The sequence below is a fragment of the Rhamphochromis longiceps genome, linkage group LG18 (genome assembly GCF_057381845.1).
Source record: "Rhamphochromis longiceps isolate RC_006_pf linkage group LG18, R_longiceps_female_GT1.1, whole genome shotgun sequence".
Classification (NCBI taxonomy): Eukaryota; Metazoa; Chordata; class Actinopteri; order Cichliformes; family Cichlidae; genus Rhamphochromis; species Rhamphochromis longiceps.
The window spans coordinates 12,610,471-12,879,299 of NC_140574.1; the positions used below are offsets into that span (position 1 = coordinate 12,610,471).

Genomic DNA, 268,829 nt, shown 5'->3' on the forward strand with positions numbered 1-268,829 from the left:
GAAATTTATGAGGTTTTATATTATACAAACTTCACTTCTGATAAGGATGCTGCCAGAGTCAGACCGTGATATTCTATAGGTCTGTTTTAACCTGGCAGCTTTTCCTTTGATTCAGTTCGGATAATAAGCCTAGCTCTTGTCACAGCCATCTCTGTGGATATCCTCCACAGTCTCCTACTGCAGAACAAGGAGCTCAGTATCAACTGATCCCTGTGATTCAGCATTTAGTCCTGCTGAGAAATATATCAGCAATCTGTAAATTGTGCTTTGGTGTTCTTATTTAGTATTTTAGATTATGACTGAACTTTAGCAACAAAAATAAATCAAAAACTATTAAAAAAAACTATTATAGGAAAAGTGAAAAAAACAACAACACAATAACGCAATGATGTTGTAATACAACTGGTATGAGTAACTTCACAGATACATTTAGATATATAATCCTGATATTGAAAATGTCCACATTTTTTGACAAAGAAGATTCCCCATATTTTGGAAAAAAGTAATTATTAAAATTAATTTATGCATGTGTGATGCATTTACTTCATTTGTTGTAAATATGCTGTGACATTTTAATATTCCTGTATTAAACATTAAACTCATGAGCCACGCGTCACCTGCTTGCTTTTATCTTCCGCCTCCTTCTTGTCGGTCTCGGCCTGTTCCGCCCTGTCGATGGCGTTCTCCTTGTCCAGCTTCAGCATCTGCATCTTCTTCTTGATGGCCTCCATGGTGACTGTTGGGTGTCAGCGTCTTGAGATCTTTAGAAAATGAAGTTTTGTAGTTCGTTACGGGGAAAAGCTGCTGCAGATGTTCAGAGGAAGACGCCTCACAGGAGCCCTCACAAGGTTGACAGGGAGCGCAACTGGCAGATGCAGAGAGGAGGGAGCTCGGAGCGAGCGAGCACAGGAGAGGAGGATGCAGACTGAGAGTCGGTGGAGCTGTATGTGATTTAAACTTGACAGGAGGTTTGGAGACAGCCCTAGTCCCCAGTGACAGCCCTTTCCCACCGGTTACCCCTTTCGCCACTCCCCACTTTGGCTCCTCTAGAACTTACTGTTGCCCCCACCCCATCCCTAATCTAAACTTCACCTCTCAAATGTTCTTTGGAGGGACAGCATGGTGTAGCCATTTCAGCATTGACCAGCCTATGTCCTTGTTTGGATTTTTACGCAGATAAAAAGCAGGAGAATGACCAAGAACTCACAAACTTCAAAAGGGAAATTGTTCACATTAATAATTTTTGCGGCTTCTCGCCTCTCTTTGGTCTATCTATATGCCTGTGTTCTTACTTAGGAATGTTCAAATTGATGTTAATACCAGAGTTGGTTAGAAAGGGACATAGTTTTCATTCTAGCGCTGAATGGAAAAAGGGCTGTATGGAAAATGATCCAGCCAAAGAAAATTTGGGGGAAAGAGCTGTCTGCATGTGATCCACGTCAGGCAGCCACAGCATTGCAGTCAGGATACACAGACATAAACCACAGGTCCAGTGCAATTAAGATCCTCTTAATTACTATTGGTTTGACAGATCTGTACTTAGATCTGTTTTCTCCAATTTGTAAGGCGCACTAAATAAAAAAGTTGACTGGGAGATATAACTCAAGACGGATTCCAGGAATTTGGTGCACTTATGCACTTATGAGATCTTTAAAAGACATTTTTTGTTTTTGTTTTTACTAAATTGCACATTATTTGTAGATTGTTAAGTGAAAAATTAAAAACTCCCCAGGAAAGGCAAAGAAAAACAAAAGAAAACATGGATATGGCTTTAGTAACTGGGAGGCGCATATAAGCCTGTCTGCTTTCTTTCAGCCCTTCTGTGCCAGCTGCCCTGGCTAAAAATAAAGATTACACACAAACTCGAAGAACGGTGCGTCTTGCCGTGGCCATTTAAGTGACATCTCAAGATAAACTTGGACTAATGCATCTCTTGTTGTTCACGTTGCACTGGCGCAGCTGCAGCATGCATCATCTTGGTTGTTATTAGTCTTTATACAGACACTATTTTGGCCAAGCTCTGGTAAAGACAGCATTGTATAAACCTGAGAGTCTGTGTTTCAGGCCATCTGAGTCTGAGGAGAATTGCTGTCTGGGGAAAGCCGTGTGTTACCGGAATGTACATTATTCCAGGTATGCTGAAGGAACAGAGCTCCTTTGTGTGTTCAGTAATTTTGGGCCCACATGAACCAAAAAAAGGTGTGATCACAAAGCTGAAGTTAGAGCTGGTTAAGACTGGATAAAGAAATCTGTCAAACAAAAAACTGTCTGCTGTGTTTGTTTTTCTTTCTTTTAGTTTTGAGTTGGCCTTTTGGGCTTTTCCAGGGTAACGTTGAGGAAAGTTGATGGAATATGGTTGTAGGAATTTCAATCTTTTCTTTGCGTTCTGAGTAAGAGACCAGCAGGATTTGAGCACGCAGGAGCCTTTTTAGGCAGAGGTTTACAAACGTGGTGGCAGTTTGATAGCTTCAAGATCCTGGAGTTAACACAAGCTTACATCATTACATTCAGTGTTGGTAGTGACTGTGCACCTTATTTGGTGTGTCAGAATGCCAGTTGCACAAAGTGTTATGGTTACACAATTGCATTCACGTTTGCAATCAGGGAATTTGGAAGATCTTTCACTAAATGATATTCAGGACGCTGTTCACGCTTTCTTGTGATGAGAAAGCAGGTTTGGAGCAGAACCTGTGCAGGGGAACAGAAAGAGATAGGACAGGAGATATCAGAGAGAGAGAGAGAGAGAGAATCAGAAGTGGAGTGAGAGAAATCAGAACCCTCCCACAGGAAACCCAGCTAAACTCCTCTTCTCCTTGTATGGTAAAAACTCCCCCAAAAGCCACAGTATCGCCTTGGGAGTAGAGTCAAAGTCCTGCTAAGTATAAATCACAAAGCTATGGGAATGGTGGAACAGATTAGAGTTTACATGAGCAGTACCACAAAGGACACAAACTAGCACTCTTTTAGAAGTCTTAAATGGCTGATGTCATGGATTTGTCATAATGGTGGACTCATTTTACTTACAAAAGCAGTTGTGCTTTATGTACTCTGTTTGATGACACAATAAAGAACATATACTACTCAAAGGATTTACGGTGGGAATACCTGTACAATCAAATGTAACACCTGGGTGATGCATTGACTCAGAGTGAGACAAACCGATTTGTCAGCCAGAGTAAACATATCAGCTCTCTTGATCTATGAGGGTTCTGTACAAACATGTCTATAAACGAGACACAAACAGCACGTAGAAAGTATGGAAGTGGTTGAGGGAAGCAGCAGTCTGTTATATTTGGCTGTGTAACTCAGTCCAGTCCAGTTGTATCTGTGACTTCTGACAATGTGTAGACTCCATCGCTCCAGCCAAGGGATGAGAGATTTGTCACCGTGACAGGGTGCAGTGTTCGTACGCAAGCCCACAGCTGAAAGAGTCACTCCAAGACTCCGAGACTGGGTGCTAAAAATCAATTAAAAAAGAAGAACAAACACCAGCTGTTTGGAGTCGTGCACTGAAGCAGGATCCTGGATTTAGTTTAATTTAATAATAAACGTGTAATACTCCCTAATCACTGCAGTAGGTTTGTGCATTATAAACCGACACAGTAATAAGCATTATATTTTTAGATGATACAAAACAGCAGGACTTCTACTTGTGTTTCATGGGTGTTTTAACCTCTGATGATGTCAGTATTTGTTGCTGGGATGCCATTTCATCCTTTCACATCAGCTGTTGTAATTAGTACGATGATCATTTGCATTAGGATGACAGTCGGGCTGCTCAAACCCACAGCTGAGATTCTTTTCATACCAAAGGCAGAGGTGCAAAACCAGTAGAAAGTGGGACTGTGTACAGCTTTATTTTCACCCACAATGCATTTTTGTATTGTCCTCTCTTCAGCTACCTCTATTAGCTGGGAATGCAAATTTAGCCAAGTGTGTTTGTTTGGGTTAGCACACTTGAACAAGCTCTCGGGCTTCTGTTATCTTAATACTAAGCCTGTAATGCTTCCAATATCACTGCAGTAGCTTTGTGTAATTTGACACACTGACACATTAATAAGCATTATATTTTTTGTATATTAAACAGCAGGACTTCTCCTTGTGTTTCACCTCTGAGGAAGTCAGTTGGTGTGGTTTAAAGTGACCCTAAAGGCACCATATGCACAAAGCCATGGTTTATAAATAAAAGCTTTTCGTTGTGTCATGTATTGACTCCTATTTTGACATCATCAGATCTTTGAAATTAAGCAGAAATGCAAATCATTCACCTTCCAACACAAGTGCCTGAAATTAAACTGAAACCTCTTAGGCCTGGAGCCTATGCCGCTCCATTACAGGCCTGACACAGACAACTGCCAACTGTCACCTTCACAACTGCAGCTAATTTAAAATCACCAGCTAACTTCACATGCATGTCTTTGCAAATGTAGAATATGGAACCTCACAGATTTGAAGCTGTGAGATAACAGTGTTGACCAGTGCACCCCTAAAATCTAAACTATTCAAAGTAATCGACAAGTTAACTTACTAATAATAAATATGAAAACATGTATTTTATTATATAACAAATGTTGAATTGTTTGATGCTGTCATATTTAATTAAGACCCACTGCTGCACTTTATTCTGTTGGACACTAAAACAGTTGAAAACGGTGCTATCTTGTGGTGATCATTATGTATCGTAAAACATGTGTGACACATCAATCCAGAAGATGGAGCTACAATACTAAAGCAAAGTTGGTGTCAGCATACAGGATAACACAAACCAGAAACTATGAGATTGCTAAGATGTTTATACTGGCATGTTTGCATGGAAATGTCTAATCAGCATTTAGCCATCTTTGCCAGTTTCAATCTTCCGGATCTTTTTGTTGTGTTCTCAGATTCTATCAAGAATCTCACAGCATGTCAGCAAAAGTGAGATAAGACATGAGCAGCAGTTTCTATCATGGATGTGAACATGACAACAATGACAGTAGGTGGCATGATCAGTGGCATGATTACACACCAGACTGGTTTACACTCCATCATGACTCCAGCTTATATGCAGGCTGTTTGGTTACCTCAAAGACTAATAATTATTTTAAAAGGGTGAGATAATTAAGCATAAGCCCTGTTTTTAAAGGTCATTATTATTATTATTATTATTTTATTATTTTATTATTGTTGTTGTTGTTGTTACCATATAGATTATTTAATAATGATCTAAATTAAGTTCCTGTCTTACTGACTTAACCATAAAATGTTTTTTGTTTTAAAAAAAAAAAGGATGCCAGAGACTTGTAGTGCTCCCTCCTATTCCACAGGGGGCGCTCCTTGCGAATGTAGAGTGTTAAGAAAAGGGGAAGGGTTGTGTTCTTCTTTTCAGTATTATGAATGGAAGTCTGTTCTTTGATTTTTAGCACTGAACTAGTTTTCGCCAACATTATCAACTGATAACGAGCTTAGCTGGGCTCGTGTAAATAAGTTCAAGATGTCTGCGAGCGCCGTGTACGTCTTGGATTTGAAGGGAAAGGTAAAGTAACAGTGGAGGGGCGATGCTAAGCTAAGGTTAGCCTAGCTAGCACATTCTTGCTTGACAGATTATAATGCGGCTCAGTCTGCAGCGAGCAGCTAGCGTATCTTCAACGGTTCACACTGCAATTTAGAGGGTTTACCTTGTAACGAAAGTCAGCAATTTTCAATTTATATGACAGGTGTCACCTGGAGTGATGTCAGGCGATAGCGTTGAATAAAAATGTAACCCGATGACTAACAGCTAGGGGACCAGCTGTTAGCAGCAGGGAGTTGTACACTGAATTTACAGCCCGGGGGCTTGTGATGATGCTTTGTGATTTACACGAACAGTCGGTTTTGAATCCGACTAAATCAATGGAAAAGTGGAAAAGACATAAAGGGCATGAAAAATTCCTAAGGTATCAGGTTTACCTGTATTTAGTTTCCACCCACGTCTCTGCTTTAGCCTTGCAGGTGTAATAATAACACGTGAATCCCTTTTAAATAAAAAAAAAACTTTAAGTGTTTGGTGTGAAGGAGATTGCCTGCACATATGGAGATGTAAATATCTGTTGTTATGATGATATTGTTGCTATATACTGCCCTGGCTTTACATACATTCTGAGATACAGTGAATATACTCATGCCTTTTCTTTTCTTTTTTGGGCAGCAACGCATGTTTTGAGCTTTAATGTGAAAATACAGTGACTTACTGATATTAATGAAAGCTGCACATGTGCTGTTTTTCTCTTTCAGGTCTTGGTGTGCCGAAATTATCGGGGAGATGTGGATATGTCAGAGATTGAGCACTTCATGACCCTTCTGATGGACAAAGAGGAAGAGGGCACGCTATCACCAATTCTGGCTCATGGCGGCGTCCGTTTCATGTGGATCAAACACAATAATCTCTACTGTATCCTTATTAATCCTCAAAACACATCAACATTTACGGTGTGCACGTGTTGTACTTACTCTCTGTCCTGTAGTTACACTTCTTAACACACGCCACATCAGTGGTTGCAACATCCAAAAAAAATGCCAGCGTCTCCCTGGTTTTCTCTTTCTTGTACAAAATTGTTCAGGTATGATTTAATTATTCACCAGCTTTTAGTTAATAACAATAACACATGCATATACTTTTGCTACAAGTGCAACGTGTTTATTTGTGTTGTTTTAGGTTTTTTCAGAGTATTTCAAAGAATTAGAGGAGGAGAGCATTAGAGACAACTTTGTTATCATATATGAGCTCATGGATGAGCTGATGGACTTTGGCTATCCTCAGACCACTGACAGCAAAATTCTCCAAGAGTGAGTATCCTCTTAGCTGCTGTCTCACTGCAGGTAACATGAGGGTTCATAAGTGCTGGATTTTCAGGGTCATGGGTCCATTTTTATTCTTACACCAAAGAAACTCAAATGTGTAAAATAACATTTTAGTTATTCATAACTAAAACATATATAAGCAAAGTCATGGGGCTCCTAGCATACTGTAACAGTTATAAGAAGCAAATTACTGCCATCTAGTGGTGAAACTGCAGATCGCAACCATATGAATACCCTTGGGCTCACCCTTTAATTAAATGTGTGTAGGAGAGGTTGTGGTGGCTACGAAAAAGTTCTTTAGAAACCAAACAACATGGCAGACTCTCTAAACGTGAACCTAGTCTGTTTTCAATGAGGTATACAGAGCAGGTTGAGGTACTCATCCAAGACTGAAAACTTATTAATAGTCTTTCATTGATACCAGTATTGATTGATACCCCTGAATCCTACAATTGGGAGGGCTAACCAAAAGTTGAAATGTTGTGTAAAATGTAAACAAGATAGTAAAAAGTGATTTTTTTCAAATCTCATGAATCCAGATTTTATTCACAGGAAAATCTGGGTTCTTACCAAATGTTTAATCTGTAAAAATCTTAAGAAAAAAAAGGTTGAAATTAAAATTTTGAGTTTGATGATGTCAGACGAGCTCTGTGTTTTTATGATGTTCTTTTAATACCTGATCATGTAGCCGGTTAACCTCATTAGTTGCAAAATTTTCCTTCAGACGTTTCTTTTTAGTGCCACTTAATTCCCACTCTTTTGTTGCCTCATCCCAACTTTATTTTTCGACTTATTGCTGCCATCAAATTCACTCAGAGCTAAACCTTTGGTGTGTTTTCTACGTTGTGTTGTGAATAAAATGTGGGTTTATGAGATTTGCAGATCGCTGCATTCTGGGGGGTTTTTATATTTTACACAGCATCCCAACTGTTAGAATTGGGCTTGTAATAAAAGACAAAATAATCTCCATGATATAATGCTGCACTTTACAGTGTAGGTCTGACATCTGTACAGCTGCAAAGTTAATCAAAAATAAAATGTTTTTGAAACCAGTTTATTTCAGTTTAAGAAGAAGGCTCTGGGTTTCAGTTCACCTGCTGACTGGCTCGTGTGTGGAGCCTTCCTCCCACAGTCCAAAAGACATAGGTTAGGTTGTTAACTTGTTAGGTTGTTAGGTTGTTAACTTGTTAGGTTGTTAACTTGTTAGGTTAACTGGTGATTCTGAATTGGCTTTAAGGTGTCAATGTAAGTTTGAATGGTTGGATGTCTCTGTGATGGACTGGTGACCTGTCCAGATCATACCGCACGTCTCTGGAGCACTCAGAGAAAACATACACAGAATGCGCCCAGCTGAGCCTGAACCAGCGCTAATCGCTGAATCACTGTGCTGCCTGAATAAACGACAAGATTATTGGAAATTAACTTTAGGGTGCTTTTTGAGCTAACCATACTAAGACAGCTGTTGCTGATAAACAACTGGGCCTCAAACACAATGAGTTCAACAAAGCCAGGCTATCTCTTCCTTATCTGGATTCACTTACCATAACATTAGCAATCGTGATAAGCAGTCATGTGAAGCCAGTTATCAACTTGCTCAGTAAGCCAGACTTTCCCCTATGTGTTGACATGAATCGGGCGTTATTGGAAGCATGTGACGAGAGGCTGAGGAATCTGTAACGGTAGATAAAACGTAACTATGGGAAAAATGCAAAGACGTTAAGCACATGATACAGACTGAAAGTAACACAGCTGCTGCAGACACGTCGGCAGGCTATTACAAAGCTAACTGAGCGAGAGCCGTGTGTGTGTGTGTGTGTGTGTGTGTGTGTGTGTGTGTGTGAGAGGAAAACCACTGTACAGTAGATTAGTATTAAAAGCACCGTGCGAATGTTAGAGCCCTTTAAGCGCTTTGGTCAAGATTTGCTTTATAAATAAAGTTGATCCTATTTGAAAGCTGGATGTTTGTCATTATGACGCAGGAGAATCTGGTGGATTATAATTGAGTATTTCCTTAAATTAATGTTTAACAGACAGTTTTATCCTTTCAGCTGCTGGCTGAGAACGAGCAGTGAATAAAATCAAAAATGAAATTCAAACATAGCCTTAGACCTACGTATGCCTACAAATGGGTATCAAGTTTTAGGATCATAGGGGGAAAAAATCAAGGAATAAAATGGCATGTAAGGAAAAAAAAATACTTTTGATGCTCCTACTATACGTGCACAGAAATATAAGGGGTCTTTAAGGAATGCTGACGCTAATTTCCAGAGACCGGCTTGGTCAGTAGGTGAGGATTTCTCAGGTTGGTCTTTAATCTCAGACATAACCTGTTTTGGGGCAGGTTTGGTTCGCAGCACAAGTTACCCTGGCTACGTAACCTGTTAAGAAGTGATTGACCTTCGTAGTACAAAAAAACCAACAGCCCCGAAGTTTCCTGAATAAAAAAACACTGTAATCACTCAAACAATAAAGTGCATCTAATCTCAGTAGAAAAAACAGTAGATCTTAAACAGAGATCGTTTTACCTGCGGCTGAATGCAGCCAAATTCCTGTCATTTGTAATCATTACTGCTTTAACTGCTAATTTCCCGATGACATTTTCTCAGGTTTTCAATCAGTGCAAATCACTGTGCTAAAAAGCATATTTGATTGTTTTATTTATTTATGTCCGATTTTTACAGTTTGCGCTTTCCCTTGTGGTATTATCCCGTCATTTCTGCATACCTACAAGTCAAAAAGATCTTACTGTCATCACCATAAATGACTGCAAATGACCGTTTAGTCTTTCAAAAGTGAGTGATGTAGACATGCAGCAAACCAACTCTGGATTTCCCCCACATGAGTACAGTAATAAGTCAGACAATCCTCCCTCATAAAATCAACAATCTCTGTTCTTCTTTGATGTTTTCTGGGAACTCGCCATCTCAGACAGTTAATTTCCCCTTTTCTCAGGTTTTTCTCCTGTTTACATTTTTTTGTCTCTCAGATACATAACTCAGGAGGGCCACAAGCTAGACACTGGAGCCCCGCGACCCCCCGCCACAGTCACCAACGCTGTCTCCTGGAGGTCAGAGGGTATCAAGTACAGGAAAAATGAGGTCTTCCTGGACGTCATTGAGTCAGTGAACCTCCTGGTAGGAACTTGTTTTAGAAGGCCCGAGTTGCATAAGGAATGCCGGTCAGAGTGTTTGTAAACTTCCTCTCCCGGTGCGTCACAGCGCATTCCGACTGTCCAGCTTGCTGTTTTGTGTGTACAGTCTTTGATCGCTAATATGTGCTTTCATCTGTTCCTCTTTACTCATTGACTGTCTTTCAGGTTAGTGCCAACGGCAATGTTCTCCGTAGCGAGATTGTTGGTTCCATAAAGATGCGCGTCTTCCTTTCTGGAATGCCCGAGCTACGGCTCGGACTGAACGACAAAGTTCTGTTTGAAAACACTGGACGTGAGTTGTTTCTTTGCTGCTAAGAAAAAAAAAGCATTGAAGCTTTCGAGCAATAAATGAATAGTTGATGTAATAATAGATGTAAAAATAACCAGATGACAGTGCTTTTCTGTCATTTAAGCACACATAGTTCTTGTATCTTTACCTAAGCGCTTTTATCTAACGTTCACACACGCTCACATTTTGATGGATGCATCGGAGGGAACTCGGGGTTCGGTATCTTGCACAAGGATACTTTGACACATTGACAGAAGGAACTGAGCCAAGCCACTGAGATTCTGATTGGTTGACAGCCTGCCGTACCATGTGGAAAATCGCATTTTATTTAGAACAACTATTTAGTCTGTGCCTGATTCGTGCTAATTTGGTTAATCGCGTTAAATCGCCTCTGATGCTTGTATTTGCAGGAGGGAAGAGTAAATCAGTAGAGCTGGAGGATGTCAAGTTTCACCAGTGTGTCCGTCTGTCTCGCTTTGAGAACGACCGCACCATCTCCTTCATTCCTCCCGACGGAGAGTTTGAGCTCATGTCCTACCGCCTCAACACTCACGTGAGTAATATGTGGCTGAACAAGTCGAGTAGTTAGAGTCCAAACCAGAGGAAGGCTCCGAAAGGGTCTGACACACCTGCAAACGGACATGCAGGGAACATACATACATAGTGCTGTAACAGTGAAAGAACTGGGCGTATATTAAAGGAATCCAGACAGATAATCTGATTGGAATGAAGACTGTGTACACGTGAACATGCGGATCTGCTTACTGCTTCAAATCAAATGAGGTTGTGCATAGAATTCACTACTGAAATCTGATCTCATCATTTAAGCTGAAGCCACTTGTGGAAATAATCAAATTACATTTACCCTTTAAAGCAGTGGTTCATAAACCGTGGGGCAGGCCCTACAGGTGGGCAGTAGAGCCACTGCAGGTGGAGCGTGGGTGACCAAGTAGTGAAACTAAATTTGAATGAACAGATTTTTGATTCTATGTAAACTAAAAACTGTTACTGCTGATGCTGCTTTGTGACGATTATTGCACTGAAATTCAGCTTGATAGAAATTAAGGAGCATTTTCTGCATCTGAAGTGGAAGCTTTCCAGAAAATGTATGAGAACCTCTGCTATAAAGCCTCCTAATGTCACCTTAGTGAGTGTTTTTAATTACCAAGAAGATAAAGTGTTTGCTTGCTTCTTTTTGGGGGACAAAAAAAACCCATTTCAAAATGTTTTATGTTGGGCTTTTCCTTTCAAAATGGGCCTGTAGGGGGCAACTACGCAATTGGTCTGCTTATAGTTAAGTAAGTGTTGCTTTATTTTCCCATATACTTTATGTTATGCGAGTCTTTGCGTTTTTCTGTTATTTCTGGTTTGATTAAAATAGATATTTTAAGTAAAGTGAATTTGAACCAGAACTAATATAAAAAAAACAGGTTAAAAATATTTTGAATAGAACTCCTTTGGGAGAAGGCTGTTTCGGGGTGGTAGCGACGGTGGGGGGGTTTGTTGCAGAATTATTTGTATACAGAAATACGCCTGTATTCATGAGCCAGCAGCTTAGACTAGTACCTCATCTGTTCATCAATGTTTGTGATAACCACAGAAGAAAACAGGTGAAACACAACCACACGGTTTAGTACTTGGTCTGTGGTTGTCACACATAGGCGTGTGTTATGAATAGTGTTTAACTGTGCTTTTTTTCCGAAGGGGAAAAAAACACTCTCAAAAAACAAAAAGAGAGCAGATAAGAGCTCAACCATCATCCTCTACTCTCAAAAAACGTTTAAAATGACACACTTTTTTCGATGAAAGGAACTGATAAATTGCATTTGTTGAGTCAAATGGTAATCTATAGGCAGACTTACAATGTTCTGCCAGTTTGGACTGGGTTCATGGTTTCTATAAGTGTTTCACAACAGTTTTACCAGTAAGCGTGCCGGAAAGGAAGTGGTATAGTTGAGCAGAAGTCTTTCAGTTTTAGTTAACAAGGAGCTGCAGCGCGCAGAACTGAAATTGTTAATCTAAGAAGCAATTTTTCTTGGTTATATTACTCAGCTAAGCTTCTTAATACTTTTTAAATTGTCTGTATTTTATTTTATGCCTTTTAAGCCCTTTACCGTATACGTGTAAAAACTGTTTGAAGGATGGTTTCTTTTATACTTTGGTTTTTCCATATTATACCTGCTTCTATACCATAACATGTGCGTCAGATTAAGCACGAAGGCTGTCTGCGTGTGGACAAAAAATACAAACCTGTTCATTTTAAATCCAGATCTGTGCTTGCTGGGCATAGTTCATAAATAAAGATTATTTATATAGAGCCAAATCACAACAACAGTTGCCTCGAAAGCGCTTTATATCGTAAGGTACAAAAATACAAAGGAAACATTAAAGTTGATCAAACAAGATTAAAGTTCAGTCTCTTGTAACTTGATGATGTAACCGTCTATTTTAAAAGGATATACCAAGAAGCAGTTACATAATAACGCAGATTGCAAAGTCACTCCAAAGTTTTGAGCAATCTCTGTTTCTCCCTAATTTTCCTTTACAAGATTTCACACAATACAGCCGACACCACTGCAGCATGAGTATATGAGTATCTTTTGCTGGTTGCTGTAGAAACAAAATAAATGTACAAGCTAGTCTCAAAATGACTTATATTCGGTTGCTGTAGTAACACCTGCTGCCCTCTGGGTGGCGACTAAGTCATGTGTTATTTAAAGTGGTGCGTTCGACATTTGTGCACTTAAAATCGATGTGGTTTTTCTGTTTCAGGTGAAGCCCCTGATCTGGATTGAGTCTGTTATCGAGAAGCACTCTCACAGTCGGATTGAGTACATGATTAAGGTTGGAAGCTTTTTCAGTGGGTACATTTAGTTGCCCGCGTCATGTGTAGCTGAACTATTATTGCTGTCAGATTTAAAGAAAAATTTAAGTGGAGTTACAAATGATTGGAGCTCAGCCTGGCTTAAGCTTCTATATGTTCAGTCAGGCAAAGCATACAGCAATTATGATCAGGCTGCTTATGTACTGTATCATGTTGTCATGCGTGGTAACTCTGACTATTAAGGTTTTAAATGCGCATTAAATTAAGCCCTGTTTTAATACCCTGTTTAGGCAGAGCAGCATGTTAGACTTGACCTGCTTGTTTTGGTTCTTAGGCAAAGAGTCAGTTCAAGAGGCGTTCCACAGCCAACAACGTAGAGATTCACATTCCCGTGCCAACGGACGCTGACTCACCCAAATTCAAGACCACAGTGGGCAGTGTGAAGTGGGTGCCTGAGAACAGTGAGATCGTCTGGTCAATCAAGTCTTTCCCTGTGAGCAGAAACTGTGACTCACGAGCTTCATACATACGGTTGCAGAAATTGTGTAATATTACCCTAGGCTTTTGGATGGTAGTTTGCTTATGTTATAAAGCTACACAATTCTGGTTTTTATTGTTAATAAAAACATGCAGATTGTAATTATACTTCTCTGAAACAACGCGGAGCAGCTGTGGGCCTTTATACAATCTGGTTTTCCTTTTACAAGCTGAAACACAGTAGATTTATAGTTTGTTTTCGTCTTTTATTAAAGAGCTTGTGTTGCAACTTCTCACAGGGTGGAAAGGAGTATTTGATGCGAGCCCACTTCGGCCTCCCGAGCGTAGAGGCTGAAGATAAGGAGGGGAAACCACCAATCAGTGTCAAGTTTGAGATCCCATACTTCACTACCTCAGGCATCCAGGTATGATCTCCGTCGAGCGGCGGTTTCTCAAATAACTTGTCAACCCTAAGCAAACAACAAGCTGTTAAACAAAAAACAAACACTGTCTCTGTTCATACAGTAAAAATGTATTCATCATCCCTTTGTGACATACTGTCTGTAAGCATGCTGAACCAAATGCTGCTTATTTACACCTGCGGTTTTGATTATTATTTTGGGTTTAGAATTCTTGGTATGTAGCAACATCACACAGCTGTCCCCGTTTCCACAGCTGGAATTCAAACAATCCACGTCGGTCCTGTTTTTAGCCAGAGGGGGCAGTAAGGGAGCACTGCTAAACAGTCAGCTTCCCTGTGTGGTTAAGAAATTTCTAGCATTGAGCCAACCAGACGGCAACTGCTCATCAAGTTGAACTTGGCCCTCTGCTTTTCTGTTAATCACAATGATATAAAATGTCAGTCTTGTTAGCAGGTGAGTAGATTCATTGGATTTTGATTGCCTTTGACCTGAAACTGAGACAGAAGCTAATGTTTAGGCTTCATTTCTGCTCCATGTTTAAATGAAATCTCTTGCTCGCCGCAGACTTACACACATGCACTCTGCTCATACTGTATAATCACAGTTGTCCTGTGATTATATGTGTAGCGTTTTCCCATGTCTTGATGTGAGGAAACAATGGCGACTTGACAAACTTCATTTGAAAATATCATATTATGGCCTCCAATGAAAATAACAGTGTTTCCGCAGGTACATTCGCACAATTATACCTCAGTTTTACACCAGCCACAGGTAATTTAGCGTTGTACTTTTTATCTAAAGCAAGAGCTCCTGAAATATCCTTAGGGATACTCTTAGGGGTCAGATGTTTAAACTTGACATTGTAAAAGCTGTTTTTTAAAGAATGTTGGGCCAGACATCAATGCCACTGCCTAACTGTCTTAGGAAAAGAAAACACACACACACACATTTTGCTTATTTTATGCTGTTTTCAGGTTGTTTGTCAGGCTGTCCGTTTCTCTTTCCTCAACATTTCATTATGACTGTCATTCTGTACATTAGTCATTGGCATATACAGTGGTCCCTCACTATAACGCGGTTTCGCCTTTTTACAGCACATTGTTTTCTGCGTCCTGATTGGCTGTAGACTATTGTCAATCAATCTCGTGCCATGTCTCCTATACAGTACAGAATGCGTTCAGCTTGTCAAATTTACATAAATCTGCGATCGCTAGCAGTAAGACTCTGAAGTGCTGCACTGTATGTTTGTAAGTTTTCTCCCAACTAACACAACAATGTCGATGAAACATTTTGCACCATCAAAGACGCCTGCGGTAGCTGCGGAAGGTAGAAGTTACCGTATATTTCAGACCATAAGGCGCACCGGATTATAAGGCGCATTAAGCGAAACAAAACAGATAAGTCAAACGTTACTCAACTCATTCTTCTTGCTTCCTTTACTTCCGTACCATTGATTCATTAATGTTGAATTCTCTCGCAGCTGCTTTATTCCCATGTTCTGAAAACAGGGTTTGATCTTTGGTTTCATTCTATAGTACTGGGCTTATTTTTCTACGAAGGTTTGAACTCCCGCGATAAACAAGGTACCACTGTATCACGAAGAGAGCATAAAGATCTAAACTGTCACCGGGTTAAAAACCGGTTTTGAATGTATTTATTTAACAGCAGGTCAGATAAAACCAATAACACAACATCAGACAATGTACCATCCATCCATCCATTCGCTTCCGCTTATCCTTTTCAGGGTCTGGTTGTTCTTAGCCGTCACTTGAGGTGACTTTTAAATGAGCTGAAGGCAGCTAATAACACCTGTTCACTAATATTCAGTTTTAACATGAATATTGAACTCACCCAGTGAGGGTGGGGTATGTCCATGTAGGATCTGAGAACTGAAGGCGGAAATGTATATATATTTTTTTACGGTTATCGAAACTTAATGTATTACAAATCTGAAGTGTGGGACAATGATGGAAGGAAAGCACGTGTGAAGCGTGTGAACATCCATACCTGAACTCATCTGCTGCCACTGCTGCACCAGAACCAGCTCTGGCAGCCAAACACAAACACACTTACTCACTCTGGCTTGATTCCTTCACAGACATCAGTACATGTCTGGACACTTCACACATGCGCTCCTTCACGTGAACCTGAAATCATCTGAACGTGTCTGTTTCATCGCTTTTACAGTCTTGTGTGGGGAAGGGCATGGCGAATCTCTCGTAGGTATATTAAGGAAGTAATATACCTACGACGGTTACATAATTAACCCTGCGTGTGTCTTTTGTTACACGTAAGTCAAGGACATGCTGTCACAAAAGCTGTAGCGTCAGTTATAACTCAAAGCATTGACGCGTATGTAAACGTCCTTCTTCAGAAAATACTTTAAAACCACAAGTGTAGTCTTACTAATAAGCTGTGTCATCAACTTATAGTTGACTCTTTGAGACTGCTGGAGACTCCTCTCTCTGCTGCTAACACAATTTCAATTACGTCTGAACTTTTATTACTGTTTTCTCTGTGGCTCCCATTAAAAGAGCTAAAAGGTCATATTTTCCAGTGTCTCCACATTTCCTATGGTTCTCGATAAAACTTTATTAAATTCTACGGATATTATGCAGCCCACTCGGAAACGAGACGCTGAACTTAATTGAAATGCATGATAGTTGTAATTGGGTTGCTTTTTGGCAGTATAAGAATGCTTGACGTTTTCTGTGGCAATTAGGTAGCCGAAAGAAATAATCCCCCATTCGTTCCTTCCTTTAAATTACTGTTTGCTCATAAACGAACAGATGCTGGTATAAGAGCAAATGTATGAATTAGTGCAGTAACACAGGCGGCTTTGCACAGTGATGGGATGAAGTGTTTTTCCTACATTAAAAACTGACATCATCTGTAAGATGGTAATTAATTATTTAAAACACACACACAAACAACATTTAAACTGTGATGTTTAGTACGATATTTGTAGTTGCAGTTTGTATATTCTTTGTTTCGGTGGAATAGCGCATCAGTGTAGGAGATGAATCCTCTTTTTTGTGGTTTTCTTCAAACACTGGTGACCTTCGGTGACTGAAACACACTCAGAAAAAAAGTGTTTTCTCATCACTTTAATCTGTACACACCCTGCAGAAGTGAAATTGTGCCTAGTGATGAGAATAAAGTGGTCCATATCCACCGCCTCTTATTTTCTTTACATTTGTTTATTGCATTTAAAGTCAGACGGAGGAGCTGGAGCATGTCGTGGTCTCGATCGCTAGTGCGGAGAGAGTGGAGCGGGAGATTAATCCAGGATCTGTGGGGAGTAAAGCGATATGACGGACTGTTGTGGTGCACAGCGTGCTCAAAGATGTGGCTGAACTGATCAGTTTATGTTTCTAACTTCACGTATGGCCACAAGTTTGAGTAATGACCAAAAGAATGAGATCGCAAGCACAAACAGCAGAAATGAGGTTCCTCTGTAGTGTGTGCTCACGCTTGGAGATGGAGCGAGAAACTTTGATAACTGGGAGAGAGTGTGAGTCAAACACTGATCATCCACATTGAAAGGAGCCAGTTAAGGTGGTCCAGTCATCTGCTTGGTATGCCATCTGGAGGCCTCTGAGTTGAAGTATTAGGGGCTTCCCTAACTGCTAGGAGACCGCATGACATGCTGGAGAGATTATGTCTCTGGGTGGCTGGGAAGAGTTGGCTCTGCTTAGATAGCTGGATCCAGATAAGTGGCAGACATTGGAGCGATGGGGTGGATGTTGGATGTTGCAAGTATAATCCTGGAATTAAAAAGATCGTGCTGATGGTGATCAGTAAACTTTTAATTGCAGGGCAGTATTCAGTTTTTCTTTTTTTGCAAAACCTGCAAAGGCATCTGAGATGTTCGTTTTACATAATTGTGTTCGCAAAACTATGTAGCGCTAAACCACAACTCAAAAAACGTGATTATCTATGAAACTCCACCGTGAACAAATGTCAAGATCGTTTTTTTCTTTCTCGGCTTAATTTGTAACTTCCTGGAAGGAAGCCACCTGAAAAGGTTTGAATCTGAAAGCCACAAAGCACCCCAGGGATTTTTACACCTAACGTACTTCAGCTGAGTGCTGCAGGTTGCACATTGAGCTTCAACCGATTCATTAAGTTTGCCTGCAAGGTGGGGCTGCTTGCAGCGTTTTATCAGACTGTTCAGATGATCACTCAAAAAACATTTTGTACTTTACACTTTGGTTGATTTGTAATATTGAGAGAAAAAGGAAGTTGTAGTCGAATTTGAGAAGTTATAAAGACTTGTTTTAAATTTAGTAATGCAATGAACTGCTCTGCACATGTTTAGAACATATAAACAAAGTGTTAGAATCAGTGATTGAAAGGTCTTCAAAGTACAGAGCTTTGATTGGGAGACCAGAAGCTTGAGAAACGTCCCCACGTTTGCATTGACACCGTGGTGCACCCACTATTTTAGAGGGAACCTATTAAGAGCCATATTCCCATCAAACTCTTGTTTCAAGCCTGTAACCTTTCCCTTATTACAGGGCAACGGCAGACTGGGTCTCAGACCCAAATGCTGCCAGTAACGCCACTCTCTACGTGTGAGAAGAGGCCGTGAATCTTAATTAGACACATGTAAATATCAAAGCATGAGAAAGTTCCTCTTAACTCTACCACTAAGTGTAGGGAAGCGCACATGTGAAGTGTGTGTGATGCACGTAACTCCACCTTATAAACTTAACTAGAAAATGGAGCAACCCCACACTTTGGCTGAGTGGCAGTGAGAGCAGAGCTGCTGTAATATTTTCAAATTGTGCTTCTTTAGGTGAAGTCGAAGGAACCCAAACATGCTGGCAGATGGTTTCTGAGCCATAACTTCTACCAAAAGCCTGATAAGTGCAGACCACACATGCAGTCTGTACTTACCAAACTAGATACAACAAACATCCTCCTTTCCCCTTCTCATCTTACAAGCCATAATGATATTTTGCGGAGGATGGCTTTTGGTGCCGTTTTGCTGACTGCGTACCCACGGTCAGGCCGACTGCATGTTTGGCTGCAGCGTTCGAGGAGAAGTGCTGTGCCGGCAGACTCGGTGATCCCACGTCTATGCGCTTGTCGTCATGTCTCTGGTGACCACGGCGCTCTCTCGCTCTGACCTCACTGTGTACTGGAAGGTAATAACAAGGCGGCCGGTACCGAGGCCTCACCAGAGCCCTGCCACCACTTGACCCGCAAATTCCTGCGCCGTATATCCGGCTCCTAGCTGGGAACTGGCATGATAGAGACATGACATGGTGACGTCTCCCAGAGCGGGGGTCATGTCAGCTTCAAGATGGCTTTGCGCCTCATCCCTGCAAATTATGACACCGCATATTGTTTTTTTTGTGTGTTAGATGTGCCAATTACACAGTATTTACCATGTAATTACCATGAAATTCTGCTTGCATTGTGGTATGTTGTTGTGATATTATTCAGATAAGTGAAGTGAACTATTTCAGCATTTAAAAAAACTTTTACACACACACTGTGCCAGTGTCATTTCCCACACCTGTCCAGGGAAAAAAACATGTGTGCAATCAAAGATGGACATATAGTGAAGACGAAGTGATATTTTTAGCCTCTCTTCTCGAAAATCAACTCTGTGGTAACACTGGGTTGGTGAAATATCAGTTAATAACTTGTGAAAGTTGTATCTCAATAATGCTGATGTGGAATTTTTTTTCCCCCTTTTTTTTCTCTTTTTTTTTTGCTCCCAGGACTTACAAAAATACAGTTATGTAAATTATTTTTGTGTCTCCCTTGAAAGCTGTTCTGTAGTCGCTTCCCTCTTCTCTGTGTGACTCATACTACAGCTTCCTCATCAACAACAAAACTTTTACTACAACTCACAGCTCACCACGGCCTTAAAAGCATATCTCTCGACTGCTGAGCGCTTATCAACCTGCTGCTTAGAGAGGCAACGGGTGCTTGGTAACTTGCTATTATGCAGAAAGCAGTTGGAGAAAATGCCAATTATCGTTGTGGGTAAAACATTTTTAAAAAAAAATGCATTCAATAAAAGAATTATACATGTATATGTTTTATATATATATGTTTCTGAAACCTTTAGGTTTGCCATTAAACTCTTAAATATGCTTCTTCAAGAAGCCCAGTGAGCAACAAAGTAGTGCAGCTGTTATGAGAAATAACTGCTTATTTCTCAAGATTCGAGAAATAAACATACGTTGCAGTTTTATAAAAACAGCAAATGGAACAATAAGTACATGTTGGGTGGAAATAAAACCACATCTTTAGAATAGGGCGGTGTGGTGGTGCAGCGGTTAGCACTTAGAATTGAACTGACACTGGGTGTGAACTCGAGTGTGAATGAGTGTCTTTCTCTCAGGGTCGGTCTCCTGCGACCGGCAACCTGTCCAGGGTGCACCTCGGTTAGAAATCAAGCAGGCAGTTTACGTTGTTTTGTCTTTTTTTTTTTTCTTCTTTTCAATGCACTCACTTCCTCTGGGTGCTATCATTCTTTGTAGAGTTCACAGGCTTGTATCTTAGGTGAAGTGTCAGCTGTCAGTTTCCTGTAGGTGTGATTTTTGTTTTGTTTTGTAGCTTGTCCTTACCAGGTTCATACTGGGATGGTAGCCATAGTTAGATTATAGTTAGATGCCCGAGTGCAGGTTAGATGATAAACGTAAAAGTATTTTTTTAATATCTCAAATAATTTTATGAGGAAATGATTCATTGAATATACTCTAGAATAGTACATTACTCTAGAACTTTAACACCGTATCTGAGATTGTGTTAGAGATGACTTATTGACCCCTCTGTGTGTGTTTGTGTGTGTGTGTGTATATATATATATATATATATATTTTTTTTTAATTTCAACCATATTTATATCAGCTGCTTTTTCTTTTTTCTTCCTCATAGGTGCGTTACCTCAAGATCATTGAGAAGAGTGGATATCAGGCCCTGCCGTGGGTGCGCTACATCACCCAAAACGGAGGTAGGTCACTTCACACTGGTGCTGTTATGAGATACTGAGTGCCCATATGTGCAGGTATTATGCAACAGTTAGGCAATGCAGTGCAATGTGGTGGGAACTGACCTTGCACCCATGCAGTTCTATGAAAAGGGGATACGCTGTAGTACACGAGGCAATGTGGCAACGTCCTGCAAAATGTGAGAAAGTGAACTTTCTTTGTTGAGCTTCCCCGATCTTCACACTGAGATTACCAAGGTTGCACATGTTGGTCTTTTTGCTAATGTTGCCAGTAATTGCTAAACATCCTCATCTCATTTCCTCCATATTCCATTCATTCTGGGTGGAAAGCATCAGCTGCCTCCACTTGATTTCTCTCAGATTCCCCCTTCTTTCTTTTTTTTTCCCCATTTGATTAAGTCCTGTTCATTTCCTTCCCAGATTACCAGCTCCGGACTCAGTAGGCAGCGCCTCAGCCGGCAGTGGGCAGGTGGAAGTCAGACGGGGTGGAGTCGAGCCGCTAATGTGCTATCAATGGCAGGTGGCAGTCGTAACAGCGGAGGACTGCCAGTATCTCCTTTTAGTTTAGTTTTGTATTTGTTGATGTTACATTTGTTTATGATCAATGCAAATCTTAGACGGAGCCTTCAGATAGGCAAGGTTCGAAATTGATTGTTTCACTTCAGTGTGGCTCCCGATACGAAGGTCAAGTATAGCAGGAGGAGTGTTTACATCACCCGATGCAGCGAAGAGTCGTGCACAATCTATCACAGTGGGTCAGATTTGTTAAAAAAACAACCAAGTGTTACATTTCCAATTTAACGTTACTGTAATCAGCTACACACAGGTCAACATCCCACTCGGTCAGCCTGAAAAGTTTTTTGTATGAAGCTGCTTTGTTCTGCCACAATTCCTTTTTGTTGACGATGTGTATATATTTTATTATATGTTAACGATCAGTGTTATTAGTTGAAACAAACTGTAAATTGAAAACAAACATGTTTTGTATCATCTTCTCCATGTGATGCCATTGATACGTGCCAGAGTGTTGATTTCCTGCTTTGCTGTTGTGCTGTTAGTTGGTCAGTTTGACTCCCTCCCCCCCCCAAAAAATTAAATGCGGTAAGGTTCGGTTGCATGGTAAACAATTAGAAATCCCTACGTCCCACCCCAGCAGCTGTTTTTCTTTCCTCTGTCTGTACCTACACGCTTTTAAACCATTAAATGTCTATTTAGAGAAAAATGTTCCATGGTGTGCTTGCGTCATTTTGTATATATCATCACAGCGAGCTGTCGTAGTGTCACATGCAAACACCTGTCGTGCAGAGTAGTGAGGATTGCTGAATTGAGGGAAAACTTTGGCGAGGGGGTTTCCTGTATCAGACCTGTGGTTGTAGCTAACTCTGGATGGTTCTTTCCACCCTGGTCCTGTAGATCTTTTCAAACAGTGCGCCTCTTAATACCCCTGCTGCCATGATATCATAGGCAACTCTGTGCAAGCACTCCATAAACAAGCAGGAGAGCTGGAAAGGATGTGACTCAAACTGTGGTCAGCGATCGCAGACATGCTCAGGAGAAATGTAGAATGGACCGGCACAGACTACTTATTGTTCACGCCAAGCCAAGCTGCAGTGGTGCGGCATGAGGTCACTGCTTAAGTTTGTCTTGTAAGGGGACTGTGATACTCCTAATTCATGTGAGTCACTCTGAGCAGGTGCTGAGGGTTGCAGTGACCACATTACCTGCAACATGGCCAGACTTGATTTTATCATTTAGAGTCCAGTTGTCTTTATTTTTCTTTCGAGGCACCTGTTTTTGAGAAACACCTACGCAGCAGGTGTTCACAGTCTGGGAACAAACCTGAATCATTATCCACCGACAGAAATGTTTTTTTAACTTTCATTTTTTTAGAGAAATTATCAAGATGAAGTTTAATGTTCACCCGTGTGAACTATAAATACAAGCTTATCTCCAGCGCTCTGTTTTTTTCCATCCTCCAGACGTTTAGTTGCAAGAACACAAGATAACATCTTATATGTTAAAATGCATCTCGACTTTGAGCTTTGTTTTCTATATGTAACACCCTTATATTTGTCTGATATACATCTTTATTTAGGTGTTTTCTTTGTCAGCTCACTTGATATTTTTTGCAGAAAGCATGTAGCTGCATTTGAATACAGCAGCACTGACCTGAACGGCAGGTATGTTACTGGTAATTACACCTTCTCAGATCAGATAAATTTTATCTTCCCTATCTCCACCTCTGTCTAGAGTTGTTTCACAACTGCGTTCTACAGATTTTTCCATGATGGTCTGTTTATTCGTTCCGGAATTATTTCAGATCTTACTTTCTTAATAATTTAAGCACCTCTTAGTCCAGGTCATGACATCTCTGCAGCACAGCCGTTGGTAAAATACACTCACGGTTGACTCTCACTCACTGGGGAACAGTTTCTGCGATACTTGGCAGTGCATGTGAAAGTAGCGTTTGGCACATGATGAGAAGGGCACATTCATTAGGCAAATTCAGCCTGAGACGAGTCAGAAGGGAGTCCTGACATAACCTCATGTTGCAAGATTGCTTGCAGAAGGTTTGGTTGCTGCAAAAAATAAAAAAATAAGCATACCCTCACATGTTCACAAATATTTAATGCAAACATGCACTCTTCTCTAAGTTTGACCGCAGAGTTATAAAAATATGTTCCTCAAACTCAAAGCTTCCTCATTTATGTTTAAAAATGTGTCACTTCAGGGAATTCTGAAAAAGCAAATTTGTAGAAAGTGGAATATTGAGACTCAGTACATGCATGTAAAATGTTAAAAATAAATAATTCACAAATAAAAAAAAGACAAGAAAACTCAGAGGTGTCAAACAAGCTGCCAAGTGGTAGATTATAACTGATTGTGCAGCTTGCAAACTCATAAATACTTCTAATTGTTTAATACAATGCATCGCTGTCACTGGCGTGGTGATGGCAGGCAAGTGAATGACAATTAAACTGCTAGTTTATTTAGTACAAAAGTCATCTGTCAGGGTGTGTTGCGGTATTGTGGATTAATTGTAATCTGCAAACTGTAATACATGTAGCGGGGCGTCAAACGTAAGGCCCGGGGGCCAGAAATGGCCCTACAGAGACTTCATTCTGGTCCATTACACAGAAAAAAGAAAATGTTGAGGGCATACTTTTTGGAGTTTTACTTTCAGAAAAGTTCCTGTTTTTTCACTACCAACAAACACAATTCAGGGTTTTTTTTTATATTATTATTATTATTTTGTTTCGTTTTGTTTTTTGCAATTGATCATCAGTTTTTTGTGTTGTTTAAAAAGGACATTTTCTTTTAAAGTTAACAAAAACGTTCTGCTTTATAGTTACAGGAAAGTCTGGGAAATTAGCTACCAGAAGTTTTTCCACAATTTTCCACATTTATTTTTTTACAATTTAAGTTTTGCTGACAGATTTCTAGTCAGATTTAGTATTTTTCACTATGTAGAAACACTGAGACATGCTTTTATTTTGAAAGATCCTAGGAATTAAATGTGTAAAAGTCTTGACACCGGCTTCATTTTTTGACACTGAAAGGTGAAAAATTTGAAGGTGTTTCTTTTTATTATTATGTAGATCTTGTTTAGAATTGTATTATTTTATTTTATAGACAGCTGTGGCCAGCCCAAATGACTACAGGCCTGTTGCACTTACGCCTGTAGTGATGAAGTGCTTTGAGAGACTGGTCTGTCAGCACATCAGGGCCGGTCTGCCTCCCACTCTGGACCCCCACCAATTTGCCTACAGGACAAATCGTTCCACCGAGGACGCCATCACCATAGCACTCCACACTGCGCTGAGTCACCTGGAGCACCGAGGAAGCTATGTGAGAATGCTCTTTCTGGACTTCAGCTCAGCATTCAATCATATCATCCCGGAGATCCTGGTCCAGAAACTGTCTCACCTGGGACTCTCCACCCCCATCTGCCTCTGGATCAGGGACTTCCTGACAAATAGACCACAGTCTGTCAGACTCGGCCCCCACCGGTCCAGCACCATCACACTCAGCACCGGGTCTCCACAAGGATGTGTTTTGAGTCCCCTCCTGTTTACGCTCTACACATCCGACTGCTCCCCTACCCATCTCTCAAACACCATCATAAAGTTCGCGGATGACACCACAGTGGTTGGACTCATCTCAAGGGGGGATGAGTCGGACTACAGAGATGAGGTCAACAGACTGACTGAGTGGTGTTCAGTTAACAACCTCCAACTGAACACCACAAAAACTAAAGAACTTATCTTGGACTTCAGGAAGGGCAGAGCAGACCCGGCCCCACTTTACATTCACGGGAGCTGTGTGGAGAGGGTACACTCCATGAGGTTTCTGGGCGTGCAGATATCTGATGACCTCTCCTGGACTGCAAATACTACAGCGGTGGTTAAAAAGGCCCAGCAGCATCTCCACTTTCTGAGAGTGCTCAGGAGGAACAACCTGGAGGAGAGGCTGCTGGTGACATTTTACAGAGCCACCATAGAGAGCATCCTAACGTACGGCATAACAACATGGTATGCAGGGTGCTCAGCTGCAGACAGAAAAGGGTCATCAACACAGCCCAGAAGATCACTGGCTGCTCTCTGCCCAGCCTGGAGGTCACTGCAAACTCTCGGTACCTCAGCAGAGCTGGCAATATCATCAAGGACCACTCTCACCCCAGCAACCAACTGTTTGAACTATTACCGTCAGGCCGACGGTACAGGTCACATAAAACCAGGACAAACAGATTCAGGGATAGCTTCTTTCCCAGAGCTATCACCGTAGTAAATAAGCACAAAAACAATTGAACCTATTCCATACCGTCACTGTCATTATATTATGCTGCTATTCATACTGTCATTATATTAATGCTGCTATCCTGTATATATTGTACATACTATTGTTTGAGTACTTACGATTGTTTTTTTTGTACTTTTTATATTTTACATTTATATTTATTATTGAAACTTGCACCAAGGGAGTGGCACTCCAATTTCGTTGTACTCTGTACAATGACAATAAAGGCTATTCTATTCTATTTGCAGCAGTTTTAGTCTGACTCGCTGAGGTCAAATTGGGCATTATGTAGCACAAGAGCTAAACTGAGTGAGCCGGTTCATAGGAGAATCTAATCACAACTTCTATATACAAATGCTAATTAATGCAAATATCACAAATGCTGAATTACTGAATTAATGCCAATCACGCAGCAGTATCAGAACGGGGAAGATTTAAGGTGATTTAAGTGAATCATGGTTGTTGGTGTCAGACAGACTGATATGAGTTTTTCAGGTAAGTATTTATAAACCCGCTGAGAGAAAAAAGATAAAGAAAGAAAAATACATTTTAAAAATAAAGTTTATGTAAAAAGTGTTTATATTTACAGATTAAGCTGGTTTCCATCACTCTTAAGGATGATTTACACTGCGCTCATGAAGGCTTCATCACAAACACATTAGTGAGCACATGTAAGAGATCATAAGTGATGGCAGATGTTTATTTCTGGTACTTTATTTGGTAGATCTAAACCATTTCAAAACATTTATTAAAACAAGAGCAGTCCAAGACTGCATGTTTCCAACAAGGTTTACAGTGGCCTCTGGACAAGATCTCTGGATCCAGATTTGTTTGTGATGTTTTCTTGAGTACATGTATGTATATGTGAAGATATGACATGACAAATCATCCAGCCTTAATGTTGCATCATAAAAAAAAAATTCCGGGATCGTCTCCAGAAGTTAATCACTTCAAAGTTGGGACTTTAATCACCTGGTGTAAATGTGTCATACAAATCCTGCTAACAAACAGACAAACTAAACCCAGCAAAACTCTGCATGATCTTTAACTTCTTTCATCATATCTGACTTTGATACTTTGGATAATGAGATTTTACTTGAACAGGTGAATAAATGTTCACCTGTTATTTAAATAAGGGCATTTTTAAAACTCTGGGACTAAACCACATAAATGAAGCCTTGCTATAATAGCATAATTAGAACAACATGTGATTGAAATAAAACTTCACCTTTCCCCTCAAGTGTTTTTTGGTTGCCATGCCAGCGTCACACTATTGACACTGATTTTATGGCAAATACCCTACTGCTACATGCAATGGAAAATAACTATGGTTACTCAAGAGTGATGAAGCAACAGGTAGAGGTCTGACAGCGTGGCAGTGTCAACTTCAAACACAGGTGTGCCACGAGGAAACCCGTGTTTATCCACACACGGAAGCCCGGTGCCTGGCAACCGAGGGAAACCCTCTCGTGTCACTTGAGCACTCTGATCCTCGCGTGACGTCAAAACGAGGACAATCCTTTCTCAGGCATAAGATAAGATAAGATAAGATAGAACTTTATTAATCCCTCGGGTGGGTTCCTCTGGGAAATTCGACTTCCAAAAAAAGCACAGCAACGACCAAAGTTACAGTTACAGAACTGTTATATATATATATATATATATACACACACACACACACACACACACACACACACACACACACACACACACACACACACACACACACACACACACACACATATAAATACAGAGACAAATATAAATAAAATATACAAAGGGGATAAATAGAATAAATAGGAATAAAAAATAAAAATACAAGTGAATTGCACATTTCAAGTATTGAGTCTATTGCACTGTTGACTATTTACAAAAAGTATTGCACAAGGTATTGTACAGTGAGGTGCAGAGGCACTACAGCTTAGTTGTTCCCCCCTCCTTTGTCCTCCTGTTTCCCCTCCCTCTCCCCTCCAGAGAGGAGTTAAACAGTCTGATGGCGTGTGGGACAAAGGAGTTTTTAAGTCTGTTAGTTCTTGTCTTGGGGAGAAGCAACCTGTCACTGAACAGACTCTTCTGGTTGTTTATGGCCGTGTGCAGAGGATGCCCAGCATTGTCCATAATGTCCATCAGTTTCTTTAATGTCCTTTTCTCTGCCACTGTCACCAGAGTGTCCAGCTTCATGCCGACCACAGAGCTAGCCCTCCTGATCAGTTTCTCCAGCCTGGATGAGTCCCTCTTTGCTGTGCTGCTCCCCCAGCACACCACAGCATAGAAAAGTACTCCAGCAACCACTGACTGGTAAAACATCCTCAGGAGCTTCCTGCAGATGTTAAAAGACCTCAGCCTCCTGAGGAAGTACAGTCGGCTTTGGGCTTTTTTATACAGGTGCTCTGTGTTGCATGACCAGTCCAGTTTATTGTCCACCCACAGCCCGAGGTACTTGTACTTGTTGACCACCTCCACCTCCTCCCCCTCTATCTGAACCGGCAGTGGACCTTCTCTGGACCTCCCGAAGTCCACAACCAGTTCCTTAGTCTTTGAGGTGTTGAGTTGCAGGTGGTTTGTGTGACTCCATGCGACAAAGTTCCTCACCAGACTTCTGTACTCCTCTTCTTGATCATCCCAGATACACCCCATGATGGCCGTGTCATCTGCAAACTTCTGAATATGGCATAATTCAGAGTTGTAGCAGAAGTCAGAGGTGTACAGGGTGAAGAGAAGAGGGGACAGCACAGTTCCCTGTGGTGCTCCTGTGCTGCTGACCACAGTGTCAGACGTGATGTCCTTCAGCCTGACGTACTGTGGTCTGTCGGTGAGGTAGTCGGAGATCCAAGCCACCAGGCAGGGGTCCACCTCCATCCTGTTCAGTTTTTCCTGAAGCATACAGGGCCGGATGGTATTAAAGGCACTGGAAAAGTCAAGAAACAGGATCCTGACCGTGCCTTTTCCCCCATCCAGGTGTGAGTGGGCTCTGTGTAGGAGGTACAGGATGGCATCCTCCACTCCGACACCCACCTTGTATGCAAACTGTAGTGGGTCCTGGGCATGTTGTACCTGTGGTCGGAGGAGGTTGAGGAAGAGCCGCTCTAGAGTCTTCATAAGATGTGACGTCAGTGCCACCGGTCGGAAGTCATTCAGCTCATTGGGCCGGTTCCTTTTGGGGACCGGGACGATGCAGGATGTCTTCCATAGGGCGGGCACTCTCCCCAGTCGCAGACTGAGGTTGAAGACTCGTTGTAGCGGCTCCCCAAGTTCAGCAGCACACGCCTTAAGCATCCTAGGACACACCTTGTCTGGGCCTGCTGCCTTTCTGGGGCGAAGCTTCCTCATGCAAAGTGTCCCAGTAACCACCAGTAAAGTCTCTCACCTTCAGTTATAAAATACAAAGGGATGATTAGTCAGTGTGAGACAGTAAATGGAGAAAAGGTATTTCACTACAGGAATTTGAGGGACACCCTGCCACACAAACCAGAAATAGTTTGTTACGCTAGATGAAAACCTCCTGGAGCTAGGTGTGTGGTCCACACTGGCTTTACAGCGTATTCCTCCAGCCTAGGAAAGTTTCCATCCTCTGTGTGGACCTTAGAACAATATTATTTTAAAGAGCATATAGCTGAGTGTTCAACCTACTGGCCTTGACATGATGCTGCAATCTTTGAGTCTGCAGCCCACACATCATTAGAGGATAGAGATGCATTAGCTCGGTGGAGTATGTGACTCTAAATCACATAAACTCATCAGGGCTTGCACACTGGGTCAGTCACTTATAATGTCACTGGGTCAAAGTGTAGCTCTCGCTGCTATATTTACGTCCCTCTAAAACCCTCATGTAGCAAGTCTTCTGCTTTGTCTTTGCCTTGGAAACTGACTCATCAAGAGTTAAGACCAAAGTCTGATGATCAGTCAGAACAGCGGAGCATGTACAATCTTACTCATTTCACAATACACACACACACCGTATTATTATAGACTCCTAGAGCAATGTTTCTCAACCCGCAGGTCAGATTCCTTCCGGAAGTCCCATGATACATAAGAAGAGTCAGCAAACGATTAGAAGGATATGAAAGAGAAAACTTTTGCACAAAACCTTTGTTTTTTCTACATTTATGATCAACTAAAAATGTTACTTTCTGTTTCTCTCAAATCCAAGTACGACCACACCTCTGATACACACAAAGCAAGTGGAACAGCTCATCATAATAATGTAGCCTTCCAGTGACCCTCTAGCAATGCCGTAAAACTAGAAAGGAAACTAGAAACAAAATGACTGTCACGCTGATCTATCTATCTTTTCGATTCAATTCAATTCAGTTCAATACGGTTCATATTATGACGATTCACAACAACAGTCACCTCAAGAAGCTTTATTGTAAGGTAAAGACTAATATTACAATGAAACGCTAACAGAGAACCCCGTTTGGTGGCAAAACCAGACTCAGGGAAGTCGAAGGAAAAGACAAGAAGAGCAGAGAGAGACAGGACAAAGGACACAATGTGGGAGAGCCAGAGTTTAGTAATTACTAATGATTAAATGCAGTAGTTGTGTATAAACACACAGGGAATGAAACTGGGAGGTGATTTCACAGAAGCCTGATGGTTCTGCCTCCCATTCTACTTTTAAAAACCCTAGGAACCAAAAGTAAGCCTGCAGTGTGACAGCAAAGTGCTGGGTTTAGATAACAAGGTACTATGAGATCTACAAGCAAAGACATTCCTTTAGTTGAATGTCATCTGAATAGCGGAGAAAATGAACACAATGTTTTCTAATAATATTTTCTAAGGGAAACGTGTATAAACATGCATATATATGTAAAAAGTAGTGGCCCGAGCATAAAACCCTGTGGATCCCCACGAGTACGTTTTGTGTGTGAGGAGGACTCCCCATTTAAATGAACAGAATGAATCTATTAGATAGATATAAATCAAACCATTCTAAAACAAAGTGGTGGTCTAAGGGTTGATGGACCACTATCATGTCTAAAAACAATATCTAAATTCAAGAAGATGATTATAAAATTAATTTTAATAACTACACTAATGCAGTAACCTGTTGTCATTCTAACTTCAGGAGCCACATGCCAAATGGCTGGGAGCTACTGTAATATCTATGTTTGATATGTCTTCCTTAACCACCTTTATTAACCACAGCTCCAGCTGTTTCATGAATTACTCAGAGACATGTTTGGAAATAGCGACTGTAACTTCGGGCATTATTAATATGTAGTATGTTTTCACTGGAAGTGTGTCTTTATTATTTATTCTCTTTTTCCCAGCCTTTGTTTCAGAGCTTTGTTGCTTTTATTCACGGAAAGCTACCCTGGAGACAGTCATAGCATCCAAAGGAAAAAAAGACACAAACCACTTACCATCAGTGTAGCTCTGTTTGTTTTGTCAGTTAGCAAACATGGTCTCTTTTTACTCTTAACCAAAACTGAAAGTCAAGACAAGAGGCATACTTTCTAAATATGCCTCCTGGTCGAACACTGGCTCTCTGTATTCGTAAGTTTTTCTCTATTGTGAGGTGTTTAGAGTGCCACGACATGCCCCACACTGCAGGAGGATTACGAGAAAATGACATATCTTTAATGACGGTTCTGTAAAAACCAGAAGCAAAAGCCCACGGGGCAGGTTGAATAATGTTTTCCTTTCACAACTCTGTGATGGTACCGGAAAGCTTGAAAAGTAAACAACCCCCCACTGAACAAACAGAGATCTGTCCGGCTTGTGTGAGAAGGAAGTTGTCTTGTAAAAAAAAAAAAACCAAACAAACCCAAAACTCTTGAACATTGGAATACGTGTATGTTGACATTTCTCTGGGAATAATTTATGCTTATTAACAAAGACGGAAGTCTTGCTTTTATTCTTTTCTATCACTGAACAAAACCACTAAAATAAATGCTGCTCGAGGCCTCTTGGTAATCGAGAAGTCTTTTCTTTTAGCACAATAGAGGGTAAAATCCTCTTTGAGAAGGCAGAGGACACCTGGCTGTTAGATCTAAGTTCAAAGGCTTGTAGGAGGCTTCACTAACCTTCAGTTCTTGCTTCATATCCGCATAAAGAAAGACAAGTGCAAAGGGAGAGCAAAGACACCTTGCACTCTGGGTAATGGCAATTGCAGATCTTCAGCAGCGCCACAGTGGACAAACCTCTACTTTCCAACCTTCAAATTGCTATTTTAACCAGCTACATGTCTACCAGATCTACATCTGGATATTATCTGGACTGTAACAGCTGTAATAAACACTGACGCACTCATCAGAAACCCCCTAATTCACTTTGATTGTCCACCAGGGCGCCTTTTGGTTTCACTCCCTGCTACTGAAAATATTTGTGTTTTCCCTTCTCTTGCTCTTCTGGACATTTGATAGGCCTTGGACGTTGTCCGACATACTTTCTGCTGTCTTAATGCTGGCCTATTGCACCAAATGATATTTTAGCACAAGTGCATGGCAACAGCAAAACAAAGAGGCACAAGATGAATTCTTTGGCCGACCACTTTTTGAATTACTGATCATGTAAAAACCCGCTGTGGCTCCCAGATTGCAAACATCAGTCCTTGGAGCCTGCATGCAAACCAGCCCTCTAAATAGGCTTGTCTATTTCTGTTGGGCTGCGGGGGGAAACATGTGTTTGACATCAGTGTCACTCGCTAGATGTTTTGCAGCGGGGCTTCATTGTCCTCTTACAGCAGCTCTGCTCAGATTAACGGTTTACAATAGCTGCATTCAAACAGTGCTGGTAATTACAGTCCGATCAATGAGCTCACATTTGAGGAAAGCCCTGCCTAAAGAGGTTAAATGGTTTTTGGATCCATCATTGTGTCTAGTTTTGAATCTGTTTATACTAGCGCTTTGAAAAGGGCTCTGGATAGCCAACAGCAAAGTAAACACACGCACAAAATACAGCTTGTCCTGCGCCACAACAAACTTTTCAAGACTATGATACCATGTACAACATGCTCAGCATCAAAAGGCACAGTCATATACAACTTTAAATCACTATATTACTCAGAAACGTGAAGTGATGTGACAGTCTGGGCAGGGAAAGTGAATGAGCAAGCTTTCATAACAACTGCTGTTAAGAGCTCATAATCAAAACACCCAACCATTCCAGTGCTCCAGCTGTGCCGCTGACGATATCATGGAAATAAAACAACATTTGGGGTGTGGGAATGTAACATTTATTATATATTATCCTATGAATCATATTAGATCACATAAAACTTTGTCTTATGAAACATTTTGAAACTAGTACGACATTAAAATTCAGTCTGCGCAGGAGAAGAAAACAAGGGGATTACCAAAGGAGACAAAAGAGACACATCAAAACAGCAGAGTTCAGGAGGATTTGCCCTAAAATCTGTCCGATTGAGTTTTAATCCAAGCCAAGTTTTCAGTTCATCACGTTTTCAGCCCCAGAGTGGAGGATAAACCCTATTCATACATCATATTTTTCTTCTTTTTGTTACATGTATAAAACCAGATTTGTATTAGTTTGACTGTAAATAGAAACATGTTTTCAGTCATTCATAGAGCAAGATTTTTATATTATTCAGGATCACGATATTACAGCTGATACTTTGGAATTTAACCCTGAATTTAATTCAGTGGCGCAAAGAACTATTCAGCTCATTTCCTGTTGGTAAAACAGCTTGTGGAACGTGGAAATAAAGAAAACATTACAAAATGCTTTTTAAAAAAACCACTTGTCCTGTATCAAAATGGAAATGTAAAGTCGTTTACCTATGCACTGATTTTCATGAAGGTATTTTCCTGTTGAATAAGAAATAGTTTTAGCATACTGATAATTTACTTAGTGATTCCCACACTTTTTATTACATTACCTTTCTATGATTTTTTTCTTCGATTGTTGCTTTGTTGTAAAATACTAAACCTTTTAGCTAACACTAATTTCAGTGCAACTATCTGAAGAGCTGACACTTGGATGCATCCTTGGGATGGGAGTCTGTTTGAAGTTTGCATGTTAGATTACCCTTATTTACTGTCAGTTGGATCTGGCTGTGTTAAACTGTTATTTTACAGTGTACATCTACACAACAATACTTTTGGCAAACCCTTTTTTCTGCCAACAAAATAGAGTAAAAATTATTTTACTGTCACTTGTTTGGCTGGTTTGTATCTATATCTATTTCTATATGCTAAACAATATAACCCCATACAGTATCATTCCACAGCCATCAGCTTGTTGATATAAGGCAAGATTAATCTATGCTTTCATGTTGTTTTCACCAAACTGTCACCCTGCAATCTGAACGCTGCAGCAGAAATCAGGACTTATAACACCAGGCAACATTTCTCCAGTCTGGTACCGTCCAAGTTTGACGAGCCTCAGTTTCCTGCTCTGTACCCACTGCCGTCCTTCGCAGCTGTAACCCATTTGCTTCAAGGTTTGACAGATTGTGCATTCAGAGATGCTCTTCTGCATACCTTGGATGTAACAAGTGGTTACATGAGTTACTGTTTCCTTTCTATCAGCTCAAAGAAATCTGGTCATTCTACTCTGACCTCTGACAACAATAAGGCATTTTCGCACACTGGATATTTTCTCTTTCTCAGACCACAAAACCATCAGACACAACCAAATCCTAACAGATCAGCAGTTTCAGAAATACTCTGACCAGCCGGTCTGGCTCCAACAATCATACCACATTCAAAGTGACTTAAATCACCTTTCTTCCTCATTCTGATGCTCAGTTTGAACTTCAGGAGGTCATTTTGATCATGTCCACATGCTTAAATGCACTGTGTTGTAGATATTCACAAGCACAATCAGTTGAACAGCTGCAGCTAGCAAAGTGCCCAGTGAGTATGTATCCTTAATAAATAACATTTTCCACTGGCTGGTGTTGAGTGAAATGCTGTTGAGAAAAAGATAAATTTTACATCAATCCAATAAAACGTTCAAAGATCAAATTCTCCTGCTGTAAAGACAGGTGATGCTTGTGATTAGTATCCTCATGAACCCGACCAGTCACCGTGTCCCAGTCCCACAGAAAAATTGTGTATTTACCCAATTAAATGTGGAGAAGAGGAGCAATGAGAGGCCTGTGTGACACCAGCTCTCTCCCTCTATAATTTCCGTCCCCATTTTCCACCAAGACCACTCAATCTTACAGCCATATGGCGGTTTGCTGCCATAACCATTCACAGCTGAGTAAAAATAAACCCTTTGGATGCATCCTTGGGACAGGGGTTTGAAGACATATTCACTACAACTTTTGCTTGACTTTGTGCTGGTCATGATAACCTAATGTGATTCACCCTGTCTGGAGATGATTCTCCTCGTATAATTTGGGATGGGAATACGGTCAGGGTATACTGTATCATTCAGTTTAAATTCAAGGGTGAGGCAAAAATAGAAATTCAACCACATGAAGAAGCTCGGTCCAGAAATAGCTCTTTTCATGGGTATATATTTCAGTGGCGCAATGATGGGGTCTCTTCAAGGAGCTTTAAAAGCTCCCCCATTTATGATTTGGGGTAGCGTGGTTGCGCACGTGGTTAGCTCACTGTGTGCTTCTGCATACGACGCAGAAAGTTTAAGAATTCAAACGTCCCGCAGCTTTTGAAAACAAACGTCCTGAAATGTAAATTACACAAATTGCGCTCCCAAAATAAACACACGTGTTGAGAATGCCACTTATAGTAAATCCCAGACTTAATTAATGAGATTAACTGATGCTCTTTCTTCAGTCTTTCAGCAAACACAGCATGTCTTCACACACTGTGAAGACATGCTGTGTAGTAACTCGAAGGTGCGGCCGCCGTCTGCTGCCTCCCACGTAGATTAACCTGTAAATGTGGTATGATGTGTGCAGACAGAGACACACAACCTTCACCCACCTGAGAGCAATTAAGGAGATTTCTGTCTATATAATTATTGTGTCTTATTTATGGCATTTTGTGGATTGTAGTCTTTGGTATTTCACAATGGAAAGGAAAGGTTGGTACATATGTTCACTGCTGCGTCACGTGCTTTGTTCAGTCTTAAGCTTTTGAGTGATTGCATTAAGTCTCTGTAGATTTTTAGCCATGATAGCAGGGTGTTTATAAGCAGGCAATAATGGTGGGTCAGTTGGTTCATTGGTGCAGAGCATTGCTCTGTATTTTTTGTTCAGGCACTTTTTTTTCGTCATTATCATATCAGTGTTTTAGCTTCTCCAGTAATATGCAAGGAAATATTGCAAAACTACAGACAATCCCATTGTCACAGTGCGTTTGGTGCTTGTTTAGGAAAAGTGAAACACTAAAGCACCAAACATGGAGAACTTACCAGAGAATTTCTGAATAACAGCCTTTTAACTGTAGTAAAATGAGTTTCTGTTAAATATTAGTGGAATTTTATGACATTTGCTCTTTTTTGATTTCACGGATATCTGGTACCAGCATCTTCCACACAACAGCTATTTTAATTTAGCTATTTTAAAATAAACCACACCTTTTAAACTGTAGTGAATAAATAAATTATTAACAAATAATAAAGAACGTAATAACAAAATACATCTTATCTTTATGTCACATAAAGAAGGTCCCAGGTTCGAATCCAGGCCGGAGCCTTTCTGTGTGCCTTCCTTCCATGACCAAAAACATGCATGGGTTAGGTTGGCTGTAGGTGGGAATATGAATGGCTGTCACTCTCTGTGTTAGCCCTGTGATAGGCTGGCAACCTGTCTGGGATACACTGCCAGGTGAGACAGACTGTGACCCTGAATCAGATAAGTTACTTTCAGCATGGGGGCTGCTACAGCAAGTAGCGCCACATGTTTGATTGGGCAGTTCTGCACCCTTCTTGATACAAGCTGAAAGCGTCTTTGTGTCTCCGACTGGAATCGAACCTTCACATACTAACTGAATGTATAAACTACTACACTGTGGTGCCCATGAACATGGATGGATTAATATTTGATATTGTGACTTTTTGTTTTAAACAGTTATTTTTATATTAATTGTTTTAAGATGGTTCCACAAACAGAAAGGCTAGTGTAGGGCAAACATCACCTTCCCTCTAAGAAAAAAAATGGCACGAGTATTTGACTTTTCTCTAATGGTAGAGGCCTATAATCAATCCTTTGTGGGCAAAAGCTAAAATAAAAGATGGGCTTTCTTTTTTCATGTAGAACCTGCAAATAGTTATAGTCGATTAGCTCCACAGCCTCCAATTCACTGAGGCTCTTGCGAGTACCCTCTAATAAGGAAATTATGGTTCAGCGATGGAAGCGTGGGCAGCCCGTGGGCAGTGTCAGACAGCCCGTCTACCTGAAGAGAGCGTCTGCTGTCAGATGGAGTCAGTGTCCACAGTAGTCTCTGTGGTACAACCAGCCTGCGGGCTACTCTTGCTTATGCTGTTGCTGGTCCATCAGCTGCCACAGGGAAGAGCAAAGTTAAAACATACAAAGAGCTAAAGTTAAACTTAGTGTTAACAAATGTTCATGCTTCTCCCATTCCTGGTGGATGCCAATGGCTAGCAATTGTTAGCTTTTTTTCATCACAATGAGGAACATCTGCAGTCCTTGATTTCAAAAAGAGGAACACTGCAATTTTTTAACACAACATATGAAAATGCACTTTTGATAATGACTTTACAAAAAGAACAAGAAGACACTATTGTAGCAAGTCCTCTTAAATTGACCTTTTCAACCCAGGCTTGACTCTCGGCAGTCACAGGTGTCTGAAGGGGTTCACACCAAAGCAGAGGGTGCACTACTGTGATCTCTATCTCAGCATCTACACCGAGGGGGCAATTTACTCTCGTGCCCACAGGAGATCTTCAGGCGCTCAAGCAATAAATAACAGGGCTGAATCAGTGGCTGCAGTTTCCAATCTCTGAACAGGAAGCAAAATTTCAAAATCACATTTCCCAGCTAACATGTTAACAGTGTGGAAATGTTTTACTGCTATTCTTGTTTTCCGTGTAATTATCTCCATATAATATGCTTCCTAGTTGATTCATGCACATTGTTTAACAGGAATGCACAAGGGATATTTCCTTTTAATCTGCGCTGGCATCACTATTGTCCCAAGTAAACACGCAGGAAATAATTCTTTTAAAAGGTATGCAAATCACCTGCACTGTAAAGGACACGTGTTTGAGTTACACAGAACAGCATGACATTGTCTTCTGTTAACTACACAGGATATCCTACTTTGCTTTCACCATACTACAAGAGCTCCGTCTTTACATCTACTGTGCGTGTAGCTGCTCACTGCTGAAAGGAGGTTTAAGTGTGAATAAGGCTGTGGCAGCTCTGTTGCACCATTTACACTGTTGACAACCATTCTCCAAGTCCCGATGTTTGTTTTTAGGTAGATTTTCTAACTTTGAGCCACTAGCTACTTGTCTCAGCAGGGTACGAAAAATATAATACGTGGAAACTGAGGTCATCCATCACAATTAAAATACCATCCATTGTTATTTTTTCCTGAAAAGCTTCTTTGTCATTGTGGGAGTATATCTGAGGGCACTAACATGGTTACAAACCCCTCTGACAACTATAGGTAAAAATGAATATTGTGAAAAGGATTGTGTGAATTATGCCCTTTCTTGCATAGAAAGGTTTCAGCACACACTTTACACAGCATCTGAACTAGTGCTTGCATACTAGTGCTTACAAAAAATTTACACTGTGACTTTTTTTTATACTTTATTGTGCAGAAAATAAGAGACCTGAAAGGAAATTGAGACGACAAAGTTGGTTTACTGTTGAGTATGAATAGATTTTCAGCTGAAACCTTAAAAGTCTAAAAAACAAAAACTTGGTACTACAAACTGACCTTCTTATGATACATTTCAGCACAGTAATGAAGGAATTTATTTGTTTTTTTAGGTAATTTTGTTAATTTTCTTAGACTGTAGTTAGTGAAAGATGTGACAGGAAGTTGAAGTTGTTTTTTTGGTGTTGACACTGAAAAAGACACCTATGGATATCACACTACAGGCTAAATAAGATTTCATTAGTTGTGCAACTGCCTAAAATCAAGACTAAAATCAGTTAGTGAGAGAAAATGCATGCTGCGCAATGATAATATGCAATAGTGTGCAAAAGTCTTGAGCCACTCAATTTTTTTTGTTTGTTTGTTTTTTGTAGTTTGCTAGGAAAATGGGAAATAGAGCCCCAAACCATGACTTCCTCCTGACTTCCTCTGTACAAACTGACGATGATTTGATCCAACATTTGGCTTCATCAAATTTGAAACCATTGCTTCTGATTTTCAGTCGAGTTCTTGTGTAATCATTACCTCAGCCTTTTCTCCCTGTTTCCCGTCCATAAGAATGGCTTCTTGAGAGCCACTGAGACCATTTCTGGTCTGATGTCAGTGAACAGTAGGGCCAGATGCATCTCTCGGGTCCTGTCTCAGGCATTTGCTGGACTTTTTCTTTCTTGAAGACAATAGTCATCTACTATAGACAGTTTTTACCCTGGCACTTTTTTTAGCCTCCGCTTGTCCGGTTTCTTCAAATATTTTAGGGACACGCTGCACGCCATGCTGAGATACGCCACATTTTCAGTCACGTTCTTCAAAAAACTATTTCACGCCCGTTAAACTATGTTATCTTTGGCATTATTCATATGTTAATCTGAAGAAACTGGGAAATTATGCGCTTTTAGTGACAGGCTGTTAGCAACAAAGTGCCTAAAGACACAATAAAATTTTTTTATGCTCGTGTAATTTCAAGGTCAGTGTTACGTTGCTGAACAAACAAAAACCACTGCTTGGAAAGCAGTCAGGTACAAGGACTGGAATGAAAATGGGTGAAAAAGCAGCCAGTGTCCACAGAAATAGCTTTCAAAGACCTTCAGAAAGCCTGGGGAACTATTGCTGTGTTGTAGATCAGTGTAAAAAGTATGAGTGATGTTTTGGAAGCAAACTATAAAGAAACAAAGGGTGGCTCAAGACTTTTGCACAATACCGGCGTATTGACCATAAAAAGGTGCAACAGCAGCTAAGAAACCTCTAACAAGAGATGTCTTTCTTAGAGTGCTTTCTATGGTGCTAAACGAGCCACAGGTATCCATGTGTGGGTGTAAGTGGTGAATCAGACTCTATAAATGACAGCTAAAATTCATGGTGCTAACAGAAATGCAAGTTAAGGAATGGCGTTTGCGTAATAGCTCAAATGTGTCTACGTCTTTTGTGTTCTCTCTCCCAGGCGCACCAGCCAGGACAGGTGAGGTGAGGTGAGGTGAGGCAGGGTAAGCCCAGGTTAGGTGAACAGCAACAAGCAGCAGCATCCCTGAGGGCTGAAGCTCTTCTCCTTTGATCCTCCACAGCAGATATAATCATTGACGGAACCTCAATACCCACCAGAAGACCTTTGGAGTCATCTCCCTGAATTCAAGCTGCACTAATCTCAGTGATCTTTATCTCAACACTTCAAAAAAACGACCAAAGGACCCCCCCGCCCCCTCCCTAAAGAAATCTGTTTGTGTCTCAAAGTTCAGCAGAATCTCTTGACCTAAATCCTAATGAGGAGTTTCACTGCACGGGGGGATGAAACAACTCGGCTCTGCCACCTGTTTGTATGCTGTTTGGAGTCTGCTTTCCAAAAAGAGGAGGGTGAGCCAGAGTTTCCCCGTTTGTGTCAAGCTCATAGCTTTTAAACAGATGCTTGTCCCACTGTAGCCAAACCAGCCTCACTTTTAGTGTTGACCCATGTGGTAATTCTATTTAGCTCCTTGCAGACCCCATTAAATTTACCCAAATGACTCAAGCCAAATATATCAAGCAATTTCAGTTTATATGGAGTCGACTTTTAGTGAGTCACTTTTAGTTTTACCAGCATACACGGGTCGGTTTGAAGGAATCCTTGAGGATATATATTTCGAGGATGATTTAAAAGTCAGAGGAGTTTAACTTGCTCCGGTCCCACAGGAGATGTGTTAAAGTGTTTGAGTTATATTGTTAGAAACTTGTGTGGGAAACATGCGTTCCCTCAGAATGAAAACTGTGCATGCCGCTTGTTGACTCACACTGAAGCACAATGTGCAGCATCTGCATCTGACTGAAACTGAGTGACTGATGCGTTTCGGCTACGGCAGAGAATTAGTGGAGTAGTAGGCGGATTATAGAGGAAGAAATTAGTCAAATGTGTTGATTGTCCTCTGTCTAATTTAGCTGAACATCCCCCATAAATTCATCTGCACTCCCTGCTAATCATCTATTACCCTCCTACATGGACAACAACAACACAAAAGCCCATTTCCCTCCATGGATGGTTAACTGCAATGGTTTTGTAATTGCTTACACGTTGAAATGTCCTCTCCAATTTTAAAGGAAGAAGGAAAAATAATAACAGCAACATTCCTGAGGGGCTGTAATTTTCTTCCGGCGGGTAAAAGTTGTCCATTATGGTCAGGGTCAAGGAACACATGCAACCCCATCATCAGGGCCGCGTGGTCGCCCACATCAGAGCCGCCCGTCACAAGCAGTGGAAAGGCCCCGTCTGTTAGCACAACACGCAGCCAATCACTAGCCAGAGGCCCCAGCTCCTCTGTGAGCTTGCCCCCCCAAACCACGCCGCGTTCTAAATTTAAGCGCACATATTCCGTTGAAATTACAGCGTGCATACCCACCCTTCCCTGCAATTTACATGATTCGCACGCTGATGGGGTGAGCTCGGACAATGCTGATACACTACATACAGAACGTTTCTTTCTTTTGTTCAGAGCAGGTTATTGGTGTTACGGAAAGCTATCTGATAAAACAAGCAGACAAAGGGAGTTTGATTCATTCAGCGATAAACGACATTTCTATCACTCAGAAATGGATCACTGAGCAGGAAACGCCTCTCTTTCACTGAATTGATTTACTTAAATCAGACCCCGTGAAAGATCACCTGTCTAACAGCTTTTAAAACAATTGAGAAAAAATGTTTGTGAAAACGAATGTTGATTATTCCATTCAGATAGCCAACAAAAACAAAACTAATGAGGTTATACAAGACTGAGTGTTTTAAGTGTGCTGATCCCATAAGTGTCTGTTGGATATCGTTAAAAAAAACATGAAAGCAAAACAAATTTTGTAGTTGTTACTAAAACAAATCCTATTATTTTTAATCATCGAACTGACCTAGTATGTGACGTTTCTGCCAATCTTCCTTCTTCTAGCTGTGTTGCTGTTTGTATTCATTCTATATTAACCGAATGGCTCACTGGTGGAGGCCAAAGCAGAGATAAAAGAAAACATGTCCTAATAGAAGTGAACCTGAATCCCCCCTTTGTTAACGGGAGAAGGCCTAGGCTGTTGGGGGCTTCCCCTGATGCAGAGTTATTATTTATCTCGCACTCTCTTCCGCAGCGTGTCTTTTATCCCGTCTTCCTCCAATCACCTCCAACCGATCGCAGCAGATGGCTGTCCTTCCCTGAGCCTGGTTCTGCCGGAGGTTTTTTCCTTTTAAAAAGGGGTTTGTCGTTCCCACTGTAAGGGGGTAGTTTGATTGTTGGGGTTTTGTCTTTATTATTGTTGGGGTTTTACTTTATAGTATAAAGTAAAGGTGAATGTTCTTGTGATTTGGTGCTATATAAATAAAATTGAATTGAACTGAATTAAAAATATAATATTTTTTACATCCTATACTTTACTCTTTATCAGTAACTACATTTACCGTAGCTTATTAGGCAATAATATGTCAGTGTACATTTATATACTGCTCTGCTTTAATTTCTTTTTGTTTGTAGATGTTGCATTTCTGTGTGTGTGTGTGTGTGTGTGTGTGTGTGTGTGTGTGTGTGTGTGTGTGTGTGTGTGTGTGTGTGTGTGTGTGTGTGTTTTCCCCACATGAACTTTGGGCAATTTTGGAGGATTTAGAGATTTTCCACAGTTTTCCTTACTCACATGTAGTGCAAAGGAGGAAACGGCAAAACGTGTTCACACAAGTCCAAACGCTGGCATGAGGTAGCGCACACGACGTCCAATTGCTAGCTGGCTATTCTCACATTGGCACAATCTGACTTTTTACTACAGAATTGGCAGAAGAAAAAAACGGTTAATGTACCATCCAGCATGTGGGGATGATTTCTAGAAACATCCAGGTCTGCAGTGCATAAGTGAAAACGGCTGACTAATTAAACAGGCTTAACTGGTGAAAGTAAATGGCTGTAGGTGTGCTGGCTGGCTGTCTTTTACCTGGTGACAGCCTAGGCTCCAGCCACCCTGTAAACCTGAATTTTGTAAGTTGAAATAAATGTATGGTTGAATAGAAATATAACAAACTGAAAGTGAATACAAGCAGTTAAGGTTTTAAGAATATTTAAGACTATTCACACAATGGTACTTGTGGCCAATGGAGAAACTGTCTTCTGAAAGAGAAAAAAAACACACAACACAGTGTCTAGATATTTGGCATGGGAACCAAATGTCAATCATAAGGGTTTTGTTTTTGGGCATGCACAAAAACACTTCCTCTAGCTAAAATATGCGTCTTGGTTTGTGTGGATGCCCCTTGGCTGCATTAGCTATTTAAATCCAGAGTGGAATTTTACAGGTGTTCGGGGAATGTCAGGCTCCTGTGAACAAAACAACACATACAACAACACTGTCTTAAACATCTTTAGCTGTTGCTGGACCGGAAGTAATTCTTCACATTTTCCTGAGATGCTAACAGTGAGCGCTGTCAAACTCTCACAAGACTGCGTGTGCAATAAGTGCAACGAAAGACATAACAGACGCGCTAACGCACACACCTCACTTGGGAATGCCTTGAGAAACGCACACTGCTGCATGGCGTGGTGCATCTCTGGATGAGTCAGTGGGAACCTGCGGAGTGAAATGTGTTGCGGTGTCTCGGTATTCTGACTATCAGATAATCAGATCAGACATGGTTACAAATATTTGACTTTATTTTTAGAAGGCTTGGTTGCTGCGGTATTTTTTTTTTTGTTGTTTTTAAGGATTTGAATCTGATGAAGAGATTGCGTGACTGCGTACACATGATTCGTATAATCCACATGTTTTTATTTTTGCCTTTGACGTAAGAAACACGAAAACAAATATGCCAACAAAAAGAGCAAGCGAACATTGCTTGATGCAAGAATGCTTCTGTCATGAATCGCTGTGCGGCAGGCAGGAGAAGGACCCAGGATGCAGACTCACAGACACGGGGATAAACTTAAAGAACACAGCTTTAATGCTGGCACGGCAGAATACAGGAAATACAGAACTAACTGGGAAAAAGTAAACTAACATTCGCAGGAAGGCACAGGAAGATCCACACAACATGAGGGACGACGTCACGCTGAACAGAGGGAGACGCAGACAGAAATACACAGAGGGTTAACGAGGAAAGTGGGAACATACGGGGAACACAGGTGACACTGATAATCATAACGAGACAGGGCGGGGTGAACTGAACATGACATGTACGGGCGTGAGAGTCACAAAGTAAACAGGAAGTGCACAGAGGTTCAGACAGGAGGAGAGAGAGCACGGGGAAAACACAGACATAACGGGCTGGGGAAACATGAAACAACCACAAAGGGAGACGAGGGCTCATAAATACATAGAGGGCACACAGGGGGTAAAAGCCATGAAGGGAAAACACTTAGGGAACAACACAACAGGGCAACTCAGAAAACATGGCCTAAGCAAGGAACAAAATACAAACATACAAGAAAACTAAGAACACTGGGCCAACATGGCCCAGGACCATGACAGCTTCCTTGTTGTCACCAGTGACGTGAAGACATATAATATAGTCCAGCGGTCCCCAACCTTTTTTGCGCCACGGACCGGTTTATGCCCGACATTATTTTCACGGACCGGCCTTAAGGTGTCACGGATAAATACAACAAAATAAAACTAGTACCGGTACCGAAAAAAAGGAGATTTATTCATAACACACATGAAAAGAGTTAACGATAAAAACGATAACAAAATAACGCTGAAAACTGATAAAACCCCTGAAAACCATACATTTCACACCCGAGCCTCAACTCTCGCGGCCCGCTCCAAACGACTCACGGACCGGTACCAGTCTGAGGCCCGGGGTTGGGGACGGCTGATATAGTCAAATGAAAAGAATCTTCTTCCGGACAAAGTTTCATAACTAGTCTACTACTCCAACCCAGACAGGTCTGAAAAATGAAGCCAGTGCATAAGTGTGTTAAAACTGGATTCTTTCCTAGAAATAGCAGAGAGTGACTTCTCTGTTTACAACACGACCATATTTCAAGACATCTAAAATGATCCTTCAGCTCCGCGGATCTCTCTACACTTTTCCCATAGTCGCCAGGTTCATGATTTATTAAACACAACATGATACTCCCTTTGTGAATCATTTCCCCATTAGAGTCAAAATGGAGGATATTTCAGGGTGGGTGTACCTTGTGATTGACAAGCTATTTTTGTATGACGCTCCACTCTCAGAGCACTTTGTGAAATCAGAGCCGTCACCATGGTAACCAAGAAAACAACGTTTTAAAAGACAGGGCATCCCTGTATTTTTAAACCCAAGCTGACACTAATCCTAAAAATCATACAAATGTGAAAAAAGCTACGACCTGTATGACTTAAATTTGGTTCTCTGGTGTAAAACTCTCATTAACTACAACAAACTGCGGTGAGATTGGGCTGTGAATGAGCATGCAAGCAAGGTGCCTTTCATCAAAATGTTTATCGTACCTGTGCATTTTGGTTCAAAGTCTGTGGTAATGTTTGAAATTGCACAAAAACAATAAATCGCTGAAGAGGTTCCTAAAGTTAGCTAACACTTGCATACATTACCTCAGTATGGGTTAGAGGCACTTCTTGCCCGGACACCTGTCCCATTTCAACTTTTTTTTTACTTACTATCTCCTAATTGATAAGAATAAAACCAAAAAGTTCTTGATAGAAAGAATGAAAAGCAACCCACTCAGACAATTTTAAGTTTCCATGCCCACTTCCTGTCCTGCTGAGCTAACTGACTTCACATTTCAAGAATGACATGGTTTTGTGACGTTGACATCAGGAACAAAGACGTGGTAGTTGTAAACAAATCAGACAGAATTTAGATGCACATGAATACAACTGATTTGAAAGTGTTGCCTTCACTTCTTTAAAAAAAGGTACCAAAAAAACAAAAAAAAAAAGCCCATAAAAACAAAACAGGTGACACTAATCCTAGTTTGTGTGCAGGGAGAAAATGGTGTCTGACCATCTGTTTGCAATCATGTAATGAACAGATCAGCTGCCATTTAAGAAAATACAAATAAAAACATATTAATCAATATATGCAATAATCTAATTTGATATTTCTCAAAAAATCAACACAATCATCTGCCCTTGTACGGTTCAGTATTTGCAGTCACACTGCGATCAGTTTGGATCAGGGTCATGAGTTTAAATCATGTTTGCTGGGACGGTAACTGTATAAAGGAATAGTCTTCTTCATCTTTGGCTGCTCCTGTACTCCCAATGGCAAACCACACTGGCTGGGGTCCACATGTTTGATTTGGCATAGATTTTTACTCTGATACCCCTCCTGACACGACGCTGCCAGAGATACGGGTCTCCTCCTGCTCTCAACCTGGCACATTTCAAACACGTAGTGTCAAAAGTGATAATTAAATATTGCAAAAGGCTTGTTAAAGGTTGCATTTGTTAATGATGAGATTTCATAAATGTCACCCATTATTGACTTTTTTCATATGAAGCGCTTACACTGGCAGTAACACTCAGTTTATAATCCAGCTGTATTAATAGGGGTGGTCACAATGCAGGAAGGTTACGTTCTCATCTCCGATCTGCCCTGTGGGTGAAAGACAGATGAAAACCGTTGGAAGTCAGAGACCCAGGCAGCTCTGCCTCAGAGAAGCATTTTAATCCCCACTGAAGCATCTTTATTTTGGATCCATTTCAATATGTCAAACAGGTTTTTAAGTAATGAAATGTGGCATCCGTCCAGCGTGAGTGCATCATAGCTGGTTGTCACTTTTACAGTTCAAGGCGAGCTTTGTTCAGCAGTGATGCGGTTCAGTCATTTGCTCAGGTGTGTCGAAGGCACCACAATGGTACGCTATCGCACAGTAAGTGCTTTTGAATAGGAATTTGTTCATTGTCACATAAGATGGAGAGCCGAGGGGGCTTTGGCATTTGAAAAGGCCATATTTGTGGGCCTCCTCTGTGAGTGTTTACTTTCAAGGACAAATGAAGCCATTGAGTCGCTGCGAGCTGTGAATGAGCTCCTTCTGTACACACAGGCTTTTTAAATGCACATCAAAACAACCTCAGCAAACCCAGGGACACATTCCTCAGGCGTTTAATGTGAGGGCAAATAGGCAACCACTTCAATAAAATACCTCTCGGATGGAATTGCATAAGTCAAAAAAGCAGCTCCAGCCAGGCCGGGGTGAGACTCAGGGAGCGGGGCTGGTTGAAATTTTACCTGAAGTTTGTAAGGCTATTTGTTTTCTTTTAATGAAAGAGGATTTATTGTGTAGGCAGTTTTACACCAGACATACATGCAACTGGTATGTACAGGTACAAAAACGTGATTGAGAGCAAGCAGAGGCCGTCGTTGCCCGAGGTGCTGATCAGCGCCACCACTTCATTCATCGAATTGCTGTAAACTATACAGAAGAAGAGAAAGAAAACATGTCTATTTTTACGTGTTGTCTTTTTGAGGTTGAAAAGACAATAACAAGCCGAGCTCCGCGAAGGCCATCCTATTTTAATTATATTGTACCAAAGCTCCCCAGCCCCATCTCCCTCCCTTTTCCGCAACCCCTTCCCTTCACAAACACACACAAAAAGGCATCACATTACACGCTAACATCCCCGCTCCCCGCACCATGTAATTATACAATCTGCAGAAAACATTTATTTTTAGGGTCAGTAAATGTTTGAGTTCTGCTCGAGAGTGCGAGGTTGAGCGAAAAAGGCAGGGGTATTTCACTATAAATTTTTAACAACTCCAGCTTCATTGTCCAGTTTGGTGATTTTATGATCGGTAGGCGTTCACTTGAGTTGAAACCAGTTCCAACTTCGTCCAAGAAAAGAAACCGAGCCCAGCTTTCTCAGTAACAGGTGTAACTGGTTAAAGCTACTTTGATTACCTTATAATGGGTGGATTTTCAGAGTAAAGGTTGGAATTCTGTGCATAAGTTAGTGATTCAGAGAATATAAATACCATTTTAAAGTTTACTGATATGATGAGGAATTTCAATAACGCATCTGTGCCTTGGACAAACACAAAGTGAAGCAATAATATATCATGATGCCAAGTCAGATATTGTCAGCTTTTATGTCTTTTTTGTGTTGCAATATCAGTGACTTGCACTCAGCTTTCTTCCTCAGCTGAACAAAGCTAAGGAAACCCATGTAGTTAAGAGGCTGATTGTGTCATAAAATCAGCCTGTTTCAAAGAAATTAAAGATTCGCTTTCCTTCCATTTTAATGAAGCACTGGACAGAAAGTCTGGCTTGAAAGCCAGGACGGTCTATGGCGTGCAAATAAATCTGTGAGTCACTGGGATTGGTTGACAGCCCTATCGAAGCCTTAAATATGTAATGTATTAAGGCCGTGTAGATGGAAACGAAAATCTTAGTCATACGATCTTTAACCCCCGTATGAGTAACACATATTTTTTGGACATGAATTTGTGTGTATGATATGAAAGTTTCTGAGGTTCTGTGTAATAACAGCTGTACGAGTGCTGATTGGTGCACTGTTTTTCTCTCTTTTGCAGTGAGGAAACCCCAAGTAAAACCATCTTCCTGTGATTTGTTTTTTTTTTTTCAACAGCTACAGCTGTTTGTGTAACCAACCAATTCAACAACCGTTTATTTTGTTTTACATAGTTGATAAAGCATATAGAAACACCTCAAAACTGTACGCATTTAACTGTAACAGCTCCAAATCAACAGCTGTAAAGATGGCTAATTCTAACGTGTTGAACTTTTGAACTGTAAAGACTTACCGAAAAGCAGAGCTATGGATTACGACTCTTACCAAAATAGCTTCCTTTTTTTTTTTTTTTTCAGATTTTCCCTGAAAAAAATGTTCACAATAAATGGCCTGTATTTATATAGCGCTTTACTAGTCCCTAAGGACCCCAAAGCGCTTTACATATCCAGTCATCCACCCATTCACGCACACATTCACACACTGGTGATGGCAAGCTACATTGTAGCCACAGCCACCCTGGGGCGCACTGACAATAAAGGGTTAAGTATTTAGAAGTTACTTGTACATGTAATTTTAACTGCTGACGGTGAGAGAGATTTCTTCAGGTATTAAATACAAAGTACTTTTTTTATTCCTCACATGCTCCAGAACACTCTGTCCTGTATGTACCCTATGAACTGTGCATCACAGGTAACAGTCATTCGTCTCATCTGTCGTGCTGGTAGTAAAAGGACAAGACCGCACATGGTTTCATCTATTATTACTCATCCTAAGTTCATCAAAGAGGCATTTTAATGTTAAACAGAACAAAGAATGAGAAGGGATAATTGCTGCTGGTATAGGCCGTGACTTGCTTTCCAAACGCCTAACCCGATCACGTTTTTCTTATGGCAGACTATTTACAGGTCTTTACATCACATCTCATTGTTCGAGGTGTGCTCGGGCATGATGACTGCAGTGTTAACGCTGGGTAATTAGCACATTTTATCTGTGAAGTTCGTGCGACCTGCAGGAGGACTGCAGTGAGTGTACACCTTCCCAGTCGCACGTTCTCCTATTACGAATATCTTGCAAAGGTCAAGGCCTTATCTCGGGTTCAAAATAAATTAAATATTTGCCATAGGTGTTGTTTAATCTGGTGATGTGCCTATTTTTAATCTAATCTACAGCAAAGACTGAGTGTACCCCTCCTTATGTGGTTTATCTTATTTACTGCAGTCTATAGGTACCTATTTATCAAGAACTTTTTACCTACTTTTGCACCTATTTGTGCAAAATGAATAATCCTTTACTCCTTGGTTGATCCGCAAGTTACTGACTAATGTGTCCTAGCTGCTACATTTGCTGCAGGTTTTGTTTCAGTGTTGTTAATACCTCAAACAACCCTAAATTTTCACGCAAAAGTGTCCTAATTATTCTTCTGTCAAGGTTAAAGACCAGAATTGACCTGCCTCCTGGGTTTGGAAAGACCTGCCTGAGGAGCCCCACCTGGACAAATAACTCACAAGTATCGCTCATGTAGTTTCATAAAATTTTGCCTTTGACTTTCTTTATCTGTTTTATAGTTGGAGTTTTTATACACACACGGCGGTGCATGCCGGGTAAAGCAGAGCGAGTGTTAAACTGAATCTCGACTGATCAAAGGAAGCCGCCGCTGGATGACTAAGGTGCATCATTATGAGATCGGCAGGATGTTAATCAGCTGCACACAAGAAATCACTTGCATGTGCCAAGAAATTCACTGTGGAACTTTTTTACCACCACAGGAAAGTCGTGCATTGCTTTGTTCGAGGAAGAACGCACATACAAATGAATTCAGTAATCACAGGGCACAGATGCATGCAGATGCTGGAAAACACCTCTGTTTCTTGTAGCTGAAATCCTTTTTTCTAGCAGTATAAATGAGATTTGCTTCTATTGTCATTCTTTGTTAGTTTGGGGACAGAGAGAGACCTCAGGGCTTACAGGTTCATTACTGGCACATAGTGTTTGGTGTTGATGAGAGACGGGACGGGGGGTGGGGGGGCTTGCTTTGCCCAAGATGCTATCAGATGACAGAGCTTTACCTCCACTGGTTTTTTCTGTAATTAAAGAGTGTGCCTAAAAAGCCATGGCCACTAATCACCTCCTCTCGTGGCCTTTCCTGGTCTTGTCCATACACGTCCAAATCATAATTAGGAAGAACATCACTCATTTCAGATCATTTCCTTACAGCTAATTGAAAGAGTAACTCTAATGCATTTGAGTAACATCTCTGAAATATGACACTGCAGGACAAAATCCGGAGCCTACGGGAACACAGTGCCTTAAGGAAACCACTGAGAAGTCTTGTCTGCGTTAAGCTGGAAGCTTATCTACGACACATCTCCAGTGCCGCTTAAAAAGTCTGCAATTGAGGGTTGTCACAAAAGGAGAAGGATGATGAGTTAAGCCGGGCTGCTGGAACGCACAGGCTTACTGCAAAGGTTACAATTTACATCAAACATTGTTCTAAATCTTCATCCCTTCAATTAATGATTTCACAGCATTTGTTTGGTTTCATTTTACAAGTGCGAGACACTAGAACGAAAACTACCTGACTGAAAACAAGGAGGTGTCCGTTTTGCTTTGGGTCTGAAAATGAATAAAAAGAACTTGGTTGTTGTTACAAGAGAAGGGATTGTTGTGTTTGAATGGGGCTAACGTGGAATTAAACATAGCATGCGCATGACATGAAAATCAAACATTTAATAGAATTTAATTTCACTAGAAAACTCTGCAAGGAGTCTACTTACTTTGTATTTAGGGCGCCAGAGAGCTAAACTTTAACTTTAAGTCCGTGGGTTGAGCTGGCGAGCCATACGCCAAAAGGACTCCTGCGGGGGCCCAGGTTTGATTCTGCCCCAGGCCATTTCCTGCACGTCATTTCACCCATCACTATCTGGCCCTTCTCTACTGTCCTGTCATGAAAACAGGCCAAAAATAAATTTTAAAAAAGTGTACTTGATTTAGGTACATCATCCATTATCAACGTGGCTAAGCAACATAATACCAGAAAGATGCTGCTCACTGAGAACTTTGTAGAATGACGAAACCTAACCTCTGTTACACCGGGGACAAAAACATCTGGGACAGCAGTCGGTGTTCTGTTTCTGTGATGTGACTACAGCCATCAGTGTCATCTCGTCTCCTTTTGGGTGTTCGGTTTGGAAGGCCTGCGAGAGATTAAAGGTTCTTCCAGTGTGCTTCCTCTTCCTCTGATGAAGTGCCCATGCGCCCCTTCTAATTTGCCTCCTCCTGCTGTTTGCTTTGCGCGCAGATTGAAGCCTTTGAAGTGGTGAAGCTCTCCAATGATGCAGACGTATGTGTGCGTGTGCTCTGGGGGGGTTTTTGTACATCTGAATGTACCAGGACTGGTGTGATAATACGAAATATTTGAGTTCAACAAAAGGTAGGTTTCCTGCTGTCCTCATTCCCATGTAACACAATGCAGGTGAACAATAGAAGCAGATTCAGCCACCGTCATTATCCACCGAGATTTACTGTGAGCTTGTGAAACATGAGCCCCACACACACATCCCTGACTCCACTGATGAGTTAACCTCTCGGCTATCTGTATGACCATCAGTATAGGGTTTTGTTTAAGTGTTGTGTTTCCAAATGCTACTATATATAGTTTGTTTTTATTTTGGTTTACATATGAGAATAGATAAAATCAATATTTCAACACCCCCCCTCCCCAGATCACTTTCATGCTGATTATCCAACACCTAACATGACCCATGCTCATTTTTCAGCCATGACCAAGCTTCTCCAAAGCTTGTAGCATTAGTGCTGGGTCCAGCCTGTTTAGCGGTCTCGATATGTAATTATTCAGTGACCGAAATCGAAAGTATCACTCTAAAGTTTCACCTCAGAGAGAAATAAATGTCCAAAATTAGCCTCGCACTTGTCTCTCTTCTGCTTCAAAGTTCTCTAAAAGTGAGGCTCGCCTGGTTTCTGAGCCTGCTGACGAACATTAAAGCACTCCCTGATCTGATAGCAGAACGGTCTATGATTAGTTGGGAGGAAACAATGGCTTTAAAAGGAACACAAGAAAGAATTCAAAACACCGATACGCAGCGAGAAAGAGAGCGCTGAGCCAGATATTGATTGGAACAGTTAATTACAGCATCCTGCAGGAACAACCTGGAGTCCAAACATAAGCGTGGCACAGCTGAGGTGGGGGAGATAAGTGCGTTTAAACACAGGTTTGTTTCGGTGTAGCGTGGCAGTACGCAGGCAGTGTGCAAACGACAGTGTCGAGGATTTCAGTGCTAATGTAAAGTCATTGAAAAAGCCAAGTCCTAGTATATATCTGAAACTTAAAACGTAAGCATAAAGACTCACTATTCAATTTTACATGTTCTTGGAGTGAGCTGATTTCTGCTGGGAAAAGAGTAAAACATGTATTCCAACATCCAAACACACAAAAGATAACACAGACATGAAATGTTGGCAGATCTCGGTTTCACCCATTTATTCTGGTCATGTCCGCAAAACATTTGTTGTAAACTTGTTCCGACTTTGTGTCTGTGCTACCCTTTTTTTAACCTTTGGGTATTCAGCTTTGGAATTATATGACTTTGCTTTGGGTTGACAAAATAATACAGTGGAGAGGCCATCCTCTGGAAGATCTAACAAAGACAAAATGCGTGTTTGCTGAACTGGCAGATTTTTTTTTTCACTTGTTATGGTTAAAGTTTTAGGAACTCACTACCAAATATAATACCAAAATACATTATATGATGGGCTTTTTTTTTATTTCAGTTCATTGTCTGTGTTTCATCCAACGCGTCACTGTGACAGCAGAGACACGCTACTAAGTTTCTGTAGTGTTTTCAGCCACAGCAGCAAAAACAAAGCTAATAGATAGATAAACACTTTTATTATTGTCACGTGTTACGTGACCTGAATGCAGTCCCTGATTTCATACATGAGCCGTGTGACAAAGAAAGTTTTCACATGACTCTATGCTTTCCAGTGAAAGAACCAATCACGCCCCATTCAGTACCTTGGAGAACCATTTTTAGCAGGAATAACTTGAAGTAAATGTTTTCTGTTTAACTTTATCCGTCTCTAACATCATTGTGGAGGTATTCTTCACCACTTTGTTTTATTAAGGTTTGCAAACCTTTTGTTGATGCGCAGCTCTCTTAAGGTCCTGGGTCAGTGCAAGATCTTTATTCTTTTCTTTTGCACCCATCCTGTTGTAGATTTCCTGGGAAGATTGTGGAATCGTGGCACACACCCTCAACCTAACTGCCAAAACCTCTGCTTTTATAGAAATGCTCACACTTGCTGATGATCAATTAAAATCAAGTGCAGTTGATTAGCGGCACCTGGCTGCTCCTATCAAATTATTAGGGGCGAACTTTTTACAGGACCCCTGTGAAGCCTTTCTTTTTCACATGACTGCGTACATCATTCACTTTCACTGGCATTGGGCCGCATGTTGTCAATCGAAACAGCTGCACTGTTTCCACATTATTGGGGTATTTTCCACAGATTTTAAGGTGGTCCCCATTTCAGAAGGTCAACACAACCAACAAGCTGCTGGCAGCCGAGTCCCCTCATACCCCTCAGTAATACAATAATACAAGGACCCCCTGACAATGCAAGTGGCCCCTGACAATGCAGGGCTCCCATTAACATAGACAGGGGACTAAAGCAGCAATCAATTCAGGACTCCCAAAGAGACAGACCAGGACTGCAGACGTCTGGGCTGGGGATTTAACCGGAGGCCTAAGGCCATCATACCTGACTGTAGGCAACCTGAGACACAGACGGGGGAAGGAGAGGGAGCTGCAGAGACATTTGGAGGGTTGAATGCATTGTTGTCTAATCTTTTGGGAACAAAATAATCTAAACTATTAAAAACAGCTGTTGGTGATTTCCATCGCATCTCCGCTTTTGTTGTTTAATTATTCTGCAAATTTTGGGATAAACATTCAGCAGCCACACAGGGAAGCACAAGACTTTGAAGCTTCTCTTATTCGAGGCACAGTGGGATAGTATGGACCGGAGTAGTAGAGACTCCTAGTGTCAGATAACACTTAGACATTATGATTAATGATACTGGCACAGACCAAAGGGCTCGAGCAGGTTGAATTTGTTGTTTTTAACGCGTTGTGTCAAGAACGGTCATCAGGAATGTTTAGTCTCTCCTTATCACGATCTCGATACTGCAGCATAATCCGATTTTTTTCATCATTTTATTACCATTTGTTACTTTTATTTTGAAATTCACTTGCTAACTCTGACTCTTTTTCTACTAAGAGGTTAACAAGCATTAGCAAATTTAGAATCAAACCTCAGTCATCTGGCGATACAGTACAACTTTTTCCAGCCTTAAAGAAATGAAATGAAAGAGCAAATGAAAGAGTTAAAAAAAATGTGCACGCACATATGCATGTGTTTTTCGGTTGTGTGTGCGCACGTGTGCATGTGTTTTTCGGTTGTGTGTGCGCACGTGTGCATGTGTTTTTCTGACACTGCATAAATATTTGCCATCTCTAACCAAATGAGTGTGCTGATGTGGATTTAAAAGCTAACATTACAGAGGATGAAATAATGAGCTTGTGGTTTCAGGGAGCTGGAGGGAAACAAGCTTGGACAAATGAGGACGGCGAGTAAATGGGGCTTTTGTTGAGCTCCCTGATACTTCTCGCTCTGCACAAACAGAAAGGAGGTGTCGCAGGTGATTAGGAAAACAAATGTCAAGTCCTTTCAGTCTGCTATCAACTCTTCTAAGCACAATCCTGCACAGGTGCATAGTGCGTTCGTGTTAAAGTGAGTGTGGTTATACTGTTTGACTCAATGTAGCCTCCTCCTAACACATGTTACTCTACTTTTGCCTCCAGAGATAAAATTTGGCTAAATCTCACCAACATTTGTTGTTTCGGTCTCAGACACCGGGACATGTATTCTGAGTCCCAGAGCCACTTCAAAGTGGCAGATTAGTCGAACGAACTGTTTCTTTCTGCAAAGCGAGCAAACAAGTTAAGGTTCCCTATGTTCCCTTCTCAAACAGGTTCAGTCAGGAGTTGCAAGAAATGGAACAGAAAGATCACTTGCAGCCAAAGACCCACTGAGCTGCAGGGAATTTTACGCAGTTGTCTCTGAGAATATCATTCCTTTAACTTGCCTTACCTGTGTGACTTAATGTTTCTCACGATGGGTAAATAATTACAAAATAACAGGCCTGAGCGGCACAGATTGTTCTACTTTAAAAGGCAGACGCAATGTACCTAGTGCGTCTTTGGTTTATTTTTCTGTGTCTGTCAACAGAAGTGCATATTTCATTTATGATGCTCACAAAAATACTTGCGAGTTTAACATTTTTTTTTTCTGGGATGTTCTGTACAAGTAGCCTTGCGGTCGTTTCTATAACCGTTTTAGTGTGTTAAGATGTAAACAAAGCTGAACAGTTTCCAAGGTTTTTTTTCACTTAAATGGACATTTTACTGTGTTGTGTGTCTCCAGGAAGCAAACCTGTAGATATAAAAGGAAACAAGCAGATTTGTAACGTAATAAGTGCTTCACTGGATCGGTTTGGATAATAATAATTTTCAAAAAAGAAATGTAATAAAAAATGTTAACAACCACAGTAAAAAATATCCCAGCATGCAGCTCACCCAAAGACTTTTATATGTCTGCTTCAAAGGCGACATGAATCTGTGCCTGTTACTATAAAAACACTTTGAGGGTGTGGTTAAAGATGAGACCTGAACAGACAGGTAAACACACACGGAATGTAGTAATAGTTTTATAAGCCTGTTCAACACACCTACACGTTGTCTTACACGTCTACAAAAACACGTCCACGGTTGATTTATAGGCATAACTTACACACAAGCGTCTGATAGAAACCTCGCTATCATCCAACTGCCGTGTGCTCAACGTATAGTCGTGACATTAATCAAGCTGAAAAATTAAAACTCGAGGCTCACAAAAACCCCTTGACACTGATGAATCAGCTTCACCTTATCAATGGAAATACAGATAAGTTACAAATGAGAAAAAAAAAGCAAATTACTGCAAAGCTCATGTCAACGCCCAATGCTTTGCAAACAGTTGTGACATTCTCTGAACTTTGCATTTACCTTGGATGATAGCAGGCATATTATCATCTGTGAGAGTGACAAAAAGCATGCTGATTTCTCCGAAATGTACTAGGGCAGAAGAAATGGGGGCGGTGAGGGGGGTTAATAAATAATAGGTTGAATTTCTGTAGATTTCTCATATCCTTTTCTTATTTTTTCTTCAATCATAAATTGATTTTCTTAACCATTCCCATTTGGACTACTTATATAATCTGACATTCAAACTTGTGCCAAGCCTACCACCTGGAAAGTGTCAGCATTTCCTTAGCCCGTCTTCTGAGAATTTGGCATCATTATTACCCGCTGAGCCAGTGTTAGCAAGACGCAACATGAGAAGCAACAATGGAGAGAAGGCATAACTGCTAAGCTGACTGATAGCTGGAGACATTTCACATTTACTTCAAAGGGAAAAGTGAAGCAGAGATGGATTTAACAATTGAAACCCGTTTATACAGGCTCATAGAGAATGTGCTGCTTCCAAAAACTGACCCTTTTCTGTTACCCTACTAGTGTTTGCGTTGCTCTGTCGTTTGTCAGGAAAGGTGGAAATTTTTCACTGACAAATGAGCAATTACTTTACAAAATAAGCAACGTCAAGAAAGTTGTGTTTGTATCTTCAGTACCTTCGCCTCATTTCTCTCTCTCCTTTAATACAGCTGTATCTTTAGAATCAAGTGTCACATCTTTCATTACCTCTGGGGTCAGGCTTGGGGCGCTGAGCCGTCTCCATGCATGAGGAGAATCCTGTTCTTACTCATGTTTATCACTGCGGTGCTGAGGAGCTGCTGATTGAGGAGGTCAGTGTTAACCGGGGATTAACCCTTCCCTCTTTCTGGTTGACCAGGGGGTGATGGGGAGCTCTCCAGCATCTCACTCAGCTCTCTTGTTTTTACTTCTTTAGTCTTGAGGAACCTGTAAAATATTTCAACCATTTAAATAGCATTTGTCGAGAGGTTCCCTGCTGTCGGTGTGGATGAGACCTCACCGGTTCTCCGATTTAGGAGACACCGGGTGTCTCCATAAATTCACTCCAAGGAGTTAAGATTAGAATTTCTTTTCTTTAAGCACTCTCTGAGATCCCTGTGTCGGTCTTTTTCCTACATCATTATAACGTTTGCCTAGGATCAACATTGCGACCAATGATATACATGTATGAATCTTTAGCCACCTGAATTGCTAATGCTAATTCAGATAGCTGATGCTAATTGTAGCTCAGGAGGTAGAGCTAATCAGAAGGTTGATAGTTCGATCCCTGACTGCTCCAGTCATCGTGCCAAAGTATCCCTGGGAAAGATACTAAACTCGAAGTTCTATTGGAGTCTGAATATTAAGTAGAAATAACATGCTTGTGCTTGTTTGAATTGTGTGAATGTAGCATGTCATTCAAATCAGTCCAGTTACCATTCACAAATAGCTAAAAGGTAAGCTAATGCTATTAAAAACTATCACTAGCAAACCAACTTGAATAACGTAAACTTGGCTTACAGGAAATCGGGTGTAACTTCATAATATACTTTTTATATTAACGAATGAACAAATATGACACATTAAATGCTTATTATTTGTTCAGGAAGAGAGTTTTATATAAACAAAGGCATTTTCTTTTCTTTTTTCTCCATATAGCGGAACTGTGACGTCACAATAACCTGATTGGTCATTTGGGCCAACATTAATATGCTGATGCAGGACCAACACCGACACATCTGTATGTTTAAAAAAGTGACGCCACTTAACATTTGGAGCACATGTGTTGCTCACTAAAACTGTCACATGCACAGGAGAGGGGTAACGATAGCTTGCACTGACTGCAAACCCACACGGCCCTTCAGATTACTGCAAACAGCAGAAAATCAGCTTAGGCAGAAAACACTGTGCTTGATTAAAATGTACGTCAAAACAAAAAGGCTTGTTTTGAATCATGGGTAAAGGATCATCAATTTTTTTTTCCATCAGGTTTTTTTTTGTTCTGAAAGTGTGGCAATGGAAGCAAATAGAAAAGCTCAAGTGAATTCTAATATTACATTTGGTTTCTAATTTATTACTGTGTAATCGTTTTTAAAGCGACAAGTTTATAGCTATTTCCGCTGCCAAACAGTACTGATGATGGTGAATTTTTTTACAACATCTTATCGTTTCTGGGCAGTTACACATGAAATTATCGCATTAGTCACACAATAATTAACTGTGCAATCAGCAAAAAACATATGGAGGCTAAAGGTCTACTGGGAGACTTTCTATGAATTGCCCTGAACTTGGTCTGAGGACACTCCAAAGCTCCCTCTGGCCACCGTGACCTCCCAGGCAGTGTTTGCTTTCTGGCACAGCATGAGCATGTTTTCACTGTGGATCCTGGGCTCATAAAACACGCTAATTAGAGGGCATCCTTTAGCTGAGTGCAGCTATCAGTCAGTCATTTTATGTTTATGACCATTTTTTGTGTTGCTGTAAAACTCCGCTGAAGTGGTGTATATCAGACTTAAGGAGCCCGGGAAGAGATAAGATACATATAATGCCTCTGTATCAGCACTGAGGCTAAGCCTGTCTCTGCTGGGCTGTAACCCTTGGTCAGGCACCAACACACGCCACTGACATCGCCCACGCATGTTTCCAAAGCCAAGAACTCTGCATGGGCTTATGTAGAAGTATGTTGTTCAAAATATCACTGGCATAATCTTCACGAGCAGGCTTTTGAATCTGGAGTCAAATCCATCTTTAAAGGCAGCTTCAACTGCCAGGCAAGGTGCAAGGGAAGAAAACTACGGATTAATTAGCGTAGCAAAAAGTTGCACATTTTTACTGTACTGCATGAGAAAGGAACAACACTTCGGGTCCCATCGAGCAAGCATGAGTGAGTCACAGCAACTTGGGCAAACATCGTTGTCTGGCGTGACTCATAACCACTGACACATGGGTATCCAGAACACGTGGATGGGTGCACAGCAGACAAGCCCAGGCATAGGGTTGCAGCCATTTACACCTGAATTAATCCCTAAATCTACCTCACACCAAACCATCCTCAAGTGTGTAAACACGTGAATATGCATGTGAATGCATACCAGGCTTTTGTTTCATGCCCTTTTTTTTTAATTCTTTGTTGTGTATCTGGATTAGTTCTGCAGCTCCTGCTCCTCCACCTGCTCACATGGTCATACACACTTGTGATTAACAGCCCAGTGCAAACAGCAACCTCTGACTCATTGCATCAGCATGCAAGCTGTCTTCTGTCTTTTGGCTCTCAAAACTTCCCATCACACTTTTCAAGACTTTCCTAACAAAGGATGGGAAAACGTCCCTTGGGTACATTTTAAAAAGTTCAAAGAAATGTGTGCAACTTTCTAACTTAATTTCTGCTTCTATGGCTGGTTGTCTCTTTCTTCCAGTTCCAGGTTTGGAAAAGCAAACACACCTGTCACCCAGACAGTTATGGTAGCTTTGCATATCCTGACTTCCTTTTCGAACAGGATAAGAGATTAAACTTTTGTACAAAGGCAACATCTTCTCCAAGTTGATATAACCCAGTGTTGTATTTTCATGGGTTGTTTTCCAGGTGCTGTCATGTGCATTTTTGCTGAACTATTTGTATGGTTACTGTTGGGCTGGATTGTTCGGTTTAGGCTGCTCCCACAGAGTGAAACAGGGCAAGCTTTCTTCATCATGACATTAGGTGAGACTCCATGCCAAATGCTGATTGACTCTAGAACATTCAGTGCTCCCGGTTGAAGCTTTTTGTTGTATAATGTGTGCCCATAAAGCTGTTAAATCGTTTAGTGGAATGTGGTATTGCCTGCTGATGCCTTCAGGGCGATAAAAAGAACAAAACTTGCCGTACACTTTTATTCTTGTGGGATAATGTAAAAGCTTTTAAATTCTCTTTCTTTCAGCAACAGCAAGAATAAGTTGGTGTGAAGGGCTTTTATTTGATTTGACGTGCTTCCACAATATTCCTGAGACTGCTTACTCATAAGTTATTTAGTATATTTACTTAAGTGAACCAATGTGTTCTTGGATCCCATTTAAATAATTTAACTTTTATTTAAGTGTACTTCAGTTGATAAAAATGCCTGGCCAACGTTTAAATCACAACTAAACTGTAGCCAGCAAAGTTCTCCCAGTTAACAAACGCACAATTTATAACCCATTTTATCGATCCTGTCACCAAGCTACTTGTTTTGTACTTAAATTGAGAGTAGCACTAGGCCAGGCAGGCCATGAAGTCAAGGTCAGCCAGCAATCGAAGCACATATGGTCATTTTGTTGGCAACCTGTATTGGCGGATGTCTCCTCTGACACCATTTTAATTCACTCGATCCAACTGGCAGCTCTCATAAAGGGCTGAGTCAAGCTGCTTTGCAACCCACCTCCAGCCCAAGTATTCCATTTTATGCTTTGTCACATGTGTTGGTGCTGCTGCTGGCTTTATTCTGTGCTCGGGGGCTCTTGCTGTAGGGTGTCTGCACCTGGGCAGAGAGGGAGACTGTGGATAGATGGAAGATTTTTTAACTAAAGCAGAGCAGGCTGTCTGCTTTAGTTTATAAAGAGAGAATCACGTCTGAAAATTCTCACACAAGGAACTGACTGAGTTCTAATTGCTTACAACAGTGTGTGCTGGAAGCAGGTAGAACAGGTCTGTGGGCTCTGTCAGTCTCTAGCAGGACTGAAAATGTGCCCAGCAATGCTAAGACTTACTAACACAAACATGTAAAAATGCTAAGGTAAGAGGAATCGCTGTAACTGTTCCTGCAGCAGACAACAGCAGACTGCAGTGAGGGGGCTCATCTCAGACTAAAGCTTAGCATATACTCAGTGCGCTCGGTGCAAATACCCAGCAATTTCTGAGCTTTAGAGTTTCAGCTGCTTGGCAGAAATTTACTAGCTGTTAGTGGAGCAGCACAAGTTAACAAAATAGAATCAAATTCCACAGAAATGACTTTAAATGTCTTTTTCAAATGAAATCAAGCAAAATTAGGATAAAGTATCAACTGAGAGTAATTATTTTATGCGTTCCACCCCTGTGAAGCCTTCTTTCTACAGTAAATGCAATGGTAAATCTGAGATACTTTAAGGTGTAACAAAAATGGAGGAAAAACAGCTTGGAAAGTTATGGATTTTTACAGTGAAAGTATACAGATGTAGCCAATTAGGAGGAACTTGCCCCGCTGCGCTCACAACACAGCTGGTCCATGTCAAAGCCGTGCTGGAAATAAAATATGTGGTACGTAGAGCCAAGAAACTGTTGTAGTGTAGTTATGAAAGTTATGGGGCTGATAAAGAGAAATCCTGATCAAGTGCACAAATGAAGCTATAAAACATCTGCCCCTAACATCTGCAACATGAACCGGTTATCCAGATGAATCTGACAGGACGAGTGGATGTTTCAAAATCATTTTCATATTTTGTTCTTTACAAAACTCTCCTCAGTGTACATTTCTCATCTGCTGCTGTTCTTTCCACAGAAAACTCAGCGTGGTCTGGCTGGAAAGTGTAGGTATGACCTCTGTTACGGACGCTCACAGGGTGCCGAGGATGAGTACGAGGTCCCCGGGTCCTGATACCACAGTGCTGGTCTCTCTCAAAGAATAGGATACGTTTGCTCTTTTTTCCCTTTTTTTCCCTCCAGGGTCACGTAAACATCAACGCCAGACCTGAGTGGGATCAAAGTGCTCATTAAAGAAGCCCACAACCCTGAGAAATGGCAGACCAAATAGCAAACCATGGTGGCGGGTAAAAACTAAATTTGGAACAAGGGCACGCATTCATTTCCCAGGAATGGGGTGTCTTAGGCAATTGCCATTGAGCAACGACAGTGTTTTAAACAGCAGCGTTTTAAAGCTACAGCAAACGACATAGATAGATAGACAGACAGACAGACAGACAGACAGATAGACAGATAGATAGATAGATAGACAGACAGACAGACAGACAGACAGACAGACAGACAGATAGACAGATAGATAGATAGATAGATAGATAGATAGATAGATAGATAGATAGATAGATAGATAGATAGATAGATAGATAGATAGATAGGGTAACTCATACATGCTCAAGCTGTCTATAAACAATGTGACCTAAACCTCTATTTAAATTATTTTCTTTTATATTGAAAGAAAATGTGCATTACATCTAATTTTCATGCCTCAGAGGTGTTATAGTTTCTGCTCTTTTAACGGTTTCCACCAGCTGGACTGAAATAGTGGAAATGTTGTGTTTGTTTGTGTAACTGAAACACAAAGAGCCATCTGTTGTAAGCGGTTAAAAACGCAAGTGTGATTCACAGTTGGTCACTGATTGAAATCAATCTGTTTTTTTTCTTTCAGGGGTTATGATCAGAATGACACTGACTTTGTTTAAGCTGTTGCCAAGCTGAAAAGAACACTTTTGATGTGGGCTGTGAGCGAAAGCAAAAAAAAAAAAAGCACAATTGTATATCACCACTTGCAAGCTTCCTAAACGCTCAATCAGAGAAATGTTAACATTTGTGTGAGGGACAATAGGTTTTCCATTTGCAAATGTAAATCACAATGACCTTGTGTAAACAGAGGGAATGAAACAATCTGGAATCATCTGTTGATTCAGATTTCTATTTGAGTCTTTGTGATTATGGCTTCCCCACCATTGCTCTGTAATTATAGACTGCTCTTCTCAGCAGCGAGGTTCACATTACAAGTGTGGTTATCGACATGTGTATGAGAGTGAGTGAGAATGTGTGAGAGTGAGTGTACGTGACAGGCATACAGGAATATAGTGCAGCCCGAGCGTGCCTGTGGTTGACCTGTTACTCTTAATGTCCACTGAGGAGGCTTAATTGTCACAAATAATGCCTGTGGTGAGACTTATTATATACTGTGTGATATGTGAGTGATGACAGGTGTGTTTTTTAGTGTAGGGAAAGTAACCCATTTACTCAGGCTCTACTAATGTACTCTTTTCAAAGTATATTAATAGCACTGTAGTTAAAAGGTCTTGAGGCACTTTATGAATAAAAATCATTTTATTTATGAATAAACACATGGACACACGACATAAGTCCATACTATAGTCAAAAACTCATCCCATATTTTTGCGAGTGTGTCTGCAGTCATTGCTACCGGCAACCGAGTGAAACTCATGACTCTTCCACAGTTTGTGTTGTTATTGTTACCAGTTAACTGATGTGGAATCGAAGCACTTTGTAACTTTTTTTTAAAAAACCCGTACTGGATACAAGGCAACTTTGGAAGCAAAGTATTTCACATTGTAGCACACTGACCATTAGACTGATGACTCAGGTTCCTTCCCACTGCAAAAGTAAACTGGATAAGCAGAGAAAAACTTATCAATGGGTCGATGGTTCTATCAGATCTGGAGGAATTGGGTTTGTACACATTAGAAAATTATATTATAAAGGAAGTAAGTGTTTAGTGACACATAAGGTTGCTTGTGGTAATGACAAGTTCTTAACCCTTGTGTGGTGTTCGTATTTTTGTTACTCAGCCAGTGTTCATGGGTCTGGTGGACCCGCTAGAGTTTTGGCTTTCCAAATTAACACTATCAAACAATTTTATGTTAAATTACTCAACAGATGTTTACTTCATCCCAATTACAAGACATATGAACAGCAAACATGGTTAATTTTTTCCCTTTACCTTTGTTAGATCACATTTATGAATTAATGTGCTTCTCGTTTTTCTTTTATATAAAATGTTATAAATAAATCAGTTATAATCAAGTGGAGTGAGTGGAAAGACACAACACATTTACACGTGAAAAAATAATTAATTGTTTAATTTTTCTTTTGAAAAAAACTGAACACGGGTCTCACAGACCCGAACACCATACAAGGGTTAAATTAAAACACAGACTGTCTATAACAAATGGACATAGCAACTGTGATATCCCCACTTGTGGCCTACTGTAATTACCATTACAGCCATTATGATGTTGGTTTGATTAGAGCCAGAAGTGACCGCATTCAAATGACAGATTTTGTGCTTAATCATTGGCTAATGTTAGCTAGCTTGATTTTAAAGGCCTATCCATACACGGTGCACCTTGCACTGATGCACAGATACTGGCTAATTAGTGCTAACATCTCACTGTAATACATGAAATCTCTGTCTGTGCGTTTGTTTCTTTGTCCGTTGTTCTTGACTTCATGGCCTTCTTAGGTTCTTATCTGTATCTAACATTATGATAACATCATGCTACCTTTATACTGCCTCGTAATTAGCTAAAATGACAAATTTTTTCCATGTATGTACCAAGAACACCCTATAAAACCATTGTATCATTTTCAGTTCACAGCCAGCGTCACAAAAAGGTTGGACAATACTATAGCACAGGCATGTACTAGTATAGATAAAATACAACCATAAAACAGGAACAGAGCGAGACGTACTATTTGCCACATAACAAGAAAAATGTTCTGGTTACGTGTAGTAGACAGCTATCACCTACAAAAACTTGTGTTGTGGAACCCACTTTTGATTTGAAGCAGCTTTATTTGTGCATAACTTCAAGTCTTAATCCATTTTAAATACCCAAGATTTATAAAAACCCAGGCCCTGTACAGGTTTTGTGGATGGATTCATTAGCTAGAGAGCAAAACAGTTTTTGGATGGGTAAACATGTAAATTTGTCTGCAAACGTGTGTATTTCTGTGGTAAAGTTGGCACTATTGGAATTAACTGACAAAGAAATGTCCATTTAAGGAACAGCACTTGGCTTCATTTTTGTTTCATACTAAACTTGTAACTAAATACTGGAAATTTGTGCATGCTCCAGTTTTTCTGTCTACATTTAGTGCACTACATGCATGCACCAGTTGTTGGGAGTCCTTTGTGTGTGGCTACACAGGTTTGATCCCATGGGGGAAAGGAGGAAAAAAGAACAAAAGGGTCTGTGTTTAAAAATACATGGAAAGGCATTACTTAAAAATGGGTCTGACATGTTTAAAAAAAATATTTCATAGACAGTACTAATCTCATAACACTCTGGCCTCTATTTACTATTAGTAAGTACTTTATAGTGAAATGTTCACATAATACAGAGATCCAGAGTTGCTATCACATATACTTTTATTTCTTCTCTTTAGTTTTTTAGTGCATTTTATTCAAAGTTTAAACAGAACATAGAATTCTACATTACGGTGCAACAAGTTGATCAGAAATATGCACATGGCCTTGGTTTAAATGCATGAATGAAATAGTAAAGGATGATTTTTATGTGTTTTTTGTGCTTTTGCTTAAATTAAAAACTCCTTATTGTTTTATGAATGTGGCCAAAATCACTAAAGATTCAAGCAAAACGCTGTTTCCTCAGTGTAACAGCAGAACTTTTACAGAGAAACTCAGGCTCTCAGGTTAAACCACATTTTAACTGTGGAATTTTGATTCTCCAGAGAAGTCATCAGTCAAACGGAGGACAGGACTAAGCTGTAGCTCCTTTAAGCTCAAGAGACAATGCCAACAGTTGCACTTTTTAACTGTAGATAGAGATATTCCCAGATGAGGCTTAGACATGCCTAAGCCCAAATGATGAATTAGACTATTCACCTCTCCTGAATCCACACAGACCTCTGTGTGTTTTGTCACATGAAAACACAACGTTGCCTCTTGTACCTTGGGCCCAAGTATGTAAAAACAGAGGAAATAGCTGAAAGAAAAGGTGTCATTTTTCTTCATCTGAAGGAACTCGTGTCTGTATGTGTGTGAGGGTGTGCATGTACGACTCTGCTACGCAGAGTGGGAAAAAGTAAGAGGGCCTGCATGCATGAGAAACACATGGAGGGAAAGTGAGAGCGAGAAGGGAGAAAGAGAAACTGGCCTCTAATTTGCTGATCTCAGCTGATTACATTTTCCCGTCCAGACGGTAGACATTCCTCCAACCTGTGGCCACAGCCATTGGGCCCCACAGTTTTAACTCCGCAGCAGAGCACCGTCAGAGATAAACAATCCTCGGTCTATGCAGGCCACAGAAACAGGTGGGCGTGAGGGGTGAGACTTGTCACTGAAAGGCTGAAACTCTTCAGCAACAGTTTAGAGACTCAAGAATTCAGATTTGACCCTGATTTTTTTCTCACAAACATCAAAAAGGGAAAAACGATCCCCTTGCGGTTTCCTTTTTGTTTTGATGGCTGTGAAAAACGCACGACATCTGCCCCTCAAAAAGTTAAACATCACATCTATTCGCTTCTGTAATTAAAGCCTCTGAATGTCATCTGAATGAGCTGATCAGAGCAAAGCTATAATTCCGGCAGAGAGTAAACCACTTCACACCGTTAGGTTGTCACAGGCTTGTGAAACAGCCGTCTCCCCTGACCAGTGACACGGGCGAAGATGTGACATGGCAGATATGAGTCAGTTTCAGAGTAAATCTATTCCTCTGCATGTGTCAGTGTGTGTATGTTTAAGCGTTTCCTCTCCGTTTTCTCACCACTGCACAGCAGTGGTGAGAAAAGATCCAGATGCAGAGTAAAAGAGCAACTGATAAAATAGATCGAGTATTCATAATTAAATAAAACAAGCTGAAGTAAAACACACAGTATTATTAGTAAAATGAAGAAGATTAAGTGTAAATGTTTAGATTTAGTTCATAGGTCAGTATTTAAGCTACTGACAAAGTGGATTACACATTAAACATTGAAATAAGCCTCCTTGCATTTTGTAGGTTCACCTCATGCCCTCAAAGCAACTCTGACCCGACTGGGCATGAGCAGGGGACCTCTGCTGGTCATCCTCCAGGTGTCTGGCACTGGATCCCTCAGATCCTGTGGGGTTCCTGAGCAGGGCCTCCGAGGAGCCTGACACATCCAGCAGATGCTTGATCACATTGAGATCTGGACAATCTCCAACACCTTGGCCTCTCTGTGGTGCTCTTAGAGCCATTCCTGAACAGCTTTTGCAGTGTGGAGGGGGACAACGTCCTGGGGACATTGTCCTGAAAAGGAATGCCTAAGCAATCAAGGAATAGAGGGAATACAAAGGAAAACAAAAACTTCTGTCTAAAACTACCATAAAATAGTTTTTGTTATAAGATTAAAAAGCAAGCAGATGTTAGATAAATATATTCAAAAGAGAAACTGTGATGGGAAACAATTACAATTACAAATAATAAATCTCAAAAGTTGACTCTGGACGTCCAGTTGAACAGAGTCAACTTTTTGGGATGATTGAGCATGCATCAAGACAAAGGAGCATAAAGTGAAAATACTCTGTCAAGGAATCTCAAAACAGTGCTTGAGTTACTGTGCTTAGTTAATTTCCACCGCACGGACACATACACACAGTCAAAACACACACCTCGCTCCAACAACACCATCAGTTTTTCCTCCACGAAGGCCACAAAGGTCAGGGAAACACTGGCAGCATGTCAGCCCACCCTCCCTTCTCTGCTCCTCGGCAGGCCATACATTTACTATCAACAGGAAACATCTTTCGCAGTAAAGGAAGTGTTACTCTCTAATTGGCCTGATGTGATTCACCGACCCGGCCGCGCTCAGCCAATGGGAGGGGGGTTATTTTGAGAGCTGCTATATAAGAGCAGAAGCTTTACCAGAAAGCTTAGAGTTTTAACACCGACTACACGGCGTTCTCTCAGTTCAACTTCTGCAAATGTGTTAAAACTGTATATAGATGCATTACTAAGCACATCTGGTTTCGTTGTTGTTTCATGGATCCCATAACACATCACAAAACCACAGTCTAAGCAAAAAAAGATGGGGGAAACCCAGAGTACGAAAAGAAAAAAAACTAACCTCATTATGATTCTTCAGTCCTGGCAAAACCAGTTCTTTTCACACAGTTTATGAATAGAGAAAAATGAATGAATGTAACCAGTAGCCTAAAGTATATCAAGGCATAAATCATACACAGGCATGAAAGTGAGAGGAATTTCAGTTGAAAAAAGATTGATAGATAATCTCTCTTTTTTCATAGGTATTCACTTTTGGAGCCGTGCCTTGTGACAGAGCTGTCACCTCTTTAGCTCATGCCACAGTTTCTCTTTTTCACTCGGCACATTCCGAAAGGTGATTGTTCTTCCCAAATGTAGCTTTTTTTTCTGCTTCAGTGGACTGCAAGAGACATGAGAGCAGAGCCAAAAATATCATTACATAGAGGGTGACATCAGGGGAGCGCGGCCTAGCGACGGGGAGCTATGACGGAGTTCCCTGATTAGTGAGTTACCATGTCGAGACAAAGGGCCTCTGAAATCACAGGAAACAGAACAATCAAAGAGCCAGCGCACATTCCAAGAAAAGCAGCGAGCCACAGAAACACAACATGATCCAGGACATAGCTGCGTCTGAACATCTGATGAAAGCTTTAGTTCGAGCAAGTGCCGTGAATTATTAGTAAAGAATGACTCAGAAGACAAAGAGAAATGACTTAAATTACTCAAGCGAATACATAAGGCGCTTTCGCCGATATCTTTTGTTCACATATGCCTGCTGAGAGATGGGGAAATGTGAAAAAAAGACATGAAACTGAACCTTATTTAGATTAGAACTGACCCTAATTATAAAAATCTGTCTTGCAGTCTCAGTGAAAGATATTTTCATGCACTCACAGCCGCAAAACCCCCAAACCCTCCAAACTGTGGGGTCTCCCACCTCAAAAAAAAAAGAAACAAAAACCTCCATCAGGCCCACACAACTTCTTCGCGATCCATTAGATCTCAGCGTGGACTCAGGAAATAACGGGCTCTTTCCCTTTCTCCAAAATGGCAGCTTTGTTTCCGCAGCACTGGTTTGCTGGATTAGAACAATTCCCCACCAGCCCATAATTTGTGGCATTTTCATAACACGACACACCCTGCCATACATTTCTATTATAACCCCAGTTTGTCTTCTGATGAGGATATTTCAGGATGAAGGATGACAGTTTATTCAGGTTTTGGTCACGGACCCTCTGTTTTTTGGGGGCTAGTTTGGGCTGAGGCCTTCACATATGAGCTGCTAAATGTTAGATATTTCTCCTCAGCTGTTCTCCTCAGCAGGTAACAACTGGTTTGAGTTCGAAAACCCTCAGTGTGGGTGCACAAATTCTAGGTCAAAGGGAGATGAAGGAGATCTATTTTCAGTTAAATGTGCTGTTTATCTCTGTGTGTAAAACCAGTGGGGAGCCTCTTCCCCCACAAGGCAGGCCCACTTCTCCAACTTGTGGCATGTGTGGCTACCTATGTGATGCAGCTGCTAGATTATCTGTGCGCTCTTTGTTGCTGCATGGCTTTCGGTAGGAAGTCAACAACTTACAAAATCATGAACAGTATCTAGGTGATCGCAATTTAAATTCAGATATGCAATCTTGATAGAGAGGATCAGTAACGCATAAGCATTTTCACATGACTAATCATGAAATCACCAATGCATCTGACACAGAGAATGTAAAAATGTGATGTGCGCCTTTGTCTACGTTTTTAAAGCCAACAGCGTATCTGTCAGGCTTTCACAGTTCAATGGGGGTGAGGGGATAAAAGCCAGTTGAGTATAAATCTTGGCACTGCTGACCTCAGAGTCTGCAAAAACAAATTAGGGTCCGCGTATGAGTCTCCTTGGCTCACTCAGAAACACACATATATACACAACTGGCGTACATGTGTTCCTGTTAATCTCTGATTTGAAAGACAACATCAGACATGGGCCTCTGCACAGACAGGAATGTGAATCTCTGTCATGAAGCTGTGTGAGGTCCAGACTGTTGAGCTGATCACAGACAAAGCTTTAAAAAGAGAGAGATGCACAGATCAGGACACAGTGTTAACACAAATCTCACATGTTAACATTTAAGCTGAGCGGGAATCGTACAGCATGATGCCAGAATGGCGATTCCTGATTGCATTAATAAACAACGAGTCTTCAGCTTCATTTTTATTCCATTAAACCATCGCCATTACATACACTTAATAAGCTACGTTCAGATACATTTGGATGGCTGCACATGCATACAAAAAAAGCACACACACTCATATAAGCTGCAAAATGTTTACCAGCCTTGCCGTTTGCAGCTCGAAAAGGTGCACCACCTTGAGTAGAGAGGAACTGTGATTGTTCACTGCAAACATGCAAGCCACCTCAGCTTGCGTTAAGCCACAACACACAAATGCTTGTGCTTACACACACGAAACACACACTTCAGGAAATTATGGCCAAACTGTGAGAAGATTCACTGTTCGAAAAACAGGAAGTGGTTACCAGCTGCATTAAACCAGAGTACACCTCGGTAATACAACTCAAAATACACTGACAACCTCCAATATATGACTACTTAAAAAGTCTAAAGCAGAACTGAGAATAATGTTCCACCACCTCCTTAAAATAAATTTTTATTTGCTTCATTTGCATGATAGACAGATGTATGTATACACAAGTACATTATCCAGGGATTCTCATTATGCTGGGGTGACATTCTTGAACAGAAGAAAGAAGGACCACACCCATAGCATAAGAAAGACGTACTTTCACATGCATGCTTTGTCACGAGAGCAAAAAAACAATATCTCTGTACCTTTAACATAAGAATGTCTCCACTGCAAATCATGCCAGGCAGGTAGATTAGCAAAGGCTTTTCTCCTGCACTGTGTCTGAGCCTCAGGTTAAACGCAACAGCTGCATTTGAGAATGTGACCCAGAGCTGCAGAGCTCTCGCTCCATGAGTGCACATGCATTTATGGATCAAGTGTGTTTATCCCCTCAGCCTGCAACAGGTTGAAGTACATGACCTGTCCCGCTGGAGAGAGTTGCTCAGGCATGCTGACAGTTGTAAGTGTTCAAATGGGAACAAAAGCAAGAAGGAATTAATCGAGCCAAGAGTCATTATCTGTGCGCTTAGTCAAAGGACAGCGCAGTCAAAAGGTCTCGTGATGAGCTGGTGCAAGAACAGGTTCTGACAGTTCATCTGAGCTGCAAACAAGATGGGCCTGATAAGCGCCTGGGGCAGAGCTCAGGTGAGTTTTAAGCGGTCAGTCAAGGTCGAGAGGGTGGAGACCCCAAGCCCTTCAAAGGTCATGGGCTCAAGGACACCTCGGGGTAGCAGCCAGCTTTGACCTGTGACCCTAAAAGATGCCTCCGAGGAGTGGTGAGAGGCTCAGATGTCGAGCAGTGAGAGTTCCTCCGATTTAGCTATCCTCGCTCTGTCACAACACACACGGTTGCTAAGCACTGGGCACGTGCGTGGGTGTTTGCGTATGCACATACTCGTACAGTAAGAGGACAAAATGATCACATATTTTCGGCACAGTTGGTTGATGAATAAGAGACCCAGTCATAAAACACCACGGAGCAGTTATGTCAGCAGTCCTTCCCTGTAGTAATAACCCCTGTCATTCACAACAGACCTGACCGTGAGCTGACTTATGACGAAAAAAATGCTCTGACGGCTCTGACGGCTCTGACGATACCGATACATGTTAATTATACATTTCTGTAGTCACCCTTATTCTGATGCCAGAATTTGACTTTGGTTAATCATCATTCCCTCGGCTATGATAAGAACCAACCTCCGTCAGTATTCATCCCCGTCATGAAAAGCAAATAAATTACAACCTGATCAATAGTGGGCCTCATTCAGGAAGCAAGAGAGGAGGTACAGATTAAACAATAGTTATAAGTTATTGAAGCGCTGCAAGGAAGAGGGCGAGTTTGAAGGTAACCAGTCCAGTGAGGCCCCTGAGCTATTACAGTGTAATTATACCTTAGTTGCAGCATTGAATAGGCCAGTAACCTGCACTTTGGGTCCATTTATTGAAGCCAGGTGTAGTAAATAAATCAATTAGCTATGCAGTGTCTGAAGTCATTTGACTCACTTCACTCCTTTTGGGCGTTTTCAAAGCTATCTTTGACTTTGTGTTGGTAACTGCGTGGGTATTTTCAGTTCTACTGGAGTAGTAAAACACTGCCATATTTAAAACAGATGAAAATGTTCCAACTGTAAACGGCTTCGAACAGATTTTAAATCAGGTTCCATCAGTGGATTGCACATAGCCACAAAAGAAACTGCTGAAAGTTGAGAGGAAACCGACATGCGGCTCAGCAAACCACTCTCTCCGTTGAGGTAGCACACTTCACACATCATGAAGTGAATATTTTGCATTGGTGTGGATTCACTCAGTGCATCTTGGACCCACCTGGTTAGTTCACAAAACCACACTACAAATACCAGTTCCTGTCAGCAGGCTAAGAGTGAAAGAAGGACACATCAAAATATGAATTCAGCGCGTGCCAAAATGTCGGTACACACCGGATCTCGTTTGTTTGACAACCACAGGTTGTTATCTTCTCCTCGTTTTAGTAGCCAAACCCAAAAATCTAAATTACTCAGTTGTAGATCCACCCTGAACACCTGAACACTCCCTCTAACTGTTTCCAACTGTAAAACGTATAGAAGAGGCTGATTTAGCTGTTTTTCCACTCAGAGTTGACTCAATCATCTGTTATTTTGAACACCCGACATTCCAGCAATCGCATGAAGCTATCTTTCAATCAAACATGTAGCCAGTTTCCAAATTACACTGTGAAAGAAAAGAAGAAGTGATACTAAGTATACTACACTAAACTCCATATATCAGCATCTTTCTTACCCACCACCTACTGTAAGACTAATGGTGTTTTATTGCGGTTTGACTGGGGGTTAATGTCCCGGTGCGTCTTTGAGATAGCATCTGCAATGTGCAGAGGATCCCCCCACAACGGTGCCACACCTGGATGAGTTACTGACTGACTGCTGAACACCTTGCAGGAAAACATGAAGCCTCTTGCCTTTGAAACACAGAAGAGATCAGACTTCACCTGGGTTGATTTCAATTTCTTTCCAGTTCAGGTTCACAAACGAGCTGGAGGCTCTTCCAGCTGCCATAGATCGAGAGGTGGGATACATCCTGGACAGATCGTGAGTCTGTTGCAGGGCTAACTCATAGAGACAGAGCACCAGTTAACCCACGCAGACATGTGGAAAACATCCAAACTCCAAAAAGCCCAAGTACTGGATTCAAACTCAGTGAGGCAGCAATGGTAACCAAAGTGCTGTCCAACTAAAATAACCCTCACCCAAACAGCTGCCACAGTAGATATTACAATGAAATTGGGGGAAATAATCAAACTCCTGCTGTGTTTGAAAAAAAAGTGTGCAATATAGTGCTGTAAAACAACTCTCCTGTGTATATCCTAAAATGTAGCGAAGCTCCAACCCCCAGATTTTATACTTATCATCACCCACCCCACATCTCTGGTTTGTTCATTTGGGTCAGTAAGTGTGACTTTCTGTTACAATTGTTGCTGCGTGCACATAGGCTGTAGCAGAAGCTCTCAAGATCAAACGTATATTGGTTAATGTCATCAGATGAGACTGCAGTGGAGGAGTTGTACTCATGTTAATCACATTTTCATCACATTGTCTGTAAAAAATGACTAGGATTTAACCGACATCTCCTCTCCTCTCTGTGCTGCTAAACAGTGTGGCAATGGCTTCCACTTGTTGCTCAGTCATAATTTTGAAATCTGAATTTTCTTCCTTTCCTGCCATATCTCTGTTGCTGTTAAATAGTTAGAGTATATAACTCATGTACAATTTAAAAAGAAAATGTTCATAATTATTCTTGTTTATGTTAGACTTGGCCTCGGAGCAGACCTTTAGTTCATTCGTTGTCTGAAACCAAGCTTCGTGAGCACCTGCCTCGTTGGTTGGCTGCCCGTCGCAAACAGAAAGTTTGAGCTGTAGGAGTGTAAGGCTCAAACAACTGAAAGCAAGAGTAGGCAGAAAAAGATCTCAGCATTCAGAGCAGTTTAAAGCCTGGACTGTTGAATCACAAGAAGTACTTTCACATCCACTTACTTTTTACTCACACACACGTATATATATATGTGCATAACAAAAAATTAAATAAAAACTGCTTTTAGTGATGACCCTACACATGGACACCTGATTTTACACACTGAATTGTAGATGATGAGTAAGGTAGGAAATTCAAAATTCATTTTAAGTATTGCGTAACCCTGAAATGTTGAAATTTTCATATACAGTACCACTATGCCTTCTTACTTGAATATTGTATATTGTATATTGCATAGCTTTTTTTGTTATACGTAAAATTGTATTGTATTTATTTAAATTTTTACTTTTTAATTATTTTATTTGCATTTTTCTAATCACTAGGGTTTGAGAGTAACGCAATTTCTATTCTGTGTATGTCCTGTACATGTGGCAGAATTGACAAATAAAGTTGACTTGACTTGACTTGACTTGACTTTTGTCATGTAACCCTGATGCAATCTTGCCGTATTCTACTGACACTCAGCCTGACCTTTTTAACGCCCTCCGATGTGAGTTTGTCACGATTTTCCATGACACTTGTGCGAATGATAGGTAATGTACTCTTGTCATTCTGGATTTCATACATTATAACGCCCACTCACAGCATTTCATTCGTTTTACAACCTCACCCCATTTCTCAAACGACTGAGGAATCAGCTCCCAAAAATTTGGCTCAAAGAGCACAAATCTTTTGCTTTTTAAGGGAGCCGCATTTTTAGTGTCATCCATTGAGCAAAAACACAACTCCATTCACAAGTACAGGATCTGTGTCCACTCACTGAAACAGTGCGGTTCTGTAAAAACAGACGAGTGCACTTAAGGAATGGTAAGGTGTAGGAGAGGAAATACCTGGCGCATACCTTATTCCTGGAATGTTTTTATTAGGCTTTCCACAAATGTCGCCATTTTGAAGTGTGCACACTATAAAGCACACTGCAGGCTCGATCACTCAATCAAGCCGAGCGTGCCTTCAATGGGGAACCTGTGTCGAGGCCATGGATATGTTATTTAAACAGCTGGCACAGTTTAGTGCGGCATGTTCAAATGCACACAGGTCTGAAGTTGTGGAACTGCAGCGGGGGGAAAGCACAGGCCTACTCCAGTTTTCAGCGGGACTTGCAGTGTCATCACAACCAAAGGCTTGATCGAGCAGTTGAGTTAACCTGCTGACAGTAGTCAGGTTACAAATTAGTGCAAACAACAGAAAAAGCACAATGCCTTTTATACCGGCACAGTGGATTATTAATGAATACCATTCGCACATCATACAAAGTCAGTACGTGACTTTAAAAGAGATGTGTGACCTTTCAGGAATTATGTTTATTTGCTTTTTGCAGAGTGGAAAAATGTAAAAATTGACGCCACTCCTATGTTTGTTTTATCTTTGTATTTTCAAGCCCTAAATGACCTTTTTGAATGAATGAATTAACATATAATGACATTAAAACCGGCAGCACAGTGGCACGGTGGTTAGCACTGTTGCCGCACAGCAAGAAGGTCCTGAGTTCAATTCCAACATCAGGCCGGGGTCTTTCTGTGTGGAGTTTGCATGTTCTCCCCGTGTTTGCGTGGGTTCCCTCCGGGTACTCCGGCTTCCTCCCACCGTCCAAAGACATGCAGCTTGTGGGGATAGGTTAATTGATTAATCCAAATTGCCACTAGGTGTAAATGTGCAAGTGAATGTGAGTGCGAATGGTTGTCTGTCCCTGTGTGTTAGACCTGCGACAGACTGGCGACCTGTCCAGGGTGTATCCCGCCTCTCGCCCTATGACAGCTGGGATAGGCTCCAGCGCCCCCCGCGACCCTGAAAAGGATAAGCGAATGGATGGATGGATGGATGGACATTAAAACCGCATATCAAACCATAACTTGTCTAAAAAACACAGACTTCAACGCACAAACACAGACTACAATTAGCAGGCAGCTAGCATCTGTAGCCACCTTTGTCACCAATGAAAGTGGCTTAATCATTCATAACTTTAACCCTCAATACAATTGTAATGTGGTAGTTGTATAAAAATTCACAATCCTTACAATGGCCACAAACAGGGAAATTAACCTTAAAGACCGTATCAGGAAATAAACGCCTTTATTTCTGCTGTAAAGAAAGGATGGAAGAAGAAGAGGGCAAGGGTGGGCAGTCCACAATTAGGACTTAATTGTAATATTTGCTCTTACCAGTACCACAGTATGAGGAGATTACATTAATATGAAGGAGAAGTGAATTTATTATTCATGTGTCCCTCCACAACAGTCCCAGTTTTCATGTGGCCGCTTGAGAAAATTAATTGCCAGCCCTGTTTTATGGTGATTAACTCTCATTTGGCGCCAACACCAGTCGTGCAGTTGAGAAACTGCAGGGTTTTTTTTGCTTTAGGGAGGACAGTGGGGTACTGCTAGCATGGCTCTGGAGTTTTATCCATCACAAAGCATTTGCGGTTGTCCAGCACATTGAAAAAGTGCCAAGTTCTGATTAGAGTGCTATGAATCTCATCTAACTCTAAGCAAGAGAACTAATAAGTGTATTTTTTTCAAAGGTGGATTATGCCTTTTAGTGCTTGTGTAATACAATAAGCAGCACTTTGAATTGTTATGTGTCCACAGGGTATCTGAAAGTGTTTCAGTGCCTTTTGGAGTGGCCCACTTCAAGCCCCGGAGAACTCCCCTATTCTCATTTATCAAATAAAAAGCACCTCTCTTTGCACCTTTTGAGAGAGAACGAATTAAAAAAGCAACATTTTTACTGTCTGTGGAGCCATGTGTGTGTGGTGTGACGAGTTGGACCAGTATGATTCCTGGTGTTAACAGCTAATAAATTGGGGCCCATCCCCTCTGTGCTCTACTGGCTCAATTATATCCACATGTAGCCAGTATTCCTGCCATGTTAGCCTGAGTGTGCTGCATATTTTTAAAAGGTGGGTTTCCATAACACTTGCTGAAAGCTGCACTGGTTGTTGGGACACATGTTTGGGCTCTGTGGAAGCCAAACGCTGGCTGTTTTAATGCAGAGGTGCTGTGGAGCGCAGCAGGGGCCAGCATGTGGTCTTTGTTTCTCTGTGAGCAGAGACGACAAACAGGTTTATTAGCCAGATAGAGCCGAGAACAAAAAGAGGAGCTTATTGCACCTTTGTCTACAAGTTTTCAACATTGTAACTGACACGGCAGTTTATTAAATGAACCGACATCGCGCTAATGCGGTCGAATGCGACTAATCCTGCTCTGGATCCCATTATTCATTCAGGCTGTCTTGATCGGCTTTGGTTGGTTTAACCGGTTTTCTCTGTTTGTAGGTGTACAACTGAATGCAATTAATATTCATTAAGGTTTTTTTTTTTAAAAGTCTTCACTAGTGAACCACTTTAAAAAACAAAACAACAAAAGAGCATGTGGTAAAGGTCAAGAGTTGAACTGGTCTCTCAATAATCTTTCATCTTTAGTATCAACTCAGTTACTTAACAATATAACACTTAGGCAATGTCATGCAACACATTGTTAAAAGGAAGAAATGAAAATGATCTACAAAGGTACAGACAGCTCTGAATGGTGACAGTCAAGTGTCGCTGTGAAATTCAGCTGCACTTTAGTTAAGCTAATTCAACAAAGCAACCTTGTTGAAGGCCCCCAGCAGCTACAGAAAGTCTCCAGGACTGTCTCTGGGCTGACTTTTCTAACAAATGTTTGACGGTGTCTGAAATTAGTGTAGGATCGGAGCCAGCTCTGAGAATGTCATGCCACTGGCGTGTGCCAACCTTTTCTGCTTAACATTCCCCCCCCCCCCCCCCCCGAAACCCCCATCCCCCCACCTTGTCCACATCCCCCTACATTTTTTTTCCAGCAGAGGGGACAGCGAGCCTCAATGCTATCATTCTTTGATTCTGTTTGAATCTGGCCGCATGTGAGCAGGAAAAGGAGCCAAACGTGCTTCCTGAGTGTTCGGAGGGGGGAAACGCTGTAATAAGCAAGGGGGTGGGTGGTTAAAAATAACCGAGGTATATAAGCACAGAGCAGGATCCAACTCACTCTCAAACTCTCGCTGCCTCTCGCCCAGTCGGGATGTCGGAGCGGGCCCGCCAAGTCCGCTCTCTCACACTTACACACTGTTTTTCCATGAAAGTTAATGCAGTAAGGCAAATCCTCAGTGCGGGTGATGAAGCACTTGCAGACGTGACATAAACACTATGCACGGCTGTGCTCATGTCACTAAGTTAAACAGCCCAAAACAATTTCGGCAGTGACAACATGAAGCTTCATCATGGAGAACATGAAGCATACATCAGCGTGATGAGCTAATAAACCTCATGCTTGGTGTTTTTAACATTCCCATTTGTATTCTGTCAGAAACTTGGCATTTTGGGAAACCCGTAAAGTTATCTGCCTTTCCACACTCAAAGAAATACTGGACGCGGACATGATGTGTACAGTATTATTCTGCTGAGGTCGAGCATGTTCTCGCAGAACAGCATTGTCTCGTTCTTCTTTTGTGCTTTCTCTCTGTGAAACTGCACTTTGTAGTTTGTTTGATCTCTCCATTTTTGGCTGCACGGGGATGGGAGGTTCTCTTTAGAAATAGCTCGTCTTTATTTTACACCAAGTCCTGAAAAGCATGTTGGACAAAAACAAAAGAGGATGCTTAAAATTCTCAACAGTATTGTCACAGTCCTACGTGGGAAAGTTTTTCTTAAGAGAAAAGAATAGATTTTACAGAACGACTGCTGCTGTTAATGCAACAACATGTCAGCAGCTTCATTACTCCTGAGCAACATGACAGCCTGTTGATAAGTTGATCACCTCACAGCACAGATAAGACAGCAACAGTAATAGTTCGAACAATTGTGAAATTACATTGTTGCCCAATTGTAAAACGATTGTGTAAATTTCAGTTCAGGGAAAGAGGCTTCGCTGGAAATTGTACTAATCTATACTTAATCCTGCCATATGATGACTTTAGTGGTTCCTCTTCTGCAGTAAGAGCTGAAAGTGCAGTCTTTGACTCCAAGAGAGACGGCGCTTTTACTGACAAGTGCACTGAAACCAAGATATTTGTCCTGTTTTTTCCTTTTTTACTTCTGACCTCTGTAGAGTGGAAAGCACGTGGGGGCAATTTTCCCCACAGGGATCAACTGAGTACCAGTTCTTTATGAACTTGTTACAAATCTTTGAGTGCAACCTGAGAGATGTTTTTACGTGGGCTGCTGCAGTCATAAGAGTGTCCCGCCCATCGTATGTCCAGCATGAGTATATGCCCGGTGCGCTCAAATGAAATTCTCTCCTCGGGTATGCACACTTCTCCACAGGAAGTGACAGCTCAGAACGAAATACAAACCCGTCTCCTAAATGTTGTACCAAGTATTCCCACAAGACATGCCAACTACTTTTGTTGCCTTTCACATCAATTTGCTCTGCTTCACAGACCAGTGCACGCTGAGTGAAGTTTAACGTGGGTATGGGCTGCTCGCGTATAAACGTTTCGGTCATGTTTGGCTTGGTTTTGAATCCGCCAGGTGCAGCATCGTTGAGTCAAAGATTTCCTATTAAGCGGTGTTAGTTGAAACAAAGTATCTAAAATGTGCACTGTGAGAATCAGTAAGTCTGTAAAAGGCTTCAGGTAGAGGTTATTTAATAGATACAGTACAAATTCAGGGCTATTTACAGATAATTAAACGAGCCAAATTAACCTTCTTGTCGTTTTCACCTTTTTTTTTTTTATAAATACAAACCTTGAGCAAGAGCTTGTATAAACATAAAATCAGCAGCTGTGGCTCAGTGGGTAGAAAAACCTGATGTTTCATCCCAGACTCCCCCTGTTCAAGTGTCCTGAAAGGAATCTGTTGACATTTATGAGACATATATAAAGTATGTCGAAGTCACTGCAACAGACCAGTAAATAATAAGCCACAAAAATGCCATAAAAACACAAATATTTAGCCTCTTTGTTTTTACAAGTTAAACAAGTGAGATCCAATCTTTCTCTTAGAAAGAAGGCAAATATTAATAGTGCTCCCTTTAAGTGAGACAAAAGCATGTAGTAAAATGCTAAAGTTCAAATGGCACTGGTGTAATATACTGTTGAGACAGCCTGTTGGGGTTTTTTTCATATGTGGGCTTTCGCAGAGCGACAAATCTTGCATAAGGTTTCTGAATTTAAACATAGTGGTGCAAGAAGATTTTAAGCAATGTCTCTAAAAAACCTTGAGTTCTTTGGTAATTGCCTAAATGTAATCTATCAGGCATTACAGGGCAGTAAAGGTAGCTGAGTAAGAGAGGAAGTGAGATTGCTCTCACTCTCACTAGTAGCAAAGCAAAAAAAGGCTCGCGGAGCAGAGCAAGGGTCAACAACAGCGGTCATGGGTTCAGACATCAGGCCGGCTGCTGCGCTGCCTCTAAAAACACATTTCCTCTCTGGCCTTACTGGACTTCTTCTGTGTGACGCACTTTCCACTGAACACACAGAGCTGACAGGGCTCAGGATGTGGAAACCTCACAGCTGAAAGTTTACTGGTGAAGGTGGTGGACATGACAGCTTGATGAGAGGTGGTGTATCTGTCATTAGAAGCTGACTTGGATCAGGTCATTGGCACACTGAGTACTTTTGCGCTTTTTTAACCTGCTGAGGTTGAGGATAAGGTGTGTGTCTCTCTTGGGGTTTCAGGTTAAATCCTACATAAAGTACAGTTGGAGAGTACCTAAAATATAGTGTGTACTTCAGGTTCCTATCTTGGAGTTGCATAGGTTTCTTTTGACTTATTCTGTGCTGCATTTTAGAGGGAAGCATTCCTTCTGAAATAACAAGTCTACATTAAACTTACAAAAAAACTAGCTTAACATCAGCTTCACGTGCAGATAAATGGCTGCTTACAGGTAATCTAAATCATTACTCATCCCCAATTGCCTCCACTAATCGTGCTTCAGTGTGACATTTAATAAAACACGTGCTTCTTAAAACAATCTCTTCTTTCATTGCACTATTCTATGTTGAATTGGATCCAAGGAATAAAGTTTAGGCACCAATCTTTCTAATTCCATCACACTTTGGGAAAAAGTGGCACAAAAAAGTGCGGAGTCGTACCCTGCAGAAAGCCTGTCTTCATGACCTCTGGAGCCAGGCGACTTCCTCGGATTCCTCCAGAAAACAATCCCCCTTTCCTCAAATCTCTCGGTCGAAGTAGCAACAAACACTAACGCTGATTTGTGATGCAAATGTGAACCCAATCGAAACCAGTAGCCCCAATTATGTCATTTACATGTGAACGGGACGTTAGCTTAAATTACGTTTATATCAGGAATGGTTAAAGCGTAATAATACCCCCCTCAAAAAAAAAAAGGGGGGGGGGGGGAGTTTCAGACGACCCTGGCGCCTGTTTAGACAGGCCCGTTGTGAGAGAACAAAAAGCATCTACCATTAATGATAATGAGCCGGCACAGACACCTACACTGCGCGTATCTTTACTGAGCTCTTATAAGTTTAACAAAAACGTGTTTATTTAAATAGAAACCCCTTTAATGGAGGCTCTTGGACCAGTGCGTGAGGAAGTGTGAAAGAAAAAGAGGCTTAGAGAGGCATCGAGATCAGAAAATAATAAATATATAATAATTAATAATGTATGCCACATATATACATATATTTTTTATTTCGTGGCAAATCTTTCAGTTTCTTTCCAGAGCTGAACCCGCTAATCCCAATCTAATGATATTTTTATTACTGTTCATCAGAAAAGCCACATCTCCTTTGTGTCCTGGTGATTAACTCGAGTACTGACAGCCTTTATTTTTAAGTTGCTGGTGCGGCTTTGCCTCCAGCAGTTTCTGTCACTGTACTTGTTCTTTTTAGATTATTACGTAAGTATATATGGTTGCTATACAGTGTGTTTATCATTTAAAAAAACAAACTTCAAATATCTTGCGTCACAATGTGGGAGGGGCCGAGCTAGGGCCCGCCCTTTTCAAAGAGGCTTGGTGCGAGCCGCTCTGCCTGTCACACACAAGTGAGCTCTGAGTCTGCACGAGCTGCTTTATAAAGCGCTAAATTTACCAAACTTTACGTTGTTTCCTGAGCTCTCACAATTGGCCAGGCGCGCTCGGAATAGGGTTATAAGGTTCGGAGGACCTCCTACCACTTTTAAACTTGTTCATGTATTTGATGTGAAACTGTGGAGAAGCGACAGTGAAATAGGCGCACAGACCCCTGCGCGGCTGCCGCTCAACACAGCACGATTTTGACAAGAGAAACTTATATTACTTTACCCAACGATGGCCTTATCCGGAGTGATGCTACCGTCATTTTCGACTTTCTCAAACCAAAGAGAAAAACCCTGGGAAAATGTAAGTTTGAAACAATGTTACGCAATTGTGTGTATGTGTTTTGTGTGTGTTTGTTTTTTTAAATATCCGTGATTTTGATTCTGCTTGTAATAATATAAATATCATGTAAGAATAATTTATTTGCTTCGAAAAAATATATATTTTGGTTCTAAAAAAAACTTTGCAGTCGCTTGTTTCTCATCTGCTTTTTTCTCCTCATTCCTACAGAGATGGAAGGGAGAGATGGACAAACTGGTCTCTTCGAGCTGGTCCATGCTTGAAATGGTACAAAACCTGGACAATCAAAACAAAAAGGAAGACGAGGATCTGAGTAACTATTTGGATCTGGATTTTATTCTCGCCAATACAACTGGCTCAGACAGCGCGATGGACTATCTGGGCACCGCCGACCCCAACATGTACACGACTGGAAACTCTATGCCATCGTTCCCAGCAGACGACCATCGCTCCCCACCGCCCCCGTACGGCGCCAGCCTCATGACAGAACAACTCCGCTCCGAAGGAACAGACAGCTATGGCATTACGCGCAACCCCAGCATTCAGGGAAGATTTTATGCCAGCACGGCGCATTTCCCCCGCCCGGAGAACATCAAAGTAGAGCCACCAATGGACAGTTATGGTCCCGTAATGGGCATGGTGCCCCAGAGCTGCAGCAAAATCAAGCAAGAAGGCAACGTTTCGTGCATGATGTCCTTTGAGCAGCCAAGAGTGGCCATCTCTCCCCGAGCGGCCAGCAACATGACCCCGCCGCTGAGTCCCAATGACCAGGGAGTTTCGGACTGTCAGGGACAGTTATGCCAGCCCATGAACTTTCAGCAGAAATATCACACAACTGTGGCTTTCCAGCACCACCCTCAGGCTCCACAGATGCAGATGGCCTACCACGCTCCACATGCTGGTTTTGGCATGTATGATGAAGCTCTCAGCCTGCAGCCGGGCGCACAGAGGGTGATGCTTACTCCACCCTCATCTCCCCTCGAACTGCTGGAGTCCAAACCCAAAAGAGGCAGGCGCACGTGGCCACGGAAGCGCACAGCCACGCATACCTGCACGTTTGCAGGCTGCGGAAAAACCTACACAAAGAGCTCGCACCTGAAGGCACATCTCCGCACTCACACCGGTAAGTTTGAGCTGAAGTATGCTATGATCTTTTTTAAGTGCGCAGTTACGCACAGAGCAGCGCATTGATTAAAACAAAATGCCGTTTCAGCACAGCCTAATAAACTTTTTTTCAAATTTTGTTCACGCAGGTGAGAAGCCGTACCACTGCAGCTGGGAAGGCTGTGGATGGAAATTCGCCCGCTCCGACGAGCTTACCCGTCATTTCCGCAAACACACCGGACACAGACCCTTCCAGTGCCACCTGTGTGAGCGCGCCTTTTCAAGGTCTGACCACCTGGCCCTTCATATGAAGAGACACATGTGAAGTAACCCACATAAGGACTCGGGGCGATTGGGGGGGGGGGGGGTTATTATTATTACGATTTCAACTGTATTTTTTATTTAAAATATTCCTCACATGACCAAAGACGCATATTATGATATTGAATTCAAAAAATGTTTAGTGTTATTGTTTAATAACGTAGCTGGTACTACTTTGGTTGTTTAAGCTTTAGAAAAGCTTTGTTTGCTTTAGAGCAGGCAGACCAAGAAGGGGCTGGCCCTGTATATACTACTCTCCTTTGACAGAACTGGAATGCTGTGTTTGACACAAAAGTGCCTTTCTGTGTTGTGCTACTGTATAAAAAAAAAAAAAAAAAAAAAAAAACCTCTTTGTGAAAGAAGACATGGCCAAAAAAGCAGTACATGTTCTCGCTGATAGGAATGCAATGCACATACAGTTGCCTAATATGTGCAAAGACAAAAGACAATGTTTTATTTAAACTGCCTCAATGTCTGAATGGCCTATACTGTTTTTTGTTTTTTTAAATGCTTTTTGTCCATCTCAGTGTGAAACTCTTGGTTCCAGCCCCTCTGTACACTATCAGGGCTTGATGTCCTGTGCTTTATTTTTTACTTAAATTTATATTAAAAAAAAAAGTACCTGGATTTTATACTGTAAATCATGTATTTATTGTAAATATTAAAAAAAATGGAACTGAATTGTTTGGCTTGAGAAGTCTTTACTTCGCTTGCGTGCTTACTCATTCCTTACACTTGTTCACACATTTCTTTTTTATTGGATACATCCAGCCACTCAACATAACTCATAACTGCTTGTAAAAAGGTGCAGTAGACCTGCGGACTGTCACATCAGTTCTTCTAAATTGTACATCGAATTTTAAAACACAAGCACTTGATTTCCACTGTGATGTTTTGCAGCTGCAAGACAGAGAAGGGCAGCCGCTTGTGGGCTTAGCCTATAAATACAAACACTCCATTTCCATAATTACAGAGTGAGCCAGGAGCCGTCTGGACAGAGGGGCACAGCAAACCCTCATCAGGGAGCCCTTAGACTCCCTTTCTGATGGGTAGAAATTATAGTAGGACATCAAAGAGCCTTAATACTACAATTACACACAGTCACTCTGCACTACAGTTTCAAAGTATCCAAGTCCGTGCACATTATGGCTGCATAGTGTCAGTGAGCAGTCGTTTTGCCCGCATCAAAGAGTGCATTGAGTGCATATATAAAAGCCAGATGGCATTTTCTAAAAAGCGTAGTCTTTTAAAAAACTTAATAAAACAGTTTTAATTGAATCAGTGTAACTCAGTTACTTTGTATAGTAAATTCACCTGCAGCAATAAAACGCAAATGCAAAGAGAGTTCAAATGCGTTTATCAACACACTGAAATTTATCATATTTTAAAACGAAAAAAGAGGAAGCACACACTGGGCCAAAAATATCTACCCAGTACATGCAAATATGTCGTTCTCATTTCACTTTTTTGTGTTCCAATATCAAACCAGACTTCTAAGACATAAAAACAATCAATGTTCGAGTCACTCTAGTTTTACTTCAAGAACTAGATTTAGAAAGAAGCATCACAAGAACAACTACCCCCCCCCCCCCCCCCCCCCTTCATAACAAGATAACAAGTCTATGCAATGCTCAGTACCGGTTTCTCAAGGCCACTTGCTGTATATTCATTCTCTGTTTACCACTGAAACATTAATTTTGCAATTACACCTGACTCACTTCTTTTTATGCTGTTGTGGAAATATTTAAGAAATCAGACCTACCTCTCTCTGTGCTTGGTGTTAAAAATCACTTTTATTCAATTAAAAGTCCTTACAGTTTTGAGCAACTCAAACCTTTACCTCAAAATGATATACATAATGTGCAGCAATAACACATTACAGTGTTAACGTGTTGAAAAATAAGGCGCCGTCACTCTGTGCATGTCCACATAACAGTGCATACATTATGTGCCACATAAACCTGATTAGTGTTTTGTATGATTACAAGGATGCAATAATTCAGGCCATTTGCAGAAAAGTCCTCCCACTAGATTACTAGACAGTGATAACACAAATCCATATGAAAAATAATAAATATCCAAAAGGTCGATTTGGCTGAATAGCAGAAATAGTAAAAAGGTGTAACAGCACCAGTATAAACAAGAGAGGTTTACACTTCCTCCATTTAATAGAGGCATTAGTTGCAGGGAGCTATTTGGGTGTTACAACAATGCAACCAATGATGATCTATCTGACAAACAAGCTGTTCGCAGAGGAAGAGCGCTCCAAGTGGACAGAGCTGGGTTCACAGGAAAGGAAGACCGTAATGAGTATCATTAGCATCTTTAGGATTTCCAATATATTCCAGTACTCTTTTAATTCATGCACTTTACTTATATAAATATTAGCTATGAAAGCATAAATGCCCAGAAACACCAGTAGCATTTAAAATGAGAATTAAATCATGCTACTGATGATCTCATAACTTGTTTAAGACAGGAATGGAGTTTTTTCCCCCCTGTCTTTTATTTGGTTGAGCTCAAAATAAAACCGTATAACTATATACACTAAAAGAAGAGGTTTCCTAAAAAATGAAATAAAACAAAATAAAAACAAAACAAAATAAATTTGAAAAAAGTCAATTGAATGTCAGCAGAGCAAATGTTTCGACTTTCATTGTGATTTTTCTGAGCGATATAAAAACAGTTTTAGGATGTATCTCACTTCATACATGACAAATTAGCTGCTTTCATTTCTAAATAAAACAAAAATATTTTTAAAATGTTATTTTACCTTCAAAAAAGCCCCCACAAATTTGGATAAGGTAAGGCTGATTAGCCATAACCAGATATGGAGTTAGATATAGGTTGTAGTAGTCGAGTACCCTGCCGGTTTGGCTTGCGTTAAATCCATGTTCTTGGAGGATGAAGCAAGGCTTAAATCAAGTGCCTCCATATTGTCCCTGATTATAGTTTCCACATAGTTTGGGAGCAATGAACCTTAACTAGTAGCTAAATGTGGAGTCATTTGAACACAAGTACAGTCATAGCTGCAGAAACACTGGGCTCTTGCACAAGTTGGTAACAGGGGGTGCTAGTCATGTCGGGCCAATGATGGTACTGTTGTCACGAGCCTGTAGATGGCGGGCTGTAAGGAAAAGTGAAGGGGACAGAAAGTTGTGCTGGAGCACGCCTGCTCAGGTGTTCGGCATGGTGGTCTTGCTGAGAGCGATGGCCAGCTCCAGGTCCTTCTGCTCCTGGAGCTGCAGCCTCCTCAACCTCTCCCGTTCCTCATGCTCGCTCTCACGCTTGGCCCACTCCAGCTGCTCGCTCTCACTTCCAAACTGGAGCAGAGACACAAACATTAGATGTGCGCAATAAAAAGCAGGAATGTAGTCGTATAAGACACAACAGACAAAACACAGGAAGAAATATGCAAAAAATTAAAAATAAATAAATAAAAATCAAGCGTTTCTAGTTGGGCTGATTCTCAAAAAAATGCATTATTTAGCTAAATGATCTGATACATAGAAAAATACTGATCAAAAACTGAATGCAAATTAAAGACAATTAGATTTCACTTTTACGTCACACAAGACAGCAAAGAAGGTGCTGCTCCACTACAACAAATCAATGGTCACATTTCCCAAATTCTGTGTTTGGATGCAGGAATGCAGGAAAATAATTATGCTCGAGAATCACTTTACTTAGATTATGCATTGCCGACAGGTTTTTCACATGCAAAGAATCGAAAAGCACACCTTTATACAGTCTTACCTTAACATGTTCAGATCCTGGCAGAAAAACAAAAATTACAACACAGAGCTCGATATAAAAACCACAAATCCCTTTCACAACAGTCATGCTAGGATGAGGGATAAAATAAATACATATCATGTCAAGTGATACAAACCAGACACAAAAAGCTGCCATGCATCACCTCTCCACATGAGAGCACAGTCAGCCGTTAGGCTATACAAGATGGCAAATAAGCGGAAGGTGGGACATAAAGAGGGAGATTTACTCTGTTGTTCTCTGCTTTGAGGCATATCATGCTTTGACAGCGAATAAGCCTTTAGCTTGCACTTCGAGACTTGAAAAATGCTCCTCAAGTGATACCTGACCAGGCAAGTTCATGAACTCGCCAACTATGAGTTTATAAATCCTCGCTTCCTCTCAAAGGAAAAGGCAAAGATGACAGCAAGCATGCAAGCCCCTTTACCAGGTGCACAGAGCCAATCTATAACTCGACAGAGACTAGCAGAGGGACTGTCCAACTCAGTCATGCAATCATTTACTTTCCTTCTAAACCAAGCAGTTGAAAAGCTCTCACATGTTCTGTCAGTTGTTAGTTAACAGCCAGTAAACACAAAAGTTCTTTGAGTGCCTTCTGAACACACTGCTTTTGGGGCGTTAACAGAATGAGGCCCAATGACACAGAGCTGACACCTCTGTGGCTTGAACACAGCAATCTAAAGATCGAGATGAGATCAGCAGCTTGTGCAGGCAAATATACTCTACAGCAAGTACACTACACTTACAGATGCAAAATTTGCAAAACCCATAGGATAATCTTTGGATGTTTTACTCGACTGTGTCGTAAAGAAAGAGTCTGCACCGTCTGCTGTGGAGCCAACGCTCTGGAGCAGCTCTGATGGACTCAAACCTATCAGAGAAGGAAGGACATTTAAATAAGATAATATATATAAAAAAACCCAACATGACAGAAAATGCTGCTGTTAGCATCTTCATTAGAGATATTTCTCACCGATACCCCCCTTGGGAAATTGAACTCACACTTTAAAGGCTAACGCATAATACTTTGCCACTAAATATTCACAGGAAGCCAACAGCTTCATGCAAGCAGAGTAGTTACCCAGGGGAAAGCCACATTGATTCAAAAAATGTGGTTAACACCTTTTTCAGTACAGCTCACTGATGCAGTGAAGCTTAAACATGCACACGGTTGCTTTTTTGGAACTTGCAATTGTAAAAGATGGACACACCCTTGTGTACAGTAAGCACACATTTCTTATAATGATGGTACTATTAATAAGTGAGAATGTTGTTTATCTCACGGACTTTGTGCACCAATGCAGCACAGGCTGCTCCTGCAAATTCAAGGGCTCAATTTTCCGAAAAACTAATTCTTTGATTTGTCAAATTAAAAAGAATTGATTAAGAAAAAACAAAACAAAAAGAAAAACAAGTATTATTAGAGTTGTTTACAAATGCTGCTGCAACACAGCTGCAAAAGAATAAATCCAATCAAATAAAAAAATATATTAAAAGTTCTAACTGTTGAGCAACTGTCCTTGTAATACAGAAAGTCAACAGTGCCCACGGTTTGTGAGAGTGGACTTCTCACTTCCCCATCACCCTTGAAGCACGTCTCTAGTTCAAGACAAACCATGGCTACTCATCTCTACCCTTTTCTGTGCGGTAAAGGGGAACACTAACTTTCCCAGGCTGATGCTTCTGCTACAAGAATAAGTGCAAGGTCACAGCGGAAGGGCATGTACTGGGCATGGCTTCTAGGTAATGTGTGAATTCACATGTGCATAAAAAAAACAACACGAACAAAACCACTAAAAAAAAAAAAAAAAAAGGATGAGAAAGTTGTTCTCAAGGCTCCTCATCCTGTACACAAGAATATCTTAACACATCACTGCGGCAGAGTCTTAATAACAGCATTATCATTTAAAGGACTCGTATCTCTGCCAGCAGCTTTCCTGTTTACCAAATCAAAAGAAGAAATTATGTTCTCAGCACCCTAGCACCTCAGTAGGGAAGTTGTTTTTTTTCTTTTTTTCTTTTTTTTTTTCTTTTTCCACCACCATTAAGCATCAAATCCTTATTTCACAGGACGGTTACTCGCCGTGAAAACCCCCAAAAGTTCTTATGCTTTTATTTTGAGTTACATATGAGTAAAGAGAATGTACCATCATCACTGGCATATTAAAAAAAAAAAAAAAGTGATCTGTTTAGCAGATCTGACCCATTTCTATTTCCTAGTTATGAACACCATGCCTGCACATGCGCAGTCAAGTTCATCAAAAACACGTTTTATGGTATTTTATATAGATATACATATGAATAAACTCTATGCTTACCATAGGGAGGTGCAGGCCTCTTAGGCACACTTTTCTTTGGGATTGGGAGTACAGGATTGTCCGACTTCTTCTCAGACACAAGACAAAAAGAAAAGAAAAACCATTAGCTGTATACAAAACGATGACCCCAACAGAAATGTCAGCTAAGATGTAAAGCCTCTGGACTTATACAAGGTAGACCCTTTTCAGAAATGTGATAAATTGGAAGGAAAAAAAAACAAAAAAAAAACAAGACCTCAGTCACGATGAAAGTTAAATTAACAGCACGGCTTTCTTCAGCTTTAGTGGAAAACTATGCTTTATGGTGCAACTGATTCATAACTTCAAGTCTCCAGAGCTTACCTTTGACATCTGACTAAAGTCAGCAAATCCACCCCCCTTGCTTCCAAAAGAGTTGCTTCCAAAGGGGTCTGCTTTCCCAAACAAATCTGTGACAAGAGTACATTGAAATGCATTTGGAACATTTGAATACATTTATGGAAAGAGCCAGAAACTATAATGAAGTTCAGCCCCAAACCACACATTCAAAATCCTCTCTGCATCTTGCTTATTCTGAAAGGGCCTGTTTTCTATTTTCAGAAGAGGCAATGTGGCATGACCGTTTAATTTTCCATGACATTTTACAAAAAAAACTGTAAAGCAGAGGTTTTGTTTAACCTGACGTATGCATCGGGCGTCATTTGGCGTCCTGTTAACTATAACCATGCCTGGCTTGTTTTGAAGCTCAGCAGTATGCCACTTAATGAAAAAAAAAAAAAAAACCTGCATTTTTTCACCGTGAAAAAACAAAACATCGTAAGAGAATATGTTTGTTGTGAGTGTTCGACCACAAAAGGCCCGTTCATGTGCAGGATCGGTGTTTTTCTTTTGCGCACAGTAACTCAGCTCAGGTCTACAGTCGACTCTGTGTTCATCTTAAACACGTGTAGCACGGCAGAGCATCAACCAGCAGCAGCCACCAACTTAAAACAACTTCCGCACCAAAAGAGGCACAGCAGTTCAACAGCAGCAAGTATAAAGACAGGACAGAGGCAGAAGGGAACTGGTTAAAGGAGTGGCAGTGTATTCTAGTAGAGAAGGACCAGCAGTCACAGAGTTTCTGTTATGCTTGGCTCCGGTTAGCCTCCTGTTTTTCCAGGGGGTGGGGGGTATTTTTAGTTGGTCAGTAGTTAAATGTGTAGGTACTCGACTAAAAATAGCCCAAAACCACAGGAAAAATTGAAGCCACAGTGAGTAAAAATTGTTTGCCCCTGGTGCTCCCCCCAAAATAAAATCTAAATCTAACACGTCACCCAGAATGGGCAAAAAGACTCTTTTAAGATGGGTTTCACAACTAAAGAGAGTTCTCATGTTTAGATGTCTGTTTTTAGAGTCATATTTTCAGTAAAAGGCTTGGAAAATCTGCTCTTATTAGTACAGGGATGACTATACGTGGAAATCGGCATGGATTCGTGCATGAAAACACGATCATACATCATCGTCTCAATAACAGCGAATGGAGAAGGATGAGTAACATATTTAAATATGACCTGTCCAACTTATGTACGACAAACTAGCTACATGAGGCCTCTTCCTGTTAAAGTTAAAAGATGTTTTTTTTTGCCTCTCAAAGTACTTAATTAAAGGGGATCATCAGATTGTTACAGTTCTTGAGATGACTGCTGGTATGAGCTGGTTGCTATTTTAATAAAAGTGAAATTGAAAAAATGTTAAACTGAAGAACTCTGGGGCTATGTGCAAACAAATTATTCTGGGTTTTAATAATTTAAGATTTAAAGTCTCTTTCAGTGTGCTTTGACTTCCCATGTTGCTTCTGTACCTGAGTCCTTTGTTTTTGGGCTGTTTGATCTGAAGGAGTCACTGCTGCCAAAAGGACTTGGCTGACAAATGCAAAAGAAGGGGAAAAAACAAAAACAAACAGAGTGAGATTTAATTCAGTCAAACACATTTAAAATGTACACACTATGACCACGCCACAAATCTCTTTCTGGTTTGCTTTTCCATTTATCTGCAACAAGCACAAAAAAAAAGAAAATCTTCTTGGAACTAATAATCGCACTGCATCTAAAAGAGCCATATTAACACTCCAAAGTAGTATCACTTGAGGGGGGGGGGGGAGTCAATACCTTGACTGGAGGTACAGGTTTTCTGCTAAAGGGGTCTCCAGATCCAAACAAGTCTGGCCTGTCAGTTGTCTTAAAAAAGTCTTCAGATGAGGTGCCTTTGAAAGGGTCGCTTTCTTTGAAAGGATCACTTCCAAATGGATCTAGAAAAAGGACACCACCATCATTTACATCCTCTAACAAGAAAAGCTCATTAGAAGGGATACAAACTGAATGCAAGCAGCAGCTGACAGAGCCACAGTCGTTACAGAAAAAGGAGTAAATAAGGAGACTTGAGGAAGTATTCACACCTTTGAAGAGGTCAGATTTGAAGGGATCCTCCATCTTGAAGGGGTCTGCTCGAGTCTCCTTGGCAGCACTGTTGTTGTTGAACATGGCTATCCTTGACTTTAAAGAGCCCTCCTGATTAACCATCCAGAAAATAACAAATCATCAACAATCTTAACAGTAAAGCCCTTTACCAATGTACCCGGAAAATATCCAGAAATTAACTTCCACGTTACAAGTCTGGGTACATTTGCACTTCTCTAGCATCTCCAGAGCAAAACGACAAAGGAAACAAAATCTGAATCCAGATTATTAGAGAACAGAAAAAATGAGTTTCTTGGATTTAGACTAAAATTGTATTGTGAATGAATCATCCTTCATAGGTAGTTGTGGTCTCCTCACCGTACTTCCGAAGCTTCCATCCTCCCTTTCAGCAAAGCCTTCATTTAGGTCCGGCAGGTTGCTCAAGTTTCCTGCGTTGATTTCTTTCAAAGCATTGTTGTACTGCTCAATGGTCTTGGTCAACTCTTTCTGGCTCTCTTGAATCAGTGACAACTTACCACGAGCCTAAAAAGCACAAAGAATGTCAATCTACAGTATACCAACATGCTTCTAAAGAACCACACTGATATCTATCCACTTATGTCCAAAGGTAGGTAGGTTAAATCATTCACTGTCTATGAACCAATAATTTCCACTATGACAATATAAATACTGTGACCTCCTCTGGCCCTGACAAACGTTCCCCGTATCATGACAAAAGAAAAAGCCAAAACTGAAAATGAAACTAAAGAAAATCAAAAGTAAAAGGAAACATTTTTAAATATTAAAAACTAAACTGAAATAAGAAAACGGTTTCCAGACACCAACTGAAATAAACAGACTTCAAAAGAAAAATACAAAAAAAATAATACAATAATTCCACAACTTAAAGGGAGCATAACAAATCTGTATCAACTGGGGCTAACAAATTTTTGGGTAGAAATGCTGGCTGTCGTTTTTAGGCAGGATTGTAATCTGGATTTATTTCAGCTAACAGAAACAAACATGGTGCTCAAATCTGATGAATGCACCAGACATTAAAGTCACTAAACTGAACTGCCTGTAAGCAGTTTAGGTGTTTTGTACCTTTAAAGGTAGGAGTACCGGTAAGAGAGTAAACGTCTGCTTCAAAATGATTATTTAAAAAAACAAAAGAAAATAAAAACAAGTTAAATTCAAACTTGAATTTAACTTCACGTACTAGTTGAAACTTCACTAGTAGATAAGCATAAATTAGTATAAGTGTTATTATTAGTACTACTGGATATCTAGACCTTTATCCCACTTTCCAACCTGATCTTTAATCCCAACAATGCTACTATGGAGCTTGGTGGTCTGAAGTGGCACAACATCCTAAAGTAACCTGTTGCCTTTCCCTCTGAACTGACCTGACTGATCTCATCCTGGGTGGTTTTGAGTGACTTAATGATGCTGTCCAGCTGAGTCCGACCGGAGAGCAATCTCTGCTCTAGCTGTGCCTCCTCCTCTTGGACTCTATTCAGGTCCGTTTTGGTGCGACTCAGTTCATCTTCCTGACTGCGGAGGTCAGTCTCCTGTGAGCGGATCTGGCTATGCAGGGATGAAATCTTCCAAACAAAAAGAAAGGAGTTTATATCTGCAGGATCAACATCCTGCTTGCTGTTCATTTAGAAATTGTAGATTTCAATTATAAATTTTTTAAATGCAATTAGTGCTTCACTTCTTACATATTTTTTTTTTCCACATCCATCTTGCACCAACAAACTAAAAGCCAAATATGCACAGCTGCCTCTAAAGCAGTTACACTGACTTTCTAAACAAAGACCTTATTGTATATGTGGTGAATGTGTTTAAAAATACTAACTCTCACCACTTTCATGTAAACAAATCTTAACCTCAGATGACCAATGTTTTGACATCTGGCCTGATATCCGAGATCGCACTGACACCAAACATTATCAGCTTAGACCAAAAAGATTACACTACAGTAAAACCACAAATGCATGTGTACCACTGTCACCAGTAGCCAAACACAAAACCCAATAACATTTCTCAACTGAAATACATGCGCATCACTTCAGTGTGTCACATCTCTAACCTTCTGGGTTTCATCCTGGCACTTCTGCTTGATGTCGTTGAGCATTCCCTCAAGCCTGGAGCGCTGTTGGTCCATTTCCTCCAGGCGTACCTGGGCATCCTGCTTCTGGGACTCCAGGTCTTGCAAGCTGCTGCTCTCCCTTTCCAAATTATTCTGCAAGCCCTGAGGGTCAAGGAAAACCCGCACAGAGGCACATGTGTTTGCAGAAAGTATAGCTATTAGGCATGATCTTTTCTGAGTTATTAAGCCTTCAGTTCCCCTCAAAATTATGCAATTTGTGCTGGATTTGAAGTATTTCTGACAACTTTTTAAATTGTAGAATAAAACGGACTGGAATTTACTCATGAATACCATTAACTAACTTAACTTTAACCAGGCAAACTAAATTATTTTATTTTATTCAGTCTTACCTGCACATCACTGTTTTTTTGTCTGAGGGCCTCCTCCTTTTCTCTGATCTCATGCTCCAGGATGAATTTGTCTCTACAGATGAAAAACACGAGCCAAACAATGGCAGAGAGGTTATAAAATGGACATCACTCACCAACAAACGACAGGCAAATGACAAAAATTATACCCAGTGTTTCATTTTTCTGTCTAGATTTGCAGGCAACATAATGGATAAGAGAAATCAGAATTAAAATATTCAATCAAAATGATCTGCCAACATTGATTTCTTTTTTACAAGGCTATGGAAAAGTCACAGAAATTAACACACCTAGTAACCTTTAATGTTTTAAATGTAAAAAGTTCAACGTTTTAGAGGTCTAATGGGCATCAGCACAGAGCAGTAAAATAAATGTATTAATGTGAACTGATGCACTCTGTGTGCTTGAAATGGAAATCAATTCACAACAATTACTTTCATCTGTTATTTCCAGCTACGGTGTTACTTTTTACTGGTATTTATTTTATTTTATTTATACGGACACTACAGATCTCCAGCGACTCATCAACTGCCCCATTTTACGTGAACGTGCACAGAGCCTGCAGCCAAATATCTGGTTTAACAAAGAATGCTGAAACCGCTAACGTGATGCGATATCTGTTATCTCTGACTGTGGTTTTCTAGTTTTGTCAAGCCACCCTAATGCAACGAGACTAAACAAAAAGAGGCTAAACTCGCTCATAGTCCTTCTGCAGCACATTCATTATGACTATGTCACTGTTGGTGCGTTATCAAGTGCCCTGTTAAAAAAAAAAAAAAAAAAAAAAAAAAAAAGGTTACTTGAGATGAATTTTTAATACTTTTTATTGGCTTATAAATGTATTTTACAGTATGCACAAATCTATTTTGAATTGTAAATGCTAATGGAACGATTGCACCTTCCATGCGCTGCAGTCTTTATACACTATTCTTTGACACATTCTCTTAGTTGCTTCCTTCTTACACCACAAGTGTTTGGCCATAGGGTGAAAATACTGACTGCAAGAAAAAACTATTTACATCAAATGTTAACTCATGACCATGACTTCCTGGACTGCTGTCAATAGCCAGAAAAGGCCAGCAGCCAGTTAATCAAGTTGCCCAACAGGTTGTTTGTGTGGGGTCTTTGTTCGTTTTGTTTTTTTAAATTAAACATACTCTGGGCCATTTGGGGTAATGATTATATTAAACCCTGGTGCCAAATTACATTAGAAAAATGTCTCGTGATAATACAAATATATTTAACAGTCCAAAAACAGACAAAGGTGTAGTCAACTGTAACCATTTACTGCAATTCATTTTCATGTTTGTCAGCAATCCGTATAGAGTTACACAGTGAGAAGTATGTTGACAGCTGTTGAGTACAATGCATCCTGTATACAAACAGTACAATAGTATGAAAAAAAACTTTGATCTAGAACATCACCTTACTAAAAGCTTGTCTACTTTTTCCTCACAGGAAGCGAAACAAAACTGTCCCTACTGCTAGTTACGGTTTAGTGGGCTCACCTCTGCAGATGAGATATTTCCTTACTGAGGTCATCCAGCTCTTTGATACCTGTCGGCTCTGTCGACCCTGTGTAGCCGATACCGTCCTGAGGTGAGAGACATTGAGACAGACGAGTTAGACAGGAGAAAAAAGGTAGGAGAGAAGATATGATGAGGGTGACTGGAGGGGAGCACAGAAACAGTTGATTAGGACTGGGAAATGGACAGGCGAACGACGAAGAATCTGTTCTAATAGGCGAAGGAGTACAAGGAGGGAAAAAGAGGTCAGGGAAGATGTGAGTGATATGCAGTGGGAAAGAGGTGCTCCCCACTGTTGTGTCTAAAGAAACAAAAGTCAGAGGAAGGAAATACAAACAGCTCACACAGTTAGCGTAGGAGCAAGCCAGCCAGACGATACATAAATTGCACACAAGGCTATTTAAAAGAATTCAATGCAACAGTAAATTTTGGAAGACTGTTCATTGTTAAACAGACCCATGCCATATCAAGAAGCCTAAACAAAAATATTGGGCAATTCGCAAAATTGCTGAAGCAGACCAAGACAACACATAATCTATTTAAGCTTCGTGTTTCACCTGAAATAGGAGACTATCCATGATATATAACTGATACAGATATATAACTGATAGCTGATGCCAACACCATCAGCTATTGGTTCACTTCCTATTTATAAAGTTGTTATTGGCCCAGAATTTCAGTGCATTTAAATTAAATTGTGTTTCTTAGAATTTACTGTCATGATGACATTAATCTGATAATATTAATAATAAAAGCATGATTGGTCTGAAAAGCTCAACTGGAGTAACTGATTTGTTTTCCTCACCTTGGCAGTCAAGCTTAAACCCACTTAGTTCAGACAGATTAAATTTTACTTTTACACTCATTGAAAAATAAAAAGCTAACTTCTTGGTAATGGTAATTCATGTTTTTTCCCCCCCAGATAAATTTAAATAAAAGGTTACATGCTGGTTTACTTGATTGCCCACTTAACAGTGGCCCCATTTCACTACTCATATTAAAAATTATTTGTTCTATTATATCCTCTTTAATATAATAGAATTTGTATTCTCTTATGCTGCGTTTCCTTGAAGATCAAAAAATGTCAAGCCAGTGATGATGACAGCAGGTGGCAGCACTTTAAATGTTCCCATATTATTGTTCACCTTCTCTTTGGAACAGAGAGAGAGAATATAATAGAACAAGAGCGCCACCTTGTGGCAAAGGCCCAACTACTCACAATGTGCACCTTAAAAAAAGAAACCAAGTTCTGGTCTCACAGAAGGCAATTTTTAATAAGCACTTTGTTAAAAAAAAGAAAAAGAAAAAAAAAGAAAGAAATTGTAATAAACTGGCAAACCGACAGATGAAGAAGTGGTTGGAATATGGTATAGGCAGAACTCACAAAGCCCATAGCTGATGATGCAGATCGTTCTGATGGAGGGATCATGTCAGGAGTGAGAGCAGAGGGAGGGTCGATGCCTTTATTGACCTTTTTTTGGATCAAATGCATGGCTAGAGCAAACTGCTCCTCGTTCAGCTTGCCTGTTTGTTTTGTGTCAGCAAGTCCCCTATGGAGGAAGAGGAGACATTTTTCTCACCCTATTACATACTTCTGAGCAATAATATCAGCAATTTTTACAAATATAAATCCCCACTGAGTGGTTACCACGGACAAATGGTCCATTTTATGCTGGTTAAGTGAGCATCCTTTAAATCATTAAAAAAAAAAAAAAACCAAAAAAAAAAAAAAAAAAAAAAAAAAAAAAAAAACACTTCTGTTCCACTTCTCTAGACCAAATGTAGTAATTTGGTTGAACTCAGATGATTTGTCAATGCCTTCAATAACCTGACCTGTAAATTTGCAATTTTGAACATTTATATACACTATAATACAACTTCATACAATATAAACAATTTTAATATTTGCACTGCCTTTTAAAATTGTAACTACACCCTACTCTTGCGTACACAGCATTCAATTTACTTTATTATTTTCTATTCTTAGGTTTATTTTATTTTTTAGTTAGTTGTGTATTTAGATGTGTGAAGGGAACTTGCAAAGTAAGAATTTCATTGCTCATTGTAACCATTTGTGTTTTGCAGTGTATATGACAATAAACTTCTTGAATCTAATTTTAAGTGGCCACAAGATGGTGCTATATAGCTTTATCTGGGAGAATCCTCCTGACTATGTTTGCATTTTTAAAAAAAGAGAAGAAAAAAAATCGACTTCCCGTTCAAATCGACTTTAATTTGAATAATCTGGTATTGATTCATTTAAAATTAATTTTTAAATATAAATGTATTTTGCCATAAAAGCCAGAACCTCCGCTAAAAGCTCACAAAAACATTTCAACAATTGCCAAACAGCTAAAACAGCAAATGATTAAAGAGCAGGTAAACGGATTTTGCAAAAAGATGTAAACAAAGCGTCGTTAACCCGACAGCTCGTACATGGACATGTCGGGTGCTGAAAGCCGACATCTGACAGATTCTGAACTGCAGGCTTCGTCACTCTCTGCCCAATATACTTCTATACTTCAAGACCAGTTTCCCATTAAAAAACTATTTTCTGCATTACTCACTTGCCTATTATGCACCAGTCTGTTGTATACATTGTTGTCAGCTTCTGATTTTTTCTCTCCCCAAAATAACCTCCGACAGCGATAAAACCGCTGTAACTTTGCTCTGTTCCGCTTCAGCAGCATCAGTCTTTGTACAGGTAATGTCCACATGTTGATTCGTGGTTTTCTTTAGTTTTTGATCTACTGCAGCATATTTTCAGGGGGGTTATATGCTATAAAAGATCAGGCCTGGAAAATCTCCTTCACATTTTTCTCTGTTTTATCCTCAGTTACTTTGACACAAAGGCATCTGCTGTGATGCTTACACCTCTGATAATGTCTCACGCGTGTCAGTTCTGGGGTTTTTTGTTTGTTTGTTTGTTTGTTTTTTTACCTCCTTCGTAATTGCACAGAAATAGTCAAATAATTTGGAATGATGCATTTTTAACTTACAATGTTTAGAGAGTTCATTCAACAGTATACATCCAAGAGGAATTATCAGAATTATAATATTTCTGACAGAGTCAAAACTGAATCGAATCAAAACAGGACGAAGTGTAAAAATGTATGAAAATGTTGACATCTTCACCAATTTAACACAATGGCAACAAAAAGAGTTAAGTCTATAACTTTTTGAACAATGAAACAGTTTTTGTGACACCAACACAGTGGATTTTAAATGTACACGTTAAGATAAAAACCCAGATAAACCTATCAGAGAGATAGCAACAATTTTAGGACTGGTCAAATCCACAAACTTGTTCTCTCCTAATAAGAAGAAATGCTAATGAAAGCTCAGGAACACCCGAAGTTCATGATGACAGAATTATTTCTATGGTTATGAGAAATGACCCATCATTTTTCATATAACCAAATCAAGAACACTCTCCAGGAGGTACACATACAATCAAACACCTTTATGAATGTGTAAGCAACACAGTGCCCAGTGCAAATGGATAATAACGCAACACAAACTGCAAAAGAGCCCGAATAGTTTCTCAAGGGCAAGAAATTGGATATTCTTTGATGGCCACGTGAGTCACCTGATCTCAACCCAACAGAGTATGCTTTTCAGTAACTGAAGACGAAACTTAAGGCATAGAGAGCCACAAACAAGCAGCAACTAAGGGTGGCTGCAGTAAAGGCCTGGCGGAGGTTTTCAATGTAGGAGAGACAGTATATGGCAATGCCCATGTGTTCTAGACTTCAGGCAGTCATTAACTGTAAAGGATTTTTATCCTAATAATGATTAATGTAATACTTTTATTGATTCCCTTATGAATGAAAACTGAAAGTCTGCACTTCAACCATATATGAATTATTGTATTTTAAAAGCCACTGTGAAAGTGTAATGAAGAAAATGTAATTTGCTTGTGTTTTCTTACACTGTAGTGCTTTGGGAACATGTTATTCACAACATACAAAAAAAAAGAAAAGCCCCAACAAACAAAATCTCTAAATATGTCTGAGCTGTGGTCTTACCATATCTGTGCGAGCATCGTCTGGGAGAGCGTACAATTCATGAAGAGCTCGATGACATCGCCGCCGTTGACGAGGCCGTCATTGTCAGTGTCCGTGTTCTTGAAAATTTCTTTATATTTCTCTCTGTCAGCCACTGGTACAACCCAGTTCACCGCCGGCTAGAGACAACAGAAGACATTGTGTGATATGAAATGATGAACACAGCATTCAGTATACAACAAACACACAGTTCTTCTTCGGTGCAGACAGGTGTACTTCACGCAACAAGAGGAATTTGTGAATCTGCACAATGAAATGGTTAAAACAGATCAGTAAAAACAAAACCCCCCCCCAAAAAAAACCACAGTCCTCAGCTAGATGGAACTGCATTTGTAGGATGCTTTCTCACTGCCCTATCACAAACATTCACACAACTGTATAACATGCACAATACATTAAAACTGTAACTAATCAAGCTAATAAAAAATACAAAAAATATATGCAAAAAAATGCAAGATGAAATGCATACCTTGCATTTTATTTCTGTCAAAAAAACAAACTATTAAAAAACAAAATATAAAATAAAGCATTTAAAGAAGCAGAAAGGGCCATGAATTTAAAAAAAAAAAAAAAAAAAAAAAAAAAAGACAGAACAACATAACAACTGATCAAGTGGTCAAGGTACAAAGGTAGTACAAGTATTGCTACTCGTTACTTTCAAGAAAACCTGTTTCTCCAAAACTGAAATCCCAGAAGCTGTATCCTGGTAGAGAGAGGTTGGCCTTTGAACAATGCTCAGAACAATGTGGCAAAACAAGTCTACCCATTTGCAACAAAAGACAGTTAATACATGGCAACCTAGCTTGTTTAAGAGTTAAGAATCTGCCCTTGTGACACGTAGAGAGAACCAAGAAAAAAAAGAAAATAAACAAATGTAGTGATTTTCCCTCATTACATCAAACGAATAGTCATGTGACCATTCGTTTGAAATGCATGGTCATATGTGATATGATCATTTAAAGTGCTTTCCACCAACATCAGCTTCAGAGAGCACTTTATTATGTGCTTCAATTGTATGCACATATCCAATTTAAAATCATCAATTGACACAATATGTTTGGAGGACTCAAACACTTATGCAGGTAAAGGTACAACATGCAACCTCCGCAAAGACCAACCCTAGGAGGTCCAAACCCAGAAACTTTTTGAAGCAACATCACTGTGCTGTCCATTACATTGATATTATATATTAGGTTTAATCACATGACTCAACGGCCATAAAGAGGCATTTGCGCATCTTCGACTAATAATACTGTCCACACAAGCAATGTGAGGCAACATACCGGAGAACTGGACTTAAATGACTGTTTTGGAGAAAGGTTGGCAGCACCGGAGCCAAAAAGAGCAGCAGTGCCGAGGGGAGTAGTGTTGACCAGAGGAGAAGTGCTGCGTAAAGTTTCTTTGAGAAGAGCTGGACCAGTTCCAAGGCCAGACAGAGCAGGCAGCACAGGAACAGCACCTGGAAGTCCAACCCCAGTCTTCTTCCTCTTAGAAGGGGGGATAAGGGAAGCGGGTAAACTAGTGGGGAGCGGCTCCTTCTCCATGGTGCGATACACAAGATGCAAAGCCTGTAAAATGGAAAGTATAACCAATTAATACAAATAAAGAAGGGAACCCAGATAATATGTCAGTACAGAATCACAGTTTACCACGGTGAATTCTTCTTTGTCCAAGTGTCCATCTTTGTCCACATCACTTAGGTCCCAAATCTGCACAAACAATGAGTAAGTGCTCAATTTTAACAAACTGTTAAAATTACAAAAAAAAAAAAAAAAAAAGGCTGCATAGTAGTACTTGACATGTAACATCACCTTTCCTAACACATCCAGAGGTAGCTTGGAGTTTATCAAAACTGGCCTGACTTTATCACCAGAGAGGAGGCCATTCACAGGTAACAGACTCTCAAAAATTCCCTCAAACTTTCCCTTTTCATCAGGCTGGGAAATAAAGAAAAAAACAACAACAACAACAACTCAAGTTTAAGTGACAAGCCCATTTTTCTGTGATATCCTCATGACAGTTCTTGAAACCTTATAACATTTTACCTTAATGGCCCACTGTGAATCAGATGCTGTTGTTGAAACAGTTAGTAATGGGCTGCTTGTATCTTTCTATAAGAAAAAAAGAAGAAATAGAGTGAAATGAAATGCATCAACTTATCATTTTCTAAGACACTAAATAATGAAGTTTTCATATGATCCACAGAAATAATTCCCATAACATTATTGATTAATTCAGTTCTTTGGAGTTATTTATAATTATCATTATTAATTGTAATTATAACTTACAAATTTGGGTGCAGCTAAGTTTTGGTTGAGATTGTGAAGACTTATGTCATTTCCACCCTGCGCAGATGCCACCAGCCTCAAAGCTATGAAGAAACCCTAAAAAAAAAAAAGAAAAAAAGAAAAAAAAAAGAGGAAGAAAGCAGAACAAATCCTGTTTTTTCTGCATGTATCAGCACGACAATACCATCAAATTTACAAAGAAATTCTGCGTTACCCGCTTGTCCAAATAGCCTTTTCTTTCTGAATCTGCCAAATCCCAAATCTAAAATACGTACATAAATAAATGCAAAGGTACAAGATTTTAGTTAGGTCAAATACATGACTGTGTGTTGTGTGTACATGTAGGTGACACTGTTACCCACCTTTCCCAGTGTGCTGTCTGACAGGCCAGACTTCTTAAGAAACTGAGCTGCATCGCCAGCTGATATTTTGCCTGTGTTTCCTGGGTCGAGCTATAAAGAATCATGAGGAAATTACCAGGAGGATACAGAGGATAGAAGTGTCTTTAAGAATGGGGTTACATAAAAGATCATACAGAGATGAATGCACAGTAAATGATCTGAAGTGAGGTGGGGAGCAACAGCAAACAACGTAGACCTTACCAGTCTGTAGTAGTTTTCATAAACTGGGTTTCCACTTGATAACTAAAGGAAACAAATTACAAATGAATGTGTATTAAGCATCAAATATACTAAATTAAGTTGCTAGAAAACGAATGGCTAATTTCAATGGCAACAAACTTCCAACATAGTTAGTTCATAAAGTAAAGGCCATCTTTTTTTTTTTAGTTGCCACTTAGTCGTGTTTTGTTTTCAACAACACCACACTCTACACTAGCTTCATTACTGTCTTCGCCAGCAGTCGCTTTCCTTATCCTTTAAAGCGTACACTAACTTTGCTATCCTAACCTAGCTAACCCTGTCAACTTAGTTGACAGCGAAAGCTTAATAAAGCGTTCACAGTAGTTTATATTCATCCTATCTTATGAAGACCTAAAGCAGTCAGATCACATAACCGCTGTCGCTGTCAGATGTTAACGCTTTCTAATAAATTTTATTACTTTTCTTGAGCTGTTTGGAGTTGTTACCTGACTCAGAGTCATGAACGCCGCCATATCTCCTGGTGTCTCGGGAGTGCGCACAGAGTCCTTAAAGGGAGCGGGCGCGAGCGCCTGGGGACCGGCGGGGACCGCGGTTCCGGTGGGTGTGGACACCGCGCCCTTGTCAGAGCTGCAGAGCAACTGCGCAAATTTGAATCCTATTAAAATGAAATGAGGTTTTCATGCCTGGGATGGTTTGCATGTGTGGTCAGCAGGTGTCCAACTTTACTTGGGACTGCACGGCATTTTTTAACCCCTAGTGCCGGGGTTTTGTCAGAACACCGGTCCTACAACGTCTTACATTTTCATTGGCTGCAGACAACACGTGGGTCTTACAGGGATGACGTCGCTGCTGCGTCTCTATTAAAACCCCAAATAACTGTTTTACAGAAATTTAAGACATACACGAGTGGATAAAGCCCATAAATCCAAGCTTTAGTGTCCTTTAAGGTCTCTAATGAATTAGAAAAACATTCAGTTTAATGCAGTCACTGGATTGACGCTAAATAGTTTCAATTATGTTTTAATTTTTCAGATGTCCCTTAGTCCCACATTCATTTTTCCGAGATGTGGTACACCAAAAAATCATACAAACAGGCAAATTTTATGAAGACTTATGTTTCTGTTGTTTTTACAAACACATTTTGTTTTCAGTTTTTAAGTTCACACCAGATAATTTCCATGGCTATTTGTGAACTACATTTCAGAACCCACACACACACACACATATATATATATATTTTTTTTTTTTCTTAGGTGAAGTGTAATTGTAGTTAACCCAAAGACACATGGATTACAGGCCCCCAAATACTAGCGTTTTCTATACTTGTCCAGAATTTTTTCTGGGGAAGATATAATGAAGCAGGCACTAGATATCATTAACATGTATGGTCTCCTTGACATGAAGTGACTTTCACAGTATGAATATTTTATCTATTGCTCTTGGGTGAAACAATAAGGAAAAAAATAGTATGCATTTGACAGTGTTTTTTTAAAATTTCCAGCTTTTTCTGTAAAAAAAAAAAAAAGTATATTTATTCATACCAAGCTTGGATATAAACAGAAACTTCTTAATTGATTGAATTGAATCTTTAGGAGAGTTTTATTCACAGATAGAGGAAATGAAACTTCATTTGACATTCCTTTTTGAAACAGTTGGCATGGAGTCCACTAATTTACATCTAAACCACAAGCAGTGCTTCTAAATTGTGAACTCTCACACACAAAATATCAGTGGACAATAAGGTTATAATCTTTTAATAAAAACTTTGGTATCAATAACATTCTGTCCCATAAAAATAAGACACACACAGGGGCTCACCACCGGTTTGTCCAGACTTTCAAAATATGATGCAGGTCCCATCAATTCATTCCTAATCAATTAATTCAATTCAGAGTGTGGGGACAAAAGAAAAAGACAGTGCTGCATACATAACCAAAAGAAGTCATCATAGTATTGATTTGTCTCTTCACATATTTTCTTTTTTTTTTTTTTTATGGTCACAACTTTTGGTTTATGCTTTGTATGTTCTGTTTCAGAGTTAACGTTGAAATCTGAGCGGCTGATGTTCTTAATTTAATATAATTACTACATTTTCAGCTCTTTCAAACACCCTAAAAGAAAAAAAGAGAGAAAAAAAAGAGGGTATTTGCAAAAAAGTAGACATGCAGACCACAGACTGCATAGATTAATCTTATATACAGTCTGTGGTCTAGTTTAAGAGAATCTTAAAAAAAAAAAAAAAAAAAATCTAGCAAACAGCAGGTGACGGTTTATAGTTATTATCTGTTATTACAAAATAAAGAATGTACTTTGAGTGGAAAACCTTAGAATTAATCCAGCAGTTCAGGGTTAAGATCAAAATGAAAGACCCCAAGTATGTTACAAACCATTTGCCCCCCACCCCCTTCCAATCTACTGCAAATCACCCTTTAGCTGGGTTGTGTCCAAATCTCAGGGAAAGGATGCACAGCAGCCACAATACCCCTGGGAAATATAGGACAGTTCCTGAGGGAGCACACCCACCCCCAAAAAAGGGAAAAAAAACAAACAAAAAAAACAAACAAAGAAATTCTATGCCAACAACCCTTCAAAGCTCATCTTTAAGCTTTCCTTCTTCTTCATCCGTTTCTGAAAGTGCCTCGTCTGTGTCTTCTTTCGTTTCTTCTTCTTCTTCCTCCTCCTCTTCTTCTTCTTCTTCTTCATCTTCATCATCAGCAGCTTCAGTGTCCTGCTCTTTGTTCTTCTCCTCCTCCTTTCGTTTCAGGTCATCTTGCTCCTGTTTCATTTTTCTCTCTGGCTCCTGTAAGGAATCACAAACAACAACAACAACAACAACAACAACAAAAAATCAAGTCTTTTAATCACAGCAGTAGTTCATAGGGGCAGACTTTGTGCTTTGCATGAACAACAAGTTATGAGTTAAAAAGAATAAGGCCAGACCTTTGTCACACCCCATGTCTCCTTTCCAATCTCTTCTGCCTCTTTCACGTCATCTGTAATCAGGAAGTTGTCAAAGATTGTACCAGATTTCACCTGAGGAGGAAGGGGGAAAAACCAAAACTGTTAGACTGTAGCTCAACTGCCGCTACCACATACCTTAAAGATGAACCGTGTCTCACCTGCCAAAGATCAAGACCCAAAACACCAATGTTGTCAAACTTGTAGATGTTAGAGTCTGGGCTGTATTCAGGATTGTCAATTTCAGGATGCACCCAGGCTCCTTTGTAGTTGGGGTTATCAATCTGCTTGGGCTTCCATTCTCCCTGAAATACAGGAAGTTAAAAAGGGTTATCAGTAATGCAATTTAAAAGCATTTTAAGTATTTTATATATTAATATTAAAGTATTTTGGTGATCAATTTCTAGCCTACTTTGTACTCTGGGTTGGGGATCATGGGTGGCTCCCACTCTCCGTCCATATCCTCATCCCAGTCTTCAGGCTTTTTAGCATCAGGATCTGGAATATTCTCGGGCTTGTCCCAGTCCTAGAGAAAAACACAAAATACTGAGGTTAAAATACACAACTATTTGCACAGAGCAAAGTAAGAGGTGGTAGAATGACTGTACTGAGTTTACTCACCTCAGGCTTTGCGTCACTAGGATCATCAATCTTGGCACGGTCATCCCAATCCTCTGGCTTCTTGGCTTCAGGGTCCTTAATTTTCTTAGGAGGCAGAAAGTCCCAATCATCCTCCAGACTCCCAGATTCCACCTTCTCATTATCGATTTTTACTTCATAGGTTTGATCTGGATTCAGGATTAGTGTGTACAGGTGGGTCAGCTCATCATCCTAGAAAGAAAAAGCAAAACAAAAAAAAGAAGCAGGGTTTAGACTAAAGCCTTTGGTGCAGAAGCAGGTTTCCATTTAAAAATATGGACTTCAAAACACAAGAATTACCTTGCATTTAATCTCTTTCTTAATGAGATTATTCTTGCCTTTGTAATTAAAAATTACATGAACTTTCTTGGTGCTGTAGCCACAAATGTCAGGGCCTAGGGGAAAGGAATAAAATTAATTATTACACGTATCAAATCCAGTGACAGCTGGAAGCACTGTAAATCACACAGGTCATTATTACTTACCAAACATAATGTAGTAAGAGGATTCTCCATGCATTTCAGTCTGCTCCAAGTCCGCAGGAAAGACCTTCACGTAGCCACCACCACAGTCGATTTTCTGCTCATGCTTGACTGTAAACTGGATGACCAAAGGCTTACCCTCATTGCTGAAAGAATCAAAACGGGCAGAGGCCGCATAGAAACGTGCATCCTGGCTTGTCTGCAGACCTGAAAATGAAAGTATCAAACCAAAACTAAATATATTTTGTTCAGCTTTAAACAAACATAAAGTAGGAACCATAATGGAAATCAGACATGAGGGCACTTTGTAGGAGCTATTCGAGACATTACTACTGCTTATTATGATCAAATGACTCATTTTCACTTCTAGAATAGAAATAATTTTTTTTTTTTTTTTTTTTTTTTTTTAAAAACAGGAACACATTAAATGTCAAGTGCCTTGCTGCCATTTGGACAACAGTAAACGCTATTTTGATCAAAAGAAAACTTTGTAATGAAGATTTACATTAGAAAGTCCGAACATGTACCTTTGTCTTTCTCTGCATCGCCATAGAAGTCGCCAGCCGTGAGCTTCCACTCTCCGTAGTCTGACTTGTGCTTGGAGTTCACCCAGCGACTTCTCCATTCATCTGTTCAGAAAACAACCAGTAAGTTTGCTGAGGATTAACACTACCGGGCCAATAGAGCATGGTACGTCATGAAAATCGTCTCACAATTTCCCAGTAATTGTAGATGCGACGACAAATTGTCAATGTCGAAATTTAGTTTCACTAACTGCAACTTGGACGACGATTATTAACTGATATCGATATTACGTCTGCTCCCTTCGACCTTAATGAATGTTGCCAATTATCAATGGACTTTTGATTATTTAACGGGGAAAGGTGATATTTTTGAGAGGACTCACAGTCTAGACAACAATTTTTGTGACACAACGATGTCTGAAAGTCAAGCTAACAGGCAGTGAAGTGCTAACCTTGCAAAGTTATAAAAATTCTCTGCACAACTTACCACCATCCAGAAACTCTTCCCGAAAGTAAATCTTCGCATGTACACAGTACACTGCTAATATTACTGCAATTACTCCTAAGACTTGCATTTTCCCCATTTTCAGCTCAACTTTCAGCAGCTCTGCAGGAGCGTCGCCGGGCAGGACAGCAAAAAGACTGTGCAGGAGGAAGAGAGGGGAATATTTTAGAGTTGCTCCAGCGAACAGATGTCTACCCGCTATTGGACAAACAGACGGTGTGGCTGGACCAATCACAGTAGACCACGAAACATATGTCCTGTCCGTAGCCTGGTCCAAGATCAGTTGTTGTTTGAGTTATGTCGGTCGTGTTGGTGCGGGAAGCACCCTGTAGAGGGTGGTAATAACAAATAAAGAGTGTAAAGTAATGACTGTCTTGTGAATGTTTATTTATCTGATGTGTTTCAAGAGGACGGTCAGCAATACGACTACAAGAAGTCCCCCCAAACTATGAAAAACGCTTTGAGAATGTGTTTTACGTTTACTGTGAATATTAACATTTATAACGTGTGGTAACGGTTGGGCTCGTGACACCTCGTTTCAACTGTTGCGTTAACAGCAGGTATCAGTAACGGCTCATAACGACTGCAGGACTTGGAAGTGATTTCCACGATTGTAAAACGGGAAACAAAATACTATTTTTTACTTAAAACAAAACTGGCACAAACATGTGCCCAACAGAAAGCTACCATTTCTCGAATGACCACGCTTTGGTAAGGGCAGAATATATATATATATATATCAAAGGTTAGAATTATATAAGTAAGATATGACCTCGATAACAAGTCTCCAACTTGTAATAAATAATCCAGTTAGCTCGTTCAGATGGCAGTAAAGCTAAAAGACTAAAGAAAGAAGAGCGTTTTATTAATTATATTATCTTCAGTGCCACTTTGATTGAAAAACAGTTCTGTTTTACTGATACAATTTTAATTAATACTTTGCTCAGCCCTAGACCATCACACTACCACCACCAAGTGTGTGTGATTTTCCTTTAATGGTGCTACATTAGTTTTATGTCAGATGTAATGAGACACAAACCTTCAAAAAAATGTACTATGTATTTTACAAGAGTCTTGTGGCTCTTCAGGATGTTTTTTTTTTTTAAATGTTTGTGTCGTTTGTTTGTTTTTTTTGTTTGGTAAATGTGAGACAAGCCTTTGTGTTCTTGTGGTCAGCGGTGGTTTTTTTTTCATTGAAACTCTTCCATAGGTGCCATTTTTGTTCAGTCTCTTTGTTATTATTGACCCTGACCCTGCCTGAAGCAAGTGAGGTCTTGAACTAATTTGCTGTGCCCGCCACTCCTTGAAAGGTTCCCCACTGTTCTAAGTTTTCTCCATTTGTGGATAATGAATCTCACTAAAGTTAAGAAGAAGAAAAAACAACCTTAAAAATGGCTTTGTAACCCATTTCAGACTGACAGATGTCAGTGATATCTTGCTTTTTTTGATATCTTTTAGCCAAATTCACTTTATTCTATTGTATATAGTACTTTACTGTTGTTGTATAGTATGTTATTCTAGGTTATCTTATCCTATTCTGTTGTGTTTTTCTTAACTTATACTGCTCTTAAACTTAAACGTACTCTCTGTTGTAACCAAAAAGTTTCCCACGTGTGGGACTAAAAATGGTTTATCTTATCTTATCTTATCTTATCTTATCTTATCTTATCTTATCTCATCTTTGTCAGACAGATTCTTAAATGGAAATGATTCAAATGGTCTGACAGTAAGCAGGCCTGGGAGGAACTAGTGAAATTGATCTAAGCTTTCCACAAAATGAAGTTTGGATAGCTTTTTCTATTAATAAATTATAAAATAATTTAAAAACTGCTTTGTATATTTACACGGGTTATCTTTGTCTAATATTAAAAATCTTTGATGGCCTGAAACATGAAAATGTGACAAATATGCAAAAAAAAAAGAGGAAGAGGCAAATACTTTTTCACTGTGTTCTACTTTGGAGTTAGTTAGTTATTGATTTTCATAACATTTCATTAATTTTTTTTTCTCCAGGCAGAATAAGTTGAAGAGTCACTGAGTTTTTCAAACATCAAGGAGGCGAGTCCTCCTGCCAAACAATACAATGGAAGAAGTTAGCCAAAATACAAACGAGGCTGGATGTCAGGTAAATTGATAATGGGTTTAATGAAACCTTACTGACATCAACCACTTTTGTTGTCAGAGCAGTTACAATTACTACAATTAACATCTATTGTATTTCTCAGGCCAAATATAAGGAGGCAAGAGAAGAGCGAAAAAAGCTCCTCACCCCTGCACACAAGTATATCATTGACATCTTGGCTGAGAGACTGGCCCTATCGCCAACAGATGTAGAGGAGTTTATTTTAGATTCGTCTTCTGTGAGTTTTTCCCATATACTTTGACAAAGTATGTTCAAAATTCTATCCGGATATACTTTTATTGCACTGGCAGTGTATTTAGGATGATTGATATACTGAAAAAAGAAGCCACTGTCAATCACTTTTCTGATGATATTGCATGGCAGCAATCAGAGATTACTTTTCTGTGTTTATAATTCCATCAATTTTGATCCCGACACCACTGACTGTATGCCCAAATAATAGCAAAGCCTGCACCGTGTTTTACAGGTTGTGGACACTCACCGTTGTACCGCTCTCCTGATTGCCGTAGATACTAACAACAGTTTTAATCATTTCATATTTATCATTCATCACTCTGTAAAACCTATTGCCACTGATTTTCAGAGCAGTTTTTGTGTAATTTTGCGTACCTTAGCCTTTTCTTCCCTGTTTCCTTTAATTAAGAATAGCTTCTTGACAGCCATCCTTCTACTGATCCCATTTCTGTTGAGGCTTCAGTGAAAAATAGATAGATTAACTGAAGGACCAAGTTTTCAGTTAATAGTTCACTGAGAATCAAATAGGTGGTGCAAAAAAATATTGTATCCTTGTCAAACCTTGTCCAAAAATTATGTGTTTTTGGACAGGCTGATAATAACAAAACATACAATTTTAAATCGGTTCTTTATGTCGTCTGTTGGGGGAAAACTCTGTAAAAAACCCAGGAGAAATAAAGACACAATGAGACAAAGTTACTTTCTTTATCAAACGTGTACACGGGTGAGCTGCTAAGAACAACTCACAACGTGTACAGAGGCTGGGCACTTTTTATAGGAAAGACAGTGAGAACAGGATAAGAAAAATACAAAACAGATAAAATAAACAACTCCATATGTGGCGCTAGTCTCGTCAGCAGAGAGCTGGGAGAAAGCTGTGAGAGATAAAACAATCTAAAACAATATGTCCCAAAACAGTATGTCTTTGCTGAGAAAGTCTAAAAAGATAATTCTAAACTAATCTAACCATAGACAAAAGGGCATGCTTGCACATTTAAAAGAAGGTAAAGAAACATAGAATCATTTTTCCTGTAACATTCCCTCCTGTTTTAACTTATTTTAAATGTATACAACAATTGTCTGTGAAGGTTATTTATTAAGTATCTTAAGCAATTTTTTAATTTTCAAAATGTCAGCATAGCAGAAATGGAAATCATTTGGTCTAAAGAATAAAACAAAATAAAATAATAAAAAGAACAAAGAAAATCATAGTAAATGAAAATCATAGTAAATGAAAATCATAGTAAATGAAATAACAAGTGGAATAAACAAGAAAAAATAATAAAACTAAACTACAAAAAATAAAAGGATGAAAACCTTATGTTTAAAATGATGAAAACCTTATATTGTACCTGCATAAACTACTAATGTGTTAATCAGTGCATGATCACTTGACAAGTCATTTTTAATCACCACGTCATTCATTAGCAGTTATTACAAGTTCTCCTCTAACAGAATTGCAACGGGATGCTGTTCTTCTTGAGGCACGGCAACATAAGCAGTCATTGTAGTTGTTATCTTCTTTGAAATCATTACTCTTAGACATGGCGGTGTAGCTGCTCCAGATGTGTGGTCAGTGACATATTTCTGCAGAATGGTCAAATTCTGCAAAGCTTCATAAATGTCTCCGCTTACAAACTCCTCCTTGTGATGCTGTTAGCAGGTCTAGAGTCAGTCTGTTCTGCAGCACCATCGTTCTGATGGCCTTCTGTTCTCCTGCTAAAGCCGGTCCCAGGGTCTTTGTCAAAGTTGATGCGTCGTAGCAGAGCATATCGGTTGATCTCCACATGATCCCGCACCTCGGCAGCTCCAATGCCGGGGATCAAGCTCTGTAAGAATTTCACTCCTCCTCAGATGCGAAACTCTGGTTCCTTTACTGCTTGGTGCCGTCCGTGCACATCCTGTCTGGTACTGAGTCTTTGTTTGTAGTGGCATCCGGTAGATAGGTGAGTAGGCAGCTCCCCCACTGCCCGCGATCCATTGTTCATCACACATACTGGCAGTTGCGCTGCGTTCAGCTTGTTCAGTAGAATTACATCAGGCAGTGGGTCTGAGACTTGGGGCCAGGTCAGTAGGTAGGTCTGTCCGGAACAGTTCACATTTGTGGGTGATGATGACCTCCAGGTTGCTTTTGCTGGGATGCTGTAGTTGGCCTTGGACCAAAGAGTACCGTAGCCTGGATGTGTTGCCAGGCCCAACAGACACCAACTGCGATCTTCAGGTATGCTGTACGGCCACAGGCCAGACGTCTGCGAGGATAGGGGCATATGGGTACATGCATAGCAGTCAGTTTTATTATTCCAGTGAGCTGTAGTGTTCATAAACTGCCACCAAAAGTTAGTGGCGTAGCCATGGGGAAACTTGGTGTACTGTCCTTTGTCATACAGTGTCTGCCTTTTCTTCATATTGCGTGACTTGTTGTCCCTCACGGAAGCAAAGATGAGGAGCCCGGCCATGGTCAGGGCCACTGCAGTTATTAAGAGCCACTACCTCATGACGACGGGACACACCCTCCTGTCGCGAGTAGACCCCCCGGCCAGGAAAGCTGACCCCTCCACCGGGCGAGATCACAACAAGTGGGCAAGCCTGCTGTCAGCTGTGTTTAGATGGCTTCACTTACTCGCCTGCAGTGACTCTGATGGATCCAGGATGGTCGTTCCGCAATTTTGCAAGCGGTCGGTGTAGTGAGGAGGACTTGGTATGGCCCCTCCCACCTGGGTGTGCTCCAGTTTTTCCTTTGGAGCACCTTGATCAGAACCCAGTCACCGGGCTTTAGTCTGCAAGACACTGGAGAAACATCATCAGGTTGTTGATTATGTACAATGATCTCTTTGTTTTCCAATAGCTTAGACATCCATTCTGCTAATGTGTTTTCTCTGATTGCTTTGTCTATTGGTTGACTGGTGATCGGCAGTGGGAACGGCCTGCCATGAATGATTTCAAATGGAGTTAGTTTATGGGAGCCTTGCGTTAAGCGCATCCACATTTTCACTAAACCCAAACATTCAGGCCACGGCCTTCCTGTTTCTGCCATGCATTTCCTGAGCCTTTGTTTTATAGTGCTGTTAGTTCTCTCTACAAGGCCTGCGCTCTGAGGGTGATAAGCACAGTGGTGTTTTATGCTGAAACCGAGTGCTTCAGAGACCTTAGTGATGACATCATTTACAAAATGAGTGCCGTTGTCTGATCGTATCAAAGCTGGGATGCCATATGTGGGTATGAAGTGATTGCACAGACACTTTGCTACTGAAATTGCATCTGCCTTTTTCACTGGATAGATTTCCGGCCATTTTGAGAACACGTCTATAACCACTAGGGCGTATTTCGACCCTTGACATTCGCTTAGTTCAATAAAATCCATATGAATTGTGTGAAAAGGATAAGGTGGAGTGGGAAAACGGCCTCTTTTTGGTCGCAGATTTCCCTGAGCATTATATTTTTGACACGTCATGCACGTTCTGACAAATTGTTTTGCTGAAGTTTCAAAATTTACAGTGTAGAAATGAGAGTTGACAATACAGGTCATTCCCCCCGATGACAAATGCGTATAGCCATGAGTCACTAATGCCGCCATCTTGTGGAGAGATTTTGGCAGCACTGGCTTGCCATAACACATCATTAAGTCGTTTGTCAGAACTGCACCGTGTTTTAGCCATTTTGCCTGCTCTGCTGTGCTTGCTGCTTTTTGTTCATTTTTCAACACATCCAGTGGAATCTGATGTGTGTTTACTGCCATCAATGTGATGTTTGTCTTTTGTGCCGCCAGTTTTGCTGCTCTGTCAGCAAAGTTATTGCCTGTAGCAATGAAAGAGGCGTTGTAAGAGGTTGGCATGCTGAACTGGTTTTCCGGTTGGTGTAATCATTCCTCTGGTTTTCCAGATTTTTTGCAAAATGATGCACAGCAGAGAAAACATACTGGCTTGTCTATATAAATGGTTATTTGTTTATCTTTGTGTATTTCACATGCGCAAATCACAGCTGACAGCTCAGCGCTCTGTGCAGAATATGAAGAAGAAAGTGGTTTTGCTTCTATTATTTTACTATCTGTGGTTACTGCGTAACCTACACAATTTCGGCCTGTGCTGTAAGGTCAAATGCTGTTCTCCTAGCTTCCACACTTGCTGATCATAAGGTGGATCTGGGCCTGGAGTTTGTTTAAATCTCAGAATGTTGTGATACTCGGTCGGTTTCTGGAAAGTGGATGTGGCGGGTGTCATTTAGCATGCACTCAGGTGTAATACCAGAAAAGAATGGCATGACTGCTATCTTAAGTTTTGTCAGAGCGTCTCTACCTAGCAAATTTACTGGACACGACGGGTCATATATGCATTTAATAAAGCACCTGCGGCCACTTGCTGTATGTACTAGTTCTAAAGGGGCAGTTAATTGTTGTACAGTTGTGTGGCCTGAAGCTGACTTTACAACTAATTTGTCCTTTGAAAACTGTCAGTTTAAGTGGCTGCCTCAAAACTGTTTTGCGTTATTTCTCTGTGGCTTACTCCTACAATCTCGTGTGAAGTGACCTTCCTCTCCACGGTTCTAGCAGGCGTTGTCTCTATGTTATCTGCTGTTTCTGCGTGGCTGTCTGCAGCCTTGGTGTTTGTGACTTTGCTCGCCTCTCTGTTCCTGATAGCCACCTGCGAATTAGTGTTTTAGTCTGTTGTCAACACGTCAGCCTTATTTCTAAGTTACAGAATGCTTCTTCTCCTTTTTTTTTTTTTTTTGGTTTGGGAGAATAGATGCAACTCTACATTTTCACTTAAGGCATTTTTAGATAATTTCTAGTTCTTCAAACAATTCATGGATCTCACACATTTCAAACTTTCAAGTTAGGGTTGTTTCCCATTTATACAAATATATATATATTTAACTTTGCATTGCTCACAGCTCATAGCTCTAAACCTAGGCATTTTTCAATCATATGCCTAATCACTATGTGTCACTGTGATTCTCAAGTATTGTCACAAGTTCGTTTAAATTCGTTTCCAAAACCAACAAAATAATCAAACAAAAACATAAACGTGTCAGGACACAAAAGAAAAAAGAAAAATGCTGCCACCCGAACAAGGCAGAAGTCTGCATATGTTGGCTTGTAATAGCATGCAGCTTGTAACATGGTAGACTAATGTGCCTGTGTTAATTCAGCTCCATATTATTGTGTGAAGTTGCACTGGGTTGGGAGTGGTTTTGTGTGTGTCACATTTTTGGTGAGCCAATGGCTGGAATGGGGTTGGACTAATTAGAGGCAAGTGTACTTGATTGCACTGATACACTGGTCTACTTATAGCCCACACTACAAACACTGCTGTGTTGTTTTGTCTCTCTGTGCAGGTATGTAATGTGATGAAATCAGATATGTTTGGGATGGATGGGTTTTGCCCTATGAATTTTATATTAAGTGTGTCGTTTTGTCTCTCTGTGCAGGCCAGGGCCTATTATATGCCACAGCCTAAAGGCAGCAGAGTTGCAGAGGCTTGAGTGACCACTGACTATATGCTTGCAGGGTGGTGGGTCTCCAAGGACAACTTCTAACCCTGTTAAAGGCAACATGTGGAGTGCAACTTGGCTGTGTGGCATAGCTGGCTCTGGCCTTGGGACTGTGTGTTTTTATACAATTCTTAAGTGGGACACTGGACTGTTTTATCTTTTATCTCTTGATATATTTTTTGTCAATAAATTATCTTTTAGAATTTTATTGACTGACATCTTTTTGCCCATGACTGAAACGGTTGGTCAGACCTAGAGTCTTTCTTTGGGTGTGTTACAGCAGCTTCTGCTCTAAAAGAAACAAATAAATAAAAAGAAAAGAAAATGTGTAACATGCTCATCAGCTTAGCAGTGTCTACATATTTAATTCAGCTTCTCAATCCTGTAGTTTTAGCTGTTGTCTACAGGGTTTTGCTTATTGGTTGTTATTATAGGTGTGCTCTATATCTCAGCAATGTGTCATTCTAGGATGATAGGTTTCAAGCTGGTCAAGTGCCTCTATGCACTTCATTAGTTTAGTTATTCTCTGTATTGTCTTCATCTCACATGTCATTACACTGAGTTTCAGCAAACCTTAAGCTTGATGCAGACTACTGCTTAACAATTATCCACCTCACATCATAACCGATTAAGGTGCCTCTTCATATTAATATTATGTCATTGTTAATATTATCCTCTTTGTCTTATATAACAGCAATAGCACAATATTTTATCAGTGTGTACCACTATACTACTCCTGAGCCAATTTGTTAGTTAGGATCATCTTATTCAGCAAACAGATAATTTAGAATTCATCCAATCTGCGGTCACATTTGTTCTCTCTGTTGCATGGCGGACCAGGCAGTTCTATTATAATATATTATTTATATTTTATTTTGTATCCATCAAGGGCTTCAGATGACCTGCAGAATCATCCTTTTCCCAGGGTGGAGACAGTTACCTTTTCACACACTGTCCTTGGCTGAACAGTGACACAGCCTTAATATACCTTATTTATCTTATTAAAATATTTTCGTGTGAATTATTTGCTTTATATTCATTTTATACATTCTGGGCATGGTCATCATGCCAACTGTGTTTCATTGTTAATATCACTTTACAGGTTGTTATCCTTGCTATTATTAATTTCAAATACTCTAAAGATAATTTCTACTGTAACTTTCCCTTTGTTCATCTTTATTTCGTACTTTTTATATTTATATCTACTCAGTGGGGTCTGTTTTCAACCCTTTTAAACTACTACAAAACTACTGTGATCTCTAGTTTTCACTTAATAAGGGATTATTATGTTCTTCCTGATATGGGTGTTGCTGCAGATGCGGCTGCAGGAGTGAGTGATGGTTTACTAAAAGGATTGTGGGAACTGCACAGTGTCTCGTCTTCTGGTTTTACTAAACTGGCAGTTGAGTTCTGTTCTTCTGACTGTTTATATTTTGTTTTCTTAAATCTCTCAGTTTACAGACACTGTTTTTGTCCGGCGTCTGGACTTTTCTTTTCTCACCACTGCTCGTCAGCAGGAGTGAGTTTTAATTTCACTTGCTTGATTACCCATCTTATTTATGTATTTACTTATTTTTGTTTAAGTAATATATACACAATACAGCTGCTATCACCTTCGCTGGTATTAGAGACGAGAGTGGTTGCTCACACGCCCTTCTACTTTCGGACTATTTCCAAAAGCGGTGTGAACTTTACGAGACGGAACTCGACCGTTCTCTCAACTCACCAGCACGTCAGTGAATAGCAGTAAAAGAAAAACACAGTAGGAGCAGCTCAGTCTCTTATTGGACCGTGAAAATTCAGCTTGCTCCATTAATTAAAACAATACACATTCACAGCTTCGACGCGCGCGCGACCAGAACCCTTATGATAAGGGGAGCTCCCAGAGCTACTTACTCCCTAGACCCAGTCTAGACCCAGCTGGGGGAGCTACCCAGAGCTCCAAAGCTACCAGTCGACGAGCTCCCAGAGCTACCAGTCGACGAGCTACGCTACCAGTCGACGAGCTCCCAGAGCTACCAGTCGACGAGCTACTTCCGCTATTTTAAATTCCCTGAATTCAAAATGCGCTTTTACGCAAGATTGTGTCAGTGTGTCTGTATCTACCTGGTCAGTGTCGCCGGGTCTGGTCCACCTCGATCGGGTCCCACCACCGTGGGTCGCTTTCTAAGACGTTGGCCAAGACCCGAATTTAAACGCTCTTGGACTTTTAGCACACACCTGGTGTGTGAGCTGTCGACAGACGAACAACGTGGACTGGTCACGGAGATGGGACACGATGGAGGCGCTCCGGCTGTCGAAGGACCAAGAAATGTTGGGGGAAAACTGTAAAAAACCCAGGAGAAATAAAGACACAATGAGACAAAGTTACTTTCTTTATCAAACGTGTACACGGGTGAGCTGCTAAGAACAACTCACAACGTGTACAGAGGCTGGGCACTTTTTATAGGAAAGACAGTGAGAACAGGATAAGAAAAATACAAAACAGATAAAATAAACAACTCCATATGTGGCGCTAGTCTCGTCAGCAGAGAGCTGGGAGAAAGCTGTGAGAGATAAAACAATCTAAAACAATATGTCCCAAAACAGTATGTCTTTGCTGAGAAAGTCTAAAAAGATAATTCTAAACTAATCTAACCATAGACAAAAGGGCATGCTTGCACATTTAAAAGAAGGTAAAGAAACATAGAATCATTTTTCCTGTAACATCGTCTAAGTCGTCTATTATGTATAGACACAGTCCTGGTTCATCCACTGAGTTAAGTCTTTTACCCTTTAGTGATTCATAGGTCAGGGATCAACAAACAAAGAAATCGTTTCTCGGAAAATGGTCTGATGCAAGGACTTGACTAGAGAAGACAGTCAATGTCAACAGAAAAGCTTTGAAAAGACTTTCAGAAAGTCTGGAGAACTATTGCTCAAGGCAACCTTAAAAAAATACATGAGCATTTGGCTCCTTGGAAGCAAAATATCAAAAGCAAAAAATATCATAATCAGAAGTGTATATTTTGGCTGCTGCAAGTACAACTGGAACACGCAAAAGTCAAAACATCTCATTCATTTCACATGTTATATTGTCTATGTTGATATGGCAATTATGGTTTAAACACATCTGATATTATACAGTTACACATTTTTCATTTCACAATTTTTTGTCTTTCTTTTTCCTTCTTTATCATGAATAGCTGGCTGCTTTTGATCAGTTTTTTGCTGAAGGAGGTTGCAAAACCATTTCCTTTGTGTATCAAGAATCTGCAGCGCCAGGACCAGGTTGGAATAAATCTCGACTCCAGTATTTGACTGTCACATGTTATCCTGCTTATTTTTTTTATTTCATACTAAGTAATACTGACCACTAATTTAAAACAAACTAAGATTAGAGTATTTTACTTTTCTGATTTTCAAGGCCAGTCATAATTGGAGTTTTTACCAAGTTCATGTGATCATTAATGATTTTATCCCTGTGCTGGTGAAATATCCTAGTTTTAGCAGAAAAAATTAAGATCTGTTTTATGTGTCATTTTCATTTTTTAATTTTCTTCCAAAATTATTTATATTTTATTGCAGAGTGTGGTCGCTCATATCCTGGTGCTGTAAAAGGAGAAAAAACACTGAGGCTGTTTATGCCCGATTTGTCCCAAATATCCCTGACAGGTATTTGCTGCTACTTTATACGGACAAGAGAGGACATAGCTGTGAATTCTGAAAACGTACATGAGGTAAGAGGGTACTGAATTTGTATGGTGGTTTGTTTCTATAACTATTATATAATTAAAATATCCATATACAGTATCTCACAAAAGTGAGTACACCCCTCACATTTTTGTAAATATTTTATTGTATCTTTTCATGGGACAACATTAAAGATATGACACTTTGATACAATGTAAAGTACTCGGTGTACAGCTTGTATAAGAGTATACATTTGCTGCCACCTCAAAATAACTCAACATACAACCATTAATGTCTAAACCGCTGGCAACTAAAGTGAGTACACCCCTCGGTGAAAATGTCCAAATTGTGCCCAAAGTGTCAATATTTTGTGTGGCCATCCCAACACTGCTTTAACTCTGTTGGGAATGGAGATCACTAGAGCTTCACAGGGTGCCACTGAAATCCTCTTCCACCCCTCCATGATGACATCATGGAGATGGGTGGATGTTATCATGTTAGAATGCTGTCCTGTGGCTCAGTTTCTGAAGGGAGGGGATCATGTTCTGCTTCAGTATGTCGCAGTACATGCTGGCATTCATGGTTCCTTCAATTAGCTGTAGCTCCTCCGTGCAAGCAGCACTCATGCAGCTCCAAACAGTGACATCCCACCACCATGCTTGACTGTAGGCAAGACACACTTGTGTTTGTACTCCTCACCTGGTTGCCGCCACACATCCTTGACACCATGTGAACAAAATAAGTTTGTCTTGGTCTCATCAGATCACAATTAATCCATGTCCTTAGTCTGCTTGTTTTCAGCAAACTGTTTGCGGGCTTTCTTGTTGTAGTACCAGAGTCAGCTTGTAGTCAGTTTTAATCAGTTTTGGGTTGCTTTTAATCTTCTTTACTTTGTTAGTTTTCTTTATTGTCTATTATATTGTCTGTTTTATTCACGTTTCAATATTTACCGATTTATTTGATCTTTTTTTCATTCATTCATTTATTTTACACTTAATTAATTTTCTTTGTCTGTTTAATGTATGGTTTTTAACTTTTATTACTGTTTTTTACTGGGAAGCACTTTGGTCAATCATGTTGTTTTTAAAGTACTTTATCAATAAAGTTGGATTGAACACCAAATTCAACACACCTTCCGATTTGCACCTGAGACACTAGGAAGGGAAAATGGCAAATTGGGCACAATTTGGACATTTTCACTTAGCGGTGTATTCACTTTTGTTGCCAGAGGTTTAGACAATAATGACTGTGTGTTGATTTAAAGGGGACAGGAAATTTACACTGTTGTACAAGTTGTACACTGACTACTTTACGTTGTATCAAAGTGTCATATCTTCAATGCTGTCCCATGAAAAGATATGACAAAATATTTTTTAAAAATGTGAGCGGTGTGCTCACTTTTGTGAGATACTGTCTAATAATATTATGATTTGTGTTTTTATTTACATTTGTCCAAACCATTTTAGAATCGGAATGGTATAAAAAAAACTAATATTTTTTTAATATAAATTTAAACAAAATGTACAATTTTTTCCATATAAATCGTTATAAAATCATATCTAACAACCTAACAACCATATATATAATATAGATATGTGATTTTATAACCATTCCAGTTCTAAAAAGGTTGGGACAGTGTGTAAAATGTAAATTAAACAGAAATCATAATCTCATTAGTTTCATAAGCCCATACTTTATTCACAATAGAACATATAAAACATATCAAATAAAAGTCCCACTTACTTCCAAGCGGATGTCAGAATTTTCTTTATATGCTGAAAGAAAATGGTTTATCTGTGAAAAAAATCCAATTTAAACACACAATAAAGTGTTTTAAATTCACAGGACAGCAATATGGTAGTTTTCATTGGACATACAGACATGATTTAGGATCTGGGTTGGAAATTATTTTTAAAAACCTAAGTGTGCATTTTATATGTCTTTGTGTTCACTGCTCAGAAAAATAAAGGGAACACTTTTACAAAACATTGTAATTCCAAGTCGATCACACTTCTGTGAAATCAAACTGTCCACTTAGGAAGCAACATTTACTGACGATCAATTTCACATGCTGTTGTAGAAATGGAATAGACAACAGGTGGAAATTATAGGCAATTAGCAAGACATCCCCAATAAAGGAGTGGTTCTGCAGGTGATGACCACAGACCCAACAGCAGGACCGCTATCTCCACCTTTGTGCATGGAGGAGCATGAGGAGCACTGCTAGAGCCCTAAAAAATGACCTCCAGCAAGCCACAAATGTGCATGTGTCTGCTCAAACAGTCAGAAACAGACTCCATTGGCAGTGGGCCACTAATGGTGTGGGGTGGCATTTCTTTGGGGGGGCCGTACAGCCCTCCATGCGCTCGCCAGTGGTAGCCTGACTGCCATTAGGTAGCGAGATGAGAACCTCAGACCCCTTGTGAGACCATATGCCGGTTTCTCCTAATGCAAGACAATGCTAGACCTCATGTGGATGTCAGCAGTTCCTGCAAGATGAAGGCACTGATGCTATGGACTGGCCCGCCCGTTCCCCAGACCTGAATCCAATTGAGCACATCTGGGACATCATGTCTCGTTCCATCTACCCCAGAATGTCCAGGAGTTGGCGGGTTCTTTAGTCCAGGTCTAGGAAGAACTTTCTGAGGAGACCATCCGCCACCTCATCAGGAGCATGCGCAGGCGTTGTAAGGAGATCATACACGCACGTGGAGGCCACACACACACTACTGAGCCTCATTTTGACTTGTTTTAAGGACAGTACATCAAAGTTGGATCAGCTTGTTGTGTGTTTTTCCACTTTAATGTTGAGCGTGATCTGATTTCCATTGATAATTTTTGTGTGATTTTTGAGCACATTCAACTACTAAAAAACAAAGTATTTAATAAGAATATTTAATTCATTCAGATCTGGGATGTCTTATTCTTATGTTCCTTTTATTTTTTGAGCAGTTTATGTAAGATAAGATAAGGCTTTATTGATCCCATGGCGGAGAAATTCTTGCATCCACATAATAATTCTTGTGTTCACATAATAATTCTTGTGTTCACATAATAAACATCACATAATAAACTTGTCACTTTTCAGCATTCCCTGTATTAGTTTAGGAAAAAGCTAATATGATCTAACCCTCCTTCCTTAACATATTTTTAAATCTTGAGGTCACATTTGACATCCAACCGTTTCACTAACATTATAAAACAATCTGACGTCCACACCTATTTACAATGTAACTGTACTGTAGAAAATAAATCTGTTTAAAATACTTAGATTTATATCACAGATGTTTTGGCTTTGGTTTTTATGACGTTATGGGTGACTTGTCTCCATACTTTGTAGGAGATCTTTTTTGCAGTAGTTGATGCCAGAGACGGCCTCCTGAAAGGAATAAGGAACACTTACAACTTTCTACTGCCTGCTCTCGATGCACCACAAAACTGGGGCACTATAGAGTCCAGACATGGAGTAAAATGTAAAGAGAACTTAATGTACACAATAAAACGCTGTCTTGACTCCTTAGAAGGTAAAAAAAAATGCTTCTTCAGAACAACATACTGTAGCTAAATGGCTGGTTTTAATAATTTAATAATTTTGTACTTTGTTATGTTTGTCCTGCAGAAATCCATATAAGCAACAAGTACATTGTTCATCTGACTACATTCACACATATTGACTTCTCTAAACTGGCCAGCCTAAATGATATGAAAACTGCAGCTGCCAACTGTGAGATGGTCCATCAACTGGAAAAAAATCTTTTGCAGTGGTGCAAGGAAATTGAGCAGGTTTGTTAAATCATTCAAACGCACAAGTGAAGTGCAGCCTATGAACCCGTGGCTTCAAGGAATACAGTTTACTGGCCAGAGATGATGACTTCATAAATGAATGGTATATATTTTGTTAGTATGAGAGAAAGGAAATGAAAGAAGAGACTGAAAAGGAAAAAAAGGAAAAGAAAAACCTGCTGTAGTGGCTTGCTGTAGAGTACTGACTGAATTAATGTAACCTTTTCGGTGTACATCAGGTCCTCATAGAGAGTGATCAGCTGAGAAAAGGAGCTGATTCAGAAGGGCCACTGAGTGACTTAGAGCACTGGAAAGGAATGTCTATAAGGTTCAACTCTATCATCACTCACATCAAAAGCCAAAAGTGCAAGACAGCGGTGATGGTGCTCCATATTAGCAGATCCAAAACTGTAAAGGTACTCATTCTCAGTGTCAGTCACACTATTATAGTATTTTTTTATGTCCACTGTTTAATGTAAGATAATACTTGGCAGTATAATGTATATACTGGTATACTGTAACAACATTATTTGTTGCACGATATAATTTTTTTAATTACCACACCTCTGATATACCTCTGATATACCTATTTCTAATCTTGTTCACATGTGTCCAAAAATGCAAAGTCAGTAGGTCACTTCAAACATATGCTCAATGAATAAAACTCTTTCAATAAAAATCTCATGTTCTAAAATCAGCAAAGGGAAACATTTTATTGTAGGTTGGTGTCAGACAGCTCCTCCACACATAACAATGAAACAACAATGAACAATGAAAGTGAGGCAAACACTAATAGGCGTTTTTCCTCACTAAAAAATAATTTGTGCTACACAGTTTTTAGTATTTTAGTATTTAGTTATTATTCTGTTTTTATGATGCCATTAGGCCCACTTATACAATAATAACTTTGGTATAACAATAACAATATCGAAATCTAAAAATGAATACCTTCAGACATATTGCATCTATAACACTGTGTGCATAGATGCAATATGAAAAACTGAATCTATTTGATATATATAATAAAAATTACATGCAAATTATATAATAGTAAGATTATTCCTGAATGATCAGTAATTACTAATTTTCGCTGTTCTATGATGTATCATGGATCCATAAATGTGATTTGTGTATTTTGCATCGTGACCATATAATTCAGGGGATATTGCCTCCATTTTATGTACAAAAAATATGTTAAAAAATTTAACAATAATAATAATTATGATAAAATCAGAAATTTAAATTACTCCTTGAAACATTTAACAATAAACAAACATTTACAATAAACAACATATATTGTTACCTTCATCACTGTCATAAACATGTACCTCTGTAGATGTGGCGGAAGCTGGATACTAGGATAACAAGGTGTGCCAATGAGGCAAAAGACAATGTGAAATTCCTGAGCACACTGGAGAAAGTTCTTCAACCTCTCTACATCAGTGACCCGGTATGTACAGTCAACAATTCCTTTCCATTAAGAACTTGCAATTGTTAGAATTTTTAGTATTAAATAAAGTTTTACCTCTGAGCCAAACAGTGTTTTTGTTGATGAACTGATGTTAAAGCACAAGCCAAGTATGAAAGCACCTATATCGCATACACAGCTATTTAAAGACATGTATATAAATTGTAAAGCATTCAGGCTGTAAACCAACAGTGTTGGGGGGAAAAGTATGGTCTTTTTTACCAAATGAAGGCAATAACAAACAAATGCAAAATTCTGAGTAGCTATTGCTATGCACTGAATACAGGAGGTCTTTGACAGGTTTTAAAATAGTCTTTTATTTGCCCCAGACTACATCACAACAAAATGATCAAAAATTGCCTATTTACTATTCACTTAGAAACAACGCTAGTATTCAATTCATAGTCCATGTACTATACATTAGTGACCATCTTACATACTGTTTTTTTCTTTTAAATAAATATGGATAATAGCCTGTTAATAGTTCAATTTTTGTACAGTAAAGTTGTTCATTACAAACTTAAGAAATACAAATTATATCAGAGCAAACAATATATTATAAATAATGTGACTATACTTGGTGTCATTTCAGGTTGCCATGATGAAAAATGTGCAAAATGTCATCAGTACTATTCACATGATTTTCAGAGTTTCACTGTACTACAACACGAGTGAAACTATATCTTCACTGTTCATCAAAGTAAGTTTACTTTGTTGGGTTTTTTCATTTCATTCAAAGAACAAACATTTAAGATCCAATTCCCTTTGTACAACATGTGATACTGAAAACTCTTCTAGGTCACAAATCAGATGGTTACAATGTGCAGATCGTACATTACTGACAATGGCAAACGTCTCATATGGGACCAAGATGCTGATAGCATCATCACAAAAGTGCAGGTGACTGTTACACTGTGATTAGTACACATCAGTGTTATTACAGAGGCATGACTGCAGCAGTACACAGTTTCTGCTGTTGTTAATCTTTTGTCTTTTGCAGCACTGTACCTCCTTGTACCAGGAATATAAGTCTTGTTTCCAGACAACAAAGATGGAAACAATGGCTGCACCTGGAAAGAGGCCTTTTGAGGTTTCAGAGATGGAAATTTTTTTGAAGTTTTCCAACTTCTGCAAGCAGCTTGAAAAGGTACGGTCTATTTTAATTCCTAAAATATGTATGTCAGTCTTGTCATAATGCTTTGCCATATAACAGTAAGCATTATTTTTTTCTAGATCACACAAATAATCACAGTGTTCAAGACATTTGAATCACTTAACAAGTCCAACATTGAGGGCATTGAGAGTCTAGCCAGACAGTTCAACACTATAGCCATGAATCTGAAAAGAAAGCAGTATGATATGTTGGCTCCAAGGAGTGCTGAATTTGAAGCAGATTTTGTCAAGTTTACAGAGCAAATCTGTTACATTGAGGTATGTATAGTTGTGTACTCATTATGCCTAAAACATGTAGCTGCTGTTTTCCTGTGCATTGTTTAAATCAGGAAGCATCATAAGGGTTGATGATGTTTTCTCAGAGACCTGCAAAGAATTTACATATACACAAAACCACTAATCACAGACATCACTCATTAAGACATGGTCACAACTGAAACATGATAAAGTACTAATGAAGGTTACATTTGTTACCTTTTCTACAGAACCAGCTGCAGACTTTTATGAATTCATGCTTCTCACATGTGAAGACATCTGAGCGTGCCATTCACCTGATACAGCGGTAAGTGTCTATATATGATATTTTAAGCAATTTAATATATCACTGGAAATATTATATTAGAAATATAACATTAAATACTGTAATGATTTGTTATTACTTTGTTTTTTTAAATTTGTAGTTTCCAGAGGCTGAACATTCCCTGCATTAACGCACACGTTCCCCATCTTTTGAGTCATATTCTTCAGCGTTATGTCTCAGAAGTAGAGTTTGTGAGAAAGGTACCTATTTTATTGTTATTCGCTAATGCCATTTAAAATAAAATATAAATGCACAGATTTTGTTTTACAAACTTCCTTTGCAGCACTATGACAACCACAAAGACAACCCTCCACTTGCTAGGGACATGCCTCCTGTGGCTGGACGAATTGGTTGGGCCAGGCACCTCTTCAAAAAAATAGAGGAACCCATGTTACACATAAAAGTAAGGCTAGATTTCTGTCAGCAAACATTTTAAAGCTACTAGCACTGAAAGATTTTAATGTTGCCTCACTCTGTCATCCTAAACAGGAAAACTCGGACATCCTGCTCAGTCCTCAGGGACGAAATGCAGTCAAAATGTACAATCAGACTGCAGCTTCGTTAGTAAAGTTTGAGTGTATTTACCACCAAGCATGGCTCGAGGAAGTATCGCAGATGAATCATGGTTGGCTTAAATTAAATATATTGATAACCTTGATGGCACACCGTATCTGATTCTGTTAGTATGACTTTACTCTCTGTGTTGTTCACAACAGTCTTAAATGTCGCACTGCTGGTTCGTCACCCAAAGACAGAAAAGCTAGTTGTCAACTTTGATCCTAAAGTAACTGAGGTCATACGGGAGGCAAAGTGTTTGGTGAAGATGGGTCTCCTGGTTCCAAAGCAAGCCTTACATCTTCTCAACATCGAAACAAAACTCAGTGCTGATCACCATCGATTACAGGCAAGTAATAACTATTTTTTTTCACAAAATGATTATTTAACTTAATGTAAAATAACTTTATATTATAGCACAGTGGCACGGTGGTTAGCACTGTTTCCGCACAGCAAGAAGGTCCTGAGTTCAATTCCACCATAAGGCCGGGGTCTTTCTGTGTGGAGTTTGCATGTTCTTCCCATGTTTGCGTGGGTTCCCTCTGGGTACTCCGGCTTCCTCCCACCGTCCAAAGACATGCAGTTTGTGGGGATAGGTTAATTGATCAATCCAAATTGCCCGTGGGAGTGAATGTGAGCGCAAATGGTGGTCTGTCTCTGTGTGTTAACCCTGACAGACTGGCAACCTGTCCAGGGTGTACCCAGCCTCTCGTCCTATAGCTGGGATAGGCTCCAGCGCACCCCGCGACCCTGAAAAGGTTAAGCGGAAGCGAGTGGATGGATAAAACAACTTGTTGTCCTTTTTTTATAGACAATTTTGGAAGATTATGAGTCCACTTGTGAGAAAATACCTGAAGACTTTTCCAGCTGGATGGCTTCAAAAATCAAAAATGTAAGTACATTACAGTAGATGGAGCATTTTGTGGAAGAAATGTCTCAGCTGTTAAACATTGTTAGTTAATGGCAGTGTGAATATGTTTTCCACTGTTCAGGGCTCTAGACTAACTGCCACGGTTTCACTGGAGCACCTAACTTTTTTCTTAGGTGCACCCAAATTTTTCAACCGCATTGCTTAACACCGCAGTTTTGCAAGTTCACTTTTTTTTTAATTGCTGTCCATACAGACAATATTGATTTTTGTAAATAATTAGCTAACAAGCTTGTCAACACAAAGTTCTTTATTTGAGCACAGTTCTACAAGAAAGATGAGTTACTTAAAAAGTGCTGGTGCTTAAAGTGCTTCACTGAACTGAAATTTAAACTTAAAACATCTCAAGATATATTAAATAAAAAGAAAATCTAAATTAACATCTGAACAACTTGATATCTTATGGACTATCGCATGGACTATTGCAGTAACAGGCCCTTGAGATGGCCAACTCCTGTAATTTGGCCTTTTTTCCCCCTTTTTTTTTTCAATATGTCTCTGATGACACCCATATACTGGGCGGCATTATTACTGTACGTGGGGTGTTGTGAAGAATTATTTTGGACTTGAACTTTGGAAATGAACGGAACTTCATTTTTGGCAATATTGTAGACAATGTTAAACTTAATCATCATCTCGGCCTCCTCTGACGACCTGTTTGCTGCTGGCAGTGGGGAGAGGGGAGACTTGGGGAATGCATTTATTGCAGCATATAATGTGTTTTCTGGATACACTGTGCTTTTTCAGCATTTCAATTCAAAACGTGTTAGCACCACAAATGCAGTATTGCCAGGGAGCTTCTTTCCGCACTCATGACAGTAAATGCAGTGCATCATGTTGTCAGATTTACTGTATCTTAGCCAGGGAAACTGGTCAAGCCACTCTCTTTGAAATGTATACACTTTCCCCCTTTTACTTTCAGTGGGCTCTGGCTCGGAGTCGATTGTATGTGGCTCATTATCTGATGCCGTCTCATGACCAGTGTTAGACATTACCCATTACCTGAGAGGTTGATGGCTCTATGTCAGAGCACTGGCTATGAATTTCAGACAGATCAGGCCTTAACTTAACGAAAAAGTTGTCAATTGTTCTTTTCATCTTTTCTCATTACCCACAACTCAATCCATTTCTATCAGGCCTAGGCTACTCACCTCTCTCTATCAGCCTGCACTTTCAAATGTACATACACGTAAGCCTACAGGAATATCTGGACCACAGCCAATCAGAGAGGTCCCTCCCTTGACTATCCCCGATTGGTTACGACCATGATATGGGCATGATGTGTGTCTCTTGTTGACCACACGGAGGCTTTCAGAGTTACGAAGATTTTTTTTTTTTTTTACTTGACCGGCTGGTCGTACTGGTGCGACCTAGGCTTTCTTTAGTCGCACCATTGAGAAATTAGGTCTCAACCCTGCTGTTGCCATGCTTTTTAAAAAAAAATTTTTTTATGGCTGTTGCATCATAATAAGCTTTAATGTCTTTGGTAACTCGCAAGGTTGAATCTGCTCTTCAACATGGGGCAGTGCTGATCACCTGGTCATCCTTACTCCTGGACGAGTTCTTCCAAAGAGTTGACACGGCTTTGTATGAGCTCCAGCATCTTGTGAATAAGGTCTGTTTCTGTGTCATTCATTAAAATTTTCCTTATTGTGCATTTATAATAAGCAAGAACCACATTTCCTTCTTTTTCAGGTGCTAAATATTAGCAAGTTACACATTGATGATGTCCTTAAAGACATCTCAGAGACGGTGCTGATTGAGCTCTCAGATGATCCAACTTCAGTTCAGCATCTGATTGACCATAATAAGGTATGGCCACTCGTACCAAATCAAAACACAAATTTTAGATGTTTATCAACCGAAATGAATTTAATTCTGCTAAAGTCTTCTCCTCATTTTTAATTTGCCTTTACAAATAAGTTGTGCCTTATTCACCAAATACATATCTCAACCTCTTTTTAGAATCTTTGTAAAAAGTGGGCGAAAACATTGAATTACAAATGTAGTCATGTCAAAACAGCAATCAAAGAGCTGGACACTGTTTTAAGTGCTGTTTATGAACCAAAAGGCTACAAGACAGAGGAACCTGTGTCAGGTGATGTCAAGGCAGAGTTTTAAGTGTTGCATACAAGTGAACGCAGCAATTAAGTATTTAAATGTATTTTTTGTATTTCACACTTTCAACACTGTAGTCGGGAGGACCATGACCTTCCCTGGAGAGAGACACACGATTGCTCATGAGGATGAGAGAGGGACTGCAGAAAGTTCATTGAAAGACAAAAATACTAAATTTGAAAAGGTATATTTGTCTAACAACTGTAAAACACTTCTGCTATGTGCAGCTGACCCACTGATTTGCATACAAATTTTAATTTCAGGAGTTTAAGAAGCTTTATGAATCCTTCACTGCAAGGGTACTTGATGCAGTTCTCAAAACAACAAAGTCATCTCTGAACACCTTGAAAAAGAGGATTAGTTGTGCTATGTAAGTATATTTGTGTTAGTTGGTATGTGCTCAGTGCAGTATCATAAGTTAAAGAGAAAGAACTCTTTCATATTTTCATCAATATACTACAGAAGTTACAAGAAATCCAAGCCTCAACCTATGATAGTTCCGCTAATAAAATCTGAAGTCCACCTGGATATACCCAACGTGGTGAGTTTCTACTTTTCTTTCAGTACATGTTCAGGGGGCAGTATTTGCATTGTAGGACAGAGAGATCTGGAATTCTTTGCAAGTTTTGTTGAACAGAAAATCTAGTTTTGATATCTGATATTTGTCATTATCAGGTAATGATTCCCACTTTAGATGAAATCCAGCAGGCCATAAATCAACTAACTGACTCTGTGTTGGAAGTTAGCAAGAGCATTGCCTGGCAGTGGGAGTACACTCCTAATGAAAGGAAGAAAGCAGGTAACTCACCATCAGTATACACATACAGGAGCAAACACACTTGATGCACAAGTTCAAAGAATGACAGCTCCTAAATTAAAGACATCCTTTATTATGAATGAAGACTGTAAATATTAAGCTTATTGTGGGGACTGTGTAAGACATGAAGGTAGTACCTTTCAGAGGTGCCTCTAACTTGCATTCTATCTGAAGGCCACTAGATGGTGATAGTTGTGGTTGCAAATGGACTTCTGGTCCAGTAGAAGTCTGTTTCCCTTTATACTTTCCTGCTGAATTTATGGGCTCACTCACCCATAAAATAACATTTACAAAAGTAAATGTTAAACTTTGAATGAAACTGTCAGCTGCTAGCTGTTAGCACAATCGTTGGTTGTACTTTTGACTGTTTATTTGTGTTTCTGCAGAAAGAGATCATTTATTTAACTTTGTTGTGGAACACAAGGACATCAAAAAACTCGTGGGCATTCTGAAAACAGCAATCAACTCTCAGAAGGGACGAGCAGCCAATGTTCTGAAACAGTTCAATACTTTCAGAGCGATCTGGGAAGAGGACAAAAACGCTAAAGTCAAAGTTAGTTGTCTTTGATTTTCTTTCACCATGACATGTTCCTTGTTGCTTTCATATAGTTATATCATTATCATATCCCTTCTCTTAATTTCTACAAAGGAATTCATGGCAAGCAAACCATCCTTGATCCACATTACATCTGAAATCGAACACTATGACTCAGTTGAGCAAGAAATTCAAGCTATCAAGCCTGTTATTGCTTTTGAATCTGTTCATTTAACAACAGGTAATTTTTATTTGTGAGGACCAGGATTGAATTCCATTCTGCTACCACTGGATAATTGGATATTTAGTGTGTTTTATTACACATGTCACATGTAGGTGGTTATTAGTTTGAGAACTGGAGGACTAATGCTAAGTTCCTTTATATACAGGTTCACTGAAAAAGGCCCTAACAGATGAGACAAAAGCCTGGAAGAAACTAATTTGCAAATACCTGAAGGAGAGGTACAAGAAGAAAATGACTGACACACACATACATTTGAACAACTACCTTATACAGCTATCACATCCTGTGGCTAATCTGGAAGATGTACGCTGTACTATGGGGGCCCTGTCTACGCTTCGAGAAGCTGAAATACAGACTGACATGACACTGATTTCCATTGAGGTATCAGTTTCTTAAGTGTATTGTGTAACTGCAGATATTTCAAAGGACTGGCAATAGCACTACACAATAAACAAAGTGATATGAACTGCTGCAGAGTACCAGTAACAACATTAAATAAAGCCCAGAAATTTTTAGTGAAAGACATTTTGAGGATGTAATTTTAATTGTACCTAACTATCTACTGTTACTACTGTTAGTTATAAATGAGAGGCCTGCGTGTTCAGAGTGAGCTAAATGTTGAACATTTAAATATAAGAATGTATTTACAGGAAGCATATGAAATTTTGACAAAATATGAAGCAGAAGAGACCAAAAGAGAAGTAGAAGAAGTGTACAGTCTGAGAGACTCATTCACAATGCTGCAGTCTAAAGCTGTAAGTATTATCATGACATTAATGCCTATTTTGTTTAATGACTTTTTTTTTAATAAATGTGATCTTGTGTGTTGTAAATGTGATAAGCTGTGATCTTGATTTTATTTTTGATATTGACTTGTGCAGAGATCGGTGCAATATGAGCTTGTTCGTATGCAACCCAAGTTCAAACAAGACCTTCTCGTGAGCGTGGCTATCTTCCAAAAAGATGTTGACACTTATATGGAACAGTTTGATTCTGTGAGTAATCTTAAAAACTGTGTGCGGGTGGTTTTCAATAAATCAATGTATTCATATTAACCTATTCTTCATTTTATGTCTTGTTTTTCAGGAAGGCCCTTTGGTTGTAGGATTAGCTCCACAAGAAGCCAGCCGCAGGCTTCAGATCTATCAGGTGACAGTTTCAATTCTTTCAGTGTGTGAAAATCTATAATCATTCACATAAGTTAGAGGTAAATGATTACTAGATAAGAGAGAGCTGATAGGGCAAGAAAACATCAAAATCATATTTAACAAACAGTCTTGCGAGATTTAATTGTATGTTTTGTTTGCAGGCTAGATTTGAAGAGCTTTGGAGAAACTTCACCACATATACTTCTGGACAGCAGCTTCTTGGCTTACCAGTTACAGAATACAACTGTCTACACAAGAAAAAGTACATCAGCAAAAAAATCAAACCTTGTTCTGTGCTAGAATAACTTTTGCATCTCTATTAATACTATGCTAAGTGTTAACATCTATCACATTATAAAATATATTCAAATATTATGCTTCCTAATGCTTCCTTTAGAAAAGAGCTTGATCTGCTTCAAAAACTCTATGGCCTGTATGATGCAGTGATGAACAAGATTAGTGGGTACTATAAGATACTATGGATACAAGTGGATATTGAAAAGATCAATGGCGAACTTCTGGATTTTCAGAACAGGTTGAGTATATCTGTTATTATAACTTACAGACCTAAAAATTTGTTGTGTAGTGAATGTTTTTTTAAGAGTAGTCATTTTAACAAAAGTTTATTATCCAATTTTTATAGGTGTCGGAAGCTACCCAAAGCACTAAAGGACTGGCAAGCCTTTCTTGATCTAAAAAAGACCATTGATGATTTTAATGATTCGTGTCCTCTTCTTGAAATGATGGCAAACAAGTCTATGAAACGGAGACACTGGGACCGTATTGCACAAGTGACTGGACACCATTTTGAGGTGGAGTCCAGTACGTTTACACTTGAGAACATCATGGAGGCGCCTTTGTTGACGTACAAGGACGACATTGAGGTGTGCTGGCAGATTTGACATTTATAATATACTTCGATTTCAAGATTTTTTTTATAGATTTGATTTGCTCATGTGTATGCACCATCCCAAGTTTGGCTTTTTGTATTTGTAGGACATTTGCATATCAGCTGTAAAGGAGAAGGATATTGAGGCCAAATTATCACAAGTAAAAGAGCTGTGGTCTGCTCAGACCCTGAGCTTGATGACATTTAAGAGTAGAGGAGAACTGATGCTGAAAGGAGCAGAAACATCCGAGATTCTCACCAACTTGGAGGACAGTTTGATGGTGCTAGGTTCACTGCTGAGCAACAGGTAGAAAAGAATAAACCCCGGCTTATAATTTTGTAACAGATTTTATAAACTTGATCTCCAAGAAACTTTAATACTTTGGAGTAATAAAAGGGCAAGACTGCAAGACCTACCTAACTGTAACAAATCATTCAGCCCAGAAACATTAGTAGTGACAAAGATTAGTTTGGGTGTAATCATTCAAGATGTGAAATATCCACACATATTCCCATTTCTGCAATGTCTTAAAGAACTTAACAAGCTTTGTCTGCTTTGTACAGGTACAGTACCTTCCACAAAGCAGAGATCCAAGATTGGGTCTTCAAGCTTTCAACATCATCTGAGGTCATTGAACAGTGGGTTATAGTGCAAAACTTGTGGGTCTATTTGGAGGCTGTGTTTGTTGGGGGCGATATTGCCAAAGATCTGCCACAGGTACAGTTCATTAATTCTGCCCTGTGGCCTGAAAATAACAATTTTGAAAGCATCCTTAAGTAAATGCTAACATAAAAATGTTTCCATTTGCAGGAAGCAAATCAATTTCAGAATATTGACAAGTCTTGGACTGAAATCATGCGGCGAGCACAAAAGGTCCCAAATGCTGTGGAGTGCTGTGTAGGTGATCCCTCTCTGCGAGAAAAGCTTCCAGATCTTCAGAAACAACTAGAGCTCTGTCAGAAATCTCTTGCAGGGTAATTTTTTTGGCACCATCCTTGTTTTAGTTTGCGTCTTTCTGTTGGTTGCAACAGTGGAGGGTAAAAAGAAAAGCAGAAAAGTAGTTCAGTCTTTAAAAAAATTTACATGACATTATTTAACTATTTAGTTAATTAGCTTTTTACTCAAGCACTTTTTATGCAGTATAATTACTCCTTTTCTACCCCTTTTTGTCCTTTTGTCACCCACAGATGCTTTGCAACCAACAAAAAGAAAAGCATTGAATAAATGGGCCCCATAATTATAACAATACTTCTGTGTTCAATGTGTACACTGCAGATGATATGATCTTGTTTCACAGGTATCTTGAGAAAAAGAGACTCTTGTTTCCACGGTTCTTCTTTGTGTCTGATCCTGCCCTTTTGGAAATCCTTGGACAAGCCAGTGATTCTCACACAATTCAGGTCAGAACATTCACTGCCACTGTAAGAAACTTAAATTTAAATAAAAAGTATAAAACAATGTAATTATACTGCTACTGCAAAAGGCCTAATTTGTTTGTCTGCGTAGATATGTTAAAAACTCATCTTAGCAAATAAGAAATACAATTTAAATTTGGAGTTTTCATGGGCAAAGAATGAGACGATCAGGATAGAAATATTAAGAAAATGGTTTGTGTATTGAAATCTGATTTCTTGGGTTTTGTTTATTTTTTTCTCTCTCTTTTTTTTCTTTTGGGTTTTTGATTTTGGGTAAAATAGCAAAAATAATTGTAGATGCATTTGTTTTTCAGGCACATCTTCTTGGAGTGTTTGACAACGTAAAAGAAGCTGAGTTTCACACAACAGAATATGACAAGATCATAGCTGTTATTTCACAAGAAGGGGAAAAACTGCCGGTATTTAATGCTATTTGCATTTTCAGTTTAGAGCTATAATACAACTATATGTTGAATTGCATTTGTTACGTTTAGTGCAAATAACTTTTGCAAGCGGTCAACAGAGTCAAATTCAAATTAAAGTTAAATTTATATCAGATTGCTATTTTCTACAGACAAGTGTAGGGTACAATAAATAGATATTCAAAAAGAATAAGGTTCAATTGAGGCTGTCAGCAAATATTTTTCCAATTTTTATCACAGGTGTGGTACAACATAGCAAATGTGTTTCTGTGTTTTCAGCTAGAGAGTCCTGTAATGGCTCAGGGAGAAGTTGAGATCTGGCTTAGGAAGCTTTTGGTGCAACAACAGGCTTCACTGCACTCTGTTATCAGAGCTGCAGATCTAGAGATAGACGATGAGGAGTTTGATCTTCTTGCTTTTCTCAACAGATTTCAAGCACAGGTAGGAAGACTGAATTGTGGCTGTTAGTAAAATCTTTTTCATGAGTTTTTAAAATATTTTGTTCATTTAAGTGTAACAGAGATTTTTTTTTCTTCCATCTGTAATACCAACCGCCATTTAGTAGTGTTTAAAGGGATTCAAGATTTTAAAGATTTGAGACGTTACTCTCTCGTTACTAAGATTAAACTATCCAGCAACATGACTGTTTGTTTTCATGTCACATTTCCTTCTTGCCTTTATCAGTGGCAGAGGCAGCTTAACAGATCTCATGGTTCTTTTTCATTCTTTTTCCAACGTTTGTAAAATAACAAGTATGGATATCTTTGACAGTAGTACCTTTCATGTAGCATCATATTTCTACCACTTTACCTGTATGTACTATACATGACGCATCTTTTCGTGTATTGTTTGATTCGTACTTTTTAGGTGGGCTTGCTGGGAATCCAAATGATTTGGACAAGAGATGCAGAGAAGGCCCTGCACCATACAGAAGATGACAAGCACATCATGTCTCTTACCCAAAAGAAATTACTGAGTCTGCTCACTACACTCATCAAGCAAACAACCTATGACCTCAGCAAATTTGACAGAGTCAAATATGAGACACTTGTCACAATTCATGTGCACCAGACTGATATATTTAATGACCTAGTGAGTTTTTTGTTATTTTTTTATTTTTGGATAAATGCTACTTGTCCATATCTACTATCACAGATAACTTTTTATTATTAAACTGTTATGGTCAACCATTCCTCTTCATGTCCTGCTTTTTCCTCAGGTGAAAAAGCGTATAAAATCTGTAGGCGACTTCGAATGGCTGAAGCAGAGCAGGTTTTACTTCAGGGGCTACCTGGATAAGGTCATTGTGTCTATTACTAATGTTGACTTCATTTATCAGAATGAGTTTCTAGGCTGTACTGATCGTCTGGTCATCACTCCACTGACAGACAGGCAAGTAAATAATGAGATTTTGTTAATTACTTTTTATATAGATTTAAGTACTAAGGTACATTCATTAACCCCTTCTTGTTTACCTAGGTGCTACATCACACTAGCCCAAGCTCTAGGTATGAGTATGGGAGGAGCCCCTGCAGGACCGGCTGGAACTGGGAAAACTGAAACTACCAAAGACATGGGTCGCTGTCTTGGCAAGTATGTTGTAGTGTTCAACTGCTCTGACCAGATGGACTTCAGAGGACTTGGAAGGATTTATAAAGGTATCCTAAGTAATTAATCAAATTATCAGATATCTTAGAAAATGTATTGTGTAGCATTTTCAGTGGGAGAAACATTTCATCTCTCACCCAAGTGACTTCTTCAGTCTTGACATCCAGGTGAGCCGAATCAACTTTCTGGGATTTCCTTACCTGGATTAATGAGCAAAACACTCAGATTTCATTTTATCTTATGCTGCTCATAGAAAGATTTTGGTTCTAGGTTCAAATCTACGAGGGTCTTCAGTTGTGTTTGCATGTTCTGTTACTCAGATTTCCCAGCTGCTTTTCACATTCCAAAAATATGCACATTTGGTAAATTGTTCATTCTTTTTCAGGCCTCGCGCAGTCAGGGTCCTGGGGTTGTTTTGATGAGTTCAACAGAATCGACCTGCCAGTGCTCTCTGTTGCTGCTCAGCAGATCTACATAGTTCTGACGGCACGCAAGAACCAGAAGAGCACATTTATTTTTACTGATGGAGACACTGTGGATCTGAATCCAGAGTTTGGCCTGTTTATCACTATGGTAAGATACAGGATTTATATGTTTACTAGGCAGCAGATGTTTAGTATGAATATAATAAAACATGTTGTCACTCAATACATAGAATCCCGGATATGCCGGTCGTCAGGAACTTCCTGAAAATTTAAAAGTGCAATTCAGGACGGTTTCTATGATGGTGCCAGACAGACAGGTGGGTAAAGATTAGTTTTTCTAGGGAGAAATATTGTCTGTTTTGTTTAAGTTCTAATTCGTTTTCACTATTGCCTTTGACAGATCATCATGAGAGTTAAGCTAGCCAGTTGTGGATTCAATGAAAACATCATCTTAGCCCAGAAGTTTTTTGTTCTTTATAAACTGTGTGAAGAACAACTTACAAAACAGGTAATAATCCTGTGGCCAGTTTAGTTCCTATAATAAGCAATTATTAACCCTCTAAAGCTAAGCTCTTGCTTTGTTAGGTCCACTATGACTTTGGCCTGAGGAACATCCTGTCCGTGTTACGAACACTTGGGGCTGCTAAAAGAGCACGGCCTGATGACACAGAGTCCAGCATTGTCATGAGAGTGCTGCGTGACATGAATCTGTCTAAACTGGTATGACACAAACCTAGTGCTAAAGGACAGCAGTCAAATATTTGACAGTAATGTGTGTGTGTGTATGTATATATATATATATATATAAAAAAAAAAAACACCCAGCACGCCCCTGCGGGCGGTTTATCCTTCAAGCTCGGGTCCTCTACCAGAGGCCTGGGAGCTTGAGGGTCCTGCGCAGTATCTTAGCTGTTCCCAGGACTGCGCTCTTCTGGACAGAGATCTCCGATGTTATTCCCGGGATCTGCTGGAGCCACTCGCCTAGCTTGGGAGTCACCGCACCTAGTGCTCCGATTACCACGGGGACCACCGTTACCTTCACCCTCCACATCCTCTCGAGCTCTTCTCTGAGCCCTTGGTATTTCTCCAGCTTCTCGTGTTCCTTCTTCCTGATATTGCTGTCATTCGGAACCGCTACATCGATCACTACGGCCGTCTTCTTCTGTTTGTCTACCACCACTATGTCCGGTTGGTTAGCCACCACCATTTTGTCCGTCTGTATCTGGAAGTCCCACAGGATCTTAGCTCGGTCATTCTCCACCACCCTTGGGGGCATCTCCCATTTTGACCTCGGGACTTCTAGGTTATACTCGGCACAGATGTTCCTGTACACTATGCCGGCCACTTGGTTATGGCGTTCCATGTATGCCTTGCCTGCTAGCATCTTGCACCCTGCTGTTATGTGCTGGATTGTCTCTGGGGCATCTTTACACAGCCTGCACCTGGGGTCTTGCCTGGTGTGATAGACCCCAGCCTCTATGGATCTTGTACTCAGAGCTTGTTCTTGTGCTGCCATGATTAGTGCCTCTGTGCTGTCTTTCAGTCCAGCTTTGTCCAGCCACTGGTAGGATTTCTGGATATCAGCCACCTCCTCTATCTGCCGGTGGTACATACCATGCAGGGGCCTGTCCTTCCATGATGGTTCCTCGTCTCCCTCCTCTTTCTTGGGTTTCTGCTGCCTGAGGTATTCACTGAGCACTCGGTCAGTTGGGGCCATCTTCCCAATGTATTCTTGGATGTTCCTTGTCTCATCCTGGACTGTGGTGCTGACACTCACCAGTCCCCGGCCCCCTTCCTTCCGCTTAGCGTACAGCCTCAGGGTGCTGGACTTGGGGTGAAACCCTCCATGCATGGTCAGGAGCTTTCTTGTCTTTATGTCAGTGGCTTCTATCTCCTCCTTTGGCCAGCCTATTACCCCAGCAGGGTACCTGATCACGGGCAGGGCGTATGTGTTGATGGCCCGGATCTTGTTCTTACCATTCAGCTGACTCCTCAGGACTTGCCTGACCCTCTGCAGGTACTTGGTGGTTGCAGCCTTTCTAGCGGCCTCTTCATGGTTCCCATTTGCCTGCGGGATCCCCAGGTACTTGTAACTGTCCTCTATGTCTGCAATGTTGCCTTCTGGTAGTTCAATATCCCGCACCATCAAGTGCGGGATATATATATATATATATATATATATATATATATATATATATATATATATATATATATATATATATATATATATATATATATATATATATAATGTGCATGTGTTTCAGGTGGATGAGGATGAGTCACTTTTCCTCAGTCTCATCAATGACCTGTTCCCTGGTATCCAGCTGGATAGTAGCACATATGCTGAACTTCAGGCAGCTGTTGCCCATCAAGTGCAGTCAGCCGGTATAATCAACCATCCTCCCTGGAATCTCAAGCTTGTTCAGGTACCATCTGCATGTTCATCTGCTGTTGTTATTTGGATTTTGTTTGGAAATAACTCTTTCTTACTGATACATCACTATCAGCTTTATGAGACTTCACGAGTGCGCCATGGGCTGATGACTTTAGGACCAAGTGGAGCTGGGAAGACCACAGTCATCAACATTCTCATGCGAGCTATGACTGAATGTGGATACCTGCATAGGGAGATGCGCATGAACCCCAAAGCAATCACTGCTGCGCAGATGTTTGGCCGTCTTGATGCAGCCACCAATGATTGGACAGATGGGATATTTTCCACACTATGGAGGAGGACACTCAAAGCTAAGAAAGGTTTATGATACAATATTTAATGAATATTCGCACACACACACAGATATATATATATATAATTTTTCATTTCTTTAAAATGTGAACACTTCAGGGGAGTTCATATGGATTGTGCTTGATGGTCCTGTCGACGCCATATGGATTGAGAATCTTAATTCTGTGTTGGATGATAACAAAACACTGACCTTGGCTAATGGTGACCGCATCACAATGTCACCATGTTGCAAGTTGGTGTTTGAGGTGCACAACATGGATAATGCCTCCCCTGCTACAGTGTCCCGGGTGGGTATGGTCTTCATGAGCTCATCAGCTCTCAGTTGGAAACCCATACTCAGGGTAGGCTTGTTTTTTGAAATTTTCCATTCAAAAACTGTTTGGAGAAAAGAATCAGTGCTGCTGTTACAATACTGTATTCAGATGGAATGTGGCCTTTATGTTTTAGGGATGGGCTAACAAGCGCAATGCAAAGGAGGCAGAAAGTATTTTAAGTTTATATGACAAGATATTTGAGGATGCTTACTTGTATATGAAGCAGAACCTTAAACCCAAAATGGAGCTTTTGGAGTGTAACTATGTAATGCAGGTATGTATTCTGACAAATGAGAAGAAATTGATGATGCTTCTAAATTAATTAGAAATATTGAATTGTCTCATTATGTTCCACCTTCAGTCTGTGAATCTGCTGGAAGGCCTCCTCCCAACCAAGGAGACAGGAGGCTTTGCTGGTAGCAAACACCTTGAGCGTCTCTTTGCCTTCTGTCTGATGTGGAGCCTTGGAGCCATTTTGGAGTTAGATGATAGAGACAAACTAGAGACTTACATCAGAGGTCATGAAAGCAATATTGATGTTCCTCCAACACGGCCAGGGGAAACTATGTTTGAGTACATGATTGGCACAAATGGTAAAAACATTTTATACAATACATAAACCCCCTATGCTGTCTTTTGCATTTTGAAATGTAATTACTATAAGAGCTTCATCTTTTATTTCAGGTGATTGGTGTCATTGGAACAACCATGTGGGTGATTATATCTATCCAACTGACCATTTGCCTGACTACACTTCTATTCTTGTTCCCAATGTGGATAACACAAGAACTTCTTTCTTGCTGGATACCATTGCTAAACAACACAAGGTCTCCTTTAAAATATGAATATTAAATAAAAGAGCATATGTTTATCCTTGGTATGTACTTCTGTTACAGTTAAATTTTGTGTATAAATAGGCTGTGCTGCTCATTGGAGAACAAGGAACTGCTAAAACTGTGATGATAAAAAGCTACACAAAAAAATATGATCCTGAGACAGACCTATCAAAGACGCTGAACTTCTCATCTGCAACAGAACCCCTAATGTTTCAGGTAAAATGTAACCTATAAAATGTTCTTTATATTTATCTTTATCAAATTCTATATGGCTTTTTGTTAGTAAAAGCTTTTTTATATACATACATATACAGCGAACAGTGGAAAGTTACATTGAGAAAAGAATTGGCAGCACCTATGGACCCCCAGGAGGACGCAGGATGACAGTCTTTATTGATGATATAAACATGCCAGTTGTCAATGAATGGGGAGATCAGGTATTTATATATATATGTATATAATATATTTATTTTACAAAATACACAAAACAGCAAATATACTGTTTACTATTTCATGTTGCTTCCAGTCTTAGTAAAGTTTGATTTAGACTTCTCTGGGAAATCTACATCATAACTTAGGACATAACCAAAAACACGTAAATGCATAAATGCATTTTTAGAAGGTGCATGTCAGGTTATGTGGAAGGTTACGGTGTAGATTTTCCACTGAACAGTAATTCAGGCATAACTCCTTTATATAACTTTCCAAACCAGATCACCAATGAGATAGTTCGACAGATGATGGAAATGAGTGGCATGTACAGTCTGGACAAACCAGGAGACTTCTCCACTATTGAAGATGTGCAGATACTTGCTGCCATGATTCACCCTGGTGGTGGGAGAAATGACATCCCTCAAAGACTCAAGAGGCAGTTTACTGTCTTTAACTGTACTCTGCCATCAAATACTTCAATTGATAAGATCTTTGGTAAGTACCTCAAAATTTGTTTCCCCTCATTACTAGTTGTATCAACAAATAGATTATTTTGATGCAATTTTTTTGCAGGTATAATTAGTGGTGGTTACTTCCATGAATGCAGAAAATTCAAGCAGAGCATTTCAGATATGGTTAAGCATCTTGTATCTGCTGGGAGGATTTTATGGCAGTGGACAAAGGTAACTACTTAAAAGATGATGTGAACAGATTATAAAAGTGGATGTATTAATAAAGACATCTTATTCGATGATTTCACATTGAAGGTAAAAATGCTTCCCACACCATCCAAGTTCCACTACATTTTCAATTTGAGAGATTTGTCTCGGATCTGGCAAGGGATGTTAAACATCAAGGCAGAGGAGTGTCATGATATACCTACCCTCTTGGCTCTTTTCAAGAGTGAATGTGCAAGGGTGATTGCTGACAGGTAAAGTTCTCACATCCATCAAATCACTTTATAGGCAGAACAAAGATGCTAAAATTGAAACATCATTTTGCTGTAGGTTTATTTGCTCAGAGGACAGAGAGTGGTTTGAGAAGGGTGTATCCCGGGTGATCCAAGAGCATGTTGAGCCTAGCCTTGTCCCAAAACTTCATCCTGAGCCATACTTTGTGGACTTTCTCCGCGATGCACCTGAGCCAACTGGAGAAGAAGGGGAGGATGCGTGTTTTGATGCCCCTAAAATTTATGAACTGGTAAAAGATTTGTATTTATAGCCACAGTACAATATTGATACAGTTGAACATTGATATAGAAAGCTGTCATACTAATCAGAAAGAAAACGTTCACTTTTTCAGGTGCCAAATTTCAAGTTCTTATCAGAGAAACTAATGATGTATCAGACTCAACACAATGAGATCATAAGAGGCTCGACTCTGGATCTGGTTTTCTTCACAGATGCAATGACTCATCTCGTCAAGGTCAGACTACAAGCCCAACGAATACATTTCCTTTATATCTGGCTACAATTAATGCTGATTTATTGAAGATTTCCAATGCTTTAGATCTCACGAATAATTCGAACTGACCAAGGAAATGCCCTGCTTGTGGGTGTCGGAGGATCAGGTAAACAGAGCCTTACGCGGCTAGCCTCATTCATAGCTGGATACCACGTCTTCCAGATCACATTGACCAGGTAAGAACAGAAAAACTAAAACTTCAGTTCAGCTCAATTTAATATTATCAATATGGTGCCAATTCACAACAGTTACCTCAAGCTGCTTATATTATAAGGTAAGGACCTTATACCAGTGGCTCTTAAACTGGGTCCCCTGGAGCCCCAGGGATCCACAAGCCATAGATTGAGGGTCAAAAGCATGATGAAAACACATGGTTGCACCTGGCATGTTATGGCATGTAAACACATGTGCATCATCTGGGGTTTAGCTAATTAGCAGAATTTATAGTGTTTGTCTTCTTCTTAGAACATACAACATGACCAATTTCCTGGATGACCTGAAAGTGCTGTATAGGACAGCTGGGGCTGAAGGCAAAGGCATCACCTTTATCTTTACTGATAATGATATCAAGAATGAGGCCTTCCTTGAGTACCTCAACAATGTTCTTTCATCTGGAGAGGTGGGGATCTTTAAAAAAATTCAGATATATTTAAATCCACAAAAATCCACTTTGATCCAAGCTGAAAGTCAAAATTTAGACCATGTAATTAAAAACTGCCACGTTTGTGGCCATATTTGGTCCAGATGACTTCATAGTGAATTGACTGTTTGCAGGTTTCCAATCTTTTTGCTAAAGATGAGATCCAAGAGATCACCCAGAAGCTAATACCTGTGATGAAAAAGGAGTTTCCTCGTATTCCACCAACTTTTGACAACCTTTACGAGTATTTTATTTCACGGTCAAGAAAGAATCTCCATGTTGTTCTTTGCTTCTCACCGGTACGTCAAAGATTTGTATGCTTGTTTCACAAAAGCAGTGACTCAGATGTTGGGACTTTGTATTGTTTGTTCACCTGTATTGTTTATAATATTACATTAAAGACACACAAAGACATATTTGTATGAGTCTGTGGTGAAGCACATTTTGTCTCACAACCTTGACAGGTGGGACCGAAGTTTCGCTCCCGGTCTCTGAAGTTTCCAGGGTTGATTTCTGGCTGCACGATGGACTGGTTCACCCCTTGGCCAAATGAGGCTTTGGTGGCTGTATCCAATTATTTCTTGTCTGAGTTTAATATGGTTTGTTCTGCTGAAGTCAAAGCGTCTGTGGTGACGGCTATGGGAACATACCATGACAAAGTATCTGTCACATGTGAAAGCTACTTTGAGAGGTAGAAAACACAGAAGATATTTTTATATACATTTAAATGATTTTATATTCATGTATGTAATTTAAATTTTTCTTTTATTTGTATATAATTTATATTTTACATCAATGCAGCATTGTATCTATTATCTTTTAGATTCCGAAGACGAACTCACGTTACCCCTAAATCCTACCTCTCTTTTGTAAATGGTTACAAAACGTTGTACACTGAAAAGTATAACAGCATCAACATACTATCAGAACGCATGAATGTTGGTAAGAAAGTTCAATAGGAAATCTGTAGATGGCATGTATGGATTACTTTGCAAAGATTATTCAGGTAAAAGGGGTTTTCAAATTGTTATTGTTTTCCAGGGTTGGAGAAACTAAAAGAGGCTAGTGAGTCTGTGGCTCAGCTATCTGAAGAACTGAAAGTAAAGGAAAAAGAGCTTGCTGTAGCATCTCTCAAAGCTGACAAGGTAAATAATACATAGTGGTTCCTGTGACCCCCCCTCCCAAAATGCACAACTTATAGACATAATGTTATGTGTATTATGTATATATTTTACACATTTTATAACTCTTGTTTTACGTTTACATAGGTGTTGGCAGAGGTAACAGTCAGTGCTGAAGCTGCTACAATTGTAAAGAATGAGGTCCAAGTTGTGAAGGATAAAGCCCAGACAATTGTGGAGGGGATTGGAAAGGAGAAGATTGTTGCTGAAGCTAAACTAGAGGCTGCTAAACCAGCTTTAGAAGAGGCTAAAGCCGCACTGAATGTGAGACCTCTGTGATTACTTTTTACATACACAAGTACTTCTCTCATATATACTGTATGTACACAGTACATATATTTTAAATGTTTTACAGACCATAAAGCCAACTGATATTGCCACTGTGAGAAAATTAGCCAAGCCGCCACATCTGATTATGCGGATCATGGACTCCTGCCTTCTCTTGTTTCAAAAGAAGTTAGACTCTGTCTCCATTGATCCTGAACGACAGTGTCTTAAGCCATCGTGGGCAGAAGCACTGAAGGTAACAAAAACGTTTCTTATAAAAACTCACTAAATGGAGTTATTTTCCAGCAAAATATTTAAGGCCTAATATTTAAATATTAGGAGAAACATTTTGCAACCAATTAGCTTAATTAGCTTACTTGGTAACAAATCAATTAGATGATTTGACAGCAGTGTTCCTCAATATAGATAGACTGAATAGCTCATCATCTACAGTACATAATATTATTGCACGATTATGAAGATCTTGAGAAATCTGTGTGCAGAGGGCAAGTCTAAAAATCAATATGATACAGTTTGTTTAAAAACAGGCATGATTATGTCATGGAAAACACCACAAGGGATTAGGTACTGTCAGTTAAAAACAGTTCACCATGCCTGCAAGTCTGCACATGATGCAGTAACATTGCTGTCGTCCCTGGGCTAAATCCTGTTTAAAAGTGGAAAACTATTCTATAATCAGTTGAATTAAAATTTGGAAATCTTTGGAAAACATGGACACTGCATCCTCATCCTCATACCGCTATCACAACAGCATGGCTTTGTGCTGAATCTTTCATTTTTTAAATGGTATGTTTCTCACTTTAAACATCTGATGTTTTCTGTAGTCTCCTGAGAATAAAATATAGGTTTATGAGAGTTGCACATCACTGAATGCTATTTTATTTGATACCTTTGCCATATGTTTGTGTCCTCTTTTAGCTTATGAGTGCTGCTGGTTTCATGACGTCCCTCCAACATTTCCAGAAAGACAAAATTAATGAGGAATCAGTAGAACTGCTACTTCCTTACTTTGATATGGAAGATTACACAATGGAAAATGCAAAGAAGGTGTGTGGTAATGTAGCTGGTCTGCTAGCATGGACCCGGGCTATGTCCACATTCTTTGGGATCAACAAAGAAGTGCTGCCACTTAAGGTGATGTTAATGCTCAATGTGACAGAGAGACATAATTTGTTTACAAAGTAGATCTGACATGGGACTGTTGTACTTGTATTGTTAAGCTTTCTTCTTTCAGCCTCTTTGAGTCTGTAATTTAGAGGTCAATATTTTTTAATCCTAGCTTCTAGCTCATAGCCTTTTTATATTAGTTAGTATGTGTAATGAAACTTCTGTGCCTCATATGTTTTTTGTGAATCTCAGTGTCTTTTATCTTTCTCCAGGCTAACCTGGCTGTTCAAGAAAACCGACTAAGAATTGCAAATAATGAACTAATGAATGCAGAGGCTCAGCTTGCTGAGAAGCAAGCAGAGTTTGACAAAGTCAAGGCCAAATGTGACGCTGCTATGAAAGAAAAACAGGTGCAGTACACCCTGATAAATGTTATTAATATTGCATAAACCTTTATGTAGAATTTGAAATTGTAGATCATTCAAGGTTTTGTCTTTTTTAGGACCTGCTGGATGATGCTGAGAAATGCAAGAATAAAATGCAGGCTGCATCTGCACTTATTGATGGACTTAGTGGAGAGAAAGTTCGCTGGACAGAGCAGAGCAAAGAATTTAAATCACAGATAAACAGGTAGGTTACAAAGAAAATCACATTTTATATTGAAATATTGTATTAGGAAGGGATTGTTTTTCATGTCTGCATGTTTGCTTGCAGTTTTGCAGTGTATTGATTGGGGTAGAATAATAATGAGGCAAGTTGCTTCTGTTCTTCTTGGCAGACTGGTGGGTGACGTGCTGCAGCTCACTGGTTTCTTGTCTTATTGCGGGCCGTTCAACCAGAGTTTCCGTGACATCCTGCTGAAGGACATCTGGGAGGCAGAGCTCAAGAGTAATAAAATCCCTTTTACAGAAAATCTCAACATCATTTCTGCCCTAGTGGACCCTCCCACTGTAAGAACAAAATAAATCTAATTCTGCATATCTACTAGCATCTCAAAGGATATTTGTGACTTATTAAAGACTTTTATCATCCTATTTTTGTTTAAGATAAGTGAGTGGAACCTTCAGGGACTCCCTGGAGATGACCTGTCTGTGCAGAATGGTATCATTGTCTCAAAAGCAACAAGATATCCCCTCCTCATTGATCCTCAGACTCAGGGAAAGGCTTGGATAAAGAAAAAAGAAATGGCCAATTCACTCCAAGTACTTTGTCGATTACAACAAACTTTTAACAAACTTGGTTGTTTTAGTTATGCATCTTATGGAGGCAAGCTGTCTTGTCTTTTCAGGTCACATCACTGAAGCACAAGTTCTTTCGTAATCATTTGGAAGACTCTCTTTCTTTGGGAAATCCACTGCTCATTGAAGATATAGCTGAGGATCTGGATCCTGTGCTGGACAATGTCCTTGAGAAAAACTTCGTCAAATCTGGGACAAGTTTCAAGGTAAACATCAAACCATTAACATTCAACAATCTTTACGTCTACTTCTTTAAACCATGCTGTCTCATAAATCGGATTTGTTTAGGTCAAAGTGGGAGACAAAGAAGTAAATGTAATGGATGGTTTCCAACTCTATATAACCACCAAGCTGCCCAATCCAGCATATTCCCCAGAAGTCAGTGCCAAGACTTCCATCATTGATTTCACTGTTAACATGAAGGGTCTAGAGAACCAGCTGCTTGGCCGTGTTATCCTCAGAGAGAAACAGGTCAGTGGAAAACAGTCTCCCCTCACATTGGTTAGTGGTAGAAAATGTACTAATGAATTGTGAAAATCAGTGCATTTTTTTAATGTGTTTGATGAAAAGTTATTTCAGTATCCCGCATGTAATATTGATGGGGCATTTGGTTACACAGAAATTTTACAATTATTTATTTAATAGGAATTAGAAGCCGAAAGACTAAAGCTAATTAAAGATGTGACTGCTAATAAGAGAAAAATGCAAGAGCTGGAAGACAACCTGCTGTACAAACTCAGCAGTACTAAGGGTAACCCTGTTTCTTCTGTATGTTAACATCTAAGACATACTTGTATTTTATTTACTGCTCTATTAAAAAAGCTGTTTCTGTGTGATTAAAGGTTCTTTAGTTGATGACGAGTCCATGATCGGCATTCTGACTACAACTAAGCAAACCGCAGCAGAAGTTAGTGCAAAGCTCAGCGTTGCAGCAGAAGCAGAGGTGAAGATCTATATAGCTCAAGCAGAATATCGTCCTGTTGCCTCTCGAGGCAGCATCCTTTACTTCCTCATCACAGAGATGAGCATGGTTAATGTCATGTACCAGACGTCCCTGAGTCAGTTCCTGAAAATCTTTGACCTGTCACTGGAAAGGTATGTTTTCACCAGTACCAGTTTATATACTGAAAAATGTGTGTCTCTTATGAAGTATGAAGCATAAGGCTTTGATAAAATTCACATTAGAGTAAGTATGGCTTACTCTAACAGTAAGGTAAGAGTAAGCAAGTAAGAGTCTACTTACTCTTACTGTGAATTTGTTTTTGCAGGTCTGAAAAGTCCCCAAAAACTCAGAAGCGAATTGAAAACATCATTGAATATCTGACTTTTGAGGTGTTCAGATACACCGTCAGAGGCTTGTATGAAAACCACAAGTTCATCTTTACCCTTTTGCTGGCCCTCAAGATTGACATACAGAATAACAGAATAGAGCACAACAAATTTCAGGTTCTTATTAAAGGTGAGGTCATCGGCACTTCCAGGAAATGTAATTTTGCACCTTTCTGTTATTGCTATAAAACATGATGAGCTCATTAAATGTCTAAATAGGTGGAGCGGCTCTGGACCTGAAGACCTGCCCCTCAAAACCATTCAGTTGGATCTTGGATATGGTATGGCTAAACTTGGTGGAGCTCAGCAAATTGCCACAATTCACAAACATTGTAAAGCAGGTGAGGCTACTTTCCACAGATCATAAATTTGAGGTTTCTGCTGTTGTGTACTTACAGAGTTAATATTGATATATTTTATAGGTGTCTCAAAGTGGAAAACATTGGAAAGCTTGGGTCAGTCTTGATGCACCAGAAGAAGGTGTCATTCCAGATGGATACAACTCTCTTGATGTTTTCCATAAACTCTTGTTGATAAGGTTGGATTGTCCTGCTGGTCTTTTTATGTGGTTGTGTTTTTAAACACACATACATACACAAGACAATAACCATATAAGTTTGGGTTTTTTTCCCACAGGTCCTGGTGTCCTGACCGTACCTTGTCTCAGGCTGTAAAATATGTGGGAGATTCTTTGGGCATAAGGTTTGCTGAGCCTGTCATCTTGAACCTTCACAGCACATGGGAGGAAAGTGACCCTCGCACCCCTTTAATTTGCTTCCTTTCTATGGGCTCAGATCCCACAGAGCAAATTGAAGCACTAGCTAAGAAACTTCAACTTAGTGAGTTTGACTAAACCATAAAACACTACACTACACTACAACCTTTAATTTGCAGTTTTAACTTAGAAGATGATTTGTCATTGCATTGTTTCATCCTACAGAATGTAGTGCAATTTCCATGGGACAAGGACAAGAGGTGCATGCAAGGAAGCTTGTTAAGACATCAATGATAGAGGTGTGAATACAATTCAATGAAGAGCATGATCCTTTCATTTTAGCACATGAGTTTTTGTTTTCCAGTTGCTAATCATCTCCCTCCCTGCTCATGCACAAATTTGCTGACCTGTTTGTGTCTGCTCTCAGATATACTGCTTGTTGAGTAATGTTCTATCAGATAGAGCATTAAAGAAGAGCTTTACGATATCCAATCACATTGTACTATAACCCTAATAATGGCTGAGTATTTCACCTAATCTGTGGTCTCTGTACCTGGATACGTATAGGGAGGCTGGGTGTTACTGCAAAACTGTCACCTGGGCTTGGAGTTTATGGATGAGCTGCTCGAAACTATCACAGCTGCAGACACCATGCACAATACTTTTAGAGTGTGGATCACCACAGAGCCACACAATCGATTCTCCATCACACTTTTACAGGTGACATTTGACAAAGCTTTTGTATGCTGCAGCACTTCATTTATTACTTCCCATCTTGACCCGATGCTGTGTACAAGCTTAAAGCAAATATTTCTCAACCCTTTACCTCTAGTCCTCCATCAAATTTACTAACGATCCACCCCAGGGAATACGTGCTGGCTTGAAACGAACATTTGCAGGAATTTCACGGGAGCAGTTGGAAGTATGCAACCAGCCCACGTGGAAGCCCTTGTTGTACAGTGTGGCCTTTCTCCACACTGCTGTGCAGGTACTGTCCAGGTTAAGATAATCAGTGTAGCTCCTGACATGATTCAGGCCAGAATAATATACAAATGTAAGGATCACTGACTTCGAGAATTCTTAATTGTGTGTGTTATGATAAGTGAGAATCATCACTCTGAATTCTAAAGGCACACTAGGGGAAAACTGGTTGAAAACCACACCAGAATTATTGAGCCTGTGTGCAGTCAGCTTGGGATCTACAGTCTTACATCAGTTTTTTTAAATTTAATTGGGTGAAGTTGGAAATTTCATGCAATCATGCAAAAAATGCGGTGATATCAGGTTATACAGAAATTCACATGAATTAATTAATTTAATTTGGCATTAATTACCATCTGGAAATCCCCACAAAAGTTAATGTAGTGTCTGCTGCATGACAATTTAACTACAAAATGACCCTCAGTAACCTATTTTGACATAAGAATATAGCCAGATTACACACTGATTGCAACATTTTGGCAATCTATCTGAATTTATTAATTATACTGCAGTTATTTAAAAACCTTCACCAGTCTGTCAAAGTTTAATTGCAGTTACTCTGATCCTGATTGTTTGTTAGTACGGTTTATTTATATAGCGCCTTCCAAGAACAAAATTCTCAAAGTCTTTTACATTTTCAGAAGTTGATATAAACCAAATTAAAAATAAAAACTTTAAAAGATAATGCTAAATAAAAGCAAACGTGCACAGATATCAACAGTGTCCAGAGATCTTAGTTTCAATGAAAGCGAGTTCCAAAGCTCTGCGGCCATAATCACATCACCTTTTGTCTTTAATCTGGACCGAGGCACAGCCAACAAGCATTAATAAGGTGACACCAGAGATCTAGACATGTTTGGTTGAAGTAATTCACTGATATAAGAAGGCATCTGACTGTGAAAGGCTCTGAAAGTGATTGCCGTATTTATAAATTAAACCCTAAACTTCATTGGGGAGCCAGTGTAACCAAGACAAAAATGCTGTCAAGCAGGACCTTTTAGAGGACCTGGTGAGAAGCCATGTAAATTGATTTGGTTTCATATTTTTAAATTTATTTATTTATTTATTTATTCCTCTGTTTTTAAGGAGCGACGCAAGTTCGGACCATTGGGTTGGAACATACCTTATGAGTTCAACTCAGCTGATTTCACAGCAAGTGTTGAATTTGTTGAAAAGCACTTGGATGACTGTCGCTACAAGAAGGTGAGGATTCATCTGGGACAGTGTAAAAAAGAAAAATGAGTTCGCATCGTCTGCCCTCACTTACCAGTGTGTGGTTTGTTCGTTTTTTTCCAGCATGATGTGTCATGGGTAACTGTGCAATACATGCTAGCTGAGGTGCAATATGGAGGAAGAGTCACAGATGACTATGACAAACGCCTGTTGAAGTGTTTCTCTCGTGTAAGAATCCCAGTTTTATGTTTGTTTTTGAGTTACCTTTCACTGATGAATAAAGGTTTATATCCTGGTAACTCTGCATTTTGCATTTCTTTCTGCAGGTGTGGTTCAGTAAAAAGATGTTTGATCCAGCATTTTGCTTTTACACGGGCTATAAGATTCCTGTGTGCGAGACAGTGGAGGGGTACATGGAATATATTCAGAGCTTGCCCACTGTGGATTCACCCCAGGCATTAGGACTGCACTCTAATGCTGATATCACGTAAGGAGAGGATGTGGTCATCACGAAACATTGAATGCTTTGCTTGTAATTGCTGATATAATTGCTAACCACGCATTTCTGCTCTGTAACGAATATTAACCAGGTACCAGACAAACACATCTGCTGAAGTGCTAGACACAATCACAAATATTCAGCCCAAGGAAAGTGGAGGGGGATCAGGAGTGACTCGAGAGTCTGTTGTTTATAACATGGCACAGGACATGTTGGAGAAGCTGCCTCCTAACTATGTACCTCATGAGGTCAGTTTGTCTGTTCAAATGCTTTTTTGTCACGTTTACATGAACTAAAATCTAATGGCTGTCACTTTGATTGGTTAAGGTCAAAGCGAGGCTCTTGAAGATGGGAGCGCTTAACCCAATGAACATCTTCCTACGTCAGGAAGTAGATCGAATGCAAAGGATTATAAGTTTGGTGCGCATAAGTCTGACAGACCTGAAGTTGGCCATCGATGGCACTATAATAATGAGCGAGGTAAATTTACTTCTCTGTTCAAATATTAACATATATAGCAGTTTAATAGTCCCTAAAGCGCTTTACACATCCAGTCATCACTGGTGATGGCAAGCTACATTGTAGCCACAGCCACCCTGGGGCACACTGACAGAGGCGAGGCTGCCGGACACTGGCAACGGGTAAGGTGTCTCGCCCAAGGACACAACGACAGAGACTGTCCAAACTAGGGCTCGAACCGGCAACCTTCCGATTACAAGGCAAACTCCCAACTCTTGAGCCACGATCCCCCGCCCCATATTTGGAATCATTTTAACTGTTAACTTCAGAAATGGTTTATTTCTTTTTTTACACATAGTGATTAAACTATACGATTAATTGCACTCATGAAGTTTTAAAGTCTGTACTTCACTCCTAGAACCTGCGTGATGCCCTCGACAATATTTTTGATGCCCGTGTGCCAAACCTGTGGAGGAAAATCTCCTGGGAGTCTTCCACGCTAGGCTTTTGGTTCACTGAGCTCCTGGAGAGAAACAAACAGTTCCACAGTTGGGTGTTTGAAGGAAGACCAAAAACATTTTGGATGACAGGCTTCTTCAACCCACAGGGTTAGTTGAACCTTTGAGCATTTTACTGGTATCATATACAGCCAATGAGAAAACAAGCAGGACTGCTGATATCGATCCCTAACACTGTACTTTGAAGCTAAATGAAGATAAATAAAACCAGCTGTCAGTCGGTTGAAAACCTAAAAATGTTACCGTCAACTGGGAATAAAATCCTTCACACTGATGCTAATCCTGTCTTTATTTGGATGTTTGCAGGATTTCTGACAGCCATGAGGCAAGAAGTAACCAGAGCGAACAAAGGCTGGGCTCTGGACACGGTCACACTCAACAACAAAGTACTCAAGCACACAAAGGAGGAGATCACAGCCTCACCAACAGTGAGTTAAAATGCAGTATTTTCTGAAAATTGTGAATAACAGGCAATTGACTAACAGATTTTTTTTTTTATTAAAGAGAGAATAAAATAATGGACTATCCTGTCATTGACTGCCTTTCTTCAATAGGAGGGAGTTTATGTCTATGGTTTGTACGTTGATGGTGCTGGCTGGGACAGAAAGAACACCCGTCTCATCGAGTCCTCACCCAAAGTGTTGTTTACACCCTTGCCTGTCATTCACATGTTCGCTGTCAACTCCACTGCCCCTCCGCATCCTGAGCTTTATGTGTGCCCCATCTACAAGAAGCCAAAGCGCACAGACCTGAACTACATCACAGCAGTGATGTTGCCTACAGTCCAGTCACCAGACCACTGGATCCTGCGTGGGGTTGCCCTGCTCTGTGACATCAAATAAAAAACAGTTGCTTATCTTTACTAACGTGTAAAAGTGATAAAAACAGAAATAATTACATTTCCTTCAGAAAAGCATACTCTTTTAACATAGATGGAGTCTTGACAGTTCCTCCTAGTGGTGTAAAATAATTTCATCTTTTTCAATTTTATGTTTGTGTTCTGAGCTGGGTAGTTAGTGTGGGTGACTTAAACCACATGTTTACTTAATAAACTGATCTCTGAAATGAAATAAATAATCAAAACTTTGGTCATGTTTTTGTCTCCTATGCGTTTTTTTTTATATATACGATTAGAGAATTAAAATAAGAAAAAAACTAGTGATTACTTTTGACTTTAAAACGTTTATTTCGATAAAGGGTGAAGTGTTATTTCATTTTTCTTTGTCATTATTAAAAATGGTTATTCAGAAGAAAAATATCATTCTGAAAACTGTAAATACAGCCATGCAGGTCTGTGAGACAAAGCAGGGAGCACTGTTTGAGAAACTTATTTTCAAAGTGAAGACAGGAGCAAAGACAAACAACTGGCGCCAGTGTTCAAGCCCCCTCATCCTCTAAGGGATCTGCAGAGGAAAAGGGTGTCCCTTTAAAAAACGTTCTTAATCAAACCCAATTATTTCCGCTCCTTACTCTCATTATTTCCACCGTGAACCACGTCCCGCTAGCCAGCTTGTTAACTAGAGCCTGAGACTCGGAGAAGGTCATGCTTGGCCAAGCAAAATAACACAATAATTTGTGTAATGAATTGCTGTTTCTGAGTGTGTCTTGGACATATTCTGGGATTTGCTGCTTTAAGTCTTTCTGACAAAGGTGTGGTGAGAATTGGTTAAGGCTAAATATAGCATAGACAGTTTTCATCTGAAGTCATTCTACTGCTTTATTGTGCTTAACTACTAAGGCATGTAAATGGTATTCGTTTATTTGCACTCTAACTGCAAACCAAAGCAGAGAGAGAATTTTGACTCCTTATACTGAGCCTGAACACCTCTAATAAGAGGCTTTTCTAAAATCAGACAATCTCTGATGGCAAATATCCTAAAAATAATGGTTGTGGAGTTCATGGTGTCTATCAGACAAGACATATCAGTGTGGAGCAAGTGTAAGTTTGAGCCCATGCAGGGCGCTGCTGTGTGGACTGCATGTTGTTGGTGTGCTTGCGTGAGATTTCTTCAGAAGGCCCAGGACATTCTTGCCAAAGAGGTTCTTAATCTCAAGAGTTTTCATCCAGATTAAATAAAGGTTTAAAAGGCATTGTTGCAGAGTACTTGGATGCATAATAGCCCTTTATACAATCATTGGTCCCAAAATAAACGGGGCAATTAAGCCACCTAGGCTACTGGCCACAAGGGCTCAATACAGCTTGAGCCCTTGTGGCCTTAGCGTCCTGGCAGGCAGGGCCCCTGACACCCCCGGTTGGGCCTGATGGAGTGGAGCTTCATCTGCCTAACAGCCTGGCAAGGTTCCACAGGCCTGCACGAGCACAACAGGCCTCCGTCAGGCCAGCTCTCTCGGTCACATCTTACATGGCCTATTGTACACCAGCACTCATTAACAGTACAAAGTCATGTTGGTGGCTAATGGATGCGTGGAGAGAAAAACAAGGTCCACAATCAACAGTTGTGCTCTGTAACTTTATTCTCGGTCTTGCATTTGGAAAATAAAAGTCACGTGCCTAAAAACATAAAGGGGTTCGAAATATAATTGAAAACAGAAAACAAACATCTTCAAACGTTTGTGAAATCTTCTTTTTCTCTTTGGTTTTATGATCAGGGTGATCACTAAGAGCAGCAAAGCCTGTAAAACTGACTGTTGATGGTGCCGTTTCTCAAGGATGGGATATACAGACAATATTTGTGAATACTTCCCTCATAACCTTACTTATTAGTATTACCCTTATACATGTATTGCTAATACAGTACTTTTGACATATAGAATTAAGCATATTTAGAAGTCCTTGCAAATTCCATAAGAAGCAGAAGGAAAATTGAGAGGGAACATTTTTCCAGTACCCTTCAGCATTGACTTAATGCATACATGTCTCTGAGCCAAGCCAGTAAAAGATTGTTTATTTGTGGTCCAACAGTTACATTCAACTCTTCTAATTCCAAGAGATATAGAGACTTCCACCACCCATTAATCTTTTAATTCCAACTCCACCTGACCTAAGTGAATATTTAGTCAACATTCAAATAATGAGCAGACAAAATGGATCAACATGAAGATGAAATCATGATTAAAAAAATATATTTTCTGTATCAATTAATTAATATTATAATTGTCACAGTTTTAGAGCAGGGGCCATGTAAACCAGAGCTCGAAAAAGAGTTTTCAGGGCCATTTGAGGGCACTTTGTCTATGGCTGAGAATCCAGGGTTAATCGCTTTAAAAGCAGTAATTAGGTGTTAAGAGGTGTGCATGTCTGTTTAGATTAGCCTCCAAGATAGATTACGCTCCATGACTTACGATAACCTCCCCCCATCAGAACTCGGTGCTCTTCAAAAGCCCATTAACACTCATATTCCCTATAAAGACTAAATAAAATTGATATTAGTGGAAAACTGGCTTTGAATGCACATTTTCACTTTCTTTGCAGCAAATGAAAGAAAAACATCAAACTAACTAAATTTACAATAAAACAGAGGAGCTCTGGAGCCCTTTAACAGGCAACTAATTGGTCATAGTTACTTCATAGGAGCTCGGAAATCTTATATCGAAATAACATATATCATTAATACCTGTACATAATGCATCCATAAACGGTGACAGTGTGTGTGTTGTAAAATATCTTGCCACCACAAAACAGTCAGAACACAACTCAATTATAAAATCTCAAGTATGAATTTTTCATCAAGTTGTAGTACAATACAAAAACATTGCTACTTCTGCCAACATGACTCTATGTGTCATCTCTCATCTCAGTTCAATAGAGATTCACTAAAGGTTTACAAAATGAATGATTACAAAAGTTAAACAAGAGTCTGTTCAAGAACCTGGCAGGGATTTAATTGTATTTGTAGGGTTAAAACAAGGGTAAACATTTTAAAGTGATTTTTTTAAATGGTTAGACGTTTGTTAGACATAAAATAGATTTTAAAAAAATTCTTTGGTATCACGTGTCCGCGTCACTGGAACACGAGTCAAACGCTTTAAAGGGAGTTTGTAAACATTAACGGAACATGTGGTTACATTGTAACCTCGGATCTCTGAGTGAGAGACTATATCTCCAGCCTTTAGGCTCGGAGACACATTCCGTTCACATCTCCACAGCTGTTTTATAGTCAAGCTGTGGGGCCTGACTGGGCAAGCCGGAGTGTCTTAAAGAAGTATCCGCACACCCTGACAAAGGGGAATCATTTCCCCTACATATGGAATATGTAACAGAGTGGAGAGATAGTCTTGATGTGATAGAGAACCAGCTAAATCAAATCTGTCTGCTTCACATCACATGTGCTGCCAGGTTTTATCCATTGACTGAATGTGCTCTTTGGCCTTCATCCTGAGTGCTGCAATGCTTGAACTCCTGTCATCCTCCGTTGGGTATTTGTCATTGAAGCTGGGAGGACACTGATAAGGAGGTGGCCCCATATGTGGCTGCATACACTGGACCATCGTTGGCGGGGCGTTAAGGAAGCTTTGACTTGGATAGGTGGGTTGCAGGCTCTGAGGTGAACCCATGAAACCTGGAATGGTATGCATGGGTGTGGCACTGGAAATAGGTGAGGTCAGCCAGGGATCTAGCGGCATTGGATTGGCTACTGGCCCCACGTTTGGAGTCATCGGTGGACGGTTGAAGGATAGCATGGAGGAATCCTGGAGCTTCATGGTTGTGGTGTCCATCTTTTCTTGACGTCTCCACTTTGCCCTTCGATTTTGGAACCACACCTGAACCGAACAAAATGATATGAAATGCATGGACAAGGAAGCCTTGAATTACATTAGCAAGAACTAAAATATTAATAAAATATATCTTGGAGACTATGGAGGCTGCAAATGTACTATTTTCTAGTAATAACACAAGTTGGTGCAATATTTTTTTCTGTGTCTGTGTGCACAGTATTTGACCTAAAAGTGGACAATTGCTTTCTGGGCAATAGTGAACATAAAGGGCATTAACAGTTAAATGCCATATGATTGCATGGTGAAAAAACTAAGTAAATCCTTAAAATTGATTCTGAATGAAATAAAAATTTTTTTTACTACCAATAGCTGCACCTTTTGCAAATGACATCATGCCTTTCACTGAATTTTCCCTTGCAGTAATCCCATAGTAACAGATGCTTCCAGTTAAACCTGTAAGTCTGTGCCTTCTCTAATCTAAACAGAGACTTTAACTGAGTTCTGCACGAGCCAGGTAAACAGTGATTCGACTTTCCAAGAAATGGAGTCAGGTGTACCAAAGCCCATTAATCATGCCAAAGAGTTTCAGGCAATATGGTCATCGGATCATTAGCTTTGAATAATGAATCCTCCAAGAAAAAGCATGTTTGTTAAAAGGTGAACAAATAATCTTCCATATCAACACCATCCCACTCAGGTTCCATATTACTTTTTTGATTTTTTCTAACCCTTCATCAAACACAAACGGTTGGTAAATATTCATTTCTTTCATGGATTTCTGTTGGAAGATTGGTAAACACTATCCATCAGTCCATGTGGTGTTATTTAGGTTGTGAGAATATCTGGATGACATGTGCTTATATCTTCATATACATTGCCTTTACCTGAACTCGAACCTCAGGCAAGTTGACTTTCATTGCCAGCTCTTCACGGCTGTAGACATCTGGATAGTGAGATTTCTCAAAGGCTCGCTCCAGCTCATGAAGCTGATAGGTGGTGAAAGTGGTGCGGTTTCTTCTGTGTTTCTTTTTAGCGTGCTCTTCATCTTTAGTGGTCTCTGGTGATCCCTCAGCATCATCTGCCTCCTTTTGCAAGTTGCTCATCTCTCCCTCACATTTGTCACCAGAGAAAATGTCAGATTCTAAAAAACAACAACAAAAGGACACAACCGAGCAGTGAAACTAAGGTTTTAAAGTGCTTTGATGTTTCGGCTTAAATTGCACACTACTTAAATGTCCAACATTTGTTATATATTTCCACTTTATGGCAAACAATAATAAATGGTCTAATTGCCCTTTGTTATTTCAGTCATCAGAAACCGAGAAAACCTGATATATGTAAGATTTTTCTAATAAGAAGTGAATACTTTGGGGGAAATGTTTTATGCATTATTCTACCACCAGCTAAGAAAGTGAAATCTTTTATTAGCTTCCATGTTAAAACAAATCAATGATTGAAAACTCTTTTCAAAGCCCTTTAAAGGCTTATGAACCTTAGGGTGGGTTAGGGCTAGGTCTAAATGACATCATGTCTTTCACTGAATTCCTCCCTGCAGTAATCCCATAGTGACAGATGCTACCAGTTAAACCTGCAAGTCCCTGACAACTGGCTTCTGCACGAGCCAGGTAAACAGTTGTAGTGTCGATTGTGCTTTCTAAGAAATGGATGTAGAGCAAGGGAGTCATGTGAGTGATGTACCAAAGCTCATTAGTCATAGCAAATCGTTCCACGCAATATGGTCATGGATAAAAAGTATCTTTGTTCTAAAAGTGCACGTGAGGAGAAAGTGACTGCTTTTATACAAATCAAAGAACAGTCTTCCAAATCTTTCAATGTAGGTTGTTTTCTTTTTTTATGTTTAATTTAACAAACCAACTTGCTTTTCTTCTTCTTTTGGCTGCTCCCTTTAGGGATCCTCCACCTCCACCTCACCCTGTCCCTAGCATCCTCTGTTGTCACAATTTTCACCTACTCCTTCTCTGCATAAATGAATCTTCTCTGTGGTCGTCCTCTTTTCCTCCTGCCTGGGAGCTTCATTCTCTACAACCTTATATATAGTATATCCACTATCACTCCTCTGCACATGTCCAAACCATCTCAGCCTTGCCTCTCTAAAGTCGCGTCCAGTCAAATCAACCTAAACTGCCGAACTTTAAAACTTATTTAAAGGGACTCGTGTTTAATGCACATTATAGTAAACCCTACATTAAATATTAAAACACAGTTTTGAGGTACAAGTTTCAAAGCTGGTGCAGAACTACTGTTTGGCTTTGGAATTATATTTTTAACTTGCAGGGATAAAGACTCACGATAAAGATATGTAATAAAATAGCAGTTGCACAGAAATGTATATTCGACCATGCTTTATTTCATCCTTCATATACAGGATTTTTGTGTGTGTCATCTTTTACAGTCCAGAATTCAACCCTTGTCCACAAAATGTGTATGAAATATGTATTGTTGTCCAGCAAACAGTCACACTGAAGCATGGCCACTGTAAATATGGAGGTGTCTATAATCACACACAGTTTTAACTCTTTAAAGTGTGCAAGGCAGAAGAAATTTGTCGTTTTCCCAAAAATTAAAAACATATAGCAATGTAGCATGACATATCTGTAGCATATAGCATGTAAGCTCAATAAAAGCGCATAGGTTTTTTTAAGCTAATGAGTTGTCATAAAGGAACCCTCAATAAAAGCCAGTGGAACCATACTACATATCAACCGTTTCCTTTGTTGTCATTCAGCTCGCTGCTAATGAAATAAACAGCTCTGTCTCCTGGGAAAGACCAGGGAGACACAAATCCTCTTCAGTCAAGTCACTGTCAGATACAACTAATTAAATCTTTATCTTTGGTCCCGATAAATGACATCAAGCTCTTTTCTGTGCTAAAACCACGATGAACGATGTGCTCTATAACGATAATAATTCTTATTCTTGGAGATCTGAGCCATGTACATCTCAAGTTTTAACCTCTTAAGCCCCAACGCCCCCTGATACGGGGGCAAAAGGCAGGAGATCAGTTAGGCTTGGGGCTTAAGAGGTTAAAACATCCAGTTAAACTTAATTGTTTTTCAATTTTAGAATTGGTTGGTTTGCATCGATGTGTTCTAAAAAGTGTTATACAAGTGAAGAAAATACAATATATTTTGGGGCTTATCCTTTGTTTTATATTAGTCTTTTTGTTTTAGTTGTATTTATTATTTTTCCTGTCTGTGTAAACTGTTTATTCATACACATAAACTGTGTTTTTAATTGTTTTTCTATCTAGTTGTTCTACAGCGCTTTGTAATTCTGGTTATGATATATGCAGGACAATTAACTTTATTCTTAAATACTTATTACACTCAATTTTAGTTAATTTCAAACTGGTCCCACCTGCCTTGCTTGTATCGACAGGCACTACTTTCATCCTCAGAAGGTAAAGGAAGAAATATGGCAAACTGGATGGTCTGCTTTCCAGTGAGATGTACCAGTTACTTTACAAGTAAAACATAATAATATGTAATCAGTTTTTGTGTTAGTAGCTACACCTGCAGCTAACAAGTATGAAGAGAGTAAGATAGCTTTCTTTCTTGTTTAAGTGCCGAAGTGAAAGTAAAGTAAAATTATGTAAAAGACACTAAATGTATTTCACATCTTCATTTTGTATAAAAGAGCGTTAGTCAAAAGATATAGATAAAATTAAACCACACCATCTATTCATCTATGTATAATTTTTGCTGATGAAACTCAGTAGTGAGCAGTTTAATTTGGGTGCTTGAAGTTATTTAAACACTTGGGCTAACTTTTGAATTTGATGGGCTGTAAAGTTTGGAGTAATGCTTATTTTTTGTCCTTAGCATGTACACAAACTTAAATATTACAGTACAGTAATTTTGTCAGTTACTTTACCACTTGCCAGAACTAATTGCATCTTATTGTTAAATAGCTTTGCATGAGGTGCAAAACTAGTGTATTTAAACAAGTTGTTTCAGAAAAGCAACTCAATTAACATGATGGCTTAAAGCGCCTGAGCACTGATACAGAAATGTGTGTACTATGTTTAAACTGGATGTACAAGATCTTAACAACCTTAGTACAGGTTTAATTCCACTCTTTAGTCGGTTAACAAGAAAATCCCCTCAATGATTTAAACTGAGAGGAAAAAACTTCCTGGTTTTTATGCCTTTTATTAAAAGACTCACCATGGTAGGAAGAATTTTGGGAGCTGTCTCCGAGGTCTGGTAGGTGAGCGTAGTGGTCCGATGGGACCATCTTTTCAGGATCCTGAGGGTTTGCTTCATTTGCTTTCTGGCTTTCATCACTTTCTGCTGAATGGAGTAAAGGGTCCTGGTCTTTAGTGAATCCCAGTATGACATCGATACTGTGAACCCTGCCTCCGGCACTTGACCCAGCACCTTTTGCCATGTCATAGTTGTCTAGGCAACTATCATCCACTATTCCCAGGGTATCCATTGACAAATGCATTCGAACCTTCGGAGACACTGTCTCTTTTTCCTTGTCAGAGAAAAGCAAAAGGCTACCAAGTGAGACGAGGCAGAGCACCTGTTGTTCTGCTTCACATAGAGCAGCAGAGCAGAATTTTGTGGAGTGTGCAGGCCGTTTCCACAAGAGCAAAGCCAATTCACATATCTGTCTGCAAAAGAAATAAAAGGAAAGAAAAAAAAGACAAAAATGTAAAGTTCTGCACTTGAAGGTAATTTAACGGTTTGTTATTAGTCTTGATGGACTTTACGGGAGCCCCAGTTTGCTCATCGTGATCCTTTAGTTTAAAATGAGAGTAGGAGTCCCTATTGGGAATATTAGCTTCTGGTAAAAGTTGGAAGAATTATGAATTAGTAAAAACTATTTTACATAATTAAACAATTTGAGTGAGTAAAATTTTCTTCTTTTTTTTTTTTTAAATTGAGCTGATCCTGAGTTTACACTGATTCCCATTTCTATTGTAATGCGATTCAAGTTTGTCAAATAGGAAGGCAATCAGCATGGTTAAGAATTTAGCTGGATACATTTTGTGATTGCCTTCAGGGCACAAAAGAGTGAATTTAACTCATCTCATGCCTAAATATAAATCAGCTTTATAGAAAGTGTTTATCAACATATTTGAGCGAATGCATAGCGAGAAAGTACATAAAGTAATCTTACCTTCCTTCGTTCTCCTTCCACAGGCTAGGCTGCGCACATGACGTCTCTGCAGTCCGTAAGTAGACAACTGACTCTAACAATATCTACCGTAGGCATTTGTTACTCCCTGTTAAGTCCTTGAAATCCCCTGCAAACAACTGAGCAAATGACCTACTGCTGAAGTTCTGTGCAGAAAGAACATGCAACATGTCTCCCCCAACAAAACTCCTCCTTAACCGCACAAGACACCAAAGCTGGAGGTTGAATGCTAGTAAAATCAAAGAGTTTAAGAGGTTTATTAATTGGAATCCTTCCCCTTTAAGAATGACTGACAGTTGTTTTCTGGTCAAGTAATTGCTCCAAATGTGTCCTGCATTCAGACCACAGAGGGAGGCCATTGCTAATGAAGGCTCAACAAAACTTTCTTTCAAAAAATCTATTGTCTGAAAGATAATGGCTTGTACTGAGAGTTTTCCCCCCTACTAATCCCTTCATTATAGACAATATAAGAGAGGAAAGACACACAGATAGACTTCACTTAAATGGCTGCACACTGTAAACACGTAAAATAATGTTTCATTCAAGCAAGTGAAAGATTTTAATCCTCACACTACTCATTTTACCAGGTTTGATAAATTAAAATGGATTTAATCACATTACATTTTTCAAAGTGGAATACACACTGATATATTGGGTTCAAATATACATGTATACTATAATCATTGCAATAACTTTTCACTGTCTAATGATACTTTTTTTTTTTTTTAAAAGCCAAAAAGGCAAAAAATAGTGATCTAAGTAAGGGGTCGCACCCCACTTGACAAATAATTAAGTAATTCATGCTTGAGCAGTCAATTTTTCAACATAATCCATTTCACTCCTTTAACTTTTTTAGCTAAAAGGTTTTCTTCAGTACCATGTTTGCATTTCTCAAATCAACACATAATCGACACATAATCTTGCTGATCTGCTTCTGATAGTACACAGTGGATTTGGATTGGTGGCACTGGGTATTTCATTCTGCAGCCTGCAAGATTCACCCGTGCCAGCTGGCACAGCCAAAGCCGTAGATGCTACAGTAGGTGTTGCAGAGATCAACCCCATCCTTAATTAGCCTAAAGACTTGACTGGAGATTTCCACTGACCTCACCCCACCTACCTTAAGATATATTTAGGCGTTCTTGGCATGCCAAACAAAATCCAGAACTTTTCTTTTAAAAAATACAAATTGCCTTCAAAGAGGTTTACTGAGAGTCTTGCTGTCAATTCTGACGTAAAGTGGTTTTTTTTAGATAGATAGTTTTCGCGAAGTTTTCAATTTTACATGTTTGCATAATTAATAACAGTTAATGTAACTGCATAAGTCCAGCAATCTGCTGGGTAGTAAATGTTGATCCTATTTGGGGTTTTTTTGGTTTTTTTATTATTAGCCCTTTGGCACACAATAAAGGAGCAGCAGGGAATAAACCATCTTCTAGGAGTCAGTGAGAAGGTTAAGAATCCATGGAAACCTAAAGCTAATCTAGCTAGTTTAAAGCCATCTGGCCTCACTTGAGCCACCAAGCTACATTGTCAGTTCGATCTATTAGCTGAATGGCTATAGGTTAAGTGGTTTTGGCTGACCACCTTTTCTGGGTTGTCAAAGTTGTTTTCCAATAAAGGAGAGACTGAAAAGCCTATTACTTTTGCCTGTGAATAAATAAAGAAGTTAAAGATGGCAGAGATTTGCTGGTAAGTAGGTAGCCACCATATGTTTACTATGAAGGAAGCCAACCCTGTAAGGTGTTGTGCAGCGTCACCTTTCTCTAACTTTCAATATGTCAGGGGGGGGGGGAAAACGAATAGCAAGTAAAAACCTGCTAAAGTTATTATTTTTCCTAATTCATTAGAATTAGAATTCACCCCTAAACAATGTTAGCTGTGACTCTGACAGGCATTTATTTTGCAAAATCTCACATATTTGCATGTTGAAAGTAAAACGCCTCCACAAAAACAATAATTGCCATTTAAAGAAATTGGAATGAATTTTTGTTGTATAAAGAAACTTTATTTACTTGGTTCCAAATATAAAAGGTCATCTTCGGAAAAGCTTGCACCATCGCTGCAGTTAATCCCTGTTACAGTAGGTCATCATGTTGACATGTGATATCTGTGAAGGCATATTTGTAGAATTAATTATGGCTCAGTTTTAGTAAACTAAAGCATGTATGTAAAATGTGTGTATGTAAAGTCGGATTTTAGTCCATACTGAATTGTTTCGTTTGATAACTCAGACTCTTATACTGTTTTTGTCATTTTTGGCAGGTATCTACTTATAAATTATAAATCATTTGTAAAGTCCTTTAATGTTTGGACTACTTTAATAACAGATCGTATTTATATGACACCTGCTGGACGCTCCTAATAGTAGCCAGGTCATAAGCAAGGGAAACTGATAATCATTTTTATCACATTAATATTAATATATTAAAGCTGTCCCTCTTTGCTTGTTTCCCCATTATCCTAATTGAGTACAAATTGGTTAAGAGGGTGCAGCGCAGCTATCAAGCGCCTTAGTTTTATCAGATGACAGTTTAAGTCCCTGAGATCCCATTAGGAAGAAAGCAGCTAATGTTTAAAGGCGCTGTGTCAGCTTACAGGGGGAAAGGGGGATGGTGAACAGCAGGGGGATGACAGGCATAATGGAAAGGGAGGGTTAAATGCTGGGAGATGTGATCAGCTCATGTTCAAATGTGAAGAAAAGTCTAATCTGTCACATGGTGTTCGGTTGTAAATGTGCACTTTGTGCTTATTATTAAAAGTCTGTACAAAATGTGATCTTTTTACGTCTAAAGACTTGAAACTGAAACCAGTCACTGTCCAAATGAAATGATTTAAAAACAAATTTCAAATATCTCTTAAGGATACCTCCGATGTCTACAGAGGTATTAAAAACTACATTTTAATGTATTCAGCAACAAAAAAACATAATGGGATGATTGTCAATTAATAGAAGAGATATCAAGGTATATGGGTCCTAGATTAATCCTATGGCCCATAATCCTAGATTATACTCTGTGACCTAAAATGTCTTCTGTAGATAAAAGCAAATCTAAATTCCTGTCAAATAAAGTTCCAAATATGCAGTAAATCTCATCCGAGATAAATGTATTTGCGAAAATGATGCAGATAGACGTTAGTTGAAAGAAAACAATATTTGGGGCGTTCAGGTACTTTATCTTTTAATCTTTTAGTTTGTCATAATAACCAGAGTTTCTCTCTCGTCCACTCAGCCAGATTAGGAACTTAATGCTTTAACCTTAATGGGAATTTAACCTCTTTAAAGACAGTTTTTGAATGAATATCACAAACATAAGAAATAAGAACCCTTAAATCTTTATTGAATTTTTTACAGAGACAGATGAAGCAATATTTTAATTATTAAATATAATACAAATGACCGTACTGAGTGTCATACTGTGTGTATAAGTAGCAAAAGTGAAGTGAAGATGGCCGGATCATTTCACGAAGCACCTGTATGTAGAGAAGCGATCCATAAACAAAGCACTTTAACCTGTAGTCTGAGTATGAAGACTGAAAAATAAAAGCAGTTATCTGTGAAATAGACACTTAATTTCAAATGTTGCAGTTCAGGTGAAAAGTAATGTGTGAAGGCCTGGGTACAATGCGAGCACTGTATATTTTATACTTTGAGTTTTAGACAAGTAGTTATCACATGAGGGTACATTTCTCCTCTGCATTCTGCTTCATCTCCGACATTGTTGCCTGGGCCTTGGTTTTCAGTGTGTCCATGTCCAGGTTTTGAAGTCTATTGAGGAAAGAGTCATTGGCCTCCTCTTCCTCCTCATCCTCATCCACCATTTTTGCAAGCTCTTCTGGCACATCAATGTCATCCCCAGCCATCTCCACTAATGCCGTGTCTTGAGTGCTCTGTGACAAAAGTCACAAAATTGTAATGCAGTAAGTTCAGAATGATGTTAAAACCCAAAGATTTAATAAGTTACCATGGAAATGCACTTTAGAGCTGTTTAAGAGACTGAATGATTATGGCTGGGCAGAAATGCATCATATTAATGAATCAGGTGTTACTAGTAACATCTACAAAAGTTTATGAGTCTCAGTCAGCTTTGCTAGTAACCCAAAAACAAGTCTTATTCTTAGTATTAATAGCAAATACATGCAGTTAATTGCATGCTTTTTCTAAAATAACTTACTTTACAGTACTTACACAATAAATAAGTAAAATACACATTTTATTTTGAATATAAGTATAATTAACTGTGTTAAAAAGTATCCTTAAAAAAATTGTGTTCACCTTCATGTGGAAACATTATTTACTTAAATCTGATGAAAATATGAAATGTTTCACAATAACTATACAAATGCACTGGTATGGTTCAATAGCAACTGCATTAATGTGTAAAAATAATGGATTTTTACCATTTAAAGAAAGTAATTATGTAAGTAAAGTAATTCTAAAAGGGTTGTGCCAGAGATCATGCAGTACTAGTCATAGAGTAAACTTACCTAAGTTAAAATTAAGTTGATACAACTCGAGTAAACATATTTATATAGAACATTTAAGCACAATAGTACAGACATTAAACTGCTGCACACACATAAAATGCTCGGAGAAGTAATACAAATGATTTAATGAAAATCAGTAACAGTAATACAGTGATGAAAATAATAAATATAATTAATAAATCAATATAGTAAATAATAATAAAAGTAAAATAACATTGGTAAATGAGATACACTTGGAAAAATGGCACAATAAACTGATATATGTAAAGGTTAATGCAACTAAAGATATAGTTTCTTACATCTGGAAGTCGATATTTATCTCTTAAAGCCACTCGGAGATTTGCCCTCTCAGCCTTCTTGGTTGCAAAGTCCTTGTCACGCTGAATCCTGCAAAATGCATGCACTTTATGTAAGCCAGTAAATGGAACAAGTTACAAGGCCAACCCTGCCACATAGTGACTGTGAGTTAAAGGAAAAAGAAACAGTAAATCAATCACTGGAATGTAATTGTGTTTATTTTTACCATACATTTAATGTATGATCATATGCTTTTATTTATTTATTTATCATATTTTCCAAAATGCTCAGAATCCCTAAAATATATCTAATATAAGTAAATATTTCCTTTCATATCATTATGTTATCACACGCATCATACTGTTAGCAGAAGAAGACATGCCAGGACTGCCAGCTGCGTCAATTAGAATGTCGTATGAAACATTATCTTGTTAAGCTGATCAGCAAGTCTCACTGCACGGATCTTGTTTTCCTGCCTTCATCTATTGTGTTTGACCTTGTGTGGATCTGTGAGGATTATATAGTTGTCTGACTGTCTGTTTGTCCACAAACTCTTCCTATGTGATCAGAAGTTGAGGGACCAGACTTGGAGTAGAGGTACATCTCAGGCCCCCTGAAATCATTTGCCAAGCTACCACTTATCAACAGGCTAATGGGACCCATTATATGGACAAATAATGCAACATATAATTTTCATTTAATGACCATAACATCTAATTTGTGTACAAAAAACAATATACTTAATATATTATAATGACATATCGTCGCCTGGCAACCACCACTTGTCCAACATTTATGCAGCAGAACAGGACCAGAGAACCGTAATTTGTGCTATTAGCCCACTTCTGTAACTGTAGCTGCAGTAATGCCCTGCTTAATAATAAGATTAGCTACATGGAAAGCTAGCAGTTGGCCCAAATCTGGGGTTACTTGATGTTTTGGCCAGGGCTGCACTCCTTCACCTCATTCACTCCCATTGCTGTGCCATTTATACACAAAGGCGATATTGGCATTTAGCTACTTAAATGCAGTTCATCCTCAAATAGAATCACAGTAACTCAAAAAAGAAATTTTTTAGCTTATCCTGAATAGCTTAGTTAGGTTAATTGTTGTTTTTTTGTTTTTTTGTTTTTACTAATTCTAAAAAAATCAAAGATGCAGACCAATTTTTTAATCACTTCTACTAACATTATTATTCAGTGTTGTCCATCAACTTCCTGTTGTAGAATATAGCTCGAATAATCTTTAAAGAAAAAAGTTACAAAAAACAAACAAACTGGTGAACTTCAAAAAAATTCATGAACATTTAAATAAAGACAAAAATCTACTTTAAAAAAATCACAATAAAAAAATACCACAAAATAAATGAAATTAGTGAACTTACCCTAATTAAATGAACTACTATTCCTTTTCCCGTTAAACATCATTTGCCACTTAAAAATAATTAAATAAACAAACATTTAAAAATTAACAATAATAAAAAAGAAAATCACAAAAATGTCTTTTTTTTTCTTGCTGAACATACCTTTATTAAATTAACAGTAACCTGTATTTTTGACCACCATACTTGCCTGATTAAGACTAAACTGCCATTTTCCACTTGAATAAGTAAATAATAAATCAAAAATTACTGTAATCTGTTATACAATCTGCCCTAAGACCTTCTTTTTTCACTTAGTTGAAATTAGCTTACATTGTAGCATCCCTTCAGATTTTAAGGTGATTAAATAATTATTGTTTTAAAACGCACTGGCTTAACAGACATGTTTAATGGTGGCTTCCTGAAACCAAACCGTGTTATTACACGCAGAGCTTAATCTCCTTCACTGGCTAATTTGAGCCTCAAGGGAATAAACCGTACCTAAAGCTAAACTATAAGCCTGTCTCACATCCGCTGATGTCACATATGTAGTCACACAAGTAAGACTCCAGAGTCCATACACACCCACACACTATAGAAAACAATACAGTTTGAGAATGTTGACTGACAGTATTTTCTCATAATGGCAGAAGCTGACTCCAAAATGAGTCTTAAGATCATGCAGCTCATACTAAAGGGCAAAGTAGCCCTAAAGTCTGGCTTATGCCCAGTGCATGTAAAGAGAGCAGGGATTATTACATTTAAGTGGAAGTTAGCTTGTCTAATGCTCTCCCCATAAGGTAGGCATCACCAAAAAGTAACACGTTTTGCAGATTTGGGTGAATATGATGGAAGCTAGTACAAAGAAAATTAAGTGGCCGTTTGTACTTAGAAATACATTGGACTTTACATGCTAAATGCAAATTTGGTAACCTACAGCGATTCTTGTGTTGGTATTTTTTGCATATGAAAACTTCAGACCACCTCCCACCAATGCTAACCTGTCCCACACTGTCCCACACAAACACAGTGTTTTGCTCCGCATTTAGTTTTTTGGGATCTGGTCAGCAATGTCTGAAATGTAGAATACAGCTTGTATTGACAGGGAATGAAAACGAACCTCTTTCTTTCTAAATGTTGCTACTATGGTCCACAATGTAATAGTAATTCATGAGTGGGTTTTGAGATTAAGAAAGGCACTTTTTATCGGTGCTATATGCTTTTATCTGCAGCTCTGGAACAAACATGACGCGATAGCCTGGTATTACTAATCCTGCCGATGAGTAATACAGCCCGCGCTTAACATGAGTTTTATCTTTCCCTTTTTTTAAAAAAAAAATTACACACTGTTAAACATTTAAACATTTACATATATTTTAATCCCAGCTGGCATTAGATGAGCGGTGGGGTATGCTGTGGACAAACGGCCAGTCCAAGCACACAATAACACACAAGTATTCACACTTACATCAAACTTAGATTGTCATTTAAAAATGTTAACCACTAGTTTGTGACCTCAGTGCAAAAAACATATTGCTGAATAGTTGTAAACATGCTATCCAGTTTAGCTGTTGTTAACATTATTTTAAGGCACTGTTTTTCAGTGTTTCATCCAATGCTGCAAAGGTTTACTCACTTTTCTTCCACCATCTGCTTCTGGTACTCCTCAAACTCCTCTCTGGACATGCCTTTGGACTCTGCTGTTTCCTTTCCTTCTGCTCCTGCTTTACCGTTACCTTCACCGCCTCCTCCGGTAAAACTCTTCAACTTGTCACCTAACATTTGATTCATGAGGAATGCCATATTTCAGCTGTAATCTTTCTCAGTCCTACAGGGAAAGCGTAAAGCTAAGGGCCGGTGGAGAGGAGAAGGGTAACGTTAAAATTAAATTTTGTATGTTTAAAACAAGATACTGTTTACAAGAGCTGTATACAAACTTCCCTAGATGTGTGTCAAGATGATTAGACCATGTCAATAACTTGTAGCTGGAGTAAAACCGATAAAGAGCTTAGCTCATAACTGCCAGCCTGCAGACAATGGAGAGTGTTTATCTTGTCAACAAGATGGAGCAGGATAGACCCTCTGGGTGTAGTTCACTATTATCTACTTGCCAAACCAGCACTAATCACTGCAATGGAACTAGTGTGATCGAATAATAAAAACTAACTGTAGGTAAAACATAAATAACTTCCATAATGCAAACGTACGCACGTACATTTCATATAAACAGTGGTTACCACAGTGGATGTTAAATTCAGCAGTGCTACAGCAGATACAGCTATTTATCATGAATGATACTGAACTTATTTGAGTTTGAGGTTAAAACACTAAAAACTCTTTTGCACAGCTCTTTGTTACTATATTATTATTTATAACTGTTATTTAATTGATATTAGGGTTAGCATGAGTTATACACTTGGAAAATACTATTCTTTTCCTATTGAGCTTCACAGTATTGACTGTTTTTAAAGGTGGACTCTACAGTCACAGAGCTGTCTTGATTTCCTTTAAGTAGAAATAAAAATGGTTCATATTTTAAAGCAAGATTTTCTTGTCACTGACATTTACATAAAAATGGTTTAGCTCACTGGGTTTAACAGGCAACCCATAAGCTACAGGGCTGATGCACAGTCCTGGGTTTGAAGCTTTCCTGAGGCCATTTACTGCGTGTCTTGTCCTGTGCACTGTCCCCAGCTTTCCTGTCTTCCTCTCTTGCCAAATCGTATGATACAAGCAGAGAATGTCTGTATCAGTTTGTGTATCGATCACACATTAAGTGCAGTTTGCATTGGTTAAAAATGATTTTGCAGGTTATCTGCATGTTAAAACAGGAATTAAAGAGGCGAATGATACTTCAAAGGTGTCCTGAAGCGTTCCTGTCTGCCATGACTGCCATATATTGTCCTAGTTAGAGCTAAGGAGTATTTTAGTGATGTTGTGGACGTCACACTTTCATAACATAAACATTCTGTAACACCCAGAACTGAAAAACTGCACAGAAACTTTCTCTTGGATTTACAGACACTGTAAAATATTCAGTTCTCTGTGTAAAAATGCCTTGTTGATGTCAGAGGCCAGAGGAGAATGGGCAGATACTTCAAACTGATACAAAGCACAGCAACTAACTCATTGCAGCCAACGTATTACAACCATGGCAGCAGAGGACAACACCGAGTTCCACTCCTGTTAGCTGGGAACAGGAAACTGAGGCTACAGTATAGACAGACCAAAATTGAAGAAGATTGGAAAAATGACAGTGAAGATGAAAGCATGGATTAATGGAATCATTTCGCCTTCAAGCAGCTATTAAGGCTGTTGGTGGTGGTGTTCTTTTAATGGTGAGGGATACTTTGGATCCCAACTGATTGTTCAAATAAACCAGCCTCTTGAGTATTGTTGCTGACCATGTCCATCCCTTTATGACAACAGCATACCTATCTTCTGATGGCTTCTTTCAGCAGGATAACACACCATGTCTCAAAACTCAAATCATTTCGAAATGGTATACCTAATAAAGTGGTTTGTGAGTGTATCTTAATGAACATACTGAGATGGAAACGTCTAAATAAAATATCCCTTGAGAGATTTTAGAAATTCGTGTGGGATTTTTTCTCTGATGAAGACGTCAGATTTCTTTTAATTTACTGCTTGATGATTGTTATGTCTATTCACAGATTATTATTAGTGTCACAGAAAACTTTTGAGGTCCCATTCAATTATGTCACAGGAGCACGTTCAGTGAGAGACTGAGATTACCGAAAAGCACCACTGAACGACACAGGAAATCATTCCTGCCTGTGGCCATCTCCCTGTACAACGCATCCACTTAACACACTGTTTGCTGCTACAACTACACGTTTCTTTTCCAACTATTTATTTATGAGTGACTTATGTATGTATGTATGTATGTATATATATGTATATATTGTACTATTCTTAGTTAGTGTATTGTCTGTCTTGTCTTAATGTTGGTTTAAAATGGAGCACTGTAACAAAAAATAATTTCCCCCAGGGATCAATAAAGTATTCTGATTCTGATTCTGACTGTACGGCCACAGAAACAGCGCGTTTGACCTTACTGCTCCATACCTTAACATGTCAACGAGTTCACAGTCACTAGATGTCAATCCAACAGAGCACCTTTAGGATGTGGTGTAACAGGAGATCTGCATCATCTGCAGCATTTGTGTGATGCTATCATGTGACTTTGGACCAAAACCTGTGATGAATGTTTTCAGCACCTTGTTGAATTAAGGCTGTTCTGAAGACATAAGGGGGTCCAATCTGTTAGTACTAAGGTCCTAGTACAGACCTAGTACAGTCTGTCTGTACTAGGTACCGATTAAAGTGGTCAAGTGTTCTCTCACTTTGACCTCTGACCTGGTAATCCACCATGTCTTTAACAAGTCCATTTGTGACGCATGAGAATCTCTTCTTCATCCCATCCTCCAGGGTCTCACGACGAGTTTTGGACATTTTCCAGGTGATCTACTTTTTATGTAAGACTTACGGTACAGACACCCAGACAGTGTGTTTGACCTACTAAAGCATAAAACTCGCACTTACTTGTGCAGGCTTTATTCTTGTTTGACCATGCTTGATTTCTACCTCAGGGGAAATCTGACCTCTGTGTGAAGTACAATAATGGTTAGAATATTTTTAGGTTTTCGTGGTTCACTACAAATTTAACAGAGCAGAAAGAGCATTATGTAAGACCTGGGCTGAGCAAATATGGAAAAAATCGCCTCCACAAAAATGACTTTTCAAGCTTAAGACTTTGATCATTCATCATTTTGAGTAACTTAAAACCAATATTACACTAGAAGACAAACACTGATTTCCTTTTTAGTCTGACTGCCACAGCTGCAAATTCTGATGCAGCAGGTGTCACACAGATGGGCATGGTATCCATGGAGATTGTGTTGGTGTTAGCCAGACTGCCCACTACAGATATATCACTTTATTTAAACCAGTAAGTAGCAGTACTTCTTTCAGATCTTGATAAAGTTTTTGGAAAATGAAGACATTTCGATTGGAGGATGTTTGTAATGGTTAAAGCTCCAGGCTAACAGTGCTGCAAAAAGGTATTTGCCCCTTCATGATTTCTTGGTTTTCTGCATATTTGTCAGACTTAAATGTTTCAGGTAATTTAAAATTAAAGTAATTTCAAAATTTAAGAAGGACATCTCAGGTAAATACAAAATTCAGTTTTAAAATGATGATTTAATTTATTAGGAGAAGGGGGCTATCCAACCCCTCTTATGCAATCAAACTTATCCAACCCTATGTGAAAAAGTAATTAAATGTATTAGGGCTGCCACAAACGATTATTTTGATAGTCGACTAGTCACCGATTATTTTTGCGATTAGTCGACTAATCAGATCATCATCCATTGAACGTAAAAGTACAGCTTATTGCACCAGCAGCATCTGCTCTTATATAACTATCATTAGCTTACAGCTTTAAGTGTTTAAGGTCTGTGCTAACTAAAAATAAAGACAAGATGATAGTTAATTGAATTCTAATTAAATGTGCAGATTGTTTCGGTGGAGTTTAATAAACTCAGCCGATTTACTCAGGAACAAATAAAATACTGAAAAAAGCCAAACAATAAAATTTTTAAGTTATCTAAGTGACTTGTATATGTTTAACCTGAGTAGGGCGGTGGGTTTGAAAACGATCTGCCGGGAGTCCGGTGCTCTCATGGCCCCCGGCTAGCTATCGAGCTAGCGGGTAACAGACGCCTCCGAAAACGTCGGAGCGCTTTTGAAAATATGTGGTGTCTTGATAAACTGAGCAGATATTTGAGGTTTACACAGCTACATTCTCGCCTGAAAATATGTTAAACGTTTATTTTGTGACCCAGAAAGAATAATAAGAGTAATATTAAAACTAACTAGCTGCCGCCATTGTTGACAACTGCGCTGGGCCGCGCTATGAATTCTGGGACACAGTTTCTTCTTCTTCGGGGTTTAACGGCAGCTGGCATCCTTGTACATGCAGTCCTGCCATCTTCTGTTTCAGTCCGTTATTACACTCTTAAATCCTGCTACTTATTCCTGCTTTTGGGATCTTACAAAGCTTCAAATGACGCGTCGACTATTAAATCAGTCGTCGACGATTTTGATAGTCGACGTAATCGTGACTAGTCGACTAATCGTGGCAGCCCTAAAATGTATCATGTAAAGCTGAGTTTAATTTTATGAGCCACATCCAGGCCTGATCACTGCCAGATCTGTTAAATCAAGAAATATAACATGTCCAAATATAATATATCCAAATATAACGTGTGTGACAAAGTGAAGCAGGCTTAAAGACCTCAAAAAGCAACATGTTATGTCAGAATCTAAAGAAACTCAAGAAGAGATGAGAAACCAAAAAGGTCACAAAGGCTCATCTCACATTTGCCAAAAACATCTTGATCATCATCCCTAAGATTCTTGGGACAATATTCTGTGGACTTACGAGACAAAAGTTCAAATATTTAGAAGGTTTGTGTCTTACTACATTCCCAGTCAAATATAGTAGTGTGGTATTGTGACGGTCTGGTGTTGCTTTGCTGCTTAATGACTTGCTGTAATTGATGGAACGATGAGTTCTGCTTTCTACCAGAAAATCCTGAAGAAGAATGTCCATGAACATTTTGCAGGGTCCTAGTCATGATCCATACTTAAATCAGACTAAGATGCTTTGTAGTGACCCGGCCGTTCATACCCCAAAATCCTCCAGATCAAACAAACAAACAAAAACAAAGAACAGACGTTAGACTTCAGAGGCGCAAAGCTTCTCTGCTGGATCGGAGAAGAGAAGAGATTGAAATGATAAATTCCTTTAGGTTCCTGAATGTTCTCTGATCTATTCAAGAAAGAATAGATCACAGACTACATCTGCTCAGGAGACTCAGGTGAAGACATCACAGGTCCTTCCTTCCTGCTGCAGTCAGACTTTACAATCAACACTGCTCATTAGATAAAATCACAGCACTGACATGCATGTAACTGTTTTTGTCCAATATTATGTAAAATATAGTGAAACAGTACTTACACAGTGTGTAAGTAACACTAGCCATCGTGATCATCCGTCTACTTCAACATTATATTTTTATTCCATCCATCCATCCATCCATTCACTTCCGCTTATCCTTTTCAGGGGCGCTGGAGCCTATCCAGCTGTCATAGCCTGATCAAACCTTTGGTTTCTTATTCCAGACTGCTAGAATGAAAGTAACAGATGTTTGCTTTCTCCAGGAAGCAGAGCTGCATTTTTGTGGCACATGTCACAGGATTAAATTTCTTATTTCTAAATTAGGGTGCTGAATATACTAGCCTTACAAACTGTAATACAGCTCAGCCCAACTCTTATTTTACACTGATGAGTTTGACTTGTGGAGCACTCTCACGCCATCTGCTGGCAAATGGAAAAAAAATGAAAAAATAAAGAAGAAGAGCACGACATAGATTATGTCGTGCTGTTAAAAAATAAATAAATAAATAACTGAGTTCAAGTAACTAAAAAACTAAACTAAATCGTTACAAAAGCATGCTTTTTGTTGAGGAAAATAATGCAAAATATCAACATGTGATATTTTGTCACCTTATTAACTATTAAAAGGAATTAATAACAACATTAGAAGCCATAAAAAAGCTACAGATGATTTTCTGTGAAATAAAGTAGAAACGAAATAGAATCCTAATTCCAGTAAACATCAACAAAATAAGTGATTTCTTACAGAGATAAAACTGTTGCTTAATGCAAAATTTGCATCTGCTAAGCGCTTATTGTATAAATCAGGCATATTTCAGTGCTGTGCAGTGAAATGTTGTTAATATAAAGTGTAAAAACACCTGAATTTAATTTTTCTGCCTGAGCTGAAGAGCTGGAAGTTGTGCTTGCTCCCTTTGGGTATTGAGGGCAATGCCGGAGGGATGCCACTCCGTGTGCGGTGACACTGCGGAGAGCTGTGTGCAGCTGTGAGGACCGCAGGAGAAGTAGGGAGGAAGGTGAATTAGAGTCAGAGCCAGCAAGCAGGAGAAAAGGAGGGGAAGTGTGTGGAGGAGGGGCTTCATCGAGGGAGAGAGAGGTTATAAGAGATGGTGGGGGAAAAAAGAGAGCGAGAAACTGTGCGCGTAATGGGTGAAGATGCTGTTGCCAGGGAACAGCGCTGAAATAGAAACATCCATTTTTTTCCTGCTCTCCGGAGGAACAAAACTCCGTCAGTGATGGAGAATCCAGAATGGACTGAATGTGAGGGAAACAGGTGATCCTGACTCCAAGTGGCCTGACAGAATCAAAGAGAAGGTAGGCGGTTGTTATTACGTAACCATCATAACACTGTTCCCATACGGCTGACATCATCGCAGCAGGATTAAAGCCTGGGGTGGGGGCATTAGAGTTGGTGGAGGGAGGAGGAGGAGAGTGATCATCATGAAACATGCTAAAGGTACACGGTCAGGATTATTGTTATTTAGATCAGAAAGCAGCACAGTGAGGACGCTGGGAAGGTGAGAGCGGGATGTTTCTGCTGCACGGTGACAGACTCTCCTCTCATTCGCCTCTCTACAGGAGGACACAGTTACTGCCTCAGCCTCCATTAACAGCAGGGGTAAACAACAAGAATTATCCAGCAGCCCAGGCCCTCAGCACACACCTGCAGATGTAATCAGCGATGATCCACACTCAGCAGCTTTAAGGAAGGGGGACCATCTGAAAGGGAAGCAGGGACGCAGAAAGCCTTTGTAATTACAGTATGTGAGTATCCTGCTTTTAAACCATGGTTTTCTCCGCTTTCCGCTCTCATAAAGAGCTCTTCTTCTGAACAGATTCTACTGATGGGAGGCCCAGAGGGCAGAACATCAAACGTGACATTCAGTGCTTTGTTTCGTTCTGTGACTGCACGCAATTAATCACTGAGACGGTTTTAGTTTTTCTGCTAATTGAGGACTGGCAGTCGTGACACAATAGCTTCTTTGCACGCATTTAAAGGCCACGCAAACACAAATTTTCTTTGTCAGCTTCTCAATAAGAGTGATACAGTAAGACCCAAGATTATTCTTTTTATTATTAGTTTGTTTATTCTGAAGTGGAGCGGGCTCAAAAAAGGAAAAGGGGAAATGTTTAGATCACAGTGGGATAACAGTCGTGGGAGCCGCTGGTTTTCTGTGAACACAAGCTGATCTGATCAAACTGCAACTACACAGTCAGGATGAAGCAGATTTCAGGTGTCACACTCTTCAAACAGATCATTTTTTTACTTTGTTTTCAGTGTTGTCAGAGATATTAAGAGATGTTGAAAAGATGAGAAGTTTTTAGGCTTTGGACATCATTCTCTTCAGGCTGTACATGACCACCTCTCTGTCGCCTTTCATCTTCAACTGTTCTATTAATGCTTATCTTTGAGTAAATGATTTCATAACAGAGACGAGCGAAAACTACCTCTCCGCTTCACTTGATCCCACCTGTTGTGTATCAAAGACAGAGTACTTGTCAGAAAAAAGTATGTGGTAACATTTATGCAAGTGTTGCGCCTGTTTCAGGTCTCAGGTTTGCCAAGCGCAACAGCATCAATAGTTCACGAGACAGCATTTGGGAAATGAGGACAGGCCTGCCATCTGGACATAAATCCCCACCAAACACGTGCCGCTGCAACATTACTTTGTGTCCATCAATCAGCAGTTCACTGTGCATGCAGCTGAGCCTTTGAAAGAGACATGCGCACCACAATAAACCACATGCAGTCATCGTGTGAGATCAGAGGAAGGCAACTTGAAATGTAATTTAAGCAGAAAGGTCTCAGTTAAAATGGCATTTAAGGATCTGCACCAAACACTGCAACTTTCTTATCAGGCAATGCAGTGCAAATACCTCTTTTCTCCATCATTTAGAATCGATTTACAATACAGCTGTACTGGGAACATGTAGCTGGAGGACCTGCACCTTTTAGCCCACATTTGCTGTTTTTTTATTCCACACATCAGTGCCAACCCAGTGGACAAATGGATCACAGTAAAGTCTGTGTCTGTAGCCTGAGGAACTCTGGCTAGGAGAGTGACATAGGGAGACACAAGACTTACACATGATGTTTACTTTGTGCATGACTAATCCCTAATGGTCAGGCTGCTATAAATAAAACACTGTGAACCTTTACATCAAATACCAAATATAGAGCATGATGTCATGGAGGGAGATATCTGCTTTGATTCTATATAATATGGAAGCTTAGATCATGATCTGCTTTACAGAAGCAGGTGCTTGTTGTGCCCTGAGGATCTGTATTGTATGAGAAACTGTTTATGTCACCCTCCCCCAGGGATCATGGGGAAGGAAACCCACTGGGACTTGGTTATGTCAAACTATCATTTCTGTGATTTAACAACAGAACACATAGGGCTAAATTGTTCTTGGGTTCAGATTTTGTTCTTAAATACAGTCTGCCCGACACAAACAAGACAACGCATCTACTCTGCTTTCCTGATCGTCCAATTCCAGTCTCTAATTCCTCTGAGTCCATTGCTTCACCTGTTTATGATATACTCAACTACTTTAGTGCAACAGCTACATAATGAAGTTCATTTTAATTTAACAGAGAGAAGCTGACAGAATCAGAGGTGGGTGACATATCCAAATTTTTGTGTCACCTCCAAGGGTCAAGCTTCATACATGACACATTTCCCATGATGCAACTAGAGACAATACTGTGCATACTGTGACTTTTAATGCATCTTCTGTCAAGATGATCCCACACCGCTGCAGTGAAGTTGAAGTCTAGGCTCTGGTAGTGCTCCATTGTGTGTTTTGTTCTATCCAAGTGCACTTTGCAGCATTTACAGTGTGTTTGGGATCAGTGTCATGCTGAACAAAATGATATTGTTTCCAATCTGACATTTTTCACATGGTCTTGCATGCTGGATCAAAATCTGATGGTTCTTTTCTGCATATATGTTTCCATCAATTTCGACATAATTCCCAACACCACCGACTGAAATTCAGTCCCAACCATGTTTTACAGACGACTATAAACACTCTTATATTGCTCCCCTGACCTTAGACATGCATCCCTCCATAAGACCTGTTTATGGATGGTTTTCAGTCTAGTTCTTGTGTAATTTGGCACACACCAGCCTTTTGTCCCTGCTTCCCTTTCTTAAGAATAGTTTTGTGCCGCCACCCTTCTACTGAGGTCATTTCTGAGGAGACGTCAGTGAGGAGAAGAGAGATACATCAACTTAGAGGCCAGATGCATCTCTCATATTCTGTGCCACATCTTCTCTGTTTTGTTTTGTTTTGTTTTGTTTTTCCATTTTATAAGAACATGACTTTCAGATGCTGTTCATCTGCAGTAGATAGATTTTAGGTCTGCTACTATGTAGAATTTTCAGCTAAGAGCTTTGGGGAAACACCTTGTTGCTGCAAAAATGTTATTTTATGTCTGTCACATGGTGTTATCTGTGGTATTTTTCACAGATTCAACCAAAGAAACAGGAACAAATAATGTGTCACAATAGGCTGCTAGTAACAAAGTGCCTAAAGATATAATTTAAAACAGGTTCTTCCCCAGATTTTCTGTTAAGTGAAGATACAACACTGGTTCATCCCTTCAGTTAGGTGTCTTTTTTAATGCCCGAATGATTGACAGGTCAGGTTAAGCGTCTAAGCAAACAAAGAGATAAACAAACTCCTTGGTAGTGGCTTAAAACTTTTTTATGTTAAATCCTGATCATAAAGCAGCCACGCTCATCTATCTCCACTTTCAGTTTGTAATAAAGACAAGTATAAGAAGCCAGAAAAAGACATCATTCAGGTTGTGCAATTTGGGTGGAGTGTCTACTTTAATAAGGCTGCAACGACTGAATTAGTTAGTCAGCAGTGTGTTAAACCATTCGGTGAACTTCCTGGTGAACGGCTCAATGAATTCTTTTGTTTGTTTGCCTATTACAGCGAGCTGAAGCCCATCCTCGCTGTCAGAGGATGGGTACAGCGGAAGCCACTTTACGTATGGACAGCATGGAGGTTAAGGACGAGTGGCAGGATGAAGACTTCCCCAGGTACGAGGCAGAGAAACAAACAGTCTGTGTTTGTGCGTGCAGTTTATCTGATTTGTGCAGAAGCTTTTTCAAAGAGATCAAGCTTCGATGGAAAGTCTGTCACATGTTGTGTGAGTGCGCGGAGGGCCGAAAGGAAGCAGGTGTGTACTTTCCATGATGTAGTCATCAGGTGTTATGTGATGAGGCTGTAGCAAGTCAGCGAACAAAATAGCAACCAGCAGATGGAAAAAGAGGAGCAGTCAAATACCTCGCAGTGTCCAAGCTATGGGAGACTAGCCACTCGCTCTACTGCTGGCCAAAATCTTTCTTTGACAGCAGGGGAAATATGCTTTTAGAAGCTGATCAGAGAAACCTTCATTATCTTCCAAAAACATCCACACATAGTACATGCAGCAAAGTCCTGTGACTGTCTGAAAAATGCTTTTGTGTCAGAATCACTAATGCGTGTGTTTAATGCATTTAACAAGGCTAAAAATATCTCAGGTTGACTTCACATGAATTATGGTGGTGGAATATTAGGTAAGAGAAGTGGAATATTGTGATTCATCTGGGGGGATTTCAGACCTGGAGGTCTGTGTTAGAAGCAAATTATTTAACACTGAAAATTGTTTTTCTCTTCCCTACTGCTTAATTCGCTCTTGAATACTTGTCGGTGCGGTCTTAACCTTGCTTCTACATAGCTACTGACAATTTAATAACAGCAATTATCCAGCAGCTCCATCAGTCCATACTTGTGGTGTTTCAGGGTGTGTTTGTCTGTGTATGCAAGTCTCTGTTATTGCCTGTCTGCATATGTGTGTGCACTCTAATCTAGCCTGCTCAGTCCCTCACCGAGGTTTCAGCTGTCCTATTATAAAATCAGAGGGGAGTTGGTAATTGCTGGTGTTGCTTTCTCAAACGACAGGGTGAAATACATTTAAATCGGGTTTCGCATCGCAGCCTCTCTAAAAACAAAGGGCAAAGAGCAAAATGCTGGGACTGACTGTTAGTACTTCATGGTTTTTTAGTGGTTTTCATCATCGCAGATTATTTAGTTTAACAGTTGTGCTTATAATATACAATTATATAACAGCCAAAACAATCATTACTTGGCAGCAGGAAGACATTAAGCCAGATATAATTCTTATGTATGTACAATTATTTCCAATTTAACTGTTTATTTATGCTGCGTTCGTTTCCCTGCAGGCCACTGCCAGAGGATGGAGATGCATGTGGCCTCTCTGACAGCAGGACCAGTAAGTGGACTAAATAGACACCATTATATTTTTTATACAGACACACTCATGTTTATACGTATAAGGTGTATCCATACTTTCATAACATTTTGTCTTAGATCCTCCCACCACTCTGAATGTCGGCGAATCCATGACCCAACGTAAGCGTCGCACGCTGGTCGCCCCCGACATGAACCTGTCTCTGGATCAGAGCGAGGGGTCGGTGCTCTCTGATGACTTCCTGGAAACGCCCGACGACCTGGACATCAATGTTGATGACATCGAGACTCCAGATGAGACTGACTCACTGGAGTTCATCAACAACGGCAACGAGCTAGAGTGGGAAGGTACATGCATGTTCAAATTTAGCATCCAAAAACTTCTATGGGGGAAATTATTAGAACACATAATGAGGACAAATCAACAAACTGTACATAATCTTTCTGTAATGATATAGTTTTATATGGTAGTTGTAATAAACCAGAACAAATGTAGAATAGAGGCACATTTATTTCCGCAAGCTAAAAACAACACAATAACTATTAAACACACACAGTATAACAATGAAAACAATGACACACACTCTAAAAAAGAGGGAATGCTGGGTACTGTCACAAAAGACAAAGCATAACAATAAAACATGATATTACATTGTACTGTGTGTTGATTTAAACAAAGGAGAAAAGCCGAAGAGAGTTAAAAATTAGCCTTAACACCAATTTAAGGCTGGTGGCTCTAACATTATCAATCCTAACTCCTGTGTTGCTCTGGAGCTCTAGCAGTTTTACAGTCTAGTGAGGGGTTACATTTGATCCTTCAGGTCCCAGGTATAAGGGAGGCTTTCGTGTCTGTGCAGTACATGAATGTAAGCACAGTCAGTGATCAGCTCAGGTCCAGATGTTACAGCTTTTTCTAAGCAGTAGTAGCTTTTCGTTCCCCTCTGCAGGGGCTTTTGTTAGGAGCCCTTTGGTGTATCCTTTGCTGCTTCTCATTCTTCACATCTCTTTTAGTTTTTTTTCCTCTGGATTTTCTTGTTCTAAATCTGTGCTTCCAGCTTTGATGGATCGTGCTGGTTTAAAACAAATAGCTGCTGGGTCTGTGTATCCTTTTGGGATGAGTTTTTACCCAGCTGAGCAGGTTTTTTTGTTTGTTTATTAAATTTTAGCAACGCAAGAAGGTCACATCCAAGGAGAGCAGATATTTTGCTCTCTGGTAACATATTTTTGATCGCGTGCTTGAGCCATGCAGTGACATCAGCGCTTATTCTATGCTCCATTTAAAGGCGTTGTCTCTGTCAGTCATGTTGAGTAGTTGTATTGTGCATTGTTGTTGGTGTGGCCTCTGAGCTGTCTGAACAAGCCAATACCACATATTTAGTATAAAGGTGAGCTGAAGAGTAAGCCTGCATTGTAAATGAGGTGGAAAAATTCAGAATTTCATGATATTTAATTTTACAAAGAAGGGAAAATTTGAATTGCACCAGGTTATGTGCAGTAACTTCAGCAATATTGTTGTTTACATTGACAAATATGGACCTTTTTTGCCTCTGAGGTGGAGCAGGTCAGCTACTAATTGGAAGGATGGTGGTTTGAGGCAATTCCAGTCAGCCAAAGTATCCTCAGGCAAGATGCTGAACCCCCAAGTTGTTATTTGAATGTTAGATAGAAACATTTAGAAGAAGAAAAAGGTGCTTGTATGAATTAGACATGTTGTAAAAAGAGCTTAGAGTACATTTTACGTTTGTATGCTAAATGTCATCATAAATCGTGATTTATAGCTTTGAAAAGGTTCATTTCCCTTTGCCAGCTCTGCTCATGTTGGCTACATGTGTTGTGAGCAGCTGCTTTCTGGTGTCACCTTGTTTTCAGACGACACACCTGTGGCTACTGCTAAGCGTCTCCCAGGTGAGAGCGAAGAGGAGAGAGACTCGTCAGGTCGTCTGTGGCGAACAGTGATCATTGGCGACCAGGAGCAACGGATCGATATGCAGGTCATCAGGCCGTACCTGAGAGTGGTCACACATGGAGGTTAGTTAGACTGTTTCCCCAAATGGATTCCTTAGGATGGTTATGCTATTATAAATCTTATCAGCCCACTTCCTGGTATTAAATGTAAAACGTAGGTGAAATGTAAAAGAGTACAGACACATTTACATGTCCTACCTGCCACGTGATAATTTGCCACTACGAATGGAGCAACTGCATCTCTCTCTTCTGTCAGGATATTACGGGGAAGGTCTGAATGCCATCATCGTGTTTGCAGCCTGCTACCTTCCTGACAGCAGCTGTGACGACTACACGTACATCATGGAAAATCTCTTCCTGTAAGATCCTTTCTTTGTTATCACATGGCGACAACCTTACTTCCTTCTTTTCTCACTCTACAATCCATTAAACGTTTCCAATGTAAAAAGTCTCCTATCCAATGAGGATGTAAAATAATGAATCAAATAATTCTTAAAATTAGAGTGGACCTGTTATGGGTTTTTTTTTTATGTTATTTAAATCCATACTGTTGTAATGGGAGAGCTTATATTAAAGTTTGAGATAGTGATCCCTGATTTCAGACTGCTCAAAATAGTCAGTTCTAAACGGCTTGTTCTACTCTTGGCGCTGTGTGATGTCAGTAAGAGAGGATATCCTGATATGGTCATCTCAGTCACGCTGCTCTGGCTTTGAGCATGGAAGCCCCGCCCCTTGACCTTAAAGGGAGCTAAAACAGTTTGTTTCTGATGAAGAAAAAAACCAGACGTCATGTTGAGAACTTGAGCCAGTAAAGTGCCTGAAATCTGTGCCATTATTTCTAATAGCCAGCAGGTGGCACTCCTGAGTTCAGATTCTAGAGAAGAATCCTCTGCTCCTATGACCTCAGTAAATCCCTCCAGTACTGTGCATGAGTTTTGAGTCACCCCTTTCTTCTTCTTTTTTTTCCTCCTGTCTTTTTGCAGCAGTGTAGAAGTCAGAATTGTTGTCTGAAGGCCATAAAATGACAAACAGATTTACTTTCACAAGTGGAGCATTACTAGGCATTATTGGCCTGAGATGTTCTAAGAGAGGTAGAGACCTGACCTGACACACAAAGACAAACAGGACAACACAAGCATGCATTCCCACCCTCATGCACAGGTATACAAACACTCACACACACACCCAACATGGAGACACAGAAATGGACGCCGTACACATACTCACACTCCCCATACACTCCCAGGTCCTGGAACCAACAACCCGTAGAAGGGCAATCAGCCCACAGACCCAGGAGATGGTCTCCTTCACTCTGGGATGGAGACAAGTAGACTTCCCTGGCCTCCGCAGCAGCAGAGCAGCCCAACAGCCTCATAACCCTAACCCAGACCCTGACCAGACAGCCAGCTCTTCCAGCCCTGGATGGCGAACAGAGAACGGGAGTGTGTGTGCTTCACTCCGCCCGAACTATACCCACCCCAGCATTCAGGCAACTACCAGACTACATAAGCCAATAAAAACCCAGGTTAAGAGTTAGCTAAAGAGGCTCCTCGTTCCACCAATACACCCAAGCCCCCCAGGTCCAGCCAAAACCCCCGCCCAGAGGTACCCCAAGTCCCCAAGCCTGCCCCAGACCCACCCAGGAGTAACTACCAGACCGGTAACATTTGTTTGCCAGCACAGACTACCCAGCAGCGCCACACACAGACACCAGAAAACACCCCCATTAAAAAGGGGTGTTAAAGTATGATATGGATCGGGGAAGACCGTGGGCAACATGTTTGGCTTCAAAACATGAAATGGTGATGCCAAAAATACTCAGCCTAAAGCTTCAAAACAGGGCCTCACTAATCAAAGTGTAACATCCTGCAGGTACAGTTTATGAGATGAACTAGAGCTGGAAGTGAGTTTAATGGATCCCCCTTTAAATGAAAGATCATTTTATCTCCACAAATAAAATATCAGAACTCTTTTTCATCATAAATCAAATGAGGGGATTTTATGTGCTATTTTCATGTACAATTATAGGTTGTTCATGTCTGTTCTCAGGTATGTTGTGAGCAGCCTGGAGCTGCTGGTAGCAGAGGATTACATGATTGTTTACCTGAATGGAGCAACTCCTCGCAGAAAGATGCCTGGCATCAGCTGGCTGAAGAGATGCTACCAGATGATAGACAGAAAGTAAGATGAACAATGTCAAAATAACTCGGAAAACAATTTGGGAAATTAGAAGATAGTGAAGCTGAAGATGTTCTTGATGCTAGAGATGAAGATAACCAATATACATGGGATTTCATGCAGTTAAAAGTTATAATGGGGATTGTAATAAACTCTGTTTGTTTCCTGTAGACTGAGGAAGAATCTAAAGTGTCTCATCATCGCTCACCCAACATGGTTCATCCGCACTGTCCTGGCCATCTCAAGACCCTTCATTAGGTATATTTATGACACATTTGGCCGTGAAAGCTTGTCTCTTAACAAATCTAAAAACAAAAGAGAGAAAGGGGAAAATAGGTTGGAGCATTTTAAAGTTGTCACATCGCTACACTGAAAACATTAAAAAGAGAAAAGTGTTGCTGTTTCATAATCAGAGTACATATGTTGTGCTACGTGGCTGAATGCACATATATTTTAGGATTAATTTGTGACAGTAACCCAATGTTGTTTATATTTTTTGAAGTGTGAAGTTCATGGATAAGATCCGTTACGTTCACACCCTGAAGGAACTCGGTCAGATTATCCCCATGGAGCACGTGCAGATTCCTGAATGTGTGCTGCAGTAAGTACTCTCAGCCACCAAGGGTCCCTGTTGAGATGCTTCAAGTGTCTTTCATAGCTTATACTCTGCTTTGCAAGCTTACAGCAATATAGTCAGCTCCATAAGTATTTACTACTGAATGCAAGACTCAACTCCAGGTCTGTTATCTGCTTAATTTGTTATGGAATAAAGAGGGAAGAGGTCACGAAACTGTTGTTAGTCTATTGTTCAGTCACCACTGACTCTCTGACAATTAGGGAATATATAAAAATAGTTTTTATTCCTAATCTATTTTTGCAATACTTTTGTTTAATTCCTTGAATTAAAGTTGAAAGTCTGCACTTTGGTCACATCATTAATGTTTTTTTGTGATATGATGTCCAGAGGCAAAATTACAAAACATGCATCATTGTCCAAATCCTGACATCTTGAAAGAATTCAAACAGTCCAACAGTGTTTATGGATAACTAAGACTGATATACAGTTTTTCACATTTGTTTAAATGTCTGCTTCTCACTGTTTACTTAGATGGACTTGTGCAGACGAAACAGCAGGTGATTAAAATAATATTAATATTTAAAAAACACTTTATATATGTAGCAAAGTTACAACGTGCCTCACGGAAAGAAATTAAAAACATATAAGAAATCCAACATGAGCTTTACAACTCTGAGTAGGCATTCACTTTTTTTTTTTTTTTGTTTATTATGGCAAACTGTGCAAGAGTGCTCAAAACTGAATTATGGCAGACTGATTTTAAAACAAATTCAAAAGATGATTGAGGCTTTGGAAGAACTGCAGTGCATAGTTAAACAGAAGAAACAGAGCCAACATCAGACAAACTTTTCCACTGTCGTGTGCAAAAGAAAGTCTCTGTGGAATCTGTGGAAAACCAAGTGCACCTTTACTGCTTCCATAGAAATTAATACATGCTGCTAATCAAATGTTAACACAACCCCACAATCTTCCCATGCAATGCTTAGAGAAACTGCAAAAAACCCAAGAGTTACATATCGGACTCTCAAGGCTTTGGTTAGCATGTTAAATTTTACCTTTCATGACAACACAAATAGAAAACGATTAAATAAGTGTTGCTTGTTTGGAAGGATTCCAGGGGAAAGTTTCGGACAGATTAGACCAAATGTCCGTAATACACAGCACCACATTTCAATAAAATCAAACACCACAAATCAACTGTCAAGCATGGTGGTGGAGGTGTGATGATTTGGGTATTTTGCACCTTGTAGCCATTAAGTCAGCTCTGTATACCAAAATATTCTAGAGTCAAATGTGAGGCCATCTGTCTGACTGCGAAAGCTTGGCCGAAACTGTGTCATGCAGGAGGACAGCGATCCCAAGCACAGCAGCAAATCTTCAACACGATGGATGAAAAAGAAAAGGATCGAGTCCAGACCTCAACCTGATGAAATGCTGTGGAAGGACCATAAGAGAGCTGTCCATACACAAATGCCTTTAAACCTCAATGACATGAAGCAACACTATAAAGAAGAGTGAGCTGAAATTCTGCTTCAATTATGTGGGAGAATGATAAAGTCATACAGAAAATGATTCGCTTAAGTTATTGCTCCTAAAAGTGCTTCTACAAGTGACTGAATTTTATCTCAGGACTGCAGATTCCTTCAAAAGCCTTCTCTTTAACATGTCTCTGCATATGAGCTTCATCAACACAGAGCGATGAACTTTTAACTTCAGCACTGGTGAGAAGGATGTTACAGAACTCCTCATCATTCTGCATTTCTATCCCCTTTTCTTAAAGGTATGACGATGAGAAGATCAGAGCACAAAAGGAAAGGTGAGTCACATGTTTTCAAGTGATTTTATATTAAAATTTCTTTGTTTACACATGCTCATTTAAACATGCATGTTACTACTATGTGCCTCTCCCCCAGACTTGAGCAAGACCAGCAGCAGAGTAATTCAACACTCCCCAAAGAAAGGTGACCCAATTTTGTAGTACATACAGTCCTACAGCGCATGCAGCTACAATATGGAAAAGTACTCATATATTGTTGCACTTAAATCCCGTGGCTGCAAGAAGCCACTGATTTTATATTTCATCTGTTAGAGCAATAAAAATAAAACAACTTCCTCCATTGGCATGAAGAGCATATTATGTAAGAGGTTCACCAGCAAATTGATCAGTGCGTTGCTTCTCTTTAATGTGATTGTGAATGCTTGAACTTCTGCAGACATATAGATTTGATTAAGCAACACAGCCTAACATGGTTTAGACGACCAGGCAACATATTTATATTTGTTTATCGTCAATTTTAATCTGTTATTTCCAGGCCGAAGTCAATGATAGCAGAGGTTGGCCGTGACATCTGACATTAAGGTAAAGGACTCATCCATCTGAGTGCCTCTACATCAACTCTTCAGGTTGGTTTGTAATGTCAGCCCACAGTAATTAATCTTCGACATACATGGAAATGTTCTTTTCTGCACATATCTGCTTACGTGTGCTAAAGAGACACGATACAGTAAATCACATGCTGGACGATGGCCTGTCTTGGGCCCAAAGGATCAGCTTTCTGTTCAGTGGCTGTGGGATCCAAATTTTACTATGACACACTCGAAGATTTCCAATTCCTTGAAACTGTGCAGTCTCTGTGCAGTGCAAAAGACAACAATCATCCGCTTTATGCTGAGTTTGATGAGGTGTTGATCTAAAAATGCAAAAATCGCGCTTCAGTTTCCTTCCAGGTTTCCAATTCTTCTCTGAGAGTGCTGGACGCTGAACAGGAACATGTCATACACTGCTGACTGACTTCTGTCACTCACCCCGTCCAACTCATTTTCATCTTTGCCAAGTCATGTTTAACTTCTTTAAATTCCGACTGTGCATGGATCCAAGAAACGTTACTCAATCCTCAAACATCACCCCATGTTACATAAAGCACAGCTGCTTGTCTCTTCAGGCCTGCCTGCGTGCAACCAATCAATTCTATTTTTATTGGGCAAATTGATCTGCCCCACCGAGCCTGTCATTAACTGGGTGAAATGCCCACCACAGCCAGCCGGGATGGGTTAGGGCGGGTGAAGTGGATTATTTTAGAAACTGTCCCCGGCTGCTGACTGTTCCTATAGGCCCTCATATATCAAACGAGATGCCAGCCAGTGGACTGGCTGACATCTCGGGAATGGACACGGGGACTGTCCCCTAACTAAATGCCAGCACAGGAAGCAGGGGGAAAAAATGAATGGTCAAACCTGATATGTGTCAAGTAGTTTAGATTTACTGCCGCTCACTGACACACTGCCAATTTTAACAACTGCATTACATGAAACTTTGTGACTGACGGGATTAAAGTGAGACTTAAACTTTCTGTATTTGCCTTGCAGAGCTTTAAACTGAAGAGCCCGAGGGGGGGTCGTAAAAACAGAAGCCCACAAGCTTCTCAGCTGGGATTATATCCCCTAAATGGATCTATTAGCCAGAGGACAATCATTCCTCAATATTCCTCTTGTTTCAAGTGACACGCTTGCTTCTAACAACTTAAGGTTCAGTTACACCAAAGCATCGCAGCTTAGTTAAATCAAAAACTGTCCTGCATGTCAAGTTGACCTTTACCTACAGCATGACTTTGCCTATGCGTGAATGAAAAGACTTGCCGGGAGCATTTTGTACATATTTGTAATATATTTTTGAGAAAAAAGTGTTTGCACACAGACGGTGTTGGTATTGTTTGGTTTATTGGCTTATTTGCTGAAAAAAGAAGTGCAATGATATCGCTCCTCCTAAATGTTTCTGATGCAAAAAGTGTGTTTTCAAGTTTTCCGGAGTTGAATATGCAGGTGGCATGCTTGTTTATATCCTTCCTGTCTTTGTTACATTTGTTAAGTTTCAAAAAGTAATTTTGCAAGATGGGAAGAAACATTGTTACAAATGAAAAGAATTCTATTTAATAAGAGAGTTAAAATGAATTGCTTAGTGTTATTTATGAAAACGTGCCATTTACTGTTTGTAAAAAAAAAAAAATGTAATAAATGAGTGATCTAAAGTTTTGTCATGATTATTTGTCCCCCGCATTCAGCCTTAAGTCCTAAAACAGAAGAGAACAAAAGCACAGACTTGCTCATGTACGTTGCAGCTGATATTTTCATCCTTTTATTGCAGCTGCGTGTTTTCATCTTCGGTCCAGAATGTTTTTGGCAGTTGAGTTATTAACGGGGATAATCGTCAGTGGATGCTCGGTGGATGTCACCTGACCGTCCTGTGCTGCGTTTTATGGAGGTCTTAATGCCCTTGGAGTAACCCGTTTCTGTTTATGTACACAATACATAACCAATTAGAAACTGAACTTTGCCCTGCATTTTTTATTATATTTTAATCATGTTCTATTGTGTAAATTCAATCATTCAGATGTGAAAGAGAAACAGCTTGAGTTAAATTATGATGTTATATTTAATTATGTACTCTTAATTGTTATTTAGTTTTATAAGAATAATCTTGCCTTTTGAAATATGGATTTCATTCCATGAGATTGGAATAAAGAGACGCCTGACACACAAAGGCATGGAGCCATAACACATTTAGATTTTGTATTAATACTTGAAGCACCAGGAAACAGCCTGCCTCTGTCCAAAGTTCACCACCACCTCTAAAGCTGACTGAATAACACTGCTGTATGCAAACAAATCTATATTTGGAAAGAGTTTTTGACCACTGATTTTGGGATGAAACGATTTTCCAGATCCATGTTGTCCAGAAGGTGTTCTGAAGGCAGGACTGTGATGCAGTTTTCTGCCTCGCCACTAGAGGGCGCGGCCGTTTTGTGAGTAATGTTTGACTGGGATGGAAAATGGTGTTCATGAAGGCAGTGTGAATCACAAGTTATGCTCGGGAGCAGTTTATGTGGGTTCAATGAGAGTGTGCGTCCATAAGACTGGTGAGTTACAGGATATTTCTTGTGTAAGAAGGATAGCCTGTATGTTTTCTTGCTCTGGACGTCCTCTGTTTGTACATTTTCTATAAGCTAAGTTATCGCTAAGCGGGCTAAGCTAAGCTAAGTTCGCCTAGGCCAAACTGAGTTCAGTTTGAGTTGGGGATTTGTTATGTGTATTTGCCTTCTTTAGTTGGCATCATAAGTGAGTGGGGCACAAGAGTTAAGTGATGGGAAGATGTTTATTTTCTTTGTTGTCAAATATGGTTCAGACTATAAGTAAAAGCCGCCAGCTTAGTTTCCCTGATGAGATCCAGTGCCTGACCACTGGGAAACCAGTTCTCTCATCCAGCCGTCTGTTTTGCCTAGACCCGGAATTTGATAAGTCGCTTCAACTCATAAGAGTAGGTGGTCGTCTCAGACGATGCCATGATTTGGAAGCTGCTGTGATACATCCAGTAGTATTGGACCCTAAACATCCAGTCACCAGACTACTCATCCGACAGGCTGACAGTGATTTGAAACACCCAGGAGCAGAGAGATTGTTTGCAGAGTTGAGAAGGAAATACTGGATTCTTCGCGGCCGTGAAGCCGTAAGAAGCGAACAGCGCTCCTGCCCTGAGTGCCAAAAATGGAGAGCCCAACCTGCCAACCCAAAGATGGCTGACCTTCCCCTTGCACGCCTACGATTACATCAGCCAGCCTTCTTCTCAACAGGCATCGACTGCTTTGGGCCAATGCAGGTGAAATTTGGTCGGAGAAATGAAAAACGCTGGGGCCTGCTCTTCAAATGCTTGACGACTCGTGCCATTCATATTGAGGTGTTGTCTAGTATCAACACCGACTCATTTCTAATGGCATTAAGAAGATTTGTCTCTCGTCGTGGGAAACCAGCTGAGATACTGTGTGACCAGGGAACAAATTTCCGAGGTGGGGATCGGGAGCTCCAGGAAACTTTCAAAGCCCTGCATCCCTCTTTACAAGGCAAGTTAGCAGAGCAGCAGATCAAGTTTCGATTTAACCCTCCCAGTTCTCCCCACTTTGGAGGATCCTGGGAGCGAGAGATCAGGTCCATAAAGGCAGCTCTGGCCTCCACATTGGGCTCACAGGTTGTAAAAGAGGAAATACTCCAAACAGTGTTGATCGAGATCGAGGGAATACTCAACTCGAAACCTTTGGGGTACGTGTCATCAGACGTGGCTGACCCAGACCCCATTACCCCAAATTTGTTGCTGATGGGGCGGCTAGACCCTTCCCTACCCCAAGTGATATACCACGACTCAGAGCTCATTGGACGACGATCATGGAGGACCTGTCAGGTGTTATCCGATCGCTTCTGGACACAGTTCATACGCCACTACCTGCCTACACTGCAGACACGGTCAAAGTGGCAGAAAGACACTGCTCCAATCCAGCTGGGCACTGTGGTGATGATAGTGGATCCCCATCTTCCCAGAGCATCATGGCCTGTTGGGAAGATCAACAGGGTATTCCCCGGAGCTGATGGTTTGATCCGATCTGCAGAAGTGGACGTAAAGGACCGTACCTACGTACGCCCAGTGAGCCGCCTTATTCGACTACCTGCAGTACCAGAACAAAATGGACAGTAAATGACATTCTGCAAACTTGCGAGGGCAAGTTTGGGGGCGGCTGTTCTGAAGGCAGGACTGTGATGCAGTTTTCTGCCTCGCCACTAGAGGGCGCGGCCGTTTTGTGAGTAATGTTTGACTGGGATGGAAAATGGTGTTCATGAAGGCAGTGTGAATCACAAGTTATGCTCGGGAGCAGTTTATGTGGGTTCAATGAGAGTGTGCATCCATAAGACTGGTGAGTTACAGGATATTTCTTGTGTAAGAAGGATAGCCTGTATGTTTTCTTGCTCTGGACGTCCTCTGTTTGTACATTTTCTATAAGCTAAGTTATCGCTAAGCTAAGCGGGCTAAGCTAAGCTAAGTTCGCCTAGGCCAAACTGAGTTCAGTTTGAGTTGGGGATTTGTTATGTGTATTTGCCTTCTTTAGTTGGCATCATAAGTGAGTGGGGCACAAGAGTTAAGTGATGGGAAGATGTTTATTTTCTTTGTTGTCAAATATGGTTCAGACTATAAGTAAAAGCCGCCAGCTTAGTATTAGGGCCTATAAGACAAGTATGTGGCTGTAATATGTTATATGGTGATTATTGTTGTCTATAATTTGATTGTAATTTGTGTTCTATTTTCCATTCTGTTTGTAGAACCACACACACACACATACCCACACCCACGCTAAATCTGCCATTAAAGAGCTGAACAATCATCCCCTGTCCTCGTTAATTTCTGGAGGGTCATAGTGGCACTTGACCTGTGCACACCCTGCGATCACCACCGTAGAACTGAACCTCATATCAGAAATCATCATAACAAAATTGGTCCTTCGAGCCGGATAGGTGATTACAGAGTGAAGATGGATTATGACCCCCAGAGAGCAGGTGCACGTCCACGGAGGGCTGTGCGACCACCAGGATGGATGACTCAGTATGAAGGCTACACACTGCCACCCACTGCTACATTGGAGCAACAGCAGACTAGAGAGGGATACGCCAAGATGACGCCCCTCACCCAGACTCCTGGTTCTATTGGAGCTGCAGGACAGACTCCAGTGTCATCCAGCATCCCTCAGGAGTTCATGAACATTGTGCAGCAACTGCAGGAGGACAACAGGCAACTTCAGATGATGGTAGGAGACATGAGGAGGCAGATGGATCGTAATGTCAGCACGTTGGAATCCACCCGCTTACGTTCTGCCCAGCAACCAGGGGGCTACATTTCAGCTGATAACACTTGGGTCTCCACACCTCTAACTACACAGCCTTTTCCCCTGAGACCAGAGCAGCACAATATATCCTACACACAGGATGCAGCTGAAGAATGGCCAGTACCACCACCTCCAGTTTTTCTCCCGAGAGATCATCCTGATCTACCAGAGGTACAGTCTGTTCCACCTCCACCGCTACCAGCCATTGCACAAGAGCTTAGCCAACGCTTACAAGAGCTACAGTTACAGCAACCCTCAGCCACTGAAGCTCCTGAGTTTCAGCCTCGTGCGCCACAGTCCACCCCCTTATCTCAATCACTAGCTGGACCTAGTTTCGACGCGAACATGCTCCCCCCAGAACAAGTGCTGGCTCCCACTACAGCCATAGGTGTAAAGGAGAAGACCTACAGAGGACCATCGCCCTCCATCCCAGAGTTCACGCAGGGTGATCCCAGGCAGTTTGCTAGATTAAGGCTTGCCCTAGACAATATTCTCCCCTTTGATGCAACGGAGAGGTTCAAATATCAGGTCTTATGTGACCACCTTAAATTTGAGGAAGCTCTTTTAATTGCTGACTCCTACAGTAACTCACCTCACCCCTACTCTGACACGATGGCCTCGCTCATTAAACATGACGGTCAGCCGCACCAGCTGTCACTGCAGAGGATAGCAGAGCTTATGGATGAGCCCAGCATCCGCCCAGGTGACACAACTGGATTCAGAAGGTTTGCACTGAGAGTCCGTGCTCTGGTCGGCATGTTAGAGCAACTTGGGGAAGATGGACACATAGAGCTGCAATGCGGGTCTCATGTTGCTAGACTGACACGAAAGCTACCCCAAGACCTACGTGCTGCTTTCCGCCGCTACCTTTACCCACAGAAAGATGGAATACCATCATTGAGAGACTTTGCAGAGTGGCTGGAGTATGAGCTGGTCATTCAAGAGGGCGGAGATCACATAGAGAAGGTAGAGGAGAGCTCGAGAGACAGGAGCAGCATGAAAAGAGATAAACGAGCCACCAAAAGGACTACCACCGTGCTGCATGGTGCAACACACAACACTGCCCCCCAAAGGTCCTCAGCCACAACCCCTTCCACTTCTGAGGTCCAAGACAAGCACACAGCTTATTGTCCATATTGTAATAACACTCTGCACTTCCTAGATCAATGTGTCAACTTCAAGATGCTGACTAAGGAGCAGAAATCAACTTGGATTAAGTCCAACAATCGCTGCTGGCGTTGTGGGCGGCACCACCAGGCCGCTCAGTGTCGACTTAAAGTGCAGTGTAAGACATGCAGGGGAAAACACCTAGAGGCCCTGCATGAAGTGAATCTCAGACCTGCTGCACCCAATCCACCAATGGAACACGTCGCTGAGCTGGGGAGTAAACCATCTACTGAGGTACTTTATCTAGACCGGCGTGCTGGCTGTAGCCAAGTACTTCTGAAGATAACCAAAGTGCTGCTGCAGAACGGTGAGCACACCCTGGAGACATTCGCCATATTGGATGATGGATCTGAGAGGACGATCCTTCTCCCTGAGGCCACTCAAAAACTGCAGTTACAGGGCACGGCAGAGAGTCTTACTCTACGTACGGTGAGACAAGGATTGAGAACCTTGCATGGCGCATCAGTGACAGTCAAAGTCTCCCCTGCCAGCCAACCATCCAGAACATTCACCATTGAGAGAGCCTTCACAGCAGATGACCTAGGCTTGGCTGAACATTCCTACCCTGTGAAGGCACTTCAACAGAAATATAGACACTTGAGAAGGCTTCCCTTGCAGCCCTTCACAAATGCCCAGCCACTCCTTCTGATCGGCTCTGACTGTCCTCACCTAGTAACGCCCATCAAACCTGTGCGCCTAGGCTTACCTGGAGGACCAGCTGCAGTCAAGACTAGACTTGGTTGGGTACTACAGGGACCAATCCCCTCCCTTAAGCACTCTGCTCAACCACAACAGTGCCTCTTCCTCTCAACTGCCTCTCCTCAATCAGAGCTTCATAGTCAAGTAGAGAGGCTTTGGCAACTTGACACTCTCCCATATCGAAGTGAGAAACTAGTGACACGGTCTCGGAGGGAAGAGCAAGCTATGAGGCTTTTGGAGGCAAAGACGACAAGACTGAATGTCGAGGGAGTAAACAGATGTTCAACTCCCCTTCTGCGTGTCAGTGATATGCCTACACTCCGGGTGCCACCTGAAGCAGTACTCCCCAATCTACGTGGCACGGAGAAGCGCCTCAGTCGAGACCCAGAGAAGGCTAAAGCTTATCAAGCGGAGATGGCAAAGTTGATAGCAGCAGGCTATGTCAGAGAAATCAGTGAGGAGGAAATGAGGGCCTCCACAGAATCATGGTTCATCCCCCACCACATGGTGACACACAACGGAAAGAACCGTGTGGTGTTTAATTGCTCATTCACCTATAGGGATCAGAACCTCAACGAGCTGCTTTTACCAGGCCCGAACCTGGGGGCCTCTCTTCTTGGTGTGCTGCTACGCTTCAGAGAACGCTCCATCGCAGTTAGCAGTGATATCAAGGGGATGTTCCACCAGGTGAGACTACTGCCTGAGGACCGGCCACTACTACGTTTCCTCTGGCGCAATCTGCAAAGAGACGCCCATCCCAAGGTGTATGAATGGCAGGTGCTCCCCTTTGGGACAACATGCTCACCGTGCTGTGCAATTTATGCACTCCAGCGACACGTCCATGACCACAGTGACCAGGGAGATGACGTGCGTGACTCCATTGAGAAGTATTTTTATGTTGACAACTGGTTACAGAGCTTCTCTTCTCCAGATGTGGCCACAGAGGTTGTGGACAAACTACGGTCACTATTATCGGAGGGAGGATTTGAGCTCAGACAGTGGGCCAGCAGCACCCCAGATCTCATCAGCCATCTACCAAAGGAAATAAGATCGGAGAGCAGCGTACAGTGGCTGAATCAAACTGATATGGACCCTCAAGAACCTGCTCTAGGTTTGCGCTGGATGTGCTGCTCTGACACTCTGCACTACAAGTCCATGCAGTTGGAGAGGAATCCTCCTACCATGAGAAACATCTACCGGGTTCTGGCGAGTCAGTATGACCCACTAGGGTTTCTCGTCCCCTTCACAACGAGGGCGAAGGTACTAGTCCGGCAGCTGTGGGACAAAAAGCGTGAGTGGGATGACCCCCTGTTACCAAGTGACCTGCTCTCGGCATGGAACGAATGGGAGGGTGAGCTGCAACATCTGGACGACATTAGTCTACAACGTTGTTATGTAAGCCCAGAGCTGGACAAATCTGACAGTAGGCGTGAGTTGCACATCTTCTGCGATGCATCTCAACAAGCATATGGAAGCGTTGCCTACCTACGGACGGAAGATGCTGCTGGAAAGGTGGAAGTTGCTTTCCTGACTGCCCGCTCTAGGGTGGCCCCTAAACGGCAGATGTCCATGCCACGTCTGGAACTATGTGCAGCCTTGACTGGAGCTCAACTTGCTAGCCTGCTGACGAAAGAGCTCACCCTACCACTATGCAGAGTGGTGTTATGGACAGACTCCACCACTGTCCTAACATGGATCCAGTCAGAGTCCTGTCATTTCAAGGTGTTCGTGGGAACTCGGATAGCTGAAATCCAGGAACTGACAGACAGCCAGTCTTGGCGTTATGTGACAACATATGACAATCTGGCAGATGATCTAACTAGGGGTAAAAGGCTACAAGACCTCACAGTCCAGTCCCGGTGGGCATGTGGGCCCCCGTTTCTGCAGCTACATCGAGACCAGTGGCCAGAGCACCCAGCCACACCATGTACAGACTTTGCTGAGGAGCAGCGTAAACCAATAACTTGCTTAGCTGTGTCTACTGACTCTATCTCCCTGCCTGATGCACAGCAGTTTACCAGTTTTAGCAAGCTTTTGGAAGAAACAGCCAGGTGCCTTCACGGGGCGGCTGGTGACAATCTCACATCAGAGAACTACAAGGAGGCTGAGCTTATTCTGCTGAGAGCTGCTCAGAAAGACAGTTTCCCTGATGAGATCCAGTGCCTGACCACTGGGAAACCAGTTCTCTCATCCAGCCGTCTGTTTTGCCTAGACCCGGAATTTGATAAGTCGCTTCAACTCATAAGAGTAGGTGGTCGTCTCAGACGATGCCATGATTTGGAAGCTGCTGTGATACATCCAGTAGTATTGGACCCTAAACATCCAGTCACCAGACTACTCATCCGACAGGCTGACAGTGATTTGAAACACCCAGGAGCAGAGAGATTGTTTGCAGAGTTGAGAAGGAAATACTGGATTCTTCGCGGCCGTGAAGCCGTAAGAAGCGAACAGCGCTCCTGCCCTGAGTGCCAAAAATGGAGAGCCCAACCTGCCAACCCAAAGATGGCTGACCTTCCCCTTGCACGCCTACGATTACATCAGCCAGCCTTCTTCTCAACAGGCATCGACTGCTTTGGGCCAATGCAGGTGAAAGTTGGTCGGAGAAATGAAAAACGCTGGGGCCTGCTCTTCAAATGCTTGACGACTCGTGCCATTCATATTGAGGTGTTGTCTAGTATCAACACCGACTCATTTCTAATGGCATTAAGAAGATTTGTCTCTCGTCGTGGGAAACCAGCTGAGATACTGTGTGACCAGGGAACAAATTTCCGAGGTGGGGATCGGGAGCTCCAGGAAACTTTCAAAGCCCTGCATCCCTCTTTACAAGGCAAGTTAGCAGAGCAGCAGATCAAGTTTCGATTTAACCCTCCCAGTTCTCCCCACTTTGGAGGATCCTGGGAGCGAGAGATCAGGTCCATAAAGGCAGCTCTGGCCTCCACATTGGGCTCACAGGTTGTAAAAGAGGAAATACTCCAAACAGTGTTGATCGAGATCGAGGGAATACTCAACTCGAAACCTTTGGGGTACGTGTCATCAGACGTGGCTGACCCAGACCCCATTACCCCAAATTTGTTGCTGATGGGGCGGCTAGACCCTTCCCTACCCCAAGTGATATACCACGACTCAGAGCTCATTGGACGACGATCATGGAGGACCTGTCAGGTGTTATCCGATCGCTTCTGGACACAGTTCATACGCCACTACCTGCCTACACTGCAGACACGGTCAAAGTGGCAGAAAGACACTGCTCCGATCCAGCTGGGCACTGTGGTGATGATAGTGGATCCCCATCTTCCCAGAGCATCATGGCCTGTTGGGAAGATCAACAGGGTATTCCCCGGAGCTGATGGTTTGATCCGATCTGCAGAAGTGGACGTAAAGGACCGTACCTACGTACGCCCAGTGAGCCGCCTTATTCGACTACCTGCAGTACCAGAACAAAATGGACAGTAAATGACATTCTGCAAACTTGCGAGGGCAAGTTTGGGGGCGGCTGTTCTGAAGGCAGGACTGTGATGCAGTTTTCTGCCTCGCCACTAGAGGGCGCGGCCGTTTTGTGAGTAATGTTTGACTGGGATGGAAAATGGTGTTCATGAAGGCAGTGTGAATCACAAGTTATGCTCGGGAGCAGTTTATGTGGGTTCAATGAGAGTGTGCGTCCATAAGACTGGTGAGTTACAGGATATTTCTTGTGTAAGAAGGATAGCCTGTATGTTTTCTTGCTCTGGACGTCCTCTGTTTGTACATTTTCTATAAGCTAAGTTATCGCTAAGCTAAGCGGGCTAAGCTAAGTTCGCCTAGGCCAAACTGAGTTCAGTTTGAGTTGGGGATTTGTTATGTGTATTTGCCTTCTTTAGTTGGCATCATAAGTGAGTGGGGCACAAGAGTTAAGTGATGGGAAGATGTTTATTTTCTTTGTTGTCAAATATGGTTCAGACTATAAGTAAAAGCCGCCAGCTTAGTATTAGGGCCTATAAGACAAGTATGTGGCTGTAATATGTTATATGGTGATTATTGTTGTCTATAATTTGATTGTAATTTGTGTTCTATTTTCCATTCTGTTTGTAGAACCACACACACACACATACCCACACCCACGCTAAATCTGCCATTAAAGAGCTGAACGATCATCCCCTGTCCTCGTTAATTTCTGGAGGGTCATAGTGGCACTTGACCTGTGCACACCCTGCGATCACCACCGTAGAACTGAACCGCATATCAGAAATCATCATAACAGAAGGAGTTATGCAACATCCTCTGAAACCACCAAATAGCATTTTTTATTTTTTTTTTTGTACATCTTGAAACTACACAGGCATTGCAGATCTGGTTATTTACTAATGTTGTGCAACCAGACTAGCTGCTTGTCTCTGCTGAGTTAAACTAAAATATTTATTACAGATCTACAGACATGCAGACAAGAATCTGCCTTTTTGTCTTCCGGTGTATAAGCCCTGGTAACGAGCGTATGGACATATATTTAAAAAGCCAAATTTAGACTGAGAGCAAAGGTAAGTCTGTCTTTTGATTCCAGGGTGGAAAACGTATGTGCACCACATGCTTCCCTGTGCTAGACCAGATGGTTTGATCCCCTATATGGAACAGATTTGTACTCTCCAGGTTCTTACGTGTACGTAACATTTTCTGTTTACTAACGCCAAACTACTACACAACATAAGACCTGTCAGTAACTTAGTGTGAGGCATCCCTTTTCCACTGAGACTTTCCTGGCAAAAAGACCACGTGCTCCTGTATCTCCAGGTCAGAGTTCAACTCCTTCCTACACCAACAAAGAAAAGCGCAGTAGTAACATAGATTGCTCAAATACTGTGCAAACAAAATGAACGCGAGTTTATTCCGCACACATCTGGGAATGTGCGGCAATCTGAGTTGATAAGCAGCGGGCGCTTAACTTCAAAGAAATAGCCGTGGTTTATCACACCTGTAGCTCGAGACACTGTGGTCACATGGCTGGCTGCCATTTACTCCAACTAGTTGCATCGGAAATATTCGTGACGCAGCAGTCAGACACAGCCAGTTAAATATAGTGCTCCTGGTTTTCATTTACCCAGAGCTGTCTATGCATGGAAAATTCCCCCTTAAAATCACAGGTTCCACACTATGCTGTGATGCAGATTGTTTGGAATATATATATATATGTGTGTATATACATATACATATATATATATATATATACATATATGCACACAATATTACATTTTTAATGATTTTTACAGTCTACACCCTTGCTATATAGTTTCTTCCTTTATGAGAAATGTCCTCTGCATGTAAATCACAGTCTACTTTTAAATGGGAAAGCTTTTCAGTTTTTGCAAAAATACATCCCAAATTTTAGAACAAAACAAACAGCTTCCTGTTTGAGGCACTACATACGACCGTGGCACACACCTTAGTCTCATATTATTTTCTTTATCTTTTTAAGACGTGTATTGGGTGTGGGATTATTCGTGCATTAGATTGGCTGGTGTTCACTGACTCCTCAGAGCAGGTGCAAATTATGGGCTTTGCTTTCACGAAGCTGTGAGGCTCCCGAGTCCTGCCCCATCATTGGTGCCGTGGACTGTGAAGTGGCACCTTATTGGCTACGAGACAAAGCACGCTGATTGGTTTGGGAGGCTGTGACACTGAAGCCAAATCCTTTAAATGCACGGCAAAGACTTTGTCTATCAATGAAGTAGTAAAAGGAGGGGACATTTGTGGAGGAGGAGAAGGGAAAGGTTTTCAGTAGAAGCCTTTGAGAGTGTTTGCTTTGGCTGGGTTCCCTGCTTTTATTTACTGAATTCCAGAGGTGACCAATACAGAAAAGAAATAAGAAAAAATGAAGTTCATCATTGGCATAGGAGGGTAAGTCTTTTATATATATATATATATATATATATATATATATATATATTCATGTATAGATGTTTATTTATGGAAATTGAGAGAAAATAAAACTAAGTGGCACCCATTTCAGAGTGACCAACGGTGGGAAGACCACTCTGACAAATAGACTACTAAAGACATTACCCAACTGTTGTGTGGTGCATCAGGATGACTTTTTCAAGGTAAGATGCATGAAAGTATTTTATTTTTTTCTCATTTGAAGTAAACTTGAAAGCTAAAGTAATAATTTAATGGCATTAAAGTTGAGTTAGTGCAAGGCATTTTTATTTTTCATATGTCATTCGCTGCTTTAAAATTTGTCCTTGAAGACATTTTGTGCTCAGAAATAAACCCTCAGTCTGACCTGCAGATGTCCTGTCATGGCAGTAGTCTAGTAATGCATTTGGCTGATTGTCTCCTGGACAGCTAATGAAAGGGCTGAGCGTCCCCACTTAAAGTCAGACTTAAACCTCACTTCGAGTAAAAGAAGCCAGAAGGTCTTACATCTACCACACCCATCTTTACATGATCCACTCACAGTCAGTAAAGGATGACTGACGTCGAAAGCCTTTTTCTTAAACTTTCCCCTTAAATGTTTTTAAGCCTTTTGAAGACAAATCAGAATCTCTATTTCGCAGACTCAAGATATTCCATCTCAAAGCATGTTTCACTATCAAGATGAGGCGACAACAAGCGTTAGTACCTTTTAGAATAGTTTTAAGATTTGATGAAAAAATTGTCAGATTTTCTAAGCCTAACGTTGGGAAGCGAATTCAGCCGCATTGAAAGCCGTCACCGTGTGTTCACTTTTGGTGGAGACGAGTCCTTGACTTGTCCTGTCCAGGTGTGATCAGTTCCGACTGGTTACTAGGTTGCAGCAATGTTTTATTGGTGACTGTTATTTCAGAAACCCGATCAAATAGAAGTCGGGGAGGACGGCTTTAGACAGTGGGATGGTAAGAATGGATTTCGCGTAAGAAAACCATGCAGTAATGTACTCTTTCTTTCCTGCACATTTCTGTAGTTTGGTAACCAATCAATCCTAAACTTTGTGATATTCAATCAAATATTCTGTGGATGCTAGAGACATTCACTAACCATGACTAATGTGTGTTAAAGCACATTGGTGAGGAGTGTTGGTTTCGTGTGTGGTAAAACGTGCTCTTCTCTTTTCTCTACTTGTTCTGTATCAGTGATCACCGCTCTGGACATGGAGGCTATGATCAACACTGTCAAAGGCTGGCAGGAGAACCCCATCAAGTTTGCCCGCTCACACGGCGTGAGCCTGTCACCTGAAGCCGAAGAAGCCGGCTCTGAGGAGAAGGGGATCCACATTCTCATCGTGGAGGGGTTCCTCATCTACAACTACAAGTGGGCTTCCCAGGACCTTACTCATTTTTTCTAAACTGTGACCTACAAACCTTCTGACCTCTAAACCTTTTGAGTAATCTGACCTCTGCTTTCTCCGCAGGCCTCTTATTGATGTCTATGACAAATGTTTCTACATTTCCATTCCTTATGAGGAGTGCAAAAGGAGGAGAAGGTAACAAGCTCCTGCAGTGACTTTACCAGAATCCCCTTAAGAGCTGGACACCACAGCACAGCTTTTAATAACACAACAACCCCACACTGATCTCTTTTTCTCTGCAGTACAAGGACATACACGGTCCCTGACCCAGCCGGCCTGTTCGATGGCCACGTCTGGCCCATGTACTTGAAACACAGGAAAGAGATGGAGGACAACTGCGACAGAATAGGTTTGTAAAGCAAGTGCTTTTCCTCTTGAAATATAAATGAGACTCTGCATCCCCGCATTCGTCCATAAGCCTAGCCACAGATCTAAAAAACCTATTTAACCACCAACCAGTGAGCAGAAATGCTCTCATACTCCTTTCATTTCTGTGCAGAGTACCTTGATGGGATGACTTCAAAGGAAGAGATTTACAACAAAGTGTATGAAACCATTAACAACTCCCTTCTAAACAGCTTATAGGTAAATAAAAAAATCAAATCTTGGACATTTTCACTGACAGATCAGTAAAATCATTTGATTCAGTGTGACTAACTTTGCTTTTCTCTCTCTCTCTTTACAGCAGAACGGGTCTAACAGCGGATTTGTGTATAAACTTGTAAATATAGAAATCTGAGTAAATGTATAACATCCATTCAGTAGCTCTAAGCCTGATTTGTAAATAGATAATCATGTAAGATATGAAGAACTAATGGCAGAAGTGCTGCGTTTTGTATAATCCTCTGTAACTGTTGTTTTTCTAACAAAGATAAGCCACCTCTGGACCGCCCAGTGTTTAAACACCAGTAACTTTGGTCTTGCTGTATTTAAAAAAAATAAAAATAAAGTCTCACTGTTTGGAAGGATTTTTGTCTCCTGATTTAAAACCCCACTGAAACCACTTCATGTTTCCTGTTTTTCTTCCTTCTGTATCTCATGAAACAAACACACATCCGCGTAGTTCCTCTTTTGAGGCACAAACCTAACATCTGGCTGCACTTGAATGAGCCTTCTTATCATATAGATAAGATTTAGTGCTCCACAATAGTAGGAGTGGCTGATTCCCCTTTGAAAGACAGGAATTGAAATGTTTCAGGGAAAAGTTATTTATTAGACCTGCCTCCTTTTTTTCTCAAAACTTCTGATAAAGCAATATATTAAATGTACTTGGAGCATTCATGCATTTAAGAACATGGTGAACAAACATATATAATATAAAAAACTCAGTCATACTCATTAAAGGTCTTTTACTTTTAATCATCTATTTGTGTAACTAAGCTGAATGATTTGTCCCACACACGTTGCTCATTTTTCATAGTGTGTATAATTTTGGTGATTAATGTAGAAAATAATAATTAACACAGAGAAGTCCTTCAGACATTCTCAGGTTTATTCAGAGTCATTCTGATCCTCATTCAGAGAAACCTGCACACCATCTTCTTCTACTGCTTATAACAACAAACGCTTTATGTAGTCTTGGAGAGAAGAAGCGGCAGCTTCAACCAGTGAGCACTTAACAAGACACAGTGTCTCCCTCTAAGGCTCTTGTGAAATTAACAGCGTGATATTTCTGTAAGCTCTGATGGGGAAATGATTTTCTCGCTTACATCTACTCTTAGAGGTCACAGCCCACCAGGAGGTCGTGCTAAAGCTTTAGCACTGGGAGGTAGGCTGGTTGAAAACTTCAATATGCTTCCCAGAGGTGTTCAACACCCCATCCAGCAACATTACACGACCTCTCTATCACCTATTCTGTAACACTCCTACAGAAATAAAGGAGCAAATCTTTCATTTTTGGCATCAGCTTCAACAAGCAGCAGTGTGAACCATGTCTGCACTTCTTCAAAGTCCTTTAGAGTCACCCACATAGCACAATCCCCGGCCTCAGCCGACAGAAACAAGGGGAGACACTGAGCAATGCATTTTCACTTTTATTGATATTTTAATATCAAGCACCAAAATGAATTATATGGTTACAATAAGGGGTTTTAATTACTCCAGCTGATGACACAGAATCATTTTTAAACCATTAAATGGACAATTTCTGCTGTAAGGGGCCAGTGACAACAATAGCAATACTCAGTTCAATAGCTCAGTGTTGGATAAAGGTTTTGGTCATAAAAGTTTACTCATACTGTACATTACTGTGAGAAAAGTCCAGCCAGCTCTGTCCCTGGACTTGGCAGATCCACAGAGGGTGTGTCGGGGAGAGTTCAGGGTCTTGTGATTCGTTTCTTGGAGTCTTCACATGCCAGCGTTGGCCTGCAGCAGGGGGTAGCTGCTCTGTTAGTTTATATTTAGGCTAAGTGCCTGAGGTGTCAGGGGAATAGATTTAGCATGCCTACAGAAATCACTTATTGCCACACACCCACTCGAGGCTCCGCAGCCCAGTCTGACTCAGGGGCTATCTGCCTTCATGCAACCGCCCAGTAAGGTGAGAACCTCGATACGTGGCATGTGCTCCCACGTCACCCCAACGCCATGGAAACCCCCAAATAAAGAGCCGGGGTGTCCATATTAGGGTGGAGAGGCAGTGACACAGGAGATGACTGGCTGTCACAAGCTCAGCAGAGCCTCTGTATGAGAGAACGAGGACCCCTGAGGTATGTGAACAGTTGTGGTTTCACCAGTGAATGAATGACAGGAAAATTTATGGTGGCTCACTGAGACAAACATGTATGAACAACTGAATCAGTTGTGGTCTATCATATGACTTACACGTGTAACAATAAGCGGGGATTAAAACATTTCAAATATTTTCAAATAACTTTTAAGCTCCTTTAAATTAATAAACCCACCTCCATACTTACTTATGGATCCCACAAGGTTGAATTGTAGGTGATAAACAAACAAATTTTTGTGAGTTACTATAAAATATTAAATGTTTAATTGGAGATCTTCAACTGATTTGTCATTTTTGTAATAGCCGATAACATAAAGAACTGCAGACACAGCAAGTATTAAAGGGTAATGTTAAATATCTCTAAGAAAAGATGATAAATTAATAAAGATTTAGGCTTTTGTGCTGAAAGTGCATGTTAGCTTAATCTGCATGACTTCTTCTGCCAGTCAAACACATGACTGACCATAATAGAGTCATATGTGTATTTTGGTCTTAGGCCAAAATACACATATGACTGTATTCTGGTCCTGTCCTCCAGCAGTATGTGTGTTATTGACAGCAACTATTAGAAACTCGACCCACCTGATACCAACAAATGATCCTGGCAGCAGAAGATAATTAACTCAAGTGAGGAGGAAAAACAGTTGTGTAAAAGAAAGCTTCGCAGGACTTTATGCAGTTGTGTGAAAAACGAACCATACCCTGTTATTCAGTCACTCGTAGAACCAACTTTAACAACAATAACTTGAAGTAAAACTTCATTAACTTGAAGTAGTGACTTTCTGTTTATCTGAATTTTGGTTCACTGTTCTTTGCTTCAGTTCATTGAGGTTTGCAGGTATTTGTTTATGCACAGGTCCCATCACAGCATGTCAGTCAGGTTGAGGTCTGGATTTTAACCAGGCCATTGTAACCCCTTATTTCCTCTCTTTTTCATCCATCCTGTTGCAGATTTTATGCTGTGCTTGGGAGTTTCAGTCAGTCTTTAGCTGTGAGACAGACACCTGCACATTGACTCTAGAATACTTTGGTATACAGAAGACTTCATGGTCGACTCAATTACTGCAAGATGCCCCGGTCATGTGACTGCAATACAAGCTGAAATCATCAACCCCTGCTCTGCTTGGTTTTTGCCAAACATGGTGCTTTGCATTTTGCCCAAGTATCTCCGATGTTGTCTCATCTGCCCAAAGGACATCGTCCCAGAATTCTTGTGGTTTGTTCAGATGCAACTTTGAAATCTAAACTGTTGTGCCATATTCATTTTAGAGAGAAGACGCTTTCACCTAGAAAATCCTCCAAACAAACAACAGCTGTTCACTCTTTTTCTAATTTTTCCATTGTGAACTTTAACATTTGACATGCTAACTGAAGCCTGTAGAGTCTGGGTTCTTGTTCTTTGGGGTTTTTTGGCTTGTAATGAATTTGTTGGGATGTCCACTCCTGAGAAAAATGTCCACTGCCAAACCTTTGCTTTCATAGAGGTGCTCAGAGTTCCTGAGGAATATTAATCAAGTGCATTTGATTACCAGCACCTGGCTGCTAATTACCCTCTTAATTCCTATGGAAGAAGTAAGGGTGTACTTAGTTTTTTTTTTTTTTTTTGACACGACTGCACTGAGTCCCGTGAAAACATTTTTTTTCACATGATTGTACACTCCATGAATTAATGACTGACAGTTGCTATTAGAAACTGCACAATTAGTGCAAATTGACCCTCCCAGCAGAAGAGCACTCCACCTACTCAGGAGCAGACACATTGTTTAGTTAACATAAACAGGCTAAAATTCAATAGTTTAGTCTTTAATACTTAACATGTACCACGCAAGAGTGATTTAATGTAGTTTTGGATTTTCATTGACTTGCTCATTGTTAATTATTTGAAACAATACACCACATGGCTGATCGTTTATTTTTACAAGTAAACACAAGATTCGTTTATTAATATGTTTTTTAAAAATGTGATTTCATCATCGAACATAAAAATGTATAACAGCGCTCAACCTTTAAGTACTTTGGTATACTACAGTGTGGTTTCAGAAACGTTTCTTAAACTTACAGAAGTTTCAGCACCAAGTTAAAAAACATGCTCATCATATAGATTAGCCCATAATAAATCAATATATAATATATATGTATTAGATATAAGGCATGTATATTATTTATTGGCTGTAATGTTGCAGCTTGTTTTTGCTGCTTTTATAGAGTTTTGTTTAATTTATTACAACACATCACACTGAATATTTTAACAAATGATCCAAATGTGGAAAATTATTCACATCTTAAGTTTTAAATGAAACAAAGTTGAATAAAACTGTAAAAATGGAACCACTCAGTAAAGTAAAAGGACTCTGACAAGCTTAACCTTGAAAACACAAAGTTTTTGGCCCGGGGTCACATTAAGGCAGTTTTTAATAGGTTACATATCAAAAGTTCACCAGACAAATCGCCACGTGTGAATGAATGAATGAAAACGTGACAATGGACGCAGCAGCATGTGTCTCACTGATGAAATGTGAGGAGCGCTGACGGGCTGATTTGTGCCAAGGGTTAATCAAAGATAAGCAAGAAGCGTTTCACAAGAAAGCTGACGCTCTGCCGCTCTGCCGCTCTGCCGCTCCGACAGCCTATAATTAATCTTCCACTAGACATTGAAGCATTTTATTTCAGGTTACACTAAAAAAGGAACTTGTTTTATTTAAAGCTTTTTGCTTTAACAGGCATTAAACATCCACATGAGCGCAGAACCCAAAACAGTTTACTAACAAATGTCATTTTTCAAGCATTTTTTTTCAGTATCTCACCTGTATTGTCTCCCCATGATCTGTGGTAAACCCTCTGGATCTATCATTATACTCCTCAGAGTGGCAGTGTGAGGCCTCAGGGGAAAGCAACAGGTATATTCCATGTAGGGGAAGTTTCTTGTGGTAAAACCATTTTAAGACCATCATCTTCCTTAACAAGAAGCAAAGCTGTGAGCAGCCCTGGATACCTAGATTCACGGGATAAGATATATTCAGTGTAAAAGAATTAGTCACCCGGGGAAGGATCTGCTGCTGCTGCTGTAGGTGTACCATGAAAACAACCAGAAACTGTTTATTTTTATTTCCAAGCACTCCCAATTCACAGTCACAGATTAGTTTTTGTGGCAGCATTTGTCGTGATTTGTTTACTTTCAGTTCAGACACACAAGAAAGACTTAATTCAACATTAATACTTACTGGCTACATTTTGTGGGTTACTTGTCCTGCTCGGGAAGTCTTGTGCCAAACCAGTGCCGAGGATCTGCGTCTGTTATAAATCTAGATGCAGGGGCGGTGCCAGACTTTGGAAGAGAGAAGGTTTCTCCAGCTAAGAATAGAAAAGCATGAAGGCTCACCATCTCGATGCCCTTTTTGGCAGAGGAAAGATACTGCGACACTTCAGCAGCACTTCTCCATATGTCAGTGTCTTTTAACCTGTTCGTGACCCATATCTAACTCATACCTTACCTGAAAAAAAGATCCTGCTGATGTTAATCAAACTCTCAGCTAATTTTCAGATTTAAAACTTAAGACACGCAGTAAAAGAAAGTATCAAAGTATATTTGTTTGTCACAATGAAATATTATCTGTATTTATGTCCCTGTTCTTTTTAAAAAAAAATGTTTTTCTTTAATGTGTGAAAGTACTGTGCTCTCCCTTTTTCTGTCACAATATTACAAAAAACAATAAAGTTCTAATATTGGGTAGACATAAAGGAACTTCTTGTGAGGCAAAAACTTCAAACCTTCTGTTTGCATGGGACAGCCAATCAGAAAACGTCTGGCTTAAAGGGAACTAACACAGCAGCACAAACGTCCATTATAAGATTTGTATGTCTGTTGCTTTTGTTGTGCTTTTCTTGTTTTTGGTTCTCTAATTTCTTCCCACTTTCTGTGTTGCTGAGTGGTTTTTCTTACTGTAGTTTAAAAAATAGGGAGCATGAAACGGGACTTATATAATCATTTTAATATATTGGACTTGTCTGGAACAAGACAGTGTTTCGTTATTGTGCATAGTCACTGCGTCTTGTAATTGCTGATGTTTAAGACAGCTGTTGAGCTCCTAATAGCAGACTGATGTTTTTCTTTCAGTACTTACTACAGATCCTCTCACAAGGTTCATACTGTTATAGCAGTTCATACAATGTGATTGGGACATACTAGCTCATCGTAACAATCTTAACATTGTGCCTTGAGCTTTGACCTGCTTACCTTCAGGCTCTGCTGTTGTGTAGCTGGCAGAGAGCATCGTGGGGCAGAAAGTCCAGAGCAGCAGTGGGAGACGCCAGCATTTCTGGCACACTTAATTTAAAAACAAGGTATAATAGTATACACCAAACATGTGTTTAAGCTTGAACCCAAGCAGCTTGTGTGTCGAACACAGCTACTATCAGGTCCAACTGCAGCCTTGCAGACCCATTGAGCCAACTTCACACTGTTACACAACACTCCGCTCCATCTTAAACCTAACTTTAACCCCTTGCGATAAAATCTCCACCTCACTTTCAAATACCATGTGGTGCAGTTTCAGCTAAATATACATGATACTGTTCTGCTCCAGATAAGGGCAAATGAACTGTATTTTGTTTTTAAAGAGTGGGTTAAAAATTTGTAAAGACAGATCATAGTCTTATCTGTAATAAAACAGAAAAGATGCAAAATATATTTATATTATGTAGGATTTAAATCTGGAATCAGATTAAACATAATAGCTTGCTTGTATTATTTATTTGGTAATATATTGATTTTTTTTAAAAAGGTATAGCTGAACAATGAAGGCACTGACCATAGGCTTTGAAAAGAAATCCCCAAAGAAACACCTTTGAGCATAACAAACAGAAGCGTGTTTAAAACCTGTGCAGCTAGCCTTAAAAAACAGTTATAGTCATAAATGACAAAAGAAAAGATGGACATATTTTATGGGAACGGGCTCCCTCCGTGATAGCTGTTAGGGCACTGCAAACTGGGATGGTCTGATACAGATGCAAAGTGCCACCTTGTGGTCAATAAGACTATTTACGCAATGTAAAGTTTTTCCAGATTGTTGCATGTCTTCATGTTTCATTTGAAACGGTCAACTGTTATCGTTGTTTTGTTGTTGTTTTTTTTGTTCGTTTGTGGGGTTTTTAGCTTGATAAACTGGTCGTGCGTGATTTTTTAACTCCATATAAAGATATCTTTAGCTTTTTCGCATTTTAGCCGTGATCAACGTGTCAAATAACAAGGAGTGATATTGAAATAAAAAAGTTCTGCTCAACAAAAAATATTACTTAAACACAACAACTCATATCCTTTTGTGTTCTTTAGTGTTCCCTGAGCTTTACCAGCTCGAGGTGATGCATTTGGCTGAGTTAAGTTTACACCCTTGCGTGAAATTTACTCAGCAAACGTACTTGTCTAACCGCACGTAACCACAGCAAGGAATGGGTTAAATTCTTTAGAAGCTTGACTTAGTGAAAGTAACTGGACTGAATTCGACAAACGAGCCGGGGAAAAAGGATTCAGCCCTCCTCTCCTCTCCATCTCTCAGTCCTCCTGAGAAGTGCTATGTTGTTTTGTGTCAGAGCTGAAACTGGAAGCGCACTGCCGATTTTAATCCATTCTCCACGAAGCTTCAACGTCTGTGCCCGCAAACTTACGTGATGTTTGCTAACTTACACGTAGGCTTTAATTTATTAAGTTTAATTGCCATGGCTAAACGATCACTTTTATTTTTATATATTTTCCAAGGACTACTCCCCCTCAGCTTTGGGCAGCAGCGCACGGTTGGCCCCTGGCGGCACCGGATTCAATGGGAGAACAACGGGCAGGTTTACAGTTTAATGAGCACTGGGCTGGAGTACCAGGCTCCGTATCGGTCCACCAGCCAGTCGAGGGTTTACGTGAGCAGTCGGAGGGATGGTACCGGGACCCAGATGTCTGGAGCGCGCAGAAGAATGACGCTTGTGAGAACCGGACCAAATGAATCCAGACAGTTCAGGACTGATAACAGTGCACAGTCGGGACTTCTCACACCTGGACACGATGTTAGACCGTATGCGCCCGTGAATCGTCATGCGTCAGGGTTCAGACAGCGACTTGAACGCCCTACAGCAGCAGTTGTAAGACATCCAGGCGCACGCCATTTTAATGGTGAATTCACCAGAACCACGAACGCCTCTTCACCGGGGAGTTCAACAGATTTTTCTGGCGGTAATGGAGGTTCTGTCACTGTGGATAATACCGCACTACATACTAGAATAGGTGAATCCGGACCTGGTGCGCAAAACCAACAGTTACGCGCGGGGCCGGAGGTGACGCCCGTCTCCAGGCAACCTGCTCAGACTGATCGCTCCATCTCAGCAAACCCGTCAGGTCTGGAAAATGAGTCTGAGGCACCGGCTGTATTTCCTGCACTTACTGAGGAAAACAGCAATGGAGAGGACATGGTCAATGACGACCCTCGAAACCCGCTTAAAAACCACAGGAATTCTGTTTTCTACAACATGTATCCGACCAGAGGGAGGTCAGCGGCCCGCACCCTCCGTCCGCCTGGCACAGGGTACGGCACAGGATATTTCCAAAACGGTAGGTCAAGTGTTCCATTTATATAATATTAGAGAAGTCAGATTATGTAGATCAGGGGTGTCAGACATAAGGCCTCTGTCTGGCCCACGGGACGGTGTAAAGGATAGTTCAGATTTTGAACTTTTAAAAGTAATTTATTAAGTTTTACAGTTTTTGCTATTGATCCATTCATACTACATAAAAGTACATTTTCTGTGAATTAATGAAAACTTTATATTCTAAATTTATGATAACAAGACAGAGCCTTTGCACCTTAATCATTTCGTTTCACTGATCAGGCCCACTTCACATGAACGTCCACGATGTAAAACGAGTTTGACATCCCTGATATTTGTTAGCTGTTCTTCAAATTTTATATTTCATATAGTTAGCCAAATGGATAGATTTGCAATGTAAATTATTAAAATTAAGAGTGGATTAAGAAACTGTGTCTGTGATCAATATTTTAAAATAATATAATTCCAGCAAGCAAAACCTGTTTTAGTGTTAATTTGGCCACTACTTTAAAACAGCTTGTTATCCATTATTTGGCATGAATATTACTGGCTTTACATTCATGTAACGGTTCTATGGACACACAAAAACACTGTTATATCGTTAGCTTCATAGCATAAGTGCCTAAGTCATTAACTTAGTCAAATGACTTAGGCAATTATGCTATGAAGCTAACGATATTTAAAATCATCTGCTTGTTTGATTATTTAAGGACAATTTTCATAACTTTATGTCTCACCTTAAACAAAAAGCCAAGGAGCGAGAGAAAAAAAAGTCTTATTTGGCTTTTGGAGCTGTAAGGAATGTGAAACATGTTAAATTATGCCAACAAACACAAAGCAGCTTACATTTCCAGGGTGTCTATTTCTGTGGATTATTCTCAGCCTGAATAAGTTGGGAACATTAAGATGTCAGGAGGAAAAAAAAAAACTTGGACTGTCCATTTAATCTCCTCCCAACAGGACTGCCAGACCTTGTGCCAGACCCATATGCCATCCAAGCAGGTACCTATGTCCAGCGCATGCAGATGTACGCGCTTCGCTGTGCAGCTGAGGAGAACTGTCTGGCCAGGTAATCTGAGGTGCCAGAAGTGATTCACTTCTTCAGTATGAACAGAGCAGCACGTAGACACTGAGGCAGACACGCATACTTATGTCCTTTGTTTTGTTTTTTCTCAGTGCTTAAGAACAACTTTTAGTTGTTTTAGGGTTGCATTCAATTATGCCAGTGTAAGCTGTTAAGCATGCTGGGATAACTGTTTTGTTAAGCGAGTTACAAAAGCATTTGATCTTATTACGTAGCAATGATTGTCCAACATGACTGTCCAACATCATGTCCTGCCAAGACATAAATGTTCTGGTTTGGTTTTCCCAAAAGCATTAAGCACAATGGAACAAACCCTTTGCGCTCTGTTACTTTTAAGAAAACTAGACCTGGGAGCTCAGCCAGTAGCACTTTTCCAATGCAGCTTACGCTTTTTTCTCCTGTGATTCATCCAAGATCGGCTTATGGACCCACTGTGCGAGACATCAACTTCAGAGTCCTCCTGCGGTTTCCACAGAAAGTGAAGAACCAAGGCACCGCTGACTTCCTCCCTTTCAAGCCCAGATATCAGTGGGACTGGCACAGCTGTCACCAGTGAGTTTGATGACTCCTAAATCCTTTTTCTTAAAAAAAATTTTTTAAAAAGGGATTAGCCATTCAGATATGACAAACTAGGAAGAACACCAAACCCTCAAAATTCACTTAAGACAATAAAATTGCGGGTTTTTTAGACATTCCTGAGCCATAACAAAATATCCGCTATTGATTCTTTTCCATCTGTTTTGCACCCACAGACACTACCACAGCATGGACGCCTTCAGCAACTACGATCTGCTGGATGTTATCACAGGACGTAAAGTGGCAGAGGGACACAAGGCCAGTTTCTGTCTGGAGGACACGAACTGTGATCCTGGATTCAGGCGACGCTACGCCTGTACAGCTCATACGCAGGTAGCACACCATCATATGTTATGTGATATAACGCCGCACGGATTGATATCTGTTTTACACGAGAGCTGAGGAAAAAGATAAAGAAAGAAGACGCTCAGTTCAGTTAGGTTTAATTTTATTTAAAACATTCATCCACCTATTTGTTTTCTGAGTCGGAATGCTTGCGGATTTACAACAGTTCTCGCAAGATTTCATAGCCCAACTTCATTTGAGGGCAGTGTGGAGATAAAGTCTTTTTTAACAGGAAGAACCCTCCATAACTTTGTGGGATAGGTCAACAGTAGACATGCAAAGTCTTAAGATCTTTGTGAAGTGAAGGTTTAAAGTTGAGATGAGATGCATCATTCCCGATCTGGTAAAAAGAGATTTGTGACGGAGATACTTTTACATGCACTTAAATTTAAATGTAAAGCTACTGCTATCGCTGACCTATGCACCTCAGGTGAAGCATGGAGGCTGAAGTCTAATTTGCTTCAGGCTATTTCCTGGGTGTTGTTCCCCCACTCTCTGCTCTCTGAACTACCCTGTAAAGTAAAGACTAAAACAGCAGTAGAGACTTGCTATATATCAACTATCACCACCTTTGTGCCAAACTCAAGCAGTATTTTTTGCATTGGACTCTCCAGGATTCTGGTATATTTGAGGTCTTCAAGTTCATGGTGAGATCAGCTCAATCAGACAAGCCGGGTGTAAAATGATTTATTACAGCAGCAGAAAAATATACTCTCCCTGCAAATCTGTTACATGTAAAAGCCTGAAAGTGATGAGTAATGCAGGAATTATGGCTTCACGTATCTGTGAAACATCCATCCAAAGCTCTAACTTCACACAATTCAGCCAGCACAGAGACTACACAGACACATTTATGCGAAGTCCTCCAGAAAACCAACGGCTTGCAGCCCGAAGATGATGTCGCTAACCGTAGAAAGCTGACTGGCTAAATAAACTGAAGGAGAAACAAGAAAAAAACCCATCATGGATAAATATAAATAAATAAAATAAAATAATAGATAAAAACTAGACTTTTGGAAAAAAAAATAGCAGACTGAAATGATTTTGCGAACTTGGAAAACTAACTGCAATAAAATATGTAAATGTAGAGAAAACATCATTAGTTTTAGTATCTGTTACTTTGATTAATGCCTGAAGAGGCATTGATGGGCATTTACTGAAGCTCTGAATGTCTACAAGACTATGAGTCAGTATTTGTATTGCATTGATTTTCCTAAATATTGCCTCTCTCCATGCAATGAAAATTAAAAAACAAAACTAGAACTATGACTGAAATTAATAAAAACTAAACTAAAACTAAAATTTTACTAACTAAAATGAAATATGAAAACTCACTCTGTAAAGAAACTGAAAAAAAAACCCATATCAAATCGAAATAAAAATAAAAAACAAATTAAAAAACTACAGTATACCCGTCTATGACTGCATCAGGCCCAACAGCAAAAACATGTAAAGTAGCTCACCGGTTCCTCTACAGAGTTTTGACCCTGCCCCCTGACAATGTGGATCTGTAAAGCTGTGCACAGCACTTACACACTTCCGGGGCACTACTGATACTTAAATATGCACAGGCAGATTTTAAGGAAGTGGAAGGAGCAGCAGTGCAGGACAGAGATTGCAAATTATGAAGCTTAAACAAACCACCAAATTGGGAGGGTGATGTGAGGAAAGTGAGACATGTCACGTGTGTCTGAAGCAATGCTGCTTGAGTTGACTGAACTGGCTCGCAGGCTTCTCGCCATTTATTTCACAAAGCTCCTTCACAGCCACAGACGACATTAAACAGCTGTGTTCACAGCCACTCACCATGATGAGTAAATATACTTGAGCTGTAAAATCACTGGAGACCCACTTTAAATAGCAAATAAGAGCTAAACAAGAAAAGTAAGAATGGGTAGGACTTTTTAAAGTAGTTCAATAAGAAAACAACTGCAAGTGTTCATTTGCATTATTCTGAAGGCCCAGATACTTTTATGAAGAGCTTTAGGAGAAAATACGAGTCTTTATTGAAGTAAAAGTGAGTCTGATGTGCAGGTGATGAATCCAGACAGACAAAAGCACGAGGAGTAGACTAAACCAGATACCAGGAAACAGAACTGGGTAGAAAACACAAGGCAGCGCTCATTAAGAGCATGTTGGAAAGCAAATTGCACACTAAGACAGTCTGGAAGGGAAAAAAGGGAAGACATGCAGCTTAAATACACAGGGAAGACAGTTAGAGGCAGTGGGACGCATTAGGGCGGAGCACGCAATCAAACAGGAGAAACGGGAGGAGGTATTTGAAATGAGAGGCTGAGTAATAAAATAACACACACAGAAAAAAAGAAAAATATGTAACAATGGAAAAAAGTTCATAAGCTATTCAGCAGACTTCTGATCCTTCTGTTTAGTTTATCACATTAGAAATAAAGATGCTTTTGTGTTTTTTGTCTTTTGCAAATCCTCCAAATCCACTTCAGAGAAATGTTTTTCTAACTAGAACATTTATTCCAATAAAACTAAACATCCTGTTGCCACAGGAATATTTATCGTATCTTTTGTGTGAGCTCTGTGATTCTGACTCTATATAATGTTTAAGGTTAATGCTTTCTTATGACAGATATGCGTGCACCTGTTCAAGTTATAAAACCTCACTGAGGTGACTGTGTTTTGTAGGGTCTGAGCCCAGGTTGCCATGACATCTACGCTGCCAACATCGACTGTCAGTGGATTGACATCACTGATGTGCCTCCAGGAAACTACATCTTGAAGGTGTGTCACATGTTCGTTCTCTGTATGTGTATTTCACAACACAGAAATAAATGTTTATAACCTCCTGCTACAGAATTTATTCATGATTTATGTATTTTTTTTGTCAGGTTACAGTCAATCCCAATTTCCACATCCTGGAGTCAGACTTCAACAACAACGTAGTGAGATGTGATATTACTTACACAGGCGTTTATGTTCAGACACGCAACTGTCGAATAACGAGGTATTATAAGAGGGTTTCTCTGAGCATGATCGTAGCATAGATTCGAGTGAAAAACAATGCTTTTTAGAGGGCTCAGTGCAGTCCTGTGAAAAACCAAGTCCACCCTGTTTTCATAAGAATTAGGAAGGTAAGTAGCAGCTAAAGTGCTGCTAATCGAATAGATTTGATTAACTGATCAACAGCAAGTGTGAGCAAGCAGAAGCTTTGTCAGTTTGTTGGTCTGTGTTAACCCAGTGCCACAATCTTCCTAGGAGTTGACATCTCAGCAAATTCAAGGTCAGACTGCAATTCTCAGAGAAACAGCAAAAAAACAGACGGCTGCATCTCCGACTCTACAGGCCACACAGCATTTAAAAGATTAAAGTTCACAACACCACTTTGAAAAAAGATTGAACATGGTTTATTTGGAAGGGCTAACAGGAGAAAGTCTCTTCTTTCTTAAACAAAGAAGAAGAAGAAGAAACCAAAAAGAAAAAAAGATGAAAGCACATCTTAGGTTTGTATCTTAGGTTTTCACAGGACTGCACTCGTACTGCAAACACTTTCCTTTTCATGTGACTGTAGGCTGTGTTTTTGTACTCTGGACATTTTAAACACCACATTCCCTTTATTGAACTGGAATGAATGATTCATTTGGTAAATATTTCAGATTTAGTCAACACGAGATGTCTCTTTATATATGTTATCCAAATTAGTTTAAATTAGTGGTTCCAAAAATCTGGGACATTTCCCAGAAATGTTTTAGTGAAAACTATCAGGTTGTTGCATCAAAGCTGTATCAAATATATTTTATTCTAATTCCTAATGCTTAATGATTTTCTCTTTATCTGTTTTCAGGGGTTGAAATATTAATTTTTCTGGAAACATGCAGAAGTTTGGCAGTAAGACCCCGTCTGTACTGCACAGGCTCAACGACATCAGTGAAAAAAGGTTTATGCAGTTGGTAAAATGTTGTATTGTAATGGTGAGCTGCATTCCTGCTATGAAGTCTTGGGGTTGCATTTATTCAGAATAAATGCAAAATTAGTTTACACAAACTTTGTATATGGAACTAGTGATGTCATCAGAATTACTTGATTGTGTATTTCTAGAAATGTGCTACGATTGGTTACAAATTATGTTTTGGTTTGTTTTTCTTAACAAATACAAGTACTGTTCGTAGACACGTTTCTTCCTTTAAGTGCTACTTACTCGCTTGAAATGTGTGTATTGTTTGTCATTTGATGTCGTTGTTAATGTTTTTTTCTGATTTTTGTTACTATTATGTGCACATTATTAACATCTAGAGTTTTATTTAACCTTATAACATCCACTCTTTTGGGGAAACTCTTTTAGGGATAAGGTTTAATGTTGCTCATTGTCAGCTCCATAATTTGTTCTTCCTCTCTACTAGAGGAGTTTTGTGTGATTACCAGTTCAAAACAAGGTCCCCTGGATTTCAGCAGTGATTGGCTGCCCTTCCTTAAACATCACGTTGGATCGGGTTGGTCTGCTCACACCCAGAGCCTGATATATTAGGCGTGACCATATTAGGGGAAAAAAGCTGACCACGCATTTAGAGCAGTCTGATGCCTGATCTTGTGGATCACAGGGAGTACAGAGTACAGTACTTCCACATACAGTGACATTATTATTTGAAACTTTGATCATATGAATATCAATCACTGTAAAACTGTACATCAGATATCATCAAATGCTCTACAAATCAGGCTTGAAAAACCATGGCAACCAAAACACTAAGGTTGACGCTTCAGAGCCAACAGGCAAAGTAGTGATGTTTTATAACGTCTGTCGTTGTCCTGTAGACAACTTAGGATGTTACTGTAGAACTCCATGTTGATAGTCTGGTCATGACGGGTGAATTCATGGAACACCCTCCAAACCCCCTCCAAAAACTCCTCGTCACACTCCTGACCTGAAGTGTCGCCATCGGGCTTGGAAACTTAGGACGCTTCAACTGAAAACTGCTGGGTCATAGCTGGAGGTCCAATTCTAATTACCAGCAAGTACCACCAAGGAAGTCGGTCTTCAATTTGAAATTAAATCAGGTATGTTTTTGTGTTTGTTTGTTTTGTTATTTTATGATAGTGTTCCTGGAGCTTTTTGACCATACCTTGTATATAAGAAAAAATAAGAAAAAGGTTAGCTCCTCTTATAATACAGGAGCTACATTAGTTATAATAGAAGGTCCGAACACATGTATGAAACCACATCTTAAAGGTTACTGATAGAATCTGAAACCTGCTTATTAGCCTGTGGCTCAGAGACATCCTAAACATAACCCCAAACAGATCACCATCCAATCTGGTGGATGTTAAGAGGTTTTTACATAAAAGATATTCTAGATCGTCGCTACTGTCAACAATTCTCATGGAAAAACATCTAAACCAAAACTGAGAAGAAGATCCACAACACATGGTGGAAGGTTTTACAAAGACAAAGAGAAGTTGTATTCTCCAATAGGTCACTACAAAACACCCCATGGGTCAAAGCAGCCCATTTTTAGTCCCAGGACTGAGCTCTTACTGGGTGACTATTGTGTAGTGTGATCCTGGCCTTCTATAGGATCACACTGCATATGTATAATATATGTGGCTTTAAAAAAAACATAATTTTCTAAAACTGCAGCACACTAAGTAAGCGAACACTACTCAAACAGCAGTATTTATGGCAGCCGGATAGTGAATGAAGACTCCAGTAAAAATAAACCACAGCATCCATGTTGATGATAAAAGAAGAAATAAGTCAGCCGGTTAAAGAGTGTGACTCAGAATATTTTTCAGTGGAGCTCTTGGGAGCAGATGAATAACATGCATCAGGTTTTGAATAAACACAGACAAGGCCTAGTAGAAATCCTTCATTTTAATCTTTTCAGGGGATCTGTTGACAACAGGAAACAAACAACCACATCCAGCTCATCCTTTAACTTGGACATATTAGAAAACTGCAAATACTCGTTTTATGTTAAATTGTCAAGGATGTATGTTATGAGTATGTTTCTACAAGTGTGTGTTAGTGTATAACTGAGTGAATGGAAATGTTCACATGATAAAACAGTGTTGAAAATATAGTCTGATGTGTTGATGCATTACATTACAAATCAAAGTTTCATGTTAGAAAATGCCAAAATATGTTTGGATTTTTTTCAAGATTGTCTGTTGATTTACTATATGAAAAGTAGTATAAATTATACTTTTGACAGTTTCAGATCTTACATCACAGTTGGACAACAGCTGTGATGTAAGATCTGAGATAACTCATAAGCACACTGCAGGATTAAAGCAGTTTCTATCCTCAGTGTGCGGCCTCAGAGACAAACAGGCCTGCAGGCAGACGCTCTGTGAAGACACAAGATCTTCTGCATCCTTGCCATATCTACTAAAACACAGTCAGAGCATGATGAATGGAGGCCTTTTCCAATTCTCTTCTTCGATGCATATTTTAAAAAAGGGTTGTAAAATCCTTCTTGGCTCAGAATTCACCACATTTTGGTTTGACTCACATGCGCGGGGGCTTGTCCGGGATGAGGTGTTTTTAATAGCTCTGGGATATTTTGTCTGAGTGGGAGGATTGACACATCACGCCAGGGAGGATGTCCAGCGTGTTGCTGAAAAAAAAATTTTTTTCTAAAGGCAACCGTGTTTTTGCAGCAAGCAGTAGACGGTTTCAAACAGCAATGAGTGACGGAAGAAAAAAAAAAGCAAACCTGCTCCAATCACGTTCGCTTTGAGTGGATGATGGTTTGTCTGATTCAAAGATGTTTTTACTTACTCGTGCAGGTTTTGTACATTATGAAGTGGTTTTGAGTGATGCACTGGAAAACAGGCCCCAGACAATGTATGCGCCGTTAAATGCACAGATGTTGGGTATTTGCAACGGAACAGAGCTCAGCCTCGGCTTAAAAAAGAAGCGAACCGGGGAGATTAGACACAATTGAAATGGTTTGGAAGTTGCCAAGGTGCTTCCCTGCCAGAATAGATTGTCTATGTTATTGAAACTGTCTGGAAAAAATCCCCCCTGCTCCTATTAAGTCGACTCCATTTCAGTCTGTCCAGGCATTTTGGAGACAATATTTACAGACTGTGACTATTTCAGCAGAGGATATCTGCAGCAGAGATTTAAAAGTCTCAGCATGCTCACAGACAAAAATAAATGAAGACTAAGTGTCCGTGGCCATGGTTGTATTAAGTGCAGGGGTTCAAAGTCTCACAATCTGATTTACATTGTTCATTTATTCAGGCATATTCTTTACCACAGCATAATTTTAGTGTTGGTGATAGCACTGCATTAAAAGTGAATGTATTTTAAATTGTATTTTTTAAAGTAATGTCTGTATTTTTATAACAAAAAGGCCATCTAACTTGTGCTACAACTGGAAATGTCAAGGATGATAGATGATAACACTTGAACTGATAACTGACATGAAACTGAGTTGCTAGAGGTGTTGGATAAAAAACACATTAGAATCATCTTAACCCAGATTTCATCTTCTTAATATTTCACAAGGTATTTTGCTAAAAACATAATGTCAAAATCACTGTGAAATCTGAGGTGGGGAAAAGCAAAAATCCACAAACAAGATGAAAGTATCTCTGCCTTTGAACACATTTTCTACTATTATTACTAAATTATTTCACTAGTAGTATTTTATTATATTTAAAATTGACTAATGAATACACTAATGTTTGAAAGGGTCATTTTTGTTTTAAGGGTTTATGATAAAAGGTTAACCTGTGATATCAAAAAACTGTCTACACTGTTTAATATGTGACACTATTATACATTAACTGACGTATAATCAGCATGGAAGATTTATGAGGTTAAAGTCTACACTATCATTAAAGTAAACAAATGTATGTATTTATCTTCATATTTCACCACTGAAGTTAACATTTGAGTTTTGCCCATTTGTAGGTCAGGCTAACTTTACCATCTCTGAAGTTAAGATGTTAACCTTTAACTCTGTCAGATTTCAGCTGGTCTTTTTGGCCCAGCATGTCATTTTAATCATGTCATGCTGCAGAGAAGACAGTGGCTGTTTGCTCAGCTGTGTAGCTTCACACCAACATCTGGACAGAGTCTTGAGTTAGGCTTACACAAGCCTGACGAAGCCAAAGGAAAAAAAGAAAAGAAAAAAAAGGAGTTTGGCACTACTTTTCATTCAGGCTCAGCAAATATAATCAAGCGTACAGGTAGGTTAGGTGTGGAAGGGACCGGTCTGCCATGTGCCTGCAGCCTGCTGTGGCAAGGAGAGACATTTTCCGGATGCATCTGCACGTAGGTGGACAGTGTTTGGAGACGTTACTAAGGGCAGGGTTTGGTATTTGAAGGTCATATTTCAACAAAGCGGGGCCATGTGAGAGTCGGCAGGGACGTAACTGAGGAACGTGCTGAGCCTAAAGAGAGCATCCTGGCAGGTTGGTTTAGGCACAGGGCAGAGAAATTCCTCAGCGGCTCTGTCATCCTGCCGAGATCGAGAACAGAGCTGAGGTCAGCTGAAGACCAGCAAGGGTGTGCAGGGTAGACGCACTGGGCTACTTCCTCTTACTTCCTTGGGAGTGGGACGGTTACACAACCAGCAGACACACTGTAGTAAATTTGGCCAATGAAAACTACACAGAGCTCGGAGACAAAACACAGCGGAGTCAAACTGATGATGAATTCTGTTTCTCTTTCAAGCTGGGTGGTACTTTGACTTGGGTGGTATTTGGTGGGATGGCTCAAAGGATTTGCTGTTCTCTGATTGTTGATCCACTGCACCGTCTATAAGCTCTTCATCTCTTACTTCAAACACTTGTATTAATTTTTCTCTGAAGCAATCTGTTTAGTGCAAATTCATTTACCAAAAGGAATCTCCCAATGATGAATGAAATGACAAAACAGTGTTTTGATTTTGAGCTGAGAGGGATTTTTAGAAAATGAATTCCTGGTATGTTTGGCTTCTGACGGAAAAAAACACCCTGCTTTCATGCTGCTCTGCTAAACTCTGAAAATGTTTTTTTAGTTCTGGTTTCTAGTATGAGAAACAAGAAAGGGTATACGATGGAAATTAACGTATATAAGCTCACGTATAATGACAACGTATCATTCATAAGTAACCCTGTTTGAACAATGGACTGTATATAAAAGATGGATGTAGCCACAGACTTCACCCAGTCCTTGCTTAGGTGCTCTAATAAAAAGCCTCAAGCTGAGTCCATCGGGGTCTTGGAGTTTTGAAACTGAACATGATGGTTGCAGTGCAGCTTTGATTCAAGGTAGACCCATGCTAAACCAAACCCTGCATTTTTCTCCCTTTGGACTTCGATATAGGCCATAATTTAGAAAACTAACATCATGCTGTCAGTCAATAAACCAATCAGTGAGATTGAAATTAGTGACTAAGATCATAAAGCTGCCAGGAAAGTATTAGTAAGGTCATAAATGATTTGAAAGGTTTTTATTCCAAAGACTTCCATACAACCAGAGAAGTCGCCCCCTGCTGGTCATTAAAAACTTTTCAGATCCAGAAACTATATCCATCTTTCATATACAGTCAGTGTTTTCAACATTACCTAACAACGTATGACACCTGCAGACTTTGTAGACATCAGAATTAAAGCTTTGCAAAAATTTATTTCCATAAATGTTTTCAAATCTTTCCTATGATTTCATCAGTAGGAGGTGGCAACAGTGAGCCACCAACTTTCAGGTTTATCTTTTTTTCCCTTTGTCTCCTTCTTGGCCTAGTTCAAATACTTTTTAAAGCTTCTTTTTTTTTCTTTTCTTTTTTTTGCTAGGTCTGCCATTTCAACTTTCTGGGAAACATACCAAGAGCTACCACACAAAGCAGAATCATCAGAAACTCACTCTTCATTTTTGCAGGAGATTTTGTGTCCAATGGAAGACAGACATGCACAGCCCGAGTAATTCCTAATGTCCTAACGTGATACACGCCACCCAAAAAAGCACAATCACTGGAAAAGGAGTAGCTGTACAGCAGTAAAAAGATTATAAAGACCTTAATTTTTAATTCATCAGACTTACATTTGTCATTTGTATACTTTTACTGACCTTTGCTGTAACTGCTGAACTTGTGATTATGGTCATCAAGCTATAGAAAGAATTTAAGATGATGATTTTTAGCAGTGCCTAAAAAGTGCTTTTTGAATGTGCATACACTGATATATATATTGACAAGAAGGCAAAATTAAAATAAAATACTATGTTTAATGCTAATATTTGCCATTATGTTGTGAATGTAAATTATTTAGCCTCGTCTCATTTTAAAAAATAAATAAATAAATAAAAATGAAAAATGAATTAACCCCATGTGATGTCTGTGTTATGTGTGTAAGGTCGGGGGGGGTCCCATTTTCACTGCAGGGCAACCTGCTTGTGACAAATAAAGCTTGATTGATTCTGATTCTGATTCTGAATTAAATTGAATTAAAAAAAACTCTGATACACTGATAATGTATCTTGTTAGCCCAAATCTGATCTGTGTGCATTTTCATCTCACTATATTTCTTGTTTTCTTGCATTTCTTGTCTTTATTTGAGCCCTGCTCTGCTCTTTCCCCCTTTGGCTCTGTGTTTTGGGGGGCTGGTTAGACCCATTAGCACCTAGCTGTTGTAGCTGCCTCTGAGATAAACACTGCAGTTGTTCATCATGCTGTATTTTTCCATCCAGAACCTAAACAGACCAGGAAACAATACTCCATCAGCCAAGCACTGAGCACCTCTGGCATTAACTGCATCCTACTCATGTATTATTTTTGGTAGGACTAGACAAACTGGAGGTGGCAATACTTGCAGACGGTGTTGTTCTTGGTTTGAATCTGTGTCTGACATTCCAAACTCACTCCAGTATTTACAACAGCGGCACAGCCAACAGCTCAGCCAGTGCACTTTTGGTCTGACAAGATTCATAGACAGGATGTGCAGAAAGGCCAAGACTTGGACAGCAGGCTGAGACGTGGCCTTTGTCAAAGTCCACTGGGCTTCAGGTTCTGCAGACATTAACTAACATCCAGCCTTACAGACTAAAATGAGTGCCCAGAGGATTGATGGTAGTTTCCTTGTCCTAACATATTTGGCTTACAAGTTATATTTCAGTCAAGAATAACAGCTGAAAACAAAATAAGCTTTTACTTTCTTGCCCAGCCCTTTGAGAAAGCAGGGTGATCCTGTATCTTCATTAAGAAAATATTCCGACAGTTACAGTCTGGAAAGAGTTAGTATTCACTCCTTCAGCATATTATTGAATCTAGAGGACTAAATCATGCAATGATGAATAAATGGCTTACAGTTCAAAGTGCTGACTCAGTTAGTGGACCGTGAATGTGTCAAGAGATAGAAACTAATAACTTTTCTAAAGAAAAACAAATGTCTTCATGTTTCTGAACAGGAAGGAGGTGCTGCTTTTTCCTGTTAACCCTGCAACGCCACGTGTATCATGTTTGATACATGAGTTTTTGAGCCTTCAGTGTACTTTTTCTCCCCAAAAAACGAAATAAATTGCACAAATTATTTTTAAGCAATCAATGAAAATATCTGGACATAACAAATATGATGCAAATCATAACTTGTGAATATTTAATTTCTTCTTTTTTTATTTGACATAAGGTTCAGTAAAAACTCAGTGTTCAAAAACGCTGAATTATTTCATGGATCAGCCTTTACAATGTTAGATTACATTTTAAAATTAAGGTTAATTAAGGTTAATCTCTTAACCTCAAGAGACCCGAGCTATTGTTTAACAAAGTATGAAGCATCTCATAGAGCAGAAGTATAAGGCACAGAAAAGTTTAAATGTGATGTCCCCCATGTAAGGACAGACAATTTTAGGGAGAGAATTGTGCTATTGCTTTTCTTTTTCTGCAACTTTTTAATTATTTTGGGTTTAAAGCATTTTTTAAATAATGGAAATAATTGAACAAACCTTAAATCTTCTTCAAACCCAGCTGACTTTAGTAGTTAAGTAGTTCGTCCTGTTTTGAGCTAAAGACACCATTCATATGGCCTCAATACCTTGAACTCTTAAAGCTGTATTAAGTTCAAATCTTTGGGGGGTTTTAAATGATGATAGCTTAAGTTTCATGTCAATTTCAGTATGAGTTTTTAATGTATTTCCAGTTAGAGTGGGTGACATCAGCAATGATATTGCCCAATGAACATTTTCAGCTCTTTCATTTTACAACCTTTTTCTACTTCAGCTCTTTTTACTCCTACATTTTTAATCCACCTACACATTTGCCCTTCAAATAGTAGACATTTTGGTGCTCTCTTTGTGGTCTTTCACAAAATGTCCTTTAAAAGATAGACTGACTTATAATGTTTCCTCCATATTCACTCAAATTCACTCCAAAGTTAACTTGTTTCCTCTCTCTTTAGAAAAAACAGAAGTGGAGGCACTTTTAAAACAGCAATTTCTGTGCCATTTTTAGTGTTATTAACACTAAAAAAGAAAGTGTATGGACTACCTCAGTAACACATCCTTGTGCTCATAATGGCAAAAAATGTTTTCACTAAGAGCTGCTGTCTTTGTCTAGCAAGGAGCTATTCTAGGATCCTTCAGCAGGATTTTCTGTGCATTTCTGTGTCCCACTCTATTTGATGGAGAGAAGTAAACACAGCCATCACTGAGAAACAAACTGTGACCAGATTACCAACATGCTTTCACGTTGATTGACTTATTAGGTACTCCTGTGGCCACTCTGTGAAGTGCACTTTGGCCATTTTATTAAGTATAACTTTGGCCACTTTTTTGGATACACTGGTGGTAATAAAATGTCCCAACCTTTTTTTGAGACATGGCAGTTCAGCTCCATGCTCCAGAGAAAATCATTTAGATACAGAACCTTTTAGCCTTTAATGCACTTCGACTCCTTGATATGATTTACATTTTCTCTAAGCTGCATTTTGAAGCTAAAGCTAAGCTTCAAAATGCAGAAATCCAAAACCATTGGGTGATCTCACAGTAGCTACAAACATATTTATGCCGTCTCTGAATTTTCGCATGGAAGCGATGGTGTAAAAAAACCCTGTTTCCAGTACCAGGCATTTGCTGCTTTGATTGAAGCTGTGTCTTTTTAAAGTCTGTCATGTGCTATTTAAGATAAATAGCCCCCCCCCCCCCCAGAAATAATCAGCAGCCATTTTTGGTTTCTCAATTCATGTGCAGAATATCTTCGAGCTAAGTTTTTCAAAACTCCCAGTGTACACTACAGCCCATGGGCTCACACCAAATATATTTAAACTCTTCAGGAAAGAATCACTTGGCAATAGGATTAGGATCGGATTTTTTTCATAGCAAGTAATCCAAACCATGCAGCAACATATTAATAACTAACCTAGACCTGAGCATGGATCATCTCAGACGCTCTCCTGTCTGAAGTTTGGTCTCTTTTCAGCATCTTCTTCCTTCCACATGATGTTTGTCTCAGGCAGTTCAGGCACTGAACATAAACTTTGGTTACGAACAATTTAACCCTCATACTAGATCTTCACTGTGCTCATTTTTTATATTAGCCTAACCGTAGCTCTGTAGCTAGCCACCAGGTTTTTAACACAACATCATGCACACATTGCTCAGAGCTGTCCAACCACTGGTTGCTTGAGAAACGTGTACTCAGCAACAGTGGTTATTTGTGAAGAAGGTGCTACACCAAAAAGCTTAGAGTTCTTCATGTTTCTCTGTAAATATTCGCTAACTTCCTGTACTGTGTACATTTGAAGAAGTGCGATGGAAATTAGAAATGCAGACTAGCTGCACACTTTTTAACATGTTGCTGTATTTGCCTGCAGTTTGTCTGCAAATGCTCACTAAAAACGAGCTGAGTGGTAACACTACTTGAAAAAGTGTGACGCAAACCAAAGAAAATAAAAGTTAAAGTTGTTCCTCAGCACTGCAGTGAACATGTTTCAAAGGGTGTTGGTAGTTAGCAAGAATTATCACGAACTGGCTCAAATTATGTAACAAGGAAAGAGTCCACACAAATTGGTTACTTAAATATAAAATAATTTAGAAAACACAATCTAAGGCACAAAGATCACTAATGGGTTGATGTCAGGATGAGTACAAGAGAGGAACTGAACATTTCATCTGGGCCCGCTTTATAGGCTGTAAGACACTTACCTGCATTAGCTGACAATCCTCCCATGCCAGGCAATCAACAGCAGGTCATGGCTTTCATGAGTCTGGGTCGTAACAGGATTTTTACAGACAACCATGGCAATCTGCCAGTAACCGAAACAATCACTCAGAGGCTTTTGCCAACCAGTCCCTAGCAACAGGTGGTTGTCAGATGGTTGTTGGCCTGTGTCACTTGATTATAAATTATCGTCACGATTGTCACCAGTGTTGGTCAACTTACTTGAAAAAAGTAATCAGTAACTAATTACTGATTACTTCCCCCAAAAAGTAATCCCATTACTTTACTGATTACTTATTTTCAAAAGTAGTTCGTTACTTAGTTACTTAGTTTACTTTTTAAGACATGATTTATCCCCTAAATGGGTGATAAAGCAAGGATGATCTGATATCCTCGTGTTGGTGTTGTTCCCAGACCATCATGAAAATGTTGTTCCAGGTTCAACATTGCAAGTGACCAATCACATTGTTGTGACGTTATTTCTTTGCGCGCCAAGCCATTCGTGCATTTATGAAATTCCAATGTTGCAAGGACAATATCAATTCTGCTTACTGTTTATTAAAGGGTTACGGTTAGGGTTAGGGTCAGGGTCCGTTGATCGGCGGACAGAGGCGGTTTCACGCAGCTTAAGTACAGTTTTTTGTTTTACGCCGGTTTTTCCCGAAGTCGCAAAAGTATGAGGTCACAACATTCTGATTGGTCACTTGCAATGTTGATCCTGGAACAACATTTAGTATGATGATCTGGGAACAACACCAACACGAGGATATCAGATCAACCATAAAGCGGAATAGCTTTAGCTTCAGCCCAATTCTACTTTTTCTGCATAATCCATCATATAAAATGTAATCAAATGAAAAAGTCTCTTTTTAAAACTTGTTTTATTAGTTTTAATCTTTTAACTCTACGCATGAAGCAAACATTAGATTATATGCAATATTCTCTGACTGGAAGAAATTTGTTTAACATTTAAACCCATTTTCTGCACATTGCAGCACATAAAATATTTCTTTGTGTTTACACTCACTCTTTCAAATAGATGCACTTAAAACACAGCAGAAAATAAATAAAATCAAAGACCCAGCAGTCCTGTTGCTCTATTTTCACCTGTATAGCAGGGGTGGGGCAGGCGGAGGTTTGCCCTGGTGCAGGTGTGCCGCAGCGGTCAGTGGAAGGATACGGCAGTTTCTCTGTGAATTTCACATTCCAGCAGCAGCGTATTTGGTGCTTGCTCGACGTTTAGGGGATTTTTCGCTGTAAAAAGTTTTCTTCCCACTCAGTGAGCAGTGGACGCTAATGTTTTTGTCACTTTTTACAGAATCAAACTCAAAGTAAGGTCAGTACTTCCACACTTTAAACGCTGCACTCGATATATTATCCATTTTTGATCTGCACACAGCTGTTGCCACAAACGTTGCACTCGCTTATGTCATTGTCATGAGACACTTGCAGAAAAAATCCGGGTTTTAGTAACGCAGTGTGCTTACGGGAAAGTAACAGTAATCTAATTGCCTTTTTTGCAATAGTAATGTACTCCCTTTACTCGTTACTCGAAAAAAGTAATCGGATGACAGTAACTCGTTACTGCCCATCTCTGATTCACACATCCAAAATGGGGGTCTGTTGAATAAAAAATGCCTTTTGGAAACATGTATGTAAGTAAATGTTTTCTACAGTCATTGGTTCAGCTATTCTAGCTAGCCTAACTTCACTATCCCTGAAAAGATTCCTGCTAATTAGCTTTCCATGTTTATATCCAAAGTTATAGCGGTGCTGTGTTTTAGAAATTCTTAAGTCAGAACGTGGTTTTTCATTTTTAGATGTAAACTGGTCTGCTCACTCCTCTGCTAAACCTTGTAAATCCTTATTTACATGCATGGCTGGATTTTGAACTTTATCGTAACACCTTGATGAAGTTCTGAAGTAATCTGTTTAACTCTCAGTGCTAATGGCTGATATCCTCAGAGGCATTAGCTTTAAACCTGGAGATGGTGCTTTAATCAATCTCATGAACTTAAAAAATGATCTCGTTCAGCTAATCAACATGGCCAGAACTGAGGAGTGCATTTTCCTCTGTGTGTAAATCAACATTCAGAACCAGTTGTTTAAAAATTACCGTGGCGTTTGAGTGTTAAATCCACTGCCTAAAGTGCTGAGCTGGAGAGCTTGACAGACAGCTAGAGTTGGGTTAGTATATTCAACTGTAATGATTTTTGGCTTAACACTGAGCTGTTGAGGTGTGCTAGGAATTTATCATTATTTTCTTTGTTTATTTGCAAACTTGAGAAACACTTCAGGTCAGATCAGATTATAAAACCCATAATTTAAAAAAAATCTTTGGCTACAGCGTTATTGTATATTGTTACCAGACAATGGTGCAATACAAGGCCCTGCTTGAGGGGCCAAAAAATATTTTTAATTTTTAATGTTGACAAGTTAATAACAGCCTCTGGCACATGACCTTCCCCATCTATCCACAGCAGCTTATCAACTCTTTACAACCTTGCCTCCCAGTCACACAGCACAATTACTTACACCGCTTCAGGCTGCAGACAGTGAGTGACAAAACACCCAGGACAGTTAACAGTTTGCATGCTCCATCTGTCACTGTAGCTTTCCATCAGCGATACGGGCACGGAAAGAGGCCAAGAAACTGGGATATTTTGTAAGGGAGCTGGATTGTAGTGGCTCTCAGAGGAAGCAACAAGCGCTTGGATAGCAGCAGGCGCTTGCGAGAGGAGAGTGGTGAAATTCTCAGACAAGATTTAAACAAACAGAGACACAGACGCTGGCATTGCTGGCCATGGATACAGCCTCAAGCGCGCTGACAGAATAAGGCCATGAGAGATCACACACTGCCATCTCCAGATCAGGCCCAGAAGTATTCCTACAACAGCTCCTCTCACTTCAGTCAGGCTCAGCGAGTGTATAAATCATTTCTCAGAGGCAGGGGTAATAAAATGCTGGTGTCATTTCTTTTATTTCATATTTAATATTTAGTGGGACATTCAGCAGTCAGTGAAACTTATCAAGAATCAGATGATTAAGATGTTGGATTTATTTGCATGAGGAAGGTGCAGGAAAATCAAAAGTATTGCCATTTAATTTTAGCTTCCTCTATCCTCACTTTCTTTCCTCTTGTACTTTAAAAGCCATGTTACAGAGAGAAATAGTTGATATGGAAAATATCTTCACCATAGTTTATATGATATAAATCTTAATATAGTACAGGTAGTATCCAGACTAGTATAAGCTGCCTGAAAATAGATAATCTTTTTCAATATAAAAATAGTAGAAATAAATACTGTCATGAAAAGCTACCTTTATGTTTCAGGTTGATGGTTGTTGAGAATAAGTTTGCAGTTTATCCTTCTCATTACTTTCTCACACATTTAAATTCTCAAACAGTTCGACTGCCTCTCCTTCACACTTGTGCGCTCACGTGACGTGCAGTCACAGGTCGACTCTCGGGGGAGCTTTCCCTTTGGAAATAACCCCACCTTCAGGCCGTGCTCTGTTTCCACCAGCTGACAGCTCGTCTCAGTGGCATCAACTCCTGCTGGAAACATCACATCAGAGAAGAGGGGAAAAAATTATTTAAATGCAGAACTCAGCACCTCAGTGAGCTCAGGCTTGGTGCCGCCTGCCCTTCCCGGTGAAACACAGTACATTCATATTAACTATGCTTCTTCTCAAGGCTTTTCGTGCCGCATTACTCATTGGTGGAGCCATGGAAACAGAGCGTAAGTCTGTGCTGTACTGACAGTGAGGCAGTGCGTGTAGTGTCGTGTGTGTGTGTCCTTGTGAGTCATGTTGCTGACTTGTAAAGAAGCACCTCAAACATGGCTTTTATCAAACTTGTGAGAAGAGTTTTGTGTCTGTTTCAGAGAAAGCCGCGGTAGGTTTCTGGCTTTCAGAGGAACGATATTTCTGCCATGGAGTGGGGTTTTTTTTGGAAGTGGTCACTGTCGAGTTTATAAAGGATGCTCCTGATCTGACTCCCTTTTTTTATTTGTAACCAAGGCAGCAGTGAAAGGATAAAATACAAACAGCATACACTAAACACACAGAACATGAGGTGCACATTTTTAAAGTTAAACTTTTAATAGAAAAAGTGTTTCAGGACTTAATCAGATCTATTTACTTCCTGCACAGACTATACTCATTTTTAAATTTCCATCCTTTTTTAAATGTAAACTGGGAAAGAAAATCTACAGTCCAACCTCAGTAAACTGTAACAACAAATAGGCACAATCTCATTGTCAAAGAAGCCAGCCACGGATGCTTTGTTTTACTAGCTTTACCCTTTTATTTCTGTTTGGTTTTTATGCCAAACTTTCCCTTTGCCTTCTTGTTGGTCTGCATGACTTTATTCCTTTCTGTTCCTCCCAGTTTTATTTTGAAAGTTACCTAATGTGGCTCTACAAGTTCTTAATGGTTAAATCCTTTAGGAAGGAAGGAAGTCTCACTGAGATCAAGAGCTCTCTTTCAACCGTGGACAAAAAGCACACACAAAACTTGAGACAGACACACCAAAAAACAACCCATTATGCAATTTTTTTAACCTTCTCCCACTTATAGGCAGCAGTTTTTAAAAATTCAGGGTGAATCAGAGGTACGGCTAATGACCAGACACTGTAAGTACTGTGTTTCAGTTCAATCAAAGAGCAGAGGGAAGCAATCCGTCTTTGCAGCAGGGCCTTGTAAATAAACATCATATTTCATGATAATGCTGCTCTCTTTGATTCTCCAGTGGGCCCACCTCACTTTTTAATACAAGATGCAATGATGAGTAAGAAAAGAAACGCCTGTGATAAATTTGGGCCTTTGTTTTCTTCCCGCTGATTGAGTTCACCTGTGCTTTTTTGCCCTTCTCCCTGGTGTGTGCTTAGCCTTTGGGCTTTTCTCATTTCACTAATTTGTGCCTCCTCCTCTCCTCCATATTCCCGCCTATGACAATCAATCTCAGTGCGCCGTGCTGAAGGATGTCTCAATTCCTAAAATGCATCATAGCCAAGCTAAGCCAAGCCAACTTTATTTATATGGTACTTTTAAAAGAAAAAAGCATGTGCTGATCAAAGTGCTTAAAAATAAAATTAAAGACAAAAATAAATAAATAGATAATTAATAATAAATAAATAAATATATTTAAAAATGGAAAAGTACTGGCAAAAAGCACCTACAAACCGATGATAGGAGAGGGACTTTTTATACAACTCATCTTTTTCATTCAGTTTGTTTAAGTTTAAGATGATCAAACTTTCTGCCCTTCACTCTTCTCTGTGAGATTAAAAAAAAGGTTTAATAACTTGTCAACTTTCTCCATGTTATGAATTTAAAAGTGTTGCTAAATATAAAACATGAGCACTCTTAAACCTGAGACTATAAAATACAGCAGTAGTTGGACTATAACAAAATAATTTATGACACAATTGTGCCATGAAGTTGCTTTAAAGGCAGTGATCAAATATGCAGCTCAACCTGCTGTAGTGACCTCTTACAAGTAAGGGAGCAGCTTATTCATAATGAATTACCACAGTTGAAACCACTATTTGTAAATGTACAACTGTATCACTCATTATCTGTTTGAATGACCTCTGGTTTGTTTAAAGCCAGTTCAACCGGTTTTCTCATAAATGACAAACTAGCTAATAGTGATATCAATAAAATACATCAATACGTATCATTCTTGTTAAATATTAATAAATAAACATCATTAATAATAAAAAAAACAAAGCGTAAACCCTAATTGAAGTTAGACATAATGCTGTATATAACACATTCACCTATGAGTCCTCGCAAAGATACAACCAGGCAACTGTCCCCACTGGCCAGGATGTAATTTTTTCTTGCCGGCACTTTTACAAAAAAATCCAGTGATCAACTTTGAGCCTTAAACATTCCTCCTGTAAATGTCTTACCTTTAATTTTTGCGCAGTAAATGAGGTATTTAGTGTTAGTCATGCACGTCATAGGAACTGATCACGTTAAAGGAAGCTAATTGAAAATCTTTTAGCGATAAATAAAAGGAGTCAAGGAAAAACTTATGGAGGCACAGAATGTCTTGTGCTTGTCATTTTGACACTGAACCTGCTCTAGATGACTAATTCAAATGACTCAGACCTTTAAAATGTCAACAGCAACGATGCTTTGAAAAACTGTGAAAGGACAGTGTTGAGCGGACGAGCTATGTTACACTTACACCCTCATCTCATTCAACTGAAAGAATGTTCAAAGGCGCACGCCTTGCCGACCCTTTTCATCTGCCTGTCAGATTCGACCTGAAGCTGCAGCCTTGGATGTGCGCCTCTTCCTGCAGCAGTGGATGTGGAGTGCTTCTGTTTATATGGACATCACAAATAAACCCAAAGTTTGCCTCATTTTGTTTTGGCACATGGCCGGGGGGTGGGGTGGTGGGGGTTTATGATTAAAACCAGACTGTGCTTGCCCGACTCGAAGCCAGAAAAATAGATTGTAGTTACGCATACTCTGCACAAGAGGGAAGTACAGAAACACGCACGTGTCTTCAGCATCTGCAAAGGTGGACTCTTAAAACCAGTGCTTAACTCTATATCTGCTGTCTAATTTTCTGCCTCTGCTACAGGGACTTTTTCACAGAGTCATCTTGTTATTAAGTCTGGCTCTGTGATGATACATCTGTCTGTGGCATGAGAAGAAAGGCTCAGTCCCACCTCATCAGCCCATAACAGTAAATTATGCCAGCTCTGAGGCAGAGCTATGATCTTCCTGTAAATCTAATGACGACTTTTTTTTTTGTCACATGGTTGCAGTCAGGCGGCTGTGGGGTCTTCTTTTGCCAGTAACGGCTGAGCTCCTGCCAAGTTCCCTTGAAGTTATGACTAAGGTACACTGCAAAAAAAGTCTCAAGATTTAAGGCCGTCACATTCAATATATTAAAGTGCTTTTTTAAGCCAAAATAACAGCAATGAGTAATAATCAACAGCTAATTGCATTTCGCAAGATCAGAAATTTCTCAAATCTACTCGTAAAAGAAGAATTTTACTTCAGCGAATGAAATTTTCTCACCCTGTTGACTAATTGCAACCACATGTGTAACCAGACTCAAGAATGAACTCTAATTTCTCATTTCACTTGCCAAGACAGACACGTTTTGCAGTGTAGTGAAGACTGGGAAATCATGTGACATCAACAAAAGCAGACGCATAACAATCCCTTCGCTGCCGCCCACACACAGACACCGCGCACTTGCGCGCGCACACAAAAACACATATATCAAACACATACATCCTTTTTTGTAAAAAGGGAGGAACGCTGCAATTCATTTACTGCCTTTAAACCCTGCGCTGCCAGTAAACAGAGCCAACGTAATCAGCAGTGAGCCCGGACAGAAACATCAACATTGTAAAAGAAGAGCGAGAGAGAGACAGGGAGGAAAAAAAAGTTCCTCTAAACGTACCATTAATTGTTCCCCTGCCTGGTCCCTCTTTGACCTCCAGTCACTACAGCAGGGTCTCATGTTTCAGGCCCCCATGGCACTGGAGGACACCACCCCCCTCCTTCACACCATGCTGGTGCTCTGGCGACCTCTACTAGGGTAGGCAGGGGTCCTCACAGGCTTGGGAGGTGGGTATGGGCCCTTCCCACAGCGGCCGTTTTGGGGGTAAGGCGGAGGCTTTTGAGTTCTTAGATTGGAGGTGCTGTTCCCTATGATGACCTTAGGGTCTAGGGTCTGCGGGTGGGGTTCGGGACGAGCTTGGCCTGTGTGGTTGGAGTCTTTCGAGGGGTACAGGTGAGGCGGGTGGCCGTTCAAACCTGGCTTTTCGTGGTCCTTAATTAGATTGGGCGGGGTGAAGTGGCTGGTCTTCACTACCGACGCCATGTGGACAGGAGAAGGAGAGTTAGATCTGAGGATGACGCGGTCTTCATCGACGTGCTGTGATGCCTGAACTGAAGCTGGCTTGTGATTGGGCAGCATGGTGACCCTGAGGTCTCCTGAATGCGTTGAGTCGTGAAAGTTATTGGATGACCCCTGAGCGATGCAGGGCGGCTCCTCACTGAGGTCGATATTAGCTGTGAGACGATCAATCTGCTCAACCACCTGAATGAAAATAGAGAGAAATACATATGAACAAACTGCAGTGGAGTTTCAGTTACAGTACTTTGTTTGTGTACTTGCATTTTTATTCGACTTTCTGCTGCAGTTTGCTGGTCTGTAGCATTCATGTGTCAACGAAATGCCACAATCATCCCAGGAGTGGACATCTGAACAAGGTCAAACTGTGTAATGCTCAGAGAAGTTTAAAACAACCCAATCTCTACACCTACAGATCTCAGTTAGCATGTTGAATATAATATTAATATTGGGGCGACCGTGGCTCAGGGGGGTTGGGAAGCGCATCTGTAACCGGAAGGTTGCCGGTTCGATCCCCAGGCTCTCTGTCCTGGTCGTTGTGTCCTTGGGCAAGACACTTTACCCTATCGCCTACTGGTGTTGGCCAGAGGGGCCGATGGCGCGATATGGCAGCCTCGCTTCTGTCAGTCTGCCCCAGGGCAGCTGTGGCTACAACCGTAGCTTGCCTCCACCAGTGTGTGAATGTGAGAGTGAATGAATAGTGGCATTGTAAAGCGCTTTGGGTGCCTTGAAAAGCGCTATATAAATCCAATCCATTATTATTATTATTAAACTTCATGAAGGTACAATTGCTCTAAGACTGAACCAATATGGCTTCTGTGGAAGAGTTTAGGAGAAAGACTTCGCTTTTCAGCATGGTTTAAGTTCAAGACTCCACACCTCTGGGCAGATGACACCAAAGTTGAGACGTCATAATTCACAGCACCACAGTTGGAGAAAACCAAACACAGCATATCAACACAACCTCACGTCAAGCACGATGGTGGGGAGGTGATGAGTTGGACTTGTTTTACAGCCACAGGACCTGGGCACCTTTTACCATCAAGTCAACCACAAACTCCTCTGTATCCCAAAGTACTTTAGAGCCAAATATGAGGACATCTGTCAGACAGATAAAGCTTGACCGAAACTGGGTCATACAACATGACGATGATCCCCACTGCACAGCTGCAAATCTACAGCAGGATGGCTAAAAAAGTAAAGAATCAAGGTGTTGCAATGGCCCAGAGTCCAGACCTCAACCTGCTGTGTCAAAATGCTGAAGTGGTATTTTAAGAGAGCTGTGCATAAACAAATGCCCGCAAACCTCAATGACTTGAAGCAACATTGTAGATTTTGCCAAAATTCCTCCACAACAACAAGTGAGACTGAAAAGTCACACAGAACACAATCACTTCAAGTTACTGCCGCTAAAAGTGCTTCTACAAGGGACTGAATAATGGTTTACACTTCGTGTGAAAACTTTAAAAATGTAAAAAAATCTACATTTTTTTATTTCTTCCTAACCTATTGCTCCACCTTAATACCAGTCACATGCTACATACATCAGTATTAGCACATGCTGTTGATAGCTGTAGCTCTTCGAGGCCATAACACTTTAGTTTGGAGACTTTTGTGGGCTTTTGAATGCAGGAATTTGTTTTTACGTTTTGGTATTTGTACTGAAGTAATGGATCTGAAAGCTTCTTCCTCCGCTGCCAAACTCTATTTCTAACTACAACAGATTGAGACAATTTAACCAATTAGTCAAATTAAAGCTCTTTTTTGTCTCTGGATCTCTTTTGTTTACAACTGTCTCAGTTCACTATTATGGCGGTTTTTATTTGTAACAGCAAAATGCCAGACCTTGCACCAACGCAGTCAGCTGTGAATCAATGCCATTTTACAGCTGCATGCAAAATGGATACTGTAAGAGCAGGGCATAATTTAGTAACAGTCTCAAGCCAGGCTTTTTAATGTGCTGCCCGGAACGCTGCCAATTTCGGCAGCGTTTTTCAAAAGGTCAGAGCAAATCGTTCTCAATCACTGCTTCGGTAGGAGATGATGACTGAGTTGCAAACAATGCAGTCAGCATGCACACACACACACATACACATACACACGTATACACAAGGACACATATAATGACATGCTCTTCATGAACGTGCACTCAGAGATACACGACCTGTGTCAATCTGTTCTGCACAGTGGATTGTTATGTCAGCATCTGAGCTTTGTGTTAATCCTTTTAAATGTCACAGTTTCCAGGAGAGAATTGATGAAAGACTGGGTCATCTGCACCAGATGCAGGTTTTTCTATATTAGACACCTGATGTATACGTAAGGATTATACAGTTATAGTAATAGACCCTCCTACCTCTTTCATCTCGACGTGAACTTGCTTCAAACCCCCCAACACATCCTCCAGATCTGTCACCACTTGTCGAATTTGATCCCTCACCAAATCCTGCCGTCTCTTTTGCTTTGTCACCTCCAAACCCTGGAGCTGGTGGTTGTTTCCGGATGGTGATTTTGAGGTTTCTGGACTGGGGATGTCGGAAGGAGGGATGTAGGACCCCTTCCGTCTGCTTTGGTTCAAATTCTTTTGTGGGACCTCAGTCGGGAAAAAGCCACCACATCCATTCAAACCCTCCTCTGATCCACCCTTCAGTCTCCCTGGGTCCTGATGGCTATCTCCTTCCTCCCCTCCCTCGGTGAACACAGGCCTCGGTCTACAGTGGCCATTTGGCATGTGCAAATGGCCCAGTTGGGGATTGTATAGGTCCAAATGATGGTTCTCAAAGTTGCATCCATCGCTTTCCTCCTCATCCACAGAGACGTACCTGACAGTCCTCCTGTGTCTGTACCCCTGACCTTTGACCTGAAGATGAGGGAGAGGATGTGGTATCCCAGCGTTAAAGGGGTGTGCCCTGCTGTTGCTGCGCACCACACAGCCACACTGTTCTCTGACAGATGAATAGTGTCTCACCCCAGGCTCCAGTGGGTAGTTCCACTGGGCAGCGTTCAACTCCCAGGGGAAGACTTGGCTCAAGTCATCTGACTGGCTATAAGGGCCCTGCCCTGCAAACACAGACCTCCTCTGTGGGCTGTGATGACCACTTTTCTCAACTCTGTCCACCACGAAAGCTCTACCTCCTACATCTTTAACCCGAGGAGCCCGGGTGTCTCTCCTGAAGTCCAGCGATGGGTGGTCTGTCTGTCTGGGTGATGCTGGTTGATATCCCAGTCCACCGTGATGGCCGTACGGCTCATAGTGGATGCAGTGCTGGCAGGGGCATGGGGCAGGATTGTTGCTGTGCTGAAGAAATCGTTGGTGTCCCGTTGCTTGTGCGCCTTCTGTGTACATGTCCGAAGAAGTCCAAAGACTTGCGTCGAAAACGACTTAGAAAACAACTGGTTTCCTCCCCTCCCAGCTCTCTCCAGCCCAGTCATTCACTCGCTCTGTTTTCCTCATCTGCGTCTTCCCACAAGAAAACTTTTCACCAGCTCTTTTTTTTTAACTCTCTACCCAAGACTCCCTCCCCTTCCTTCCTGCCTGTTGTTTCCTTTCGTCTTCACTTCTGTAGTTAGTAATCTTTGCGTAGGTACTTTCCCTATACCCTCTTTCTCCTACTTCTCGTAACTTTTTCTTACTCCTTCTTCCTCACCCTGTAGCCCTCTCTCCTGCACGGGGCCCCTCTCCACCTCCCTCCCTCTCTCTCTGTCTCTCGTTCTACCTCTCCCGCCTCGTTGTTCTGTCTCATTTGCTGCTGCAGGCTTTCAGTCTCTCTCTCTCTCTCTCTCTCTCTCTCTCTCTCTCTCTCTCTCTCTCTCTCTCTCTCTCACTCTGGCAGTGTATTTCCCGTTTCCTCCCCTCCCCTCTCCCGCTCTCTTCTCTTTCTCCACCTCTTACTCCTTCTCTTGCCTCTGGTATATTCTCTCACTTCGTCGGCTGTACCTGAATTTGAGAATTTCTTCTTCACCCACCACCTGAAATCCTGCAGCTTTGTGAGGCTCCTCCGTTAAAGGACTCCATGGATCTCTGTCTCTGAGAGAAGCGCGTGAAAGAGTCCCAGCTCCGGTGCTGAGCTCATTAGACCAACTAAAGCCTTTGCACTCTGCAATTAAACGCTGCCTGGGATTCCTCGGCCAGAGACTGAGAGAGAAGGGGAGGGGTGGAGAGAAGCACTTGGGGGAGGTGGGGTTTCTAACATATACACACAAGGGAGTAGACAGCTCTCTGAGTCAAGGAGACAGAGCCACTGCCTTTGTACAAGGGGAGCATTTTTCACTTTTCTCTACCTCTCTCCACACCAATTTCTTTTCCTCCTCGTCCTTTGCCTCTCCTATCATCCGCACTCTGTCACTGTCTCAGTTAAAGTGACTTCACCTCAACAGTTGTGCAAAACTTCCTTCTGCTGAGGCAAGCACAGGCAGGATATCTTTGCTCCCTCAAATCCATACATTGGGATTTGAATGCCACTTAAACAGCACACTGTTAAATGTTTGCAAGCCATGTTAATTTCATCATCTGTTTGATTGAGTTTCTTCTCTCTTCAGATAAGATAATCTCCAGATGAATGGAGCAAAAAAGAAAAAACAGAATTAGATAAGCATGATGAGTAATCAAGATCGCTCTCTCTCTCTGTCTCTCTCTCTTTCTCTCCCTCCAAAATAGCACAGTGCGTCAGTATTGCAGCTCTTTGTCCACAGCGGCTGAGGACGGCAAGGCGTTTATTTTCAAAGAAAATAACTGGAGCTTTGAAAACAATGGGTTGTAAAAAAGAACTACTGAGAATAACAGCAGAGGAAGATGAAGGGGATTCATCCATCGCAGCAGGAGGATGAGCAGTGCAGCTGCAGCCGCTGGAAAAGACTGGTGTAACACAGCCGGAGGAATTTATATATCTGTGTGCAGTTTATTTATGTGGGCACAGATATGCATATTTAAATATACAAAGGTAAAGTTGTTCAGATTGAGTGTGTAGTGATTCTTAAAATCTGCAATAACTCAATGTTCATCCACTTGATTTCTGTGGGAACAAGCTGTGATCGGTCATCGGTATATAAATTAAGTAGAAACCTCCAATGCTGAACATGCACCAACACGACCTGTTGACACATCCAGATGTTACAGAGCAACATGTGTCTGGCCACTAGATGACTGCAAGTCCAATAATAATTCCTCTCCTTCTAGCCGTGTTTTAGTCTCCACCATCTCGGGGGGAAATATCTGCCACTGTAGATGCTGAATGCTTTAGCAGCTTCACTAGTTGATAACTTTTTTTATTTGGTATGCAGGTGGCTACAGTCGGCATTTAAAGCTTTTTGAAAGCAGTGAGGTTAAACTCAGACAGCAAAGCTGCAAAACAGACAGCTAAACAAAGATCTGAAGAATGTCAAAGACTCTATAGTGCTGAAGGGAACTGACGGTTTAAAATTTCTGTGGGTTAATCACCATGAAACGCCATTTACACAAGCTAGGAGTCATATGACCCTGATAAAGTAAAAATATTAATTACAGCTGCTTTAAAGAATAATTTCTGTCAGGGTATTTGTCGGCTACAGTAGCAGATAACTGTGTACATTATTTAGTATGCAAGCAGCTACAGCTGGGTTTTTTAAAGCAGTGAGGGTGGACCTAAAAGGTAGAGCTGCTGCACTGAAAGCTAAACAAAGATCTGAAGGAAGCCATAAGACTTTATATCCCTAAAGGGAACCAACAAGTGGTTTGAATTTTGTTTGGGTTAATCTCTATGAGCAGCCATTTTGGGCTTGCTTCTAGTCACATGACTGTTAGCAATCCTGACAGGAGTGATTGATCCCCATTTCCAGCCAGAGATATTAAAGGGATAGATGCCTTATTTAAATGTTATGACAAAATGCCCCATTGTTATCTGTCTATAGAGAACAACAAACCAGACTGAGTACATTTTGACTGCTTTTATTAGCACAATCCTGCCGATACTAAAGAGTCAGTTAGCTGAGAGCGAGGGAAAAAAGCAGTCATCAGTCACATTTGAACACTTTCTCGGTGCCATTTTAAACCCATGAATATAAGTCCTGCGCTCCAGCCATCTCGCTCTCATACATATAAATTCATTCAATCCAGACAGACAGACAGACGAGAAAGTCGATAAGAGAAGACAGAGCAACACCTCAGCCTGTCATCGGGTTCTCAGTGCTTCTCAGGAGGGTTTTCTCAGCCAGATCCTTGTCTGTGAGGTAAAAGGAATATCAAAGGTTGTCATTATCACACGGTCTGTGCCCATACATATAGATGGGTGCAGTATATGTGTGCATGTTGCCTCAGAAAGTTCCCAGCTTGTGCAGCTCTTACATCACACTGTTTTTTGTCAGCCGGCCCGCTTCACTGCACGACTGGAGGGGAAGCACCGAGTAGAAAATAGGAGCCACACTTCACCACTCTGAACTCTTTTGTCCTCGCCATGGTCAAGATGACCTAATTAGCACATATGGATATTTCGAACTGAGCCCTTAACAAGAGCTCAATATGGTGTCTGGAATGTCCTGGATGGCATGTGGCCTATTTACCCACCTGCAGATGTACAGACTTACTGTGGATAATTCAATGTGTAGTGTTTGAGTATGTTTTGTCTGTATTATACTGTTTATTGTCATAATATATAGGCTAGTTTTAGCCTCTCTGAACTAGCTACTAACTTGTATAAATATATAGGTTTATTTTTATTACCTCAGAATACACTGCTGAATATTTCAAGCCATGTTGTCCCTCAATAAGTCTGCAAGCATCAGAATATGATCAAATACTCCAACTAACCCAGTGACTGAACCTAAATGTGAAACAGAAAGGGCTTTTGTAAATCTGGTCCAACAAATTAGAATCAGCTTGACCCTTTTCTGTTGCTGAATGTAAATTTACAAACTGTTCTCATGCAAAGAAAGAAAGAAAGAAAGAAAGAAAGAAAGAAAGAAAGAAAGAAAGAAGAGAAGAGAGCTTAGTCCTTTTATCATGAGCCTTATAATAAAAAGAAAAAAGTTTTCTGACTTGACCTCTAAATCCATTCCTGAGTTTATGGGCCCTGAGTTTTGCCCTTTTATTTTGAAATCTTCTGTAGAATACCTATATCCTCCTTTGTTCTTGTTACTCCATGTTTATTGATTTATCCCCTAAACACTCATCCCTTTTCATCACAATTAAATATACCAAAGTTGTTTCCATTAGAAATAATCTCTTTATGGATTGAAATAGAGTGAATGTAAGTCTGCTTCACAGCATATTTCAAATGTGTGTATCTGCAGACTGGTATGCACTCCCTCCATTTCAGTCTTCCACTCTTAGTGTGCAATTGTGGGCAAGCTTGGCCCCAGCTGCTCACAGCTTCTCTTGCTAGGTTCCCACTTGTGCGTTTAGTTCAGCAAAAGGAGGAAAACACATTCCTTCGCTGTTTCCCCCATAAAGACAATGTTTAACAGCCTTTCCTGTATCATTAATGATGAGTTTTGACACCTCAGTGTTTATCAATGAAGATGTGGTTTGACGACAATTACAATAGCTTCTGGATTTTTCCATGAGTAGCTCTAGAAAAGGCAGTGATCTGGAAGCAGACCTGAAACATGACAAAACCCACTCAGTCCAGAAAAGAGAAACAAGGGTCACCCCTAGCAGGCATCCAAGGGGGAAAGGTCATTATTCTAGCATGTCAGGGGGGTCGGCTCAAAATATTCAGTGACTGCATCTATTAAACAAAACTGTCATCAAAAACAACACATTTACCCAGATTAATGCTTGCTGGGCCTCGTAAATTAAATTACAGTAACATAAATTTTTGTCAGCTAACTCAGAAACTATAAAACATGGGCACTGCCTTCAGGTCGAACAAAATTAGCCAATGTGGAAATGCCTAAAAACATTCCTCTGAAGTCCACAAGACGGCGATAGCTGTAGTTGCTAAAAGACTTGTGGTCCTTGAAGAAACAACTTTTTTGACTTTACCTCCATTGCAGAGTTTATGGGTTCAGTCACTCATTTAAGCCTTTTTTTTTTTTTATCTTGGTCATACCATGTTTAAATATTGCAGATTATCCTTGGTGTGCAAGTGGTTTCACAGTCTGTCCCAACCCTCAGAAAATGCTAATGTTGAGCCTTCAGAAACAAATGGATGTCAGGGTAGCTGCGTCCTTTTATTATGCTGTCTAATTAGTATCACAGGGCTTCTCTCATACTTTAAGTGCACTCGTTTCATTTCAGCGTAGTGTGAGTCCCATTGTTTTTCCTGTCATTTATATTGCTGGTAGACCTTCTGTTGTCCTCTCCTGTTTCACCGTGTGCATGTGTATCCGTTTCACCGCTCCATGCAAACACAACAAGAAACATCTGACTGATGATTATCCTTGTGATTTGTAATCCAGCATATAAAAAAAACAAATTTTTCCAAAAGTTAAAGTACTGATTTTAATCTGCAGTGGTCCTTAAGGTTTCTGCACCTTTGCACAATCTTTGAAATGTGCCATTCATTGTAAGTATTCAGCATTTCTGCCTTAAAAGTCACTTATTATTCAAAATCCACAGTTTAATTCCTTCTTCACAACTCAACCCATGTGCTTTCTGCTGATATTTCCTGTTTATCCCTACTGTAACTGTAACATAATATAAAATCAAGTACACAACATGAATGTAGTATACTATTAGTCCAGACTTGGATAAAAACAAAGAAAATGTCAGACTGCATGACTGAGCGACCAAAAAATGCATATCCTCAATGTGTCAAGGCATTTTTTGAAATTGCTCACTGTTCATGATGACCACACAAGATCTATTTAGGAGAATTTCTGGGTCACATCACATGGTCATCACAAGCAGATGCAGTTTCCCCAGTTGTTGTTATCACAAAAATGTAGATTACAGAGGGAAATGGAAATGCGAACATCCTCAATTCCACGAGAAGTGGGCAAACTCCATCTGCTCAAGCTTCAGATGCAAGTCGACGGGCCATGTGGTGATATTGTCTTCTCGGCTCCAGGTTCCACAGTCACGAATGAACCATCTTCTTTCCACTTCATACTCCGATAAAACAAATATTTTTCTACTATACAGCAAAGAAAAGCCATAGTTCTCAACTGTTTTCAAAACACATGCTGTCAGGCAAGCATTATAGTAAACAAAACACTATAAGATGGGCAAACAATGTCTTCAAGCAGAAATGTGATCAAACTACATGTAAGAAAAAGCTTCAGTTAAAGCTTCTGATGTTCAGCAGTTGTCATAATTCAAGAAAAATAAAGTAATAGTAAAACTCTTCAAAAAAGAAGAGAGTTGTGAGACTTTGACAACAAAATGTAAAAACATGACTCCCACATCGTACTGTGCTGGTATCTTGACGGCACACAGATCAGAGCACACGATCTCCGAACAGTATGGATCATACACGGTGTGAAAGTGGCTACAGCAACAGCTGACTAGTATTTTGATTAGTTATTCACAAGAATTTGTCTTCTATAATATAACCTTATTAGGTACACCTGTTCAACAGGTTATTAGCACTAATATTGAAACAGCCATTCATGTGGCAGTAACTCAGTGCATTTAGGCATGTAGACATGCTGAAGATGGCCTCCTAAAAATCAAACAGACTATCAAAACAGAAAGGAGAATTTTATTTTACATTGTGCCAAATCACAACAACACTTGCCTCAAGGTGCTTTGTATTGTAAAGTAAGGACCCTACAATAATACAATAATATGAATGAAGAATCCACACCTGTTGCCACTCTTGTCAGCTAAGAGCAGTAAAAACCAAGGCTACAATTCAAACAAATCACCAAAGTTGGACAACAGAAGAAAAACACTGTCTGGTTTGATGAATCTCAATTTCTGTTGCAACATTCAGATGTTACGGTCTAATTTGGTGTAAACAACAAGAAAGTATGAGCTCATCCTGCCTTGGTTCAGGGTAGTGGTGGAGGTGTAACGGTGTCTTTTCTTGGCACACTTTGGGCTCTTTAGTACCAGTTGAACATCATTTAAACACCACAGCCTACCTGAACATTGTTGCCAACACGTTCTCACTCCCAAAGCGTAATATTTTACGCTAGGTGACAAATCGTCAACCGGGCACCCAACACGTCCCTAAATGAAGAGATCGGAAAAATTGAGAAACATGAGAACTGTGTGGAATCAATCTACACATGTTCATTCATGATACTTAAATCGCTTTGGAAAACACTATTTAACGTCATTAAGGTGCTGGTTAAGGTTAGGGGTAAGGTTATGGTTATGGCACCTTTCGAGTCCCTCAGGAACGCCGCGGGACGTGACAAATTGTCACGTTACGCCTCGGGAGTGAGAATGGGCTGTTGTTGCTGACTATGTCCAACACTACTGGCTAATGGCTGCTTCCAGCAGAAGAAGGGACCATGTTATAAAGTTCACATCATTGCAAACTGCTTTCTCAAACTCACGACACTGAGTTCTCTTTACTCAAACGGCCTCTACAGTCACAGGGGCTCAATCTAGGTGAGTATTTTTTGGATGTGGCGTAACAGGAGGATTGGCTTTGTGATGTTATGTGGATATAGATCTCTCTGGGGAATTTTCACAGTTTGTTGTTTTTTTTCTGTCAAACTTCTCTTTACACCTTTTACAGAGAGAAGCTTTCTAACTCTGACATGACCGAGAAATAGCCCTAAACCTACGTAAGGCAAAATAATTTTTATTTTATTATATTTCCTATGATTGTATTGACATGGGAGAACAATTTTTCAAAACCTAAATATCACATATTCTGATACAACAGGGCTTAAAGGTATTCAGACATCACAGTGTTAATAAATCTGGGACAAAAAAAAAGGACTTTACCTGTTTTCATGTTATTTGTCGAGTACACAACAGGGTGAGCCCTCTGAGTGCTTTAATGAGGATGAAGAGCTCCTGTATCTGTAGATGAGGTCAATGTAATTTCACTCCAAACTGATCTCCCGTTGAGAGGAGATTATTGGATTTCATGAGAAGCCCCCATCACGGTAAAAAAGCAAGCAAAAAAAATTTCATCTAGTCTTGAAATGAGATTACATTTCTTTAATAATACGTGAACAACTCTGTGTGTGAAACATCAAAAACTGACAAGATTCATACTTAATCATGCAGATTTCTGCTTACTAAAGGTGCTTGAAAGGCTTTGAAGCAGGATTTAACTTACTCCGACAAGAGAGATGGGCTAAAAAAAAAAAAAAAAAGAAAGAAAAAACTGCAGACAGAAGCAATATCTCCAGTGTGGGATAGTGACTTGTGTCAAGCCTCACTGATAAAGGACCGCGTTAGATCAAACGCACAGGGAGGTCTTATCTTCTATCAGGGTTCAATGTGCTTGTGCATGTCCTGCTTTAAGGGAGCACAATGGTTAGGTTGTTCCAAAGAGGATTTACAAAACAATTCCCATTTCCAAGCCAGGAAACTCAATTGCATCATAGTGCCACAGAAAATGCTGCGTCATGTATTTCATTCACAAGTTATTCTTGGTTGGGAGCTCAGAGACGCTGTGCTTTTGTTTTAAAGGTCTCAAAAGCACTTTTTTTTAAAGGTTTATTTTATAACTCTTTGTGCAAGGCTTTTAAAAACCATTCTTCAGAAGACAGAAAACATTCATGCATTTAAATGTACTTTACATGAATTCAAATCAAATTTATTGCATTAAGTCCTTGACATGAGTTAACGTGGTGAATCATCACATGCGACTCCTTTCACAATACATGCAGAGAGTGAATCTGCAAAGACCTCCAATGACCTCAGGGCGCTGTTGTTAATTTGTCTTTATATGACCAGCACCAAGGACACCACGTGGCAGCCAGCTGTTAAGAAAAGGCCTGAAATCCAAATGAAAATGGCAAAAAGCACTAATGGACAGCATAATGACAGGAGTGAGAGTGTTGCCTTGAGAAGCACAGCTGAGATGGCTCACAGAAAGCTGTTGCCATGGCTAACAGTAAGAAAATGGGAATGAAATGATTCATTTTGCCCTGTTAGCATAGGATTGCACTTGCCATCTATGTGTGAAATATTGAAGAGAACTTTCTTTTCATGAGCCCACGCCAAGACAGAAAGGAGTGCAATTTATGTCTTCTTCTTCAAGATTAAACCCTCTATTTGTATTGTTTCTGATGTGAATATCTGTATCTGGTGGGATACAGATCAGTCATTAGTGTTTAAAGCTTTGTTAAAGCAATGTTAGGATATTGTTGAAGTTGCATTTTAGTGTAGTGAGTGTTTATGTTTGCCATGTTTACCTGCTCAGTTTAATGTATCAGCGTTAGTATTAGCCAATCAGCATTAAATATCTGTTATCTGAAGGTTTTTTTTACAATTTAAAATGCTGATCTTATTGTGAGGCTCGGGGAAAAGAAACATGGGCACAGAACTGAACAAATTTATCTTGAGAGGGACATGAATTTTTCTCCCATCTCCAAAATTTATTCAAACGTGCATTCTTTCAAACTGTCAGCAGGGGGCCGAACCCCCAGGTTGCAACAAGAAAATGTGTGGAAAAAAACTGGAAGTTTGTTTCCATCACTGCAAAACTTCAGAGAAAATAATTTAAAAATGAAAAAATAACTTGAGAAAATAAAACTTCCCAAGAACAAAGTCTCTCAAGGCTAAGCTCATAACATAGTGTAGCCAGAACACAAAGACTAAAGCTCCAAATTGTGGATTCAAAAAACAATGGGAGGTCTTTGCTTCTGTCTATACTGAGTGCCTTTATATTTTGGCCTTAACAAACACTCTCCTTATGAATTTACAGACTCATTTGCAGTGTCCAAGGCTTCTTCAGTCACTTTAAAACTTTGAGAACATTTCACATTTCAAAACACCAAAATAATGACAGTAATAATGCTCAGCTAGAGGTTTCACAATGAGACTTCAACAAGCAATGGGTAATGTCACAAAGGTTATGCCCATATTGTATATACAGTCCATGTATTTTACTTCTAAAGACGAAGAATTAAATGTATTTATCCCCTGAAGAACATCCACAATCAAGACTTTGCTGCAATCTATTCAGTCTAGTCATAAAGAGAGCTGCTGTATGCTAAAAAAGTCATTTCAAGACTCCAACGGTCACGACCGTCTCTGGCAGACAGAAGTTCAGTATGTCAAGAAGGCGTTACTTCTGACTCAAAAACTACAGCATTGCTACAAGCTAAAGCACAACATAAAAACATCTCACTGAAGAGTCTGGCTCCTACCCGTACAGTATTTCATCTGCGAAGTAAACAGTGTGACACGTGAGTCACGGACATGAAAGCCTGGCCCCTCGACGTCTCTCAGCTTTGACTCTGCGCCTGAAAGAGGAGCAAAAAGTCAGACTGCTTTTCACTCAGATCTGACCTGCAGCAATAACATATACTGACCCAGATAAGTCCACACAGCTATCTTCATTAAGCAGTGCAAGTGCCTTTGGTCATTAGGCCGGCGCTGAAAATTTGAAATGACCAAATCAAATCAAATCAAATCAAATCAAATCACTTTTATTGTCACATCACATGTGCAGGCACACTGGCACAGCACATGCGAGTGAAATTCTTGTGTGCGAGCCCCACAAGCAACAGAGATGTGCAAACACAACAACACAAACGAGCAAAATACAAGAATGGCCAACCTGAAACTAATAAATATATGTACAATATATAATAGTGTATGCATTTCTGGATGTGTATACTAAATATTTTCCTATGTGTGTGTGTGTGTGTGGTGTGTGTGTGTATGCACATTTTTACAAATTAAATAGTTAAAAAAAAATAAAAAAAAATAAATAAATAATAATAATAATAATAATGATAATAATAATAAAATATATAAAATATACAGAGTTGAATATGTGCAAAACAAGTGGCATTTATATACAGTGTGGAGTGCATAATGTTAAAGTTCCAGTAGTGAAGCTGAGGTGTCTATGACGTGTTCAGCAGACCACTGCCAAACTCTACCGACTACATGCACTGTATGTATTTTTCAATAGAATAAGAAGTACTCAGAGCTTTTACATACTTAATTACAAGTCCTGGAAGGTAAAAGTATGTGTTTAAAGTATTCATCATGATGAAAAATGCACTGGTGAAAGCTGAAGTTAAGAATTAGACAAAGCAATAATTAGTGTCAGTGTCCCATGGATAAATTTAATCTGAATGAAACATTTGGTGCATCTCTAAACATTTTGTAGGACTGGCAGGAGGAGGCATATTTGAGGCAACAGAAGCTCAGCGTGTTACAGACTGGCTTTCAACGATCCAACTGCTGAAGAGAAAAATCATGAATAGGGAACAAAGCACAAATGTTCTGTGAAGATGCTACATTTTGTTTGCATGTACAGTAAGTGGAAGAAGTTTGTTCCGTGTTGCGTTGACAGCAGGCTCTTGGAAATAGCAAAGAAAGAAAGAAATTCATCTACTCACCCAGTCTGTCTTTACCTGCAGCATAGAGTGCTGTCAGCTATCAGCCAAAGTGGTTTATCATTTTGTGTTTCAGGAAAACTGAAATCTATTTAGAGCAGTCTTAACAATTTCTCTGTGCCATCACACTGAAACTTGGAACAAAGCCGCTAAAGGCTAACGAGCATGCTAACATGCTAAGGGTTCTTTTCTTATAGCATGTTAGCATATCAGAGCAATGGACTTTATGATATATATGTGAAATATAAACACAGACTGAACACTTTGTTCGGTACACCTTGATGGTACCGGCTTGGACCCTTTTTTACCTTTATAACTGCTCCAAAGAGAGGGAGTATCTAATCGGTTCAGTTTGTTTGTCTGTTTGTTAGCAATCTAGCATGCACAGTTTTCAAGATATTATCTTCAAATTTTATGTGACGTTAGATACCAATTGCTGCTAGAGCTGATATAATTTTTTTGACAATTGGGTCACCTTGAGTGCTGATTCTTCATGATATGAATACAAAAACATGCTGTGAACATTCTTCAGAGGTTAGGGTAAGGTAGCCTGTGGTGTTTAAACAACTCTCGGTACTAAGGGCTCCAAAGTGTGCCCAGAAAATATCTCCTACATCGTTACAACACCAACAGCCTGAACTGCTAATAAAAGGCAGGATGGCTTTGTGCATTCATGCCTAATTTTGGCTCTACCATCCAAACGTCACAGCAGGAACATAGAGTCATGAGAGCAGGCAACTTTGGTGAATTGCAGCCTCAGTTTCCTGTTCTTAGCTGACCAGAGTGGTACCCCATGGGGTTACTGTTGCCTTCCTATCAGGTTGAAGCAGTCAATTGTTCCATAAAAAAGGAGCACTCTATTTAAAAGCTTTCTTGCCAAGTTCTGTTGTAGCTCTGGAAGCAAACACTTTCCAAATATTGTGTTGGCAAAGACCATTCTGGTTTTTACACATGTATCTACAGAGAAAAGAGGGATTTATATGGTCACTTAGCAGCCGGTAATATAACGTAAAGCATAGTAGAATAAAGTATCCTACTCCCTTAAATATCAGACATGTGCAACCATATAGAGCAGATCACTGTAATCCAATAAATGCAGAAAGAGTATAGAAATCAATTCTCCCCTAAGGTGTTTCCTCGCTATAAGAGAAATAATATTTTAATTCTAAATTTGTCAGCTTGGATGCTTTTCAGCATCCTTTATTTATGAAATTCTGATCATAAATTTGCCTTGAACACTTTCATGTTTTCATGACTATTTAGGTTTTAAGCCTTTAAGAGGTTTTGATCTTAGGAAGATGGGAGGATAACACTTTGACATTTGAGAACAGAGGCAACTGTGCCGATCATGCGGGTGAAGTTAAGTGGAAGCTCTTCATCCTATGAAAATCGACCCAATAACTGTTGAGATACTTCCTTTTGAAGTAAAATAATGGTCTGACCACTTGACATTATGCTGACTATACATAAAACGCGTGTATATTTTTTTGCCAAAATTAGTTTTCTGTCATTTTCTAAGCTTTTAAAACCTTATTGCAAAAATCCAACTGCCAGTGGCAAGCAAACATATTAGAACCACCACCTTAAGACATTTTGCACTACAGCCAAGGGAAATTTTGGGTCATCATCGCTTTATTCAGACTTATCTCTCATGTTTACCCACATAAACAAGTTGAATATTTCATTCAATGCCATTTAAAGATTTGCATCTGAAAACTTTCAGGAATTTCAGCAAACTGAGGGACGCGAAAAAGAGGTAAGTGTGGAAAGAGAAGACTTTTAACACAAATGGTGAAGCAGCCGGCCTTCATAATTTTCCCTTTTGAAATGATGCACTTAAAGTAGAGCACCGAGGGAGAAATCAAAGCTGTACTCAACTTGACAGGCCCTCACTTTCTATTGTGTTAAAATTCACATCAGCTACGATAATGCAATGAGATCCACCAAGATAACAAGGTAATGTCAGAACATCCTTTGCTTCTCACCATTTCACATAATCTTCAAACAATGACTTTAAACACACAGAAGAAAAGAGACATATTAAGCTGCAGTGACAAAATATATAAAAAAAACTTTATATACATCTTTATATGGATGTCCGGGGCTTTTATTATGAGGAGGTGGGCGAATAAAAATCGCTGTCTGATGTACTGTTGAGCCACTTGAGAGCAATAGCCTCTTGGTGGTGAGTCTATTACTTGGTTCATGTCTAATCTGAGGAGAAGCGTGCCAACATAGATCGAGCCTCATTAAAACGGCTGCTGACCTCATTTACAGAAAGTTTGCAAAGATTACTTCATCTATGGTCTGAGTTAGAAGAGCTACTGATGGTCAGTGGAGGTGTTGAGAGGGCTTTTAAGCTTCATAAACACCCATTAAAGAGAGACGGGCAGTCCTGAAAGACCGCGGCTGAACCGGTTCCAGGAAGAGCCAGGTTTGGGAACGTGGTTTAACACGCTGTGCTGTTCAATCTTCAATCTTGGCTTCGCAACCTCTTTTATTTTCTTAAGTGGCAGTAGTGCTGCAGCGCTCATCTAGCATTGTCCACAGGAGCCGAGGCTTCTTTGTCCTGTAACTCACTGTCTGAACTGTGGGGAAGATCATATGAGGAAATGTTCAGTCCAATTCAGGCCCATATTTTGAAGTTTAGTCTTAAAAGGTTTAAAGAAGGATTAAGTTATTGGCTAAAACTAAAGATCAGTCATTTAAAATGTGAATTATTCCAGTTTATACTCATGATTATTTAAATGTACTAGCCTGCGGCGCTTGTTCGCTTCGCTCATGTATGAACACGCAGGCATGTGTTTTAATTTATGGTGTTATTCTTTTGATCTTCATTATATCACTGGATATAGTGAGACAGTAAAGCAGCTGTTCACAAACTTTCAAAAATAGAACTTTGAAACTCCTTCTGCTTTCATGCAGAAGAAAAGGAAGCGAAATGCTGAAAGCAACAGCGTGAGCTCATGAGCTGTCTGAGCGCGCCACTTCAGATAAATGAAATGTCCCTCAGCAGCTGGCCTCAGTCACAACAATGTTTTCCCTGAAAGAGCTTTTGGACGGCGTGCATCAGATTGATTGGTAGACAGCAGCTTGCAGTCATGCAAGCATTTTCTGCATGATTTACAGAAACGTTTTAGAGACATTTTCTGATTATTTCTTCCTCAGATGTTCGCCTCTTCGAAAAGAGGACTCTGGGTGTGGACATTTAGGTCACAGCTAGTCTAACACATAGTGTGCTCTTGCAGAAAAAGACAACAAAATTAAGTGTGCTTTAAAACATGGGGCTGCACACTAAAAATGCTTGATGCGTGAGAGCACTGAATGCCATTTATGCACTGTGGGTACTGGAGTGGTGGTCACACCTGCGAAGAATTTAAATAAAGTAGTGTCGAGGCAGCTGCTGAAGGATCTCCGAAAACAAGAATTCTGCAATTATGAATTTCCAGTTCAGTTCCTGTTGGTATTTTATACACAAACTGGCTAAATCCATCAAGATTAGCATGCAAATACACAGTATTCATGGATTTTGTTTCTGTCGTTTATGACTTTGATTTTCTAAAACCTCTGTTTTTGTGCATTCCACTTATCTTGAACAGTTGGCAGATTCCTTAAAGGTAAACATTTCTAGCTTTTTTTATATTTCCGTCTGTGTTTTTGTTTTTTATCATGTATAATTTTTCAGCTGATTTTTCCTCCCCACCCTCTTCCTGCCTGAATTGTTTGCTAAGCTGACTGGTGTACAGGACACGGCCCCTGGCTCTCTCTCATAGTTTTTTCACTACTTTGGCACATTTCTCCAAACATTTTTCAAGCTCCTAAACTAGCTCTCAACCTGCAAGAAGTTGTAACTCGCACAAAACCTTTAATCCATGTGTTAAAAAAGTTGTAAATTGGTTACTGCTATCAAAACAACAAGTTGCTTTGACACTGTAGCTCTGTGTGGATAAAGTGTTTTGATCTGGGCTCAAAGGGCATTTCTCATGTCTCTGTTTTCTTTCCATTAAAAAAAGCAATTTTATTTTTCCTGCAGTGGTCACGCAACCCAGTACAATATAGTGAACAGGAAAAAAAATGTAAAATTTGTTTTATATTTTTGATCAGTATAGATGGACTATTGTGTGTTTAATGACTAAAACTCTAACTTGTTGGACAGAGTAAAGCCTTGATCCTATTTTGAGTCCGAGTGATGAAAATGTCATCATTACACGATGAGCACGAGGGTCCGTGTGAATGTCTGCATGTATGCCTGCTTTTGTGACCGCTTGGAATCGTCCACAGAGAATTTACATTACAATGCAGCAACTGCACATGCAAGTGGACTTCAAAGTGTAATAGGAATGACAACTTGGCTTTCATGTCTCCAGCTGTCTGTGTCTATTTTGATCATAAATATACTGTACATGCATCAAGGAACTGTTCAGATTGTAAGAACTAAGTACGCCCTTTTCAATAGCCTGTAGAGCCACCTTAAGTAGCATTAACTTTTTTGGAGGGAGGCCTTTTTCAACTTTGATAGATACAGTGAAGAAAGGACAGGAAAGCGGGGACAGAAGACATGCGGTAAAGGGCAGCGGGTCAGGCTTGAACCCGAGCCAGCCGTTCTCAGCCATGTGGCAAGTAGTCACCTGCTCAAAGCACTGAGCTAAACCGGTGCCCAGGTAGCACTAACTCTTTTATAAATTGTTTTCTGTATGATGTCATCAGTCTCTCGCTTTGTGGATAAATTTTGGCCCCCCCTTCTATACAAGATTGATTCGGCTTATTAAGAGTTCTGCACTTTGACTTGAAACACCTTTCACTCATTCTGTTGTAGATAAGGGATGCTCATGGTCAACTCAGAGACTACAGGATGCCCAGGTTGTGGTTGTAGAACCAAACCACCATGCTTGGCAGTTGGTATGAGATGTTTTTGCCCATTTGCTGTGTTTGGGTTTCTCCAGACATGGTGCTGTGCAATATGGTTAAAGATCTCCACTTTGATGTTGTGGTGTCCAAAGGATATTGTTCCAAAAGTTGTAGTTTTGTTTAGGTGTAAATTTCCAAACCTTAGTTGTGCAGCCATGGTCTTTTCAGAGAGAAGAGGCTTTTTCCAGACACACCTTTCAAACAAGCCATACTTGTTCAGTCTTTTTTTTTTTTTATTGTACGGTCATGAACTTTAACATTTAACAACTCACTGAGGCCTGTAGGGACTGCTCAGCATGACTGTAGATAACTGTGCTTAGTCATTTCCCTAAATGTGCTCAAACATCTGCAAGACTGAGAAATAGTAACATGAAGAGTTTCACATACTAGTCAACTGCCTTTGAGCTAAACCGAGGTCAAGTATTTGACAATAACTGTAAGTGACGAGGCAATGGCAAGCTGATTGACAGAAAATTGAATGTTGTTAACAATTTTAATATTTTTTTGAAGCAGCAGAAGTTCCAGTTTCTCAGATATGAAAATTCACTGTCTCTTTATGTCAAGGCAACAAAAAAGGTTTATAAAACAGACTGAAGATATTTATATCCCTTACAGAGAATCCAGTGAAACTCACAGGAAGCTGAATTCAGAGTTCATATCAGCTCCAACTTTCCTTCAACCAATGAAATATGCACTGTTAGTTCACGCCGCTATTTCTGGGCCATTACTCTGTTTTTTAGCTTAAAACTGAAACACTTATTTAGGAGCTCAACTTAAAATTTACTCACTATAATTACCACATGTGATACCACGTGGACCACAGAGAGCAGCTCTGCAGCTGAGCTGACAGCTCGGTATGCACAAGTGTTACTAAGTCCCAGTAACCACAGAGAGGGTCAAAGGTCAGCTGTCAAATTGTTTTCACAGGTGTTCTTTTGCTCTTAAAGGCAACTGAGTCTCTGCTGATCCTGCAGTAAGTCAAGGATATCACCTAAGCTGCTTCTAAGTAAATGATCCCACTTGTATAATGTGAAATTTGTCACATTTTCATCCAAGTTTTAACCAGGCAAGCATGAAATTGATTGAAATGATCTCTTATGCCTCTGAAATACATTCTCATCATGATCAATAGGTGGCACTCATGATCCTTGACAGTTTTGCAAGGTCATCTGTTTTCGGGAATAAATTTCCTTCAGACTGTGAGTCGGCAACAAATCCATTTCTTCCCCTGAAGATTTAACATTTTTAGTCCTGTTTGATGAAGAAAAATGTCTTTTATATGCCTGTTACATCCCCAAACAGTATAGGTTTGATCGCAGTAAAATTATGTTCATCTGCTTTATGTTTTTCTGAATACACCCACCGAGTGAAACAACCTTTTCTGCCAACAAAACACAGACTGTCTCTGTCTTTCATTTTAATGCTCATTCTTGGCAGCTAAAGCTCTTATTCAGGCATTTATCACCTCCAGAGCTGATTAATGCAACAGCACCCTCTATGGCACATCCTCTAAAGACCTGCAGTGCATCCAACAACCTGGCTGCTGCCTAAGTGCGCTCTCTCTCTCCGTCTCTCTCTCCTGCTCTATTACATTACTCACTCCCTCCACATTTCCCGTTGGCTACACATGCAGCAAAGCATGCAGATCAATCTACTTCTCTCTGCATAAAGAGCTGTTCAGCCCCTGTGGCCTTTTTAACTACCACACGCATTCCTTCAGGGCTGTGCCAAAATCCCGAAGTCACCTCAAGGACAAAAGCAGAGTCCTCCACTTGACTTTAGTGAAATAACATCAACAATCTCAAGTTCTTTTCTCATTTATCCAGACATTTTTGTTAATGTCAGGTCAAATGAAAATGTGTGTGTGTGTGTGTGTGTGTGTGTGTGTGTGTGTGTGTGTGTGTGTGTGTGTGTGTGTGTGTGTGTGTGTGTGTGTGTGTGTGTGTGTGTGTGTGAATGTTTGACAAAGTGCTTAGGTATAGAAAACTATGGTCTGTGACCCAGTATGTCCTAAAGATGGAAGAGGCAGAGCGTGTTGGTCCAGTCAACTTGTTGTGTTCTTACTGTCGCCCTTGTTGGCCTGCTTTCTCACTGCTCTGATTTATTCTTAGCTGCTCACTGCTCGAGTATAAACCCAGAGAGCGGTAGTCAGCCACTTCTTTTCTCCTCCTTCACCTCCATCAGCACTAGCTTTATATTCCTTTTGGTTTCACAGATTAGATTATTAGGTATGAATTGAGTTGGGAGTTACCAGCAGGCCTTTTTTTCCTCCAGTTTTGTTTCTGATAGTTACATTTTCCAGGACTTAGCTCAAGGCCTTCTTCCTCTGATTGTTTTGCCTGGTTCTCCTTTGTAAGTAACTATAAATTTATTATTAAAATCTTACTGAAAATAACATGACTTATATATTTTATATGTCAGGTTCCCTTGAGCCATAAATGTAGGGACTGTAACAGTAACCTTTACAATCTAACGAGACTTTTCTTTAAACCAAACTAATATTGATGGAGCCACAAACAATCTGATCAAGGTGACACAGCCTGTTAAGTACAGATAAGCCTGTCAACATTAGTGATCTGTATAAATATTTAGAATTTTTACCACTGTGACCCATCTGTTCTTGGCTGTTTAAGATAATTCAATGCTTCAACTTTGTATTTTCATCACAATAACAATTGTGCATTTATGAAATTATAGAAATGAAACAAAGGAGAAAAATAAACACCTTTTTTGTAAGCCTTTTTTTGTTTTTCCAAAGGTACTGCTAAAATCATTTTCTTAACCATTTTAGTATCACAAGAGGGGCTCAGGCCCATCCCAGCTCATATTGCGGGGTACAGCATAGAGGACGTCAGTCTGTCAAAGAGACAGACAACAGTTCATGCTCAGTTTCATACCTACGAACAATTTAAAATCACCAGTTAACCTGAAATGGATGGACCCCCAAATATGTCTGCAAAATGACCTTTGATGCATCAGAACCACCTGATCCTGTCATTATGGGACTCAAACGTTCAGATTTCTTGCCTACATTACCACAAAACTATAAAAGGACAGCTCGACCGTTGGTATGTTTACCATGTTTAACATCGTTACCATGCTGACACCTGCAAGTCACAGCTGAACCCAGTCTTCCCATTACAGCGATTGGCCGGTCAGATTTTACCCGATGACTTGCTCTTTTCTTTGCATAGTGAGTTTCAGTTTCGTCCTTCTGGGCAGATGCTTGTAGTCCAAAGGTGCAGAACACATCAGCAGCAAAACAGCTTTGTTCAAGCAGCCATCACTCAAATGAATAAAGTGTAGCTGTTGATGTCCTGCTGTGTGAACTCGTTATTCTTCTTCATTGTGTTTCAATATGCTTATGTTTCGAAAATGTGGATGTGAGGACTGATGACTCACCTACTGCAAACCACATCTACTCACAGGTTCAAATAAAGTAATCGGATCATCTGGTATTTAGTGGTATTTTGCACTAAATACCAGTGCTGCTGTGGCTGGTGGTAATATCATCTTGTTTGCAGAAACGTTGTCATTAATTTCAGCTGATAGCAGTACAGAATTTCATCTAATAGTTATCAAAACAGAGGCTGAAATCACAGAAATGACACAGGATCGACCACTTCAGCAGGACTGAATGAATCCACTGAGCAGGCCTTTAAAATGTCCTTACCTGGTGAAGTGAAAACAATGACCTGCTGGTGGTGCTAGATGAATAGTGGAGGGGATCAAAAACGTGCAATAGGTGCAGCATGGATGACTGCACAGTATTTATTGCTGAGATATTTCAGGCAACATTGCCATCTCTACATCCATTACTGTGATTGAAAGAGAGAAAAGCCAGACAGAAATCATCAGTTTATGTTTTTTTAAAAGCAAAAATCTGCCGTGCAGTAAAATGCCAATAAACAAACTGGTTGTCCAGCACAATTTTAGACAGGTTTTTAAAAATCAGCATCACATAATGGTATGAGACTTCAGGGACTTGCTGGCTATCAAAGCAGTCAGAGAGCCATTTACCTTTAAACTCCTCTAGCCGTAGCAGCACATAATGGACAGTCAGGCCTCTCGGAGCCAGCTAGCCCATTAGCCTGGGCTAATGCGTCCAGGACTCCCCGCCATGCGCTGCCCATCACTCCAGACTGGATCTGGTTTCACACAGGAGCCGCCTCATCTCTTTGTGCTCGGGGCAACTCTCGCTCCAAAACAATGACCTCTGAGAAACCGGACAGAGCAGATCATGGAAGAGTTGCTGCTGGATGCGGCACAGAGAATGATGCCCTTTTTTCTCTCCCTCATACAAATACAGTTTCTGTCTTTAGAAGATAAAAAGGTCTTACAAGGCTGTTAAGAACTGGTACATTTACACATTTTCAGGGTTGTTACAGGCGAAAAGGGCTTCACAAGTTTAACATGCACTCTGAAATGTTCGCCACAGCAAATTGTGAGATGAAGAAGTCATACAGTAGCACATATCAAATTCCTGTTTCTCCTCAAAATGTAAAGTGGATATTGGCTCAATCAGAGGGTGAAATTGTTTTTGACCATGCCTGTGATCTTGGGTTTCACAGCTCTGCCTTGCTAAATGGACCGGGTGCATTAGGGGCCAGGGAGGAGCTCTCTGCAGAGTGCTCTTAAAAGGCGAGCAGAGAAAAACAACTTAAAGCAGCCTCCCTGCTTTTTCAGCCTCGCTGCGGAGGGACAGTGACATGTAGCAGCCATGTAGAGGAGCGCCACATATCAGGTTGCAGCTGTCCAATCAAAACAATGATCCTGATGGAGTGACGGCAGGAATGTACAAGGAAGGTTTGATGACTGAGGGTCCTCGTGTGACACAGGATTAGAGTTTTACAATTCCAGATGAATAAGTAACAAAACTTTCATTTTGTTACTTATTCATCTCATTGGAGAAGGCATGCATTGTCTCACTGCACTGTGATGTCATTATTCAGTGTAAATACTGTAAATGTGTCTCCTGGTGTCTTTCTTCTCCTTTGCTGCAAGTTGGTTAACTTTCAGTCTCATAAACACCCACAAACACTCGTGGAGTGGCGACTCTGGTAAATCAAACTGTTTAGAGTGCCTCCGTGTTTTAATATCGATATGCTGATGCAAGATATTCATATTCAGATGCAAAAGGAAGAAAAATCACATGTTGCAAAATCAATAATTTCTCCCATTTTTAGTCAACAAACCAAAATCAGCCATTTGTTAATCCATATCTCGGTGTTTTCTAACTTTCCTACCTGGAGCTCAGTCCCACGCATATGTGTTTCTAATGAAGGTGGGACTAATATTCTGCTGGGATGTACAAGGCCAAACAATGCCTTTGTTCAGGTACATTTGGGTAAAGGTTATCATATGAGGAGTAAAATAGGTATCTGTGTTGGGGACATTGGTTATAGCTGTGGTTTAAATGTGCTTTGCTAACTCGTCTTTTATACATATTTATTTTAATTACATAACATTCTGCATAAAAGAGACTGAAAGTTTCTAATTTTGGGGCTCACATTTTATAATAAAATATATATAATAAAAATATAGACATTTACTGTAAGTCCTTATTATAATGTGTGTCAGTTAAACAAACAGAATGAATAAGCTATTTGGGTAATTTATTCACTGCCTACATAACTACCTATTGCAATTCGACCTTAATCAGTTTTATAATTCACATCAGCGTTGCACTCTTTAATAAATGTTAAAATACTGAACTTTAAAGTTAAAAACAACAAGGGCTCTACTTATGATTTCTGATCCCTGCTTCAACCCCAGTCCTCACAATCCTCCGCCAAACCCTGAGATATGGTACTTCTGTAAATGATTTTTCACTATTTTACTTTACATTTTTATGTCATTGTAGCTAACAAGTTTTACATGGAGCCGTAACAAAACAGCCAGAAATCAGAATCACCTTTACATTGTTTTAAGTGTTACCCTAGCAGTTGATATTAAATGTTTGAGTACCTTGACTATATGTTCAGGGTGTTATGTTTATAAGTAAGTAAGCAAGTAGGTAGAGGTTATATAAATGATGCTTTTTGGGGCAAAAAAAGAAAAATCACAGTGCAAAGTGCTCCACCGATGTCAAAATGAAAACTAGCAGTCTTCTGTGCTTTTCCTACAATCTGCCTGTTGCAAAATGCTCATTAAAGAAGCTGCAGAGTTGTTTTCGGGGCCACTTGAAATGTAAAAAACGTGACAGCGTAAAACTCAGCAGATTGGCCTGCAGACTACTCACTCAAAAAGCCACATTTTCCCTCACTTTCACCATAACAAGGGTGACTCATCACACTAAAGCACGTATGCCAATAGTATGCGCTACCGGCGGGGTGTGTAAATTCCACACCTGTCCCATCATCCTCTCCCCCTCCCTCCCCTCGGCCCTCTCCCCTTCCCTCCCCTTCCTCTTTTGTGCCTTCTCTCTTTTCACACATGCTCCCCCCCCCCTCATTCACTCCACACCTCACACCGAACAGCTTGAGGAGCAGATAGCAGCGCTGTCTTGCTAAGAACATGCAACAACAAAGCAGAGAAGGGTTTGAACACACAGAGGGCCTCGCTCTGTCTCATCATTCTGCTTTCCACCCCCCCTGCACACAGGTAAGTTTGGATTCACATCTTTAACAGGTGCTTTTTTGAGATCAGTTGGTGCTTTGCTTTGCATGCAAGGTGCAATGGAATGATCATCCTAAGTGCATTTTTTCTTATTCTGGGAGTATTTTAGCAGAATTTGGTGCTGCAACTATTTTCTTTTCTTTTGCCTGTGCCACTGTATCCTTCTCTTTTGCTCATTTCTACAATAACAAGTTTTAAATGCATTGCTCGGCTAACCTTTGTTGGAGATAACATTACCCTGAGTAGAAGAAATCCAGAGAACCTGATTACGATTATGTGTGAAGTTGATAGCGGAGACTTATTTTTATCCTGCTTATTTGATTCTGAGAGGGATCATCACACTTTTTCTCCACAGGAGAGGTGGAGGAGGAGGAGGAGGAGGATGTGGTGGGATGACAAAGGCTGCAGCTGCCTTTTCTTCTCCGAAAGCTGGGTGAAAATGACATAATGGCCATCGAGCTCAGGTAACTTCACTTGGACACCGATACCCTTGAAACTAAACCATCTATTGGGATGTGTTTATGAGATTTGTGCCATTGTGAGAGAGTGAAATCCAACTCATTTCGAGAGCCGAGTCTACAAGTTATTATAGGAATAATTTATAAATTTGAAAAGCTTAGCTTGGGAGGGGTTTTGTACTTTTTCTGTGCATTTACTAGGACTGAACTCGTAAATCTGAGAGGAGTTAAGAGGCAACACATTCGGACTTTTTAACTGGCAGAAAAGAGCAAAGTGTAGAGCATCAGAGCTGATGTGTGCAGGCTCCTGAGCGAGGCCACACAAACCTGAGAGTAAGTTGTTTTCCACTGAGCGGTGATGTCATGACACCGCCGTTCGAGCGGACTAACAGTTTATTCTGAAAACTGAGCCCGTGTCCCGAGGCTCAGACAAACTATATGCGTCCACACGACGAAAACAGAGCACGCTCGCCAGGGGAAAGAATAAGGTAAGAAATAAGAGAAAGCTGATATTTGGGTTTGAAGATTCTGGGGCACAAAGGCATCGTGAATGTTCACATGTTCTTCAGTAAATCTTTTTAGTTTTTCCTGCACAAAGCTGGATCATGAATGTGAGAGGCCAGCTTTTCTTCTTTTGTGGTGATATTTGATTAGTAGTAGTATGCTCAAGTACTGAGGCAGTCTTTAGTTCAGTGCTTTGGGTTTTAACATTTTCTGTGTTTCACACGAAAAATATGTATGTATGAAAGTGTTAGACACTATAACTCACTATATGAAGCTTTTAATCTGTGACGTTAAACTGTAGCTTATCAGAGCACAGCGATTAAATAACTTGCACTTTTCATATCATGAACACAATTTACTTTTAGTCATCTGTCACTTACTTTAGCGAGGCCTAAATACCTTTATGTGTAGAAGAGTATTTTGTTACATCGCTTCAGGGATTGAAAGCGTTATTAAAAACGCAGGTCATGAAAAGAGCTACTCATTTATTGTATTTGAAAGTGAAAATGTGCTCTAACTCTTTGGCCACCCCCTCATCTTATGTCATGTTTGTGGCCGATTAGACTGATACAGCCTGTTTTGATGAGTGAATTATGTGTTTTTTTTATAGCAAGCCCAGAGTTCTCATTTGGAATGAATCACCGCATGAAAGCAGCTGATTGTTTTCTGCAGCAGACACTATTAATCTGTGAGCTCCATTAAAGAAAAAAAATCTCCACACTATAATAAGTTGTATAAAGGTTCTTTTTCTTGCAGAATGAGCCTCACCGAGCTCAGATTTCCTGCTGCAAGCGGCACGCACCGGGCAGAGTTTTCTGAAGATGCAGAACTTAGCTCATTAGTGAGCATTACACAAAAAAGGAAATTGTTCACAGTGGCTAAGTTCAGTGTCCAACATGAAAGAATGAACTCCTGCATACCTGAGAGTCTAAGCTTTCCTCAAACTGAGAGCCGAGTGGAGAGAACGGACGCATGGGATGAACAAAAAGCGGCTGCACCGTAAAACAAAGAGGAATGCTGTAAAAGACTTTGCATTTCCAGACAAATTGGAAGGTAGTTTAGGTTCTTCTGATTTAAGGGGGGGTTTGAAGAAGAAGAAAAGGGGCAACGATAGATAACAGCATGTTGAATCAGTGTGAATTTGCACAGCCCTAATTCTCAGAGGATTTTCAGCACTACATCTCACTTTCTGATGGGGTTATTATTCATGATTTGAGTCACAAGAATACTGGTGTGTCAAATTTGCGCTTTTCTTTTTATTATTTTTGCAGAGCTTAAAAATAGAACCACATCTTGTCAAAGTTGGTGCTTTGGGGAGTGAAATAATGAATCATTTTCCGGGGTGTGTACTCATGTGCCTACTGAACTGGATTCAGTGTGTCTTTGCAGAACTGGCTCAGTCCAGCAGGAACAAGAGTGACGCCTAATGACCATCAGCATAACCAAGGATGCCATCAATATCCCCTCGAAACGATCACAACGTGGCAAAAAATGACCACAAACATGTTTATCACCACACTCGGCAGCATGATTTCAGGAGAAATGATGACATAGAGAGATTATGTGTCCTCATTCATCCATCCAGTGTGTGTGTGTGTGTGTGTGTGTGTGTGTGTTCCTGTCTAGCTATCTTTGTGAGGACCGAAATCTGCATTCTACTATACTTGTGAGAACCAGCAGTCACTTGTGAGGACACACAACCCGATCCTCACATTTTTGAAGGCGTTTAAAGGCATTTTTGAGGCTCAAAATTGGGTTTTAGTGTCAGGGTTACAATTAGGTTATGGTTAGGTTTATGGTAAGGGTTAGGCATTCATTTGCAGAGATGGGCAGTAACGCGTTACTGCGTTACTTATGACGCGTTACTGCATAAGGGATTACTATTGCAAAAACGGTAATTAGATTACCTTTACTTTCCCGTAGGAACGCTGCGTTACTGCGTTACTAAAACCGTGATTTTTTTGCATAAGCAAGTGTGACATTCATGACAACAGCTGTGTGCAGATCAACAGTGGATCATATATCGAGTACGGGAGAGAGTATGAGCGTGCAGCGTTTAAAGTGTGGAAGTACTGACCTTACTTTGAGTTTGATTCCATAAAAAGTGACAAAAACATTAGCGTCCATTAGCATTGTGCGTGGGAAGAAAACTTCTTTTTACAGCGAAAAAAAAACCCTAAATTCCCAAGCAAGCTCCGAGTGCGCTACCACGTAATGGGAAATTCACAGAGAAACTGCCGTATCCTTCCACTGACCGCTGCGGCACACCTGCACCAGGGTAAACCTCCGCCTACCCTACTCCTGCTTTACAGGTGAAAATAGAGCAAAAGGACCGCTAGTCTTTGATTTTATTTATTTTCTGCTGTGTTTTACTTGCATCTATTTGAAAGAGTGAGTGTAAACACAAAAAAAAATAATAATAATTATGTGCTGGAATGTGCAGAAAATAGGTTTAAATATTAAACAAATTTCTTCCAGTCAGTGAATGTTGCATATAATTAGGTTTTTGCTTGATGCATAAAGTTAAAAGATTAAAACTAATAAAACAAGTTTTAAAAAGGGACTTTTCCATTTGATTACATTTTGTATGATGGATTATGCAGAAAAAGTAGAATTGGGCTGAAAGATCTATCACTTTATCACCTATTCAGGTTGTAAATTGTGTTTTTAAAAAGTAACTAAGTAACTAAGTAATTAATTACTTTTGAAAATAAGTAATCAGTAAAGTAACGGGATTACTTTTGGGGGGAAGTAATCAGTAATTAGTTACTGATTACTTTTTTCAAGTAACTTGACCAACACTGTTCATTTGTAATGGTTAGGGTAAAGGGCCAGGGAAGGCATTATGTCAATGAGGGTCCTCACTAAGATAGCTGAACGGGGTTGTGTGTGTGTGTGTGTGTGTGTGTGTGTGTGTGTGTGTGTGTGTGTGTGTGTGTGTGTGTGTGTGTGTGTGTCCTAATTTGTCTCCCTGTGTGGGTAAATCTGGCTGCCTCTGCAGGGAGTCGCTACCAACAGCAGCTGATTTGTGCTGAGTAACACTTTGCGTCGCCTCTCTTCATTCCTCACACGATAATAAGCTGTCAGGGTGTCTCCAAGCGTCTTCACCAAATTGGGATACACCGGCTCCAACACCTCTGCAGTCATTATATACCTGAATGGACAGGCCCTGCGTTAGCATAAGCAAAACTGATCATCATAAGACATGCTATCGATTCTGGACGTCCTCAGTTGTTGAGGTGCCGTGTGAACAATTGCTTTTCACCTTGGGCCATCAGCCTGTGGACTCATGCATTAAAAAAATCTGCAGAGATGTGCAAAAATGAGAAGAGCCTACTCAAAAATGCAATGGAATTTCATATAGATTTTCATTAATTCACTGTAGGTGAGCACAGTGCTACTGTGAACAACAAGAGAGCATTAAAGAGGGTGTACGGTGCATTTTTTCAATTTTTCTCTTTCAATGAAACTGTGGTTATAACAGCAGGGGAGTCAAATACACTGGAGCCTGTTTGAGCAGGTGACAGAAAACGTACTCCAGTTTATTTGAAGTAGTGATTCATTAACTTCTGTTTAACTGTAAAAAGTCAGATCT

At 40.2% G+C, this 268,829-nt stretch overlaps 12 protein-coding genes and 1 long non-coding RNA gene across 22 annotated transcripts in view; 6 read left to right on the top strand and 7 right to left on the bottom strand.

Moving 5' to 3' along the window:
• Positions 1-935, bottom strand: part of tpm4b (tropomyosin 4b) — a 7,815-nt gene extending 6,880 nt beyond the window's left edge. The window contains exon 1 of one of the 2 annotated variants that reach the window (XM_085389375.1): positions 618-931. In XM_085389375.1, the coding sequence (XP_085245501.1) occupies positions 618-731 (114 nt within the window). In that variant the 5' untranslated portion in view covers positions 732-931. Of the gene's footprint in view, positions 1-617 lie in introns of both variants that reach the window. The other variant, XM_085389376.1, reaches the window with a different exon arrangement.
• Positions 936-5,324: 4,389 nt separating this feature from the next.
• On the top strand, positions 5,325-22,182 carry ap1m1 (adaptor related protein complex 1 subunit mu 1). 2 transcript variants are annotated; one of them, XM_085388582.1, is made up of 12 exons: positions 5,325-5,515; positions 6,253-6,409; positions 6,511-6,578; positions 6,674-6,804; positions 9,806-9,953; positions 10,136-10,262; positions 10,670-10,812; positions 13,032-13,103; positions 13,418-13,576; positions 13,860-13,985; positions 20,883-20,958; positions 21,376-22,182. In XM_085388582.1, the coding sequence occupies exons 1-12, from the start codon at positions 5,474-5,476 to the stop codon at positions 21,396-21,398; spliced, it is 1,272 nt and encodes a 423-aa protein (XP_085244708.1). In that variant the 5' UTR covers positions 5,325-5,473; the 3' UTR covers positions 21,399-22,182. The 2 variants fall into 2 exon arrangements, with proteins under 2 accessions (XP_085244708.1, XP_085244709.1); XM_085388583.1 differs by lacking the exon at positions 5,325-5,515 and having other exon boundaries at positions 6,348-6,409; positions 6,511-6,580; positions 6,675-6,804.
• Positions 22,183-82,242: 60,060 nt separating this feature from the next.
• Positions 82,243-84,425, top strand: klf2b (Kruppel like factor 2b). The gene is made up of 3 exons (XM_085388358.1): positions 82,243-82,599; positions 82,807-83,719; positions 83,850-84,425. The coding sequence occupies exons 1-3, from the start codon at positions 82,528-82,530 to the stop codon at positions 84,023-84,025; spliced, it is 1,161 nt and encodes a 386-aa protein (XP_085244484.1). The 5' UTR covers positions 82,243-82,527; the 3' UTR covers positions 84,026-84,425.
• A 336-nt stretch (positions 84,426-84,761) lies between these two features.
• Positions 84,762-104,279, bottom strand: eps15l1b (epidermal growth factor receptor pathway substrate 15-like 1b). 3 transcript variants are annotated; one of them, XM_085388357.1, is made up of 23 exons: positions 104,019-104,279; positions 103,534-103,575; positions 103,294-103,383; positions 103,146-103,193; positions 102,932-103,027; positions 102,689-102,754; positions 102,455-102,580; positions 102,293-102,352; positions 101,927-102,211; positions 100,605-100,762; positions 97,961-98,126; positions 96,559-96,644; positions 95,033-95,105; positions 94,623-94,784; positions 93,934-94,131; positions 92,906-93,070; positions 92,527-92,638; positions 92,240-92,379; positions 91,933-91,993; positions 90,456-90,541; positions 90,114-90,180; positions 88,542-88,666; positions 84,762-87,344 (listed from the first exon to the last, which is right to left on the bottom strand). In XM_085388357.1, exons 1-23 carry the CDS (start codon positions 104,043-104,045, stop codon positions 87,198-87,200), a joined length of 2,586 nt encoding a protein of 861 aa, XP_085244483.1. In that variant the 5' UTR covers positions 104,046-104,279; the 3' UTR covers positions 84,762-87,197. The 3 variants fall into 3 exon arrangements, with proteins under 3 accessions (XP_085244483.1, XP_085244481.1, XP_085244482.1); XM_085388355.1 differs by lacking the exon at positions 88,542-88,666 and adding an exon at positions 87,778-87,794 and having other exon boundaries at positions 84,763-87,344; positions 104,019-104,278; XM_085388356.1 differs by lacking the exon at positions 88,542-88,666 and having other exon boundaries at positions 87,196-87,344; positions 104,019-104,277.
• A 1,227-nt stretch (positions 104,280-105,506) lies between these two features.
• calr3b (calreticulin 3b) lies at positions 105,507-108,790 on the bottom strand. The gene is made up of 9 exons (XM_085389048.1): positions 108,624-108,790; positions 108,140-108,241; positions 107,616-107,819; positions 107,431-107,525; positions 107,113-107,322; positions 106,904-107,017; positions 106,653-106,796; positions 106,474-106,566; positions 105,507-106,333 (listed from the first exon to the last, which is right to left on the bottom strand). The coding sequence occupies exons 1-9, from the start codon at positions 108,718-108,720 to the stop codon at positions 106,121-106,123; spliced, it is 1,272 nt and encodes a 423-aa protein (XP_085245174.1). The 5' UTR covers positions 108,721-108,790; the 3' UTR covers positions 105,507-106,120.
• A 10,892-nt stretch (positions 108,791-119,682) lies between these two features.
• LOC146647833 (dynein axonemal heavy chain 8-like) lies at positions 119,683-155,225 on the top strand. The gene is made up of 90 exons (XM_085390021.1): positions 119,683-119,797; positions 120,073-120,224; positions 123,518-123,701; positions 123,797-123,960; positions 124,200-124,376; positions 125,297-125,410; positions 126,021-126,128; positions 126,227-126,328; positions 126,429-126,575; positions 126,662-126,859; positions 127,087-127,163; positions 127,282-127,381; positions 127,465-127,584; positions 127,671-127,806; positions 127,898-128,085; positions 128,548-128,628; positions 130,163-130,279; positions 130,360-130,476; positions 130,630-130,762; positions 130,860-130,966; positions 131,046-131,152; positions 131,245-131,323; positions 131,458-131,581; positions 131,986-132,152; positions 132,249-132,375; positions 132,524-132,759; positions 133,029-133,133; positions 133,260-133,373; positions 133,465-133,527; positions 133,688-133,788; positions 133,924-134,061; positions 134,170-134,410; positions 134,523-134,722; positions 134,980-135,133; positions 135,227-135,390; positions 135,714-135,816; positions 136,146-136,250; positions 136,533-136,694; positions 137,121-137,345; positions 137,473-137,645; positions 137,733-137,911; positions 138,247-138,434; positions 138,517-138,603; positions 138,687-138,794; positions 138,872-139,006; positions 140,551-140,712; positions 140,794-141,040; positions 141,132-141,373; positions 141,480-141,620; positions 141,708-141,939; positions 142,031-142,173; positions 142,264-142,398; positions 142,497-142,619; positions 142,896-143,109; positions 143,188-143,297; positions 143,382-143,545; positions 143,622-143,814; positions 143,917-144,039; positions 144,124-144,254; positions 144,544-144,697; positions 144,853-145,017; positions 145,183-145,409; positions 145,542-145,660; positions 145,760-145,863; positions 145,987-146,163; positions 146,255-146,422; positions 147,106-147,321; positions 147,567-147,704; positions 147,797-147,924; positions 148,073-148,244; positions 148,341-148,496; positions 148,583-148,738; positions 148,821-149,003; positions 149,178-149,283; positions 149,375-149,627; positions 149,801-149,991; positions 150,081-150,202; positions 150,284-150,399; positions 150,498-150,700; positions 150,802-150,875; positions 151,144-151,296; positions 151,409-151,564; positions 152,644-152,760; positions 152,854-152,958; positions 153,057-153,217; positions 153,321-153,477; positions 153,557-153,709; positions 154,107-154,296; positions 154,513-154,634; positions 154,761-155,225. The coding sequence occupies exons 1-90, from the start codon at positions 119,683-119,685 to the stop codon at positions 155,046-155,048; spliced, it is 13,512 nt and encodes a 4,503-aa protein (XP_085246147.1). The 3' UTR covers positions 155,049-155,225.
• A 1,448-nt stretch (positions 155,226-156,673) lies between these two features.
• LOC146647834 (retinal homeobox protein Rx2-like) lies at positions 156,674-164,267 on the bottom strand. Its single transcript, XM_085390163.1, has 4 exons — positions 164,032-164,267; positions 163,071-163,522; positions 159,768-160,024; positions 156,674-158,928 (listed from the first exon to the last, which is right to left on the bottom strand). The coding sequence occupies exons 2-4, from the start codon at positions 163,351-163,353 to the stop codon at positions 158,488-158,490; spliced, it is 981 nt and encodes a 326-aa protein (XP_085246289.1). The 5' UTR covers positions 163,354-163,522; positions 164,032-164,267; the 3' UTR covers positions 156,674-158,487.
• A 3,117-nt stretch (positions 164,268-167,384) lies between these two features.
• Positions 167,385-173,005, bottom strand: cplx4c (complexin 4c). Its single transcript, XM_085389151.1, has 3 exons — positions 171,831-173,005; positions 168,837-168,924; positions 167,385-167,940 (listed from the first exon to the last, which is right to left on the bottom strand). The coding sequence occupies exons 1-3, from the start codon at positions 171,995-171,997 to the stop codon at positions 167,722-167,724; spliced, it is 474 nt and encodes a 157-aa protein (XP_085245277.1). The 5' UTR covers positions 171,998-173,005; the 3' UTR covers positions 167,385-167,721.
• A 1,910-nt stretch (positions 173,006-174,915) lies between these two features.
• Positions 174,916-191,860, top strand: atcayb (ATCAY kinesin light chain interacting caytaxin b). 3 transcript variants are annotated; one of them, XM_085389812.1, is made up of 14 exons: positions 174,916-175,166; positions 178,758-178,943; positions 182,130-182,236; positions 183,422-183,471; positions 183,570-183,797; positions 185,319-185,477; positions 185,671-185,773; positions 187,464-187,595; positions 187,764-187,850; positions 188,095-188,193; positions 189,950-189,985; positions 190,083-190,130; positions 190,482-190,528; positions 191,536-191,860. In XM_085389812.1, exons 3-13 carry the CDS (start codon positions 182,160-182,162, stop codon positions 190,519-190,521), a joined length of 1,059 nt encoding a protein of 352 aa, XP_085245938.1. In that variant the 5' UTR covers positions 174,916-175,166; positions 178,758-178,943; positions 182,130-182,159; the 3' UTR covers positions 190,522-190,528; positions 191,536-191,860. The 3 variants fall into 3 exon arrangements, 2 of the variants coding, with proteins under 2 accessions (XP_085245938.1, XP_085245939.1); XR_014908551.1 differs by lacking the exon at positions 174,916-175,166 and having other exon boundaries at positions 178,806-178,943; positions 190,482-190,572; XM_085389813.1 differs by lacking the exon at positions 174,916-175,166 and having other exon boundaries at positions 178,814-178,939.
• Positions 187,047-211,030, bottom strand: LOC146647837 (uncharacterized). Its single transcript, XR_014908552.1, has 4 exons — positions 210,973-211,030; positions 210,556-210,743; positions 187,801-187,897; positions 187,047-187,574 (listed from the first exon to the last, which is right to left on the bottom strand). It is a non-coding gene; the product is annotated as an uncharacterized LOC146647837 (long non-coding RNA).
• nmrk2 (nicotinamide riboside kinase 2) lies at positions 203,291-206,043 on the top strand. Of its 2 annotated transcripts, none has more exons than XM_085389815.1 (8): positions 203,291-203,597; positions 203,710-203,800; positions 204,526-204,574; positions 204,812-204,989; positions 205,090-205,161; positions 205,269-205,375; positions 205,526-205,611; positions 205,715-206,043. In XM_085389815.1, exons 1-7 carry the CDS (start codon positions 203,572-203,574, stop codon positions 205,609-205,611), a joined length of 609 nt encoding a protein of 202 aa, XP_085245941.1. In that variant the 5' UTR covers positions 203,291-203,571; the 3' UTR covers positions 205,715-206,043. The 2 variants fall into 2 exon arrangements, with proteins under 2 accessions (XP_085245941.1, XP_085245940.1); XM_085389814.1 differs by having other exon boundaries at positions 203,294-203,597; positions 205,712-206,042.
• A 2,197-nt stretch (positions 211,031-213,227) lies between the features above and the next one.
• On the top strand, positions 213,228-226,309 carry loxl5b (lysyl oxidase-like 5b). 2 transcript variants are annotated; one of them, XR_014908550.1, is made up of 8 exons: positions 213,228-214,340; positions 215,297-215,405; positions 215,835-215,972; positions 216,173-216,329; positions 218,997-219,092; positions 219,200-219,315; positions 220,153-221,363; positions 226,095-226,309. XR_014908550.1 is itself a non-coding variant. In XM_085389811.1 (7 exons), exons 1-7 carry the CDS (start codon positions 213,416-213,418, stop codon positions 220,157-220,159), a joined length of 1,548 nt encoding a protein of 515 aa, XP_085245937.1. In that variant the 5' UTR covers positions 213,228-213,415; the 3' UTR covers positions 220,160-224,058. The 2 variants fall into 2 exon arrangements, 1 of the variants encoding a protein (XP_085245937.1); XM_085389811.1 differs by lacking the exon at positions 226,095-226,309 and having other exon boundaries at positions 220,153-224,058.
• Positions 226,310-233,393: 7,084 nt separating this feature from the next.
• On the bottom strand, positions 233,394-242,615 carry LOC146647840 (uncharacterized). Of its 2 annotated transcripts, none has more exons than XM_085389795.1 (3): positions 240,700-242,615; positions 237,888-238,529; positions 233,394-234,005 (listed from the first exon to the last, which is right to left on the bottom strand). In XM_085389795.1, the coding sequence occupies exons 1-2, from the start codon at positions 241,687-241,689 to the stop codon at positions 237,990-237,992; spliced, it is 1,530 nt and encodes a 509-aa protein (XP_085245921.1). In that variant the 5' UTR covers positions 241,690-242,615; the 3' UTR covers positions 233,394-234,005; positions 237,888-237,989. The 2 variants fall into 2 exon arrangements, with proteins under 2 accessions (XP_085245921.1, XP_085245920.1); XM_085389794.1 differs by having other exon boundaries at positions 233,394-234,008.
• Between the last annotated feature and the right edge of the window lie 26,214 nt (positions 242,616-268,829).

Coding starts and splice junctions, on each gene's coding strand:
- ap1m1 (XM_085388582.1), top strand. CDS start 5,474: ATGTCTGCGAGCGCCGTGTACGTCTTGGATTTGAAGGGAAAG. Junction 6,579..6,673: donor TCTTGTACAAAATTGTTCAG/GTATGATTTAAT, acceptor GTGTTGTTTTAG/GTTTTTTCAGAGTATTTCAA. Junction 13,577..13,859: donor GGTCAATCAAGTCTTTCCCT/GTGAGCAGAAAC, acceptor AACTTCTCACAG/GGTGGAAAGGAGTATTTGAT.
- klf2b (XM_085388358.1), top strand. CDS start 82,528: ATGGCCTTATCCGGAGTGATGCTACCGTCATTTTCGACTTTCTCAAAC. Junction 82,600..82,806: donor GAGAAAAACCCTGGGAAAAT/GTAAGTTTGAAA, acceptor TCATTCCTACAG/AGATGGAAGGGAGAGATGGA. Junction 83,720..83,849: donor ACATCTCCGCACTCACACCG/GTAAGTTTGAGC, acceptor TTGTTCACGCAG/GTGAGAAGCCGTACCACTGC.
- eps15l1b (XM_085388357.1), bottom strand. CDS start 104,045: ATGGCGGCGTTCATGACTCTGAGTCAG. Junction 103,194..103,293: donor CAGACAGCACACTGGGAAAG/GTGGGTAACAGT, acceptor TACGTATTTTAG/ATTTGGGATTTGGCAGATTC. Junction 90,542..91,932: donor CCCAAAAACAAAGGACTCAG/GTACAGAAGCAA, acceptor CTCTTGTCACAG/ATTTGTTTGGGAAAGCAGAC.
- calr3b (XM_085389048.1), bottom strand. CDS start 108,720: ATGGGGAAAATGCAAGTCTTAGGAGTAATTGCAGTAATATTAGCAGTG. Junction 107,820..108,139: donor CGATGCAGAGAAAGACAAAG/GTACATGTTCGG, acceptor TTTCATTTTCAG/GTCTGCAGACAAGCCAGGAT. Junction 107,018..107,112: donor CTAGTGACGCAAAGCCTGAG/GTGAGTAAACTC, acceptor GTTTTTCTCTAG/GACTGGGACAAGCCCGAGAA.
- LOC146647833 (XM_085390021.1), top strand. CDS start 119,683: ATGAATAGCTGGCTGCTTTTGATCAGTTTTTTGCTGAAGGAGGTTGCA. Junction 127,807..127,897: donor AGTATCGCAGATGAATCATG/GTTGGCTTAAAT, acceptor TGTTCACAACAG/TCTTAAATGTCGCACTGCTG. Junction 133,789..133,923: donor AACTGTCTACACAAGAAAAA/GTACATCAGCAA, acceptor TGCTTCCTTTAG/AAAAGAGCTTGATCTGCTTC.
- LOC146647834 (XM_085390163.1), bottom strand. CDS start 163,353: ATGCATTTGTCAATGGATACCCTGGGAATAGTGGATGATAGTTGCCTA. Junction 160,025..163,070: donor CCAAAATTCTTCCTACCATG/GTGAGTCTTTTA, acceptor GTTGTTTTTTAG/AATCTGACATTTTCTCTGGT. Junction 158,929..159,767: donor TGCCTGAGGTTCGAGTTCAG/GTAAAGGCAATG, acceptor TGTTCGGTTCAG/GTGTGGTTCCAAAATCGAAG.
- cplx4c (XM_085389151.1), bottom strand. CDS start 171,997: ATGGCATTCCTCATGAATCAAATGTTAGGTGACAAGTTGAAGAGTTTT. Junction 168,925..171,830: donor AAGCAGATGGTGGAAGAAAA/GTGAGTAAACCT, acceptor TGCATTTTGCAG/GATTCAGCGTGACAAGGACT. Junction 167,941..168,836: donor ATAAATATCGACTTCCAGAT/GTAAGAAACTAT, acceptor CTTTTGTCACAG/AGCACTCAAGACACGGCATT.
- atcayb (XM_085389812.1), top strand. CDS start 182,160: ATGGGTACAGCGGAAGCCACTTTACGTATGGACAGCATGGAGGTTAAG. Junction 183,798..185,318: donor CAACGAGCTAGAGTGGGAAG/GTACATGCATGT, acceptor CCTTGTTTTCAG/ACGACACACCTGTGGCTACT. Junction 190,131..190,481: donor TCAACACTCCCCAAAGAAAG/GTGACCCAATTT, acceptor TGTTATTTCCAG/GCCGAAGTCAATGATAGCAG.
- nmrk2 (XM_085389815.1), top strand. CDS start 203,572: ATGAAGTTCATCATTGGCATAGGAGG. Junction 204,575..204,811: donor CGGCTTTAGACAGTGGGATG/GTAAGAATGGAT, acceptor GTTCTGTATCAG/TGATCACCGCTCTGGACATG. Junction 205,376..205,525: donor GGACAACTGCGACAGAATAG/GTTTGTAAAGCA, acceptor ATTTCTGTGCAG/AGTACCTTGATGGGATGACT.
- loxl5b (XM_085389811.1), top strand. CDS start 213,416: ATGTTTGCTAACTTACACGTAGGCTTTAATTTATTAAGTTTAATTGCC. Junction 215,973..216,172: donor GACTGGCACAGCTGTCACCA/GTGAGTTTGATG, acceptor TTGCACCCACAG/ACACTACCACAGCATGGACG. Junction 219,093..219,199: donor CAGGAAACTACATCTTGAAG/GTGTGTCACATG, acceptor TTTTTTTGTCAG/GTTACAGTCAATCCCAATTT.
- LOC146647840 (XM_085389795.1), bottom strand. CDS start 241,689: ATGTACACAGAAGGCGCACAAGCAACGGGACACCAACGATTTCTTCAG. Junction 238,530..240,699: donor TTCACGTCGAGATGAAAGAG/GTAGGAGGGTCT, acceptor ATTTTCATTCAG/GTGGTTGAGCAGATTGATCG.